General features: G+C 45.5%; 9 protein-coding genes across 13 annotated transcripts; 5 read left to right on the top strand and 4 right to left on the bottom strand.

Annotated features, from left to right (window-relative positions):
- Positions 1 to 11,811: 11,811 nt before the first annotated feature.
- Positions 11,812 to 23,331, bottom strand: LOC136748384 (retinoblastoma-like protein 1). Of its 2 annotated transcripts, none has more exons than XM_066702081.1 (22): positions 23,055 to 23,331; positions 21,586 to 21,719; positions 20,924 to 21,124; positions 20,731 to 20,795; positions 20,442 to 20,570; positions 19,973 to 20,133; positions 19,669 to 19,733; positions 18,993 to 19,179; positions 18,607 to 18,773; positions 18,085 to 18,197; positions 17,159 to 17,262; positions 16,898 to 17,035; positions 16,628 to 16,792; positions 16,249 to 16,384; positions 15,642 to 15,881; positions 15,244 to 15,431; positions 14,818 to 14,994; positions 14,556 to 14,627; positions 14,095 to 14,170; positions 13,836 to 13,978; positions 13,425 to 13,589; positions 11,812 to 13,331 (listed from the first exon to the last, which is right to left on the bottom strand). In XM_066702081.1, the coding sequence occupies exons 1-22, from the start codon at positions 23,223 to 23,225 to the stop codon at positions 13,161 to 13,163; spliced, it is 3,168 nt and encodes a 1,055-aa protein (XP_066558178.1). In that variant the 5' UTR covers positions 23,226 to 23,331; the 3' UTR covers positions 11,812 to 13,160. The 2 variants fall into 2 exon arrangements, with proteins under 2 accessions (XP_066558178.1, XP_066558179.1); XM_066702082.1 differs by having other exon boundaries at positions 15,642 to 15,878.
- A 519-nt stretch (positions 23,332 to 23,850) lies between these two features.
- LOC136748381 (chromodomain-helicase-DNA-binding protein 6-like) lies at positions 23,851 to 59,375 on the bottom strand. Of its 3 annotated transcripts, none has more exons than XM_066702075.1 (38): positions 59,297 to 59,375; positions 54,393 to 54,449; positions 47,901 to 48,421; positions 46,812 to 46,956; positions 46,415 to 46,564; positions 46,082 to 46,147; positions 45,789 to 45,847; positions 44,465 to 44,654; positions 44,179 to 44,265; positions 43,771 to 43,905; positions 43,213 to 43,334; positions 42,709 to 42,952; positions 41,997 to 42,173; positions 41,682 to 41,825; positions 41,176 to 41,431; positions 40,671 to 40,881; positions 40,269 to 40,464; positions 39,929 to 40,093; positions 39,607 to 39,786; positions 38,982 to 39,092; positions 38,357 to 38,559; positions 37,967 to 38,166; positions 37,649 to 37,808; positions 37,455 to 37,544; positions 37,148 to 37,251; positions 36,668 to 36,806; positions 36,469 to 36,556; positions 35,960 to 36,014; positions 35,429 to 35,651; positions 34,948 to 35,210; positions 33,128 to 34,666; positions 32,164 to 32,315; positions 31,789 to 32,004; positions 30,960 to 31,454; positions 30,219 to 30,401; positions 29,855 to 29,998; positions 29,546 to 29,650; positions 23,851 to 29,284 (listed from the first exon to the last, which is right to left on the bottom strand). In XM_066702075.1, the coding sequence occupies exons 2-38, from the start codon at positions 54,417 to 54,419 to the stop codon at positions 28,166 to 28,168; spliced, it is 8,664 nt and encodes a 2,887-aa protein (XP_066558172.1). In that variant the 5' UTR covers positions 54,420 to 54,449; positions 59,297 to 59,375; the 3' UTR covers positions 23,851 to 28,165. The 3 variants fall into 3 exon arrangements, with proteins under 3 accessions (XP_066558172.1, XP_066558173.1, XP_066558174.1); XM_066702076.1 differs by having other exon boundaries at positions 40,269 to 40,479; positions 44,537 to 44,654; XM_066702077.1 differs by having other exon boundaries at positions 44,537 to 44,654.
- A 6,223-nt stretch (positions 59,376 to 65,598) lies between these two features.
- ripor3 (RIPOR family member 3) lies at positions 65,599 to 101,299 on the top strand. Of its 2 annotated transcripts, none has more exons than XM_066702078.1 (22): positions 65,599 to 66,403; positions 83,442 to 83,552; positions 84,625 to 84,777; positions 85,754 to 85,832; positions 86,100 to 86,123; positions 86,808 to 86,861; positions 87,190 to 87,339; positions 87,868 to 87,931; positions 88,299 to 88,342; positions 88,653 to 88,778; positions 88,934 to 89,079; positions 90,081 to 90,213; positions 90,335 to 90,937; positions 91,333 to 91,469; positions 91,825 to 91,984; positions 92,441 to 92,573; positions 96,065 to 96,226; positions 96,485 to 96,643; positions 96,882 to 97,084; positions 99,305 to 99,388; positions 99,653 to 99,743; positions 100,414 to 101,299. In XM_066702078.1, exons 2-22 carry the CDS (start codon positions 83,452 to 83,454, stop codon positions 100,512 to 100,514), a joined length of 2,907 nt encoding a protein of 968 aa, XP_066558175.1. In that variant the 5' UTR covers positions 65,599 to 66,403; positions 83,442 to 83,451; the 3' UTR covers positions 100,515 to 101,299. The 2 variants fall into 2 exon arrangements, with proteins under 2 accessions (XP_066558175.1, XP_066558176.1); XM_066702079.1 differs by having other exon boundaries at positions 83,399 to 83,552.
- Positions 101,300 to 102,771: 1,472 nt separating this feature from the next.
- blcap (bladder cancer associated protein) lies at positions 102,772 to 107,033 on the bottom strand. The gene is made up of 2 exons (XM_066702080.1): positions 106,923 to 107,033; positions 102,772 to 106,350 (listed from the first exon to the last, which is right to left on the bottom strand). The coding sequence occupies exon 2, from the start codon at positions 106,226 to 106,228 to the stop codon at positions 105,965 to 105,967; it is 264 nt and encodes an 87-aa protein (XP_066558177.1). The 5' UTR covers positions 106,229 to 106,350; positions 106,923 to 107,033; the 3' UTR covers positions 102,772 to 105,964.
- Positions 107,034 to 110,084: 3,051 nt separating this feature from the next.
- On the top strand, positions 110,085 to 114,904 carry tmem74b (transmembrane protein 74B). Its single transcript, XM_066702073.1, has 2 exons — positions 110,085 to 111,424; positions 114,002 to 114,904. The coding sequence occupies exon 2, from the start codon at positions 114,071 to 114,073 to the stop codon at positions 114,818 to 114,820; it is 750 nt and encodes a 249-aa protein (XP_066558170.1). The 5' UTR covers positions 110,085 to 111,424; positions 114,002 to 114,070; the 3' UTR covers positions 114,821 to 114,904.
- Positions 114,905 to 121,389: 6,485 nt separating this feature from the next.
- psmf1 (proteasome inhibitor subunit 1) lies at positions 121,390 to 132,599 on the bottom strand. The gene is made up of 7 exons (XM_066702072.1): positions 132,356 to 132,599; positions 131,800 to 131,952; positions 130,972 to 131,054; positions 130,250 to 130,444; positions 125,896 to 125,949; positions 122,766 to 122,924; positions 121,390 to 122,404 (listed from the first exon to the last, which is right to left on the bottom strand). Exons 1-7 carry the CDS (start codon positions 132,482 to 132,484, stop codon positions 122,353 to 122,355), a joined length of 825 nt encoding a protein of 274 aa, XP_066558169.1. The 5' UTR covers positions 132,485 to 132,599; the 3' UTR covers positions 121,390 to 122,352.
- A 20,921-nt stretch (positions 132,600 to 153,520) lies between these two features.
- rspo4 (R-spondin 4) lies at positions 153,521 to 177,834 on the top strand. Its single transcript, XM_066702071.1, has 5 exons — positions 153,521 to 154,087; positions 164,119 to 164,307; positions 164,816 to 164,953; positions 166,598 to 166,783; positions 175,111 to 177,834. Exons 1-5 carry the CDS (start codon positions 154,009 to 154,011, stop codon positions 175,209 to 175,211), a joined length of 693 nt encoding a protein of 230 aa, XP_066558168.1. The 5' UTR covers positions 153,521 to 154,008; the 3' UTR covers positions 175,212 to 177,834.
- Positions 177,835 to 195,703: 17,869 nt separating this feature from the next.
- angpt4 (angiopoietin 4) lies at positions 195,704 to 229,734 on the top strand. The gene is made up of 9 exons (XM_066702070.1): positions 195,704 to 196,503; positions 217,795 to 217,950; positions 219,084 to 219,205; positions 220,528 to 220,760; positions 222,236 to 222,351; positions 222,575 to 222,676; positions 223,607 to 223,773; positions 225,874 to 226,004; positions 227,922 to 229,734. Exons 1-9 carry the CDS (start codon positions 196,159 to 196,161, stop codon positions 228,080 to 228,082), a joined length of 1,533 nt encoding a protein of 510 aa, XP_066558167.1. The 5' UTR covers positions 195,704 to 196,158; the 3' UTR covers positions 228,083 to 229,734.
- A 16,381-nt stretch (positions 229,735 to 246,115) lies between these two features.
- On the top strand, positions 246,116 to 248,063 carry abraa (actin binding Rho activating protein a). The gene is made up of 2 exons (XM_066702069.1): positions 246,116 to 246,839; positions 247,161 to 248,063. Exons 1-2 carry the CDS (start codon positions 246,207 to 246,209, stop codon positions 247,596 to 247,598), a joined length of 1,071 nt encoding a protein of 356 aa, XP_066558166.1. The 5' UTR covers positions 246,116 to 246,206; the 3' UTR covers positions 247,599 to 248,063.
- Positions 248,064 to 248,708: the final 645 nt, after the last annotated feature.

Genomic DNA, 248,708 nt, shown 5'->3' with positions numbered 1-248,708 from the left:
CTTCTGCAGCTACAGATTTCGAGTAGTTAATAGCGGGAAAGGGAGGGTGAGAGAGAGAAAAAAAAACACTTTAAAGATGTTTTATTTACGAGCGTTATAATAAATAAGCTTCTCAGTGATGCAGCTGTCAGTATTCCTGCAGGAGGGCAACGGAGACTAATCACCATGAGGATGAGCAGGACCTTGCCTTGTCATGCTGTTTGGTGGGGGGGGCTCTAGGCAGATTGAACGTGATTGATCAGGTGCTTCAGCTCATCGGAAAGACAAAATGAATGACTCTTCAGTGGCTCTGCAGTCTCAATCAGGCCGTCGGAGGGGCAACTGCCAGGACACTGGTCTGTGATTCCCAGGACAGCAGCCCGGCCTGCTGCTGGAGAGGCACAGTGATGTGTGGAGCCCCTAGTATAAAGTCCTCCAGAAACACTGCTCCTCAGTTCGGCTTGGTCAAACACACACAACCCCCTATTCACGCACAGTCTCATACATCCACACACACACACACACACACACACACACACACACACACACACAATCACACACTCGCACAGCTAAGGACAGCCCAGACAGGAGCAGTTCATTAGCAAGCCGAGAAAGATGAAATGGAAAACGGAGTGAAAAATGTGCCATGGGAATCCACTGCTCTCTGAAGAGTCTCAGATAAGACCTTGACTGGAAATGTTTAAAAGAGAACAACTGTGTGTGTGTGTGTGTGTGTGTGTGTGTGTCTGTAGATGGTTGTGTGTGTGGTGGTGGGCCATTGCTGTGTGTACAGCTAACGATGAAGCACAGACCTTCTAAAGCCATTTCTGGTCTCTGTTTCTAAGATTTGCAAAGGCTACTAGGGTTACAAATGGGATCTGAGGGGCTCTGAGGGAGATTCCTCGGCACACACCAGCATATTTACCAGAGCTGAAGTGTAATGTGCATGGTTTGGCGTTCAGCCCGCCAGGCAGGGTACAGATAGCTGCTTCGGCTGTTCTGTGTTCCAAGAAAAGGAAAAAGAAAAAAGGAGAGAGAGAGAGAGCGGAGCCGCTTCGAGTTTGGGAGAGAGAGTGTTTTTCCGTGCCAGTCATGTTACACCTGCTTGGAGACAAGAATCTGTTTGTTTGTTTGTTTGTTTGTTAATATTGGCCGAGATGCATGGATGTTGGTCCTGACAGCCACAGCAGCAACAGCGAAACCATTACCATTACCCAGCCCAGTCCCACAAACTCCCAGACAGAATCAAACAGCCGATCAATAGGATTCCTACTAGACAGGCCACAAGTACAGCAGGCAGCTTCCTGTCAGCCTGGGGGAGGACAGATTGCACAGCGCCCCTGTGTGCACAAGCTAGGTACTGCACCCCCCGCCCCACACCTGCCCCCTCAGATTTATTTCTCCGATATCTTCATCTGTGCTGACTCACATTCAAAACACTGCAGTCAGTACAATACAGTACACACATTACGTTAAAATTGCTGCATTTAACACTTTCATCAGTCAATAGTGAAGGCATTTTATGCAGCTGGACACCCGTGCTGCGCAATCCAGCAGGCCTGTGCTCCATGCTGCTTACACAGGTCAATGGCAGGGTGAGGCGAGGGCAAAGAGCAACACAGTAAAAACCCATTGGCAAACCCCTAAACCCACTTTCTGTTCCTCCATTGATCCACGCAGTGAAATTAAACAGAGCAGCACTTTGCCCCGGCTACGCATCCTGGAGAGGGTTAACCGGTCAGACGGGCCGCTCTGCAGCTCCGAGTGGAACAGGGGCAGCTGAAATGATTCGATGTTTCTTTGCCGTCTTGCAGATACTCCATAAGCCTGTGTTTTAATAACCACAAAACCCATCAATGTCAAAGTCTGTTTGATTATTGAGCTTGTAAGCCTGCAGCTACAGGCTGTACAACATGTTTCTGAAAACACTGCTTTTAGGTCAGCAAGCAAACATGCTTCCATTATTGGGCACAGAGAAGGCATGTAAACAGGCACATAGCCAACAATATAAAAAAAAAACAGCCAGAAAGACAGGAAAAAACAATAGTCTGACGGACAGAAACGCACACACACTCCATATAGTATAGATACACACACATATGCTTGAAGATAGCCTTCCAAGGTACAGGCATATAGGGCAGCCAAAACAGACAGGGGTCACGCACCTGAGAACGGCAGGCTGTCAGATAGAATCGTCCTCCTCCTCCTCACCTCTACCTGCAGATCACCAGATAATCACTGGACTCAGTATGAAGATACAAAATTGCGAGACAAATCGTCAATAAGTAATAATAAATAAATGAACAAACTGCAGAAATTGAAGGAGAAAGTTTGCCAAGGTAATGGTGTTTGTTGAGATTCCCAAAGCACAAGTCCTTGTAACAGCTCCTCAGGCTACACACCAGTTTTGAACATCATTCATTAATTTATAGACGGTGTGGGCTCCTTCGATCGATTGATACCATTCCTGTTCGGCTGTGTGGAGGGGCGGGGGGATACTTTGGTGGTTTATTTCTGCACAGGCAAACACTGAGCAAAAAAATATATGAATATGAATGAGGGTTGCTATTGGGTATCTAATGTGTATCTAGGTTCACTGCCCAGCTCGTCTGGACAGGTTTAATCTGGCCTCTGCTCACACTGTTCAGCCATCTGTGGCCTTGGTAAGGAACACAACAGTGAGGTGACCAGGCTCCCCTGTATTATCACAGCTAACAGACCACTACCAGGACGATGGTCTGAACACTGGGGTCTGAAGGTGATGCCCTGAGGCTTTAGGATGGTATGCAACTCAACAAGGGAACACTCAGTTGCTAACAGCATGAATATTTTCTTATTCTGCTGCTTTTTAAAATTATTTGTCCTTTACATTTGCAAACGCACCAAGAGGAAGCGAAGGAAACTTATTTCTGGAGCTGAGTGCACCTGTGAGACAGCCGCAGCCCGTGAACAGCTCTCTCTCTCTCCCTCACCCTGGTCCGCTCGCACCTCAGGGAGGTGCCAGGGAAAATAACCTTCATGTTTCACCACTGCAGCCAAAACTATGGGTGACCATTAAGTGTTGTCCTGAGATGCAAAGAGGAAGCGAACGAGCACCATAATGTGCGTGCGCGTGTGCGTGTGTGTGTGCCCATTCTGAGACAAAGACAAACTTCATTTCCATGAAGGTAAAAAAACAAACAAAAATACTTCTCTGGGAACATATTAAATAGTTTAAAAAAGAACACATTAAACCTAATTGAACTCCCATAATCATAATAATGAAAAGGAGGAAGATGAATTTGCCAAGCCTAATCTACACAGTAATATACATGTAATTTGCCCACTTAAGTAAAAATGGTGTACTTAGCCGAGTGAATGCTTTGACTAGATCTTTATTCTGGTCCTGATGTGAGGGGCTTTCATTGAAGGCACAAAATACAGAATACTAAAGTCTGCTGAGAAAGGTATGTGTGTGTGTGTGTGTGGGGGGGGGGTGGAATATTAAAACAGGTTTAAATGAACTTAATTTATATGCAAATTAATACAACTGTGAAAGTCTTATTAGCATTACTTGGCATTAGCGCAAAAGATTTTTTTAAGCCTTCTGGATTTCTTTTATTTTCTTCTTCTCCTCTCTCTCTCTCTCATTCCCCCTCCCTCTTTTCACATCTTTCTTCCCCCCCCCACCATCCTCCAAGCCAGACACCTATTTCTAAGGAAATTTGTTCTGGCGTCTATTCATAGGATAGTACAGCCACTTCGGCGCATACACGTTTTTCGTATTAGGAAACTTAAATTATCTGTCAGAAACACATTAACAAAAGCTACCTGGAGATTGTACCCAGAACTCTTAAAAAAACAACAACAACAAAAAATACAACAATAACAATGATGTAGGAAACACAGTACTGCAGGAGAGCGCGTGTCCAGATCGGCTTAAGACTTTCTCTGGGATGGAGTTTCATGAAAAGCTTAAACTAAACCCACAAAATGGAACTCTGATGCTTGACTTCATGGGGTTTTCAGCCAGAACTTCATTTCCCTGGCAAGACGTATTCATTTATTCCTTTATGTATTCGAAGTTCGGTCCCACAAAAACTAAGCTGAACTCAAAAGCTCTTCAACTCAGTCATTAAGCGGGCCTGACTGGCAGAGACTAGAAGCTGAACTGTACATCAATAACCACACTTATGCATTGACGTATCTTATCGAATGCACATCGGATGTGTTTGCCCAGCTCAGAGATGTTAGACCACCGCAAAGAACCTGCTGCCGGTACAGAGGTTCGACAGCCCTGCCGCTGAGCTGGTTCTGCGAAATCAGAAACACGCACACAGGAGAAAACAAAAAACAAACTCAGGATGAATCAAGCAATATCAGGTAGGAAAAAAACTAAACCAAAAGAGCAGGACACATTACAATGTTTGTCTTTATGTTCTTGTTGTTTGTGGGTATTTTTTCCTCTTGGCTCCTCCATCTCATGCACTGCATTGTAACTGACCTCCTTAATTACCTAAGGAATGGAACTCCAGGAGCAGGTCAGGCAAGCAATTAAAGTTCTGTTTGGATCGAAAGCCCTGGGAGCGCGTGCCCTGGAAGGTCCGAGGTAAACTCCCTCAGTCCCTCGCTGTTAAGATTCCCCTTCATCTTCCCTTTGTTTGCAGCAGCAACCGGCCCCGGTGACCCCCCTCAGAAGCCCCTGGGTGCTCCGAGCACAGAGTCACTCGTCAAAGACCCAGGCAATTAAACCGTCAGCACTGGCTATGAAGATATTACCCATTCCTACCTGGGAGTCAGGGGACGTTAACTTTACAGCACCGGAGGAAAAGGCCGCCGATTGCAAAAGCATCATTACGTCCCGCAATGAGAAAGTATAAAACGCCGCCCCGATGCCGGCATCGGTCCTGTCTGCTGCCTCCAGCTGCGACGACACACAACAGGGACTGTGGAATGGCTCGCCACATAATAGTGGGGTGGGAAAGGGGGCTGCAGAGCTGCAATAAGAGTCCTGCTGTGGCAAACAGGGTTCTCACTGGCACGCGGAGGCCACTGCAGCTCTGCATCTCTGTCAGGGAGATTCGGCAGACTCCAGTGCACCGGTCAGAGCAATGGCCCAGGGGGTGGTGGCGAGCTGAGTGAGAATTCCTCCCCGACCTGAGTGCCACACGAATTCCCAGTCAGTGTCTCAGTCAGACACAGCAGGGCACAGTCTGGGTTAGAACTAGTCTCTCAGCTACGGGCCTTAGTCTGAAGTCCTGCCTTCTTGATGAGACACCCATTTTCATCTCAGTCCACCTATTTGTATTAATTATTGATTTAATATTAGTACCATGCAAATAAGCCGTCTGCAGCACCTCACAGCAGGGGAAGGGCTAAAGTGAGTGGTACAGTCACAGCAGTGCAGCCGCTCACTGGTGAACCGAGGCAGAGGGATACAATCGGTACAGAACGCCACAGTGCAGTTTCAATATGGCAGCCCGGCCGTGCCCACACTGTGGAACAGCTTCTCTAATGCAGCTGGGTTCACTGCCAGCATCCAGGCAAAGTCCTTTCTAAATCCGTGCCCAGGAGCTCCACTGAGCTGCGAAACACACAGGTCACGCGCCGGACTTCATGTAAATGCAAAGGTCAGGGAACAGCAGCTTCCTTCTGAAAAGTTATCGACCTGGAACTTCAGGGAAGGTCTCGGAGTAAGTCAAGAGGAACACGCCTGAGAAGGCTGCGGCTTATTAATCCTCTTTGGAAAGAGAAAGAAAAGGAAAGAGAATGAAAAAGAGAAACAAAGAAAGAGGAACAAAGAAGACAATCATGGGAAAGTATGGGAACTGTAATCAATCAATCAATCAATCAGTCTGTGTTCAATGCAGTGCTGAGGCTTGTGGCAGAGCGGAGCGTCTCTGTCAAGGTGCCCCGGCGATGCGTTTTCCTCTTTATAATTTGAAAACATCCGCCTATAACCAAGCAACGGAGCTTCACATATAGATCTGTCTGTGCAGATGTCCCGGCACCCCCCTCTCATTCAGTGAGGAGTGGGGCTGTTATCCAGTGATGAATTGCTCTGTATCACTTTGGGCAGAGGAATTTCATCCCCCCCCCACCATTCTCTGGAGAGGTGGGTGTTTAGCTGAAGCTGGGCTGAAGCCCCCGCCGCCGAGTCAGAGAACATTCTGCCTTTTATGACACATTTCCCTGACAGATCTATCATGAAGAAAAATGAACATTACATATGAAAGGCCCGTCTCCTCCACAGTGGCTATCCAGGCAGAACCACAAGTCTTCTTCACCAGAGGAAATGGGAATAAGAAAGAAAGAAAAAGAAAAAAAGTTTTAAACAGCCCAAGCAGAGTAATTTAATGAAGCAGAATTACAATAAATGCTGGTTTATCTTCCGCTGTAAGTGACATTGTCATTTTACTAAACGGGTAATTGTTTAAATGGGAGAAACATTCAAGAGTTGTTTTTCTTGCCCCTCCAACCATTTTTCTTCCCTTTCCTGATGTACATGGATTTGATTCTTAGCATGGTGACAGAGCAGAATTAAATCACCCCGTTTTATTTTATTCTTCCGTTTTTGTTCCTTGCACTAAAAGGCGATGCAATGACAGGGACACAGTTACTCCGGAAAGCTGGACCTGATAAGGAGTCTGGATTTAATTTCATACTTATTAATTCACGTCTTCCCAAAGACAAAGACATGGCAAAGCGCGCAGCTCTGAGGGAAGAGAGAGGGGCACGGCTCACAAAATTCTCTACCACAAACACCTGAAAACAAACCGCAGGTATACATCCTACAAGCATGCATGGAAAGTTATTGAAAAGTTTAACCAACCCTGAACCGAGATTGTCAGGTGTTACAAACATACAAGACAGATCTTGACAAATAATCCCAGCACAGCAGCCATCTGGAACTGGCAGCCTGAACCTCCACGGACTGAAAAGTGGTTGCGTTTCTGAGCTCTCGAACGACGGTTCTCTACCCTGAATGCCCGCGAAACTAAAAGTAAATAGGCAGTGATAAAAAGGCTCATCTTCCTCTTTGACTGCTGCACAAGAGTATTTCTGCAGCCCAGGAAGATTAATCATATTATTAATAAGAATAATCTGATTTAATAGGGATGTTAAGCGCCCGCACCCCCAAAATCCTCCAAAGAACACAAACACAAACACAAGCACAGACAAGGCGAGATGCCAAACAGAACAGTCGAGCCATAAATTCCTGTAGGATTTTTTTTTTTTTTTTAGGCAAGTACCCTCAAGGCGAGAGATATTTTCCTAGAGAGATTCTGACAATTTTCTCTCCCCGTTAACTTTTATAGTCTTTGTTCTTCCGCAGTGAGGCCTGACAGAAAATGATAGTAGTCGAGTTTTAATCCTATAAAGCCCAAGAACCCAGCTCAGCTCCTGTGAAAAACTTCTTCAGATAAGCTCTGCTCGACAGAAGTCTCCTTATCTGCACCACCGAATTCCGTGGGCACAAAATTAAATATATAAACCGCACCAAAGACCCGACTGTACACAAGAAGAGAAAACATCTCTTCTAACCGGCTAAGTGCGAATCTATATTGTTCTGTTACGAATGTCCAACCTCCTTCCAACCAAGATATAGCTGTGAGTGATATTCATTTAAAAGGGCTTTGGCAGCATTAGTGAATTATCAATGAAGTGCCCCCCCCACACCCGCTGCAATGTGATATTTTTATTGCAGGTTTCCCTTTCTCTGAAGCTTGTGTACGGTAAAGATAACTACAGTTTTTAGGAAAGATTACAGGGGAGCTGGGGGGGTTTACAATCATATTTTTGAAGATAGATTTCACAAATTAACAAAATCCCCTGTAGCTGTTCAGCACTCTTGTTATGGTCATGTTACTATGCTTCCGTAACTATTGTTGGACCTTCTATTGTTTTACTGCGACTTCTCCTATGCCCCCCCCCCCCGTGCCCTTAGCATAGATCTTAATTATGTCTGCACTTGCTACCTCATTGAACTAGGATGTATGCTTGTTGTATTTTGTATTGATTATACTACTGCACACTTGTAATGCTTACATTGTGATTTGTATTGATTATTTAATGCACTATTGTAATGCTTATTGTGTAAACTGCAAGTCACCCTGGATGCTGGCACCTCCAAAAAAATACTTAAAATGAACAGGACAGTCATGTGGTTTCACACTCCGGCTCCAGTGTCGATTGGATATTAACTGCAAAGACAAAGCAGTGCGTGACAGGAGAGCGGAGCCGCCGACAGGTCAGTGAGAGCAGGAACTCCAAACCAAATACCGGCCTCCTGCGATCAGGCGGCACCAGGGGGCCCATGCTCTGGCCTTTCACAGGTTAAATAATCTCATCCTACTGCGACGGAGACGTCTTAATAAATGTCCCAATAAACATCCCCGAGTCTGGCTGCATTAACTCCTAAGAACTCCCCTGAGCCCCTTCTCAGTGATAGGCTGCCAAATTAAAGAAGGGAAAAAATTAAAACAGCAAGGGGGAGTGAAGCCCTTCATCTTCAGAGCAGGATACAGTGGCCCCCCTTCACCCCCCTTGGACTTTTCCACATTTTACTGTGTTACAACAAATCAGGATTTCATCAGGAGTTTTTGCCACTGATCAACTCAGAAAATGTCCCTAATGTCAAAGTGAAAAATATAATCTGCAAATTGTACAGAACAGAAAATACTTGAATGCATAAGTAATCACCCCCTTCAGGGACCTTTGGCAGCAATTACAGCCATGAGTCTATGTGGATTAGTCTCTACCAGCTTTGCACATCTGGACACAGCACTTGTTGCCCATTCTTCTTTGTACAATTGCTCAAGCTCAAGCTGCTGGATGGGGACCTTTGGTGAACAGCAATTTTCAACTCTTCTCACATATTCTCAATTGGATTGAGATCTGGGCTTTGACTGGGCCACTCAAGGACATTGACCTTTTGGTTTTTAAGATACTCGTGTGGCTTTGGCTATATGTTTGGGGTCATTGTCCTGCTGGAAGATTAATCTTCTCCCAAGTCCCAGGTCTCTTGCAGACTCCAGCAGGATTTCGCTTTACTTTGCTGCATCCATTTTGCCCTCTATCTTTACAAGGTTTCCAGGCCCTGACGCAGAAAAGCATCACTATAGCATGATGCTGCCACCACCATGCTTCATGGTAGGGATGGTGTTCTCAGGATGATGGGAGGCGTTAGGCTTGCGCCAAACGCAGCACTTAGCATTGAGGCCAAAACAGCTCTCTCTGGTCTGAGACCAAAATAATCTTCGGCCACTTGTTCTCAGAGCCTCCCACATGCCTTCTGGCAAACTCTAGCCCAGATTTGATGCGAGTTTTATTTCCCTCCCAAAAAGGCCACTCTTGTGAAGCACCCGGGCTATTGTTGCAGTCTGTATATTTTCTCCCAGCTCAGCAGTGGAAGACTGTAACTCCTTTAGAGTTGCTATAGGCCTCTTGGTCACCTCCCTGACTAGTGCCCTTCTCGCCAAGATACTCAGTTTTTGAGGACTGCCTGATCTAGGCAGATTCACAGTTGTGCCATATTCTATCCATTTCTTTATAATAGACTTTACTGTGCTCTGGGGGATATTCAGTGCCTTGGAAATGTTCTTATATCCTACCCCTGATTGGTGCTTTTGAAGAACCTTATTCCGGATTTGCATTTAATGGTCCTTCGTCTTCATTAGGAATTGTACTAACCATGTGACGCACCTTAATTGCACAGAGGTGGACTCCATTCAACTAACTGCGTGACTTCTAAAGACACTTGGTTTCACCACAGCTCAATCAGGTGTGTCATAGCAAAGTGGGTGATTACTTCATTGTGTGTTGATCAGCGACAAAACTCCTGATTAAATCCATTCTGATATCCTGAAATGTGGAAAAGTCCAAGGGGGATGAATACTTTTGAGAGCCACTGTAACTCATACCACCTACTGAACGCAGACACTCACCACCAGAGGCCCAAAGAAGTCAAATCACCTGTTTATTCCAGATCCTCATTAGTTGCTGAATGAAAGGTACCTAGAAATCCTGCAGGAGCCAGCCCTGCTCTGTAGTCTCCTCTAGCCACAGACCCCTACCCAGCCCGTAGCCCCGAGGTCTTCAGGAGCAGCAAATCTCTTCCCTCTGAAGATGCTACTTATTAATAATACTTCTGGGCCCCAGCGGCCCTCAGTCTCACACAGCTGCAGTTTGGTGTAGTTAGGAGGAGACAAAACGATGTCTTCCTGAAAATGTAAATAAGAGCTTCCCGAGATCACCAAGTATCCACCCTGAGGCTTCTCTGGCAGGATGCGGTCTGATCATTGTAAGCCACCGCAGTTCCAGGCAAGCTTTTCTTCAGAAGAGTAAAGAGAAAAAAAAAAAAAAGAAAAAAAAATTCCCTCACCACCAGTAGTGTAAAGTACTATATAGTGTTTATCAAGCCGGTAAAGGTAAAAAAATAAGACAACAATGGTGTATTACTGGCAGCCACGTGACACACGCCGAGCATCAACATCGCATCACTGCACGGGGCGGACACACAGCGGTCAGACATGTGACCTCTCTCGTAGTGGAGGTGCCAAGGGACCCAGGGACAGTCATGAGGGAGCAGGCCAACGGCTCACGTCCTCCATTAGACACACAAACGTAGGCCACACAAAACTGCCCACCCCAATGGGAACAGCTCCCCTTGACAAACCTCGTAATGAAAAAGGCTAAATAACTGGACTCCACCGGGCCACTGCAAGAGAGACGAAGGGCAGCGAATGATGGATGCCGGGTACCTGACACAGCGGCCTGCACATCCCGCATGCTGCTATGGGTCGCGAGGATTTCAGATGGTCTTTTAGGCCGGTTTCAGAGGGGTACTGAAAAAAGAAGTTCTAACCAGAGGCAGAAACGAGATTCAGTGCAGACGATCCTGGGAACACGGCAGGATGCTGTACTGCGTTCAGCTGCTGCCATCTAGTGGGAACATTAGGGGTTTTGGTCTCTTACTACACTAACAAGTCTGAGGAGTGCGGGGAGGCAGGTGAATGTGCTGGGAGTTTCTGCATCCTGAGTTTTTTTTTCCTGAATAACTTTTCTCTCAATTAAATTAATAACAAAAGCTAAGCAGCATGCACTTGCAGGCAGCAGAGACAAATCCACGTACATGTGAGAAGCAGTGAGTGAGACGGCACACGGCTCCACATCCCCCGTCAGCCGCCCAGTGAAAAGCATCACCATCACCATGATGATTGAGGGTCATTAACAAGGAGAAATTCTGAAGTGGATTGAGGAGAGACAACATACAAAGCAACAGAAGTGCTGGGTCGGTGGTGGGCAGCACTGAGGGAGAGAGAAACGGAGGGACAGAGTTAGAGGAGAATGAGTCGGAGGGACCTGAAGGGACTCCAAAGTAAAGTGCCTCTGATGACCCTATCCCTCCATCCATTCATCCATGTATAAGATTCAGAGAACAGCTGCTGTATAACTTGAAATGACATTCACTGCTTGCTTCCAGGTCAAACTGTTTCTACTGCCATTGAACAGACAGTCCCATTTAAAATAAAGTATTAAATAACCAACGGTTACCGATTCTCAAACTGCAGCACTAACTGTAACACTGACAGATCATTTCCACTGGGCAATTTTCTACCAGGAAGTAGCAGGTGGCTTTCTTTATGCTGGGAATGTTGCAGCAGACCACTAGAGGGAGTGATTGGGGGATATTTGAAGCGTCAGAATCGCAAGAACAGCACATTAGTCTTAATTAAGTAACACTTGTACAGACACAGCTTAAAGCAAAGAAGGAATTAAGATCAAGGATGATGTTGGTGAAAGAAACTCACAGCATGAGGTGAAGGATGAAACAGCAAGAAAACAAGACAATCATTTTAAAAAGCTTGCACTTTATTTTCATATGTACATGTCAAGCTACTGGTCTATATAAAGCGTTTACTCTTTTGGGGGGGGGATTTAAAGTTCTTATTACAAACTTCACCTTTTTAAAATACATACAAAAGGGGTTTTCACTGTACAGGTCTCAGTGGAAACAACCAAAAACAAATAAAAAAGGAGTAAGACAACCATAATTTATGTGCACTGGATTATGAAGCCACAGCGCCGAGGCCGGGCTTGGACGCAAGCTCGAGCTGCTTCAGTCCTTTCATTAGACCCACAGTCTGACAGGGAGCTGCAGATCCACAGCCGAGAAATTAAAGTGAAGCAATGCAAATTAAACCAACACTGGGCAGAATGAAACGCCACCGAGCCTAGAGACCTGCACTGGATCGCTGCTAACTGAAAGATGTCTGACACGACTGGGCAAGCAAAGGCACTGCAGTCAGAGCCGATCAGAAGAGTCTGTAAGGCCAGTCTGTGCAGCACTGTCGAGGGCAGCCCTTCACTTAACAGGGGAACTGGAAGCCTGATACCCAACAGTATCCAGCCCATTAAAGCTTCAGTAATATTCTACTGAATACAGTCAGGGTACATTCCACTCAAAGTAATATTACACTTCAAGAGTTCTCTACTGTCAATCAACTGCACAGGTCCATGCAAAAGAGAGTCCAAGGAGAGCAGAGGAAACAAGGCAACTCCAGACTCCGATAAGAACAAATTACTGTTAACGGTATAACATTGGAAGCATGACAAATGAAAATGGTAACGATGGTTAGAAGTGTCGATGCCACACATCGCACTATAGACCCATGACAAACCTTAAACACAAGAACAAATGCGATAGTTTGGCAACTATCTAATGTAGGAAACAGTAACTTGGTCTGCCTCTCATAGGTCCACGTTTGTAGCACATCTGCATCCCAGCAGAAACACCCAGTCCAGCGAGAGTCAGAAGTGATTAATGCTTGGGTTCTCTCTCTCTCCTCTGGTACACATGCCATACACAGAGGAAAAGGTAAACCATTACCTTTCAGTTTAGAACCAAGAACTCGGCAGACAGTGTAATTAAACACAAACAATATATGATTTTCATAGCTTACACTCCTGTGACATGGTGCTGATGAAGACACGTGCACAGCTCGAGTTACAGTCACATGCTGTAGGGGTCAAGAGGCCAGAACCATTGCTGCAGATTCCTAAGTGACAACTGGAGCCGAGACAGCAAAAGAAATAACACCCTTCCCATCGTTCTACGTGGAAGGTGGTGCTGTCCAAGTGTTGAGAGCAGCACTGCGTGGGCTGCGTGGCATCAGCGCTGACCCTGGATAAGCAGGGGGTCAGCGGTTGGCTCTCTCGCTCACCACGTCCTGCAGGCGTTTGAGCAGCACATCGTCGCTCTCGGAGCAGAGCCGCTTGGCCGGCGACTCGGAGTCGCTGTCCATGGTGAACGCCCGCTTCCAGCACGTCCGCTCGCCCTGCTTGATCATGCTGTTGATGTCTCTCAGGTTCTGCAGATTGGAGAGGAAGAGAGGAGGGGAGTGTGGAGCAGCGCCAGGGCTCTGGATAGATTGAATCGATCAAGGGGCGAGGAGGAGTCTTACCTTGGAAGGGCTCCCGTTAAACTTGTAGGTGATGGCAGAAGAGGAGGTTGGGCAGGAGCCATTCTTGTGCGGAGAGATGTACACCGAGTGTCTCTGGGAGACACGGCGTGGGGACAAGGGATGGGCTCTGATCGAGGGGTACGGAGACAAGGGGGGCGCCGCAAGCTGAAACAACAACAGGACTGACTCAGGAGCTGGACTACAGAGGGAAGAACAGCAAAAGAACACCACACTGTGCGACTGTAAAACCAGCCCTGAAACTACGACCTACAAGCGGTGTCTTAAAAATAATGCAGGCTGGAAATAAAATAGAAGCACTTGAGGTGCAAAATCAGCCCCTCATTCTGCTCCTTGAACACCTGCTCATCTCAACCCCCCACCCTCCGTGCAGGTGCACCCTGCTGTGCTTACCCCCGGCTCAGCACTCGCGCTGTTGTACTTGTGGGCGAACCCGGTCATCTTCAGCACGTAGACTTTGTTGTAGAACTGGATGAGGTCACCTCTCAACTCTCCGCCACACATGTCTGACCCTGAGCCCCTCTCATCCTCCTCGACTGTGGGGGGTGGGGGGAAGACAAGTCAGACAGGCCGGGTCTCGAACTACTGCCAACATCTGCTAAATTATATACAAATATATTTATTTTTCTTAAAACACAATTAATCTTCCCACCCTCGTCCATGTTGGGAATGTCTCCATTATTGGTGGACTGATCATCAGCCTTCTCCAGGAGGACACTTCTGTACACCTAGACAGAGGAGAGGAGGGAGCAGCCTTCATTAGTGAGCCAGTGAGCAGCAGGGAGCTCTAATGTCCAGCAGGGCAGGGCAGGGTTAAAGCCTTGGCACCGTGGAAGCTGACCCAGTCCTGGAGAGAGCTGCGAACCTTGCTGGCTTTATCCGTCTCTCTAAATCGTCCACTAATCAACACCCGATGCCGCTGTGACTTATTTAACACCTAAGGACACAACGTAAAATGGAAGAGACTCTCCAGGACTAGGACTGGGCCGGCTCTGCATGAGTGAACCACCCCCATAACAGTGCCTGCAACTCCCTACACAACAGCTTCCTCAACCGGTCCCACGCTTCAGAAACTGTCTCAGAGCTGGACCGCCGAGCCCTCTGGGTACTCACATGGCTGCTGGCCTGAGGCTGGCTGCGGTAGCACCCCATGATGTCTTGCAGAGTGCGTTCCTCCTTTGTCGCCTTCAAAATCACAAAGAGACAGAACTTGGTTAGTTTTTCGCACTGTGAGATGGATATATTGCGCATCTGCTGCATATTATTTGTTGTATACAGCTGTGCAATGTTTAAGTTACACACTGCCCAGGTTTCTATAGCCCCCCACAACAGAGGACATCTGATCACCGACAACCTGACACCGCCACAGCCTCACCTTGGACACGATGTACACCGCACACATGAGAAGCTGGTCCAGGTGCCGATCCTTCATGAGCTCTGGGTGGTTGACCACCGAGTACTCGAAGCAGGTCCAGATCTTCCGGCGCAGCTCCAGAGAGACATCCAGCTTCAGGCAGAGGTCTCGCAGCCGCACACTGGCCAAGTGGTACACCTGGAGAGCACAGGACATTAGAGCAACACACACCCAGAGGCAGAGAGAGACACACAGACACTTCATGGGTTAACTGAACTCGTTATTCATTTAACTGAACCTGCCCTGAATCTACAGAGAAAATAAAATGCAATGAAATAAGAATAATTATTGATCTTCTCCAGAAGTCTGACACTGAGGAAGCCGCCATCCATCACGCTCTTATTTGGGCCACCGCCGTGTCTTTGCTCCCAGGTTCGCCTCCCTCACCTTCCTGAAGAACAGCGCCAGAGAGCCCGTCTTCCGGGGTTTGTTGGCGCTGCTCGGGGGGTCCAGGGTGGGGGGCCCCAGCCCGGCCCGGCTGGGGGAGGCGGGGAGCAATGCCTGGGCAGTGAGAGGACTGCGCTCCCCGGACTGCAGCTGGAAGAAGGAAATTGCTCCCGTGTCGTTCGCCACACCTGCAGGAGAAAGGGGGCACAGAGTTCATGGATCTCCTCAGCACTGCCACAGCCTGACACAAGACTCCAGGTGCACTAGATGAACAAAAGGAAGCAGGAAAATAACCAGACAAAGAGCACAGAACACCGTTTTAAAAGTGGCAGCAGCTAGTTACAGGAAGCAGCCGCACCACACTCCACTGGGCAGCAGAGGGCAAGGCCAGCCCTCACCTTGCACAGGTATGGTGATGGTGGCAGTCGTCATGGTGAAGACGGGGCGGGCCGGGGACATGTGCGTGGCGTCGCAGGGCGAGGTGGGCACGATCTTCAAGCTCCCCCCCTGGGAGAAGGAGATCTTCTTGACCGGAGACGCAGAGGAGCCGTCGTCGCCGAAGAGCCGGCGCTTGGCGCTGCCCGCAGTGGGTGAGCTGTAGCGGTCATGCACGGAGATCGGGGAAGGAGGGATGTCTGCTGGGAGGAGAGAGTGGCCGTCAGAGTCAGAGTCAGAGAAACCCACAGGTTTGTTTATTTTGCTAAAATTAATACTCATCACACACACCACGTACTACAGCACAGACTGCAGACTGACTGAACATACTGCTGCTCTTCCTTTGAGAATCTCAGCAATGCTTTACTTAAAACTGGGAGAAACTGCGATTCATGATGCACATCTCCTCCCTCAAAGAGGATCCCCACAAATATCTGAGGAGTGAGGAACCAGGCGTAAATCACTGCCCTGCCTGGGCCTCATCAAAATCATGAACTACATTAGTACAACAGATACAGACACACAACAGGGCTGAGCGTGTCCCACAAACACACTCCTTCTCTCACTCACCCTTGTGGGCGCTGCCTCCCAGGCCGATCCTCACCTCCCTGAGCCGTGGGTGGATGATGGGCGACAGGGCGACCAGGGGCAGATGCGTGGGGCCACTGTGGCCGTTCCCCGTTTCAAAGTTACTGGGTAGTGTCACCTGGCAGGGACAGATGCAGGGAGAAAGGTGTGACTGCACTGCACTGAAAAACCAGAAGCCCTTCAATACATGCTATGCTTTGCTGGATCCTGCAGGTTCAGTTTAAACACACCGCCCGCTACGGACCCGGGGGTGGTGGGTGCCAGGAAGCACCAGTAAAGGAGCAGCCAACTAGGCTGTGATGTTGGGGCCGGTCTGAGTTATAGAGCTCTGGCTGTGTGCATCTCTTTCCACCCCTCTCACCTCCTCCACCGTGGGCACTTTGTCGTTTACCGCCTTCAGAGCCTCCCACAGTGCGGAGTTCGAGGACCAGGCCCGGCTCTCCAGAATTTGCTCCTCAATGCTGTTCAGGTGCTTCACCATGTCCCGGGAAAGCCCCTCCTCAGACCGGATAAACACCTCGATCACCTGCCAGAGAGAGAGAGGGGGAGAGAGGTGAGAGATGTCAAGAGGATTTGGCTATGAAAAGAGAACGTAAGATGGGAGTTAATTTGGAAAGGAGGAGCTGCGTACCTTGTAGAAGTAGAAAGGCGGCAGCTTGAATATGTTGATGATCCAGGGGAAAGTGCGCTGGGAGCTGTAAGCGAACAGCACCACCTCCAGGCAGCAGGCCATCAGAGAGCAGTGGAAGATGTCTTGCTCCAGCAGCACCTGGGAGATGGGGGGACACCGAGGGACACAGGACGTTGTTGAGGAGAATTGCACAACATTGCACACCAGAGCTTCAGGAAAAAAGTAACAATGACATAATGTTGTCAAAGCTGTTAGACTCACTGCCATGTCTTTGCCGTGCAGCCGGCGAGTTTCCTGGACCATGACATTCTCCAGGATCTTGAAGTACAGGATCTCTGCCAGTTTTAACCGGTTATCAGCAAAATCTAGGGGGGAAAAACAACAAAAAACAAATCACAAACTGCAGTATTGTACCAACTATAACCAAATATTGCATTTTTTCAAAGAGTTAAGAAAAACCACGGCAGCATTTCACCAGAGATCAAGACCAGACTTTTCCTCTTCGCAAGACTGTTTCCAAACAAGGATACATTCAACTTTTCATAGAGTTTGAAACTATGTTTAAAAGCACTTTCAACTCAATAATACATCAGCTTTCACTTTAAAGTCAAATTGCTAATAAAGTACAGTATTTACAGAAAGGCTTTAAGAGGTTTTTACAATGTCACATTATTATATTTCTTAGCAGTTACAATATATAACAGTTATTATACATGGGTAATTACATGCAGCTGGGTTTTTACTGAAGCAATCTGGGTACAGTATCTGCTCAAGGCCACAACAGCACTGCCCCCCACCTAGGACTGAACCCACGACCCTCCACTCCATACTGCTGCCCACAAACCGCTTTTGTCTTTTCCCAATCCCACTGTACTCAGATATTTTCCCTCTAGGGGGCGATGTGCCCTTTTGTATCCGTGAGCTACGTCCTTTTAATGCACCTGGTGTTGTATTCTTAAAGCAACAGGGCCTGTCAGTGGATTGTCACAATATAATATCATACTGAAAATATGCAGCACAAATTGATACTGAGTTTTCCCCCAAATACTTTTGTCTCCAGAAGAACATAAAGTGCAATGTAGTGTTTATTAATGGTCATGAAAGACCTTATTGAGCTGGCTGGATAGCTTGCCGACAAAACATGAACCCATCGTATAAATGTTGGCTCAGCTCGTCTCTTCGCTCACCCATGTGGGACCCCGGCTGCTCCTCGGTGTGCTTTGTGTAGTGCTGTCGGAAAGTCTCGCCCCAGCCCTTCACCCACTTCAAGATCGTCTCTGTAGGATCGCGGGAACATGACCTTCAAAGCCCAAAAACAAAACGGAAACAATAAAACGGCAGCTTATGACACCCTGGTGTGTTATTTTCTTATTAATATTTGTTTCTCTCAGGTGCATGCGATACTTTCGCCTGACAAGATCTGCACAGTTCTACCAATAAAATAATGTCACCATCTTCCCTCACCACCTGCATCAAAATAAATCATAATAAACCTTTTATGCATTTTAGATGTTGTCTTAGTATCTGAAAAATCTATAATTATCTTCATGATAAATGTGGAAGAGAAAATGTATAAATCTCTAAGCCTTCAGCTACTTGTCCAGTATACAATGGATAAATAAGCATATACACCCCGCACAGTAAATCTCCTCCCGTCTTCTCGACGCCGGCAGCCGTTTCACCCCCTGATCAGGGCCTGCGGTGCTCACCTGAAGACCTGCAGCAGCTGCTCGCTGGGGGAGTTGCGCAGCCCGGACACCATGCTCTGCAGCCGGCTGACACTCTGGGTGGCCGAGGACACAGGGGTCACCAGGGGATCCTTGTCCTTCAGGTACCTCTGTCCCGTCAGCGGAGTAGAGGGGGCGAAGGACCGCGTCTGGGGAGAGCATCACACAGTTACTATATTAAGGAGTTTTCTTTTGTCCGATTAGAAGATTAATGTATACCTACTCTCTCCAGGGTCAAGAAATAAGAGTTCTGAAGTGACTAGCTTTTTTCAAGAGCACAGTAAACATGGTGAACAGGGAAAATAATACATACATATAATACATACATAGGAAATGGCTGCTTCAGGAGAGGGAGAGAGAGCGCGTACCTTCTCAAAGTGCTGCTGCAGGTTGCACTCCACCTGCATGCGTGCGGAGAGCCGGCCCTCAGGGAGGTCCAGCGCAGCCTTGCGGGGCGTCCCAATCTCCTCCTCCGCGTCCGCTCCCAAGAACACCCGCTCATCGAAATCGCCCTCCGTCAGCACGTACTCCTCGTACTTTCTGTTCACCGCTTTGCTGGGGCGGGGAGGGATGTTATTTAAAGTAATTTAGCTCAATTCTGCATTCAAATGTATTACAATTTAGGGTCCCCAGAGTACAGAGGCTTTTGTTAACGTTGGGGTTGCTTTCCTACTGACTTAACTGAATCGGGTGTATGTAGCAGGTCAGACCTTTTGGCACTGAAACACAGTATTACGGTTCAGAAAATAGAATTCGGATTATGATTTAAGTGTTGAGTTTATTCGTTTTATTCTCTGCATTAAGTACATTTCTATGCATAACCTGTAGATGTTAAGTAGGTGTGCCTTGCTTTATTACATCTTTGAGGCACACCAACCATGGCTTAATTCCGCCAGGCATGGATAATTTAAATACCCCAGAGGTTTACTCTTCATTGTTCTTGTGTGACTTCTCAACAATCCCGTGGCACACCGCCCTAGCAACACTGCAGTGGGCACAGAACAATCCCTGACAGTGTATTACTCCATCAGTCGACGGTCTTACTTGTTGTCAATGAAGTTGGACACATCCAGCAGTCCAATCAGAGATTCCTCGCTCCCCTTCAGGATCTGAAAATGAGGACGAGACGATTTTGAAAATGCGTATTCAATTGTTTATCGAATTGCTCTGCGTCAGTGAGAAAAGCACAGCAACGAATTCAGAGTACACAGGAGGACAAAAACAACCAGCTGAAGTGACACTCTTATAGGCAGAGTGAGAGTCAGACAAACTGACAGGGACAGTTGGGGTTGGCAAGACTGTTGCTGGGTGACGACGGCGAGAGGCTCCCGTTGAACAAACACATTACCTGTCTCTCGAAGAGCTTTTTAATGTAGGGCTTGAAGTAATGCTCCTTAATTCCCTTGGCTTCTACTACCAGCCCGTCATGCAGCTGGCACAGCCGGTCGATGACACAGGGGGGCTCGGCGGACGGGCTGTAGTCTGGGCTGTGGTACTCCGCGGGCAACCCTGTAAACAGGCAGGGAGGGCAGCGGTCACACACGGGACGCAGACAGCAGCTTCTCCCACACAGGCAGAGACCGATTCAACCCCAAAATGTGCATGACCCTTGGGCAAGGGGGGGGAAGTGCTGGGGTTGACACTAGGGAAGAGGTTTTGCTGCAGGTTCAAGGAAGAGGAAAAGGAGTCTGCGAAACCCACAGCACTGGAAGTGAGGTGGGAAGTGCTTTAAAGGGAGGTTATGCACGATAAATACATCACACATTTACAGAGTCTGAAGATGGGAGGTTTATGCGATGTCTGGAAACTCCAATTACCTTTGAACTGAGTGTTGATGAGGTCCTTCCTGTTCGCACACAGTAGCACATTGCCGAAAACCAGGTCCAGGCAGCAGAGCAGGAGGTGGTAGGAATTCACCAAATCATCGCCGATCATTCGGAAGTTCCCTGCACACAGACCACACACTGCAAGTGAGCCATGGAAATCCACACAAAGCTAGCCAATACCTTACATACATTCCTTCATTACAGATTATCCCTACATATACTGGACATTGCGTTTCAAATCTGTATGGCAGACCATTGAGGTCCTGTAAAGAAAACCTACCTTTAGTGTACACAAAGAGGGTCCAGCAAAACTTAAACACATCACTGATGTGGCAGGGCAGGCGCCTAACAGGAGAGAGAGAGAAGGGTTAGCGGATTCTTAAGAGTAAAAAGGAGGCGCATGGCTCCACAGCCAGGCACCAAAACTGACGCCGGCCTGCCTGTGAGGCAGCAGTGCAGACGGAGGGGGCTACCTGTGCTTGCGGCTGCGCGGCTGTCTGGGCGGCTCCCCCCACGGGCTCTGGAACATGTCCAGGAAAATGGGCTTGAACTTCTTAAAGATCACCGTGGAGACCTCGAAATTCCTCTCCAGGCGCGCGATCCGGTCCCGGAATTCCGCAGACAGATTGGACATGTCTGCCCACTTCTTCATCTTGTTAAAGAACTGGATTAAACTGGATTGGAGGGCGGGAGGACAGCAGAAAGAAACTGGGAATTAGATCACAGCACATGAAGTATTAAACAAAAACAACACTAATAAACACATGCAGTATTAAGGTAACAAGTAAGGTGAACATAAAACAACACTCAGCGCTTTTGTGATGCGGTTAATACAGCTCTGAAAAAAAATTATGAGACCACTGCAAATGTTTCTTAAATCAGCATCTCTGCATGTACGGCAGCTGTTCCATTCCATTCATATTTTTATTTGGAATTTGGGAGTGGTCAGTTGCAGTGGTCTCAATTTTTTCCAGAGCTTGTATCTACCACCTTCCCTCATAACGAATATAATAATGATGTTTCTGAGCACACTACGAGTGGCCTTGGGAGCGTAGTGTGCGAGTCAGACTACAGATGCGGACAGCAAATCGTGCTGGCGAGAACCCGAACCCTGCACCTGCACAGCCCCTCTCACCTCAGCTTAGAGGAGCGCAGGATCCGGGTCAGAGACACACAGTTACCCTCCATCACTCCCTTGCCTACGGTGGGAGTGCGGCCCTTCCTGCAGGCAGCGTACAGGGCGCAGGCCAACCAGTGCACCACGTCTCCCTGCAGGAACGAAGGGGACAGATGCATCAACAAAAGCATATGCAAACATATACACAAGGTTTATTTTCAGTGATGTCAACCTGCCTGGACTTCTTGAATTTCACTCCATGGACAGGTCAGAATCAAAACATTGCTAGACTGTATGTCGCTGCTGTAACATGCAATGTGTGATTTGTAAAACTTGTATGCAAATCAAAGCACACACTGCCTATAGAAAGTCTTCATCCCTTCACAATTTCCACCTTCTGTTGCATTTTAGCCAGGAATTAAAACACAGTAAAATAAATGTAAATCGAAACAGTGAAAAAATGATACATTAAAAACACAAAACTGAAAGATCACGTGTATAAGTCTCCACCACTCTGAGTTAATACTTGGAAGCAACTTTGGCAGCACTTACAGCGGAGTCTGCTAGATCGGTCTTACCGACTTTGCACACTTACACTTGGAAATATGAATTGATGTAATGTGAATCGTATTGATTTTATTTTGAAAGGAACGATTGCACATTGACCGGTTCCTTGATAAGTCACCCTATCTACCATTTTGAGTCTTAGATAAACACAGTGCTATTACCACATCCCACAGTGACAAGGTCTCCGTGTTTTTCATTTCAAGGTGACAATATAGATAGCTGCATGCAATGGAGTTATGAGGTTATGCACAACAGTAAGCCGAGTTATTAAGTTATGCAGCGCAGATAGCAGGGTTATTAAATTGGGGTATGAAGTTATCCTGCAGTAAGATGGGGTTATTAAGTAGGTAATGACTGCAGTAAACAGTTAGGTTGGTGCTGTCTGACCTGCGCAGTGGCGGAGAGCTGACAAAGACAATCACGCCCATCTCGCTTCCCTTTAAATTTCCGACTCATAATAACACCAACATCACCATAAAGCATAAAACATTAAAAATCTCGTAAATCCTCAAGATGAGAAAAGATCTCTGTGCAACACTTTCTTACATCAAATCGACTCGGGTGAAGATTTCCTACGGGCGTTTAAAGTTATGGTCAGCGAACTGCACACCGGTCATACATAATGCGCAATGAAACGTATCTGAGTCGCAGTCCTGCGTGTGCGGGATGAGGACACGAATCCGTTCACTTCCACACACTTTCCGCGTCTCTGCGTGGCGACGGTGGACACGTCCGTTTACTAAAGTTAGCGGTTATGAATACGAGCTGCAGAAGTTTGCGACGCGGCTGTTAAAGCCCCGGATCTCAGTGCGAAGACGACAAATGTCCTCAATGTACGGACACTGGGCCGCCCTGTCCACTTATATCGGCTTTTCCGTTTGTCAACACCGTGCGAAGCAGCCGTGTCCCGGCAGGCTCACCTCCAGGGTGTAGGTCTCCCGGATGGCTGTAAAGCTCCGTAGCGCGTCCCTCCCGGTCTCCTCGTCCATGTTCAGCTCTCGGCACAGAGCTTCCAGGCTCCTCCGCACCGCAGGCTCGTCCGGCCTCCCGGACTCCGACCCAGACTCGGGGTCGCTTTGGTCTTCTCGCATTTCGCCCCGCAGCCCCGTCACTCAAGCGCACCGCTTTCTTCTGCGGGACGTTTCTCCTCACACACCTCCGGTCCTCCAAAACACTCGCCGCAATCCCACAATTCCCCGCAGCTCGATTGGCGGGAAAAAGCACGTTGGTGCGCCCGCATTATCACCCTCCAAACACGGACGTCCGGTCAGCCTCTCGGTGTACCCGTTTCAAATGCCTGATTTCAATGCATTTCTACACATTTAACGCGTTTCATTTTAAATCACACAACATTAATACAAATACGGGATTTAGCTATTCATAAAAAAAGCTATTATTTTCAAATCGGTTTAATCATGGTCAAGAAAGTAAACTTTTACATGGTTACTTACATTTATTGCTATGGTATTGTCGGATTCAAGAATTCACAATTCTTGTTTTTATTTTTGCAGCTTTACTGAAATTGGACACGATTTATATATTTGCATATTTTCTGTAAAAAACAAAAACAAAAAAACACAAGGATCTAATGACATCTAATGTGATTTTACAACTGCAATATGATCCTCTATTCAATCAAATATTAACAAGTTTAACCAAACTAAACTAACAATGGTAGTTTTGCTGATACACAAGCAGAAGCCACAGGAGATGTACTGAAAGTTGAAAGTCATCTTTTATTGCACAATAAAAGATCACACACCATGTTTGGAGTTATGTGATTGGTCCACATGGGAATACAGGAGCAAGTTCAACAAAAATAAAACTAACGCCGTGGAGACTGTAGAGGCGGATTTCAGACTTGACACAGAGGACACACTGTTTCGTAGCATACGATCCCAAATACCCTTGGTTCAAAGAAACTAATAACTTACATCCACTTGGCTAACACTGGCCTTTAAAATGCATGAGCTAGAGACTAGTCTTCTAGTGCAAGCTGCTGTAGTTCAGATAAACACTGACAACCCCCCCACATACACACACACTCATACCCCTCTGTCTGAGCATTGCACTGTCTGTTTGTGTAAGTGTTACGGGAGCAATTATTGAAATACATGAGACAATAGAGATTAGAGCTCACATTTAAAGGACTGAGCACAGAAAACAAACACTAATGGGAGGCTCGAGGAGGAATTGCACACCTTTCTCAGTAGGACAGCAATTACTTCAATACTAATTCTGAGGAAGCTGGTTCCCAGTAAGAGGCAGGTTCCAGACTGCCAGTGCTTGATTAGTTACACAGTTCGGTACACAATCCAGAACTGAACCACAAACAAAACAAACAAAAACAAAGAGAACTCAAAACATGTACAGTTGCTCCTAAAACCACCAATGAAGCCCTGCAGCTCCTTTTTTTCAAATCAGCCAACTTGATATTCACATTTATTCATGAATGGGTAAATGACCAGGAAGTGAGAGCGTTTTGATCGGGACCCAACGATACATAATCAAGACACAGATTTACAATGAATGACAGTTACAGACAGTGAGGTACTCAGACAGCACGGGTCCATTTGCTCAGTAATTCTGTTTTCAGTACATTAAAGTGTTTTATTTAGTTTATATCGGTTGAAATGAATTCCTGCTTCCACTGGAGGCAAAAATCTGAGAGAGAGGGAGGAAAAAAAAAAGCCTAAAAGGAAAACTAGCAGTACTGGTGTGGGAAAGTCTTTCAGAACCTGCAAGTTTTCCTTCTGAACCCTTATAAGTTAGAATACAGGTATAAAAATGATACTAGTAAGAAAAAAAAAAAGTGTATAATAAATACATCTGAAAACAAAGGACTCCAAAACAAATTTGACCTTTGGATAAATTACCAAAACTAACAGGAAAAAAAACAAAACCTAAAACAACAAATAAAAAAAAAAAATTGAAACAAATGACAAACATGTAAACTGAATAAATAGTAACACAGTTTCTCCGACCCCCAACTGGCCTTGATCTCTGCACCAGTGATTTGTTTCAAGTCTTTATTACAAGAGCTGGAGTCACACAAGCACTGAAAATGGGCCCCCGTGAGACTGACTTAACCAGGGAACAATTCTGTAGTTCTCCTTGCCTTTCAAACACCACCTGCCGGGCTTGTTTTGTGGTTCTAGAATAGTTTCCTTTAGTAAGCAAGAAGCCATTATTGTTTTCTTTTGGTCAAGACACGAAGTATCAAACAGGCAGAACAGTTTTAAATTAGGTTAACTTCTAAAATGAAATGCTTAAAACATAACGCCGTCCTCTTTAGTTGTACACATACACCGCACACGCTCGCTGGGGTCGCTTTGTCAGAGGTCTTCACAACAAATACTCAAAAGTGGAAACGTAACTGCTCAGGGAGTTTGTATTCGTAACACTCGAGGAAGTGAAGCTCAATAAGATTAAGTTTTGGTATGTATAAAAGTAAATGTTACAAAAAATGGATTGTCTAAATCACCTTTCACTGGTGGAATAACATTTATATACACTTGTGGAGATCAGTGCAAACTCTTCACCAGTCTATTTCAATTGATCACGGTTTGGTTATTTGGAACTGCTTGTGCTTAAAAAGATTCCTTAAAAAAATTATAATGAGGAAATGTATCTCCATTTCTTCTGCCACTGTTTTGTATTTATATTTTTTTAAGGAGTCTACCAGAAATAAGAGCTTTGTACTTGAACATCTGTCACACACTAGCTTCATTTTCGAGATCAAGGAGCAAAGGAGATATCAGGAATGCGAAGTATGCATACAACTAAAGGGAACTCTAGGCCAGGGAGGCTCTCCGATCAGTGTTCTACTTTTGATAAAATTCAAGCCCTAGACTAAGTACGTCTATATTTTCAACATGTGGAGATCCATGGAAGCTTCCATATACATAACACAAAATAAGGCATTTTGAAATTTGAATATAATAAAACAAAAAAGGTCTTGTTATATTTGGTAAAGTATGGCAAAGGAAAAAAAACAAAACAAATAAATATTAGTTGTTTTCAAGGCAACTACATGAATGTTAGTTCTGAAAGACTCTAGGGTAAGAGAGCGCACTATGGAGAGAACCGGGCAGACTCTTCCCACGTGGTGGGTTGTGTTTATGCAAACACACTCAAAACGCACGCACGCAGGCAAGCATACACGCACAGACACGGACAGACACACAGAGATGAAAACTGACAGGCTGTTAACACTATAGAGAGCTCTCGCCTACAGGCCTGCTGAATCTCGTCTTTTTTGTGCAAAAACATTTGTGTAATATTATGGAATATAAAGTGACTTGTCTAAGTGGTTCAGCTGCAAAAAAAGAAAAGAAATATAAATGATCTGTAAAATCTAAAGATGCCAAAACTAGGCTAATCACATCCTGATGTGACACAGGGAGACGTTTACAGGGATGACCCAGGAAACAGGACTATAAACATGAAGAGGGACTGGTGCGGATTCTGAATTTTCTGTTTTTGTAGGAAACACTACCATGATGGAGGCAACAACATTACAAGACATCTCTGTAAAAAGAAAAGTAATAACAATAATAATAATAATAATAATAATAATAATAATAATAATAATATATAGATAGATTTTAATCTTAAAATGTATAGATTGGTCTAATCTACAGTACAGGGAAATGATACAATTAACCCTTACAATAATTAGGCACTCTGCTGTGGCGATTTTTTCTTTTCTTTCTGAGCTAACCACAAAGTCGTTCATTACACTGGACAGACGGATGGGGATGAAATAAAAATATTAAAATAAAAAGAACAAACCTCCCCTGTTCTCTTATCCATTGTGATTCACTTAAAACACAGAAGCCCACCCTCTTTCCCTGGGTGTGGCCAAGGGTGTGAAGAGCCCAGTCAGTTCACTGTGGGCCTCAGGGTGGTGTGAAGAAAAGAGCCCCTTGTTTCATGGCACTAAAACAGCCCCTGTACTCAGACCCTGAACAATGGACGCGATCTGCAGGGCAAAGTAAGGGCAGGCGACCAATAGCAACACCGTAAGGCTGCAACGGAGGGGCAAAAGTGACGTTGCAAATGTTTTTTTATTAAAAATATTTTTTTTAAATGCGGCTTAAGCAATGAAAGGATTGTTCTTTGCCATTTGATTGAGCAAATCTCTTCAGCATACAAACATGTGCATTCGAAGAAATTAGATTATTCTATTTTAACTCTCCAATAAGTCATCTAAAGTAGCAGCAAAATGAATGAAAAAAAAAAATCGAACTCAACTTCAGATGAACAAAGCTGCCCGAAAAAGAGCTTTTTAGCAGCACTCGTGCTCGTCGTGTGTAATAATGGGATCGCCCGCTTATTATTTCCCCCTCTCTTTTCCTTTAAGCTTAAAATCAAGAGGCTTTAAAAACTGATATAAAACAAAAATAAAATCACATAGAAAATGTGACGAGGATAGAACAGGGGGGCTGGTTTCACAAGCTTCCTGTGGGGTTCTGGACAGAGAGAAGTGTGGGAGGAATGCTATAACCCTGTTATACACCAACAAATAAAACGTAAGAGACATTCTAGTATGGGTTACAGCTGAACAACCTGCGCTGAGACCTGAACGAGATGCTACGCTGCCACTGATCCCCAGAGGGACACAAGCTCAGGACATCCTGCAGGGGGCCTTGTTCTGCGACACCGGCAGCACCCCCTCCAACACACTTCCCACAATGCAACAGAGCCATGAGAAAACACGCTGCCACTCTGGAGCACCGACTGCCATGAGCACCCACGTGCATTAGTGTTTATCCTTTCGGTCTCTCTACTTTCTTTCTTTTCTTCCTTTAAATCCCTAGGGGAAGGGGGGGGGTGGTGGTGGTGGTGGTGGTTATGGGTGGGTGGGGGGTGGGGGTATGATGATAATCACAAGTTTGGTACTGTGCAGGAGACCTATAAACATTAATAAGTGGATAATAAAAGACTTTACATGAAAATCTCTGACCTACACACCACACACCGGTAACTTGGTAGCGCAGTACTAACAGGGAGGTTGACAGTGGGAGGTCTACTGTAAATCTCCCTCCTTCTCTACTGCCTGCTCCTCCTCCTCCTCCTCCTCCTGCTGCTGCTGCTGCTGCTGCTGCTGCTGCTCCTGCTGCTGCTCCTCCCCCTCATCCTCCTTTCCCTCCTCCTCTTCCCGGCCGTCCTCAGGAGCTGCCGAGGGAGATTCGGGGAGGGTCTGCTCTGTGGGGTCCCTGCTCAGGCTGGCCGGCTCTGGGGGGGCACAGTCAGTCTTTGTGCAGCTGTCACCCACAGAACCCACCACTCCCTCCTCCTCCCTCAGTTTCCTCTTCTTCCGTTTGGGGCTGCCGGTGCTGTCCGCGGGGCAGGCCTGCTGCATGCTGGGCAGGGCCATGCTGAGCCCGTGGGGGAGGAACATGTGCGGGTAGAGCAGTCCGTGGGACACGCCTGGGATCAGGAAAGGGTTGAACGCCAGGTGCCCACCACCACCACTACTGCTGCTGCTTGCAGTCGCTGTTGCCGTGGTGGGCGTGGTGCCAGCAGACTCTGCAGGGCTGCTCACAGGCTTGCCCTCTGACAGCAGCTTGTCCTCGTTCCTCGTCTCCGTGTCCCCAGCCTCAGAGACCGATGCAGGGCCTCCAGTACTGCCTGGGCTGCCTGGAGCGGCATTGGAGGCAACGGAGACAGGGGTGCCATTTCCAGATCCTGCGGTGCTCACCGTGGCGGTGGGGGGCGCCGATCCCACTGAGGAGGTGGTGGTGCAAGAGGGGGTGCTCGTGGTGGGTGGCTGGCTCAGGAGCCCGCTCACGCTGAACATGTGGGGCTGCACGGCCGCCATGCCGTGGAGCATCATGGGAAGCATGCTCAGCCCGTTCTTGGCGTCCTCGCTGGCTGACACCGCAGCGAACCCATGAGGGAAACCCATGAGCCCAGCCAGGGGGATGCCCTGCACACTGCGCAGGCTCTGCAGGCTCACCAGGTCCATGCTGCCGATCAGCCCGTTCATGAACAGCGGCCCCATAGCGGAGGAAGAGTCTGCCATCAGCACCCCCGCCGCCTTCGTCATCTCGCTGCGCGGACGCCGGCCTCTGCGTCGAGGGCCTGGGTCACGCGACACCGGCTCCGTCAGGATGCGGTTAAACTTGCCTTCAGGCAGAAACCCCTGCAAAACAGGAAAAACAGACAGGTGTGAGCCCAGAGTGGGGATATTACCTTCCCACACAGGACCTTCACACTAAAACTCTAAAGGGCGTCTTCCTTCACATTAACATTACATATTTGTTTTCCATTCTCCAGTTTATTTTTCAAATTTAAAGTAGACTTAAAAATGTAATAATAATAATACATTCATTTGATAGGGCACTACATTTATCTGTTGGTCAGTCATTCGGTCCAGGTGCAGCAGCTGTATCTGCTCACTCACAGAATGCTTGACGATGTCTGCCCAGTCGGGGGCCACTGCGTACTCTGAGTTGGCATCCAGCCACCGCGACAGCTCCTTGATGGCAGGAGCCATAGCACCCCCCAGCTGCAGAACAACATCACATCAAAATCAACATCATCATGAACAGCAGCAACACAGGGACTGATTGCACTCTGGTGCTGCACTGGGCTGGAGTGTCAGGAGACAAATGGGATGATTCAATATTTTGGGGTCAATCAATTGGGGCCAGGCCCTGCATGAGAGTGATAGCAGCTTCCAGAGAGCAGGGGGAGGTCAGGAGGTCATTACCCTGCGGCCAGTGCCCTTGTGCACCACTGGCACCCTCTCCTCGCCGGTCAGGGAGTTGACATCCAGCTTGCTGGGGTCCTTGCAGCGGTGCCTCCGCTGCTTGGGCCGTTCCACAAAACCATGCAGGATCCCCACGCTCTGTGACTGAGGGGGACAGAGGGACACTGTGAAAATCATAAACCAAAACAGGCACAAGGCTCACCCACTTAATTACATCAAAGAACTCGCAACATTTCTGCACATGCTTCCATTTCATCAAATGGACAAAGGAGCCCCGTGCCCCAGAGCTGAGATTAGACCACACAAACGGGTGCGCCTGCTGCTTGACTACATCACAGAAATGGGAGGTGGGGGGGTTGCTCACCGGGGTGAAAGGTGGCACCTCCATGCTGTAGTTGGGGTTCTGTCTCAGCCATTCTAGCAGACTCTTATTGGCAGCCTCCCGGTCCAAGACCAGGCTCTCAGGCTGTGGGGGCGCGGGGGAGGGCCGGTCGGGGGGCGGCACAGGGCTAGAGGCAGCTGGCTGCTTGCTGCACTCCTGGCTGGCCTGTGGACACGACAACAACCCAATGCAATGCAACTGTTTATTATTTACTAGTAAGTACGAATTCATCTATCCACTCTGAAAATCAATTGGCAGTCTCCCTTATTTTTTGTTCTGCCAATTTTATTTCATATTTTTGATTGTTTAAATAATTCTATTATAAAATTTTGCTTAAACAAAATCAAAACTATATTTGAAAATGTTGAAAGCAACATACTTGCTAGAAAATGTAGAATCCATGTAATTTCTATAAAAGCTGTACAGCTTTACAGTGCCAACAGCTACACAATTAGCTCTTGTCAAGCTGCAGTCTAAAACCTATTTTTATCACTTTTCCTTTCTTGTGTACTTGAACCTCTGAACAGCTTCCAGCTCCTAAACAAAGCAGTGGCCAGATAAGTTCAGTTTTGCCTGAAGCATTCCTTGAGTGTAAGGCTGTTATACAAAATATGTAATGCACTTTAATTAAGGGAACAACTTACAGTTGAAGGAATTCAGTACCCAGGGTGTTAAGGGCAACTGACCCCAGGTTTAAACCCAACACAGACGCACCCCCCTTACCAGCTCAGGGGTGGCCAGGGCCCGGTTCTTGGCGAACCTCATGTCGAGCCCTTCCACGTTCTTCCTGCGGCCCCGCCTCCTGCGCATCACGGCGTCATCGCGGCGCAGGTTGCCGTTGACGATCTGGCCAGTGACAGGGTGTATGAGGCCGGCCTGCAGGATTCCCGCCATATCCAGGCCCAGCGTGCCCTGCAAGCCGGCCAGGGAGGCCATCTTGGGGGGGGCGGTGGCGCTTAGCCCGGGGGGGCCCACGTGCACTGTGCCCGACGCACCACCGCTCACCACACCCAACTCCCCAGCCTTCGACAGGTCCATGGCTGCCTCCTGCCAGCCATTAAGGACCAGGCCTCCACCCCTGTGCGTCACCGCCACTGGGATCTTTTCCCCGCGGCCAGGCTTGGCCCCCACCCCACCCCCTGCTTCTCCAGCCTCAAACTCAAACCCTCCCCGGCTCCTTTTCATCTCAGGCAGGAAGTGTGACCCCTGCAGGCTCTCCTGCAAAGAAATGGAGAGGACAGCCATTACTCACAGAGAGGTAAGCGGGGAAAAGGGTTTAATGACAGAGCAGGTCCTGGTTTAGTCCCTCTCACTGTCACTGAGCCTTACTGAGTGCTGTCCTTCAGTTTAATATTATTACTTATTAATTTACCTTAATCCAAGGCAACATGTCCTACACCGTGCAATATAATAAGTGCACTGCACTCTATTTCTAGCATTACACAACTGTATTCACATGGACACAAGAGCAAAATTAAAAAGCTAGTATAACCCTAATGCACACTGTAACTAACGCTGCTCAGCGTGGCTGCAGGGAGGGCGGGGCTCTGACCTTGTGCAGGTGGGAGACAGGCGCCCCCATGGTGTAGTTCAGGCTCTGGGCCAAATGCACCCTGGCAGGGACGTAGCCTCCCCTCTGGGGGGTGCTGTTGATCATCGGGGGGGCGGACAGCGAACTGGGCGAGTCGAACTGCTGGCTGGAGGAGGGCCACTTCCCCTTGAGGATGGCATGACAGATGCTGTCGATGCGATTGATGATCACGCGGTCCTACGAGTTTGCAAAGAAACATTACATCACATCTGTACTGTTATCACCATTTTCATTTTGCAGTAGTTTATTTTGTTAGATTAAGGCAAGCAATCCAGAGTCCACAACAGGGACTGTCTCAGATACCGAGGAGGAGGAGGAGAAAGAGGAGAACCCTACCTTGGGCCACTCGGAGAAAGAATAGAGCGCCTTCTCTTGCAGCAGCTGTGCGATGGTGGGCTCTCGGACCTCATGTAGGCTCTCCGCCACTTCGCAGGCCGACAGGGGTGCCGGGTACCTTGGCTCTTCGGTGTAGCTTTCCACCAGCAGGGCTGAGAGGAGGAGCACAGGGAGTCAAGAGCAGCAATGACCTGAGCACACCTGGACCTGGACCTGCAACCACACCTGAGGTCTACTGGTTTTCATGCCAGCTCAATTACTCGATCAGACCACCAGCGTAGCCAAGTCTTCAATACAGGTTTTTCCAGGTCTCTGTACCTCGACCATTAAAAGCTCCCCTGTGAATCCCGCAGAGCTGTGGCCCAACTGCTGCTTCCATTACTTTAATCAGATAATTGAAGCTAGTGCTGAAGACCACTTAAAATTAAAATTAAAGAATATGTGGGTGGAAGAGGTTAGTATCTCCCCTTGTTTTAATCCCACTCTCAAACCAAGCCAAGACTGTGAGAAGACTCTAGAAAGGGGATCTGCAGTTATAAACAAGTCCTGTAAAAGTCAATCCAAGAGGGAAGCTCGAACACCACACACAATTACATGTACACATCTTCACCCCCTTTAAAAACCTTTTGTTGCCTTATTGCCTAGAATTCAAATCTACACATAGTACCCCACAACTTCCTAGTGCAAAAATTGTACAAGTGTAAAATATATATTATAACATACTACTGAAATATATATTTTTTCATACTAAAATATTTTCTCCCTCTTAACAGTGTGGTTATGTTGTGTAGAAAAGTAGAAAAACAATTTAAATGCATGAAACATGAAAATCTGAGGCACAGACGCAACAAAAAAAGTTCAAGGTGGTCTTTCTATAGGCATTGTATGTACATCCACACAGAGAAACACCCCAACACACACAGAAATACACCCACACGATGTGATGAATCAGGGGTGGCTGTACCTGTGGTCTGCGGCTTCTCCTCCTTCACCTCTGTCCCCAGAGCACCCAGCTGCTCCCCCTGAGGGCTCGGCAGGTGGGCAGGCTTTATCTCCGTGGGCAAGGGCTCAGTGGAGTACTCTTCCTTGAACTGCGAGACAGCCTCGGTGCCCGGTGAGGCAGGGGGGGGCTGTGGGAGGGGCAGCAAGGTGGTGTCCGGGGGGAGGTACGTGTGCCCGCTAAGCGTGGTCTCGTCCGTGGGCTCACAGGGCTGTACCGGGTCCGGCCCGGCCAGGCTGTGCCCGTCGTGTGAAAGCTCCTCCTTGTCGAACTCGAAGGTCACACTGTCAGCGCAATCGCCGGGGCTGGGCACGCTGTGGGTGACGTCCGAGTCACTCAGTTTCTCCTCGGGCTCCTCCTCACCTGCCGGGCAGTGGTGGTTGAGACCGAGGTCAGGCAGGCTGAGGGGTGGGGGGGCGTAATCAGCAGCACAGTGGGGCCCAGGGCTCCCCGACAGCTCGGCCTGCTCTGCAGGGGGATCCGGCACAGCAATGTCCTTGAACAGCAGGAAGCTGGAAGGCAGCGGCTCCACAGTGGTGCTCTGCGAGTCGGAGCTGGGCATACTCAGGCAGTCAGCCTGGGGCCCCTCGTGCGGCGCTGCCTCCAGGAACTCCGGCTCCAGCCCGGGAGGCCCCAAGATGGCGTCCGACTCATTGAAAATGTCAGCGGTGGCAGCGTGCTCAGCGCTATCCCAGGGCGTCTGCAGCTCGTCCAGCTCGGCGGAGGGGGTCATCAGCCCAGCCTCCTCGCAGGGGTACTGCTCCCCCACCAGCACGTCGCTGCGCAGCTTGTCCGCCATGTCCGCTGCTGGGCCGTTCAGCTCGCCCTGCACCCCGTAAGAGTTCAGCATGCTCTGCCCGCCCGACACCGAGTTGAAGGGGAAGCCATTGAAGGCCTCCTTGGCAGGCTTGCCATGCAGAGAGTCAGTGCCAAGGCTATCGTGCTGCAGGGAGCTCAGCTCCAGCGATTCATCCACTGAGGGGCAGTCCAGGAAGCCCCCACGTGCCCCTGGCACCACGCACAGCCCGCTGCCCACATCGGTCTCTGCCGTATCCGAGTGCGAGTGAGCGTGAGAGATGGGGTGTGTGGCAGCAGGAGGGGCAGGGCTGGTGTGGTACTCGGTAGGGGAGGGGCAGTGGCTGAGGCCGGCCTCATACAGGCAGCAGTGGTGAGGAGTCACCCCCCTGACCCCCCCACGGTTCTCCTTCTGCACGTAGTTCCGGTGCGCCTCCAGGAAGGACAGCTGGGGGTCGTTGAGGATGTAGTAGTCTGTGCGGCTCAGGCCGTGTCGCGCAGCACCAAGCAGTAGATCACGGTCGTGCTTGCCGCACTCCCACCACACTGGCAGGTACAGGCTGGGCCGGCATAGATGCAGCCTCTCGCCCAGCAGGGGGTGCCTCAGCACCTGCTCTCGCACCTTTCGCAGCAGCTCAATGCGGTACAGCGTGCGCGCCGCGCGCTCCTCTGTGATGGGCTCCATGAACAGGGACGGCTCCACTGGCCCTGGGGGTACACCGTAGATTCACTCACATGCACACAGACAGCCCTTAAATGCTCACTCACACTTATTACTGCAGTAGGAATTGACAAGAAAAACAAGAGGTCCTTCCCTGACATGAAAAACAAGCAAACGAAAGGGCAGTCAGTCAGAAGCCTGATCAATTCAATCACTTTAATCTGCTGTACAATCCTCTCATGGTAAGCAGCCTCTCGAAACACTGCGCTAGGCCTGGGACTTCCTGCCTGCCCTGAGTGTTCTTGCGAATGTGCCTGAATAGACTCACCAGTTGATCTATACATTGATGGGCCGGACTGCCAGTTCCAGCCGGGCTCTTTACCTTCATCCTTCCTGGGGGGCAGGCGGCAGGCGGTGCGGCACATGGCCACGAAGCTGCAGAAGTATCTCTCCAGACTCTCGTCCGTCTTCCTCTCCAGCCGTGCGAACGAACGGAACTGTGTCCAGTCGAAGCTCTTCTTCTCAGGGTCGAACACCACGCCAAACGACGACACCGTGCGGTAGAAATCGGCCTGCTCCCGCCTCGTCCACCTGCACCAGCACACGGGGAGAGAGGGAGAGAGTGTTTTAACTGTCCTCAAGTTACCTAATGTAACTGTAACTGCACCTTGATGCCCCTAGGGAGACAACTGACAGTACATTTCAAGGATATGTGTGTCAGTATCATTATCAGCATTGGTATCAGTATCAGTGTTTGGGGCTTCAGCTTTAGCTTCAGTTTCAGTTTCAGCGTCTGCATCTCTGCTCACCTTTTCTGCATCTCCAGGAAGAGGGGGTCCGGCTCAGCCGCCCGTCTCCGTAGCTCCTCGCCCAGCTGCCAGCTGCCCCCCATGGCATCAGGCAGCAGGAAGTCGGGCCGCAGCGGCTCGCGGCGTGTGAAGCGCTGGTACGCGGTGATGAGCCGCCGGAGACGCGCAGTCAGGGCAGAGCCTGCCGGCCACAACCCCCGGCCCATCTCCACACACTCCACCACTGTCAGCACAGGAGGAAGAGGAGATGAACAAGAGAATGAGGGAGAGGAAGGAGAGAGTGAGAGAGGAGGGGAAGAGGATGTAGGTTATCACAGCTGTTTTGCTCTTGAAGAACATCTTATCTAACCTAACTCTGCTCCCTGGCTCTACAGCGCAGCTAGTCAGAAATGAACCCAACACCCTTCCTGTCAAATCTCTGTCCAACTGGTCCCGTCCACCCTCGCTGTGCTCCAATTGCACAGGTAGATAAATGCACACACACTAGAGACCCAACACTACACAACACAACACAACACAACTGGAGCTCACCTGGAGCCGGGCATTCAGTTTTCTCTGTTGTTTCACTGCAGGCAATAATCTCTTCCTTTTGAGGAAAAAGAATTAAAAAGATTACAAATAATAACATCTATCCAAAACACTACATTATAATGATTTGTAAAAGTCAACCTAGAGGTCAATTTTTACAACGAGAGGCCAGTGCGATGTTCTCCCATCACAAAGGAAGCTCTGCCAGAGGGCCACTTTCTGTGCAAGGAACTGTGGTTAAGGTCAGGTAAAGAAAGCCAAACACACACAGGCCTCCTTCACATTCATTTTAACGCTAGTGTTGCCTTGGATAAAGGCATCTGCTACATTACTTAATTTTTAAAGAGCCAAGTCCACTTGTGGAAAGAAAAACTAAACATTAACTTAAAAATAAGGCCCGTGTAGGAGCAGTGAATCTGCCGACAGAATGAACAGTCTTGTCTGAATGGCCGTTGTGAGGTGCATGCAAACTGCCTCTCGGCACAACTCTCTGGCTGCCTCTCGCCACGCACCTCGCCCAGCTCCTTTTCACTCGCCACCTCAGGCTGGCTCTCTGGCTCAGGCTTGATGTGCAGCTCCTGCTCTTTAACCGCCTCGCTCCTGCAGCAACACAAACACACACAGGTCAAAATGGAGGTCTAAGGGACACCGGTGCCACATGAGGCTCTGTAAAATGTATTCCTTGATACAATTTCATTTCGGGCCCCTTGCCTGTCAGTGAGGTCAGCCACACACTCGCTGCCAACGCCACAGCCCTGCTCCGCTGTCAGGGCCGTCACGTCAGGCATCCCCACCCTCTCTAGAAAGCACAGCTCGGGGTCCGCCCGCATAGCGTTGTAGCGCTCGTACCCTGGGGAGAGGAACAGGAGAGGGGCAATACAGTCAGCTGAGCTCAGGATCACGGCACGGAGCACCTGGCCTGTAAACTGTGTATAACAATCCTTGTCTGGGATACTATTCTAATTGTATATTATTGTAAATTTTTTTATACTGACTGTGGATTTCATTGATATTCCACTGGCGAACCAAACCTTAAAATAAAACCATAGGAGTTTTCTGTACCAGCTGGTGGCCTGACACACGGTCTCAAACACCAGCCATGCATGAACAGTTTTGCTGATCCTAACCCTGCCTGCAGAACACAATTTGAGCATGTGAATGGCTCCCGAGAGCCCTGGCTCTGTCCCATACCGTGCTTATGGACCCCGATGAGAAGGGACTTGTCCGCCTCAGCATCCCACCAGTCCACTGGGATCTCCAGGTAGTCGATGTCGGGCAGCACGACCTCCAGCTTACTGTAGAGACAGGGCACAGCGTCACCCAGGGCTTGCCATCACACGGGCCACATGGACACTGCGCAGGCACACGGCACACGCAACTCTCAAAATCGTAAAGCGCAGACAACGCACAATCAATCTGTGCCAACACACAAGCCACGCGCAATCCCTCTGCGCAGAGACAGAATACGGACATATGTGCACGACCAGGTGATGGTTACCTGGCAGAAACGCCGTCCAGCGCCTGGTCTGCTGCTTCTCCCAGCACCTCCGCCTTCAGGTAATACAGCATCCGCACCCTCAGCAGCACCCTGAAGGAGACACTGTTGTTACTGGGGGGGCGGGGCACAGGCTGTTTCCAGCAGGAGCTCAGCCACTCAGCCCCACCCACCTCTCCATGGGCTGTGACACTCACTTGTTGCAATGCTGCTTCAGGTGTTTCTTGTAGCTGTCATCGTGCAGCACCACCTCGGGGTTGCAGTTCACCAGCCAGTCTGCGTTCTTCATCTCCGGCTGGCACAGCTGATTCTTCAACTTCTTGCCCTTCCTGCCCCGAGGGACGGGCGCTGACAGGCCTGGCGCACAGAGACACACGGCGGTCAGACACAGGGGTTGGGGGGGTGGAGAACATGCCAACACAGTTGTACGCTCATTGACAAATGTGTTAGTTTTGCCTGTTAATTTTTTCTTTTTAATCCCTCTATCAAGAACAGGGCTTCCCAACCAATTGTACCCGAGTGGTTCTGCAGTGCCTGGTTGTTCCCGTCCTTGGTGGGGGTGATGAGGTCCCAGATGAAGCTCCGGATCTTGTCATCACCCTTGTAGTGCCGGACGCAGTAGACCAGCAGCGCGCGGCACAGCAGCTCCATGTCCCTCTCCGACAGGTGCCACTTGAACCGGCCGTGCGTCAGGATGTCCTTCCAGCGGCCCCAGCTGCATGAGACAGACACCGTGTTGGACACGAGAGACAATATAGCAGACCGCAGAGTATAGAATTGTACACACAAGTGCACCGAATCAGACAGTATCACACAGACCCACAAAGAACACGTATGTGTCTATGAAAAAACACACACACAGACAAATGGAACAAACTGGCCCCGGGACACGGACACCAACCCACCCGAATATGAGCAGGTTCTTCTCCACACGGAAGCACTCTGCGCGCAAGTAGCGGCGGTTCCTCTCGCTCAGGCGGCGTGAGCGGCAGGGCCTCTCCTCCGAGTCGCTGTCCAGTTCCGAGAACTCCATCAACTCGTCGTCCTCGAAGGAGTTGTAGTGACGAGTCTGCTTACGCACCCTGGGCGTGTCGATCACCAGGCTCTCCTGCCCGGGGACACACGCGCACATAAACGGGCACAAGCACACACATTACATTTGGAGGGAGAGGTTGGAGTCCCTCTGTGTATAAAAGGGGACCAGTTGTTTTTATTGGGGGTTGACTGACTCATGATGGAACAGCTGAAACTTCATAAATAAATAACTAAAACCATTGTGCTTGAGGGACAGAATAGAATTAGAACACCTAAAAAACCAACAACAGTCCAGTTAATAAATCAAAGTTACTGCACAGCTGCAGTGCAGGTGCATCAGCAGCAGAAATGAACAAGTTGAATCTCCACGGACTTCAGAGTGGCTTCAATACAGAGGAGGCTTTCCACGCAGTAAAGGGATTGAAACAGAACAGCAAGAACAGCAAGCACCATGGAGACACAGCATACACAATGCCGCACACACACAGCACTCACCTTCTCCGCTTTAGAGTCAATCTCCAGCTCTGCAATCTTCGCCCACTTCTGCCAGAAGTTGGGGTCGTCCAGGGAAATGTCAGTTCGGTTTCCTGAGGACACAAAGCTGGCCTGCGGAATGAGACGGGTACCGCACACATAGCTGTCAGAGTAGCAGGTCAGCGCTGCCCGCACGTACGCCCTCTCCGACTTCAGAATGCATCCATTGAAATACTTTACTCTTTTTTTTTTTTTTTTTTTTTTAAAAGGTTGTAAACAGAAATTCGCTGCTATCACTGAAGCCCAAACTATGAAGTTTGCAGCATCAATAACCATTGGATATTCCCTATAGTTAGTATATAGTGCCTACACAGTCAGAAAAAAAGTCACGTACACACCAAAACATTAATTAAATTAATTAAGAATTTGTCCACGAGCCCTATGCCGCAGCTTGTTGCTCAGATGTGGACACAGCAATCACTCACAACTGAGCTACGTGATTTAGTGAGAAATTGAGTCGCTCTAGTGTGGACCCACATTAAAAGTGTGCAAGTGTGGATGTGTGGATTTGCTCTGAGCAGGCTGGTGGTATGAGTGGGACAATGGGTTGGCTGGGGTTCAGGGTTGGGTGGTGAAGCGGGGGTACCTTGGCGAAAGTGGACCCCTTGCCCTCAGACTGGATGGTGATGGTCTGGGTGCGGCGCTGCAGGATCTGGTCGATGTCCTCCTCGCAGAACTTGGAGCCCTCATCCTCCTCGTCCATCAGCGCGCCGTACGCCCCCTTCCTCAGCAGGTCCTCCACTTCCATTTTTGATAGCTGCTGCACCTGCCCAAATGCATGGGGAATTACACACAGGCACACACAACCTACCACACACACAGAGAGTTACACACCCACCCACAAACACAATATCAACAAGACGCACAGGGAGTTACACACACGGGCAGTGTGGCGAGGGAGCGCTCACCCCATTCAGGCTGCCCTTGCGGTTGATGTCCTGCAGCACGGCCTTGTCCAGCCCCAGCTTCAGGCTGGCCTTGTCGAACATTTCCCGCTCATACGAGTTCCTGGTGATCAGCCGGTACACCTTCACCGCCTTCGACTGGCCAATCCGGTGACAGCGTGCCTGGGCCTGCACACAGCACCACGACGATATCACCAAGCACACACGAACAAAAAAAGTCAGACAACGTCAGCATGACCCACTTATACTCAGTTCAGTCAGATGGAATATAGAGCACTACTGTAAAACCAATTGGATTATTTGCCAGACAGACAGACAGACAGACAAGTAGGCTCTGACTCACCTGCAGGTCGTTCTGGGGGTTCCAGTCTGAGTCGAAGATGATGCAGGTGTCAGCGGCCGTGAGGTTGATGCCCAGCCCCCCGGCCCGGGTGCACAGCAGAAACACAAAGCGGTCCGAGTCCACTTTGCAGAACCGGTCGATGGCGGCCTGGCGTAGGTTGCCCCGCACACGCCCATCAATGCGCTCATAGGTATACCTGGAGAGAGAGCGCCTGCCATGTGGTGAGAGGGGGAGTTTAATATCCCCCCACCACACCTGACATTCCTTTACTTTCAGAGGACTCTGAAAGGTCCCTTTTCAGAAGAATTAAAAGGCACAACTAGGTAAGCAGTGATTCTGTGCAGAGAGCAAGTGTGCAAAACTGACCCTGCACCCCTCCCTGGGCCACCGCACCCTGCTCACCGTCTCTGGATCAGATAGTCCTCCAGGATGTCCAGGCAGCGCACCATCTGGGAGAAGACTAGCACCTTGTGACCCCCAGCGATCAGCTTGGGCAGCAGCTTGTCGATGAGCACCAGCTTTCCCGCCGCCTGGATCATTGCCTGCAGCTGGAAGTCCCAGGCCTCAGGGCTGTAGGTCTTCCTGAAGCTCTCCAGGATTTTCTCCTCCGCCCCTGAGTAGGACAACAAGGCCACTCCATCAGAACACACAACATCCTGACCACCACATATTTGCAATGCACATAGAAAACATATCTGTCCTGTCTGACCACCCCTACTCCCACTGCAGGCACATACAGACAAAACTTTATACATACGAGAAGAGCATTCAAACAAACGCCTTTCTAAAACAATGTTTTTAGGCTTGATTTACAAGCCCTCGGCAGAAGCAGAATTTTCGATTCCTTTGGGAATGGAGTTCCTGAACAAACTGCTCCGTTAGGGTGCATGCAGTGTGTATGCTGTACCTGTGATGAGGTAGGGGTGGTTGCAGCACTTGCGCAGCTCCATCATGGTGTTGATGAGGTTGGGCATGTTGTGCTGGTTGGCCCCTTTGGCCAGGAAGGTAAAGTTCTTCTCCAGGATGGCCCTGTAGTACTTCTTCTGGATGTTGGTGAGCTCCACCTCGATGATAGTCTCCTCCTTGGGTGCCAGGTTCTTTTCCACATCATCCTTCAGCCTCCTCAGCATCATGGGCTTCAGGATGGCCTGCAGCTTCTTCACCTGACAGACAGACAGACAGCCGCAGCACACAGCAGAGTGAGAACTCACACCCCAGTCCATTTACAGTGTGGGAGACTAGGTTCTAAGCCTAAAAATGGTTTAAGCAAATCAACAGCACTTTTAGAAAATGCATTAAAAAGTTGTTCAGCCTGGGTGAAGGAGCTGAGGATCTAAGCCTGCAAATGCAGAAAAGAACATATGGTGCTAAATCCCCTACGGTGACCCCCTAGACATTATCAGTCTCCAGCACCTGTTCCTCAGTCTTCAGGTCCCCGAACTCCTCCAGGAAGCTGGTCTCCGAGGGGAACTGCTGGGGCTCCAGGAAGTTGAGCAGACTGAACAGCTCCTCCACGGAGTTCTGCAGCGGGGTACCAGTCAGCAGCACCTTGTGCTCCTGGAGAGAGAGGACCAGTAGCGTGTCAGGGAGGTCAGCACTGTGCAGGAAACGCACACGGAGCAGCATATGGCAAAGCACCACTGCATGGTGATTTCACACTGGCTGCTTGTTAATGTGCCGTTCTGTGCATGCAGTCGTATTAGCCCCACACACGCGCCAAAGTCTCACCAGGCTCATGAGCTTCAGGCCCTCCAGCAGTTTGCAGTTCCTATTCTTGAGGCGGTGCGCTTCGTCAATCACCACGCAGCGCCACTGGATCTTCTTCAGTTCGGGGCAGTCTGCCAGGATCATCTCAAAGGTGGTGATCACGCCCTGGAACTTGAACATCCCGCCAACAGGTGTGCCCTGGAAAACAAAGGGACACAGCCATCAGGACCACACTGCTCCTCACACGGCTGACCACTGCCCTCTCCCTCTTCTTGAGGCAAAGCTCTCCAAGGCCCTCTCTTCCAGCTGAGCCCAGTCCTGGTCCAGGACTGGCTGTAGTCCAGCATGTTCACAGCTCTCTTTAAAGGACTGACAATCTCTGACCTGTGGGGGCAAGTTACTGTGGTTCTGTTAAGCCAACAACGAACTAAATGAGGTTAGTTAAGAGCTCGGGGTGGAAGGGGAACCTGCGACGCCAGGCCCTCAACCACCAGCACTAGAGACCCTGCTCTAGTCTGATCAATTCCATTCCCCTACTAAGCCAGGTGTCCGTATTTTTCCACCCCAGCTTTTACCAGTCCCATCTCAACCCCATTAGTAGCTGAAACGGACCAACTCCCTGTAATTACATTAAAGAGCTGAAAATCCACAGAGACTGGAACAAACTGGGGGGGACCTGAAGTACTGTGTAAATGCACATCCATCCCCGGTCACCCCTCTGCCACCTGCCCACCTGCTCGTCCTTGTAGAACATCTCGTACTGCTGGATCATCTGACGGCTGATCTGGCTGCCGTGGTAGACAATGGCATTCATCTCGGTCCAGGTGCGGAACTCACGTTCCCAGTTGGTGATGGTGGAGAGCGGCGCGATGATGAGGAAAGGCCCACGGATGCCCATGAGGAAGATCTCATACAGGAAAGTGATGGACTGGATCGTCTTGCCCAGCCCCATCTCGTCAGCCAGGATGCAGTTCTTCCTGGGGGGAGGGGCGGAGGGAGAGAAGACATGTCAGAGACAGGGTGACAGGAACAGAGAGAAAGACAGACAGAGATGGACAGAGACGGAGACTGACAGAGACATACACCTCACGCATCAACCTGGTCCTGCTGCTACAGCACTATTATGCCTCATTTCAATCTATTCTTACAATTCAATTAATATCCTGTCCATGCAGATGCTTGACGTTCCCATCTCCCACTCCTTCTCCCAGTTCCTGAGCACTGGTCTTGGCCTTACCTGTTGTACCAGTTGAACAGGAGCCAGTTCATGCCCTCCAGCTGGTATTCCCGCAGCTCGTTCCCATTCCTGTAATCCCGGGAAATCTCTAGCTTCTTCCATTGGTCGGGAGGGGGGCGCTCCTGCACAGGAAGAAAAACAGAACACGCCAAACAGTCAGGCACCAACTGGAACCCTGTCTGGCTCCCCTACTCCTTCCATCTTGGCATTTGTGCGAACAGACGTCTTAACTGTTCTTATCACGGAAGCTTCTTGCGTCACGCTTAGCATACAGCCTTAAAATTAATCAACTTATTGATTTATTTTTATGGGAGGAATAAGCAATGACAAACTCCAGATGATACAGAGTCAAAGAGAATCAATCACACTGCTGACGGGGATACTACAAACCAGTCTCTTGAAACATTTATGTTACATTTTACAACTTCACCTTGTGATTTTGTCTTAATAGGAAGTACCCCAGTGATAAATGTTTTATGCCAATCGCCCATCATACAGAGATGCTGTAAAAATGCCTGCCTGCCAGCCCCTGCACAGGGGAGGACCCCCAGCTCTCACCGTGCATTTCACATCCGGGATTTTCTTAATCTCCTCAAACTCCCTGATCTTTCCGGGGTCCACGTCCTCCTGCAGCTCCCAGGTGCTCTCCTCGTAGGACAGGGAGCACCACTTCACCAGGTAGTGCGTGACTTCCTGCAAGAAATACAGAGCTCCGGTGAACACAGACACAAAGCAATGAGCTGCTACTGAGCACCAGTCCTGGGCTGGAGCAGAGGCTTGTGCTGTGGCTGCATGCTGGGCCACCCCCACTTTTAAAGATAGGGGGCTGATGATCTATCCTAGACTGCGGGCCACTCTCCAAAGTCAAATCAAAACATTTGTTTAACACTGGCACACACAGCCCTGCAGTGCTAATACAAGCAGAGCAGTGCTACTAGAGTCCCAGCGTGGGCAGGGCCAGCTCACCTCCCCGGTCTCCGTGTCCTTGGTGTGGGCGACCTCCAGCACACGGTCCACCTCAATGTAGTCGGGGTTGAAGAGATCCTCATCTGGCTACAACGGCAAGAACCCGCGTTACAACACAGCCTCCTGGCACGCAGCATTATCACACACACTGTGCACACACACGGCATTTAGAAACTTTCACCCCACGCCTGCCCCCCCCACACCAGATTACACACTTCCTGAGGGGGAGAAGACGACGGGATAACGATCCTCACATTTCTACAGATGACGGTACCATGGTACTCACACTACAGTCGTTCAGAAGCGGGACAGCCGTAAAGCTCAGCCCCTCTGCAGGGCAGCGAGCCGCCGCGCTCACCTCAGTGAAGATGTGCTTCATCTGGGCCTGCTTGGTCCTGAAGCGCTTGATCTTCTGGTGGATTCTGGGGTCCTTCTCAAGCTCCTGCAAAGTGGCCCACTTGCAGTGCAGGTAAGAGCTGCACAGAGGAGAAGCAGCGACTTAATGCACATTATCACAGTACCCTCTCCAGACTACAGAGCTGTGAAAACAGCTGTGTGCGTTTATCAAATTTATAAAACCCAAATTAGCAGTCGATTAACAGCGATCAATAATACAAAAGATAATGCAAGAAAATAGTCAAAAAAGTGGTCATGCATTTCACAGGCCCAGGATAGTGATAAGAACAAAGTTTACAAACGAGAGGCCATTCGACCCATTGTGCTCATTTAGTGTCCATTAATAACCGAGTGATCCAAGGATGCTATCCAGTCTATTTTTGAATGCTCCCACATTTTCAGCTTCAATAACTTCAACCACATCGCTGAGGAGTCCGTTCCAGATTGTGACAAGACTACAGCAATCTGTACAACAATGCAAAGATTAGACAAGAGACTCCTTGCAAACGTTACGTCAAGGTCGCAGTTCCCCACACCGCCTTCCTGGGTCACCGAATCAGGCGGCATGTTTTTCACCATTCCTCTATTCATCAGAACTTCTTCGCCCGAGCTTCCGCCTCCGCAAACCAATCACAATAATGACAGTGAAAGACTGTCAGTGAAAGGCTGCCAATGAATGACACGCTTTTATTGTCATTAAGATGCATTTTATTCTTTGCAGAATTAATCCTTGATCAGGTATTTATTGAAGACCTTGGGCAGCAAACACATCTGGGAAGGGAAGAATGGGAATTAAAGAGTAAATTGGACCAACCCCCCCTCAGTGAGCACCAGAGTGAAAACCGTTAGACTAGACTCAACAGAGAACTGCAGTTCCGGAGCCTCGAGGAGACAAAGGATTCCAGATGTTCAGATCCACCGAGAGGAATCTGTAACACTAGCGAACAGAGACACGGACAGCCCACGTCTACCTTTCACTGGAAGAGAAACGTGCTGCAGCAGGGCCGACAACACCACGGGCGAGAGGTGCGTACACAGAAACAACGGAGAGGATGGGAAAAAAAACTAATAAAACCCAAAAATAATTACAATGAAAAAGGCTCTGCTTACACAGCGGTTTCAAACCACGCACTACTGAGCGTACAGACCGGGAGAATATCACCACCACTAAAGGGTTGAACTACTTTAACCCCAGCCTTGATGAACATACTTACAAATTCCTGTACTTGACATAGAATTCCTCGGCCTCCTGTGGCAGCTCACCCAGGGAGGCCTGAAAGACGAGACGCACAGTGAGAGGAGGCAGAGAGAGACAGACAGACAGCGAGAGAGTGTGTCATGGGAGTCAGAGAGCACGAGAGTGGGAAGGCCAAGACTATGTGCTCGGACCCCTCTTTACAGGATACAGGTTATGAAGAAACTATAAAAGACATTTCCCCACATCTGGAGCACAGTAGAAAGTCTCAGCAAACAGGGGAGCGAAGGCCCCTGGGGAAGCTGCTGTTACCTCAGTCTTCACAGCACGGACAGCCAGGATCTTCTCGATGATGTTGGCTTCATCCTCTGGGGGCTCCTGAAACACAGTTAGTGCTTTATCTTGTAACGTCCCTCTGTTGTCGGACACCTCACAGCGTTGTGAGCATCTTAATGCACGATACAAATGTACAGTGTGTATATGCAGCGCCACCTACAGAACTGGCTGCAGCCGTGTATAAAAGAGAGAGCAAGAATGTGTCTGTGTCTGTGTGTGAGCGTGAGTATGTGCTTGTGCAAGTCTGTGAAATTGTGCGACTGCATGTGTGCGTGAGAGTGCTGAAGAGTGTGCATCTGGGAGCTCTACCTCAGCCTGCCAGGCCAGCGTGGAGGTACTGATCGCGGGGATGCGGCCGGTGCCCAGCACAGCGATCGTCTCGCCATCATCGTCCACCACCTTGAAGTCCAGATCCTCGTTGTACTTCCTGCGTTTCACCTGCCGCCCCGAGCGTCGCTTCTGCCAGACACAGGGAACACGTCCCGGTCAGCAAGCACACAGGCATACACACACGCTTGCACACACTTACACACGCCTTTAGAAATGTCACCATAAACATTCTGAATACACACAAAAACTCTTCATGAAAATCGCCTCAATACATGACTTTTTTTTTTTTTTGAGCACAGCCCTGAGTGGACAGACAGTATGCAAGTCCAAAGCTGGTTGTGCTCAGACACACACCAGAGCAGAGTGTCAGACTCACCGTGCCATCCAGAGAGTCACTGGTCTCCTCATTCCCAGGGGCTGACAGGGACACAGTCTCGTCACTCTCTAGCGCCTCCTGCAGTGCGTCGCTTTTCCTCTTCCCTTTCTTCTTCTTTTCCGGAGGGGGGGGACCCTGCTCTCTGCTGTAGGGTAATCACATTGGATTGTTATGCATTTTTCTACTTTAAATAATGTAACATTTCTTTATAACCATCTGTACTACTAGCAGTCTATGATGGTTTATTAAAACTGCTAATTCTGAGTGGATAGACCACTAAACTTAAATACATGCATTACTGACAGTATTTCACAGGGCCCTACAGGGGAGGTGGGCAAAGGATGACAGCACATTAATACAACCCTATAGAGGGAGCTACACCCTATCCCAATATAACTCCCACAAACCAGGAATGCTATAGCAGAGACTGTACACTTCCCAAATTTCAGCAGGAACACGGGCAAAATACACCCAAAAAACAAGAAAACTTTTTTTTTTTAGCACCTTTAAGACATCAATTCTGTTTGAATCTCCCTACTGCTCGTCTTTTCCAATAAACCTTTCAGATATCAATTCAGATGACGAACATACATTGATAAGGAGATGATTCATGTGTCACAAGGAGAACTAAAGTGCTCTCCTGCAGAGTGTGCGTGCGTGTGCATGTGTGCGTGTGTTGAGGGAGACGGGAGTAAGAAGAAAAATAAGCAAAGCAAAGAAAATCTAGAGTCACCTGACACATTCAGGGACCATGAAGAGAAACGTGCGTCAGGATAACTGAGCAACCCACAGGGAGCGCCAGCACTATGTTCAGCCGCTACAAACGATGGGAGTGGAGGGAGGCTTGTTGTGAGCCGGGAGCTCTACTCCAGCACCACCGGATAGCACAAAATCACATATCGCTTGCAAGAGACACTGACAAGCTTCACAGTGCATTTTACAATAAAAATGTAATAAAAACATGACACTTATTTTAGTAGAGTAGTAGTCAGCCAGGGACTCTCTCAGGTCACGTGCCCTTCTGCTCATCAGCATGGGCCCTGGTTGGTGGTTCGAGGAGCCGGGCAGTCTGGCAGACACAGAGCTTACCTGGCTTTGCGGCCGCGGTGTTTCTGTGGCGGGGGGGGGCTCTTCTTGTCGCGGGGTGTGGGCTTGGTGTCGCGGGGTTTGCGCGGTTTCTTCGGCTCCTTTGGCGGCTTCAGCTCCTTGGGCTTCTTGGGCTCCTTGGTGGTTTTGCTCTTCCGCGTATCCTTAACTTCCTTCGTCTCCTTCTTTTTCTTTGGTTTGGTTTCCTTCTCCACCTTCGGCCACACGCACACTTCTCGCTTCTCTTTTTTCTTGCGTTTCTTCTTCACCCGTGCGCCCCCTCCCCCGTCATCCTCCTCTCCGTTCAGTGGAGGCGTGGGGCCGGGGCCCAGGCCGCCCGAGCCCCCTCCCGGCTCGCGTAGGCTAGGCTGTTTGGTGTGGGCCATGCAGTGATTGGTCAGCCCTCCGGGGGCCCTGGGCTGGTCCTGCGAACCGTGCGGGCTGCTGGGAAACGTAGTTTGTGCGTTTTGGTCAGTGGCAGTTGAGGCTGCTGGAGTGTGCTTTAATACCTGGCCAGTGGACATCTGCAACAAAAACATTTTAAGTCAAAACACAGTATAAAAAAAGCAGGATTACAAGCAGGAGCCGGGCCAGCCCCTCTCACTCAGCTGGTTTCTAGTCACAAGTGATCGTACAGTTTAATTCAGAGGTTTCCTGAAAGAACCCAGAGAGTGAGATAGTGACACAAACCCAGAGCTGGGAGTCTGTGGGTCCTGACTGGAGAATAAGGTAACACATCAGGTTGTTGTTTACCAAACAGAGACCAAATTTCCAGATCTGTCTTGAGGAAACAGATTCACAAGGACCCTCCAAGACTGCATTGTTGAATTTGCCCACCTGTCAGCTGAACAAGTATTTACAGCATCCTGCTCGTTCTGGTTTGCTTATTTTTACAGACAAAGACTTGGGTGCTACAGAAAGGACTACTGTGCGGCATCGGCAACCAAAGGCTTAATTCCATAATTGAGTGGCGGCATTAAAGGATCATTTTCCCTAAATTGGGCTAATTTTCAGGGAGCACATGAGTCAGCGCCACACCGGGGGCTGGGGGTGGAGCCAGCACAGCACTCGGGTCTACTAAACTGTGGAGTCTGAACCGCCTGACCCACTTTTCTGATTCCAGCGTGTCACCGTCCTCTAATCCCCTCCCTCGCTCTGCTGCTGACACTCCGCCAGAAGCCCTCTCTCCCTCGCTCTCTCTCACACCCTCTCTCTCTGCCCTGTCTCCCTCTTTAACTGCCTAACAACAGGATTCATACAAGTCCCAGCCCCTCTTACAGGAGTCTACAGAGTTTAATACTGCACGGTCATTTTGCGGCTTATGCATACACTTGTGCCTCACGTGTCACTGCAGCTTGGTTCGTATTGCGTCTCCCATGAGTGTCAATCTTCGTGTTTTTGCTGCGTTTTAGTAAACCGCACTGTGCCGTGCATTCTGCAGGAATTAAAGGGGATGGAGACACTGCTCATATCACAACTGCAGCTGAAAATACCCCACTGAAGCCACTTCGGTCGCAGGTAATGGCCAAGTCAATACAGTGACCATGTTCATCACAGCACAGTCTCTCAGTCAGGAGTCTTTTCAAGGTATTAGGTGGCAGCAGCGCACAAAGTGGTGTCCAGTCACAGAGAGTCACTCAGCCTCTCTCAGGTGACGGGAGCAGACGAGGGCACCGCAGACCCCCAGCCAATCAGATCAGGGTCTCTCAGACACACAAGGACATGCACACACGCTCCCGTTTCTACCCATTTAATGCCATCATTAATTGTATAATATAATTTTGCTTTTGTAAGTGAGTGAGTGCAGGTACAAGTGCGAGAGAGATGGCGACCACGTGTGCGGGAGGCTGTTTTCCCCGCAGCACAGCAGCAGGTATGAGTATAATGTCAATGAATCAGACAGACTCCACAGTGGGCTGGAAACAGGGCCGTCGCCACGGAAACAGGCTCCATACCAAGCTGCAGGAAGCGGCAACGTAAACACGCAGCCTGGGAGAGTAACCCTTTCAGCGCTGGGCAAGAGCAGAGCTGCCATCTTCCACAGAGCAGAGCAGCCCTGGCGACACGGGGCAGGAGGAGCGGCTGTGTCGGACTGAAGATCCACCGGCGACAGGGTCTCTGCTCTTCACACAGCAGAGCCTGCGGACAGCTGGGAAAACGCGCAATCCACTCAGGCTAGCAGCCGTTTCTTCAGAAAACCACTACACCATCTTACTTTAAAAATGTCATCTTGCACAGAACCAGCGTTCCGGGAGGGAAATCCAACAGCTCCGCAATCACAAAACACACGGAGCAACGGGGGTAGTCTGGGGGCTAGTTTTTTCTGACCCATTAAGATTTCTGAGCTTCTGTGGACAGAACGCCAAACAGAGGAAAGCACTGTAGCGAGACACCGGGAGAAAGGGGGCAGAGTCAGCTCGGCAAAGGAGGCCATGATCACCACAGTACAGGTCACTATCAACAGAGACCACTGGAAGACCGCCGTCCCGAGTCCTTTCACTGGCTCTGAGGAGCAAAGGACCAGGACATTTTTATGCCCAGGACATACAAAAATAAAATAAAACTAAAAGATACAAGTAAAGCAAGCAGAAAGAAGTCACACAGACCAGTTTGTGTTGTCACTGTCAGGCTGAAGCAGCCCCAGTCAGGGGAGGAACAATAGAAGTGCCTTGAAAAGCAAAAGTCCTTCTAACAGATACAAACACAGGGGCACTGTGGATGAGGAGAATGAGGGACAGAGAAAGAGAGAGAGAGTGTGCATGCAAGCGGGTGGCCTGAGAAAAACTGCACTGGTGAGGATGCCCTGAATAGCAACACTGCGAGACTGCTCTCCAACGCACAGCCAGCTGGGAAACGAGGGGATGACAGAAGAGATGGGGAAAAAAAAAAAAAAAAAAATAGGCCCTCACCTGGCTCTCTACAGCCTTCTCCTCCTCCACCCTCTCTCACCATCCTCCGGGAACCACACTAGATTTCTGTGCCTTTAACGTAGCAGCGTGTCCGCAGCCCTCAGCCCTCAGCCGGGATCCTCTCTCCAGAGCCAGTCAGGCAGCTGCCGCCTCGTTGTGGGGGGGGGCTGCATGTTGCCTCCTCGCATGTAGGACTACATGACTGCACACAGACCTGCCGCCCGTGACGTACTGCAGCCTGCAGCCTGCCAGCTCCCGCGCACAGGCCCTGCAATCAATTCAGGAGCTCGTCTCCAATCAATAGGATCGGATTCAAAACAGCTGCAATCGAGTCAATGCAAATCCCACCTTCGTCCTGCTCATGTTTTTCTTTGTCAGTTCCCGTGGCAGCCAAAGTGACTCGTTTTGATTTGCTTTGCATGGTTTTTGCATGGTTTATAATTAAACCACCCCCGTTGACTGGAGATCTTGAGAATCAAACACCCTAACAACGGAGACTGTCCTTTGCCACGTCTTTTTGTGAAAGACTGCAATGAAAATAAAAATAAAGATAGGCTGGCAGAGCCTCTGAAATGCAGAGTGGGAGTCCCGTGTTGTTTCGCCTGGAGTGAACCGAGAGGAGCGGACTGCAGGACTCCTGGGGAGTGAGGCAGCAGGCTCAGACGGGCCCTCTCTCAGTCTCCAGCACTGCTCTGAACTGCAGTCTGCTCCACACTCCACAGCACACAGCTCTGCTCCCAGCCTGGCACAAACCGCATCTCTCACTACTGACTGTGTGTGTGCGCACGTGTTTTTTTTTTTTTTCTCCCTCTAATAGTTACATTCTATCCCCGAGTCGTTTTAACTCATAGCCCTCTGCAGCTCCCTTGGTTTGCAACCACTGCAGTTTCTCTAAGAACAACTGGCCATCGCCCACGCTGTGCTTACGTAGCTCACACAGCAGAATCAGCACATGGCTCCGGTCACCTGATGGCCTAACGACCACTAGCAAAGATGGCCATCAAGTAATTCAGTCAATATAGCACAACTCAACAATATGGGTCATCGCGTTCATCACCACCTGCCTACACTTAACGCAACCAAGAACCCTCAGGAGCAGACTGGGGGCATGATGACCAAGTCCAGGTCATAGTGGATAGAGCAACATCTGGCTGCAAGGTGGACCAGTTCAGCGTGACGAGGGCTCAGTCCACTAACCAAACCAAATGAGCAGCAGAAGAAATGCAATCAATGGAGGCTGGAAAAGTGAAACCCAATCGGGCATCTAGAAGGAAACAGAGACACTGGTGGACGGAGGCGGATTGAAGACTGCTGGCACGCAGCAAGAGGAGGAAGGATAAAGAGGAGGCCAACCTCCTCACAGGGGAAGACAGCCAGCTGGCCCGAGACTACACGCCGCACGCCTGCACCCCCAAGGATTCTCTTTCAAACGTAGAAGTAAAGCAGGCTGGGAAAAGAAGCAAAGGCTCGTATGCTTCTCAAACAACAGGCCACTGTAGAGGTATCGGCCAATCCCTCTGCTGAATTTGTGTCCTTTTGATATGGAACGAATGGCTGCAGCGGGGAGCGGGACACTGCCTCACTGAAGCTTGCTCCCACCTGCCTCCAGCTCAGAGCATGCGGCCAGCGCACAACAAAAGCCCTTATCAGCAGTGTCAACATTCAAGTCACTGCTCACACAGCAGAGGGCTGATAAAGGCTCGTGGGATGCAATACGCAGGCACGCGTAGAGGAGACATGAAGAGACCATGGGTGCTGCAGAATCCGGATGCTCGTTCTCAGCTATGGACACACATGAACAAACAGCGGGGCCTGGCCAGGCTGGGCTGGAAACACCCCAGCAGAGTGTGAACTGCTCAACTGGTATGTCACAGACTGATGGACTCACTCTGTACTCTGTACAGGACAACACAGAGACACTTTCTCAGCCAGCACAGCTGCTTCATTCACACACTATCCATCATCTCCTCAACATCAGAGTCAAACTGGTGCAAGCCAGCTCCAGCACAATTTTAACTAAGCGAGTCCTCCGCAAACTAACAAGTGTGTGATTACAGCAAGGATTAATGCTAAATTTGGAAATTACAAAAGAGCCTTTGACATCCACACTTGGACAGCAGGTGATGATGCTAAATTCAAGTTATTAATACGCTGCGAGGCATCATTTACCATGTAAGTTTTAAAGAAATCCTGGAGCACTCCTCCACAGTCACATGAAGTCAATTAAAAAAATTAATTTAGCTCAATTAAAACTGCAAAAACTGTACAAGTCTTTATTGTTAATTAATGGTCTGTTAATTTGACCCTGTTATAGGTGGCACACAGATAATAATTACATGTGTTCAAGCACACACCACAGCGTTGTCATTTTTCCATACAAATTCCCCCGGTTAATTGGCGACCCTGTTGGAGCAGCACTTTATCTGCTAATTAAACACAGTTATTAAACCCCTGATTATATCGTTATCCCAGTCACACTGATAAGGGCCGGGATTTAGCCTGTAACCAAAGATTAAATTAAAGAAAGCCTAACCACTGATTTAAAAAACTAAACTACCATTTCTTTCCATTTTAAATTTTTTAAGAGTGGATTTAATTACTCTCTCTGCTTCACGAAATCGATGCAGTGTTCATGCCATCAGTATCCTGCACCATACATGTCAGCTCACTGCACATGGAGCCCAGCACGGTCCAGGGCATGGAAGCAGATCCAGGGCTGAAGAAAATCAAGGCTAAGGAACCAGAGCTCCCTGCCACAGGACGTCTCATGGAGAGAGAGAGAGACCCCACTGCACAAGTGTACACCATTCAAAAACAAACAAATACATAAATAAGACTAGACTTTAGAAAACTGCAAAGGCCAGATGCAACTTAAGCAAACACAAAACAAGAACACAGGAGGCATATTGCGATTTATACCAGGATTTCTGTGCTTGCTCAGGTGCGATTTCAGGGCGGGGAGATAACCATCAAAGAAAGAGGCTGCGCTCTCGCAGGACTCAAGCCAGGACCTACATGCTATCTGATAGTGAGGCTACGAGGGAATCCCACAAGCTTTTACTGAAAAACAGAATGGAAATATTTATATACAGACAGATTTATGCATCAGCCTGAGCAGAACAGGACTGTACTTTACAGAAACCACAAAGCAGCTCAGAGGAGTCAGTCGGTATCTGTCAGGCAGTGTCAGTCAGTCTGTCTGTCTGTCGGTGAGCAGGAGTGCTGGCACAAGCACAAGCGCAGCGCTCCACACCGCACGCCTCTCCATCTGTTCACATCTGCTGCAGAGACACCTGCTGGTGCCTCTCAGACCACTAGCTCAGATCTCCCTCCCTTCTCCCTCTCCATGTCTCCTTTCCCGGGCAGCCTGCATCACCATCGCATGACGGTGCAGCCAAGGGGGGAAACGTAAAAGAACAACAACGATGGATGAACTAATGAAGACGCAAATAAACCAATCAGGATTCACTGTGTTAAACAAAAAGAAAAAGAATTGCAATATCACTGGCTTAAAAAATACAGTTCTTTCCCCACATTTAAAGCCCCAACGCATTTTTCTCATTGAAATAAATAACATTCCACCAACCTGTTTGTCTTTCTTTTGTATTTTCATGATTTCATAGTCCTTTTTTAATCTTCACATCTAGAAAAACAAAGAACAACCTATTTATTTTTCTGAAAATTAAAAAATAAAAATAAAAATAAATAGAAATAGCAAATTCCAAAATGACTGCTCCCAAAAACCTGCAACAAACACCTTAGGAGGCCAAGAGCGAACAGTGCCAAGCAGGGTCCTGGAATAAACCTTCTGCCTCTGGCATCATTATAGTTAATGACAGCGATGGGGTGCGACTCATGCATTTGTGTTAATGTGCTTTGTTACCAACTATAAAACCACTGCTGTATTAAGACATTAATGAAATAAACGACTGGAAGAAAACCACAACACACACAGGGAACTCTCAAGTATCCAGACCCTTCTTCTGAAACAATGCTACCAGAAAGTTCATTTCATAAATATTGTTCATCAAGCTAAACTTATTGATCGTCATATCATTTATCACGACACCTTTCCAGTGTGCATGGAAAAGGGCGATTCAGGGCACACTGTAAACACTGCCATCGACTGAACCGTGTGCAGAGAGAGGTGGGTAAACTGCCCATCGCCCCTCCAGAGACACAACTGCAGCTGTCCAAGGTCTGCACACCCGCCCTGTGTCGTAACGGTGGTCCGCTCCTGCATGCCTAGGGGGTGGGATTCAAGTGTGTAGTCACAGCACAGGGGGAGAGGAGTAATTCGTGCTGGAAGACTAAGAGACACAGCAGGCCTCACTACACAGTGACAGGGCCCTTTTGGATTTAATTTCTGATGCGATTTGATTTTTTTTGTCATGTTAATGTTATAAACAGACACAGAGAGGAGAGAGAGACAGACTATAAGAAGTTTGGGGAAAAGACGGCTATGGGGGCGCTGGCAGCAAAGAAACTTACAGCAATCAAAGGCAAGCATAAAACTGCATCCGAAAAGCCCTCCAAGCACAGAACCATTCTGACGTCTTTCAGCAAGAGAGTCGAGAGCAGAGCCCAGCACAGCTCACGCACTGCCGGCTTGACCATCCCCAGTGTGTCCCCAACACTCACAAAGGAGGTTGAAAGCAACGTGTATTTTTAAACAAGACCCTGACGTTTTTTGCCTCAAGGTTAATGCAGCTGTTGGGCCCAGCCTTTGCGTCTTTGACTCAGGATTCAGGAATGCGATTGAAAGCAGTGCCCTCCAGGGATCGGTTACCTGTTGAGAGAAAGACCCCGAGCACGCTGCCAAAGTTGAAAAGGTTCCCTGAACTAAATGCGTTTCGAACAATTACAGTCACAATAACTGTTTTACGTGTGTGATAGAACGATAATGGATCACATGCTCAGGGCTTGAGAAGAGACAACCAGGCCATGCCGCCCCGCTGCTGCACTAGAACACCGTGCAGACAGGCGATTGGTCATCAATGCATAAGAAATCGTAAGTCACCAACTGACACTGGCTGGCTGATGGATACACTGACTGACTGGCAGACAGACACACTGGCCCATATTCACAGCAGGCTGGTTTAGTAGAAGCTCACGCTGGCGGGAGGGGCCGAGATGCAGCATTTCAGCATCTGCCTGCAACCCTGCCCCGCTGAGGACATGTGGAACCATCTGTTGCCAGAGTTCCAGGGCTGAGCAACACGGAGCCAGAACACCATGCACCTCCACTATAACCCCAGCACAGAGGACTGAATATCTGCTATCTCATCGCACAGGGAGAAATGTATTCAGCAGGATCCATCAGAACAGATACAAAAAAAAAAAAAAATAGATACCAGAAAAAAAAAAAAAAAGGCAAAGGAACAAAACTGTTTATCTTTTGGAAGAAAAAAAGGAAAATATGGAACCCCACTTCAAAAGCTTTCTCCCAGCTGTAGCTAATTTAGTTCACATGTAAAGCAAAGTCTTCTGCTTCTTCCTCTCTCCTCCCCTTAAAGTACAACATATACTAAGATAAGGGGCCTGGCGTTCTCTAATGAAAATGCCTTCTGATCCGATCCTTTCAAACAATTAAAAACTCTGCTGCAGTAACGGCAGCTCGCTCGATCGATTAAACGAACGCCGGTCCTACTCCAGCAGTGTGCTGACATGGAACGGACCGGAGGAAAAGCCCAGGGGCCAGGACGGAAAGAGGCAGGCGAGGACTGACACGGCACGTGCAGAGAAAAAAAGAAAAAAAACATTTCACACATACTTCATCCCCATCTGGGCCCCTGGGAGGCAGCTCACTACAATGCTCCAGTCGGCGAGTGCTGCAGTGAAAGCAAGCATCCTCGAACCCTGTCCCCCACAGCCTCCCCCACTCCTCTCCTGCTGGTTTTACAGGTGTCCCGTCCTTAAAACTCCTGAAGATACAATTCTGGAGACAACAGGCCGAGTGAACATCACTGAAACGCAGAGCTGCTTCACAGAGGTCTAAAGGAATGCAAGTGGAATGAAAACCAGAAGCTCTTGTGGCAAATAGGACTGGGCATCAGCAGGGGTTGCCAGCCCTTTTCCTAGAGAGCTGCAGTACAGCACCGTAACACAGGGGCTGCCGTACTGCATTCCAGCCGCATTCCCGATAGCTTCCCTGGACCAGTTTCGGTCCTGATCCACGGCTGCATGTCCTCCTGTCCTGCAATGTCTACAGAGCTTCTATCCAACCAAGCTCTTGAACGACCAAATTCAAAGTGATCAATGCCTTAATTAGGACAATTAATCACATTTTCCCTGTTTGTCAAGTGCTTTTTTTTATGCGTTCTGAAACAAGACTTCTAGTAGCTGCCGGAGCAGGCCTGTGCTGCCCTTGCCTTCATCAATGCTAATCGGGAGCACGGCGGGGACGATAAGCAAACTTTGCCACCGTCTGACACCCACAGCTGCAACTCTCCCAGACTGTGCAGCGAGCTCTTCACAGAGACCGTGGTAACCCGAGACCCTCTCTCCCACAGCTCGCCACAGCCCACTGCCTACCCGGCCGCAGGCAGATCCACAGCTGGAGGAGCAGAAAACCCTGTCCGATTGGGAGCTTGGTTTTCTTGCTCGTTTTAGTTTAGTTTTTCTTTTGTCTAGATGCTGATCAAGCGATTCCAACAAAGGAGACAAAGGAGTGGGCCTCACCAAGACACCTGTAGCTGGCCAGTACAAAAAACATATGTAATTACAGGGGATTTCTCCTCCATTATAGCAGTTAATTAATAATTCTGCAAATACGACACAGAGGGAGTTGCTTCACTATGTAGATTCAAACAAGTGGAAAATTCCTGTCTGCAAGAGTCCCCAACACAGAGAAGCAGGGCAAGCAGGGATGAGACTCATGAAGAGAAAGGAGGGGGAGGAACTTAGGCTAGCGTTTTGGGTAATGGACTCAGGAAGTCAGGAAGACTTTCTTAATGGCTGTTAAAGACCTTGTTCTGAAGCAATATCAATTACAGAACCTCGGAAAAGAACTGAAAATCACCAACATACAGTGGAAAGGCAGTGGAAACAGTGGACACAGTGCATTCATGGTGGAAAAAAAAAACTAAAATGGGAAAAAAAAAAAATCCTAAATAAAATTTGTAAAACAACTATAATAATAAAAATATTAAATGTGCTGTATTTAAAAAAAAAAAAAAAAACTGGCGTAATTAAAACTTTTGGACTTATTATTATTGGATTACACTGCCGGATGCATCACTACTGCATCTGAAATGCACAGTACAATAAATGTATATATATATATATACATATATAGAGTAAGCGCATGTGGAATTAACCTGTCTATGACAAAGCATGGCAAAAACCCCCGTTGAGGGCGCACTAGTAAACCACGTGTAATTAACCGACTGCAGTGGCTTGTATTAATTGGACTAAATGAAAGAGCACTGCAGCTCTTGGGTGGGTCACTAATTTCTGACCCTTGCTTACAACTTGGGAGAAAAAAAATCTCCACTGAGTGACACTGAGCAGAAAAGTTAGACGGTGATCACTTTCAGAAAACTTTCCAGGTGAAGAAAGTGAGATGTGACAGGTGGATGCCAGCGTCGGACCCTGCGCACTGTACACAAACTGCACGCCTGCGCCGGGGGGGTGCCCACACAAACACAATCCCTCCCCAGTAAAGTGGCACAATAATGTGCGCATCGCCCATCCAGCATGGGTTAAACCCACAGGCAGGAACTGCTGTGCCTAGACAGCTGGGGGTGCAACCACAGGGCACCGCACCGGTGTGCTGCACAGACCCCTCGCCAGCCAGGTGAGGGGCAGGAGAGCGGAGCCTTTGTCTGTACGGCGCAGATCTTTGTGCACCACGGAGGGGGGGAAGGAGGGAATAAACGTTCACCTGGAGGGGCTTTTCCAAGGTTTTTATTTTTTAACCTCTTGCCTTGGAAAAAAGAAAAAACACTCCAGTCTAGATCGCATCTACCAGAGGTTTTAAAGAGAAAAACACATCTACCCCCCCACACACCCCTTCCAATCTCTTTCCAAGACCCTCCTCGTACCACACCGACGGCAGGATGCCCTATTTATACACCAGCCTGACACCGCAATGATGTTTCGTGTCCCCAGCCGTACACGTGTTAACACCCCCCTAAAACTCCTCGCCGGGGCACAGGCGCTCCCCCACATCACCTCCAGCACCCACAGCGCCCAGCGCACCCCGCCGCCGCCGCGTATTCCCAAGGACACCCAAAACACGCCATGACAGTGTCTAAGAAAAAAAATGCATTAAAATCATAGAGGGGGGGAGGTGGGGGAGAGGGAGAGAAAGAGAGAGAGGCAGGGAAAAAACTCCATGCAATTTTTTTAATCCTTGTAAAGGAGCAGATCCGCGGAGTTCATTCATGGGGATGCGCGGAGTTGGGCTGCGGGCCCTCTCGCCCCTCACACGCAAGACACATCAGTCTAACACCCCATAAAAAAATAAAAGTTAAAACAAGTACTTACCTAAAATGGCTACTGCAGCAGCCAAAATACAAACAGCTATTATTTGGTAAGTTTAGCACAGGCAGCCCGCAAACGCAGCCTAACCTTAATTGGGCCCGCACAGCTCGGGCTCCCATTGGCTCTGCTATAACGCAGCTGGGTGGCTGCGCCTTGCTATTGGTCGAGCCGCTGTCAATCAAGGAGTGCCGTCCCAGGTTTGTGTGAGAGCTAGTGATTGCAAGCACCATTGTGCACTTTTAGATATTTGCATTGATGTGAGCTATTTTGTGATTGGTTCTCCTTGACAACATGCAGACGGTAAAACTAGGAGAAATACCTTTTTCCGCGACGGTCGGACGGCGGGGTGCCGGGGCTGGGTGCGCCTGCCACCCCTCTCTCGTGTCGCGCTGAAGGATACCGCGCCGGGGCTGCCGTGGTTTTATATTTCTGCTTCTTTGCATCCACCAATCATGGTGTCTTTTACTTCATCATTACAGCGTTTAAGAAAAAAAAAAAAATCTAACGTTTGCATTCCACGTCTTTGCTCATGTTTCGTTTCCCGGATGTTAAATTTCCTGTATTAAACATCATGTCTGTGTGTTTGGAGTGGGACAGGGTTAGGGCTCCGCCGTGCAAAGAGATCAGGATCAGGTCTTGCAAAGTTTCCCCAGTATTTGCAATACCCGCGGTGCACAAAACATTAAATGCACGTTTGTCTATGTGGGCTGTGCAGGGAAGCGGCAAGTTTCTGTATTTTACGTGGATGCCTTTTATTGAAGACATTTGGCCGCATACTGACCATTGTCTTTATTCAGGTTTTCAGCTTGTTTGTTTTTTAAACTAATAGAGGTGGTCATTCTGATGTCCAATATAACTTTTACGTGTTAAAATAACTATAAAGCAACAAATAATTTGAGGAGTTTTCTCTTGTATTCCCACCACTGTGTTGATCGTGATCAAGTTGATATTATGTTGCTTTATCAAGCTCTGTCTGCTGGGGTTTCAGAAGGGATCTTCCTTGATCACAGAGGCTCTACACTTCAATCCTGTTGCGAATGAGACGACCGATAAGTTGAACTATACACTGGTTTAGTTTGTCCATTTGTTGCAAACCTTGGGTCTTTGGAGACATGCTATTGATTTGTTTCCCCAGTGTAAGGGCTTTCCAATGGAGAGGCAAACAGACACTCGTATATAGCACTTCTAAAGGAGCATGTTAGATATCATAAGTAAATCAAGCAAAATAGAGAAACTCCATTTCAGTGTGTCTGTTTGATAGATACCTGTTTGTGCCCATGTCCTTTTTGGGTTCGCTCGTTGTTTTTCTCTCATACTCTGTTGTGAAAGTCCTTGTGGTTTCTTCTGCCAAAGCAGTGCACGCTCCCCACCCCATGTGCCATAACTGGATGAGACAGAGCAATGCGTATAAAGTCAGCACAAGAAAATCACTACAAAAAATGTTGCAAGAAAAGAACCAATTAAAACAGACAAAACCAAAAAACTGCACTTCTGACTTTGTTACTACGATTCCAATTCCAAAGCATGACAGGTTTCTTCAGCTGCGTGGGACAGACTCCTGACATATCTCATCCTGTTACGCCTGACCCTACACTCGGCTCATCACGGACTAATCTTCAGGACAGATATAATAAAAACGCAGTGCAGTGGAGTGGAGTCCAGTGCAGGGTGCTGACCCCTGACTGGACTGATGTGGATTATTAGAAAAGTTAAGGAACAGAGGAACACTGCAAGAAATAATCATAATACAGGTTACACTGCTTCAACTGCAGAGAAAACACCACAGTGAAAGGTCCGCCTCTGCTAAATGAGTCACATTTATTGTGCAGCACCATTTGCTTTGGTAGGTGATGGTGGTGGAGGGGGAAGGCAAGACACTGTTCTAAAGAGGGTTGTGGGCATTCACAATCGACATGGCGGGAGCCTGAGGAATAAGTTTGGCATGGTTCAGCGTTCGCCAAGGCAGACAGCTCCAGAGACTGCTCTTTCTTTGTTTAGTTTAGCTCTGTGGTTTGAGAGTCTGTAAGCTCTGACTGCGGTGTGATAAGGATGATATTGCAGGTATTTCAGAGGACTCAGACCGCCGCTTCTCTTGCACAATGGCGCCGATTGTTTTGCTGCTTGATTTGTTAATTAGGGAACTTCATCAAGTTAAGCTGCATTGCCTGTGGTGGAGATGGGAGCTCTCGGCACACGAGCAAGCTTGCAAAAAGCAGCAGTAGTTGCCACCCTGTGTAACACTGGCAGAGCGCAGGGGATCTTTATCGACACGCTCAGCACATTTTAAATATCTTGATCTGTACAAGATATGAGATACTCTGAAACTTCCAGCACCTGGATTTGCTGAATGCACACAAGAGAAGGCTATACGTTGCACCAGCCTCCCTCCCTGCTTTGGCTCATTGCAGGTGCCGTCGTCTCGCAGTCAGTCTGCTGAATGTGTTGCCAAGTCTTTCTGAGTCCGATAACCTGCATGGCCTCCCTGACATGGACACACATCCAGGCGCTCTCCAGCATCCAGGTAGGGCATCCCACTGGAAGTTACCAGCTTGGCCTGGAGGTCTGCATGCCCTATCACCCTGTCTCACCGTACACACTGCTGCCTGATGAGTTCCAGCACAACTCCAGGGCGGGACCCTCCTGGAAAGAGCTGGAGTTTCCCCTGCCCTTTCACCAGGTTGCCCATCATGCCCTGAGCACCACAGAGGTTCACAACAGGCAGCTGTTCCATACACCTTTACAAACCCTCTACCCGCCTGCTCTCTCACTGATTCTCACTCTTTTCTCTCTCTCTCTCCCTCCTGATCCTCCCTCCATTCCTGGCCCTCAGCCCAGAGAATCTCTCATCGCAGCTGCCAGCAGGAGGCTTTTCTACTCTGCCAGGGAGCTCTCTCCTTCCCCCCTGCCTCACTCCCTCACTCCCTCACTCCCTCTGACTCCCAATCCCTTGAATTTCCCCTGCCTCTTGGAGCCATGTGTGCGGACACCATCTCCACACATGCCTGCAGCATGGCACAAGTCCACCTCTTGATTTTTATTTTTGTTGTTGTTGCTGTTTGTACCCAGAGAATGTATCCATTGTCCTCTGCTTAATACGATTTAAAAACATAAACATTATCATCATTATAAGGAGGGTTGGGGTTTCGAGAGGGGACGGGGGGAGTTGACAGGGCTTTTACGTAATGCGCGTACATGTTCTCTCCCTCTTTCTCCTTCCCCCTCTTTTTTGTTTTGTGACAGTTTGGAGAATCACAGCCATTTACACCCAGCAGACACTGCAATAGTTTGCACTGCAGCGAAGCCTGCCACGGATGCTCCTCCGAGTTTAATATGCAGAGTGTGCTTACTAATGCAGATATTAAATTCCTTATAGGCAACCCACCTACCCCCCACCCCCTCCACACACAAATATTCTACGGATGTGCATTCCGATTTGTTTGGAAAACAACGACATACGAATGCTGAGTTGTACCCTGTGTCTCTTGGACCGGTGTGTGTTTGCAGTGTTTGTGATTATTAAAAGGGAAGGCAGATTGATCTGCACACACGTCCGTGGCTGTGGCAGATTGCTCTTACTCGAGTGGAATACGAAATGAGCGTGTCAGCGTGTGTGCAGCACTGGCCTTGTGCGAGGTGCGAGTGTGGGGCTGAAGCATGCAGGCTGCCTGTACTTGGGGACTTTGTCAGTCAGACCTTGGTGGGGAGGATAATTTGCGAGGAACATCACTCTTGGATTGTCAGTGGCTGATGCCCCAAATGCAACGTGACTTACATCTCAACAGCACAACTGAATAATAAAGTTATGGGGAACTGTAAAAAATAAATAAAATAAATAAAATGTCACAGTGTAATAAGTTACACAGCATACACACACACACACACACAAACAAAACCCCAAACCAGAGTACAAGAAGCAGCCAAGTGCAGGGATACAATACAGAACTCCTGCAAGTGAATGACAGACCACAGATCTTCCACAGTGGACAGAGTTGACTCAATATTCTAGAGTCTAGATCTGAGTTTTTTGATGACATGTGCTGACAACAGTGAAAGTCATCTGTCCTGAGTGAAGCCCGGCCCGATACGGACAACACACACACACACACACACACACACAGAGGTTCCTCATGCCCAATAAGGACACACACTGGCCTCAGAAATCTGGCTTTCAGGTTTCTTCAGATTAAAATTATATTAATTCATTTTAACTCATCTACAAACCTCCCCAATAACCCCTCACCCCCTACCCCCCGCACCGTGAAATAATTGTAAATTTTTTAATTTGCCAATAAGGAGTATTGATCTCATCCTTGGTGAATGATGAATGCTGACTAAGCCTTCAACCACCCAATATATCGGGAATATCAGATCCCACCTGAGGAGGCTTGGAGAGAATTTGCCACCCAGGACCTGTAGCCACCAGCGACACCAGGGGTTGACACTGGGAGGACAGTGTCTGTAGGCTCTGGGAGAGTTGGGCTTCACGCCGCAGAACCTGAGGGAAATGTTTTGTAGTCAGCATTGTGTGGAGCATTGCTGTTATTCTTCCCTTGTTGGAGATCAGGGTCAGTTGATGGGTTGATGGGCCAGACACAAATCTCATTACAATTAATAGCTTGGCTCAATTACTGCCTTGTTTGTTTGCCTGTTTTGCTTAGTTATTTATTTATTGACTTACTTCTCAGTCTCTTAACTCTGGTTGTTTGTGATTGTTTATGGTTGTTTGTTTCTAGAGCATCTTAAAAGAAAAACATGTTTGATTTCGGTTTAATTTCATTGCAGTTGGTGATGTAGCATTACAAAAGTACAGTGGCTGAAAGGGACCAAAGAAAAAAAAGAAAGAGGAGGGGAAATTAATGTAGACATCCTCCGATACACAACAATGATATTGTAATACTGAGGGAACAGATAACATGTACTCAGACCTTACACAGCAGACACAGAGAGCAGTGTTGAACTGGTAACGCAGAAAGGGGGTTTCATCCCCCTACATACAATAAAACTGTAAATCTACACTCAGATTGTAACCTACATACACAACTTATATTACTACCACTACATCTGACATATGTGTACTTATACTGACTAACCTGCCTACTACCTACTGATTAGTAACCCACAAACTGTCATTGATACTAACCTGTATGCTACCCTAAAATTATTACATATTCAAATATAATGAGGAGCTTAAAACTCTGCTTGTGTTCTTATTAGTTGTTCTTAGTTGTTCCTGTTTTTCTTTCAAGTTTTGCTATAAGGTCACTTGTGTGTGTGTGAAATCGGTCTTCTCATTTGTTCCAGTAGGGGGCGGTGTTGTGACAGAGTTCTTCAGCCCCTTGGAGGAAAGTGGCCCTGATGGTTTAGGGAGTTACCTAGAGCACAGTGAAAGTCCCCTCCCTTGGCTGTCCTTTTTGGATGTTTGTTTAAAATGGAAATTAACAGACCAAGTTAAGTTTTAAGTTAAGTCAAAAAGAGAAAAACTCAGTTTCTTATGTTATTGAAGCTAGTTTCTGTACAGATTGCAGTTTTGTGTGTGAGGTTTCCATTTGGCACAGTGACCCTCCTAATTAAATGAATAATTAGTCATTTACTCGACACCTTTACAAGAGAGCCCTGTACATAGACGGGGGTGTGAGCTGATGGCATCAACACCAGCTGCCACTGTGTCACTCACCATCAGCTCTTCACTCTTACACCCCAACCGAAGGCTGAGGCGGTGAGAGGCTCAACTGGGAGCCGCCAGCTATAAAGGACTCTTCTCTTGGGTCCCTGGCACACCTATAAGGGCTTGGTCCCAGAGAGGAGGACTGAGGCACAGCAGGGGCAGGAGGCCACAGGAGACGCAGGTGAGATCTGAGCCCTGGCACAGGGAGGAAAGAGGCGACGCTGACTCACTGGTGAGCCTCCTATCGCTGGGAGCTGCACGGGCAGGTGCTGGGGAAAGACAATGGAGATGGTGAAATGTGTTGGATCTCCCTGCCTCCCTCTCTGTAAAGCAGCAGGGCAGGGCGGCTAGTCTCTGGGAAGGTGCTTCCCTTTGCTTTGGCAACACAAAGACCTGTGCTCTTCTGCTGCTTGGGAAAAGGTAAGGAGAAGCAGGGAAAAGTGAAGTAAGTGTGTCAGAACAGTGCAGAACAGAACACACACACACACACAAACCACTTACACTCTCACACACACGCCCATATGCACTCATATACACTCACACATGCACACACACACAACACCCTCCAAAAAAATGACTGTCGTTGTTCTCCTCCCTGCTTCTGTTGTGCAAGAACCTGTTTGTGATTTCTCCCGCAGTCATCCCTGCTCAGCCTGGCCAGGACTGCACCAGTCAGCGTGGCCTGGGCGCTGTCAGGTCACCAGTGAGGGAGCTGCACACGGATCACTGTTCAGCAGTCCTTCTCTGTGTGTCTTTTCTTTTTTTTTTTAAGTAACGCACCACAGCCCGGCCCCAGAGCTGAGGACACTTCCTTAGGAACCCGGACAAGTACAAGGGTAGGGAAAGAAAAGAGGAGAGAAGAAAAATACTTTTTTGAGAGAGAGAGGGGACGAAAAGTGTGAGTGGTGGGGGGAGATAAAGAGAGACAAGGGAAAGGGAAAGGGAAATAAATCTAGAGGAGTATAAAGGAGGTGGGGAGAGAGGGAGTAGAAGGGAGAGTGACAGGGAGAGTGTAGAGAGGGGAGTGACAGAGAGAGAGAGGGACAGAGAAAATTGACAGTAAGATAAAGATAAAGAGCAGAAGTGAGTGAGTTAGAGAGAGAGAGTAGAAGTGAGTGAGTTAGAGAGAGACAGGGAAAGAGAGAGGGAGAGAGGGAGAGAGAGGGGGTAGAGAGAGAGAGAGTACTTTCCCAGCTGTTCTGCGAGGGAGCAGCAGTGTGTGCAGTGAGCTGATGTGTGCTCCTCTGGGCTGTTTCTTGGAATCAAGTGTCACTTCTCCCTCCCGGAGCCTCTCGGCTGAGCCTGTGTGCTATCAGTGGGGCGCACACGGCCGCCCTGCCTGCCTGCCTGGCTGTCACTAGCCTACCCTGGAGATGAGCAGCGGGCAGCGACCTCCAGCCAGAGCCAGAGCCAGAGAGACCCAGAGATAGACGCCTCTCAGCCAGGTAAGCACTTGCAAAGCCTGTCTGCACTGTGTTGCTCTGTCCTGTGTTGAGACTCCCTTGGGCTTTGTCTCGCTCACTTCTTCCAGCTCTCCGCGGCCGCTTTTGAATCTCTCTCGGCGTGACGCACTCTGCGTGGGGCTCCTCTTATCTCTGGGGATGTTACATTGAGGAACGTTGAACTTTTGCAATGAGTTGGTATATGTTTAGTTTCACATTTTGCTGCACTGTGTTTTTCAATAGGTCTTTGAAAGAATAATAATAATAATAATAATTTGGGGTTGTGTTGTTTGACTAACCTGTCAGACTGTACTACTGGCCCTTAGCAGTAATCTGAATGACTGGTTTTACTGTTTTGTTGTGGGTCGATTTCTCCCACTACACCTTTATCTGAGGTCCTTCTGCTACTTGACAGTTTCTTGTATTTCGTGTTGCTCAAATTATTTGACTTGTGGAATACTGTCCCGTGTGCGGGGAACCTGACATCCCTGTGTGAAGGAGTCCCACCATCAGAGGATTACCAGCCTGTCAGGTCCTCTCTGAGTTGCAGTCTGGTCCTCAGGGAGGGGAGGGGAGAGAGGAAGGAGGAGATGATGGGGGGGGGGTCTCTGCCAAACTCATTCTCAAATTCCCCCGGGATTTACTGGGTTAATTCTGTAGAAATGCATTTAATTTGTTTGCAAATGTTTCTGACACCCGTGGGAAATCAATTGACTCCGGAAATCAAACGCTCCTCTACGCGCTGGAATATTTGCTGGTGAAGTCAGTCGTCCTCCAGCGCGCTCCTCTCCGCTCGGAAACATGTGCCAGAACCCCAGCACTTTCTGTGGGACGCCTTCCTCACTCCTACCCCCTACATCGTGACTTTCCACCACTGCAGAACTGTATTCATTTTATATTCTTCCCCCCCCACTGCTCCCTCAATGCCTATATTGGAATTTCTAAACCAAATTCCAGATGAACTGCTTTCTTGGAGAAATCTGAAACTGTAAAAGTGGTCAAATAAAAAAATAAAAAACTCAAGGGAGGGCACCAGTGTGTGAGAGTGAGGGTGTGAGAACGTTCCACAGGGGCGAAAAGAATTAGTTTGACATTCCTGAGGGATTTCACGCAGATCACCAAAAATGCTTTGTGATGTTGTATTATTTCCTGAGCTGAAAGAGTTCCCCATCGCACAGGCCTGTTGCCCTAGCAGGTGTGGGTGTGATCTGGCACCAATCAAACAGGTGTGTGCAAAAGCACTGATCCTGCAGGTGCTGATTTTGAAGGCCAGATCCCTGGTCTGTCAGGCACTACTCAGAAGCACTGTGCACCTCAGTATGCAACAGGAGACAGTGCGGTGCTCCGTAACCTGCCTGGAAGAAACAGTACAGTACGATATGTCCAGATTATAAGATTTATAAGACCTGGCATTTACATAAAGGTGCTACTGTACTGCACACACTGCAGGAACCAGCAGTTCTCTGGAGATGTACTTTCTTTCATTCTTTTTCTTCAAAATTTATATAAAATTACATAAGGTCTGTCAAATAAATGTACTGTAGGAACCTTTGAAAAGGAGGAAGGTTAAAGGCGCAGTGGTTTAGACAGTCCGATCTGTCCATTGCACTGCAGTGAAAGAAAGCATTTATAATTCAACTTCCTGAATGCCAGGCTCATCTGACTGTACCCTCCTTGTGTGTTTATCTGGTGTGAGTTCATCCACAGTCCTGTATTTCTCACATTTCCTCAGCTAATCACCTTAAATGCAGTCTTACTTGAGCGGCAGACAGCTACCGTCACAAGGCATACTAATGAGTGAGTCTCTTTCAGATCGGATCAATATTAATTTGCTCAGCTGGGATTCGTGCTGGTGCTGTTGCCCAATTGGCTGAACAGTTCTCCAATTCTGTTAGGAGTTAACCCGGCCTTAAACACAGCATTTTCATTTTATTTTAATATAATTTTTTTGGGTGGTGGGACATTGCAGAACAATTTAAAAGCATTTCTGAAATGCCCCTTTAACTAAGTGAGTAATCACTTACAGCTCAGAAGGCTTGAGCTGAGGAGTGCGTTTCTAAAAGAAATAAACACATACACATACACACAAACATGCGCACACAGTCGCACACACAGGCAGAATATCGATGTCATGGCGAGTGGGAGAGAGACCAGAGCACACTGCTGGGAGAGGGGCAGAGGCACACACACATCTGCTAATGTTATGTTGGACACATAAGGGATCTGCTCAACTGGGAGATCAGGTTCCCCCAGAGAGGCATTTCAAGGAAAACTAAATAAGGCAGTCAGGATGGTGCAGTTGGAGACCGAGCTCCCAGACTGAGAGCAGCGCAGGGCACAATGCGTTCATTACAGATTCAATGTCAGGCCAAGGAGGATGAGGTGGGCACAGTTTATCAAAGAGCCTTCATCGCTGAATGTCTTGTAAGAGTTTTATCACCGGGACAGATGACTCTGGTAACTCAAGAACAGAAAACATGTGGACAGCTCCCCTGTATAGACTAGCTGTTTGGTATTCAGGGCCTAACTGAAATAAAGATTTCTGACAGTGGGGAAAGAGATGAAGCTTTTTCCTACAGTATAAAAAACAAAACTTCAGTCTAATAAATCCCTGAATGGTGAGGGCTGCAAGTAAACAAAATTCCAAACAAAGCAGCAGTTTGTTTTTTTGATTAATACATTTGCTCTCTGTTCGGGCCCTTTTCACATGTCAGATCACCCACATTCTGTGAAGTTGGTGTGGCCTGGGTGTGTGTCCTGGGCATGTGACAAGAGCGCTGGATTGTTGCCCTTCTGCCCACAGGATTCAAATTTAGAACAGCAGTAAGGAGCAAGGCAACTGAAAATGTCACCAGCGCTGTGACAGAACGCTTCAGCCTCCTGTGACACTGATCTGCAAGGATCTGTGGGATTGGTAGCAGTTAACTGACACGTGAGAGACGGAGACAGAACCTGCCCAGCAGCCCCAGGCGGAGTGCAGGGGACCCCACACACCACGATTACAAAATATTTTATGGCAAGGCCTCACGTATTACGTATTGGCCCTATCTCACCCTCGCACCCGCGCCCGTGTCGGGGCGATACAGGAACGCCTCTGGCCTCGCTGAGATAATACCAGGGTGCTGGGGGGGCACTTGGGAAGGCGTTTACCAGTGAATCTAAACGCACATAATCTTTTAAACAACAAAAACACACAAGAATTGAAAGGAAACTGAATCAGCACAGGAACCACTCAATTTCTTCTCTTGCTATTCCCCTATAAATCCATTTCTAGTCATGAAAGATGAAATATGAATACATACATTACTAAACAAACAATCAAACAGATTCAAAGCTGTGGAGGTTTGAGTGGCACTGTTCAGTAGTAGTAGTCTGAAGAGTATTTTAAAAGCAGGATAAGCAGATGGGATTGATTGATTGAATTTATGAAATTATAATGTTTCTGGGAGATTCATAAACACAGGGCACAATCTCAATCTGTAATTCTTTAAAACGCAGCCAACAGAACAAATCAGTGGGGATCGTAAGCTGTGTGTTACTCTGTGAAATAATGATCCCTCTCATTAGAAATTAATGTTTCACGCTGTGTGCAGCACCGGCTTCGCTTTATTCGAAGACAACGATTTGGTGATTTCACATAAGTATTTTTATGTATTATGTCATGATAATCAAGGGGGAAAAATACCCAACAATTATAATACAAAGCAAGAGGAAATTACTGAGGAGTCCAATGCCTGTTTCTCTTCAGCTGGGTTTTGCAGAAGACGTTGAGATGAAAAGAAAGTGTGTCCCTTATTGAGGCACTAATTACACTGTTTTGTTTATTGTTTTATTGTTTGTTTTAGTTTTTTTCATGCATTTAGGCTGATTTTCTGTACTTTTCAGTTTTATTGCCTGAATACGCAGCGCTCCTGCAACTGTGCAACAATGACTGCATGGACTGGAGTTAGGGTCAGGGTTGGTGTGCAGAGAGATGTGGCTATTCTAGATAGCAGGACAGCGCAGGGCCTGGCAGTCAGTTACACCCCCGCTCACTGCTGAAGTGATAGCGGCTCCTGTGTGATAAACCCAGGACAGCCCAGATTCCAACCTATAACCATCAGGCTGTAGAACCTGCTGTCTGGACCATCAGCGGCAGATCCATAGGGGTCCCAGGTTTCGGATTTTCTGGTTTTGCTAATTTAACCTGGTTCTGAACCCCAAATTATATTCTTAAAAGCAGAGACCCAAAGCTTTCAATTTCAATTAGAAACCACCCGCACCCAAGTAGTGCTGCCCACACCCCTAAGGGTTTCATACTTTGCTCTCCTGTGTCAGCTGACTGGCAGGACACAAGAGGGTTTGAGGATCATGGCCTCTCCAGCCTCCTGGAATTTCTCTTGGTTTTCTTTGAAGCCGCCGATGTCTGATGTGTAAATGCAGCGTGCTTTAGGAGAAGCTTTTTTTTGTGAAAGACTTATGTTTCAACCCCCCTCCCCTCACACACACAAAAGAATCAAGTGGGAATTGCACGTTTACATATCGGAATATCGGATATGCAGGACATTTTCCGAACGACTCCACATTCTTGCAGCTGCTGTGTGGAAGAGGTCCCTGGAGCGGCTTCACTTTCTGACCCCAAGGTCCTCGTCGGAACTGACGGCACTGCAGCCCATGGAGATAAGACTCATGCAATATTCATGCCCAGGCCCTGTACTGTACGGTAAACAATAGAATTACAGTAGAGCTGCCAATGCCCGTGCATGTACACTCCGAGCGCAGGGGAAAGGGTATACGAACAATGAGCTCCTGAACTGAACTTGAACTTAAACTATTGAGGACAGCAAAGCAAAAACAAACAAAACAAAAGTCTGGTCTGGGCCTGATCGACATGAAATAACGGGGATGTTAGAGCAGCATTTTTCAACCACTTTCCCAGTCATAGCACATTGGTGTGCCATCAGGCAAGAACTGGTGTGCCAAGCAATGTTAGGAAAAAAATCACACAAGAAAAACGAAATAACACTGAAATAAACATTTCTCAGTTATTATAATTAAACAAGTTCCCGCCAGAATATCACATGGGTCTGACAAGCTCAGGTTCTGACTGAAAGTGAATTTTCTCATTTATAAAGGGGGGGTGCAGGCAGGGGGGGGCAGGTGCCAGTTTGTTCTGTGAGTTCAGACACAGGTGGTCTTCCCTGAGGGTTTTAAAAGGTCTGAGTCTGGAATACATTAAAATAGCTGGTCCAGTTACAGCCTTGTTAAAGACCTCAGACACCTGCTTTATTTATGTTTCATTTTGTGGGTTGTTGCCACTTGAAAGTAAAGTTCTGAAGTGGATTTCACTGTAAAAAATGTATTGCAAACACAACACACACGTCATAAAGTGTTTGTGATTGGACCCCAATGTGTCACACCGGGTGCTTATCAGTGCCATTTGTTTTGCTGCGCGGCACGATCTGTTGAATTCTCAGTTCTGCTACATGCTCAATGTTCAGCTGTATTGCACTGTACGTCTTCACCATTGGTCGCTGTGCAGTATGGTGTGTCTATTGCGTAATGTGGTTGTCTAAGAGGTTGAAATACTCCACAGTAAGAAACATTTTCACATTCTCCTATACAACGATAATAGTTGGGGTAAAACATCAGCCAAATACATTCTACTAGTACTACTACTATTAATAATGTATCTATTATTATTTACTCTTAAGTAGGCCGCTTCCTTACAGGCCCTGTCCTTGCTGCTATGGCTGCCTGACACACACATGTTTCGTGTTTGTGATGCTGTGTCTGATGCCTCTAGGAGTGAAGCCCTTCCCCCTTTTCCACCGTGGCGTGTCTGGGTCCAAGCTGTCAGAGCAGGGCCTCCAAAGTCACCACAGCACCCTCCCCAGCCCCAGCCCCAGCTCAGACCCCATCTGGCCTGTTGCACAGAGTAAGGGAGCCCGGCGGCGCTGGGATTCATTTGCAACAACAAAACTTAGTCGGGCCGTCCCCTGTCTGTGCTGTCCAGCCCGAATGCTTTCATGTAGCCCTCTCTACCATCGCTGCCATTCAGATGTTGTGTTACGGTGTCTCGCGCCACGAGAAATAAATGTGCATAAATTACAGAGCAATGAAACGCAGAGCCCTGGGGCTGGCTGCGCTGGTGCCTCTACAAGTCGCTTTGCAGAGTAAGTCTCTGTAAAGTCTGTCATCGCCTTTCGAAACCCTGCTGCCACTTCACAGCAATTATTTTGTTTGTTTGTTTGTTTCTTTTGTGCAGTCAGCTGTTTAAGCCACACAGATAGTGTTCAGCAGGGCACAGCCGTTAGAAGCGCAGGTTGTACAAAGGACAGCCATGTGCCGTGCGTCTCAGGGTTGCTAGTCTGTAACTAAGGCTGGGATTAAATTAAAACTCTGACCTACATAGATGACAAAAGTGTACCCGCTCATGCCATATTTTATAAATCGTATAAAGAGGCTTCTGACAATAAATGTAAACACAATAGGATACAGGTTTGTACTTTGCGATTCACGGCTAGGTCACAGTTTTGGTTTGGGCTGCCCCTAAGTGTGTCAGAAGCTTTTGGAAAACATCACCAAGTGTGGTAAATTATGGTCTGATTCCCATGACAGACAAAAGGCTATTTATATTACAAAATAATATCACTGCATCATAATGAAAAGCCTCTCTCCACCAGTCTGTCGTCTAGAGACCCTGGGCTCTCCTGAGTCTTTTGGCATGTGCCGTGTTTGGCGGAAGGACACAGAGCGCATCAGCAGCAGTGTCTCTCAGAGTCTACTCCAATGGGATGACAGAGAGCACAGGTGGGGCCTTGTGCAGCTGCAGCGTCAGAGTTCAGAGGTCACATGGTCACGGTCAAAACAGCCCTGGTCGCTTTAAGAAGAAATAAAAAGGAACAAAAGTAGAAACACACATTGTTCCTAAGCTGTGACCATAAAAGGCTGCATCTGGTGGGGGGTGTCAGGGTTTGGCAATGCCTGCACCCCTGGAGGAGCTCTCAGGAACAACTCTTTGCTGTGGGGACTGCAGGCAAGCAGGGAACTCTCTGATAGCCTGAGCTGCTCCATGGGGAGGGGGGCTCACTTTACACACTGCATCGGCGAGGTGAGGAACGCACCTATTTATAAACCACAGAGAGGATACCGCTGTTGTTAAGACAAAGCACACATGCAAACTAAAAAGGCAGTGGGTTCCTGAGGGCCGGAGAGTCAGACAAACACAAACAGCATTACTGAGATCAGGGCTATCCTTTAGACAGGTGCGCACACAGAGCTATACTACACACAGCTATACTACACACTCTTGCACACACACCCTTACTACACACACACAAAACTCACAGAACGCCACCCCCAGGCAACACACAGGGCCATGCAGGGGTGGACTGTGAATATATTCATTGCGTTTTCGCATTTGGTTTTTGGGGAACATTCTGCTGGACAGGAGGAGAGGAGTGGTTCCAGTTTTCTCCAACACTGTCTAAAATCTCACGCCTTTCAGGCAACGATTCACGAGAGATTTAGAGACTACTAGGCGCCATGTCATTTTTCTGTACACCTACTATAATGTATAAATATATCTCCACATCGTACAGGCCCAGAGATTAAATATTCATTGTATTTACCTTTTCCTGCACCAGGATGGCTGCTCCCCTGAGAGCTGTTCATCACCTGGGGCTGAGAGACTGTGCTGGTGTCGGGGTCTCTGTCGGTGTGTGTGGGGGGGTGGGCGAGTGGAAGGAGGTGCAGGTTCTCCAGGGCTGTCTCCTACGTGGGGCGTGGGGGGTGCCACAGCAGTGCCCTTTGACCTTCCCCTGATTTACACTCCCTCCAGAGAGTCTTTGCACAAGTCTGGATGGGCGGTCGGTCACTGTGGAGGAGCTCTGAATGACTGTACATCAGACACTGGTGATGAACCCATCTCCCCCGCATTCTCTCTCCTCGCTGCCACGAACCGTGCAAACATGAGGAATTGATTTGGTACAAGAAGAGATTCCTGCTCTGCAGCCTGAATTGTCTCTGCAGGATTTTACCACTAAACCCTCCCTCCCAGTCCATCGTTGCACAGCTCTCCAGTCTCCCTGCACACACCTGCGCTAAACCATAATTAAATATCATGCAACACATCCCGACCTGATCCAGATCCTGCAGGTTTAATAGGTCTCTGTAATCCTCCTACTCCAGAAGACCAGAGAGATGGCGTCTGTGACCAGATGAGTGAATAATTAGCAGAGTTAATTGGGAAACAACTCCAGTTGGTACAGAAGCCAGTGGCACTGCACCCCCCGAGGAGCTCTTCATCATTGTGGCAATCTGTAATGTAGGATTAAGAATCGGTTTACACGTTAACTGCCTGATTTTCAAGAGTGGGGCAAAATAAGATTGATAATACCTCCATCGTTTCATTTAAAAAACCTCCTTCCAAAGGGTTTATAGACAATGAGACATGCATCCAGTCTGTGGCGTGCTGCACCTTTAAAATAAATAAATAAATAAATAAATAAATAATAATAATAATAAAAAAAAATATATATATATATATATATATATATGGCCTGATTCTGATATGTCTGTCTTGCCACCTTCTGGAAAATGGTTCTGTAAATGCCACTGGCTGACTGTGGAAAACGACATCTTTGCAAATTTGACAACACAAAACTCAACTAAACAAAACACAAGAGACAGGGAGGGAGAGAAAGCCTTCTGCTGCAGGGATGCGGCTTGCTGTTGGAATTCCTCTTTCCCCAGAGCAGCTCCCACCCTGCCCCCCTCCCCATCTGCTGAAGAGCTCTCCCGTGTCAGAGAGGCATGCTTCTGTCATCTCGCATGTCTGTCCATTGGCATGTAAACACAGAATGTGTGCTTTACATCGCAAGATTAATGCTTTCTTTCTTTCTCTCTCTCTCTCGCTCTCTCTCTCTCTCTCTCTCTCTCTAAGCAAAGCTAATCTCTTTTAAAGACCGAAAAGCAGAAACAGCACTGGAACACATGAACTTGGTTTCTTACATTAACTGGTTTGAAGTCCTGGCTGAGGACTCTGAAACAACACGTGTGGCACAGCCTGTCTCAGGGAGGCACCATAGCGTTCACCAGTATTTTAAAGTGAAGCGAGATCTGGAGCAGAGAAGTGGTTTGCAGCAGCTTGGCTCCTAGTTTAAATGTTATTTTTTCCCTTTCTTGCTCTTCGCAATGCTACAACCGTCCTGAGGGCTTGCTGCATCGTCGCTGGCAAAAAAGAGCGGGTCATAACTTTTGTGGTCCGTCATCCATGGCTCAGGTCCAGCGGCCCGCAGTGGTCCTCCAGCATCCAGAACGCTGGTGTGAAAGTTCAGACATGACTAACCCTCCCCAGAGACACTGATTTCACTGAAAACCAATACCGTTTACCACAAGATACTGCAGAAGTAGAAAGTGAATGAAAATAAACCCCCCAAAATGATATATTTACATTTGAATTTAAATGTTAATTAGTCCTTGTGTCTGGAGTGAAGAAATAAGGGCCTTTATTTAACACATGGAGAAAACAGGTCTTGTTTGGTGCAGCACAGCTCTGTGCATTAATGCCAAATGCTGCCGTTTAGTCACTATCGCACAGTGGGCACACATTCGCTAGCAATCTGCCTGTGGAGTTCCCAATTCAAACAAGGAGACAGCACATCTACAGAGCAAAATTGATAAACAAATCAATACATTGACAATATATATATATATTTTATTTAGGTAATTACCATTTGGAAAAGTTACACAATTAAAGCTTGCACAAGAACACTGCAAGGCATTATCTGACACACTGTGACAATGGTCATCTGAAAAATCTGTCTTTGAGGCCCAGAGGTGAGCAAAAATAAGCGCATCTGCATTTCAATTCATACTTATTATGGCCACATTCCTAGCAATAAGATCCACTCAGGCAAGGGGTATCATATTTTAGTAAACCTTGTGACTGGACTCATTAGGCTGATGTACACAAGAGCTGTGCTGCCAGTTGGCGCTGTGCTCTGCAGTGTTGTGGCAGTGCTTTGTCAGGACAGGCAAACGAGCACAGGAACCAGGGGAGATTGTGCCGCAGTTTCTTGTCCTCTTTATTCCAGCAACACTTGTTCCGGCAAATGAAAAATAATATTGAGACCATTATGCAAACTAAGAAACATGGAGCAAAAAAAAAGGCTGTGTGTGTTGTGTGGAGTACACAGAGCATAAAAATAATGTCTTCCCAGTGCCATGGTCATTCCTGCTGTGTGAGAGGCCTGGGACGCGAGGAGCGGTGCGCTGGCAGGGGTCTGTTGGGACTGGAGGTCATTGACACACGCAAAGCACTCCCAGATACTCTGACAAACACAAACACAGATCCTCACACCCGTACACGCGTGCTCTCATCTCTGGCCAGAGTGCATTCCTCAGTGTCTCTGCGAAGGGTCTGTCCTGGAGCTGCACTGTGGGAGAGCCTCCCCCCACCACCCCACCCAGCCGCCGGCCCCACTCAGTGCCTGCTCTGACTCTCTGGGAATTGCCGTGTCATACGCGCACTGTGGGGTAGCCTTATCATGCCTCGGCCCCTGTGGGACATGTCTAATGCTTCCTGCATGACAAGGAAAAAATGTCAGCTATTTTGAGAATCTGTTCCAAATTAAAACGTGTGGCGCAATTGTTCAAAGGGATGAAGGGAGGAACTGAGCAATGCAGACACACACACACACACACACACACAGATAGATCTGGATCAGCAGATACACACACACACACACACACACATACACAGATAGATCTGGAGCAGCAGAAACAGAGAGAGAGAGAGAGAGCGCACTCTGGAGCAGCATGCCCCAGGTCTGCTGTGTGTGATTAAACTAGTCAGTCCTCCGCAACCGCTCCTGTTGTGATCCAATCACTGGTGTCACTGCGAAGCCTGGATGGGTCACAGACCAGTGGCTGAGTTCTCCCCTGCAGACCCCTGTCATTTTGACCTTGAGCTCCCCAAATGCCCCACAGTAGATGTCCACTTTGTCTCTTCCCCTCTGTGTAAGAGCAGCCCTGTTGTGATCACCCTCCTCCTCTGTGCAGGCCTAGCGAGACACACAAGGCGCAGAGCTACCAAATACCACCCTGTTCATATGCCGTCACCGTCTGTCATTGTGGTTGTTTATGTGGGGATGCTTTTCGTTTTTCCTTGGTGTTGTCTTCCACACCACACAGAGTGCTGTATTATCTCCATGTCAAGCCTGCTCACTTTAATATGGCTGGACTCTGCATCTGTACACCCAGCTGTGTCTGAGTGTCACATCTGTGAGACAGTGAGCGTGTGAGGCACGGCTCCCACTGCAGCCAGCTGCCCACCATTCTCTCGATGAGGCGCGGTCAGGAGCCAGTGGTCTGAATTATTTTAGACGGGCGGGAAAACTATAACTTATTTTGGCTTCTGAGGAACTGTGATGGCTTTTGCTGCCTATTAGGAGCTACGCTTATCCGAATTAAGAGGAAATCAGGATAAGAATGATTTTCTGTTGCCAAACTGGGAACCCTCTCGAATTGTTTCCGATTTCTATTCCTCTCTTTCCCTCTCTCTCTCTATCCTCTTGCTTCTTTTCTCAGAGCCAAACTCAATTGTCTGTAAGCAGTTTTACTAAAGGAACACAGTCCCCAAGCTAATATTTGTGTTGGCAGTGGTGTTCGTGATTGTGCAGTCAAAACGAGACTCGGCAGTCCCACCAGTCATTGGGCTCCGTAAGAAGACAGATCTAACAGAGTGCAGAATTAGGAGCTGCAAAGTAATCATATGTACTGTTATTAGTGCTGCCTCACTCATCGTGTACATAAATGTACTCTGTGCATGTATGGTATCTCACTAAAAATGCATACATCGGGTTCAAAGGTTGTGAGCGATACATTCTCAGTACAGAACACCCTGTTTATTAAAACAATGCGCACTGTTCACAGGCACCGGCCTGCAATGCAAAACATGTGGATTTGTTCCCTTTGTCATCTTATTCCAATTAAAATCAAGTTTGTTTATTTGCTCAGTGTAGGGGAGGATTTCTCTGCAACTGTTGTTTACAGATTTCAGCTGATGTGCTTTCCAGTTTAAACAATCTGTGTGTTTCCCCCCCAACCCCGTCCACCATATCTGCATCTCATTAGCTCCGCACACTCACTGAAACAATCGCTTACACCATTTTACTGTATCTTTAATAAACTATTAAGTCTGGGGGGAAAAAAAAGCAAGGGACAAGTTCCATGGTAGAGAAAAGAAAGCAAGAGGAAGAAAGACAGAAAAAGGGAGAGGGAGAGAGAGAGAGAGAGAGAGAGAGAGAGAGAGAGAGAGAGAGAGAGAGCGAGAGAGAGAAAAGGTTAACAAAACCAAGACCTTCCTATGATTATGACAAATTGGCCCTGCAACATCATAAACGCTGTTTTTGCCAGAGGAATCTCAGCCATGCGACTGTGAAAAACCAACTGCGCTACATTAGAGGCTGGCCGGGCCAGGGCCCCCTGCAGTGGAGCGCGATTCCTTGTATGTTGTTTAATGTTGTGAGTGAATTGTGAAGGAATGACAACCCATAAGGTCTGAAGGCCTCTGGTAATGCTTTTCCTTGCCTGAGGTTGTTAAGTTGTGCAAGTAAATACTTACAGCGCTCACTCTTTCTGGACACCATGGCAAGCTTATGCCAGCCTCTCACCCATGGCCCTCTGGTGACATATTCCACTCCCTGGGCCCTGGGGACAGGAAGCACTAAATCTATTAGCATAGGCCGTAGTAATAATTTTGTTTAGTGGGGCAAAAAGTACATAAATACATAAATAAATAAGCACAATACATTATTTACATACACCGATCAGCCATAACATTATGACCACTGACAGGTGAAGTGAATAACACTGATAATCTTGTTATCATGGCACCTGTCAGTGGGTGGGATATATTAGGCAGCAAGTGAACATTTTGTCCTCAAAGTTGATGTGTTAGAAGCAGGAAAAATGGGCAGCGTAAGGATCTGAGTGACTTTGACAAGGGCCAAATTGTGAGGGCTAGACGACTGGGTCAGAGCATCTCCAAAACTGCAGCTCTTGTGGGGTGTTCTCGGTCTGCAGTGGTCAGTGCCTATCAAAAGTGGTCCAAGGAAGGAAAAGCGGTGAACCGGCGACAGGGTCATGGGCGGCCAAGGCTCATTGATGCACGTGGGGAGCGAAGGCTGGCCCGTGTGGTCCGATCCAACAGACGAGCTACTGTAGCTCAAATAGCTGAAAACGTGAATGCTGTTCTGATAGAAAGGTGTCGGAACACACAGTGCATCGCAGTTTGTTGCGTATGGGGCTGCGTAGCCGCAGACCAGTCAGGGTGCCCATGCTGACCCCTGTCCACTGCCGAAAGCACCTACAATGGGCACGTGAGCATCAGAACTGGACCACGGAGCAATGGAAGAAGGTGGCCTGGTCTAATGAATCACGAGTTCAAGGTGTTGACTTGGCCTCCAAATTCCCCAGATCTCAATCCAATCGAGCATCTGTGGGATGTGCTGGACAAACAAGTCCGATCCATGGAGGCCCCACCTCGCAACTTACAGGACTAAAAGGATCAGCTGCTAACGTCTTGGTGCCAGATACCACAGCACACCTTCAGAGGTCTAGTGGAGTCCATGCCTCGACAGGTCAGGGCTGTTTTGGTGGCAAAAGGGGGACGTACATAATATTAGGCAGGTGGTCATAATGTTATGGCTGATCGGTGTATATATGTATATACTGTATATGTGTGTGAGTGTCTGTGTCACACAAAACTCTAACAATGCTAAGCTAGAACCAACTTAAAGCTGTGATAATCATGACAAAACAGAGGGTGTAAATGTCTCCTAAACAGTGGCACAATGCACACGGTGATTGGAATTTTGTAAGGTTGGTAAAGTGTGACATCATCAGCCTCTCTATTTAGTTTACAAGCGTGTGAGTGTGCATGTGCCAGGGTTCAGAGACGCCAACAGCTCTGAGCTGGGACTACTGTGTCTCAGGAACAGACGATAAAATAAAAGACATTAATAATAATGAAAAACAAACAAACTAAAAAAACATGCAGCAAAGACTCTGTGAAATGTTTGTAGGAGAAAATGACCCACTTTCCTGCACCTACCACTAAAAACAGCATTCAACTCAGAGAACAGCAGGCCCTCACGAGGCAGAGCAGATCATGTTTTCTAATTACCTCTCATCACCGGGATGCGTATACTGGCCGTGTGCTCCACCAGGCCCTCCTCCACAGGGGCCTCTGACATGAGTTACAGCCCAGCTAGAGCAGCTGCTTCTGGGATCCTCATCAGATATCTCCCCTGGCTGGCTGGACAGGCTCCTCACACACCAGCTCCTCATCCTGAGAGAGGGGGGGCAGGAGAGTCTCTGAGAAGAAAGAAGCAAAGGGATACATTGAGGGACAGAGTGGGAGATAGAAAGTGAGGTAGAGGTGAGGGAGGAGAGAGTGAGGACAGAAAGAGAGAGACTCAGACTCCTTGGGGTTGTTCCACAGTTGCGTATGAAATATACAATTCTGAAGGAGAAAATCTATTTAAAAAACAGAACTGCATATCTGTCATTTTAATGACCCGGGTTGCTGATGTACATAACATATACACAGCACAGCGTGGGGTCAGCTATAAACACACTTTAGGCTGTTGTGTTGTTGGATGTGTCCTTGAGCATCATGCTGAGGTCCTCTCGCCTGCCTGTGAATCAGCAGGCTCCTCTAGGGCTGGGTGGTCCAGGATCAGCTCTAAACTCTGCAAAACCATTTGTCCTGCAGATCCAGCAACGTAGGGTCTAAAGCAGCGATTCCCAAACTTTTACATTTGGGTCACAGCTTGCGTCTCACACGTTCATATTTATAATACTATTTATATTTCTGAAAGCCCTAATGCTGAACGATGATGAATACATTTCACTGTACACTTTTATTTGGCCATTAACAGTGTTAATACCACAATATCTCTGTGCATAAACCTATTCTTAATCCATCTACGAACTCGAATTAATGAGCCTGATGCTGGAACAAAGCAATTGTATTCTGGGCTTTATGCTTGAGACCAGAGGTGTAGTTGAAAAAATGTACTGCAGCAGTCCTAATGAGATCAATCACCGTAGTTAAAGAAGATACAGTACAGCGCTCTTTCCATTTCATACGATTGTATCAGGTATTTAAAAAAAACATAAATATACAGAACGAGAGACTTTCTGACGTCAGCCAGCGTCGTCGTCTCTCCGCTGACGTCGAACTACGGAAGCGCTCGATTTTAATGTGTGTTTTTGTTGTTGTTTTTGACGCCATTATCGAAATATTGCAGCAGACATTCCTGGAGAGACAATCTACTTATTCTGGTTCCGAATAACCCAGGAACCGAGAACCCATTTCCGCTCTAGTAAGTCGTGAGTGTGGAGATCAGAAGTGTTTAACTCTTAAACAGGTATTTCTAGAGATCACAAGCTGACAAAGGTTTTTTAAGGTAACTGCGGATGTTATGAGCTGTGGTTCGCCGGTTCGGTCCCGGCTCAGGTAATATGCGCCGCCCGGGCCCGTCCCTAGCGGGCATCCGCTGCCGGACACCTCGGCGCCCGCAGTTGCGCCTCTCTCTCCTCCGCAGGCCTCTGGTGCGGGACGCGCCGTCATGCATTAGCCCAGCGATGAAAACTTAAGGGAGTAAATGGTGATGCACATCTATAAAACACAATTAAAATGCCCGCCATGGTGAAGTCGTGCGAGGCACACAGGCTGTTTCTCGGTTGGTAGCGGTATCTGGGGAAAGTGCATCAGCTCCCGCACACGCTTCGTATCCACGTCGGTGGTGTTTGACCTTTTCTTACCAGCTTTTCTGTTTCTTTTACTGACACCCATGCTGGTCTTAAACTGGTTGATAGAATATGTTACATTTTCTAAATACTGTCAGGTTTTTCTTTTTTAAACTAAGGTTAAAATATATTTATTTGTGCGTATTAATGACCTGTATAATACAATTGTGAAAGTATTACATTTTATGTATTTAATTGTAGCTCTATAACTGGATTTTGTTTCAGTTATAAGTCCAAATGATAAAACTATAATATTTTAATAATAAGTCATTTGAAATACTTTTATATTAGGTTTTTTCTGAACAACATAATTTGTGTATTTGTTTTATTTTTATTTTTTTTGTAATGATTGCATTACCAAATAAATAATTATACACACTATATTATGTACATGCAGTTAATTATTATAGTTTTTATTTTTTTATTACATTTCAGGCTGGTTACAAGCTATCCCAGGAGAGCCATTCCAGGCATTTTGTAAGGTTTGCAAAGTTTAAAAAATACCTACTTGACCATGAAATGATTAAAAAGCATCCGTCACCACTGACGACTCATCAGAAAAGTCTTATGAGAGATTCTCACATTCATGACTAAGTTTTAGTTTTTTTCCTAATTAATGTTTTTATGTATTTGCCAAACTGTGTATACAACAAGAGTAAGAGCTGTTTTCAGTTTGAAACCCCTTCTTATGGACATTTAAAACATTTCATATTTACTTTACACATTGCTTGTGTTTTTAGAGCCAAGCACAGTATTCTGCTCGTTTGCATATTATTGCATATGAATGCTCATCACCAGTAATTTCCCATAATTTCATGTCAATATTGTAAAAATAGAAAGCTGCAGGGTTTAGGGCCAAATCTAGAGGTTTTTCCTAATGTCTACTGCTGTTTTTTGTTTTTAAGGATCTGGCAACACTGGTCATGACCATACTGTGTTTTTAATATATGTAAGTGTGGAAAAAGTAGTTTCACAGAGATGGGTCGATGCAAAGGCAATCAGTTTATCCAATGTGATTTCAGCGGAGCGGCAATGAACGGTTGTCGTATTCCCTCATGGATTTTGTGTGTCTCATCTTGACTTTTTCCCCCTAACCACAGGTCTAAAGGTTATTTTTCTCCTGCTGCTGTCCTGCCCACTCTGGTACCTACCCTCGCTGCCTGCTCCCCCCTGACCTCTTGGCATTTCCCACAGGGCCTGGCCACTGCTCTGATCGTCGTTGTCATTGTTGTTCCAGCGTTGGCGTGATGTCGGTGAAGCTACGCTTTGAATGCCCAGCAGAGGGTGGCACGGTCACACGGAGTCGCTCTTTTGCGGGGTTCTCCGTCCCTCAGAGCCGTCGGGCACGGTAAGGATACATCCCCAACACCAGCTCCTGCCCTGGAACCCTGTCCCACTAGTCATTCACACACATACACACACAAACAACAGCAGCCGGGAGAGGCAAGGTCAAGTCACAGGGAGGGAATGAGCCAGTGAGAAACCCCCCCACACTGCAGCAAAGTCTCTGCTCCAGCCTAAGAATAGATGGGCCCTGAATAAACAGTCCTGTGCCTTTGATCTCTGAAGATGGTCAGCAGACAATAGTGATCTATAACCCAGTAATCACCCCCTGCTGCCCCAGCATGCATTATGGGTCGTGGAGAGGAACAGGTTGATGCTGGAGCCGGCGCTCTTCGTCCTCTGTCCTCACACAGTGGTGAGCTCGCACTTTCCGACTTCCACCTTAAACGCTAAGGAGGACAGACTTAATTATAGTCCGTCGGGCCGGACCCTGGCAGTCGGGCTCCGGAGACGACTAAAGCCCACAAACAGAGCAGAAGTCCAGATGACAGGCTGTAATGCTTACACAGAGGCAGAGTGGATGCAGTCTGCCATCATCAGCCGTCTAACGGGTTATTAATGGCAAGAGAAGCTCTACAGCGCAGCCATTGTGGAGAGTATTTAAGGCAACACTAAGATCATTTCATTTAGATTATAGGCCTGGCGAGGGCTGAATCATATCGGCTACAAACAAGATAATCATGTGGTGTCTGTGCCTACGCGGTGACACTCAGGAACTGCTAAGTCTGAAATGGCGATGGGGGGAGGGGGGGGGTGATCTAGAGACTAAAGTGCTGCCCAGGCTGTGTGACGTGGAGCTGCCCTGTGGAAATCACTGCTCTCTGAATCCCTGGTCCCTGATGGGGCAGTAGCTCAGCATGGAGGGAACGCACCCCGAACTGCAGAAAAACACCTTAACGTCTCTCGGGTGCTACTGCTTATGTGTGTGTGTGTGTGTGGGTGTGTGTGGGTGTGTGTGGGTGTGCCTCTCAGGTGTTTGTGTGTTTTTGAGTCTTCTGTCTGGCTCTGACTCTCTTTCTCACTCTCACACAGTTATGAATCTCTCTCTCTCTCTCTCTCGCTCTCTCTTTGTGCAGGATCTCCTCTGTTCGCAGCTCGATGAGGTCCAGAGGCTCACCTGGGAAATCCCCCAGAATACAGTCCTCTTCCAGCCGGGGGGCGCTGAACTTGGAGGGGGCTCAGCCGGAGCAGGTGGAGCAGGTGTTCCAGGTGCTGAGGAGGGGGCTGACGTGAGTCTTCAGCCATCTCACTCTCACAGAGCCTTGTTACTGCTGCCGCACCGCACAACACACAACACGCAACATGCAACACATAACATGCTACACTCAGCCTGCAACTCACACCACACACAGATGACCTCCGCAATCCGCAAGAGAGAGGCCTCCATCCTGGGCTTGTTTTTGTTCTACGGTGTCAGCATCCTGTCATCAGCTGACCCGCGGGAAAGTTATTATTTTGGGGAATCTGAGACGGCTGTGACGAGCCAGGCGCAGACCTGTGTGTTTAAACAGATATCAAAGCCTGTTTAACAGTTTGTACACGCACCGCACCACGCTGACCCTCCCGTCGTTGCGATAACACGACACCAAAGTCTCACATGAAAGGGCTCCCAGGGAGTTCTTTGTGTTGTAAGCTAACACGGCTGTATAAATTCAAGCAGCTATGCAAATATACAGTAAAATTCTCATCCAGAGCAACAGATGAGAAGAGATTGTACACAAAGGCAGACTCGGGGTTCTGTAATTCACATGACACAATTCCAAACATGTAGAAGTGCTCTGTGTATTTACCTATTGGTCTAAAAGCTGCAGGACTTTTACTGCCTACTGGAGAAACATGAAGCAATATCCTTGAAGGAGTACCCTAAGAATTTGGCCATTTTTAAAAAACATTTAATCTTTTCCTCAAGTAATTCCCTAGATTCATGTAACTTTTTTTTTTTTTTGGTACAATTCTATGATGAATCTGGAAGTCATAGAAGACAAAAAAAAAAATTGAACCAACTCCCCCATCGGAGCTTTGTATTCACATCGTATAACTGCCTCCCACCCCCCGCAGCTCCATCATTTGTTTGTGTGTGTGCCTGTTGTATTCCTCTGCTTGTAAGGACATTTTGACAGACTACACACCTGGTGAAATCTGCCCCTCCATCTCTCTTTGTATGATTGGTGTCTGTGTGTCTAACACACCACTGTGTTACTGCAGGGAGTATCTGCTCGGACACCAGGCAGAGATGGACTTCTTGACGGCACAGCAGAAGGACAGCAAGAGGAACTCCAGACTGGTAACTCCAACACAACAGCCCTGTAACACAGGGGGGAGCCCATACACTCACACTCGCACCCTCTCACATTCACACACTCATCCTCTCACATTCACACATACTACACAACATCCCATGCACTGACCTGCAGAAATGAAAGCCTTGTGGATATAAGGGGGCAGAACGCGCCCCACGGTCAGCCGCAGATTAGAGTGACAGTGTGTTCCTTGGTTGCTTTGACTGATGTGTTTGTTTTCCTATGTCTAATTGCTATTTCTCTGATTGCAGGCCTTCCACTATGACCTAGAAAAGGTATGATTCTGATGCCTTGTCATTCGTTGGTTTGCTATTTGGTTTGTTTATCATGCCTTCTTTCTTGGAAAAGTATGAGGGATAGAGTTCTGCTTGTTCCAGCATTGTTCTCCTTAGAGGTTAAGCACACATTCCTGTGCAATGCACAATACAGCAAAATACACAATATAGTGCACCAGTGATGCTGGATTTATGAAATAATTATTGTTATACATATATATGCGCCAGTTCAGTTAGATCAAGTTAAATACTATTTCAATACGGTAATTCAATTTATTCCATAATAATGCTAACTGTCATCATCTTTAACAGTGCTGCAGTAATCTGATATTTATGGCCAAAATCTCTCCTGATTCATTGAGAGATGGGAATCCAACCATGAAGAGTCCTTAATTAAAAGTAAATGAGTACCTGTTCTCCATGGGATGACATTAACATAACATTCTGATAGATAGATAGATAAATGAATGCTTTGCTGCTGTCTTTGGTGCTCAGCTTCTGGGAAAGACCTGTCTCCCGTCACACTCACTGAGGCAACAGGGAGCATGGATCTTTCTCCCACTTCCTTCTAGTTGAGTTACAATCCTGTAGCAAGTCCCTGACACTGAAGGTTATGCTCCTCTGTTGTTGTGAGGCGTTGTTCTGGCCGAGTATGTAAGACACACTTGTGCTTGTTGACCACAGGAGATCCGCGCCCTGGAGAGGTACCTCCGGAGACTTGAGTTCCACATCAGTAAGGTACCTGTCAAGAGTGTTTCTCCTGATGCTTTACATGTCACTACTTCACTGAGGCAGTAGTCTGCTGGCCAGGGCTGAGTCACATGTGCAAACACTGCTGTGGGTTTTAAACACTGGTGAGAAAACTAAGCCTCTTCACTAAGTGTCCAACTGTACTTAGACACTGACCAGCCTGCAGCAGATTGCCCAGAGGCTCCTGCACTCTGTGAAACATCTGCTGCGTTTGAGGGTCCAGGTGAGGGTCCTGGGTACAGGAGGCATTGGAGTCATATTTAGGATTAGGGCTACAGTTTGCCTGCTGATGGATCAAAGGTCCTGTGTGTTGCAGGTAGAGGAGCTGTGCGAGGCGTACTGCATCCAGTGGCGGCTGTGGACGGGTGCTGGCAACATGAAGAGAGCCTTTGCCCTGTCGCCCAACTCCAGGGCTGCCCGGGAGAGCCTGCAGCAACTGAGCCGCTGCCAGCGCCAGAGTGTGGAGGTACGGCTGCTCGCCTCTGCAGGCCCAGCCCCCGGCCGGCTATATCATGGCAGCTGAAGTATTGAATACTTTCAGTATCACCTACGTTCAGCAGGGTTTCTCCTGTATTAGTGAGTTATTCTGTGTTGTGTGTAATTGACTTCAACGTGTTGAAGTTTTTGTGCTCAACAACCTTAAACTCAAAGAATGCCTAAGAGGAAAAAAGAGAGGCAACCGAGGCTAAAACTCCAGGGAACTGGTCCTGCAGGGCTACCATACTTCAGGTATTTTAGGCTTCTGGAAGGTCAGTGGTTTCCTGTCTGGGTCCGACTAGGATTTTCAGGATTTTGGGCATTCTCACTAATTCAGCAAATAAGAGTCAATAAGAGAGGCTGGATCTGGGCTGCAGACCCCCCAGGGTGGAAGTCAGCTGGGGCAAATGGACGCCCCTCCCTGGGCAGGCTGGCAGCAACCTTCACAGATCCAGATGCAGGTGACGTCCATGAGTTTTCTTTAATGCCTATTCTCTGAATGATCTGTTTCTCCCAGGACATGTGTCTGATGGAAGGGGAGCTGGAGACTCTCCTTGGGGAGCTGCACATCCGGATGAAAGGTACAGCTGACCAACCAGAGCACCAACGCCGCTGCCACGCATTGCAGCGTGCGGCTTATTAGATGGATTCTAGACAGAGATGCAGCTCTGACACTGTTGGTCGGGGCTCCACATCTCTCCGGGGGACACAGTTATAGAAGATGACAGAAGCTGCTCGCGTTCAAAGTCTCGATCTATCATTTTCAAAACGTTATGAATGAAAAGCCAGTTTTCCTTCTTCCGGCTATCTTAATGGAACATAATTTAATGTAATGCGTTTTAACTTAATCAAATTGCATTTTATTTAACTTAACTGAATCGTTAATTTCTGGAGTGGAGACAACCTCCCACATCATCCCTCTCTCTCTCTCCCTCTGTCTGTTCACAGGGCTCATTGGTTTCGCTCGCCTCTGTCCAGGGGACCAGTATGAGGTGGGTGGACGTTCCTTTCTCACCAGTTAATGTGCTGATTAATGTCTCCTATCCCTGCCTGTCTGAGCCCTGTCCCACAAAGAGCAGCTGTACATTAGGCGGAGGCAGGGGTCACAGTCCTCCCTGGGGCCAAATGTTCCTGGGGATACTGAGGTCCACTTCCATGTGCATCAGAGCCATGGTAGATCCTATTCCTCACAGTCCAACACTGTGCATGTTGAATTCCCAGTGTGCAGTACTCCGCTTGGTTTGACGTCAAGTGTCGCTGGGGTAGAGGTGACGGGAGGAGTCTCTGTCTTCTGCCCCCCAGGTGCAGATCAGGCTGGGCAGGCAGAGGTGGAAGATAAAAGGGAAGATTCAGTCGGACGACCAGCAGTCCTGGGATGAAGAAGAGATGGTGTTCCTGCCTCAAATACAGGAGAACTTTGAGATTAAGGTGGGTGAGTGAGTGAGTGCCTGAGTGAGTGAGGGGGTGGATGAGTGAGTGAGCAAGCGAGAGTGTGCTGTGCACAAGCATAGCTGTCAACTCTCCTATATGTCTCTTCACTGTGCCCACCAAGCCAACTGACCTGTGACTCCTGTGTGTCCCAGGTAATGGAGGTGCGGGGGCTGAGCTCGGTGCTGGTGGGCGTCGTGACCTGTGAGAGTGCGGACTTCTTCCAGGCCAGGCCACAGACCATGGTTGTGGACATTACCGAGCTGGGCACCATCAAGCTGCAGCTGGAGCTCCTGTGGGAGTGAGTGTGATGCCCATTCACTGCCTCCACACCCTGCAGCCCACAGCTGATTCCACTGCCTGCACACACCACAGCTTAAAACAAGTTTGCAAAGCAGTGATCGCAGGACATATCATATAAATTATAAAGATTAAGGCATAAAGGTTAAAAGCATTAAGGACTTACTGTGTCACCCCTTAATAGAGTGTACTTTAAAACAACTAAAACAATAACAGTAAGTTTAGAAACAAAATATATATTTAATTAAAACGAGAAAACAGAGAAAATAAAGCAGTAAGCATTTATTTTTGTAAGTTCAGTGTAAAGTTTGACTGACCTATATATTTGTTGGAGGCGGCGTCTCTGCATGTGTTCCTCTCTGGGGTTCAGTATCGCGGCTCACAGCCCAGCCAGGGACTCTCTCTCCCTGAGACTGCTTTCCACACAGCTGACCCACCCACATGCAGTCTCACACTTTCACACACAGATGCACTTGCTCACGTGTGCACACAGGCATTCACATACAAATTACACACCAGCACTTACAAACATAGACATTTATGTTTTCATTATTGCCCTTTAACTGCACATCTGTCTTTTAGATAAAAATACATCTAAAATACTGTTTTTAATGGAGAAGTATTTTACATTACAAGGATAAAAACATACAAAATTGTAATACTTGTGATTAAATATTTTAAAATCAATTCTAAAAACACTTAAAACTTTTAAAAATCTTAAGTGAAACCCCAAACCAAAAAACAGTGTTTTAAACAATATACTTTAAACATTCAAATCAATTGTGTTAAAAGGGCAAACTGCCAAATAAAAGAAAATTCAAAAAAATTCAAAATTCAAAATAGTCAAATGCATTAAATTAACAGTACATCTAAAAGGATGTAAGTGTGCGCCTGGGATTGACTGTTTGCACAGGAGCCTGCGGCCCGTAGACCCTGCAGCAGCTCAGACTGTCACTCCCTGTCAGTGCAGCACCTCTGACCCCTTCTCTGCTCCCTTCACAGCCCATTCGACAATGGGGGGGAGATGAGGCCGGTGACAGGCTCTGTCAGCAAGTTGTCCGCCCCGAGCCGGAAGGGGTCCCTGTACAACTGGACCCCACCCAGCACCCCCAGCTTCACGGAGAAGTACTTCATGGTGAGTGGCCCCGCCCCGTCTGCAGCCTATATGTAGATCATGGATGAAGGCATTATTTAAATTACTTAGTTGTAGTAGTGATGATGATGGAGTGACATCCCTGATGTGTTTCTCTGTGCAGCCGGTGGTCCAGCGCTTCCACCCCCCGGAGCACTCTCTCCACCTGGCCTCTCGGGAGTCCAGAGAGGTGTCTCTGCTCAGCTACCTGACGGACACCTCGCACAGCTCCCTGTCCCCGCCGTTCCGGGAGGACGAGACGCCCAGCGCCAAGGACAGAGCGGGGAGCTGGCCTGCAGGCCCGGGGGAGCAGGAGGGGGACGCGTGTCTCCCTGAGGACGGGACCAGCAGGGCTGCAGGCTGGACCCCAGGGCAGGAGGCCAAGGAGGGTAGCAGCGCTGCAAGCTCCCCTCTGCCAGTGCAACGCTACAGCACCCCCGACATCCTGAAGCAGAATGGGGGCACGCCACCAGCACCCAGGGACACCGACGGGGAGGGCCCGGACGCAGACGCCAGCGACAGGCTCTCGTTCACAGGGCGCCCGGACCGCCCCGAGCAGACGGCGGCCCCCAGCGCAGGCGCGGACAGGAGGCAGCAGAGAAACATGGCACTGCGGATCGGGCAGCTGCTGGGAGAGCTGGGCACCTGCGTGCACAGCCAGGCCCGTGGAGAGAAGGAGCTGAGGAGGCTGGAGACACAGATCCTGAACTTCAGAGACATCTTGAAGGTGAGGGCATTGTGGTTTTTCGTGTTCTTGGTTACGTCTTATACAGCATCTCTGGGACAAACTGATTCTCACTATTGTCTGTCTGTTGCTGGTTAAACACAGCCTCTCTTTTTCCCCCGGTGAGAGCACAAACAAATAACTAAATAAACACAGTCCAATCCAATTCTGAGTCATTAGGAAGGCAGCATCTGTATTGCAGGCGTGTCAGCATGTAATCTGCATTCAGAACGGATTCTCACACGGACTCAGTTCGATGTCTGGGGACGCGTCTGGGGGACCCTGCCACAATAGGAGCGGATAATAACCAATGCACCCCCCCACCCCGAGGTCTCAGCTCCCAGTTAGCGACCAGTAAGTAGGTCTCATCCATCACTGTGTGTCCTTTCCCATCCCAGAATGACCTCTACCTACACAAGACCTGCTCCACCGAGACCCTGGCTGTGGAGGAAGTGCTGGGCAGCTTCGACTTCCTGTCCACGGACTTCAGCGCCGATGAGCTGTCGTGTCTAGGCAGCATGAGGAGGGACATGGGGTACGAACACGGGCTGCAGGCATGCTGGCCGCACAGGCGGACCTCGTCCACTGGGAGGGGAACTGTGTCAGGATGTGGAGAAGCAGCTGGGGTCATAGACGACACTAGTGCCAAACAGGCATCTCACGATCTTTAGGACAGTCCAGCTTGGAACATTTTCGGTCATTTAGACTATGAAATCAAATTAATTTATAATAAAAGTGTTGATAATGATAAAAAATAGGATACATAAAGCAGACTGGACCATCAGAGTTCAAGGGTTTGAGGAAGGGTGGGGGGTGCTCGGTGGGGTCCAGGGCAGCAGTGCAGTGTTGGGTTCATGCCGACACCCTGACCGGCCTCTCCTTCCTCTCAGGATCAGCTCCTTCGGCGAGAGCACCCTGAGGAGACTGGGGCTGCTGCCTGCACATGGAGAGGCCCCCCCAGGGGTGGAGAGCCTCCCGCTGACCACCGGCTCCCACGGCCTGGACTGCTGCCTGGAGATACACCTGCTCCTCTGCGGCACCATCCTGCAGGTACACGCTGTGCGCCCTTCACATTACACAGCTCCTCTGATATTAGCAGCAGCAGCAGTATCAGAAGTTTTAATAGTAGCAGTTATGCTCCTGCACTTTCCTTTATAGAGTGTTTTCACCTGCTGAACTGTGTAATCAGTGCACTCCTGGGGTTCTGCAGTGCTGCCGTTGCACTATTTATGATGCATCGTGTTTTCTCACTGTAACCCTTGTAAATTAACATAGAAAAACAAGCAATCAAGGAACAATAAGTCAACATGGCTGGGAGTTTGAGGCAGCCTCCTGTTATGGTACTCTTGGGGAAACAGTGGCCTCTGCTGGATATTAAACATCTTAAGAAAAAGTGTGTGGTTTCAAACTCGTCGTGCTAATGTGAACTCCGGCATCATGATCCACCCCTGTGTGCTGGCGCTTGTGCGATGGAATTAATTAACTGTCCCTTTTCATTCATTTCAGCAAATTAAAAACTCCAATTCCCCCCTGGTCCAGTGTGATCTCTTGGAAGAACTTTCTTTGCAAGTTGATGTTCTGGACAAAATCGGCAAGCTATCCCTGGAGAAGAACGTGGAATCATATTCGGCCAAAGACCGTAAGTACTGCAGCATTTAAACTGCCTGGAAGGAGGCAACATCGATAGCCATCACGAGGAAACCCAGAGGTGCTCACGCTGAAGAGAAGATCGGATCGCATAAGACAGCTTGTATTGCAACCCACAGCTGTGAAGTGATTCTCTGGTTTATAAATCCACAAGAGTCTGTTCTGAGAGATCTCCAGCTCTCCTTTGTGTTGTGCGTGGGGGACCACAGGTGTATCCAATGAAGTCACAGTAGTAACTAGGACAGGTGGCGCCCTCTGGTGCCTGAGAACAGCGATGCAGCCGCCTGTTCTCAAGACTCACATCACAGAACAGCCCGCTCCTCAGGGGTGCGAGCAGGTCCTGAAACGCATAGTGCTTTAAGACAATCATCTTTGAAATGCATGTTCATCACAAACCAAACTATAACAAGCAGTAACATTGTTTAATTAAATAAATAAAAACATTATATATATTAGGCTATACTTATTATAATAATTATTAATATTAAGCAAATAAACGTGTTAATGCATTTAAACTTCTTCCTATTTACAGTTAGGTTAATCTATTCGGTTTTCTACAGTACCATCATTAAACAAGACAATGAATAAGTAATTGTTGCGCAATGTGTTCTCTTAGGATAGACAATAACTTCAAAAAAGACAAAACCAGTAGTTCAACGTAGGAACTTAAAATACATTTTCTAGTATAGATAAACTATAGTCTACTTTCCATACAAAATGCAATAGAAAGGTGTGCTGTTTCTTGTTGTGCCGTTTCTGTTTAAAATAAACTTTCCAATACAAACCCCAGCTTCACGACCGATGGTAAAAAGCTACTTAATACATAAAAAAATACAATTTGTCCAATACAATAATTAAAATATTTAACAATTCATTAATAATATTGAATCAGATCATTCAAGGAACTTAAGTTACTGTCAAACTAATTCCAAAACAATTCATTTTCTCACATTAAAATCACGACACCTTTTCATACCTCTAATAATTATAATACATAATATAAATACATGTCCACCCTGAAAAACTCCATGTCTCCCTGACAGTATCCACTTATTTTTTTCCACCTTTTTTATTAATATTTTCTTGTGGCGAAGCAGGCAGTCACATGACTTCTCACATTCAATTGGTTAATTACCGTATATGATGTACATTTGCTTTTACAGAATCAAAACACATTTGATAATATTGCAACAAAGGTGCTTGATGAAGTAGAATCAACATCTTTTCTATAACAAAGAAAATGCACTTTCTACATTTTTCTAGAATGTAGAATGGTGTCCCCTCAGCTTAATGCAGTACTATTGTGCTACACAATACTCACACTAAACTGCTACAAGACTACTGCAGAACACACTGAATTGTCTGATGTTGTTAGCGCTTCGGCTGCCCTGACTTTGCTTGTGCTCGACTCACAATCGTCGTCGGCTCTGCTGTCGTGGTCTCCTTCTTCTGCTCCTCTAGTTTAAACCAGGGCCGGGGCTGTGGCTGAGGCATCATCCTCGGCATGGACTACTTATGCGCGTTGTTGGCATTGGCACTAAAGCAGCACTACTACCAAATACGTCGGTTATCTTCCTACATTTGGCTGCATCTGATTCAAGGGACTTTATTTTTTTCTCCCTTAGAAATTCATCCCCACTTTTGTGTTTTATGCTGTTGCTTTTCCATGATAAGGCGTGGGTTTATAAAAGAGGTTTAATTCTTATAGTCATACTACACCACTGAAGACACCACCTTCAGATTAGGTTCCTTTTTTGACACTGGGAGAGTACAAGGGAGCAATTAGCAATAGCAGTGAAATAGAACACAATGGGAGACTTTCTTAGACTCGTAGAGGCCCTGAAGCACCCTGTAATAGGGCTGGCAGCTTGAAGAGTTGCATAACCTCCACCCAAACCCACGTAACCTTGTTTTACAGGCTTGAGCTGCACAATGCTGGTAGCCTATAGAGCCCTTCCAATCGTATAACCAATTCTGCAGATGTTGGTGTGCAGAGTAGTACCCCCACTACAGGCAGGCAACATTATAGACCTTACAATTAAACTGCAAAGGCTAAAATACAACCTATAGAAGTTAAACCAATAACAGTAGTTTAAATAAAAAATACAGAATAAAATATTAAAATAAATAAAAGGCTGCCATCTACGGGCTTTGGGTTCCAGCTTACCTGTCCAAAAGTAATGTCAAGCTAACAAATCAAATACAGACTTCCCTTGATAGCTATTCCATCAATGTCCCATGGCTACATCACTGTCAGTGTGTGTGAGGGAAGGGGCGGAGCTTAGGGCTGCAGCCGCTGCACAGACCAGTGGGCCGGCCCGCAGCGCTCAACTTTTGTATTGTTTTATTGGGCCAGCCCAGTCGAACGGCTGGTGGCGGAGCCGGGAGATAATATTTATATTTATATATACACACAGGTGACAAATTAAAGGAAAAACCAACATAAAGTATCTGAATAAGGTGTCAGGCACCACAAGCTGCCAGAACAGCTTCAATGCTCTTGGCACAGATTCTACGAGTCTCTGGACTCTACTGGAGGGATGAACACCGTTCTTCCAAAAGATATTCCCTCATTTGGGGTTTTGATGATGGTGGTGGAGAGCGCTGTCTAACACGTCGGTCCAAAATGTCCCTTAGATGTTCAATTGGGTTGAGATCTGAGATCTGAGATATGGACTGCAACGGCCATAGCATATGATTCACATCATTTTCATACTCATCAAACCATTCAGTGACCCCTCATGCCCTGTGGAGGAGGCGTTGTCATCCTGGAAGAAACCACTCCCATCAGGATAGAAATGTGTCACCATAGGATAAAGGCGATCACTCAGAATAACTTTGTAATGATTTGCAGTGGCCCTTCCCCCTTAGGGAAGTGGACCCAAACCATGCCAGGAAAATGCCCCCCACAGAATAACAGAGCCTCCGGACCCCCTCACTGTAGGGGTCAAACAGTCACGCCTGTACTGTTCTCTTGGTGTCGCCACACATGCAGAAGTCGCACACGTCGCCCACTTGTCCAGAACACGAGCCAGTTGAGCTTCTTTGTGACTGAAGCGCCTGCTGTTCGTGCCCCAATAATGACCCCTCTGTCAGAGTCACTTAGATCCTTTCCTCTTGCCATCTTGATCCAAAATCGAGGTCAACTGGGCCTGCACAGCATTTGTATACATGCCACAGAGCAGGATAGGATGTTAATTGCTTAATTGTGTCATGCAGTACACCTGTTTGGAGGCATCTGCATTTATTCAGGTTCTTCCTTTAATTTGTCACCCATCTGTATATATATTTTGTAATTATTATATTTTGTATCGTGCCGGTGGGCCTGCAGATAGCTAGTCCGCTACTGGTTTCAGAGCTCTTACAGTCACAGGCCAATACACTGAAATGCTGTCCATCAGGAGGAGTGAAATGCATTTGATACACCCCTGTTCAGCCTTGATCATGGCTCTCTTTCTCTCTCTGACTCTGTCTTTCTCTCAGTTGTACCCAAGTCACAGAGACTAAAGGGCCTCCTGTCCTTCTGGAATGAGTGCACAGACTGCTGCTCGGTCTACTGCTGCCCTGTGGAGACTTTCCTGAAGACGCTACGGAAACGATTCATCCACAGAGTCAAGGCCAAGCAGCCGGGGCAGGTGGACGCAGGTCAGTGTCAGTCAACACTGAGCAATTTTTTAAATTATAAATAGCACCTATGCAATTTGTAAGAGCACACTATTTGTGGACTTGAGTTCTTTGCTAAGTAATGTTATGAGGAAATGTCTTTCGAATACCAATTCCTTCCACTGCATTGAGCTTAAAGAGATCCTTAAAAAACACCAAGAGATTATAAATGTCATGTGGCGCCTCGTGTGGTTTAACAACTCAGCAGCGTGTAAGAGCAGTGTGTTGTCCTGCCTGCAGTGTTTGCGCAGATGCTGCAGCAGATCGTGCACAGCTGCCGGGGGATGCCCGTGCCGCAGTGCTGCAGAGACCAGGTGACCGTGTTCCAGTTCTTCAACTACCTGAGCCGGTGCGGCCTGACAGACTTCGGGGAGCACCTCTCCCACCTCGCCAAAGAAGGTACAGCAGGCAGGGGGGGCAGCCATTGCACAGCCTCACAGCAGACCCCCTCATGTATGAGATCCTAGACTGCATTCTCTCATCATACCAGTGGGCCAATGAAGGTCACTGCAGTCTGGAGAGAACAAATACAGACAGACAAACAGACAGACAGATATACAGTCAGTCAGACAGATGTACAGATGTAGATAGACAGTCAGTCAGACAGACACCCCCCTGACTCTGCCCTGTGTTGCAGTGCGCCTGATCGGGGCCCTACAGAGCCCCAAGAGGAGGAGGGCCTTGGAGAGGCTGAGAGGGAGCCGGCTGTCGGAGCTGCAGCCCCTGGCCCCCACCCTGCAGCTCCTGGCCAGCCTGCAGATAGACACCAACACCAAAGTGTCCAGAGCCGCTGCCACCTGCCTCTCCCGCACCACAGCCATGAAGACCTTCAGAGCCAAGGTACCAGCGCCGGGGGCCGCTCCTCGGTTCAGCCCAGTCAGTATCACTCCCATAGGAACTGGTGCAACGAGCTCCAGTGACCCCCATAGTGGGATTGACCTCAACCCTATGACACCTCCACCAGAGATGTGGGTTTTGGCATTGGCGACAATCCCCACCCCCCAAGCTAGCTACATAAGCACAGACCCCCCCCAGACCAGACTTTATTGGGACCCAGACTTCACCAGCCGGTGCCCCCCTGGGTAAAAGTCCAGGGCTGTTTTTTGGTCCCAGTACGCCCCTGCCGGTCTGGCTCAGAAAGAATCAGTTCTAAAACATGCTTGTGTGTTTGGTCTGTTCTGTTTGTAATGGCTATGAAGAAAAAAAAAATACATATACCGTAAAACTTCAATTAAAACCCCCCGGCATTTATTCTAAATAACTGCAAGATGCCCGGGTGTCAATTGGAGACCGGCGATTGTAGGAGACCAGCGTTTGTATTAAACGTTCATAAATAAAAAGACATCACGGACTCATGCAGGGTAAGAAGAGCCTGAAACATGGCATCATTGTAGAAGTAGGCAAATAGGCCAGGATATATATACATTATACTTCATTAATGCATTGTTTATGTCACAATACAACAGCAATACAAATATAAAGCAATATATGAGAAATAAATTAATAAAAACACGTTTTTTTTTTATTAATATACAGTATATACACTCACCTAAAGGATTATTAGGAACACCTGTTCAATTTCTCATTCATGCAATTATCTAACCAACCAATCACATGGCAGTTGCTTCAATGCATTTAGGGGTGTGGTCCTGGTCAAGACAATCTCCTGAACTCCAAACTGAATGTCTGAATGGGAAAGAAAGGTGATTTAAGCAATTTTGAGCGTGGCATGGTTGTTGGTGCCAGACGGGCCGGTCTGAGTATTTCACAGTCTGCTCAGTTACTGGGATTTTCACGCACAACCATTTCTAGGGTTTACAAAGAATGGTGTGAAAAGGGAAAAACATCCAGTATGCGGCAGTCCTGTGGGCGAAAATGCCTTGTTGATGCTAGAGGTCAGAGGAGAATGGGCCGACTGATTCAAGCTGATAGAAGAGCAACTTTGACTGAAATAACCACTCGTTACAACCGAGGTATACAGCAAAGCATTTGTGAAGCCACAACACGTACAACCTTGAGGCGGATGGGCTACAACAGCAGAAGACCCCACCGGGTACCACTCATCTCCACTACAAATAGGAAAAAGAGGCTACAATTTGCACAAGCTCACCAAAATTGGACAGTTGAAGACTGGAAAAATGTTGCCTGGTCTGATGAGTCTCGATTTCTGTTGAGACATTCAGATGGTAGAGTCAGAATTTGGCGTAAACAGAATGAGAACATGGATCCATCATGCCTTGTTACCACTGTGCAGGCTGGTGGTGGTGGTGTAATGGTGTGGGGGATGTTTTCTCGGCACACTTTAGGCCCCTTAGTGCCAATTGGGCATCGTTTAAATGCCACGGCCTACCTGAGCATTGTTTCTGACCATGTCCATCCCTTTATGACCACCATGTACCCATCCTCTGATGGCTACTTCCAGCAGGATAATGCACCATGTCACAAAGGTCGAATCATTTCAAATTGGTTTCTTGAACATGACAATGAGTTCACTGTACTAAACTGGCCCCCACAGTCACCAGATCTCAACCCAATAGAGCATCTTTAGGATGTGGTGGAACGGGAGCTTCGTGCCCTGGATGTGCATCCCACAAATCTCCATCAACTGCAAGATGCTATCCTATCAATATGGGCCAACATTTCTAAAGAATGCTTTCAGCACCTTGTTGAATCAATGCCACGTAGAATTAAGGCAGTTCTGAAGGCGAAAGGGGGTCAAACACAGTATTAGTATGGTGTTCCTAATAATCCTTTAGGTGAGTGTATATTCACTGAAAAAAAGACATGCAAAAACTAAAAATAAAAGTTTATGTAAATATGTTGTGGAAGGTTCTTTCAAATGTGTTAATGCATCTTTAGAAACTATCGATTTCCTTTATTTATCAAACATTGTCCAGTCTGTTTTGTAACAGCAGTAAAGCACGAGAGGTCAACCCGGCGTTTATTAGAGACTGGCTGCTATTTGAGACCTGGCGAGTGGACGTTTTACGGTATATATAATAATTAGGATTTACCACCAGGGAGGTGCCTGTGCTGACCCTTGTGCTCTCCATGTTTCAGGCTGTGCTATACTACACGGAGCGCCTGAGAGACGACAGTGCGCAGGTCCAGCAGGCCGCCTGTCTCGCACTGAAGTGCCTCAAGGTAAGGGCTACATGCATCGCCTCTCTGTTGCGCAGTGTGGCACACGGGGCCCGGCCTGCCTTTACAGCTCACATGCCACAGAGTCGGACGCGCATTAAGGAGAAACAGGGCTTTGTAAAGAACTTGGTCAGCTGCAGCTGTTCACCTCAGACTGAAACACCTCTGGGCATGGCTGTGCCTTCACTAGTTTTGTTCTCATTATTTCATGCTGGTTCCAGTGAGGACGCGTCTGTGTGCGGTGATTAACGTGTTGCTGTCCCACAGGCGTCGGAGAGCGTGGAGCAGATCGCAGACCTGTGGCGCAGTGAAGACGAGGATGTGCGCAACGCAGCCAGGGAGGCCGTGCTCTCCTTCGGTACAGACTGACCAGCTGTTGCCCTGCTTCCTCACACACACACACACACTATCTCTCTCTCACACACACACACACTAACTCACTCTCTCTCACACACACACACTAACTCACTCTCTCTCACACACACACACACACACACACACACACACACACACACTATCTCTCTCTCTCACACACACACACACACTAACTCATTCCAGACTGATTGGCCCCTGCCTGCTTTCTCTCTCACTCACACACACACACTAACTCACTCTCTCTCTCACACACACACACACACACACACTATCTCTCTCTCTCACACACACACACACACTAACTCACTCTCTCTCACACACACACACTAACTCACTCTCTCACACACACACACACACACACACACACACTATCTCTCTCTCTCACACACACACACACTAACTCATTCTCTCTGTAACTCATTACAGACCGATTGGCCCCTGCCTGCTTTCTCTCTCACTCACACACGTTCACTCACTCCCTCCAGAGAGGTCAAACTCCCATTCTGTACAGACTGACACGGGGGAGTGTGATTGGTGGGCCTTGTGAGAGAGCAATCATGTTCAACACCTCCTCTCTCTCACAAGGCAGATATTCATTGCCTGCATCCTATTGGTATCTGCCCTACCTGTCTGAATACCTGTCTTTGTTTCAGGTAAAAAGGGGCACCTTGCATTTCAGAGGATGGACCGGATCTGCCAAGAGCTGCAGGAGGAGGCCTTGCAGAACTCAGACACGGAGATCACCATCTTGTGAGGAGACAGCAGGCTGGGCAGGAGGAGAGTGAGGGGACGGGGGGCCCTACTCGGTGCCACACAGCTCTGTCAAGGCATGCACACCCACTCTCAGTGTCACTGGGCTGGGCTCTGGGTCTGGAGGTCCCCCAGGCCTCAAGTGCAGAAGACAAAGGAGACAAGGGAGGGACGAACTGAGACGTACCAAAGAAATAAAAGGGAGCTGCAGCTTCCTGAGCAGGGAAAAGTTAAAAAACGTTTTTGTAATATGCATATACATGCAATCAATCAATCCTCTAAATATGAACACCTTAAAAATAAGGACTGTTTACTGCCTTGTACAATAATGTAATATGTCCCAGAATATATTTTATAAATGTTTATTTTCTAAGTGATGGATATATGTACAAACCTTTTTCCAGAAGAAGAAAGCTTTACATTTGAAGAAGGACTAAATGCAAGGACAGGGGGCAGAGGCCCAGGATAGCACACCCCCTTAGCTGTGCCCTGCATGTCTTAAAGCACACTCAGCATCCCTGGAGAGAGAGAGAGAGAGAGAGAGAGAGAGAGAATGAGAGGGAGGGAGAAAAAGTAAAGTCTCTGAATGGACATACAACAGGCCAGCGTAATGTCACGTAAGCAGGAGCTCACTTGAAAGTTCCTTCAGTACTTTAGGATCTCAGGGATCTTGTTTTGTTCTCCATGTTTATGTTTATGTACAGTCGGTAAAAGGCACTGCTCTTCCCAGTAACAGACTGGCGGTGACCTGAGAATGACTGCGTTAAGAAAAATAAACTTTAAAACATTTTGGCGTCCTACTGCAGGTGGAATACAGGGAGGGAGGGAGAACACGGCGTGCACTGAGGGGAATCTGATGATAAGTGATTGCAGAAGAAAAGAAAAAAAACAGTTGAAGTGAAATGGCCAGTTACCTTGATTGTGCCACAAACACCCCCCCTCTCCCTCATCTTTCACAAACACCTCAGAGGGCTGACACTGGAGTCTCTGCAGGATGGAAACATACCCCTCCAGGGCAATTAAGGAGCCTCTCCCAGCTGAGCACAGTAGCGCTGTGCTCTGTCCTGAGGGGCTGGTTTTAACTCCCCAACTGCAAAATTCTCGCTGTGCCAGAGGACTCGTAATACGGCCCATTAGCACCACTGACTGTGCACAAACTGGAGCGAAAACGCTGCGTCTGAAAACCTGATTACTGGCAGCCAACGTGCATTACGAAATTAAAGCAATGAGGAGAGACGCACTCCTTGACATCCAATCAATCTCGTATCCTCCATCACCAGAAAAACAAAGTGCACAGTACACATTTACCCTGAATAGGCTATATGAAGACTAACGAAAAGCGATGTCTGAGACAGAGAGCTGGACCTGCGGCGAAGGCACGGGAGGCAGATTGCAGCGCTTTAATTCTCTCCAGCTCACTTATAAACTCCCGCTGTCGGGATCTGTGGCACAATGACTGACACTGTGTCACAGTTGTGGTAATGCTTCCAAGACTGCCTGCTAAAAGCTTTTGCGATTGGCCATATTTCACTCTAGCTGAAACTGATCTACAGTAAATTGAAAATCCAGAGAGTGTCATCAATCAAGTGCCCACTATTTATTTTAAATATATGTAGCATTTACAGCAGTGTATATTTTATCAGTATAGGTTTGTATATCAATACTTCGTGCTGCCAGTACATAGAGAAGTGTCTGTCTGGGCTGTGTGTGTGAAGTGTGAACTGATGATTTGACTCCTCCGGATAAACAAAGCGCTGTTCTGAAACTCGGCCCACACAGCCCAAATGCTGCATAGTTGATGCACGGACCCAGAAGAGCTCAAATCCTATCTAACCGCTCTATTCTGTGGAGGGAAGGGGTTCTCACTTGCATGTTACACTTCTAGCCCTTTTTAAGCAACATTTCAGCTGTCCACCACGGCCACCTCAAGGCAGGTGCAGTGACCTCCAGTGCACCCATCCGAGGGACTGTACAAGGACATTCTTCAGATGTTGACAGAGGACAAAAGTGGAATGCAGCTACCAAGGTCTCTGGGGTGAAAAACCTCTCGGGCAAAAGTTCAGTGGACAGAAAACTGAACTTAACATTGCAGAGTTCATAGACATAGGGCAAGTGGCCCACGCGCTGCCTTTCCGTTTTATTTTCTATTAGTGCTGTTATTCATTCTTCAGATTTCAAATCCTTTAAAAAACCTCAACACAAACAAGCAAACTGTTTCACATACACACACACACACAAAGACAAGAACAGAACCCAGAACATGTTGTAAACCCATTTATTTTATCAGCTTATTTTTAAAAACATTTGGTGGCGAGGAGTAGACTGTACCATGCAACAGGCTCGTACATCACAAAAGGTGCAAATGGGAAATGCAGACACGGACTCTCGGCGGCCACAGACACAGACAGGACCACTGCCCGGCAGTGAGGAGGAAGCAAAACCAGACCCAGACAGAATGAAAATACACACATCAGCATTGTAAACCCTAGCAGTTGTTTTCATTCTATATATAGAGAGAAAGATATATATATATATCCCTCTGTCTTTCTCCAGCCATTGAAAGATAATCCACACATAGTAAAACAAAGCAGTAGTTTTACCATCTTTCTGCTTAAAGTATCTAAAGCAGCAACAAAGTGAGGGGGGGGTGGAAGCAAATAAAGTTCAACATTGTCAAAACTGCTAAGCTGGCATTGTCTGATATGTGCCTAGTATTAAAACTGCAATAGTATTCTATAAAGTGACTATTAAATAGTTTAACTATAATGCTAACGCACATTGTCCCCTAAAGCAACACTGTACCCAACCCCCCCCACCCTGTCAGGTGTACACGACCACAATGGAAGAGAGGAGCCACATTGTTGGGCGTCTCAGTCAAGTGAAACGCCACAGAATTCCCCAAAGTCTTACATCCAATGTGGATAATAAGTAGCAGAAATTATAGGCTCGTCTAGTGTATATCAACAACAACAAAAACAATTATTTACAAGTAACTAAAACCATTTAAACGTATTATGCATGACAGGAATTGTGCAAATCTTGCAGTTTTTTGTTTGTTTTTAGATCTGAAATTAAACAGATATGACAGATTTATTCACCCACTAAGCAACTACAAGTGAAAGACACCAGCAGGCTACTGCAACACTGCCCAACAGCCCAGCAGTACAGCTCCCAGCACTCCCACACAGCCAGGTCCAGCAGATGCCTGTAGCAGAGGTTGCTAATTTTACGGCTGCAAGAATTCCTTCCACGATCTAGCAGGAGCTCCAGTTACTCTTTAACACCTCCGACAGAGTGAAAATAGCAGGATCTAGGTCATACGATCTAGGGATGCAGCTTGCACTGAAGCAAACAGACAATTTCACCAGTTATTGATGGAGCACCATCCCGACCGCCTGTCATGAACCCACAATGCATCAGAGATGAGGAATGCAAGCCCTGAAGAACTGCAAATACCAAAGGGACTGGCAACAGCATACAAAAAGGCAATGATCTAATTTTCTTTTCTGAATGCCTAAAAATAGAAACCCAACCGAGCATTGAGTTAAACATGGCATGAGGTTTCACATTCATATTATACATAATGTGCACCTACTTCACTTTATTTTTTCAAGCCACTCGTCATCACTGCCTTGCGAATCACAGCAACGTGGGCCTTGTAAACAACCCAGCTGTACCACTCAGACTGACAAAAACTGCATTCTTTACAAATACTGCAAATGTTTGCAAAATCTACTGAATTTCTATACTGCAAGAAAGATTTACAGACCCAGTAAATGCTGTCACATGTGAATTAAAATCCAACAAAACCAAAACAAACAAACAGAACAAGGAAGTCAGACGACACAAGACAGAACTGTCAAATACAAAAACATGGGTTTCCTAGAATATCACACCAAGACGAATACTTGTATGTTTTAATGGCAAACAGCTCTTCAGCTATTGCAACAATTTAAGAAAATACAAACACGCTTTACATCAGTTATTTTGTTTCTTTATCCACCCTACCCTCCCCCCCAAAAAACTCATCAAATTAAAAGTGACATTACTCTGCGGAGATGTCTGGATGCAGTGCAATCACAACTCAGTGGACAGTCTGTGACAAAAACAGGGACTTTTGTTCATCTATGATCTCCTTCCACATCTTTGCCGTCTGCTTTGGTGGCCTCACGCTGCACTTCTGAGAGAAGCCCAGTCTTATAAACCTGCTGTGTGAGCAACTTCGCCACCACGCCTCATGAGTCACTTTTGGAAAACTGGTGCGATCCATGCCAGAGGAATCCTTCCCCCTGGCGCAATACACTTAATTACATGTATAGTTTAGCCACCATATTCATGACATTAACAAAAAAAGTTACTCTAATATACTTGAATGACAAAAGACTATAGGCATTTTAATACCATCCCCACAGTCTTAATCCCGGTCAGACAGCACAACGGCTCTCTTTTAAAGCACTCGTGCACTTCACCTCAATCATCACGGCCCAGACCTGCTCTTCTGCTTCTAGTTAATTCAAGTACAGCTGCAGTCACCCTTCACCGGCTCCTATCCCACCCGACCAGGTTAATAAATCCATCTGTCATTTACACGGCAGCTTGTGGCAATCAGGGAAAGGACAGAAACTAACTGCGCCCGCCATTTCAGGTTTTACTTGGAAGATAATTCCTTTCATTTATTATTATTTTTTTAAATAAACTTTATTAAATGTAACCACACACACAATGAATGGGATTTACACTTTTCCATGATATACGAGATCACACCGACTCCACAGAGAATTATGCCGTCCCCCCAACCCCAAACTTTGCCAACTCATGATTGTAAGCAAGATCAACTTCTTGGTGATCAATATCCACAGAAGCCCACGCCGACACGTCCAGTCATGAGGGAAAACTCAAGCGTTTCTCTGCAGCACATTGTCCTCATTGCGCTGATTTTTCTTTTGCTTTTTAACAGAAACACACAGGCTTTGCACTTTCCCCTCCTACAAATCTGGGAGGACAAAACAAACAAAACCAAAAAAATAACCGGTAATGATTTCTCTAATGTAAATCAAACAAAATGCATAAACAGCCACTGACGATGAAGAAATAGCTGGGCAAACAGTCCATGCAAAATGGAGAGACAGATCCTGGGAGACCAACAAAGAAAATAAAAAAACCTGGCACAAGGAAGAGAATGAGAGGAGAGTAAGACTAGACAAAACAAAGCCAGCCCAAGTGCCTTCCGCCCTGCAGGTGAGAATTAGTCCTCAACAAAGAGTTTACAGCAAGAAAATCATAAAATAAAAAATAAACAGATTCTATATTCACAGCATGAGTGACAGATACAGATTGTCCAGTTTCCAAGGATTTAGAAATAACTTGGGTCCTCAGGGGTGGTGGCGGAGGCAGAGGATGGGGGGGAAGGGGGCACGTTGTCCACAGTCCACCGACCCATGCAGACCAGCCCGCCTAGGAGGCCACGATGCTGGGGTCATGGGCCGACTCGGGCAGGGGGGAGTCGCCGCAGTGGTACAAGAAGCAGTTGCCCCAGCAGCTGTAGCAGATGAGAAACAGCGCTGCCAGGAAGACCAAGGCACAGATGGTACAGGGCTTCCTTTCCAGAAGAAAGCTGAGCAGGTAGAAGCCCATGAACATGGAGTGGTTGAACCACAGGGCCGGGTTCAGGGGCTTGGGGATGAGGAGCACTGGCAGCAGCCACTGTAGGCAGTACATCGTGGCGGATGTTTGCAAGTCTCTGTCCGTCTCACACACACACCCAGAAGGGAGATCCGCGCAGCCGCCGCGGCGCCGGACTGGGATGGCAGTGCTTTGGCTTCGCTCGCATCAAGTCAGTCCTGAGAGAGAGAGAGAGAGAGAGAGACGAGTGTTACACACAGGACAATCCGTCTCAGCTGTCGGTGTTTGTGCCCCCCTCCCCCCCGGAGGCGGATGTTGCCTTTGCCCGAGTTTCAATGGGTAACACACCCTGCCCGGATCGTGCCCATCGCCGCCGCACAGCCTGCCGAGCCGGGGGCAACCAGCGCAGGACGCGCGTCCTCACAGCGGCGAGAGCAGCGAAAATGAGCGCACAAGGGCGGCCGGCGCGTTTCCACTGCAGGCTCAAGGCACGGACTGAAAACAGGCTCTTCATTGGAACAAATGAGAAGCATTTACACATCTAGAGCGCAAATCCGCCATTTCTCGGCAGCGTTCGCACCGTATTGTAGCTAATAATCAGAATAACAACCCGCGAAACAAACCGGCTTCCCTATTCTTCCGCTTTCCGGGAGAACCGAGAGGTGGCTCGGGGGTCAATGTGCGGCGCTACAGCCCCTTGAGAGCGGAGGCCAGGCGGTACAGCTGCGGTCTAGCTGTGGTTCACCAGCCGGGCCGCACTGCGTGTCGGCGGCCATCAGAGCAGACCTACCGGCCCTGGATCACTCCTCTCCGCGCAGCGCGTCCGCCTCCATCGCCGCCACTCTCCTGCGTAGCTGCTTCTCTCGCAGGACCCCGGCAGATAGGGGTGGGGGGGAGGAGGGAGCTGTCTATCTCACGTCCTGTTTCTTCACCTGCTGTGGTCTGGGCATGGTAGGACCCACATGAATGACTCAGTTTCCTCTGATATGCATTTTTTGTATGGAAATATATGAATACAGACACATATAGCATTGAAATGCGTCACTAAGAATAAAAAGCCCTATACTGTCCGTTTGTTTCTTCAGGCATTGCTTGGGCAGCAACGTATTGTAAGCCCCCTAATATGGACATAACAGAGACACGACGCTGTGTGAGAGTACGAGCAGCGCCAGAGATTCGCCTACATGTATTGTTGTTGTCACTTTACATACAGTAGTTTAATTATAATATCACGTTATATCACAGTATAATTCAGAATTGTGTATTACAGCACAATGCATCACATTGCAGTAGGTAGTGCGAAATCGATAGGCTTCTCCAGTCCAAAAATGCTGATATGTGCAAATAAAAATGATGCATTTCAGCTACATTTGCAACAACTATGCAATAATATGAATGGATTTTGGATTTCTCCTACAACACGTTTTTTGTTCCTATGCGAGACTGCTCGCTTGTGACATTGTGGTCCTGTGTGTCACATTTCGCACACTTGCATGCAGGGACCACTTTTGTGTTGTTCCTGAAACAAGAGCAACACATCAAGATTAGGTTGTGCTGAGACACTTCAGTGCATCAGTTCCTCCTGAATTACACGTTTTGACACTTCTTGACTTTTCTGTAACACCCTTTGTTTTTATTTTCCTTATTGGGCTTGTATTGGCATAATAATATTTCCAATAACATATCATGCAAAGTGTACCGTCACATGCAGATCAAGTATCTTCAGACACTTCAAATTCAGATTTTCTTCATTTATTTAATGTTTTCCATCTCAAAACACGTTTTAAACACTAGATATAGCACTATTTGGTTTGTTAGAGCTTTGAAAGGCTGAATGTCTGAATGTTTTATTTAAAGCAAAAATGAAAGTAGAATTATGACGCTCTGGTATCCGCAGTGTGACGCTGTTGTCGCTTCTGCCATCAAGAGAGAGAGAGAGAGAGAGAGAGAGAGAGAGAGAGAGAGAGAGAGAGTCAGTGTCCTGGAGAGGGTGCCTGTAATTCAATAGATGATAGATGCCCAGTTAACATGGTAACAGCACATTACATGTCCCTGGGTGATGATGTGCCCACAGGGGGGACCTGATTACCCCTTGCTCCCTTCGTGCCATTGAGATGCCTCATATGACATTGCTTGAGCTTACGTACCTTAAATCATCAAATACGAATGTGTGTGTGACTGCTTTCATACTGAGACACATCTGCCCCATGGGCCCTGACTCAGTGCAGTCTGTGTCAGAGTGGCATGGCACAAAGAGTGGGGGGGGTATACGTACACCTCATAAGTGACGTACTAGAATGATCGTGTCTTTCATATGTTGATGCCTGTGATGAGTAAGGGGCACACATTGACGCTCTACCAATATGCCCCCTAAACCTACGCCTATGCATCCAATATATTCACTGACAGACGTTTCCAGGTAAACAATTAACGCTTCAAGTGTGATTCCTAGTTGAATAATTATATCTGTAATTAAAGTTAATCCCCATCTCGGTGCTCGTATTGTTTCAACTTGACTGGATGTGTGTGTGTGTGAGAGAGAGAGAGAGAGAGAGTGTTCTTCAGCATCTGCACACTATTGTCATGCCTGTTAAACGACTGTGTCAGAACTAATAAAGCACATATCACTGAAAAAAGTGATAGCTCTGAAGTAGGATTTACAAAGGTACATTTTCCCATTTGGCAGGGTAAAATAAAGCATAGATCATCATCACCATCATCATCATCATAATAATAATAATAATAATAATAATAATATCCAAGGCAAATGAATGATTAACTCCATCCAATGCTTGTCCGGCACTTCTCCTTGGCCCATTGAACACCTATAGGCTCATATACATATATAAAGCCTGCAGTTCATGTAGCTGTTGAGCTGCAGACTGCATTGCTGGTCCCCGGGGCTGTCACCATTTCTCCGGCTGGCGAGGGTGTGAGTTTGTGGGGAGGTTGCGTGTTATTTCTGAGTGGAGGATCCAAAACGGCTCTCTTGTCAACTGCTACCTCACTGTATGGCACCGCCTGGCTGTGGTTCATAAGAGAAAAGCTGATTATGAGTCTTTGAACAGAGCGTTTCCAGTGGCTGTGATTTGGATAAAATGTGTCTGTTTCTTTGTTGCAATGCAGTGACATTCGTCTTAATCTTATGGCAGTGTCATGAGTGACCTGACGCAGGGAATCCTATAGCTTCCCCCCAGAGGAGGCCAGGCAGAGACTGGCTGAGTTGAGCCCTGCTGCCCTGTGATGATGAGCCCAGAGGCAGATGCTGATCAGTGACGGAATAGCAGCAGGATGGACAGACACTCCTAAACCATACACATTGCAGCCCTGCCAAAAAATCAGCTTACACTTAAGAGGTAAAATAACAGTTATTATATGTTATAATATGTTAGAGTATTCAATGGAAATATAATAAAACTGGCAGATGAATAGGGTATATACAGTAGGCTAATTCAAGAAGATCCACCCATAACGCGTCTTGTTGGTCAGAACATTGCGCCAGGTTTGAGAGGACAGTGTGGAAGACATGAATACCAGGGCCAGGTATGACCCATCCACCCTGCCTGAGTGCACACAGTACCCGCTCTGGTACCAAAGGGTTTAATTTGAGCTGTGGGCATAAAGAGAGCTGCCCGCCACTGGCCAATCACAGCGCTCCACACCCTGTCCGTGTCCCATCTGTGCCATTATCCTCTTTCTTTGCACGATGCACAAATATTTATAATTTCAATGGGAAAGGGAAGCACTGGGGCCACTGTGAGTACTCTACAACCAATGCATTCTTATCACAATGTCCCATCAAGCACATCATTTGAATAGAGCAGTGCTTGCAGCTTCCATTGAAACACATCCCCTGCCCATAAAACAGTAACCACAGTATTTTATGTATTGTGTTGTTATTATTATTATTATTATTATTATTATTATTAAACGCAGCCTCTGTGTCGCCAGATGCCCAGCATCATAGGTCCCAGTGTGCCCCCACTAGGCTTACATCTGTTGATGTGCACGACAACAACAGAGCAAGAATGTAAAGCGAAAATGTTCTGTTGCGGGTTTTATAATCGGCGTGATGGCGGCAATGTGCTTCAAATCAGGGTTTCATGGTTCTTTTGTCGAAGGGCAGTAGCCTTGGGATCACTGAGTGGAGGGAGGCCTGAGAAATATTGACACAGAGAGAGAGAGAGAGAGCGAGAGAGAGAGAGAGAGAGAGAGAGAGAGAGAGAGAGATACATAAAGAGGCCACTACTGCTAATACCATTAATACTACTACTACCACTACTACTACTACTACTACTACTACTAATAATAATAATAATAATAATAATAATAGAAATGCACTTGATCCTCCACCAGGCATTTGAAACGGTGATGCAATAATTTTAAATTATTTCAACGCATCATCGCTATTATGTCAGGCCTCCGCAGGAGTTTGGTCTTTGAACAAGCCAATGTACATATATGCAGCTCTGTGAAAAACAATAGAGCACTGCAAAATGATCAGTTTCTCTGGTTTTACTCTCCGCGGCCGCCGCCTGATGTTCGCCCGTCTACACAGAATACGCCACCGATTATAAAAATAGACGTGACACATCCTGCTCCATCTGCAGGGGCTGCAGTCGGCCCGGCGGCTGCGACTCGGTGGTCCCACCGGGAAGGGCCAGAGCATCAGGTTAAGCAGTTGTAGCGCGCCTTCATGCCTGCAGGGGGCGGCGTTTGCAGACCTGCTCCCAGTTACACAGGCAATCCACAGAAATCAAACACAATAATAGACAAATACGCTTATTAACCGACACACAGCAATGAAACGCCGCTAGGGATAAATCAACCCGGAGACGATATTACACAACGCCAGTTATTCGGATACAGCGACTGTTTATAGGTCGCCGCTGTTTGCTGCAACCCCTGCAAAGAGCGCTACAGACAGACAGACGGACAGACAGACAGGTGGCACATGAACGGTTTGCACAGCACCTCCTCTCTCGCTGACGAGGGAAGCCCGGCCGGTCTGTGGTCGCTGCTCTGCTACTGAAACCAACCACGAACAAAGTAAAAGACCTCGAGCACAGGCTGAATAGACTGGACACGTACACAAAGAAAACGCCCACAACAACAACAACACAACAGTAATAATAGTAGTTATAACAATAAAGCGCGCCGCTGTGCAGTGCAGGCTCTGCCTCCTCGTCCCTGTGCGGGTCTGCGCATGGCTGCTCCCTCTGCAGACTCGCCCTGCTCAGCATCCTGCATCCTGGAGCAGCAGCGCCTGGCCAGCGGAGCATCCTCCTGCAGGTACGTGCGCCACTTCTGTTTGTGTGTTACATGCATGCATACACTTGTTTTTGTGGATTCTTATCATATTTGTTTTGTTATCATGTTTTCTCTTGAGCTCGCTTTTCGTCAACATTTAAAGGCGCACATTCCTTTGTAGTTCAGAACCGAATCCATCGTGTGGACTGGAGCTGGGGGTTGATAACAAGGTCATCCCGCTGAATGTAGTGGTGGCTCTCAGATAAATGAAGCTCAGCGGTCCAACTCCACAAACAGCCGTGCAATCGAGAGACTGCCTTTCATAAATCATGCAGCGACAAATATGGCAAATAAATAGATAGATAAGGAAATTGCCCGGTTTAAAAATCACAGTAGGGGAGATTGTTTGAGTCACACAGTCAATGGAAATAAAAATCCTGCCATTATTCTCGACTGCTCCTGCCCCAAAGGTCGAGTTAAAATAAATAAAATGCCGGCTGCATTGTGCATACAGTGTGTGTGCAACACAAAACCATTGTGTTTTAAAGGTTAAAACAAAAATGCACTCAATTTCTGTGCGCTAAATGATCAAGCTACAACATCGTAATTATTCAATACAACACTGGTTTGCTAATGACACGATTTTATGTTTTTATTTTGCCACAAGATGGTGTTCACGTCTGAACACACCTTGTATTGTTTTTCACACTGGCTTTGTATACTGTATGTATTATTAGTAATAGTACTACCAGTAGTATTTTTACGAGTTTAGTGATGAAAGTGGCAGTCTTGATTCCCGATCACCGGTCAACCCCTCCAACCGCCACCCCAACACACACACACACACACACACACACACTGACACACACACACACTGACACACACACTCACACACACACACACACACACACTGACACATACACTGACACACACACTCACACACACACACACACACTGACACATACACTGACACACACACACACACACACTCACACACACACTGACACATACACTGACACACTCACACACACACACACACACACACACACACACACACACTGACACACACACACACTGACACACACACTCACACACACACACACACACACACTGACACATACACTGACACACACACTCACACACACACACACACACTGACACATACACTGACACACACACACACACACACTCACACACACACTGACACATACACTGACACACTCACACACACACACACACACACACACACTGACACATACACTGACACACACACACTGACACATACACTGACACACACACTCACACACACACACACACACTGACACATACACTGACACACACACACACACACACTCACACACACACTGACACATACACTGACACACTCACACACACACACACACACACACACACTGACACATACACTGACACACACACACACACTGACACATACACTCACACACACACACACACACTGACACATACACTGACACACACACTCACACACACATACACTGACACACACACTCACACACACACACACACTCACACTCACACACACACACACACACACACACTGACACATACACTGACACACACACACACACTCACACTCACACACACACACACACACACACACCTGTCACCATAGACCTGTCAGACCTACTGATCCTACAACCGAATACCAAAACATCGCTGTGCAACACTATTTATCGATCTATTTATTTATTTATTCAAAGATTCCGACACATGCAGTCTGACATTTAATCATAGATTTGTGGCTTGCAATAAAAAATACACTAACCCGTTTCAACCGTGCTTTCTGTATAAATATTTCATCGGTATGGATGTAACGGAGGAGAGAATAGAACTGTGGGTTCGAGTCTGTGATTGCCTCACGCGAGTCTTGTGGAAAGCCGTTCTATTCTAGCAAGGCTACCGAGACTGAGGCATGAGACAACCAACCAGCCTAGTACATACAGTCAGACAGACATGTCCCATTTAGGAGTTATGTGTCACAGCACTCTGCCAAATATGCCCACAGTGGATATATTAAGTATTCATTTCTAATTCGGAATGCCCATGGTTAGTTAGCTTGCAGTGTTTGGATTCTGTTAAGTGTAGGCTTAGCCTAAGATTGCGCAGTCCATCTCTCAATAGGTTTCTGTAACCAGGAACATGAAGAATCCTGTGGCATAGCAAGCCCGTCCAGCTCATCTCAGCCCTATATGCAGCAAGGTCTGATACAGATCACACTGACGAAGCAGCTAACTGTCAGCAGGGCTATGTTCTTGTGGTCCAGTCTACTGCATATGTGCCAGTACTGGTGCCAGTCCTTCTGTGAACTTTCGTACAAGCCTGCAGCTCGTGGCTCCTGGACAGGCTGACAGTGCTCTGCAGTGTGGGGGTGTTAGACATGCCCAGCGTGGCCTCTGCCCCTGTACTGCTGTTGTGGGGATGCCAGGTACACAAGCCTTGTTGGGAAATTCATAATAATAACAATTATAATTATAATAATATGCATTTGTCAGACCGCTACAGTCATGGTTGATGAGAGTACAGTGCAATGCATCCATTGCTTGGTGTGCACAGTGACACTGACTGGCACTCTCTCTACAGGTGTGGCTCGGTGGGACGATGGGAGGTGGCAGTTGCTTCTCCCAGGATGAGTAGGTCAGCAGCCTTCCAATGGAGTCTGTGAATGCTGTGGAGCTGAGGGAGATCAGGGGTGGGAAGAGATGTGGCGCCACTGGGCTGCAGGGCTCGAACCTGCCATCCTCCTCTGCCCGTCCAAGCCCTGGGGGGGCGGGGGTGAGTGCGGGCATCGAGAACGCCTCCTTTCAGGACGAGGAGCAGGAGACAGCCTTCGCGGGTGGGTCTACGGGCGCTGAGAGCGATCTGGGGCACTGTGGGGCCTCGTCTGCCGAGAGAGGCCTCTCCTCCCAGCCACAGCCTGGCCACAGGGACGAGCTGTCTCCACGCTCTGAGGATGGGCCAGAGGCAGAGGCTGCTGGTCACTCTGTGGACTACGGCTTCATCCTGGCACTGGTGTTCCTGGTGAGTGGCATTGTGCTGGTGGTCATTGCCTACACCATCCCCCGTGAGGCCCGGGTCAACCCCGACCTGGTCACAGCCCGGCAGATGGAGAGGCTGGAGATGTACTACGCTCGCCTGGGCTCGCACCTGGACAAGTGCATCATCGCGGGGCTGGGGCTGCTCACCCTGGGTGGCATGCTGCTGTCCATGCTGCTCATGGTGTCCATATGCAAGGGCGAGCTCTACCGCCGCAGGACCTTTGCCATGTCACGAAGGCCCCGCAAGACCTACGGCTCTATAAACCTGAGGATGAGGCAGCTGGAGGGTGAGGGCAGGGAGGCCCTGGTGGAGGCGGAGCCTGTGCCAGCCACTGCAGCGTCCAGCACCGAGGGAGCCGGCTAAACATCAGCCAGCGTCCACCACTTCCTGCAGGGCACACCAGCTGGCAGAGCTGCGCCAGACACGGAACACGCTGGCGGGACCCTCCCTTAGGGTTCTGGCCTGTCGGGGTTCTATCCACAGCACTCTCACTCTGGAGGCCACAGACCCGTCTGGGGAGACCGGGAGTTCGGTTTTGTTTTTTGTTTTGTTTTGGCTAAAACATAAAGAGAAAACGAACACACTCTCTTTGGACACCACAAAGACCTGAGATCAAGTTGCCTTTCTTAAAGGACTCATTTTAGCACATATTGACCAGTCTGCAATATAATTGTAATTATTCATTTATATATGTTTTTAAAGTTAAATAATCTATTTGCTCTTAAATGTGAATCTTTTAGGTCATATCAGACATAGGGACTTTTTTAATAAAGCACAACAGGCACCCTAACAATCAGTCTTAGTGTATCTGCTCGTGCTGCAGGCACACTGCTCTGCGTTGCTTTACAAGACGTAATAGGTATGGTGTTTGAGTATATTACTAGATCCATTTAGTGGGATTATAAATATATTTAAAATAAATGTTTTATAACTTAATGAAGATACTTATATGCCTTAAGATGACACACATAGGCACTGCATACAAATTTATCACAAACTGAAGATTTTGAACGATAAAATCTAATCGCTGCTGAGTTTAGCCAGTGAGCCGAGGGAAACCCGGAGCAGCATTGCTCTGGACATGCTGGAATCTCTGGATCGTTAATATTAAAAGTCTGTAAGGTAGTATGCATGTCAAGACAGACATTCAAATCTTTGAGCTAGGAAAACGTTTGGGCACAAAGTTTGTGACCTTCAGAAAGAATTTTCACGAATCTCTTCAACAACAAGAAGAAAGAAATGTTTTCATGCTAGTACTTTGCATATTAAATGATACGTCACACAAAAAACACATTCTGCAAGAGATAGACAACTACCATTGCTTGTCCAGGAAATGTAAGACACTGACTGTTTTCACTAGGCCAAAGAGAAAACCCCATCATATCCTAATGTAGAGTAGAGTAGTATAGGTTTCATTAAAAGTGATTTCCTTAGAGTCTGCCGAGTGGCCTTGACCCTGTTCACACCTCCAACACAAGTGAAGTGTCTTGTATCAGAGAAACACAATGATTGTCTGTGCAAAGTGACAAGGCTGACTTTTAGCACAATATTGTATATATATCTTGAGGTTCTTGAATGTATAGTAAATAATAATAGTAATTATAAAAAAAAAAAAAGAAAAGGCACCACCAAAAAAGGCACCACCAGCTCACCATATTCAGTTCAAACCTGCACACACATACAGAACACCTGGGACAAGAAGATTAAATATAGCAAAACCGTGTAGACGATCATTTGAGCAAGAAGTACAGAGGTGAAGGACAGAGACCGAGGACAGAGATGTGCCAGAGGAATGCAATGCAGGCAGCAGTGCAGGAGAATAAGTGGGCAAGCCAGCAGGCGAGTGACCAATTGTTTGTTTCATCAATCTGATCACAGATGCTGGTTTAGGGAAGTTGGACCTCAGCCCCTGAGGCATGTACAACTTGAAGTGTACAGATACCCTGAGGAGGTTTATAAAGAGCTGAGATACACACTCCTTTCACAGCCTCAGGATGCCTTAAAACCATAACCCTGACGATCTACCCTGACAAACGAAAAGCAAAGGAATGGGTTCAGAGTTTGAATGCAAGTCTTCTTGATTTTCCTTCATTTCTCTTGTTTCAGTTCCACAAAGAAGCATCCACGAACCATGCAGCTTCACCTGAAGCAACCAGCAGTTTCATATGATAATCCGGCTCCAACACATTAATAAAGTGCTGTTCTAAATCTCAGCTGTGAAAGATTAATCCTGACATTTCAAACTGGCAGAATGTTTTGTCCGTCTGATGCCATGCAGTCTGTCGACTGGACAAATGGGATGTAATGAAGGGAGACCTTGCAAATGACTTCAGAGTCAATACAGTATATATGGTAGGACTGATTTTTAAATTTACATTTACAGAAACACAGATAAAGGAGTCTATAACAAGGCTTCCATGAGACCTGGACTTAAATTCCTGTCTCGATGTCTTGGAGGGAGAAGGATCTGTTAAAGTAATGTTCTAGCAGTGTGTACAAAGGTATATTCAAAACTAGTGGAGTAATGAATGATATGTACAGAAAAAAAGCCTTTTACAAAACTTGTTTACAAAAAAAAAACATATATATATATATATACATACATACACAGTAGTACAACTATATCGGATTGTTAAAATGTAAATGATAATTATGAACCAATCACTGAAAGAATAAAGGATTATATTCCAGATGTTAAAAAAAAGGCTCCAAGAAGACTTGAAGAGGCTTAAGTCCTAATCTGCTCATATTATCATTATTATCAATAATATTATTCTGTATTTGTATTATCTTGCGTTGAAGTGGTTTGCTTGTGAATGGCGCTGGAGACGGTTAATGATCAAGGTGTGTTCCAGCATCCTGCCGGCGACGCCCTTGTGAAATAACTGGTCACTGTGAAAGCGGCCCACCCTTATGATGACTCAGCCGACGAAGCCCAGAGCTCACAGTGCGGATGGACAGAGCACCACACAGCAAGAGCTTCTAAACAGACACCAAAAAAAGAAATGGTAACAAAACAATCACGATAATAATAAACTACAGAATGATGCCGAATGTCATGCTCTTAAAAAGGCTCTAAGTGGGTTCTTCTTTCCCTTGTCTTTATTTCCCTCCTAGAGACTCTGAACCAGGTTCTCTTTTGAACTTCCACCCAGCTCCTCTGCATGGTGCGTGTGTGTGTATCTGTGCGCAATCAAAACCAGTCTGAGAATCCCACAGACAGAAATGTGTCGATTAGGAAGGGCCTGATATTGTCACCAGCTGTAACACAAGGAAGGTTTTCCAGCACCTGCAGCAGGGGCACAGATCGGCGACGCAGTGGATCGGCACAGTTTACATCCATTTTGAATGGCGAACGAACGAGTGAAAATACACAAGACACCATTCAAGAGGTTTTCCTGCTCCCTCGTTGGACTAGGTTAGCAGTTCTGAGTTGGGAGTTGGATCTTGTCTTCTGCGGCCGGGAACTCGGCCTGTTTTCAGCAGGAGGATTCATAGGATGTGGTGTGATCCGAGTTCGGGCATACAGCATTGGCACACACAGCGGGGGACGCCCTGCAGCTGGTGGTAGCCAGCATCGGCGCAGGACATTACATCAAAAACATGCAAGACATTGCAACAGTATTCCTCCACTCATTTATTTAATTGTTAACCAATCAATTCAACTACAATGCAACCTCCAAGTTCATGCAATGATCCTGAAAGAGAAGTTGTTTCAGTGCAATGCCAGCAGCCTCTGAGAAAATGCAAGCTTTGTGAACACAGCTCACCACACCACCACTTGTTAAAGGCTTTCTGACATCCATGAGCATTTGTACGGCACTCTCTGAACAGCACAGCCACCTACTGCAGAGCCTCTATTGCCACCCTTGTCCGTTAGAGACCTGTAGCCTTGTCTGGAGCAGTAGCACAGTCAGCAGTTATTTCTATGGGGTCCCGAAATGATGAGAAACAAAATAAAATTTGTGGAAAAGACAATAATGATAATTAAAAAAAATACATTGATGCATGTGAATTTCTGTAATATGTTGTGATCTTGTCCAGTCTGGAGTCTAGCCGTGATATGATACATGCTGCTTTGTACACATACAGTACTTTGAAAGACTTTTTGATTATTTCAATGTGACCAAATAAAGTATCTTCCTTTCTTTTTTTGGTATTGAATGTGACTGTCTCTTCTCTGAAGCCCTGCCGTCACCCGTTGGGAGTCCACTGGAGTGTAATGGCCAAAGAGGAATTAACAACAGCGTCTGCAGCCAAGGCTGACGAGAGCACGATATCAAGCCCCGCACCGTTACCGTCCGACACTGTCAGCAAAAATAGAGGCCATGTAATCGCAAGGACAGACAGCCCAGACACTTAATTACTGGGCCTCAGCTCTGGTCCTGTTGAAGATCGCATTGTTCTCGGCTAATTAAGACAATAACTGGTTCAAACACAATAGAGACAGGAGGCTCAGAGGTCTCCCCAGGACCAGCAGACTTCTGCTACAACTTCCACCTAATAACTAACTTTCCCTTTATTGCCTCCAAAGCACACCGATCGGGCAGATAATCCGCAGAAAGAGGCAGCGACAGGCATCATTTCTGACCAGGCTGATCGACCTGCTGTGTCTCAGTGCTTCCATTGCAGAAATAGTGCCATATTCCTCACAGTTGCTGATTCCCAAGTCTTTTACAGAGCTCCTGTGCTGTGTAGACATTACTATACAAACACAATACAAAAACAGGGTATTAAACATATCCCATTAACTACATTCATTAGCAGAGAGCATTTCCTAAATGAATATATATAAATATATAGTATAAATAGATTAGTAGTGTAGTAGAATATTATAATAATTATATGAATTAGACATCTCACAAACTCAATGCTGCTTGTCACAGGACGGCTGTCAGCTGCGCAGGAGCTTTTGAAACTGTTTGAGAGCGCACTGCAGAGACTGGGACCAATACCAGGTGGAAAGCACGGAACAGTGCCATGAATCCAGAGGCGTTAAAGGCAGCGAGAAACCGCAGCCGCTGTACTGTGCCAAAAGGAAAGTGTGCAGCAAAATCCCGGGGCCTAATAAGGCTAGAGACCCTGGCTTTCACATGTATGACAAGTTAAACTAAGTGATCCTATTATGGCACACTCTGGAGCCGTGGATAATGGAGCATTATCTGAGCAGCGTGACGAGTTGAATGTAAAGCTGGCACTGTTATTAAGTTAATGCCAGGGTCCTAATAGGCACAGAATAAATACCCCCTGCCACCCCATCTAATCCCCTTCCTAATTCCACCTTTCTCTGTGCCTCTCAGGCTGTGACGCACCTGCTGCTCAACCCAAGGGATTTGCTAACTAAGCGTACCTGCTCTTATCAAGACGGGTTGCTGGGGCTCTGCTTGTTCTCTCTGTGGGCGCCGCCGATGCCACTAAACACTTCTCTCAGCACGCATCTGTTCTCCCATCAGATTACAAGGGAAAACACATCTTCTCAAAGCCGATGCCAGCTCAGCTATTCTTCCAATCGTTGCTGTACGGCTGATACAGCTCTGTGGATGGTGTCAGATAATCGCCGGCTCGCACCACTCCTGAAACTGTTAGTGAGTTAAAAGGAAGATTGTATAGTTGCAGTATAAAAAACAACACCAAAAAGATTCATGTTTTTAGGGGGGGAGTGCTTGATTAAAGAACAGATTTAGTTGTACGTGTTAAATTACTATTTCCTGGATACTGAAACATTGGGATGTCTCAAAGGGAAGCTCCATGCCTCTTGGTCTCTTATGGGATGAACTGGAGTCCCAAAGGCAAAAGAAACTTGAGCAAACCCTGCCCATCTGCCTCACATACGGCTGTGTTACAGCAGGAGAAACATGGGGAGGAGTCCCTGTGCTTATACTGTTAGTTTGAAACAAGAAATGTAAATGTATAGTTCAGTTGGGGAGCGAGCACAGAGCTGGCAGCAGGCTTGATGCTTTAGGGCACCTGGAAATCAGGGTGGGCATCTTCTGCTCACAGACAATCTGCCGGCACCTGCCCGTAGGCGTGGCAGATTACCTCCTGGAAAACACTCACACATGGTCACACAAAGAGATTCTGCCCCAACAATTAAAGAGCCTCAATCCAATAACGCAGAATGAGTGAGGGAGGGAGCACTCCAGTGAAGTAGCCACCCTTCTCTGATGACAGCTGTCGACAGCACACACTGATCATTAGCTGAGCCCCCCTTCCGACCCTCTCTCCCTCCTCCTTCGTCTGTGTTGTGAAAATCTCTGTGACGTGTGATTATTTCCCTGCTGCAGGCTGGTGTGAGGAGAGCCTCATCCAGCCTGAACACCACACAGGGCTGTTCTGTGGCACACATGCATGTCGGTGGCACGCTCTGCATTTGAACGAGAATACAGCTCCTCGGGAAAGGGAGAATAATGTGTTCCCAATGCAGAGGGACACCCAGGCACTGTGCAGAGGTTTCACTCTCCAATCCTCCTACAGCAACGGAAGGAAATTTCATAAGGAGCTAAAGTTTGATTGTCTAGTCACGCACGTAATTAATATTTCCACAGAAAACTATGGATCTTGCAAACTAAGCCTGAGAATTAAAAGGCATTAAGAAAAAAAAAGTCCACTGCATGCTGAATGTGTTTTCCCAATTACAATTAATTAACGATTAAGGATCGTTGCTCTCTCCTAATGGTATTCTTCTAGACTTATTTACATAATTAAAAACGCTTGGTCTTAATTCGAAACAGATATTATTACGCAGCTCTGGGCCACTTCTCTGGTTATATTGTTGTTGTGAATCTCACTCCAGCGCTGCCAAGGAAGCAGGCTGCAGTGAGGCCGGGGGAGGCCGAGCCAGAAATCTGTCTTCAATTTCACCTCCAGCTCCATTTCCAGGGAGTTCATGTCATGCTGGATTTAGAGTTAAAAAAAAAACCAAACACTTACAGTTCTAATCAATTTATATTTATTAAAGCATTTCAAGGAAATAATAAAACTACAAAGCTTCAAAATCAAAACAACACCGAAACTCACGCTCTTGCAGAACACCCTTTTGGGCAGCAGTTGAAACACTGCAGCTGGAGTTACCGTGAGGAACTCCTTCTTCACAAACAACAACACAAAGTCATCACCAGATTTTAAACTGGCCCCTTCCATTGTGGTGAAAAATACAACTAACAATTGCACTTAACAATCCTGTTTTTTGATTGGCATTTCCATAAATTAATACCAGCCTTTCTAATGTTTTTCTTCAACCCTAAGATGATCCGGTTACATAAACATTTCATTGCAAAGTATTCCTAAATGAGGAAAAAAAATCCTGTTTTTAGTTTATTTAAGTGCATTTTAGTGCCTCACGCGGGTGGTGAGATAAGACTGGCGCTTTGGCTGAAAGACTCACAGGGTTTAACAAAAAAACAGCAGCTGACAATACGGGCGTGAGCAGCAGCCACCCCGACGCGGTGAACAACACAGAAGCGTCAGAAGTAGAGCGGCGCTGTTCAGCCCTGTCCGGATCGTTTGATCACGCTACACCACCGCAGAGCTTCACAAAGTGCTTCCACGAAGACAGCCCGACAGAGCCGGGCTCCACTGCACGGGCTGGAGAGAGAGAGAACGCACAACTCTGTGTAGCAAGACACCTCCCGTTACACAAGAAAACTCCACTGCCTTTGCCAGTTCGGTACAGCTTCAAAAAATAAACCCTACAAAAACCACTGTTTTCTTAGTTAGTTAGATTATGTTTATACAGCCTTTGTAGCATGGATATAGATGGTTTATTACACAGCAGGGGCAGAACCTTCAGGGGAAGCCCGGGCTCCGACTCCAAACCACTGCAGATCCAAGACCGTAGGCATGGGAGTGGGGGTGGGGGTGTGGGGGGTGTGTCGGGGGGTTAGAGCCAACCAGGGTTACATGAACATGTCATCGTAGCTAGGAGGGGGCAGGTGGTCAGGATCCGGCCTAGCAAAGTGAGGAACAAGAGTAAAGAGATGAAAATCGAATCAATAAAAGAACAGCTATAAAGTAGAAGTACCTGGTCTAGCAGTCAAACTTTTCTACTCCTCACGCATCTACACAGCTTCCTGTCGGTCACACACCCTTGGCCCACAGAAATGGGATGAGTGGTGGATCGGGGGGTGGCATGAAATCATGGTGTGCATTCAGGCTGCCAGTATAGCTCTCAGACCTCACTATACAAGCCCCTAACCAATACATAGCCTCAGGGTCTAACCCAGTTCTAATGTAAAATGTGTCTATTAGGATAGGTAAACCTGACCCCCTGCCTTAAGCTAGACCAGTGACAGCGTGGTTCTGTACTCACCCTGGCCGGTTCCTGCCCACTGGTCCGAACGGGTCGAAACGGGCTCCAGGCGGGACGGCCCCTGGAGGGAGGCGGCCTGGAATGCCAGCGGAAGGGTCGAACCCGGACCTCGGAAACCCGGAGCGCAGCGGGTCGACGATCATGCCACCAGGACGGCCGCTGCAGCAATGACGGAGGGAGAGAGAGAGAGAGAGACAGTGATCACACCACCTCCCACCCAGCTCTGGTCCAAAACTGAATACATCCCGTTTCATCAGGCAGACAAGAGACGATGACAAAGATGGAAGATCCTGCTAACCCTGTCCCAGACCAAACTCTTCATCAAATATCATGTGTGATTTCAACAGGCACAATGAGACGATTGTATCAAATTTTTTCCACTCACTGGTTTTTCATGGAGCCCCAGAAAAAAACAAAAAACATTCTGGATCTCTCCTCTGTGGAACAGGAAGGCATTTAATGGGTAAATGCATTTAAAACCAGGTCAAACAGTCTTCAAAATCTGTTTTTCCAATCGTTTAATATTTGATGTGAAGAACTTTATGGATATAATAAACATCTTTTTTTTATACAATATTGGAATCCAGAAAGAACTTGTTTGGTGTGTGGATCAATACAGGCAGCTGCTCTGCTGCCCAGTCTCAATGCTGTGAGTACGGTGTAGCAGCAGACCTTACACGCAGTGACTGTCAGCAGGGCCGTGCCTGCGCTACATTTTAAGGTCTAATTTTACATCCGCAATATGTCTCTGAGAACATGCAATGCAATCGTTGCAAAGCGCACGCATCCGAGGGGGTGGGGGGGAACTTGTGGGAAGTGGGAGTGGGAAGTTATAATGATGTCTGCAACTCTTCTCCACTGACACCAGCATGTCGCAGGAGCGATGCGGAGCCCAACTCAGCAACTCCAGCCTGCTGAAGTACCGGAGGCAGCAGCACAGAAAGCAACAATACGGGCAGGATGCGCCGGGCTGGATCTCAACTAGAGGAGGCCTGTGTGTCATCGGGGAGGGTTGCTAGGTAACTGACAGACAGTTGTGTTTGCTGTGCTGGGTAATTAGAGTGGGTCCCGCTGATTAACCTACTGTAACACATCTGCAGCCACGTGGCCCAACGCAGTGAGAGTCTGCCTGGCAGCACAAACAAAGCCAACCTTCCTGCCTTAATTGCACTGCAACGCAAGATTCTCTCTGCAAAGGGGGGGACAACAGGCAACCGATTTGAAACTGGAATTCAACGAACATCCTTGCGCTCATTATAATTATAACAGCCGGAGCTCGGGCTGCCGGGCAGAGGAGTTCATTAGGGCTTCGATGACCCCTGACCCTGCTGCCCAGCGGGAGGAAGAGGGAGAGGGAGGGCTGTGCACAGCAGCTCCCACTCCGCTTGGTGTTTCGATTGATCTAACTAATGTCAACATATCATTACTAAGTCCATCTCCACTTTCGTGGTTTATTTTAAGGGATATTTTTGATCAAAATGGGTAAAACAACCACAAACACTTACTGGAGATTTTATACTTGACGGTATCTTCTAAATATCTGCCGAGCGCTTGGCTGTGCATGTGCAGTGCACAAGCTCTCCATTCTGCTTTGTGCACACAAGCCCTTTCGCAGAGCGCTCCTCTCTCCATTATTATAACCCTCTCCCCAGCGACTGTACAGTCTTCAGCACCCCTCCCCCTCTATAACTGAATGCTTCAGGGAATGAAAACCAATGCCAGGCAATCAAATCCTCAGACTGCTGATGGTTCACACACTGCGGCTTCTCTGAATTCACAGACTCTTAAGAGCTGTGGTTAAGGTAACCCATTTCAAAACATCCCGATACCCCCCTCCTCCCCAACATGCATCTTTTCTATAAATATTTAATGCTTCAAGATTCCACTTTAATAATGCAGAGCTGCATGTGTGTGGGTCCTGTCAGAAAGAAACAAGCGGCAGTGCCTCCAGGCCAGGTCTTAGATTACACTGCTGCGCTGCCGAGACACGAGGCTTATAATGGGGAATACATTCACAGCTCTGCAGGATGAGCTGAAATCATCTCCTGATTACCCAAGTGCACCGGGAACAAGGGAACGGTGTATGTAAAAGAGCACAAATGATAAAATGGCTGATAGTCATTCCCACGACAGCTTCAGTAATATGAGATGAGCACCTGCACTTCACAGAGGATTGTGAAGGAATTACAAAGTGTACTGTATCACTGCAGATTAACGGGATTTAAAGGTCAATGAGTTAGTGGCAAACATTGGGTAATGCATTTCTGGTTTTGGCGATTATCAGACAATCTGAGCGGCAATCAGAGCCAGCTCCAACTTTCATCTTTTAATGGACATTGGCATGGGGTGTCTCGGGGGGGTCATAATCCACATCGGTTTCAGTGAGAAATCCACCGGAGATTCTGCCAGCGGAGGGGCGGTTTACAAAAAGGGCCAGGACGTTAAAACAAACAACATTGCAAAACCCCTCTGAGGACAAACAAAGGCTTAAAAAAAAAAAAAAAGATTTCTGCCAAGAATCACTGCCAGCACCAGCATGGCTCTGCTGCAGGGCGTGCCTGTGTTGGTGTAAGGAAAGGTAAGGTGACACCACAGACTACGCAGCTCAGAAGGAAACCACTTCAAATGGCAAACGAGTCTCACCCTGACTAACTGAGCACAAACACCCACATCACTCCCCCCCAAACCCGAGGGACAGGCCTGCTGCACCCGCCTCCCTCCAACTGGCATAACCAATGACATCCACTTCCTGTCGCACAGCAGCCCAGAGAAATTGGGCTCCTGCACACTCTGTAAACACACTCCCACCTCGCACAGCACAACCACCTCCGCTTACATTTTCTTTCTTTTTTTTTCATTTCCCCTGTGCAGATGGGTGAATAGTTCTGCAGCAGCGATTAGGCGCACTGACTCACAGAGTCCCAGTATTGTGTGCTCTCTCTCCTCCTGATAATATGGACCACTAGACCCGTTCCTCGGTGCTTAAAAAATGACAAATCGGTCACTCTGAGCCCCGAGACAATGTAATGTAGTTCGGAACTTCTGGAATTGTGGGGATTCAAAACACAAGTCCCTCCATCCATCCCTCTCCCCTCTCTCTCTCTCAGGCAGGGCAGTGCAGAGTACTCACCCAAAGGGATCCAAGTCTGCACCTCCAGCTGCAAAGGGAGCCATGGGGTCTGGCCTGGTAGGAGACAGAGAGAGGCAGGGTTGCGTCAGAGCAGCAGCTCAAAGATGCTGCGCAACTGCAGTAACACACAGGTACACAAGACTTCCCCCATTTCCTTTTTAAGAAACAGCTTACAAAGCCACATTTGTTTTTTCTTTTTTCTTTATATATTTATTCTAACATGCTGCGGCACTGGAGTTTTTTTTTTTTTTTTTCCAGGACAGTTGTTTTTGTCGCCGATGCCAGGCTGACTGTGAATTGTTACTTCCAGTGACGAGTTCACTAAAGGGATTCCACAGCGGAGCGCCTCAGACAGATTCACACCAATTATAACCTCACAACTCGGCACTGTTCCACTGGGAGGGGGGGGATTTCTTTGCAAAAACCAAACCTGCATCTCTTGCCTTTCATCGCACTGTAACACACTTTCGTTTTTTTAGCGCTTTCTGCAAGCCGGTGTTACAGACCTCCGATGGGAAATGAAGAGGCTGACGTTCCCAGGTCCTGCCGAAATGTATGTAGTGGTTTGCCAAAGTGTCAGATTTCAAATTGAAGTGTACGTATCTTATATGAATATTTCAGAGTACCTTTAAGCATCCAGGCAGGACACTAACAAACCCAGCGAGAGACCCAACCTAACAGAGCTATAGCTCTGAGCAGTGCCCGTGCACTGTGCTTACAGAGAATCACACAGATCGTAACAGCACAAAGGCAGGTACAGGCTCGGAGGGCACGAGGGGCATTCAGCTCTCCCATCTGTACTGCCAAGCAGGGAATCAACCCCAGAACTGCACTTTACTGCCATGGAAATGGTGAGCTGCCATCATAGCCTGGATCGCTGTTCCCTGCAAACTCTGCTGTGCCGTCCTTGACACACTTCCAGCAAGGGGAACAAGACAGGAAAACACAAACAGCACCTCAGAGCAGCTTCAGTCGGATGAATTAGTGAATGGCTCCCGAGCACAGACAGCTCAGGCTTGCTGCTCCTCTTGACCGGGACTCCTCTCCACTGCAGCTCTTGACAGTGCATCAACGTTTTAGATCAGTGGACTGGATTACCAGGAGGCTCAAGGGGCACATGCCCAAAAACCCTTCATGTGCGTGCAAGAAGGACAGGGGTCTGTGTGTTGACAGAAATCTGTATGGAAGCTCTTCCCTTCTGCATTACCGTTCAGAGTAATTTAGCCAAAATGTTGTAGCTGGTGTCGTGTGATCTTATGCATCATGTAAAATAATCTGTCTTTAAATCCCACATAAGCATTCACTTTTAGGTGCATGTCTGGACTGTGCAGAATTAGAAGATAACCTTCAGGCTTCGCTCCAGACTCTGTTCTCTTCAGCCCAGAACTGATTATCTGAGGTTATGAATGAGACGCTGTTCAAGACTGAATGAATGAACCGCAAGAGCACAATCAGCAGAGAGTAAGGAGAACGGATTAACTACAAGGGCACAATTAATAAAATGTCATCTCTCTCAAATCAAGTATGCACAGCAGAGTGGGAGGATTATATTGTTATTATCATTAAGAAACCCCTGAAACTCACTCACAGCTTTATAATGAATTATTTTAATTTTTTTCCTCTCCTTCTCTCACCAAAGTGCTTCTCACAGGTAATTAACACGGCAATCTCCTTAAAGTGAAGCAATTAGTAGATGCTCATTGATCAGGCTCTAGCCCAGGGATGGCGAACCTTTTATGGCTGGAGTGCCCAATGTCTGGTCTGTATACTTTGCTAAGTGCCAAAGGTTGCCATTGATAAATTAGGGATATAAAAGTTTATACAGGGGCTAAACTGCATTTTTTTTAACCAATATTTATATTTCTTCTTTTATTGTAATTAAGTTAATTAAGTTGCTTACAAAACAAACTGCAATACAGAACATTTTAAAAACTATAGACAGATGGAACCATCCCACCAACCCTCTTGCCACCTACATCCAACCCCACCCTCTTACCCCTCTGTAGTCTGGAGAGCAATTGCAGCTCCAGTCTGCTAATGGGGCTTCTGCTACAGAAGATGAAGCGAGGCACATATTCTTCCCAAAAAAAGATTATAAATATGCAGTAAAATGCATGAATCACATTCCAAACGCATTACGTTTGAGGATTTTAATGCTTAAGCACATTTAAAAACCCCATTAAAACACAATCTACCCCCCAAAACAAAGCCCCGCAGATTTTCCCATTGCCCTGCCGTTACATACATGAAGTAGTTTGTTCATTATTGTTTTGTTTGCACTTGCACTCAATCATTACCAATGCACCTTCATTTTCTTCAGCGTATATTTACTTAATGTCTAATAACAAACTGGTAGATTAATATACATTGTGTGGCACTTATGTTTTAAGAAAAAAATTATGCAGTGGTATCAATGTACCGTGAATATGAGTTTGCACAAATGTACTCTATAATCAAAGGCATCATTTATTTATTTTTGAGAATTTACAGCTTTCTTTTGCAAACTTTATTATGTTTTTAAATTGTCAAAGCGTTAAATACGAATGATTGTGGCCATTTATCCATTTGATACAGGAGATAACGGTAAACAAAATGCTTTCCGCCCACGTTCCACAAACCCATCCTACAAGAACCTGACCTAAAACATGAATATTCTGAAAATAACGTGAGCGCTGCTCAATTACTTGGGGGCGGTGCCGTCACTGCCAAATATACTGACTGGTATTCTAAAGTGCCAGTCAGTTTAGACAATTGAAAAAAATAATACAAAAAAATGCAGATAGTCGCTCACTTGGTATGCCAACCTATATGGCTCTGCGTGCCACAGGTTCGCCATCCCTGCTCTAGCCCGTGCATTATAGATGCTGCTGCTTCCAATCCAAGGCTCTTCAATTAATTTGCCGTCAGCACGGGGCCAGACTCCCTAACCGCTAACGCAGTCCTGAGAACAGGACGTTCTCAGGACGAGCACATCAGTAAATGCATGCTCAGCCCTTCTTCAGGTACTGACCCTGCGATGCACAACCCAGTCAGACAGGAGCTAAATAAATTAAGGCATGAGACGGCAGCCTTGCTCTTTAAAATACAATAATGGGCACTTTCACACACACACACACACACACACAAGCACACATGGAAGGAATCAAGAATATTTCAACTGTGCAATTATATATTTTTTCTTCATGTTCATTCTGCGAAAATAGATCAGTGCACACCTGACACAAATAAATGAATATATAATTAAAAAAATACATAAATAAATCTTTAGTGGCCTGACTTGGCCCTGGTGTCTTTGGTGGAACTGCAGCGAGAAAAACTGGGAATCCTTCAGACTGCAGCCAAGCAGAGGAGCTTAAGAAATTAGTTCCTGTGCATCAGGGTGATTTCCTATCCGATTACAACACACAGATAAGTAAATACATAAAAAATCATCTCAGCTTTATTTTTTTTACATTCTGTGAAGGCGGTGAGGGAGTTAGCTATATGGGCTGAGAGACTGGCAGAGGAGGGGAGAAGCACAGCGAGTTATTTTACAGCACGGCTGTGTTTTTTTTATTTGTCATAAAATAATAAAGAATACTTCAAAATGTTTAATATGCTACTGGAATATATCATAAAATAGACACACTGAAGCTAACAGCGATAGAAAAGAGAATTCTGAACCTCAGTGATCAGTGTACCCAGTCCCACAACAATTCTTTAGCACGAGATATCCTGACAACATGACTCTCCCTTCCTGCCAAAGACATCACCTCAAGAAGCCTGACTACGTAAGCCTCCAGAGATGCGGTGCTTATTTGTGGAAAGAGAGGATAGAAAGGGCTCTCGGCGCAGAGCAGCAGGACCCGGTCGGGTTCCCTGCCGGCTCAGCACAACAGAGATGCCACAAAGGCACATTCATCACTTCTATGTCCACAGTGTCAGAGCAGAAGCCATTTCATCACCTGTGAGCTGCTGGTGACGAGCTGTGAGACGCTCATGTCCCGCACCTTGGTTATCATAACTAAACTGGATTGCACTGCTCTCTCACACTCCATCACACAGCGCAGCTTTGGCCCACAAAGACAGATACAGATACACGACACACTGGCAACTGTCGACTAACAACTCAAGCCTTTCTGACACACTGCACACACAACCCTTTTTAACAGAACATCACAGTGGTGTGCTGGTATCTGAACTAAATGCGACAGTTCAATATTCTGCGACAGGAGTCACAGACCCAGGTTAGTGCTTGCCTTGGCTATAATAGGCTTATTACTTAGGTCATCTAAGACCAGTGTTGATCAGTGTGTGTAAAACTGGCCATGGCAGGAGAGAGCTTTGTGTTTGGGGGGGTGTTTGCATGACCTACCAGCCGGGCTGCCGGGGGGGGTTGCGGGACCACGGAGGGATCCTGAGGGGGTCTCTGCTGGGGCGTGAGTCTGGAGAGGTCTCCCTCAGGCTCTTCTTCTCCGCCTTCTCGCCGGGCCTCCTCTTCTGCGAGGGGACTGGCGGGAGCAGCCCCGACTTCACCTTGGACCTCAGCTCCTCCGAGTTCTTAAACGCACTGCCAGGACAGACAGCCGCAGTCATGCACAGGAAGAGGGACGAGGCCAGAGTGCCCAACAACAAACAGTTTTTTTCTTTTTTTTTTTTCTTGCCACTTTCACGACAGAGATCTAAAGTATGAGGCAAATGCTAAATGCCATCAGAGTCATAGCACCGCTCCCGGCTCCATCAGGACAGCCTGTGCCAGTCTCTTAATGTGATAAAGACACGATTTAGAGACTATGTTTACATAACATCTCTCTTGCTGATGTCAGCCGTCCTAAGAAAACAATATCCTCTAGATATCAAACTGATATCCTCGCTACTTTAGGTATGACTTGAAAAAACACAAACAAAATGACTTCAGAATAAGTAACAGACATATTTACAAAGTGACTTTTTGTTAGACATTACATTGTCCACTACAATATTTAGGTGTAGGTGTGAAATATCACTAAAAGACATTTAAAATTCCTAATAAACACCCTGATGAACACATGACAGCGGCCCTTCAATACTGTAGCTTGAAGAAGAAAAGCTACCAACCTGTCGAAGGCCTGCAGACCATCTGCATTCACATAGTCACTGAAACTCACGGTCAGATCATAAACTTGTTCTGAGGCCGAGTCCTGAAACATCAAAGGAAAAACAAAACGGAAATGGTAGATCAAAATACTGCGCAGAGTTTGGAATTTCACTTTCCCAAAGCCTCCTTCACAGCACGTCCTCAGACACACACAGTCTCCCTCTACGGTTGAGGACTGATCTGTTATCTCAGCAAAATATGCACGACTCTCGATTCTTATGGTTTATTGGGACTGTTCGGTGGCTTTTAAAAGTCACATTGTGGTCGGCTTGTGTGTCTATCTGCAGCTTAATTGCAGATGAATGTGACAGACACTTATAAAACGGCACAGGCGCAACAATCCCATTCATGTTTTTATTGATTCGAGCTTGGCATTCAGGAGAAGAGGCTTTTCGGATAAGGTAAGAGCCTCTCTAAGGTAGCAACACATTGCTGATCCTGGCAGACTGCAGAGTCTCATCTCTGATACTTACTGAGACACCCTGACTTTAATAACAAGAGAACTGCTTTGCCATGCAATCCTGAGATGTACGTGCACTCACACAGGACAGACAGAGACACACACACACACCATTTTAAATACTTGGTGAGAAAAATACAGCATGTTTGCGCAGATGTATAGAATTATACACACACTCCTCTAACATATTCGAATTACGCAATAAAGAACAGATCAAATGGGTGCCGAACGATCAGGTGAGTTTCATACAATGGGTCATCGATAATAAAAGCTTTTAAACAGACAGTGCGTGTAATCCAGCGGTCTGAGCCCCGACCCGCTGCCGCACCATGACGTTGAAGATGAGCGTCGTATCCACCGTGACGGCTTTGAGCAGCAGGCCGGTCGCGTCGCCGGCGGCCCGGTACCGCAGCGTGTACAGCTCGCTGCTCCCGTTCCACCCCGCCGGCAGCAGCTCCGACTGTTTGTCGCTGCTCTGGGCCTAGTAAACAAAACAACAAAGCTAGACAACAGAAGAATAAACAACACGGTTCTTTATTAAAATGCATTATTGTCCGATGTGGAGCAGTGGAGTACAGCAGTTGGTTCTTGTTGCGTCTCGCAGGGGTCATTGGATGTCAATACTGCTGGGTTCAAATATGTAAATAAAACGTCACACTTGTACGCACTAGTTACATGGCAAACTATGAACTTACAACACCTACTACCACCACCACCACCACCACCACTAATACTAAGGACAGACTGTCAATGTAAGAGGGGCTGCAAACGAATTAAAAAAGACATTATAAAACAGCATCGCCCGTGAGAGGCGTCCCGGTGGGAACACACGGGTCCAGTCCCCCGGGGGAGAGGCGAGCTGAGGGGCGGCGGACCACACACACCTGGTCTCCGGTGCCGAGGCACTTGTACCCGTTCCTCACGACCTCCCAGTGCACGAAGCACAGCAGCGCGTCCTGCGGACAGGCTATGTCTCTGGCCACAGACGTGTAGAGCAGCTCCAGCCCTGCCATCTTCAAATGAGTCGACACAACACTGAACCGAAAGCAAAACCCCAGCCCCGCAGACGCTTGTTTGGCTGTCCATCACGCCGAGCCGCAGCGTCACCGCGCCGGAGGAAACTGGCTGCTGTGCGCTTTAGTTCCGGGCCCGGCGCTGCGGCGTGAAGGCACTGCACACACGATTGGCCGGGATAGTGTGTACAATGTGTTGTTTTGAAGGTTATAAGTACTGGGAAATGAATGTCCTCCCCAAATTACCAGATTTCAAATGAGCTTTATTGGCAAGAGCAGGGTGCTTTCAAAACGAATTACATTACAGGAACAATACAATGCAATAAAGAGTGATACAATAAAATCATAATAATATATACACAAGGATGTGAAAATACAAACACACACAGAATTGAACAATAAAACATCCACTCCTTTATCACTGCCCCTCAGGTTGTGGCAGCCCACACATTTTTGGCTGCTAGAGGCGCAGTCCACTCTTCCTCTCCCAGTACGATGGATAATTTCATGTGATCTGGGAGGAGTTTCAATTCTAGGATTTCAATTGTATTGATGTATTTGCCCCGTATTTCTGTGTATTTTGAGCAGGATAAGAGCTGCATCTCTGTTTCGACCTCTTAGTGGCAGCATTGCTGGTCTTCTCTGGTGAGCCAGGATTTTTTATGTTGGCCCTTTTCAATGTCCAGGCCGTGGTCACTGTATTTTGTTAAAATGTGTCTTTCTTTTGAATTTCAATGAGACCAACATAGTCATGGATTTAGATTTTTTCTGAAAACCACCCAGGTCAATGTTTCTCTGTTGTTTTGTTCTGCACATTGTTTCCTGCTCTGCCAGGTAACCTCACAAATTGTAAATTTGAAAAGACAACATGCCCTGGATGATATATTTATTGCAAACCGATTTGTGCAGCTCCAGTGAGGACTCACTGTCATGTGCTTTTATTTTTAGGTATTCTGCTAATTTGATGTTTCTGTTTAGGGCCTGATGTACACTGTTGTATGTAGAGAATGTATGTAGTGTACAGTCACTGGCATAGGCAGAATTTTAAGGCACTGGGATAAAGCAACGTTGTGGACGAAGGTGTTTGCCTCTGTGTATTAGCATCCATATATATTGTGCATATATATGTGTGTCTTGAAACAAGTAAAACAACATGTAACTGAAACCATAGATGTACAGCTAAACAAGTGATTGCTGAGGATGCATATTTTGTGTTGTGGTCTTTGGTTGATTCTCAATTTAAATATTAGGGGAAAAGAGACACACATAAATTCGGGGTTCAGTGTAGCTCCAGTGTGCAGATGTCTGTGTTCGCTCTCCGCAGTGCCAAACTTTTCACAGCTGCATTTGCACTATAGATGCAATGAGGAATCCGTAACACTGAATGGAAACTGGAGGGTTTGGTGGTTACTGCCCTCGCTTTCCTTATTGCTCGTATTGCCCTGCCACAACCAGCCTCCGATAATCTCTTCATCAATTCATCACATCTCCAGCTCAGGAGCAGCTCAGGAGCAGCTCTACTCGCATCTGTAGCCTTGGCAACTGCACCACGCCAGCAGTAACCAGGCATCCAGAGCGCTGTCTTGGTGTGTCCATGTCTGCAGTGCTGTTGTTCCACCTGCCCGAACAGTGCAGCAGTGTTATCAGCCTGATAACATACATCTGCATGTGACATCATCTTTGTCTACTTAATTTCTAATGAGCTATGAACCGGCAACTTGCTATCAGTTATAATAATAATAATAATAATAATAATAATAATAATAATAATAATAATAATAATAATCACATATGCATACTAACTTGGATACTACTATTATGAAAATGACCATACCTGCTTGGAATGTTTTGAAATACATTCTGGGTAACATACTACTCCTGATGGATACTACTCCTAAATTTAAATTCTACTACTACTAATTCGATTACAAACTATCAGTAATATTAACCTGCATATTACAATAATACAAAAATCCAAATTTAATAATATATCAAGCAAGAAGTACTGTCACATGCAGACATAATATCTGTCAGTATATGTCAGGAGTTCACCGAGGGCTGCTTGCAGACACACACATATATATATTATACTCATCTACCTATATATTACTCCACGTTGCTGCTCATATGCTATTTTGACCAACACATTTTAAACAAGTAGTAAAAGTCATTTCTGTTGTTCTGCTAGTGACACTAACATCCGATCCTATGACTGTGTTCCTGTAGTACCACACAGCAGCCTGCAAGGGGCGGGTTTGGTTCAGGCAGCACTGACACCGCGGTAAACGGAGCTGAACTGCTGCAGTTCACACGGGACCACACATGCTGCATTTGATCAACTTTATATATTATTTACTTACTTACCTACTAATTTAATTCAATTCTCATTTAATTACATGATTAAGGCAACACATTTCCCTAAAATCGCTTTACATGTAAAATTATTAATGTAATAATGAATTACATTATTACTATTTTTGTAAAGCTAAGACTTAACAATCATTAGGTATGCTTTTGTCACACATCCCCAGTTCCCCAGTAGACGTTGCCATCACCCTTCCTTATCAGTCACTTCTCCCAGCTCCTTTCATCCTATCATTCAATTAACATTCCTGAAATCTTGTGCACTTGTTCAATCACCCTCTGCTCCCATTCGCCCTGCACCTCCCAACTTGGTTTTCTGTTCCACATATAAACCCCCCACTAAACCCTGTTTCCTTGCAAAGTTTTGTCAGTTTTACCACTCCATCACTGACTGTTACTCCCTGTGTCTTGGTGCCGCCACTGCCGCTGCCGCTGCCGCCGCGTTCCCTGGATTCCTTGCCTGACCTCCCAAATACGACTTTGGACTTTCCTCATTACTCTGTTTGCCTGATCGCCTGACCCTTGCTCGTGACCACGACCATGTCTTTGTCTTGCCTTGATTGCCCTGTTCTGCCGGTACCCGACCCACGCCTGTCTGACCATCCCACTCAGCACTGCAGCTGGGTTCCCCTGTTCCTGTGCCCCACAGTGCGTGACCAAAAACTTCGCCGCTAAATGTACCCAGCGGTACAGACCACCCTTGCCATCCAGAGGGCCACGCTCTGGGAGCATGAGCAGACGCTCTGGCAGATTGAGACTGCTCTGGACCAGCTTCTCGAGCACTTACCCGAACTTCGGCTCCTGCTGTCACCTCTGCAGCTCCTGTCCAGCCGGTCCGGCTTGCTGTCCCGAGGAAATATGACGGCTCCCCTGACTACTGCAAGGGCTTTGTACTACAGTGCATCTGCCCACGTCCTTCCCCACCATGGAGGCTCAGATTGCCTTCATCGTCTCCCTCCTGACCGGGAAAGCGCTCTGATGGGCTTCCGCTGTCTGGGAGCAACAGGGCATAGGTGGACTGGCCATCAGGCAATTCTGACAAATGCCAGAAGGGCCGGTCCATTATTTTAGTTTGGTGGGCCGGTCACCCCGTGTAGAGTAGCGGACCGCACATCACCATCCCCCCTCCCCTGGATTGCACATCGTCATCAACCTGAACCACACATCGCCAGCATACACCCACCCCCCGCCACAATTAATCCGTAACCAGAACCGCACATCGCCAGCTGGCGGTCTGGCTGGACAATCTGATAAAGATGAGAGGAACCCAGTCCACTTCTCCTGTGCCTCGTTCGCCTGCCAGGGAATATACTGCGGGGAATCCCACACCACATCCCTCTCTCACAGTGTGTTCCTCCTCTCCACATCTGGGCTGTCAACAACCAGCCCATTGGTTCTGGTCCGGTGTCCCAAAAGACAAGTCCCATCACCATATCCATCGGTCTGCTTCATTCAGAAAAACTGCCTTTTCTCGTCATTGACTCGCCTGGAGCGCACATCATCCTCGGTCTGCTGTGGCTCGCTCACCACAATCCGTTCATCTCCTGGACTGATGGGGACATCATTTCCTGGGGGCAGAGCTGTTTCTCCCTGTGTCTGTCTTACCCCTGCTGGGCGACACACACCCATCTCTCTGCTCCGACACAGACCCCCCCCTCCCTGAATACACAGACCTGGTGATGGTGTTCAGCAAAACCCAGGCTTCCTATTTGCCACTGCACCAACGCGGGGACTGTGCCATAGACCTCCTCTCAGGCACCTCTCCTCCCAGGCGCATTTACCCTCTCTCTCTTCCGGAGTACATCAGGGAGGCTCTGGACCTGGGAACCATCCATCCATCCGCATCACCTGCTGCCGCCAGCTTTCTTTGGCCCTGCATTGACTACAGGGGGTTCAATGCAGTGACGGTGAAGTACCGGTACCCACTGCCCTTAGTGCCCACCGCCCTGGAGCAACTGAGAGGAGCCCGCTACTAACCAAGCTGGACCTGCGCAGCGCCTACAAACTCATCCGGATTCGAGAGGGGGATGAATGGAAGACGGTGTTCATTACACACACCAGCCATTATGAGTATCTGGTCATGCCGTCTGGTCTCGCCAATGCCCTCTCTGTCTTCCAGGCATTCGTCAATGTGGCTCTGAGATCATTCCACCATCGCTTGGTCATCGTCTACATTGATGACCTCCTGATTTACTCCTCCTCCCTCTCTGAGCACGTCTCTCAGGTGCACCAGATGCTCCAGTGTCTCATGCGCAATGGACTATATGTAAAGGCGGAGAAGTGCGAGTTTCACCGCCACCGCGTGGGCTTCCTGGGCTATTTCATTGATGCCAGCAGCGTGCACATGGACATAGAGAAGGTGTGCACTGTCACGGACTGGCCTCTCCCCTAACCTCTCTGTTGAAGGGATCCACCCGGACATTCACCCTGGACTGACGCTGCCACTGCCGCATCCAGTCAGCAAAGTGCCTCAACACCTTCCAGGTGCGCTGGTCGCTCTTCTTCACCTGGTTCCACCTACCGCCCGGGATCTAAGAACACCAAGGCAGACTCCCTCTCTCGCCAGTTCAACTCCTCTCCTGCCCCTCAGTCCGCGGAATCTATCCTGTCTCCCTCCTGCATTCTGGCTCCCATTCAGTGGAGCATTTGGGACCAGATCCAACGCAGACTTGCCCCTGACCCGGCTTCTTCTGCCTGTCCAGTGCGTACACTTGGTTACCAGCCTGCCCTGTTCCCATGGGATGAGGAATCCACGGATGTCCCAGCGCTGGATGACTGGTTTCACAACAGTGCAGCAGACTGGCAAGCGGCGCACACCCGGCTGCAACACGTGATCTGTCGCCAGAAGACTGCAGCAGACTGTCATCGCCGTCCAACGCCTCAATATCTACTGGGACAAGAGGTTTGGCTGTCCACCCAGAACATAAGGATGAAGCTCCCTTCCAAAAAACTCAGCCCCTGGTACATAGGCCCCTTCCGGATTTTGCGCCAGGTCAATCTGGTTGACTACCGCCTGCAGTTGCCCCCACACTACCGGATTGCCCCCACTTTGCACGTCTCCCTCTTAAAACCTGTGGTGTCGGATCCCTCGCCTTCTCCTGCTCCTCGTCACTGCTCCTTCTCCTCCTCTCCTGGATCGGGATGACGATCCTGCTTATGTGGTGCGCTGCCTGCTCTGCTCCCGTCGCATCCGGGGGTGACTGGGGTACCTGGTGGACTGGGAGGGATTCGGTCCGGAGGAGCAATCCTGGGTTCCAGCCTCCGATGTGCTTCATCCATCTCTCATCACAGACTTTCACCTTGCCCATCCTTCTTCACCTGCTCCTCGACCCTGTGGCCGTCCCCATCGTGTCCAGTCTGGTTGGACTGCGGCTGATTGTGGAGGGGGGGTACGACTTTGGACTTTCCTCATTACTCTGTCTGATCACCTGACCCTTGCTTGTGACCACGACCACATCCTTGCCTTGCCTTGATTGCCCAGTCCTGCCAGTACCCGACCCACGCCTGTCTGACCATCCCACTCAGCACTACAACTGCATTCCCGTTCCTGCTTAGGGATACAAAACTTATACCCATTTTGTTTAAAACAATTAACCCTCACAGCATATCTATTCCAATAATAAAATCATAATACATGGGTTAATATTAAACTGAAAATGAGTGGCCGGGGCTCCCTCTAGTGGATAATACTGTCCTTGTTTGAAGGGGTAGAGACAATTTATTGTGAGTAAAACCACACCACACGTCTGTTTCATCTCTGGGCGGTTGATACAGGGATTCACAGATGAGAGTTGAAATGGGAGGAAATCCGATTAACTAATATGAATATTTCTCTCATTGGAGTTGCCCCCACCCACCCCCGAATCTTAAACAATTCACTACATATTTCAGTTTCTACTTTCATCGCAGCCTCAGCGACCATTCTGAACTCCAGAGGAATGATAACAGAAACATCTGTTCTCCTTTCTTGGATTATCTAAAACACATTTCACAGAAGTTCATTTATAATATATACATTCCATCAAGTTTGTCCTTTTCTGTTTGCACCCTTAATTAAGAATGTGTACTTTTTACAAGCTCCGCTCTGTGGTTGTGCCAGCTCATGAATGGTCTTGCACCCAGTAGCTGCTTCCCGACTAAAGATATTAACGAGGTGCTGAAAGAAAAACATTGAGGAGAGAGGGGATGAGAAGGGGAAGCAAGCTGCACAGATCCCCCACAGACGTTTTATTTGTAATCTCAATTACACTCCGGCACAGCCTCATTGGGGAATGGATGAGAACTGATGATTAAGCTGTCAGATCTCCTCAGCTCTTCAGACGTGTTGGGTGTAAAGTGCGTCTCTCGGCCTCTCTGTGGCTCAGCTGATGAAATCTGACTGGGGTTTGAGTCTTTTCCTCATGGAGAAATCATAAAAAGTGTGTCCAGATCAGATGCAGTTAATGTACAAAATTATACTGCTGTAAAGCCACCTGACAGTCGAGGAAGAAGAAAAAACAAGAGACTACAGCTCTGGAAAAAATTAAGAGACCACTGCACATTATTCTTAAATCTGCATCTCTACATGTGTGGCAGCCATTCCATTCCATTCATATTTTTATTTGGAATTTGGGAGAAATATTGTCAGTAGTTTATAGAATAAAACAAAAATGTTAATTTTACCCAAACACATACCTATAAATAGTAAAACCAGAGAAACTGATAATTTTGCAGTGGTCTATTAATTTTTTCCAGAGCTGTATAAAGTTACCCTGTCATCATGCACAGAGCTGACAGCAGAGTGAGATTGAGTTAAAGCTCTGTCACAGACCTACACACGCACACACACACGCATGCACGCACACACACACACACACACACACACACACACACACACACACACACACACACACACACACACACACACTTCCTCTCAGAGTGCTGTGGCTTCTCCAGCACTGGTTTGCTTTGCACACAGTGACACACACAGCCTGTGACCCTCCCAGCACTGCAGACACGGGTCTCCAGCACTGCTCGACCGATACAAGGGCATCCGCTAGCTGCAAATCAACAGGTTGGTCTTTTGCACACGTGTAGAAGTTGGAGTCAAGCACTGACATCTTCCTTAGCATTTGTTTGTGCTGTAAAATCTGGTCAGAAGCAAACGCAGGCAGGCTGCCACTCCAGCCAAGCAGTTCTCATTCCCCTGAGAAACTGGGAAGATAGGAGCACAAAGATTATGGTTTTCATCAGCTCTTGTGCACACTATCAGGGTGCAAGAAAGACCAAACATGTGTGAACAGTTAGGGGTTTAGAATGGCGCACGTGATATGTCAATAAAGTAATACAATATTTGGGATTTTGTTTTCTGTGCGTTTTATTGATGTGAATCCAGCGGCTATCTGGTGCATCAATAACAAACACTGCGTAGGATCTTGAAACTATTTGTTTTTGTAAACAGTACGGTAGCGCTAATCTTCCCAAGGCCCTCTTCGCAGGGAATCGAAAGCACTGTGTACAAAGCAGCTGATGCCCTGCCTGCTCTGGGCCATACTGAGATCATTAGACTGGGCTCTGTGCTCGTGGGTTCGGGGGGTCGGTGCCAGACATCTTGTTCAGATGGGCTCACCTCTCCGTCATGGATTTAGATTCTTTCTGAAAACGACCCAGGCCAGTGTTTTTCTGTTGCTTTCTTCTGTACAGTTTCCTGCTCTGCCCATTAAGCTCACAGATTGTAAATTTGAAAAGACAACATGCCCTGGATGATTAGAGTAGACTTACTGCAAACTCACCCGGCGTCCCCCTGTGCAGCTCCAGTGAGGACCCACTCTCGTGTGCTTCAGCCACAGAGCCACCGCAGTGGCGAAGCAGGTCCTTGTCGTGTTTTTGTTTTTCTTCTCCCCGCAAGGATTTATGGTTCCAAGGAATTTCCTTCAGCTGTTTCAGTGTAACCTTTAAACCTTCATCATCATGCAGCTTCAACAGGGATCCCTCTAATGGGGTCTCTCTCTTTCTCAATTTCTATTTTTTTCAATTCAAGGTGCTTTATTGACATGACAAACAAATTTGTATTGTCAAAGCAATTGGGCATACATACATATATGGAAAATAAATAATATAATTATAAATCACATTAAGATGTATTAAAGTACAGAAAAAACTAAATTAAATTAAATATAAATTATATTTTATACACAGAAAAAAATTGATTTACTATTTACAGATTACTTTTGATTTGGTTTCAAACATACAAATACAGGGACATATATTACAAACGAGTATTTACATTTTATCTACAGCTGGTGCTCGTATGTCACTGTACCCCTCAGGCTGTGGCAGACGGCAACATTTTGGGCAGGGGGTTGTGTGTCCCTCCCCCAGGAGGACTGACAGTTTTCCATTTATATCAATGTTTTCAAAGATTGGGTGGGCATTTATTATTTTCTTAAAGAATGTGTCCCTTATTTGGACATATTTACTGCAGTGGAGGAGGAAGTGCATCTCTGTGTCCACCTCTCCTGTCTCGCAGTGACCTCAGCGCTGCTCCTCTCAGGATCTGTCTCTGCTTCGTATCTCTGGCAGTGAAGAGATACTCTGCCAGCGTGAATTCTCTGTTTAGGGCCCGATAGCAATCCAGTTCACTTTGGGATTTGGTTTCATTGTCCCAATGATCCACATAGGAGGTTTTGGTTTGTTCTATAATTTGCTTGGCTCTGATTGGCTGTTGTTCAGCAGTGCTGGTCTGAATGTTAGTGCTCTGGGGGGTCAGTGCTGTGAGCTTCAGGGACAGCTGATGGAGGGGATTCTTCTCTGGGTTCAACTCTTGGGTTTTTAGGGCTTTATATTGTAGTGAGTCTCGTGGGCTGATTTTGAGGTGATTTAGAAATTTGAGTGCTCTTTTTTGAATATTAATGAGCAATGGATATCTGCCTAATTCTGCCCTGCATGTGTTGTTGGGGGTGTTTCTCTGTACTTGTAATATGCTTTTACAGAACTCAGTCTGCAGTGTTTCTACTGGGTGTTTTTCCAATTTGGTGTAGTGTTGCTGACTGAGTGGACCCCACACTTCACTCCCATATAGTGCAATGGGCTGGATCACACTATCGAACACTTTACACCAGATTCTAATGGGCATATTTATTTTGTACAATTTCCGTCTGATGGCATAGGAAGCTCTTCTGGCTTTTTCTTTGAGTTCATTCACTGCCAGGCTGAAGCTCCCTGACGCACTGGTTTTCAGGCCTAGGTATGTGTACTGAGTGGTGTGTTCTAGGGTGGTGTTGCCTAGGGTGAAACGATATCTGCTTTCCTGACATCTGGCCTTTTGTTGGAAGATCATGAACTTTGTTTTATTCATGTTTACTGCCAGGGCCCAGGTCTCTCTCCCTTTCTCACTCTCTCTCCTTGGACTTAAATATGTCTTCAATTTAACACCTGCAGAGAATGACAGTAAACAAGCTATAAATTGCGTTCACAATCAGTACAAGCCTAAATTAGCTGCAGACTCAGACGTTTTAACAACAGCCCGTTCCTGACCGTTTTGTTGCATGCAGTCGCCTATTTGCTTTCCCCTTCTTTCTCTCTTTGGCAAATTACCTGTGTCAGGACTAGAGTTCACAAAGCATCGTATCTGATTTCACCGGGGCCCAGGGACGGTGCAATGGACTTGTTTACTGATACCCAGGCTCTTTCTGGAGTTTGTCTTTCCCTCTGAGCCGCAGCTGTGCCCTGGTGGTTATGCTTCATAATTTATTTGGGACCTCGGGTTAGTTAGCATTTATAAGTGAACTTTATGTTTTAATATCTGAAGGAAGCTTGTAAACCTTTACGAAAACCGCCTGGGGGTGAGGAGCAAGGTTTATAGTAGAAAGGCACTGCAGTTAATCCTTCTCATACATGCAAAAGGGAAAAGCAGTAATTATATAGATACAGAGAGAGAGAGAGAAGAGGAGCCCGACAACAAATTCCCGGGCTGAAACGCACTGAAAGAACGCGTGCCTTTGCCCCGTTTCTGCCTGCCTCCCCAGACGTAGCCCTGCACACACACACATGCGCCTGGAGCTGCTTGTCACAATGTCTCCCTCCCTCGGTGAGCGCGTGCGATACTGTGCTCCACAGCGCTCGCCCCCTTCACTTACTGCAGTCTGCAGGGGCTGACGCTGCATGAGACAGAGCCGCAGACAGGCCAAACTCAACAGGCAGCCCTGTGGAAATTCCTGATGCTACCCTCCTATCTCAAAGATGGCACACTAACCCACTATCAGTACCGGGGAAGTGTGATGGAGGGCCCCTGGCTGCAGTTCAGAAAATGGCTACGGAGAGTGACCCACGACCCCACGACCAACTATTCAGACTAGGGGCTGAGGGGGACAGAGGGGGACAGGACACTGAGAGCTCTCCAGTGGGAGGGAACAGTGGCGGAGCCGCAGTGGGTTTACACAGAGAGGTTTCTGTGGGCGTTGGGGCAGCACAAACCCTGCAGATTGCCAGGAACCCAAACTCACGGCAGTGTTCTGTCTGGAATTGATTCCCACATTTACTGTAACAATAATATGAATAAAAAAAAGTCACAAACCAGCGGGGGGCATTATGTCTATCCCGCTGGTTTGATTTTAGATAGAGAGATACATATAGACATACATGGTGAGATGTAATAGTTTCCATGAATGACAAAGTGGAAATACTCCCCTGGAATGTAGAGGAAGGAATTAGCGGGGATGTTTCTTGTTTTAGTTTTTTTAATTGTATAACAATGATATTTTATGTACTCTCTGTCTGATGGTTGATCAGAAGCCCCACAGTCAACCACATTACAAAAGCAAAGTTATTTTTATTCCACCACCACATCTGTCAGCCCCGGCTTAATCACTGACATTTCTGAGATGTTCCCCATGTAGGGTCAGCCAGCCGGTGTTTCCTGCTCCAATCAGGCCACCTCCTTGTGTGACCAAACCTTCGCTTTGGTATGACTGCACGGCAATCATGACCACGCATGCGACAGAGCTCCTGGCTGAAGTGAAAGTCTTTTCCGAAAGTCACCAGTGAGTCAGCGCTGAATTTTGTAGACAATAGGCAGGAGCCCTCAGGAAAAAGTGAGAGCATTTAATGAGCCTTAAGCCAACGTTGTCCCACTGCCACACGGAGGCCCTGGGGAATCTCCCCTTTCCCGAACGACGGCTGCAGACACGTCACGGCCCTCCAATCGCGTCAAAAGTGTACTTCACTTTCCAACCCAAAATAACAACAACAATCAAATAGGATTAGCATTCCTGGTTTCACCATTTTGTGTTTTGAAATCCAGATGTTTGTGTGGTTTGTGCAGCGAACTGTGAGGTGTGATTTGGAAAATAAAATAAAATGTAATTAGAGCTTCAAGGTTTACTGGCAACTTGATTTAGTTTAATTCAGTAATGGAGTTTTCCCAAAAGCACCTACTCTGGGGCGTATGTAACTACAATATCCATGTGTCACCGGATAATCATAAAAATCTCATCACTGCAATTTTCTTGTGCAACTGTAGAATCATCAGTAGCGGTTTTCATGTAAAACATATTTCCCCCTTATTATAATACTATAACATATGATATAACTATAAATGGTGTGAAACTATTCTATTTCATATCTGTTCATCTGTCCATCGGCTTGTCTGTCCTCATTTGTCACTGGGAATATTATTATATAATTATATTATTTATGTTATGATGATTATTGTAGTTTAAGAAAATCCCCTGAGCCTACACAGAAAGAAATGCAACCAGTATCAAAATTCAGCCTCAGCTTCTGGTCCCCAAATATCAGGGCGACTGAGCTCCTTATTAATGCTTGGTGTTTGTTCTGCACTGCTGGTGCAGGTGTGGCTGTGGCTGTGTGTGGGAGTGCAGTGCTGTGTGGTTAAGGGGAGCTGAGCTCTGCACCCTGGCTGTGCACTGTGATGGATGGCCCGGCAAGGGTGCGAGGCTGCGCAGCACATGCTCCATAGAAGCGCAGGGCCAGGTGGAGCATGTGTTCCTGATTGGCAGCGGTGTGAGAGGTGTAAATCTCCCTGTCTCCCGTAGCTGGAGAGCCTCTCCTGTTTTCCCATCGTTTTTAACCTTTCTTTCTTTGTTTTGTTTTAAGAATTGCTTCATTTTTTCCTTTGGCTTTTTTGTGTGTCTGGGAGCTGAGGAACAAGTTGGGCTATGGGAGCCATGCCCAGTAGAGGCCGGTCCCACAGGGTCCCCCAGTTGCTGCGGTCCGAGGTGTTGAATACATGGATCTTAATTACCCTGGCAGCTGTGACACCTGCGCTGCACTGTCCTGTACTGATTTGCCCATCTAGTACTGTGCATTACTCACACACACACATATCACAGCTATGAGAGGAAGGAGAAGAGGCAGTCACCAGTCTCAGACTGAGGGAGAGGAAGCAGTCACCTTGATCTCAGACTGAGAGAGAGGAGGCAGTCACCTTTATCACAGACCGAGGGAGAGGAAGCAATCAATCAATTTGTATTTAGTATAGCGCCCTTTGCTGGGTAGCTACAGAGTGCTTTACGGTCCGCCTCATTTGCATGTTGGGTCACTGGAGCGCTGCCTGGAGGAGGGCCTGCGTGCGCGCTTCATACTCCATGAAACCTGCTGTGTGAATAATGACTAAAGCACAGCAGACTTCACTGTCACTTCAGCGGCACCGAGGCCCGCCCCGCTGGGCCCATGTCGACGTGAGCAATCAGTCCTCTGTCACGAATCTGACTCTGTGGCAACTTCTGAGACATTTCCAAGCTGTCCGTGTCTCGTTTGCATGTAACAGCCCTGTTTGGTGTGGTGAGGCTGCATTCTCAAATACACATATAATTGCACACTGTGGTGCTAATTACTGCTCGCAGCATCTGCACAGGGATTTTATTTATTAGGATAATAAACATCTTGCATGGCGGTTTCTCCAAAGACAGAAGGTTACAGAGGGATCGTCTTCCTGTCTTCCCTCCGCGGTGGGGTTGAGGGAAGAACACTGCGCAGCTTTTTAAATTGGAAGCACTTTTCGCTGGAACTACGCTGTCTGTTGGAATCACTCTTCCAACAGACAGCGCTGTTTCTTTCTTTTTGCATTGTGGGAGAAAGAGGTTTAAATTCCTTTGGAAAGGACCATTTTCCCAGAGTGGAAAATAACAACCACTATCTTCTTGTTTTCCACTGGTCAGATCAAATATTGCTAAAACTAACCACACACACACACACACAAATATATATAGCATCACCATCACGATGTTCCCATATCAATCTAGTTGCTTCCACTTGCTTTGATCTACAGCTTCTCTTTTCCAGGTCATACCTGCAAAGTTTAGGATTTCATTTTACCATCTTATATGTGGTCATCTGCTAGGTCTTTTTTCATATATACAGTACATCAAGATTCCCATATAATCGTGATTGCTTATTGGGAATGCGAAACAGCACTGTGTGAGGCCTGCACTCCCTGCACTGGGTGATTATGGACACACTGCTGACACATACAGCCTGCCATGGGAAAATTAGCAGCCCTGACTGTGGAATACTGCAGCAACAACAACAGTGTGAAATGAGGCGGTCACACAAACACGTTTCTGACTGGAGCTGGGCTGAGTGCGTTCTTGTGCAGGGCTTGAGGCACACGATCACACAGAAGGTAGATAACATCTCAGAAATTTCAGAAACAGCCTGTTTTAACTCTATGACTATTTGACTTACTTCACACCAGGACTCAGGAATATTTACATTTGTCACATAAAGCAATTAGGCAGGACTGTAGTGAGGTGATAACAGACTACAAAAAAACCTTTATAAAGACTTGGTCTTTGCATGCACTACAAATCAACTCGTCATGGTCTGCACTGTAACCGATCAGTTGCGAGTAGCACACCTCTCTAAATTACAAATCTCATGTGTCAAATTGCACCTGCATCATTCTTCACACTGGCATAGCAGGGGGGATATGAGGATGAAAGAGATCGAGAAGGAAAGAATGGAAGAAAAAAAATGAATACAATGCAATGTCTTTTAAGTAGCTGATGAATGAGCAGAATGGGGTAATTAGGACCTCATGTCTGATAGCTAAGGGGGTGAAGCCCATCAGAAATACCTTTTACATCTCTGTTAGAGAAACTGAATCACTTGAAGGGCAGACGACTGGCTGAAATCATCACCGTCCACAGCTCTGTGGTTTCGGTGAATCAGCCACACTCAGCCGATTAATGATTTCCCAATATAGTTTCCCAGAGGACTGACCTTTCGGCAGCTGCTGGAATTCACCGGCGGATTTCATTTTCTTTCAGAAAACACTTCTTCGTAGTGAGGGGATATCAGTGACTCAGCGACTTCTTTTTTTTAACCTATTCATTTATGTATTTTAAAGCTTTTCCTTCTACTCACCCTTTTTTACCTTATTTATTTTGTTAGAAACATACAAATTAAGAATAGTATAAACAAACAAACCAGGAAAAAAAAAAAAAAAAAAAGTTACATCTTGTATGGCCTTCATCTAAACCGGATTTATCACGATGCCTCCAAAGGCCTACGATTTACAAAAATAAAAGTAAAACAATACTCGTACACACACATATATATATATATATATATATATATATATATATATATATATATATATATATATATATATATATATATATATACGGCACATGCATGCTTCTTCTAAGACTCGGATCAATTCCTTCAGAAGTTTCATTGCAACCCATTTAGGTTAGAAATGGCACAGCAGTCCACAGAGAAGGCCCGGGATCTCCGTGTAAAAAGCACGGCACACGCAGCTTCAGCTGCCTCACACAACCATTCTACTTCTCAGAAACCAAGCCCATCAAGCTCAGCTCGGAGGGGAGCCATAATAAGAACCACCTGCAAACGGTACCTCTCCATGGCAGCGAGGAAACCCCCGCACAGCCACCCGGCAGCCACAGTCTGTCAGCCCGCAGTGGCAAAGGGAGCAGGCAGCTGCAATCTCTGCAGGGCATAGGACTACAAGCACATGAAACACTGCTCCAGATCAAAAGCAGGCTGCAGATGTGAAAGATATGGAAAATAATCCATATGGGGGCAGGGCGGGGGTTGGGTGCATGTGCAATAGGTAGTGATTGATTGATTGATTGATTGATTGATTGATTGATTGGCTCAATGGCAAATATCCAACCCACTAGTCACACAATCACAGCCACTGACTTCAATTACCAGTTTAAGTAGCTCTCATCTCATCCTTATATGGATGGAGGTAGCTGCCTCAGGATCTGATTGGCTGATCAGCTGAGCAATGGGAACAAGGAATTGCTCTGCATTCCGGTGCTGGTCAGTCAGTCACTCTAACAGCGGCAGGGAGACAGATCTACAGCCCAGCCGCTAATTAAGAGCAGGGGCAGCACGCAATACTGAAAACACAACACATTAATTTCCACTGTCATTATCTAGATGCTACTCATTTCATACACATTTATTACATTATTTGTGTCGTTCCCTCCTGTAGATTTATAGCAACGATAATGGGAACCAGGATAGTGCCACTTAAAAAAAAGCAGACCATCGTTAAAAAAAACCTCATTACTTAAATGAGATACTGTAGATATATCTATAAATCCAGTACTTCTGACAACATGAAATCATTCTTGTATCTTTTGCCTGTGTTTTAAAACATGACGTAGATGACAAATGGCTTAAGAGCAGGTGCACTGGTACTAAAACCAGCACTGGAAAAACTTTTGGAACAGTGGATAATCCGGACCAGCGGAGCAGAGAGTACCAGCAGGGAAATACTCCGACCGTAAATCCAAGAGATATTACAAGGCCTTTCACTACTTTATATGTCAATAAGTGGACTGTAAAGTTAATGAGAAGAGAAACCTGGAAGCAGGGTGCATATTTCCCAAGCGGGGGGAGGTGCTCCCTGGCATGAGTCCCACTCACCTGACTCAGGGTATTATGGGATGGCCGCTCAGGATGGGGAAAACATCCACGTCTCCTGTTAACACAGGCCAGACCATCACACCCTGGTGGTAGCTGGGGCTGGAGGGTAACAATGGTTAAAGTCTTATCTAACCCTCTTGGGAAAAAGCAGAAAAAATATAAATGAAAGTAAATGAAAACAGGTTTCTTTGCAGCAGATCCAGAGCCCTTGAATTAGGACAGGTCACACAGTTCGAGCGCCTACCAGGGCACAGTGAGGGAGCAGCTGCAGGGCTTGGCCTGAAGTGTCCAGCGAACACTAAGCAGATACCTGAGAGATGGCGTGCAAAGAGCGAGCATATAATTCACATTGCAGAGCTGGGGGTTGCATCTGTTGCAAATTTAACGTGATGCCTGTGTGCACACATGGAGCTGGCTCCTCGGTCCAGTCTCCCTCACCGTGCAGACGCAGACCTGGCAACTTTCACAACTGCGTCAGAAATTGAGTGTTTTGAGTCTTAAGGATAAGTGTTTTTAAAAGTCTCAGTTCCAGATATGCTGTGTCATGATTTTGTCCCGGCCGCTGAGGGCGAGACTAATGCTTCCGGGCTTTGGACACTGTGAAGACGTTCCCTGCTGTCTTCTGGTCAAGTGGACAGAGTCATAGGGACTCTCTGTGTCCGGAGAACACAACAGCAGACAGAAGCAGTTAGAACCTGGGTTACAAACCACGTTTCTGAGGCCAGGAACAACCCACCCACCTTCCAATTGCAAATGCAACCACAGTCTGGCAAACCTGTGTGTGATGTTTCTACCCAGACCTATGATTTAAAGTACAATTTTGTCTGTTGAATGCATCTTGTCTTGGATGAAGGCTTCAGACAAATAAACTTGATGGAGGGTTTTTACTTGGTGCAGGCTGTCAAAACAAACTAATAAAGTCACAAACAAACATAACAAACAAAAGACACCCATCAAGTGTTGTAATTGTAGTTTGCAAAAGGCAGGTTGGAATGGGTCACAGTTTAGAGGCAAAAATCAATGAAAAAGCTTTGCGCCATCTGTAAGGCTCTGCGACCAATTGCCTGCCTAGAGAAGATCAGACCTCTAACTATCATTGTACAACCGTGGTAATCTCATGGTAGTTTTTTTGTAAGGGTAGTGACCTTTAAAAAGTAGAAACAATGTGCAAGGTGCAGCAGAAGCATTGGTTTTCTGACAAACTCAGAAGTGAACATCACTAGTGTTTGGGAGCCTGTCCTGAAGGCAGTTGGGCTAAGCTGCAGAGCTTTGTCATCATATGAACACTGTAGATGGTGCACAGGTCCTGCATCACATTGACAGACAAAACACAACAAACTTAAGAAGAGACAGGAGAGTGTTTCTGCCACTTTCCTATTTTGAAAAATAATTAATAATTTAGAATTAATTCAAAATACACATCACATTAAAATCTGTGCAATTTAGAAAAACAAAATCCCAAAATGTAGATACCTGCCCAAAGCCATTTTCTCACACACAATGAAAATAAAAACAAGTCCAACTGGGTGTGAAAACCCCCATATGCCAACCCTGTGTGTGAAGTGTCTCCCTGACCTACAGTTTCTTGTGTCTGTTGAATGCATCTTGGCCTGGAATAAGGCTTCAGCCAAATAAACAAGCTGTTATTAACAATGGAATAAGTGTGTGTGCTAGAGATGTATAGATGTATAGCTCATTTAGAACAGTGCATGTTTTTGTAATGCAGAATATTCATATATGTAAAGTAAAGATGGATAAAAGCATGTCTCAAAACGCATGTGAAAAGCCTGAAGCCAAAGGCAGTTTACTGGGAATGTTCTTCCATTGAAGTGCACGGCTAATTGGATACTAGATGTGTGAAGCAATGCAGAGTACAGAGTGTGCAGAGGAGGTCTGGCAGTGCTCTTGTAAATAACCCTCTTAATTGATTTCTGGAGATTGGTTGAAACCTTGTTATTACAATCACACACTCAAACTGGTTTTGAAGAGCTTGTTTATTTGGGTTCTTAAGTGTTTCCTTTTTTAGGCTTCAGTCACTGTATAAAACATGTGTTTTTTGCCATAATCAGATTTACATTTGTTATCTATCATTAAAAACAAACAACCGAAAGAGAAGGAGAGAAGCAGGACCAGGAAGCCACCAAACGTACTTTAATGCACATTCCCCGTCGTGGTGTGTTTCTCATTGCCCGAGAGATAAACCCCTTCTTTCAGTAAAGAAAACAACCCTGACCTCAATGGGGAGACGGCACGGTTCTCGGATCAGATTCACACACAAGTCTGATGCCATCACAGGATGTCCCTTTCTGCCCAATGTTGTGATGCCCCAGTGCTCTGACACTGTGCAGGGCGAGACAGTGGCTGACCAACCGTCTCAGCACTGCACCCACGCAATATGATGAACAAATCATATTGCTAAAATGAAGATAGTATTCAAATATTGAAGCACTCAGATCCTTAGAGATTGTTGTTAACATGTAATACTCTGGGGCAGTGGTTTTCAAATGGGACCTGAAGTACCCCCTGCCCTGCTGTTTTATTTCCAACCCAGGTCTTAATTGAATCCTTGATTAAACTAACAAAGCAATACACCGTTAAAATAAGTTATTAAGACATTGATTAGAACAAAAACCAGCGGGGCAGGGGATATTCCAAGACCAGTTTGAAAACCACTGCTCTGGGCAAAAGTACACATTTAACTTCAAACTACTACTACTACTACTACTACTACTACTACTACTACTACCACCACAATAGTGCTGTACACTAATACATTAAAATAAATTAAGGATGAGGACGATTTTCACACCATCAAACAACAAAGAAAAACACGTTTAGAACTAGAAATGAACAATGCAATGTGGTTTTCAAATACGGGATTTGAAACGGTGTTTTGTTTGTTTTGTTTTTCAAAATATTACGTTTTTTGATCTTTGTGGGTCAGTTGCAACAAACAAAAGAATTCGACCAGCAGCGGGTGATCTCATAGTTAGTCCTCTGGGTGTAGACTAAGCTAGTGCGCGAATAAGTCCCAACTGCAACGAATCTCATCTCTCAAAATAGTCTCCAGTAGTTGACTAAAAAGTTACCCATTGCTACGAACTGCAAATGCTCACAGCTGCCCCCTAGATGTTCCTGAGATAGCGGACTGCATTAAACCTTCTAAAGAGCAGGTCTAAACCCTGAGACTTTTCACACTAACTACAGTGACGTCGTAAAAGCATGAATGCAGTACTGTTCTACAACGTCTTATTAGTCACTTTTATTGAATGTGGATGATGTACCAGTGGGTGTTGTACCACTTCAACCATTACACAACATTACATTTGTAAAAATGTAAAGCCATTAAATCATAAGTTTATGCTTTCAATTACTAAACGTTAAATTAATAAACAGTGCACGTTGCGTAATGTTTGCAATGGCAAGTATGGATCATTATGGGCCTGTTGACGCATGAGAAAGTGCATCCCCATGTGATATTATTATTATTATTATTATTATTATTATTATTGTTGTTGTTGTTGTTGGTGTTGTTGTTGATAATATGAGTTCTCAGATCAGGCAGTGTCAAAATCAATAGTCGTTTCACAACATATTTCGTTTTCTGCGGATTATAATTCCCCCGTCTAGTAAAAACTCACTAAATAGGCTATATAATTAATAAGTAAGTAAATAAGTAAATAATGTGTAATCAGTTTCCGCTCCAGTCCAGTGTGGACTGTGAAACTGGAACTGGAATAAATTGTGTCATAGACATAACCAGTAATAACACATTATTCTCAAAAGTATACTGTATGTTTGTATGTGTGTATGTATGTATAGTCCATATCTTCGTATTTAATTTGAATTAAAAAACGCTGTCACTCAGAATTACTCTGCACCTGAAACATCAGATGTACAGCAAATAAAGTAAAAACAATACAACTTTTCGTTTATATATCATCAATTATTTTAAATATTTTGTATTTCGTTGGAGTTAATTAAGGAAAACAACAAATAACAACAACAACAACAAAACAAACAAATGTGTTCCAGGTTAAATCGATTAATGTTGTAATTTATTTTCATGTGATGTCAAATAAAATAAAGTAACTTTTCTGTATTAATCGGCTGTTGGAACTGCGCTTAATTTAGAACTTAAATGCGCAAAACTGTGCGGGCTCGAAGCTGAGTGTCTGTAATTGTTTAATTGACCAAAGGACTGGATTCCCGCGCCACTTCGGCGAAAGATGCTGCACACCGCATAAAATGAGCTTTTTCTCTCATTACACTATTCAAAAAGTAAAATATGTGTTTCATAGGTTCGTTGCAGAGACGGAAAAAACGGAACTCATTTCATTGAGACGGTATTCTGCGTATCGTCGTGTATCGACTAACTACCCAGTTTTATGTGTTTGTTTGCCTTTTGATTTTCTAGGATCTACAACTTCTGCAGACGTGTAAAACTGGGAAAATGTCCAATTCGTCAATTTAAACAAACAAACAAGAAAACAACTGTGCGTGTGTGTGTGAAACAGAGACAGTATGCAAGCCTTCAGCTCAACGTTGAAGTAATGTTTTAAATCAGTCGGATGCATAAAATATTTTATGGAGAGAGTGTTTCTCCTCTATATTCCTTTGTATATGTTCCACGCATACACGTGTTATTAATCTGAATCCCAGAGAGCCGGGACGGAGGGAGAGAGAAATCTAATAAAAACGGGAAACACCATCGCATGCACAAAACACAGCAGCCTTTACCTTTATAGGGCTCTGGCATGCAATGGAAAAACTCTCCGTGTGACATCTCCGTGTAGTGGAGTGCGGGGTACGGGCCTTTCTCTCTAACGTGTATATATACGTATGGATATGCGTGTACACAGACACGGGCCTTTCTCTCTAACGTGTATATATACGTATGGATATGCGTGTACACAGACACGGGCCTGAACGCGAATGGAACGACGCTATCAATGCTCCGAATCCGAGAGACACCGGCGGTGCGCAGAACGAGTGGGAACGCAATTCATCTAATTCAGCGATCTAGTGTCCCTTCACCGACCTGTGTCGCGAAATGAGCTGAAAGCACAAGCGATTAAAGCGCGGTCGGGGGCAGGCGGCGGGGTGTGGACGGTGAGCAGCTCGGCGCCCCCTCCCTCCGCGCGTCAGCTCACGCACCCTGCCCACCGGAGCCGAGCCGACGCTGCGGACGGGGGGCTGAGCGGGTCCTGTCCGGCGAGTGGCCGTTGCTGTCGCTGTTGTTGTCGCTGGCAGCCCAGATGCATTGGAGAGTTTTCGCACTTTTCTCTCTGATCAACAATGCAGTGATGTTGAGCCAGACTTCACGAAAGCTAAGTGGTAAGGACAAATATATAAAACATGCTATACATACAGACATGCATACATTACTTCGTTATTTAATCAAATACAGTAAACTTACAATATGTGTTATCGTCGACAATGAATACATATTATGAATTGGATATTTTTTTTTCCAACAAAACACGTCTGTGTGGCTGAATTATTATTATTATTATTATTATTATTGTGTGTGCATAGGCTACATACAGATAAGATAAGGTAGATCTGCCTGTCAGCAGAAGCTGAAGCATGTGAACAGGCCGCTGGTGTGCGCGCACAGGGCTGTCATTGTTCGGTCACTGTCTCGCAGTGGTCCCAGTCGCGCGCTCCACAGGTGCGTCTGTGTCGCGCTCCTCGCGCCGCACTCTTGGGTTCTAGAACCCCGCCGGGCGGGTTCTGGACTCGGCTGACCTGCACACGGACCATCTCTCCATCTCTTCTGTCTTTACAGGACTCAATTTCATTTCAACAAACCAGATACACCACCTATTGCTCTATTTATTGTCGCCTTTAATTTTAATAATAATAATAATAATAATAATAATAATAATAAAAAGTAATACAACATTGTATGTCGCACCCATATAAGCAGCTCAAAGCGCTGCGCAAGAAAATAATAATAGAAAATTACAAATAATACTTATTAGTACTAATCATTACTATTATTCTTATTACAAAAAGTCAGTAAAAAATCTTACTATGTACAATTACACATTAATGTTGTATTTGTACATTGCTTCTGTTTCAGAATGACATCTATAGCTATAATTTCCTTCTGTTAAGACTTTGTAAGTCATTACCCTGTATAACAGCACTGCGCAATTCCAGTCCTGGCAGCCGCGGGTTTCAGTTCGACCTCAGGACTTAATTATAGAATTGAAGTCATTATTGGGATAATAAGGTAAATCACCTGTTTATTCCAGGTCTTAATTAGTTTCTGATTGAAAAGTACCTAGTAAACCTGCAAGAAACCAGACCATGAACCCTGGTGTTGCCCAGCCCTGCTGTAAACAGTAGTCTGGAATTAAAGGTGTGTTATTATAATCTTAAAGAGTAAAGGATCAAATTAAAAAATAAAAAGGCAATTACAAGAATCTAAGGTGTTTTTAAGAAATTCTCGTTTACCCCATATATTTATTATTGAATAATTTACATTATTAGATGTGTTTTTATTAGACAGAAAGATAGATGGATAAATAGATGAATAGGTAGGTAGGTAGATAGATAGATAGAGTGCATCCTTTTTCTGCTGCATGGGATTATTGTTTATGCAATATTTGTAATTGTACTGTGAATAATTACAATCAGAAAACAACTAAAATATGTAAACATGTCTATCTCAAAAATATGGGCTGCAATTATATTATATTTTGGTTTAGCTTCACACAGTTAATGTAGAGCTGTTAATGTTATACAACTATTCTGCTATACAGTAATAAAAACGATCAGTGTGGATTATGAATAAGTCTTCCAAAGAGTAAAACATATAAAACAGCAAAGCCAAAGCTATATATTTTACGATTCAGGGTGAAACTCTTGTAAAAAATAATCTTAATTTTATGACTGTTGTAATTATTGATAGTTACATTTTATTGAGTGCATTTCCCATCCTGCATGCGTTGCATACCACCTTAATAGAAATTAAATAAAATAAAAACGTTGAATTTTTTAGATTTAAGTTAGAAACAGCAGCTATTGATTTTGCCATCTGTCAACACAATTTGACTGCCTGTAACCCAGCTTTACACAGAGTTTTATGAGACAGGCTGGCATTTCCCACATAGAGAACAAGCACAGCCCTTGTTAATTTACCTGTCTTCTCTACACCAGGTATTTTGGTCTTGTTGTTATGCTTTTGCTTTTTTTAACAAATTAAATCAAAAACCTCAAACAGCAGAGCATGATTGTGGAAGAGTTATTACTCTGTGGATGGAGCAGATACACACCCGGGTGAGGGAAAGTCAGGTTATCGAAAAGGCAAAAGGCCAGTGAGGGGCAGGCTGTGCTGGGTGAGGAGGAAAGAATGCACTTTATGAACAAGCTGATGAGATACTTGGTACTAAGGGAGTGCAGGACAGATGATTTATAAAAGGAGCTGAATACCAGAGAGAGAGAGTCAGAGCTCTGTATTTATTGGGAAAAAAGCATGAGTAAAATAAGCACATAAATATGACATTGGAATATGAGCAAAACAGCTCAAATGTGTATGTTTGCAACAGATCATTAACATTGAACACACTGAACCTTTACCGAGCTGCATACTGGATTTGCTGGTTCAGAACCCCCACATTGACAGTGTACTCTGATATTAAGCAATCCCCGGATAGCCTAAGTGTTGTGCTGAGTGACGGTAATGGCGGCGATCTCCTACTCCCAACCCTAGCGAAATCATGTGACTGAAGCACAGTAACAAGGGCTGTGGCGCAGTCTCCTCTCCCGTTCAGGGATTTTTTTAAATGTGCAAACCTGTAACTATTTTGCACCGTAAAAAATACTGTCTTGTTTGGATGATCCCTGTGCAAGAGAAGAAATTAAGTGAATATTTGTCAGCTGTTGAAGGCGAAAATACTGTCGAGTAGCGTGTGGAAGCGCTGCAGAAATCCCTTGTTTTCCTAGCATGTGGGCTGGGAGCGCCACACTTTCCTTGTTGTGAAAAGTGTCTAGCCAGACAGCGACCTGCTGGCTGATTTTGTCAGGGCAGAATGTATTTCACATGTATTTCATCCTCAGAAGTGCATTCGTTTCAGGACATCTCACTCAGCTCTCCCTTAGAGACGCAATGAAAGATGTAGTTAAATGCCCCTGTTCATGTTTATAATGTGATATTCAGGTTCCTGGAATGAAAAGTGCTCTGGAGTCTGCTTATGAAGGACAAATCTGTTTGTTTCACGCTTAACAACTAGATGCTCCTCACTGGCCTATAAGATTTCACGGAGTGGTAAAACACAACTATGTTTACTCAACAAACAGAACCACCGAGGCACAAACACTGTGCACAGATCTGTTTATATCTTTCCCGACAGGGCATCTGAATTATGATTGCATCGAGGTTTGCGATCACTAGAAAAACAGTTAGCACATTCGCACCGACAGTGCAGTTGTGCGTGGTGTGCTTTTGCAGAGATTGCAGTACGATTGCATCAAAAATGCGTCCTGGGCATTGTCCATCCACAGCTCTGAGAGAGCTCCACTTGTTGCAGGGCTGTAAGACCAACTGTCAGACCCTGTTTCTTTGCATATATATATACGATTTTTATGATCACCTGGGCCTCAGTCTGGAGCGTTTGTAGGAGCCCACTTTCATGTCTATGGAGGTATGTGCGGAAGCTGTGTTTTATGGCCTGCGTGGTTGGTAGCAGGATAAAGATAAGGATACAGACAATCAATGGCCTGTGCGGTCAGTACAGCCTGAGAACAGAGACCCTGGGCAGCGAGAGGTGAGTCCCCCGGGTTAAGCCTGTAGTTCCCATTTGGAGGGTCTGGCAGTGGGCTAACTGGATGCGGAGGCCCCATCGTTATGATAGAGCTTAAATATGGCATCGTAAACAGCAGGAACTCTGCACTTTTACACGGAAGACACTGTGCTTTACTGTGAAAACACCCGAGTCATTCCACAGTCCTATTTAAATGAAACATAACTCAAATTGTCATGGGTTCTGTTATTTTCAGATAATAGCAGGTCAAGTTCACAGCACAGTCAAATTCCTGTTTGCCTGAAAAATGTTGGTATTTAATTTTTCTTTACCAAATTTAAAACTATTGCCAACCGCTCTGCAGAGGTCTGGAAACTATTACTCTGCAAGAAGAGGCTGAAACTCTAATTGGCATTGATAAGTATCAATGTACATGTTGTACCGAGTATATTGGTTGCAGTCAAACATATTCCAGAGGCCAAAACAGAAAAGAAAGTTGAAAAAAATCACATTATTTATTTCATGACGTTTGATTTTGAAAGTACGGTGAATGTGTACATTGTTCAGATTTGTTATGAGCAAAATGATTCAATTATATTTAACACAAATGCAAAATTCATTTAAAAGTAAGCACACTCACACATATATACATAAATATATACATATCTGTGTGTGTGTGTGTGTGTGTGTGTGTTTAAGATATATTAGGGCTATATTTAGGTCCCCCTTCCAACAAAAAACAGGCAATTGCAGAAGTGGGAGATTGTGGCAGAATACATTGATATGTTGTTGATCTGCTATTACTGAGGGGCGACTAGACTGCTATGTTTCCCCAGCTTGAATCTCTGACTGGCACTTAGGTGTAATTAAGGCCAGCTGATCCTGCCCACAGCGTGTGACCCTTCAGCCCCCGACTGTCCTCAGTCTCCCCTCTACCTGGATATTTTCTATGACATTTTAAATAAACACAGACAACAGAAACAAATGACACATATAATGATGGTCAGCTGACTACAATACCAGAATGATTGTGTTTAAGACGTTGAGCAAGAACCATGGGACGTCATGTGCAGTTTGAAACATTTTCGACAGTTACATTTTACAAGGGGTACAATTTCAGATTATTTTACATTATTATTATTATTATTATTATTATTATTATTATTATTATTATTATTAATAATAATAATAATAGTTATAATAATAATAATAATAATAATAATAATAATAATTTTAAATAAAGCACATATTTGGGTGGGGAATTATAACAATATAAGAAAAAATAATACAAGTAGCTCCATCAGGATGAAATGATTATTATTTACTAAACTATACAATAACAATGTGCAATAACTATTGTCATGTTTCGAGATAACTGGTCTATTTAACCTATTTAAAATACAATATAAATGTATATATAGAATGAGATAATTTCCCATTGTCCTAAAATTTGCTGTACATAAAAGTTAATGAGAGAAATGTTAGGTACAGACTATACTGGCATCAGAAGGAATACAACTGAGGTTTAGCATTTCCAAGCTGTCGCTGAGATCTAGAATTCTGAAGTCTGCCAATGGAGGTTTAAAAAGTCAAGTTACTTTAATATTCATGTGATATAAGGTGAAAATATATTTTCCAATTGTCACCCTGCAAATGTATTTTAAGGACAGAATTATTATCGAGTTATATTAAATAAACACAACTAAACACATGAAAGTGAAAATAAAAAATGCTGCCATAAAAATTTATCTGTTCTCCAAATGTTTTTTCAATTATTTGGCCATATAATTATGTTCGGTTTTAGGCAACTTTTGGACAAGTAACAATTGAGTAGTTAGAGCAGGACACAGAATAATTTGGGACAGATGCTACAATTGACAAAATTAGGTTACTCCAAATACTTGGCAATTTTTAGGATTATAAATAATTCAGGATTAATTAATTAGAGTTCAGTGAAATGAACTCCTTAACCCAGGATGGACGGGGAACACATTAACAGCGGGAACACTAAGGCTGACACCCGTTCTGCTGCTGCTTGTAAAGACTCATCTGTAGCAAAGTAAATAGATGCAAATATGTATTTTGACAAACACGAAAATCTAGCACAGGATTTTTAAGGTTCTAGAGCTGCCGTCTCCCAGCTGCCGTAAAGTGACTCAGTCTACGTATGCCGAAAAATGTATATATATATATATATATATATATATATATATATATATATATTTAAGCATGGTTTAAAAGCAAATCTCTCATTATGATTTTTAGAAGTTCAATATCTCTGTGGTGCCCCAGCAGATTCTTTGCCGCAGAGTCTTAGCTGTAGCTGCAGGGCCTTTGTTGTTACGATGACTTTTGAGACATTTGTAATGTTATTATACATATGCAGTGTAAGCTCTATCTCAAATTAAGGGATTTCTCCAGTGCTTCAAACAGGCAGAACATGTTGATTTTCCTGAGGGCAGCGCACAGTCCCCTCCTATTAAACAGATGAGATAAAGACAGTGTGGGGCTGTCCGGATTGCAAAATCGAACTGCAGGAGACCGAGAGCTTGTGGTAACTTAGTGTAGTGTTGCTGTATACATGACAGGTAATTTGGGGTCAGCAGAAGAAAACAAACAAACAGACAGACAGAGAAATCAAAGAGATAGACTGACTGACAGACAGGCAGCCAGCAGATTCGCCAGCTTTATAGTTTGATCAGAACATACCTATAGTGGTGGTGTAGTTGTTACCTTGTGTGTCAATTACAGTAAAAACTAAACCATGGACTGAGTCAGCAGGACTTTGGATCCCCTTGCCTCAACAGGGGACCGCCCCCCCCCTCCTCCCCGACAAAGGCTGGGGGGTCCTGATGAGAAACATGTGGGCCCTGGACCCTGGGACCCCCCTGGCCACTCTCCGAGGCAGATTACAAAAAAATATAAATATATAAGAAAAAATAAATCCCACGCACGTCTCCATTTTCATCCCAAATCAAGCAGGCATGAATTCACTTCATTAGTAACACATTGTGCAGAGAGTGAGAAGAGATTTCCCCTCTGCTCAAGAGGAGAAGATTAGCAGCACGAAGGGGAACGGCGTATCTGCAGAGCCCCAGCCAAGACGGCATCATGAGCGAATGTCACGAAGGAGGCTAAAGAGCAGGGCATGCGGACTGCCAGGAACACAGAAGAGCCCCAGAAGGACACTATTACTGGTGCGCATTACAGATGTCCGTGGCTGGCTGGCTGTCTGGCAACTGAAGAGGGTTATGGTTAAGCTATATTTCCTATGTTTAATTTGGGTTCAATTACTAGATGCTTCATTTTCAGAGCTTACTATTATCATTTGAATTATATATTATATATTTTAAATAATAATAGTAAGTAAGAACCATGTTTTTCCGGTACTAACTGATCCAATTTTAATCAGGATAGGACACTTTGCAACATATATTTATGTTCCCCTCATTGATATTCTTAAATGCAAGCTAATGTTCCAAAATCCATTTAACTCTCACATGAAAGAAGCAGCAAGCTAGTGTTAAATATACATAATAGTATAAAAATACAATATATCATCTGTATTTTAAAAGTCAGAAGCAGACCACTTATATTTAATGTGGACAAACTAAGACAGTTTAACATCTTGAGAAATCGTAAGCCAATGTTTGGAAACCCTGTGTCACTGAATGTTAAAAGTCACAAAGGGAGGGAGCTGTGACAGGTACTTTGACTACCCTCTCATACTGCTTGTTTACTCACTTCCTAAGTGAACCACACTGACCTGGGCCTGCTGAAGTTGCTCTCTGTGAGGAAATGGAAATGTTAAATTGTATCATAAACATTACAGTGAACAGTGTTGGTGGATCCCCGGTGCCAAATTTAAGGGCAACTCTTACCAGAAACTATGAGTAATGTTTCCTTCCTAAATTACACAGCAGTTGCAGGATGGTATGCTGTACTTATCAAATTTGGCAAAGGCATAAATACAATAAAATTTGCTAAATTATTTAAACTTTCTCTTTTCCCTGATCTGATCAGTGTGTCAGGCCCCAGAAATATACAGCAGGGGAATTAAAAGAGGAGCAGAATACTGTAAGAGTCATCTGCAATGAGAAGCAATACTGAAATTCAAAGAATTGCCTTTTAAATTATACAATAAAACAGCAATAAACAAAAACAAAACAAAATCCATTGCAAGTTCCAGTAATATTCTGTTTAGTTCAACAAATAAATTAAAGCACATTATAATCTTGTAATGTGAATGTTGGCCTGTTCTATCAGTAGAAGCATGAAGAATACTGAATAAGTTCATCTTGACTTCCTTACAGCTCTCAAAGGCTGATTTCCTGGAGCACACATGTCAATGTTCAGTAGGCATTCGATAGGCTTAATTTCTTTAACCACAATAGTAGAGTGATACAATGCAATCGGTCTGGTTTCAATACTCTTCGGTAGTCCATATCCTTCAAATACTATTTCATAGATCTGGAATAGTGAGGAGTTCTCATTTCAGTTATAGCCTAGGTTGTTGATTTTTGCATCAATTAAAACTCTTGCCAAACCCCAATTTATGACACGCAGGTCCAAGCTAAAGCAAACTTTGACCAATGGCAGCAAAGCACAAATCCCATAACCTCGTGCACAATCGTGCTGCAATCTCGTGGACAAAATGGTCTGACATTATGTCAGTGTAGTGGGTGCCGCAGGGACTCACAGGCTTAGAGCCCGCCAGGACAGTAGGTCAATATGAAGCACACTGCTTGGACACTCATGTCTTCTTTAGTTTACAATCATTGTGTAATGTCATGGAGTAATTAAAGGTTGGGGCTACAAAAAAATTAAAACAATATATAAACATCTAGATTGATATTCCTGTTCCATGTACAGATTAATATTCCTGTTGGATGTATAGATTAATATTCCCATTCAGTGCCTGTATCCAGTCGTAAATTGCCTTTCCTTTGTAATCGCCATGTTTGTGTGCGAAAGAAGTGCACATGCGACTGTCAGCCTGCAGACAGCTTGGCAGCCCATGTCCCGTGTCCCAGATCCAACCGGGCTACGTCACCAGCTCGGCATTACATTCAGCACTGGCCTGTTTGAGGCTCCTTAGATCAAAGATTCGCCAAATGATATATGTATATTTTTGAGTTATTGTAGCGGAGAGAACAAAAGAGCTTGCTGCGGCCCTGTTAGCTTAATGTTGGATGAAATCTTTGCGCGTATTCCGGTTGGGTGTAGATGATCTTAAATAACAGTGAAATTCCCAATGGAAGAAATCGCCATGTGGAATTGATTTTGCCTAGGAATTACGTACTGAATAGCGACCTCCCTTTGGAAAATTTTCTCTTGAACCTGAGAATGACTCAACGCTTCTGAGTTTTCTAAGGTAATGAACTAGAGGAGCCAGAATTTATTAATGTAATTCTCAATGTTTATTCACCGTAAATACGTATGCATGGCTGTAGCATTAGCTTCCTGGAGAGAATGATTACCCAATAGCTGCAAATAGCTGGAGATAATAGATACATACTGGCAACCCACACGAATCTGCAGTTTAGGGATAATTTTTGAATAGGGGATAAAATACCCAGTAGGCTACCAGCAATAAATAAAGCACTACATCAGTAGAAATGTAATTACAATCAATTATATGATCTTCGATAGTGGGTCTGGTGATGCAAAGTCTGAGCCAAAACAATATATTAAAAAATGAGAGAATCCAATACATAGTTCAGTCTGTGTTTTGTCTGAGTAACTGGTACAGGACTGCTACCCCTAATCCCCTCCACCCTTGCCTGTCATTCCTGAGCAGCGCACAGCAGTCAGTTAATTCCCAGATAAACCCAGGCGTGCACTCTGCTGCAGTGAGGGGAAGCAGGAATCCTGTTGTGGTGTAACTAGAAATGAAGTCCAGTTTCGTTTCTTGGCTGTGATAACGGGCAGTTGAGCCCTCCTGCTTTCAAACCCTGGCTAACCTGGCTTTCGTTACCGCAGGGGCTCCGCTGCCAGTCTGGTTTGGTTTTGAAGGAGCTCCGCTCCGAGCACAGCTTTCATCTTCCTCTCTTTCAGATTAAGCATGAAAAATCTGAAGAAGTCGTAAACCTGGCCTGTAAAATCTGACAACACATGTCTGTGGCGGCCGGAAATGGCCCGCACCTGGGCTGCACCGGCCTCAGAGACGCTGAAGGGAACAAGGCTCCCTGCGTGCGGGAACTCATCCCAGCCTTTTGGAATTATGTTGGGTTCCGATTAGTACAGATACAGATCCACATCAGGACTTAAGCTCCTAAATCTCTAAATTGTAGCACCACCCAGCAGTGCGGTCTATCTGCCAATGGTATGCTGTGCCGACTGCTATTAAACAGAAGAGTGGTGTACCAGCTTTCCCCACCTCCTGAAGACACCTGTGTTTAGATCTTCCCCTGCACCTTAATTCCACTCACTGTAAGTTGTAGATTGTTAATAGGCTGTCGTTACCCTTATGAATATGTACAAGGTATCTGCCTAATAACTAGCATAGGGTCTGCAATCCCCAGAATGCATGAAAACAGAATTGGTAGGGTCCCAGGAACCTGTAATCAAGAGTACATGAGTACGTGAGTCTGATGATGTGCCGATGCGTTTCAGCCAGCAGGGATCTGTCTGAGGTCTGTAAGGGCTGTCTGGAGTGCTCTGGAGACAATGGGTGCCTGAAGTGTCCGGAGAAGCTGTTCCTATTCATCCACAGGGAGGGGATGCGGCACCACGGCTCCTGTCTGCATGCCTGTCCGGCTGGCTACTACGGCGTGCGCGGCCAGGACATTAACCGCTGCATTAGTGAGTACACCTTTCATCAGCTCCTTTTCCCCTACTATAAGTGTCACTGTGTTATTTTTCACAACAATGAAAACTGAACAGAAAACAACAAGAGCTTCGATCTGGAGTTTCAGAGACTGAAACAAACGTATTAAATAGTATTATATGCTTAAATGCCAGTGCTTTCTGTTATTACATTGTTATAAATGGGCTAATCTGCTGTAATGCCGTGGACTGTGGTATGGACACCTACTCTTGTTCCCTGAGACCTGGCTCAGGTTTCTACATGCTAGAGCTAGAGAACAGTTCTACAACACCATAATAATACTCAGCAAAACATGCATAAGGACTGGATTTGAATTCATAATCAACTACACTGCAGGAATGCTCCATCTACATGTTAAGTTTATATTCAGAGTACGCATAAGGTTTCCATTCTCTGAATGTGCTGTTTGCACATTTTGTTTGCACCATTCTGCACGTGGACAACGCTGAAGGCTTATTTACATATTTCTATTGTGTGTTTTAGAATGCAAGACCCCAGACTGTGAGAGGTGCTTCAGCAAAGATTTCTGTATGAAATGCAAAGAAGGATTCCAGCTGTTCAAGGGAAAATGCCTGACCAGCTGCCCAGAAGGCACAATTCCCCACCTAATGGACTGCATTGGTAAGTGCTCCACTGCTTCATCTTTCATATTGTGATAGCTGATGTTTTATATTATCTGCTTTGTGGATTGGTACGGTACTGTTGAACCCCCAGAAATGTCAAGCCAATGTTCACGTTCAGTATGTTAGCAGCCAGTCAGATCACAGCTGAGTTTTTATTACAGTCAAATGTCTTGCCAGTCAAAGGACTATAATGCAAGTTTATCCAGCAGGACACAGTGAATTATACAAGTGAGCACCCATGTGTGTGTGTGTCCCCTTAGGGGCAGCAGTGCAGTAGTAATTATAGGTCTCTGTAAATCATCTCCTGGTTCAGACCTGGGAAGAACTGGTTCAAGTTAAGCAAATGATCAGTTCAGTTAGCAATGAAAACCAGAAGGCCCTTGAGGACGGGAGCAGAGGTGCTCTGTCTACTTTATGAGGTAGTTTACTGCCGTTTCCACTGACCCCAACATCAGGTCATATTTGCATGGGTTAGTGTTGCTGCTCGAGTATATTCCTGGTCTCGTGTGCTGGAATTTGCAGTTGTACTGCACTAGTCTGTGCTGTATTATTGATTATTGCATTAGGTAATGTTGCATTGCATTTGTTATTGTCATTATTATTTATTTATTTGCAGATGGCCTTATCCACGGCGACTTACAGTTTAAACAATAACCATTAAATTGCAGTAATACAGTCAATACAAAATGCAATGTAAGCATTACAAAAGTGCAGTTGTACAATCAATACAAAATACAATAAGCACACATCCTAGTACAACGAGGTGCAGCCATAATACAGTTAAGTCCTAGGTATGTACTAAAGGGAGGAGGGGTATAAGAGAAGTCGCAGTAAAATAACAGACAATCCAACAATACTTAAGAAAGCAGGAGCATAAGGAAGCATAGTTAAATAAAGTGCATAATAGCAATAGTGCTGAACAGCTACAAATGATTATTCTGTTGTATAAGAGGTACAGTCTGAACAGATGTATCTTGAATGATCACTGGAAGGTGGTCAGGGACTGTGTGGACCTGACCTCAGTGGGATGGTCATTCCACCACTTAGGGATGAGGGTTTAAAAGGAGTGGCTCTGGAGGAAGGAGAGTGGAAAGCGGCACAGCTAGTCTTCTGGTGGATGGGGTGTAAGGAGAGATGAGGGTCTGAAGGTAACTGGGTGCAGTCTGGTCGAGACAATGGTAGGTAAGAGTCAAAGTCTCTGGATTTGTGCTGAGAACTGGAGCCAGTGAAGGGAGCGGAGCAGTGGAGTAGCTTGTGCAAATCAAGGCAGAAAGGACACCAGACGAGCAGACGAGTTCTGGATGAGCTGGAGCAGGCAGGTAGAAGTGGCAGGCAGGCCGGCCAGGAGGGAGTTGCAGTGTCCAGGCAGCAGAGAACCAAGATGCGGATAAGTAGCTAAGTTGAGTAGTTGGTGAGGAAGGAGTGGGTACTGCTTTGTTGCTTAGGAAGAATCGGCAGGTGCGTGTCAGAGTTGAGGTCATTGAGGTAGGAAGAGAGTCAAGCCAGTCAGTGACAGCTAGGAACATGCACATTTTACACCATTATTTTTTACATTTTCTTCTTGAGTGTTAGTCACCTTGGACAGATAAATCAATGATTTTAGTAATATTAATAACACTATCTGTGTGCTGTGCTGTGACAGAGGGCTGTGTACTGAGCGAGTGGAGTGAGTGGAGCTCTTGCAGTCACAATGGGCTGAGCTGTGGTCATCGCTGGGGGGTCCAGACCAGGAGCAGGGAGCTGTCCAGGACCGGCCCCGAGGAGCCCAGTGTCTGCCCGGCACTCAGTGAGACGCAGAACTGCCGGTTGAGAAAGAGGTGTCCCGGAGGTAAGAGGAACTAGAACACAGAGCACAGAACACAGAGCACAGAACACAGAACACAGAACACAAGAGCACAGACCACCAGAACATACGAGACCTTCCTGAATCTCTGAAAACCGCAGAGGAAACAGGCAGGCTGCCACAGTTCTGTCAGGTGGTGAAGTGCTCTTTCTTGTGTGCTCTCCTCCAGAGGCCAGCTGGCTTCTTCTTGAAAAACCAGGGAAAGCCAGACCCAAGCCCTCTCTCCAAGGTGTTCCCACCAGCAAGTCCTTATCACGACAGCCTCTGCATTTCAGATAGCTGAAGCTTCGACTCACATGGTCCATATCAAATCACCAAGTGTAAGCTCTGGATCCCTTTCGTCTCTCTGTGATTTTACAGGACTATTGCACCGTGCAGTTACTATTATCTTATATATACCATATGTACATGGCTTCACAGCCTACAGACCCTGCAGAAAACAAAGAAACAATACCCCCCCAAAACAAACTTTCGGAAACTAAGTCCGTGTGAGCGAGGAGAATTATTCTCACATACTTCTAAGGGCAACAGCAAACAAGCCAAGTTTCTGGATGTCCCGTACAATATGTTTTTTAAAAACAGAAAACCATTCTTCCCATATTTATTAAAATTTAAAAAAAAAAATGTTTTGGGTAAGGCATGCTTGAATAATGTGGCAGCTTCTTCCTACTGAGGTTTCAGTTCCAACCTAACAAATCAGGTTGATTTGAACCTAACACCTACTGTACAGCTCTACATTGCCTTACTTAATTTGCATTTTTGAATACACTTTCCATGTCAAGTCATTCTAATTTGACATTCCAATTACGGCGATCAATTTCTGGGAGGAGCTCCATCTCAACACCAGATGGTGGAGCACTGATGGTGTGGGCCTGGCCTGCGTGGAAGGGCTCTGATACAAAGAAGTGTCAGTGTGTGTGTGAGTGTGGGAAAGGAGGGGTGTGCAGTGATTTATACAGCATGAAGTGGCTACACTGTATGCAGGCCATTTCTCCAGGGCTCACGGGATGTTGTTTAGTGCATGTCGTGAATTTCCCAGGCATTTCTCCAACAGTAACACCAGTTCACAAAAGATGGAAAAAAACACCGTAATTATGCACATCTGCATCGCAGCAAAGTGAACCTGCTCCATGTGAAGGTCTTCTGAATCTGATTGGTCATTTTGCTGCAGTGAAAAATAAAACCATTCAAAGTAAAGGACATTTAAGTGACTTTTTTTATTTGAGGGTCGCTAAAGCCCTGTAGGATCAATTATCCGATGGTAGCTCTGGGAAAACTGTTACAATAGCCAGTCTTGTTCCACCTTTGCAGCTGCTGTGACTTCATTTGTTTAATCTCTGTGCTTCAAACACTCTGTCCCAGAGACTGAGGAGCACCAATAGACTTTTTGTCTCCCAGCCAAGGTTTCAACATGTGCCGTGCTCAGGAGAGTGTATATATAAATATCAGTCGTACATATATAAAAATACAAGCCACATTACATCGCACGCTTCCATCAGGAATGCTGCTCTATCTTTGCAGATCACTGAGTATTTTTCTGTGCCGACTCTACGCTGGAAAACATTTGTTCTCTGCAATTATCATTATCAATGGCAGATCAGATGTCCAATGGCATTAAGAAAAAAGTGAAATACAATCTAAGTTACTTCCATTTGGAGCTGTGATCACGAGGGCTTAATAACACACATGTGTGATGAAAAGACACTAAGGCATTTTGTGAAATTCCTATTCTTGGACTAAAGATTAGTTTTTGTTGCTATTGATATTGTTTTCAGATGATCCTCCACTCCTCCCTCTCTTCATTTCACATTTGTTATTAATAGCAGACTTTTGTAATAGGGGAAGTGAGGGGAACCCCTTTAGTTTTGGGTTGTGTGTCCAACTTCCATCTGTACAGAACTTCTCTTCACAGCTTAGTGACACACACATATATATATATAAAAAAAAATAAAAAAAAATAAATATATATATATATATATAAATATGTCAATATGATAATATTTATTTTGTTAAATATTTCCACAATAGCTGCCTTGGTAAGGCAGTCTGTTCAATGTTACAGAAGGCTAATTACTGTTGCTCAATGATTTAACGACTGCTATATTTTGGCAAATGGGATCTGATCGTGCTTAGAGAATCCAATGCACAAGCCAATATTTATTCACCTTGTGCTAATTATTGGAAAACACTTAAATGCTTTTCCCCAAACATAAACATTTGGGTAAGGTTTTCAACTCATAGCCATTGAACAGTCTGAGTGAAAATCAGCATATAGGGTAACAGGGCTCACATATAGGCATTACTGGAGTTTGTCATCTGCTGAGGAGAGAATCAGAGCTGGCATTTATGCTTCTGCACAATACATTGGGTGATTATATACGGTCACCATCTGGGGCTGGCACAGGCACTCCAGTCGAAGCCAAGGCATGGGAGGACTGCTGGGGAGTGGAGGACATGGCGAGGACATCTCGTGTGTCATGCCCAGGATCCTCCAGACGTGTTTACACCAGGAGGTCGAGGCTCAAGACGCTGATCAGTGATGCAGCAGCAGGATGGAAAGCCACAAAGCCCAGAGAGCCGTATTGAGTCGCAATGGGTGGAGGGGAATTGTTTTCTTGTTCTCTTCCAAACTCTGTGCACTTGGTGCACAGACATTACAACCAGGAATTAGAAACTTGATGTTCAGCTGATTCTATGAAGCTGTATTCATAGCCAGCCTTTGTAGTTGGATTCTGGAGAAACACAGATCTCCTCATCCTCACTTTTCCTCCTTGGCTCTAAACACAGCTTAGCAGCCACACTAAGAGAAGAACCACCACCCATCCCACCCCGCCAAACACAGAGACGAACCACAGCTGACAAAATATCACCAGGGTCACGACCAAACCCTTTAAAATGGTCTATTCCATAATTATTTTTTGTTTTTGTTTTCTCCTGAATCCTCTGTGTTGGTATAGTGGTTTATGGTGCAGATTGGGCCATTGTGTGTCAAAGCTTAATTGTCTCATCCATCAGCTGTGCTTTGAGAGCCTCAGCTCTTGTGGGAGGAGAGCTCACACTGAAGAGCGTGGTCACCGGGCCGGCTGCTTCTGCAACCATTTAAAGATGCGCTTTTGATCACGATGGGAATGTCACGGGGCACAAAGCTCCGGCTTCATCTTAAGCGGGGTGATTTTAGCAAATATAAATGATCCCCTTGTACTTCATAACTGCCATTTTTGGTGTAATTCCGATGTAAATCTTCAGAATCCCTTGAGAGAGAGAGAGAGAGAGCAAGAGGAAGAGAGAGAGAACAAGAGAGAAAGAGACAGAGAGGAGGGGGAATTTTTTTTAAGTAGTTGCAGAATGCCGCTCGGCCACACTTGTGTAAACGATACCTGGAATGCATCTTAGGCCATGTGTGTGATGGGTTCATTCGATCAGAAACAGACTGCAAGAGAGAGAGAGAGAGACAGAGAGAGAGAGAGAGAGAGAGAGAGAGAGAGAGAGAGAGAGAGAGAGAGAGAGAGACAGAGAGAGGGAGAGAGAGAGAGAGAGAGAGAGAGAGATCGCCACACATGTGGGGAACTGGATGAGGGAACATCTTTTGATTGATTTATTCTGCATTTGATTCTGCGCTTGTAATGCTTTGAAGGTAACAGGAAATCTATGCGGTTTGAATGGAAACCTCTCTGCTTTGGATAACCCCATCCCCTTCACACACACAATACAAAGCACACATAATACACACACTCACAACCAGTCAGTTCATTTGTGCCCCGTTACACTTCACCAGACAGAGCAGAGATTGCCCTGTGAATTTATTTACTTAATAACACAGAATAATCGAACAATCCATGAACAAGCTTTTATATATTGTAATTATAATTATTTGTATAAAATGCATTGAGACTATATTTAAATATTGTTCTGAATTGTACATCTTTAGGATGGTGATGTTGTTGTCATTTCTGTTTTGGCGAGGTGAACGAGATTGTCTCTAAGGTCGCCACCTAAGTTGTTAATTTTCCTGATGGTTTTAATGATCTTAATTGTATGAAGTAATGTGCATGTAATATATATATATATATATGTATATATATATATATATATATATGTATATATATATATATATATATATATATGTATATGTATATATATATATATATATATATATATATATATATATATATATATATGTATATGTATAAAAAGGTGAAATACCCTTTGGTTGACTCCACATCTGTGATCAGTACAGAATAATCTACTTAAGTGGAGTCCAATAGTGGTCTCAAACCATATTTTCCTAATAACAACATTAAAACACTGATCTTAAACAAGCAAATCAGTTACAGTAACCAAAACATTTCATTTTAATGAAAGCCACGTGGATCGACCTTTTTCGTCTGTTTCAAAGATGTTGACAACCTAACAGCATGACCTCGATCTGAAATGACACACATATGCTACCTCACCCTCTGTATGGGGCAGTGACCTTTTAAGCAGGTTGTGTGTCACAAATCTCACTAATCGCTTGTAACAGAAGCAGGTTTATGGTATGCTGCTGAAATGTTAATTCGCTTCCTTCTACAGCAAAGTCAGTCGGATCAGGCATCAGAAGCGAAGTGAAAATCTCTAGACTTACGCACTTCTTTGAAAGAATACAAAAACATGTCAATCAAAAACAGAAAGAAAAACAAAGCAGTTTAAAACAAAATGAAACAGTCCGATTTCATGGCAGGACTTAGTAACTTCCTATGAGTTGGCACACATGTGTTCTGAGTCTCGGTTTCAGCGTGGGGATGTTGAGAGAGGTGAGGTTGCACGGTGTTCATGAGAAGTGACTGCTCGGCTTTGTACTGACTGCTGCTTGTTAGTACGTACCACGCACTCCCCACGTGTAGCTGTATGGCTGGGCTGGAGTCAGGCTGTTTGGAGGAAGCAGTGTGTCTTCGGTGCTGTAACTCTCAGAAAGAGCTGTGTGTCAGCGCCTGCCGCGTGGACAGGAATTGGACCCAGTTCATACATGCAGCTTGGTCAGTGCAGACAGTTGACTTGGTGAACAGAGAGTGCCTGTCCCCGTTGTTAACACTGCGTGCGGCGACGCAGACTCACTGTGCTGTCTCTGGCACGGCCAGTCTGCATGCCATAACCACCCCTCCCAGCTGCAGTTCCGTTGTGGCCGGAATCAGCGGTCAGAAGTGTGGGCTGCGGCTGCATCTGTGCTTCTAACTGGGCAATTTGTAGAGAGAGACAGAGGGTGTGTACCCTTTGTTTCATGTCATTAGGGTTTGGGAGAAACTTGTGCTTATCCGTACCTTGCTGTGAAGAAGAGGATGCTTAGCTTCCCGAGAGTGGTAGCTCTTACTGGCACCATACGACAAGGGAAGGTGGGGGTCCTGCACTATCTTCAAAGTGTGCCCTCCCCGCCCCCTCTCGCAGCCATGTCATCCAGCACTCTCAGAGATATTAGTTTACACCCTCCTGCCAACCACTAACTCCCCACCCTCAGCACAGTGGGGCACTTCAGGACAGCAGGGTCCCAGCTAGACCCAATTACTTCGCAATCATCTGCAAACTGCCTGCAATCAGACTGAACTCTGTACATCACAATGCCAAATCATGTTTAATACGGGCCAGATGAAAAGTCCAGCCTTTCTGCTTCAAACCAGCGCATAGGAGTGATTCCACTGGGAGGTTAAATCTGGGAGAAACTTATACCATGACATAATAATAATAATAATAATAATAATAATAATAATAGTTTTACTTCATCTCGCATGTGCATGACCTCATATTCAGTCATTTTGATTCTTCTCATGCTTTCAAGTTCCCTCTCTGTCAGGTAGAAAAGCGGCCCTTTTTTTTTGTGGGAGTCGTGCATATTCCTGGCCTGCATTGCCAAACTGTGCCAGTGCTGACCAGAATTAGCCAGTAGAGACAGCTGTGCTCAGGCTGGGCTGGGTTTTCAGACAAAGCACCCCAGCAATCACTCCTTACAACAGAGAAGGAGATTCCCAAGAAAAACTCTGCTGATTCATTCAGGATGGTTTATTTATATTTTATTTTAGTGAAATAAAGCATCATTAGTGTGAGCCTAACATGTTTTTTTTACATTTCATTTTAGTCTTCATCTTTTGCCAACAACTCTCTCCTTTTAAAACTGCCTTTGAAAAGCTGGGTAAATTGTGCAGACTTTCAGACAAAAGCTACAGACCAAGAGAGCCCACACAGCAGCCCATAAAGTAAACACACTCTCGAAATATCATGCGAAGTACAACAGAGAGTCCCATAACAGCGCCTCTCTAGCTGTGATTGGCCTGAGCCTCGATACTCGAGGACCCTGAGGTCGTTAATAACGAGTGCAGCAAGTAGGTATTACACACACATGCAGGGACTGTGGGCAGACAGATGGGCTGCAGTCATGATTGATGTGTTCTGTCTTTGATGAAAATCATTTGTTGTTAGTTAGTGCAGAGAACAAGACTGTGCACACCCATTGCGATCCCTGATTTCTGGCATTCGTGTGGAAATTGTTTTCTGTATTCGTTCACATTGCCTGCCAGTTGTCACTTCTGACCTTCCTGCCTTCATTCCCAGTGCAATTGGCTCTGCAATTCTGTGAGACCGCAGCCTCGGCTGGGCCGTCTGCCGGCCGTGCCCACGAACCCAGCCATCAGGAAAAATTAAAAGATAAAAGAATGAAAGTTACACAAGAACACGGCTCAGTCTTGACTTCCTTATGGTCTTGATTATTTGTCTCCTCTGGATCCACCTGAGAAGACCATCTTTTTTATACCTTTCACATTGAATTCATTTCTATTCCTCCTTGCCAAAAATGCTTTTGCCTTCTAGACCTGCTATTGCCTGTGGAGCAGTATTGTTTGATGTGCTGCCTGTTCTTCCTACACTCCGTGAGAACGTGCCAAGAGATGGGCCGCAGTGAGCACTGAGGAGCGGTCCTAGCTTCATATGGCTGTCCTAGCTAGTCCTTAAAAGGCACATTGCAGGTGAACCCTTCTAGAGCAGCCAATACAACCAAGCAGGTTTTTGATACAACCTCGCGACCTGGACCTCAGATTGCCCCCGTTTGAAACTCGAGCTGTCTGTATCCAATGAAATATGGCACCGGGTTCTGTGCTCTGGCAGATATCCAGAGAGATGCGGATGTGAAATTCCATGCACACAGAGGGAGCTGATTTTGTTTTTATGGCGGAGGAATTCGAACTCGTCTTCTTGCCCGACTGATCTCTGGCCCCTGTCACTGAGATTCCTGAGCTCCTTTGTTGTCTTTGGAAAGCCACATGTCTCCTCTATGTGGGATAACTGTCACCTCATGGTCTTTCCTGTCTTCACTTGGCAGAAAGAGACAGAGGGAGCTGCCTGGTTTCCTGGGCCTGTTGGGACATAGCTAACCTGCATGACCCCTCCAAACCCTGATTGCTTTTGTGTGGCGCACAATGTGGAAAGTCTTCATCTGTCCTGTGGTTAACATGGAAAGAGCAATAGGCAGAGCATCATGACAACAAATCGTAATTAACTATGATTTAGGGTCCTGAGGATGCTCTCCATGGGACACACGGAGAACTATTTCTTCCTCTCCTGAGAAGACAGCATCACTGCACATGGAAATCGCATGACAGACCTGTGGCCAACTGCTCAACAAACGGCAGCCATGTTCCCTTCCCAAAACCGCAGCGCCTTCATGGGACACTAATGAGTGCTTATTTTATTTTTATGATAACCTCATTAAGGATTCTCAAAAAATGTATTTTGTTCCTATTTTTCCACTAATCTGTCCTGGGGACGTTGGGGCAGGGTGGAAGCCACGCTTTCCCTTTTGATTGACCACATTTAATATCTCGAGGAAACTCTTCATAATTCAGATTTGTTCCGAACCCATAAATCCCTACAGACTACTGTCTGTCAGCTGACCACAGAGACTGGGAACTGGGGTTTGTTTTTGAGTTGAAATCGGACAGGGGCAGCTCTCTATTAGTATTTACAGCCGCTGTGTCGCCACTGAAAGCATCTTCACAGAGCTGCTGAAGTCTGGCTGACTGTGTGACCTTCAGAGCTGTACCTTTCTGTGAGGCTCAGTGTAAATCTCACACCACAAAGGGAAGGTTAGGAAATCCAAATCGAGTAGGTTCGTTCTTAAAGCCTGAAAAACAAACAAACAAACAGACAGACAAACAAAATAAATCCCGCAGTTACGTATCTGTTCCTTCAGTGTCTGGGTGTTGACACATCCCTACACTGAACACAGTGGCTGTCAGCACCAGGGTTGCTGTGGTTTGTGTTGTTGTTGTTATTGTTTTTGTTTCCCACAGAGAAAAGAAAGAACGAGAGGAAGAATGGGAAAAAGAAAGGGAAAAGACAGCGGACGCTCCAGAGCAACTCCACGGTAACAGAACCTCCCTGGGGGACCTAAAGTGGACGGATCGGTGGGAGCCTGAAGCCAGGGGCCCGTGCAAGAGCTGGTTACTTGAATAGTGCTGGTGTACGACTTTTACAGGACGGTAACAAGGATAGACAAATCGGAAGGCATTGCTCTCTTTCATACAGACAAGGACACGGACTGTATTCCCCTGGATTTTGCAATTCATTGTTCATTGTTCTTTACTCCCCCTCCCCAAAACAGCAAAATAAATGCTCAATGATTCAGAAGCATGTTTAAAAAGCCCAATTAAAATCTCAACAACAGAATAAGACACACTAGGGCCAAGGAGTTCGTTGCTTTGTCTCCGTCCTGTATTTTTTTCTACTCTTTCTTATTCAGTTTTTATTAACTATTTATTTATTTTATTTTTATACTTTGCAGACAGAATTTTAGGTGTTGCATCCTCCAGTACATCAGTCATCCTAGTTTAAAAGGTGCAGTTAGATTAATAGTTCCCTAAATTCATCACTATCTGCACAATGCCCGTTCTGACTACAAAGGCAGATCTTTTTTTTTATTTAAAAGAATAGGAAATACATAAATAAACTCTCCCTACAGTTTTGACAGCATCTTAATACTTCAGTCTCACTTCAGCATCTTGACTCCAAAATGCCAGGGACAGACTGACATAGAAATTATTTTGGACACCCTTGTCATTTCTTTCATTTGACTTTCAGTTCTGTGACTGAGAACACTGGCATTTTTACTATGATCTGAAGCATGAAAACCTGCAGTATTATAATATATATTCTCTATATAAACATGGACACATCTATATCTATATCTACATATACTGTATACAATTCCTTAATATTTTTATATATAATAAAAAAAAATAAACAGACATATAAAACTTATTTTATTTTCTTTGCTTCCAGATAAAGTATTGAGTTTAGGGTTGAAAGCTGGGCAGCAGGAGGATTTAGTGAATTACAGTGAAAGTCAGAAAGTCAGGAATCATGACTGAGGAGCTGCTTCTTCTGCTCCTGTTTGTTCAGGACTGAAAATATTCATCATTAATTGCTTTCCCGTTTAATGTGGCAAATTTAATTTGTGGCTCTGCAGTCCGGGAAGGATAGCAAGAAAACAGGCCTTCTTTTCTGTGCACAATAATTACACCGACATTACACTTCAGGATGTAGAGAGGACGCGACGTGATGATGTTTTCTTAATGTATGGAACTGAGTTGGAATTACAGCACATGTACCTGCAGTATGTATATTGTTTTATCTATTCCCACTGTAAAGGGACCGCTTTGGCGTGTCATCCCACCGCTTCAACCACAGCAGGAGAGCAGGGCTGGGCTTTGATCGGTGTCTGACCACACCCACAACCACAAGAATCTCAAAGACTCAAGGGCCAAGTCGGTACAATGTGGTACAGTCTAGTATGGTGTGGTAAAGTGTGTTATTTGGTGTGGTGTGGTACAGTGTGGCACAGTGTATCTGAAACTGCCCTATTGGACGTATATGGATTTTTTTATAGAAAATAGAAAATGTTATCCGGAAAAGGGTAATTAACAAACTTAAACTGAATAGAAAATGTAAAAATAAAATAAAATTTGAAAAATACAAAACAGTATAAATTATTTATATTTTTAAAATATGCAATCCAGATAGATGTATTTTGATATTTTTAATAGTAATTTTTTATCACCCTTTTTTAAGGTTTAAGGTTTTAAAGATGGAAACCAGATGTGGTATATTTGTGACTTTTTATTGTGATGATGTAGATTAAAGGAATACATTATTTTATGGAGTTTTTTTGGCATTGTTTTTTAGGGTAATGTTTCACTTGTTGACATAACACACAGGAATGCATCTGTTGATTGAGATTCCTGATAAGATGATTGCTTACTTATCACAAAGCTTATCACAGTAACAACAATTAAAAAATGTACCACAACAAATCTGTGAAAAAGTGGCTAGAATGTTTTCTTTAAATAACGTAAAAGAAATTGGGTGTGTCAAAATCCTTCCCGAGGTTCAGAGATCATTTACAAATTCAATATCAATAAAGTCAGATGTGTTTAAATATTGCGTAAATTATTCTGATATTTTATTGTGTTTTTATTGTTTGTTTGTTTGTTTGTTTGTTTTAAGCATAAACATTGTTTGGCATGTAACATGTACCGTTGTTCTTATGTTTTTGCACATATACAGGGCTGCTAAATGAAAAATAACTAAATACCAGTGAAATTCCCTCCAGGATGATAATTTGAAAAGGTTCAGGTCAATACAGACAATGTTGTGTAGTGAGAAGACTTAGGCCATTTCACTCAGGACTGCAGAGTGGAACCAGAGCTGCAAAACTCATTATGCACACAGGAACAACACTGTTGATTGTCTACTGTGACTCCAGAAACATTTAGTTATTTCTTCTAAGTAGTGTTGCATATTCAGTGTATTGTATTTAAAGCCTTTAATATATAGTATATGGATATTTTTAATATTGATTTTGGATCAATTATTATTATGAATACTTTGTTTACAGCAGATCTATTTTAAAACAAATGTTACATGGTACATCATGATTGCATAATATCTGCCACGTTTGTGGTTTAAACCATACAAACCATTTATTTAACGGCAATAAACTAATTTAAGAAAAGTCACTGCAGACTGGTGCTTAATTTTTCTTCACTTCATGCCTATTTGAGTAGAATTGTGTTCTCCAGTATTTCATTGAGTTCAGATGGTCAATGCCAGTGGATTACACATTCACAGAATTAAAATTGGATGTGACAGCAGCAGCAACAGAACAAGTGGTGCTTTTCTGAAGACAGAAGTCAAGCAAAGAGCAGCAATAGCAAAAGAGTGAATGACATCATGGCTACAGACTGGAGCGCATACCTAGCAGGAGAAACAGGATGTGAAGTGCCAGACTTGAAAGGGAAATTAAGTAGCATGCTCTCGATGCCAACACAGTCAGACTATCTTACTTAATTAGCAACTGGGCTTATAGACTTATAATTGGAAGGCATACTGATTTAAATAGCAGGGCTGCAGCACTGCCCTCTAGCAAATAATCAGAGGGCACCATGGGGTTATAACAAGCCCAGTCTATGTACACCATTAGTCAAAATTATACTGTAATAGCACTAAGCTAATGCCAAGCCACTGCGCTTAAACCAATTTCTCATAAAATGCTCCCTGCGGAGTCTGCTTAACAACATGTTCCTAATGAATAAAAACATTAAGGAGACACACGAGCATGTAAATAAATACTAGGATATATGTAACTAAAGTAAATCAGTCCTGTTTGAGAGTCAGGCAGGGTGTCATTTTCTTTTAGAACTTTTCCTCGTTTTCCTTTGTTTGAATTATCGGGTTTGATTGCTAGGATTTTGGGTGATTGAAATCTACATGCTTTAATTAAACTGCAGTGCACTCCTGCAGAGTTCTGTACCTACAGCTGGGTAGTTGCCCCTTGTCACAGATGCAGACATAATATATAGATGGCTCTCCAGCTCACCTTCTGTGTTTTATACCCACTTCACTCCATAGCACTCCCCTGCACTGCTGAAAAGGGCCACGGGGTAACATTCTTCTGTCATAGCAGGCCAGTGGAAAGTTGGGAAACAATCTGAACTTGGGAGAATGAAAAGGAACACTCTGTTCCTGACCACTGGAGTAGTGGCCATTGATGGAAGACGCTTGATTTGAGAATGCACCAACTTTGGTCCTTTGTGGGATTAACGAGTGACTATAGCACCCCTTTGTGGCCATTCACTGTACTCTGATTATTCAAGACATCTCCTCCGAATAAACTCTTGTAAGCGTGGAGTGGACAATAAAAGGTATCCCATGTGATTCCTTATGAACCTGAAGACATGGTAGTGCTATTATTTAATATAGACAACAAGACAAATGTGACCAGTCAATCAAAGGTTTATCTAGTAATTATCTGCACTGTGTATACAATGGTACTGTGGCTCTGACAGAAAGGACTCATCCAAGTCCAAATTTGCATTTTGCAAATTATTTCCCAGATGCTGATGTGGCCTCCAATCAGAATAGACAAACTATCTCCCAGTTCTGTAGGCAGTGATGAATCTGAAGATTTCTGCCTTTAAAACCTGCAGGACCAGGGCCAGCCAGTGCTGTTACGCATTAACCACACACACTCGCACTCTCACACTGGAACAGAAAGGCATATTCATTCGCACTCCTCTAGGGGGCACCCCAGTGCAGAATGAGCACCCTTGTGTCCCAGTATCAGAAGGCCCTGCTCAGAAGAGATCCTCCCATCTACAGGCAATACTGTTAAGCACCACTAGATGGCAGCCTCAGCCCATATTACCACCTCTGCAGCAGCTGTCAGGAAAGCCTTCTACCCAGCAGACTGTGCTTTGTGAGGAGGTGTCTGGTGCCTCTGGTTGCAGTGCTCCACCCTGGCCTCTGACTGGCTTTCATAGAGGTGCCCACTCAGGATTGTTGTGAGTGAAAAAGGAAAATGCCTTTAGGTTCTGAAACACAGAGGCATCCAGGTAAATGTACCACAGAGGCCGGGGGAGCTGGCTGTGAGAACCAGCCCTCACCCTCCTGACCGCAATGAAAAGCACTTCCAGGACCACTGTGAAACTGGTCCACCTGTGGGATTGAGCCCCAGTCCAGGGACTTTGACAAACTGGAAATTAAAAGTACCTGGAGAAACTCTGTCTGCATGTAGCAGCAAATGTATATGGATATATTATAGGATATTATTTGTATGGTAGTATGCAGCTTATTATAAGTGATATAGTAGCAGTAGTACTAGTAGTAGAAGGTAATGTAATGTTACGAACCCGATTCCCTGACACAGCTGTAACCCCAGACCTCACCCTGGCCTCTCCGGATCTTCTCAACCCATTCGGCCACTCTGGAGGTTTTTCACTGTGGAATTTCTCCCAGACCCGAGCAGATAGCAGCACTGATGGGACAAGGTCAATATTTACCCAGACCAGATTAAAGGGTTCTGCGTTGGGTGCGCACCGTGGTGCTGGATAAACAGTGCTCTTTTACAGGTCCCCCTGGAGCCTTTTCAGATCCCCTCTCGCTGTTTTTCAATCAGTGTCCAAATATGAGAACAAAACAACATTCAGATGCCTTCTAATTCAGTTTAGTTTTAAAACAAACCGTGTTCTATTTTTTCTTATTTTTCTCTGTAAAACAAACAACCAAGTTCACCCCGTCAGGCGCGCAGGGGCCCAATAAGAGTCCTCCCGCAGGAAAACGCACAGCAGTGGCATATTACCATAATAGACCATCAAACTGCACTCTGCAGTGCCCTGGGATAACGTTGTGGGATGTGTTTCCTTACGTCATCACAATTTACAGTAATTATCCAGCTTTTTAGCTGCTGCTGCAGAGTCACTGACTACTAGATCTCAGGTTTATGTTTCCAAGGGCCGTATCTGTAAAGGTTTAACCTCAGGTTAAGTCTCCCATCCCCAGGAAAAACAAACATCCAGAGGTAGAAAATAACAAATTATTTAAGTATTTAGTTTGCTTCTGTTTACTTCAATGAACATTGTGTGTTACGCTATAACAGGAACAAGAAGGTAGAAGTTTTATGAACATGCCGCAGTGCAATATTCAGTGAACTCTGCTGCAGTCTCTAGCAAAGCCATTATTTGTTACTACTGTTCTAATCCCCAGTATATATATATATATATATATATATATATCGGTTAGTTATAATCATCTTAATTAAATATCAGTAAATTCTAATAATCTTAATTAGAAAACAAACTGGTCAACCGCAAACAGGGGCGTCATGCAGCTAAATGTTTTGGGGGGCCCAGACGGAAAACAAATTACGATTGTTACAAATGTTGGTATTTAATGCTTTGTACCCAAAGTTATTTTAAATGTAAGTGTACTTTAATGTCCTGCTCTACAGACATATTCAATAGTATTGCTCTAGTGTTTGTGTTGTATTCTAGCCACTGGTGTTTCTGATACGTTACTGTGAACAAAGTGTAAGGGAAGGCATCTAAAACGGGTTGAGTGGGACCCTCTCATATATTTCTCACTTGCTCTTTTGGCACGATTAAACTTGTCTGTTTCTGATGGGGAAAAAAGCACTGTATTGTACAAACTATAAGAACAATCAGGTAAATAAATATTCTCACAGCTGAGCTTGTTAGTCCTACTTGAAAGTATCAGTAAAGCATTTAGGCAATTTGGTCTTGTACTATTTCTGTTCTTTTCTGTGTCACCCTTATTAAACACCCTAAACAATAATCACCATCTCCTACCTTTCTTAACCTCACTGGTACTTCTGATCCTACAACTTCAGTCACAGGGGCTGTTTTTAAAACCTTGAATATTCTGCTCTGCATCCTTGCTCAACATATCTTAGTTTTGAAAGAGAAAGGGTCTAAAACAAACAACAATAATAATAATAAAGTTTAGTCACATCTACATGTATTTCTGCATCTCCACAGTTGCATATCACTGTTCTAATTGTAAATGTACAGTCCCCTCCATATTTCTATTGTATCCGGTTCAATGTAACAAAAAGTTGGTTTCAGCAACAAAGTGTACAGTGGGTTTCGATTTTGTGGATAAAACATAAAACACAGGGTATGAATAATTTTTAACCTAGTTTTTGAACAAATATGCAAATATGTTAGACAAATATATTTTTGCCAAGTCCAATACTGAATTTCAGAAAATAGTACGGCAACAAATACTGAATGCACACTTGCATATACGTCTCTAAAACCCACTAGTCTGGAAGCAACTGTACATGTAGTTGGCAGTATTCAAATATCTAACTTTTCAGGAATTGAAAACTGAACTGAAATAATAATAAAGCACCAAAAGTGAAATTAATTACAGGAATTTATGCTGTACGCCCCAATTGCACAAAAACAATTAACAGCTTTACTATTTTTTAAAGTAATAATTTTGCATTTTTGTAAAAACACGTTTATAGACACTAGTATGACAGCTAAAACAACGCCGCCTATATTTTTTTATTTTCTTAAATATTGTTGAGACGATTGCATACTGATTAAAAACGGAAAATTACCATAAATATGTCGGGTTCAATTAAAAACTCCAAGATATGAAGTAAAATGACTAAAAAAGTGATTTTTGAACCCGTTATAAAGCGCTGTCGATGACGCGCATGCGCTGATTAAGGGGCTGTCGCTAAATTGAATACTGTAGCTGCAGTGGCGAGGGATCATCTAAGAAAAATCATATTTACTGAAATGTTTCTACACAGGTTTGACATAAAAAAATATGCAGTTGAAATAATTTGGCCGGGTGACACCACTGACCACTAACACTACTATTAGTACTAATAATGTGCGTGTCAGGTCTTCTCTGAGTCCAGCTGAGACACTGAGATGCTGAAAGAAAGAGATAATAGGTTGCTCGTTAAAGAGGGGTATGCACGCTTCTCTCCCGGCCTCCCCATGCCTGCACACTCCGGTCTGGACACCCAGAGAGGCCGGAGTGGGCAACAGAAGCCCCGGGGTCGCCTCCGCCACACCTGGTTTACATTGACTCTGTCCGAGGCACCGCAGGGCTCAGGGCCTGCGCTCTTTCAAACGGCCCGTAATGTATCTTTCCTGGGGGTTGTGTTTATATGGTCAATCTCTGCTCCTAATAAAGCTCACAACCGTGCCCAAAATAACTTGATTCAAAAATAAATAACTACTGGCATAAAAAAACGAAATCACCAGGAATGGTTATATCATTTCCATTATTAGTCCAGACACTTTGAATACCAGGTCTATCTCTTCTCTCATTAGCAGTCACAGTACATTTGTTTCATCGCTCACACACAGATGGATAAACAAACCTGAGCAGAGACAGGGGGAGAGCGGCAGAGAATCCAGTAGGCCTGGGCTGTATTAACAAGTCCCTGTTGCAAATTAAAAAGGAAAATACTGTAGCTCAGTGTGGAGAGTTTATACAGGTGTCTGCCAAGACTTTAATTCAATTATTTTTACCCTCCCATGGTGAAGAGAAGAGAAATAGAGGAGGAAAGGGGACAAAAATACACATTCTAGTGAAATATCATCATTTTAATTAAAAAAAAACACTGTGAACTGTGTGAGTGTGTTTTCTGAATGGAGGAAGCTTATTCCCAGTTGAAAAATTATACTTCTCAATTTCCAGAACTAACGGTAACGCTTTACAGCAACGGACACAGAGTCTTACTGAATTAATGAATGAATCGCACAGGAATAATAGCAATACTTCCTGCGCTTCCACTGAGGTCTGCTGTTAATCACATGTATAAGCCCTAACCCCCAAACTTGTCTGTAACCCTGTCTGTAACTCTGACCCTAACCGTGTTGTACATGAGATTAACAGCAGGACTCTGCCAAGGAGCATGTATCCATGTGTTTATTCCTGTGGTATTCATACATCAGTTCAATATGTGTTGGTGCCCATTATTGTAAAGTGTAACAGACCTAACTATGGCTAGTGTGAAGGTGTGTAGTGTGATTTAAATCTCTGTTTAACATGAAGCGAAGTGAAAATGTGAAGAGTTACAGTGGAAGAACACTGTCAATCACAGCCAGTGTAAAAGTCGTGCATTTTATGACACAGTGATTTTTGTGTGATGTTTCTTTACTCCTTCATGCATGTGAACCTCTCAAAATAATCCACGTCTTTTTAAAGAAACAAGCAATTCAATTCAATTCAATATGATTCTGCCTCCACATACAGACAGCAGATGGATTGAACAAAATGGATGTATGGTTTATTAGGATGATATTTAACATCATTACAGTGTTCAGAGTTTACCCTGAAAAAAACCCTTACTGTATTTTTACAGTTTAATGATGATTAACGATCAAACTCAAACAGATGTTTTTACATTTCGGAGAAAGCTGCCAAACCAAGAATATGCTGTTGTGGCAAAGGGCAGTGCTTGAAGTCAAAATGGTTAGTGATTTTCCCATTGGGTAAAACTGCTCGGCCAACTGTTCTCTGACATTTTCACCTTTTCTGTTTCATCCTTTGAGGAATTTGATCTTATTGTGTAATCACAGATACAGCAACAGCCCCCCTCCCAAAAACAATCCCCTGGAATCGAAAGCACAGAAAGCAATAAGAAGAATGTGGAGCCCATAATACAGATAATGGGAGGATCAATATTTTAACAATTGTTTAATTACTGAAAGTGCAGACATGCATTACATCAGCAGAGCCACTCTGTAATGTCTTCTTCAACCCTGGAATATAAAGCCAGAGAGGAATGTTGAAACTAAAATAATCTCCAGTTTCCAGAATGTTCAACTCTCCTTGTTTCAACACTTGTTTAATTGTTTATATTATATATATGGATGTGTGTAGTTTGAAACTGGGGGGTTCTCAGGCAGAGACCTGGCCTTCATTCAAAAAGTCTTATGTAGCTCTTACAATAACTATTGGCTGTGTTCTGAGATGCAGTCTGAGGGGAAAGTCACCTTCTGATAAAGCCAGGCTGGGACAAACAAAGGTCAGCACAGAAGGGAAGTGGGAACACAGGACAACAACACAGACCCCCAACTATTTACAGACAGACACTCCCCTCCTCATTGTCCACCAGTCTAGCATTAGTCCAAAAGGAAGGACCCAGCATGCATCAGTCCCCATCATGGTAACACTGGCAATAGCACCCTGGTTCAGCACTGTTTGACAATATATAATCAATCATAATCTAATAATTTAATTAGCTATCTTTAAAATAAATGTGTTGCTTGAGCTTAATGAGATCAAACCTCAGTTACACATATCCTAGTCTGAAGTAGTTTAGCTCAACTGATACCATTTCTTTGCTGTTTCTGGGTGACCCTTTCCTGACCTGTGACATTAACATGATGGGTGACTATAACATTTCAGAATTTCAGCTGAAGGAGTTTAGACCAGCAGGAAAATCTTTCTACACATTGACATTATTAAAAGAGAGAGACAGACAGAGACTGGCATAAGTATTGAACACATGTCTCAAATGACTTTGTTTCCCCTTGCCAAGAATGAGGTCAGAGGTCTTCTGTTACCTATAATAAATATCAAATGCTGTGAAAATAGAACAGACACATCAATTCAAGGGGAAGACAACAAACAATACTACAACCTTCTCACCTTCACAGCCCAAATCTCAGATCAAACACACATTTCTCACACTTTCTTTTTCCCTAATCCCTAAACTCTCACACACTTGCCTATACACACACAGACACACTGAATATTCAGAACCCATGTTCACATTCTTGTTTTATTTGCGTTTCCATTTTCCCCTTCTCTGTTTTGCAATTGCTCGTAAGAGGAGGCTGACAATGAATTCGACAGTCCTACATCTGCCCCAGTACATACGATCTGGATGCCTGCCACCGCCACCTGCCCAGTTCTGAGTAAATGAGCTGTGGCAGGTTCCTAAAAATGCAAGAGAAAAAGTTATGAAAATTGATGCAATTCTCATTTTTCAAATGCACTCTCCTGTCTTGACTCATTCCAAACAGGACAGGCCTGGTGCATGAAGACCTGCTGACGGACTGGGAGGCAGGAGTGGCAGTAATTCCGCAGGTGGGTGAGCCAGAAGGTAGGAGTTTGGGAGGCTCTCCTTCTGCAAGGGGATGGTGACTACATTAGCAGGGGACAGCTGGGAGCCTGGGAACAAACAAATAAAATAAATTAAATCAAATTATAATAAAAATACAGTTGACAGGACAAAATTAATTTTCAGCCACCGTTCGTGTTGTTTAATGCATTGCTCGACTGCCAGTTTTAAAACTTTACAGTTGCTTTCGAAAAATTTACTTTGATCACGGAGGAAAAACCTTTGAGGGACATCAACTCACGCCTTCAGTGTAAAAGAAAACCTGCATGTGTCAGCAGTGCTCAGGTGTGTTCAGCAGCACAAAGGCGAGAAAATATCCACCGAGTCCTTTTCTGTGTACCTGAATATACACTGTATATTATATATAGTGTTTATGGAGCAGCACAGTGGTGTGGTGGCGCGGTGGTTAGCGCTGCTTCCCTCACAGCTCCAGTGGTCCTGGGTTTGAGTCTCAGCTTAGGGTGTCTGTCTATGTGAAGTTTGCATGTTCTCCCCGTGTCCGTGTGGGTTTCCTCTGGGTACTCCAAATTCCTCCCACCATCCAAAGACATGCTGGTTAGGTTAATTGGCCACTAAAATTGTCGTGTGTGTGCCCAGCGATGGACTGGCGTCCCATCCTTGGTGTATTCCTGCCTAGTGCCCTATGCTTGCTGGGATCAGCTCTGGCATCCCCTGTGACCCACATGGATAAGCAGTTTCAAAAATGGATGGATATATATATATATATACTGTTTACTGTGTGCAACTATAAACTATAAAAAGAAAGAGAGGCCTGCTGGCATTTCACAGTCACATCTCCCAGACCAATGTAAAACCCCCCTGCTGCATGAAGAAGTCCACACCCTCTCCATATGGACGTGAGTATGTGAATTGCTGCCCAGTCCGTCGGCCGACACATTCAGTCTCCTGTTTTAAGAGATGCGCTGGGGTCTCCCGGGACTTGGGTAACGAGGCTGTGGGCAAGAGGAATGTCACTCCAGAGTGTCTTTCCTCAACGAGACACATTGGAGGAGATGCAATTCATGCCCCAATTACACAATGAGCCATAAATTAGGCTCCCTGGGGACGCGCTTTGTTAGCAGCAGGAAGCACACTACATTTAGGAGGATTAATGGGTCCTTGTATTTAACTCTGCACAGGCCGCAGTTTATAAATGCGGGCCCTCTTGAAGTTCCCTTTGCAGCACACCTCCCCCTCTCCCCCCACCTGCAGGGCAGGCAAAGGGAAAAATACCCTGACTGAGAAAGGCATCGCCCTGTCCGTGTACCTGCAGGACATACACCAGGTTTGGGAGGTTTGGGAAGTGAAAACCTTTTGGCTGAGGTTTATTGATTCCTATTTTTCTTGTTATTCCCTTCCAAATAAAATAAGCAGTAATAATAATAATAATAATAATAATAATAATAATAATAATAATAATAATAATAATAATCTAAGCCTATTCTGATGATTAAAATTGGAGTTTGCTCTTATTCCTGGTTTGCGTACGGCTGTGTGTGTAGTCTGTGCTCGGTGCTGACCTGGGCAACCTGAAGACCTTCCCCTGCAGAGTCTCTGGTCTTGTCAGGGCCCCCTGCTGGCAGAGGGAACACCACGTCTGGGCTGGCAGAGCGGGGGCACTGCAGAGAGTCAGCCCGGGACACAGTGCTACACCTTTTAATTGAGGGCTCCTCCGCTGCTCTCACTGGAAGCCGGCAGTGAAGCAGTAGGCCATTTCCCAGGGCCCTGCGGGACGTGCTCGGCTCTCTCTCTGCTTCCCATAAGACCAGTATCAAGTGCTTGACAACTTCCTGTCCACAGCCGGATCCTGATGACCTTTGAACCCCACCCCCACCCCCTCCCCAGTGGAGGTCTGTGGTGCAGTTGTTCACACGCTTACAGGGCTGCTCCCCTCCCACCCCCCCAACCCTCCGCTGCCTCGCTGCCTCTGAGAGGGGGGCCTCTGCTTTAATTAGCCTCGGCTGTGTGGCTGCACTGCTGTGCGCTGAATAAACTCTGACTGGGAGAAAAATCCGAGCTGCTTTTCATTACGATGAGAAAATATTTTACAAGCCCGCTTAGCTCTATAGGAAGAAATGAGGGGAAATCTGTGCAAATCACGGCTTCTGTGCACTATTAACACCCACACATATACAGTACATACAGTATTTTGCATCATAAATACCACCAAGAATGCATTTTTTCTTCTTCTTATCTTGTTTGTTTGTAAGAAGTGGGGAATTCGCAGGCTGAGGAGCCCAGCAGCATGGGGGCAGTCCTGCTGTCCAGCTAGTGCAGTGAATGCATGGTCTTCATGGGGATGGGAACTCCTCACGACCTGGTTACCCTGAGCAGCTCCCAGTCTTGTCCGTATCACACACAGGCCAGTGCTGTGCTGTCAGAGAAGCGTCTGAAACCGTGGATGAGTTTCGGGACTGGCGGTGTGCACAAACCTGCTGGAAAAGGCTCTTGTGCCTCATACATGCAGGTCAGCTCCCAGAGCAGCAGTGGATGGGCTGAGGTGAGACAGTTTTATAGCTTGCGGCTGGAGGAAGCGGCTGCTGCTGCTCTCCCACCTTCCCTCAGCACAGGGAGGTGCATTAAATTGGATTAAAATGCCAATCTCCCCCTGATGAGGATCTACGATGTGTTTGATTCCTTAAACCTTCGCTGTATAAGCACTCCTCCCCTGCATAACACTGTCCATGGTACAGCTAGACACTCTTTTGGAGGATATGCAATTCATTCATTTATTTATCTAGTTATTTAGGAGGACTATTGTATTTATTTTTCCTTCTTTCTCAGCTCTGGCTCTTTAGCAAAACACAAGACCCAGACCAAAACAAACCCAACCTGTTCAGTTCTAGCGCTGACTCCTGAGAGAGTCCAAACGTCCACCTCCTCCAGCAGACAGAGCTCGCTGGCTGGGGTTGTAGTCTTTCGCTGTGCAAAGTGCTCCAAGTGAAACAAGACAAGGGGTAAATCTGCTTACAAGTGAAAGCTGATAGTGCAGAAATGGGCTCCAATCTGGTAAGAAAACACAGATAAGATAAGGTTTGTGCTGAGCTGGAAACTGCAGCCAGACCAGCATATGGCAGCATTCCTGAATTATTTTAACAATCCTTAATTTGCTGTTAGAGGTGCCTGGAGTCCTTGTAAAAACACTTGGATCAGTGCTGGTGAGACATTAGCTGTGATTTGCAATCAAGTACCTGCTTGTCGATGAAAAAAAACGAACAAAAACAATAACAGAAAAATGAAATAAATAATTAAACACTGAGAGATGCAGTGTGATGGATGGAGTCATGCTGTTTGCTTGTTCTGGATCCCAGAGCTGTCAGGTACTGCCAGGCCTGGGGCGGGGGGGGGTTGACCTCCTGATCCCTTGCAGTCACCTCCTGATGAAATGTCATACATGACCCTCCAGCTCCCGATTACACTTATTCTGACTCACCGGTGACTTGTCCTGTGTGGTGGCTATGTGTCATTTCCACTCCTGACAACCTCAGTGGGTTGTTGAGCGCAAGGAGACAAATGACACGGTCCCACCACGGCCTGCCCCCCCACCCCCCCACCCCCTCATCCCTGGAACCCAGCAGGTATGAGGAGATTTATAATGTTTATGCAGCCATAATAATGACATCACAGGCACCCCTGTAACGGCTCCCACAGGAGATGGAGCAGGCATAACTGGCGCACATGTCACAGGCAGCCCTGCGCTCCTTCACTGCGCTGTTTATCTGCACTACGGGTCACTGCTTTCATCGCTCTCTTGTGCCATGGACCCCTCTATTTATTTATTTATTTTACATTTTATTTTTCTTGTCTGTCTTGAAAGATTCCTCTGAATTCCTCCAGCTGTACTGACGGACAAATCCCTCAATCTTGAAATCCATTTAATAAAATAAAATAAAAAATTATAATCTCTGCAACAGGTTTATTTCTCAGAGTGAAATGTCATTCAAAGGCACACAGAGCTCAGGCTCTCTCTGAACTACTTCTCCGTGGCAAAAAACGGGGAACCTCTGTATATCTCCTTGCCCCCCGTGACTGGCTTTAACAATAACAATGATAACAATAACGCAACTTTTACACAGCAACACACAGAGCCTGTGAAGTCCTTGGCAACTGGACTGGACCTCCATTTTATGTCTCCTCTGAAGGATGGAGCGCAGAATTCTGCTCAGAGGGACGAGCTGGGTCTTCTCTGCGGGCCAGTGTGGGACGCAGTGTGCTAGCTGCAGGGTGTCGCTGTGACTTCCATTTGTTTTTAGAGAGCTGCACAGGCTCCTTGACAGGATGTTGCATTGCTGGTATCAGTGCTCATCTCTGTGGGGAAAGCAGCGGGGAGAGGGGGCTCGTCCTGCAGGTTGTTCAACTCCAGCGCTGGGGTGGGGGAGTATTGCATGGAGCAGATCTGTCATGTGTTACTTATTCCTGTACTAATCCAGTAAAAGCATTCCTGTCAGCAAGCTATGTTTTCAATTTTTTCTGTTTCTGGAACGTACTCTGGGGGGGCTCAGAGGTTGGTATCCGAGGAATCCCTGCTCGGTGGTCTGATCCAGGACAAGAAGGAAGACCTTGCAGAAGAGGTTCATGGGACTAGTTGTGAGGCTGGGCTTGGGGGTGGTCGGCAGGGGGGATTATTCTTGTCTAGAACATGATGAAAATTGCAGGTTTTAATGCCCAAGGCCCATCAGATAGCTGCAGCCCGGCCTGGAGCAGGGGAGACTGATTAAGACGCTCTTCACACAGCTGTGCTCCTGATGGATTTGGCGCCAGTGATTTCACTCTATTTTCCAAGTTTTCCCAAATTTATTTTGTATCTAAAAGCATTTTAGTTACTGAAAAGTCTCATTAAATCATACATGACATATTGCCTAATCCATTGGGTACACAAGCCAAGCCCTAGTTGAAAATCCTTGTTGAGGATAAAGATTGTTATCAAGTTACTATAGGACAAACCTGCCCTCCATTTCCTGCACTAGTATAGTGGGTTAATCAGGTAAAAATCTACTGGGTCTGAACAGCTCCCTGCGCCGTGTACTTAAATCAGCGTTCTTTTTTGTTTTAGCTAAGAAAAAAAAAATTATCGACAATTTGAGTTTTTTCGGATTCTGCTTCTCCTCACTTTCAACAAGTGAACGTATTCCCCTACAGTGGTGCCCTCCCTCCCTACAAGTCCATCCTGAAGTGATGGTTTGTGCCTGGCTACCCTCCTCTCTCCCTGACCTGTGAACCAGCCACGATACTCTCCACCCAGGCCATGGACGATACTCGAGACCCTGGTCTCACACTCTGTCCATTCACTCTTCCCAGTGGGACAGAGGAGATGCAGTGGGAGAAGATGCTGTGTTGTATTTGTGTGTTGGCTGGTGTTTCTGCACTTGTCCTTCTATGGGGCATCAGGCAGCACGAGGGGCTTTTCCACACCTATCTGGGCATGCTATAATGGAGAAGAATCTTCTTGGGACACAGGCCGGCCACGGATTTCTCTGAAGGGTTCTTGCAAAGCAGTCAGAGAGGAAGAAACTGTCAGGACGTGTCATTGTGTCAGGTTTACAAGTCTACACAACAACACCATAGGTAATACAGGCTGCCCCAGTAAACTGAATCTAGTATTATTATCACTGTCATCATTATTATTGTTATTAGGTTTAATAGTGTAATTGGATTTTTGGAAGTAGCTTGCACAGGTGTGCAGTGTGGAAGCAAGGCAACAGGTGCACTCTTCACCTGAACTCTGGGGGTTTCCAACCTCGACTCATCCCTCTCCGAGACCAGCTGCAGGAACAAGCACTAGGAATGTGTTGCTGTGATAAATCTCCTGGAAAAACATTATCGTAACCTAAATCAAACATTTGCTGGAGTGATATTACATTCTTCCTTCAAGGAGCTAAAACTATTTTAATCCAAGCAGGAGTGCAGGGAGACATCTGAGATAGAGGGGAGTGGGATGCTGGGCCGGCTGGCGAGCTGTGTTTTCGCAGGTGTACCGGCTTATTCGGCATAATCGCGCTGATTCCACCAAGCCCATGGAGTGTCTGTTGTTCCTGACCAGGCTGCTTATGTGTGTGTGTGTGGGGATTGAGGGAGGGAGCTTGTGGCTGCCTGTGAGATCTGCTACCGGGTTCTGCTTCTCCACATCCAAATTCTGCTCTGGCTGGTCAGCTCTGAGGGCTGTGCCATATTTAGACTTCCAGAACCTCATGAATCTGGAAAGCTACTACTGCTGCTGTACCTCTGAATTGCAAAGGCAAGAGATATGTGCGTTTGGCATTACCAAGGAAGACAGGCATAGGTGTGAAATGTGTCTAATAAATATTCACTTTTTAGGTCTCTGTGTGGGGGTATGAACACATTCACTGCATTTCAATGGGACAATCAAAGACCAAAGAGTCAGAAAAGGTCAAGGGGAGCACACAGATTAAGATGGATTGTTATACAGAGCACTAATAATAATTAAATAAACGTCAGGTCAGACTGGCTTTCATCAGCTACGTATTTTGCGGGTCATTAATATCCTCCCTCTCTGAGTAAGAGCCTGTGGGCTGACCTGTGCCGACCGGGCCTGGGACATCCTTCTTCATAATGGCCTGAAATTCTCTTCACATCTGCACTCAGTTTACAGAGCATGTTGCTGGGAGTCTGTAAAGAAAGCAGCCATCCTGAGATTTATTTGCTCGAACAAATAATAAAAAAAGAACAGAAAAGAAAACGACTTGTATATTTCACCCTCACAGTAACTTTTGCTCACTAATGCTAGTTCTCCTAATGCCATCAACACATACAGTTAGGTCCATAAATATTTGGATAGTGACACAATTGTCATCATTTTGGCTCTGTATGCCACCACAATGGATTTGAAAGGAAACAATCAAGATGTTCTTTAAGTGTAGACTTTCATCTTTAATTTGAGGGTAGATACATACAAATTGGGTGAACAGTGTAGGAATTATACCCATTTTTATATGTGGTCCCCCCAGTTTTAGGGCCTCAAAATTAAGTGGAGAAACTAACATAATCATGAATTAAATTGTGAGTTTCAATACTTGGTTGCAAATCCTTTGCAGTCAATGACTGCCTGAAGTCTGGAACCCATAGACATCAGCAGATGCTGGGTTTGTTCCCTGGTGATGCTCTGCCAGGCCTGCACTGCAGCTGTCTTTAGATCCTGCTTGTTCTTGGAGAGATTTGCCTTCAGTTTTGCATTATATATCAATACAAACCAATCAGAGAGATAGCAAAAACATGAGGTGTGGTCAAATCAACTATTGGTACATTCTTAAAAAGAAAGAACACACTGGTATGCTCAGGAACACCAAAAGGCCCAGAAGACCACGGAAAACAACTGTGGTGGATGACAAGAATTCTTTCCCTGGTGAAGAAAAACCCCTTCCAGGAGGGAGGCGTATCTGTGTCAAAGTCAACAATCAAGAGAAGACTTCACCAGAGTAAATACAGAGGGTTTACCACAAGATGTAAACAGGAAACAGGAAGACCAGATTAGAGTTTGCCAAAAAACATCTAAAGAACCCTGTACAGTTCTGGAACAGCATCCTATGGACAGATGAGACAAAGATCCACCAGAATGATGGGAAGAGAAGAGAAAGGAGAAGGGAAGGAACTGCTCATGATCCGAAGCATACCACCTCATCTGTGAAGCATGTTATGGCATGGGCATGTATGGCTGCCAAGGGAACTGGTTCCCTTGTATTTATTGATGATGTGACTGCTGACAAAAGCAGCAGGATGAATTCTGACGTGTCTAGGGCTATATTATCTGCTCAGATTCAGCCAAATGCTTTAAAACCCATTGGACGGCGCTTCACAGTGCAGATGGACAATGACCCGAAGCATACTGCGAAAGCAACCCAAGACTTTTTAAGGTGAAGAAGTGGAATGTTCTGCAATGGTCAATATCACCTGACCTGAATCCAATTGAGCAGCATTTCACTTGCTGATGGCAAAACTGAAGGCAAAACGCACCAAGAACAAGCAGGATCTAAAGACAGCTGCAGTGCAGGCCTGGCACAGCATCACCAGGGAACAAACCCAGCATCTGCTGATGTCTATGGGTTCCAGGCTTCAGGCAGTCATTGACTGCAAAGGATTTGCAACCAAGTATTGAAACTCACAATTTAATTAATGATTTTGTTAGTTTGTCCAAATACTTTTTAGCCCCTAAAATTGAGGGGACCATATATAAAAATGGGTGTAACTCCTCCACTGTTCACCCAATTTGGATGTAACTTCCCTCAAAGATGAAAGTCTGCACTTACAGGACATCTTGATTGTTTCCTATCAAATCCATTGTGGTGGCATACAGAGCCAAAATTATGACAATTATGTCACTGTCCAAATATTTATGGACCTAACTGTATTTCCTTGGAAAGCCTCCCTCCAGTAATGTAAGGTTGAAATTAACTGATAGCAGAGATGTTGTACCTGGGGGCTCGGAGGGCCCTTGTAGGAGCAGTTTGCTGATTTATAAAAACTGTCCAGAGGCGCAGTGCGGTTTGGAGATTAAGGCTGAAAACAATTCAACAACAACAAACAACAGAAAATGTGTTTTTCACTTTCATGCAGCACAGTGATAGAGACTCCGGCCCGCTGACCACGACATGGTCAGGTTTATCTCTAGTACTAACACGCCAAGACTTCATGATTAGTTAAGGCCAGTGGGTGTCCTTCCTTTGGCACGAGTGATGCCCCCTCACTGCGCGGAGGAATGTGGTGCCGTTCCAGCGTCCCCGGCCTCTGCAGTGTGGTGTGGCTCGCCAACGTGTCCCGTTGCTTTCAAACAATTCTTGGAGGAAAAGCCTGAGTGTCAGTGTAGAACTTACCCTCTCATGCACCCCCACTTGCCCCTCCCATCCCTACCCCACACACACACCTCCTGTGCTGGACGCAGCCTCCAATATGTCAAGGCTTGATTGGTCTCTTTCGAGAGTAATCCCAATTAATTTATCATTAAAGCCTTAACCACAAAGCCTTAGTAATTGGAAGCAGGACTGAATGCTACAGTGATCATCTGGATTTCAGCAGTACAGTCTAAGATGGCCTTTGTGTTTCTCCTGCAGTTATTTTTCAGTTTCTTCTATTTCTGTGTTATTTCTCTTTTCCCTGCTTTCCCGCATGAGTGTCTACCAGTTCTGCACATTGCTGTCTCACTTACGTCTGACTGCTTAAATACAAAACTCAACCAGGATTAGAAATATCTGTAAAATCAACCCCAAGGTTATCCACTGGTGCGTGTTTTATATGCATTGTTCTGTTAACCGTTGTTTAACGGCCGTCTGAAAGAACCCACAGAAATCAGTCTCATTCATCATGTTGATCATGTGTTCGGGCGTGATCATGCTTTCATGTAATTTTATATTGTGGGATTGAAAAATCAGAGCAAACCTGGAAACAAACAAACAGTCAAAATAAACAGCATTTCAACACGTCTAAACAATTTGGAGTGAAACTGCAGCTTTAATGGCATTTAAAGTGTTGGAACAAAAATCGAATGCATTGCAGAAAAAAAAACTAACAAAAGCCTTGCTGGCTCTGAAACAAATCCTTGGTTTATTTTGCGTAAGCGCTAGCATTTAGGAAAGCAATTAATTGTGTTTTAAGCATCATTTTATTCTCTGCATCTGTGCTGCATCTGTGCTGGCATTTGTTTTATTTGTGTAAAAAACATACAAACATAAATAAATCAATCATATGGTGAAGGATGACAATAGGTGTGCATTCACTGTTAGCAGAAGAGGACCAGCTACAGACGCAGAGAGGCAGATAGAGGAAGCCGGGCTCTCCCCTCCAGTGGCTGATAAGGGGGCAGTGCTTTTTCACGCTGGTCATTTCTGAAACTCGACACACTGCAGTGGGATAGGAGGGAAATGTTTTTTTTTGTTTTTTTTTAATGAAGACAGAGGGACTCACTGAAAAAATTCAGCTCCCACTCCATGGGTCACCGTAGACGGTCTAGCTCTCTCTCTCTTTCTCTCTCTCTCTCTCTCTCTCTCTCTCTCTCTCTCTCTCGCTCTCTCACACATATAAAGTATACAGACTTCAGTCCAGGGACACAGCTGACACAGCAGCCATAGCAGCAGCAGGAGAGTGCATGGGAAAGAAGCATTAGGGTTAAATTATTTTTTAATTTTTAATTTTATGCATCTTTTATTTTTTTCAAAACGAACTACAAAGTTAGGAGAGAGAAAAGGGAATCAAGAACGAAACAAGAAAAGTTCTGAAGTTCTGAACTCTGAAGCAGAAAGACAATAATCTGAGTACCTGGAGAGCTTTGAAGGCCGGCCATGCAGAAACCTGCATTCCAGAGTCTATACAGATGAGGCAGAGACCGGGCCGTTAGACATCAGCGCCAGTGAACTACCTGTGCAGAGGAGGACGCAACATGAGGCTGGGCGTGTGGAGCCTCGGCGCGCTGCTGGTGGCATGCGTGGCCGGGGGCGTGGCGATGGTGGCGGCTGCAGGGGGTGGTGGTGGTGGTGGTGGTGGCGAACGCAGTCAGCGGCGAGGGGGTGGCGATGGCCGGAGGAGGCTGCACAGAGTCCAGCACGGCCACTGCAGCTACACCTTCGTCTTGCCTGAGGTGGACAGCTGCCGTGGGGCTCCGGACACATACAGCAGCGCCAACGTGGTGCAGAGGGACGCCCCCTCGGCGGAGAACGAGTGGTCGACGCAGAAGTTGCAGCACCTGGAGCACGCCATGGAGAACAACACACAGTGGCTGCAGAAGGTAAGAGCCACTCTGCCCTTTACTCCTGCCCTTGTGCCCCAATGGAGGACCTGTGAAGGTGCCATGAGGGTAGAGTAGGATTTCTGTATTATTATTATTATTTATTTATTTATTTATTGGAGTGCTTTGCATGCAGAAGTCTACCTGTCCTATCAGTGGGAGAAATTAACAGTATGTTCCCAGAGCTGTTGTTGCTTGGGTGTTCGTGAAGGGTGTCGAGGGCTGGGGGAGCTTAACAATCCGGGAACAACTGGTGTGCATCTTTGCCTTTGCATGAGGATTGTCCCAATGAGATGTACTACATGAATAAGAGCTGTGTGTCCATGCAGCAGTGGGCTCTCTTGTCTTCAAATGCACCTCCCAAGAAGAGTATCCTGCACCTCCCCAGGCCTGCTGCGTTTTAAGGGCAGAGCTCACAGCCACACATGGAAGAATGTCACACTTTAGCAGAGCCCCTGGCCGGAGCAGGCCAGAGGTCAGGCTGGGATATGCTTTGGCTGCACAGGGCTGCCTGTCTGCATGAGGGCAGCGCGCACAGACACCAGCATGTCTGTAATTCCGTCCATCAGCTCGTCTGTCCGTCAGGGCACACGCTCACACAGCACAGAGGGGAAGCGGTCAAAGAATGATTAAGGCTTACTCATATCCTCTATTTGGTTTCAGGTTTCCTTAGTGGCATAACTTTTGTTTCAGAAGTGGGGGGGGCATTCATTGTGAGTCCGACGGTGGGGGTAGGATTGCTGCCAAGTTGTAGGGCATGGGGGAGGACGATTTCACCTGTACACCTTAAATAATGTCTATGAATGATGGTGTCTTTCATAAAGTGGGGGGATGCTGATGTTCTTTCAATATTGGGGGGACCATTCTCCACCCTCAAAACCTGCACCTATGGGTTTCCTCTTGTTATTCCTTGAAATGCTTATACAAAGCCAGCCCTGTTTATCTACAAAGTTTCAGTGTCATGAATCACTTCATAGAGAAATCATATTGACGTTGTATACACATTTTTTATTTTTAAGATATGTATTTAGTGGACTTTAGTCAAGCATTACCTCGTCTTACTTTGCCAATATTGTTTTAAACTTGCAAGTGTTTTCTGTGTGTATACATATATATACATATACATATATACTTTTATATATATATATATACACCCTGCAAGTTATGCTTATACCGCAAGCAAAAGTTATGCTTTTATTGCATTGACTTGTTTAGTGTGCGGCTGAGGTTAAACGCAGCCCTCATTCACAAGCGGGAGCAGTGCTGGTCTTTCTCTGATGTGGGAGAGCGCCCTTAACCTGGCATTGTCTGCAACATAAAACTCATATGTGTTCTCCTCATTCCTTTAAACAAGTAGCGAGAGAGTGAAGAAGGGAAGGTTTGAGAGAATGTATAAGACACAGGAAACGATGTGAAACTTTTTCCTTTTTTTTGTAGCTTTGTATTTCTTTTTTTTGCAATGGCAGCAGACCAGCAGAACTCTCTGGAAAAGTGCTCTTCCACACTGCCACCCCGCACTATCAAAGAAGGGAGTGTGTGTGATCGCACAATCCATTAGCAACAGCCATGGTAGGACTCTTAACAACAGGCTCACTCTAACACTAGCCGTGCTGCTGTTTGCCAATGGGAGATTTACATTCAAAGAAATTATAAATTAATTAATTAAGTAATTCATTAATATATTATATATAATATATCACAGGCTAGTCAGTTTTTCAAACATATTTATATATATGTAGTTGATTGGAATTATTCATTACCCTGAAGTATTATGATGATGATATGGAAATAGGAAACGGGATGTGTTTTGTGACCTTTCAGGCACTGATTTCTGTTCTGATCTTGGGAAAAGCCTCTGAGCCTCTCTTCCTGTTAGAAGGTCTTATACACAGAGTTTCTGTTTGATGGCCTGCTCTCCCGTCTGGCATGGTCGTGCTGACTCCACGGTCCCAGGCAGAGGACAGCGAATGTGGACGGCCACTGTCAGTCCCTGAGATTCTTCCCCTCTCGCCTGTGCGACCAACGCGTCATTTTCAAAAGTCGTACTTTCATAGCATCTGTGTTCCATTAGGCAGTGGCCTTCGTGGCCAGTCGTTCACAGTGCAGCAGAATACGTGTGCTTGAGCTGAGCCTCGCTGCTGAACTGCAACAGGCTTCCAAGCATATGATTGCCATTACTCAGCCCTGTCAGATGCATATCAATTACCACACTTTTATCTGGTTATATTCTGAGCTCCATGAATAAAGATTATACGTACCATACATCTTCTGGAGAAGAAGTCAGTTCTGTTCTGCTGTCAGTGACCTGTGTGAAGTAACCAATCACCTCTGTAACAATGCCATTACTGATGCTGTGGCACTGTGATCTACAATAGGATGGAGATTCAAAAGGGCAACAGATATTATACAGCTAACATGGAGTAAAGAAATGATACATGTGCCTCAGAGTGAGAATATTAGTCAAGATCATTTTTTTTGTTAAATGTCACACCGGCCTGCTAAATGCCACGTATGCATTCACTTGTGAATATTTACAACCCTAACACCTCCCTTCACGTTAACATCTGACAACCCAGTCGAAGAGTTTGGTGTTTTTTCTCACTCTTGATTGTTTGAACAAAGGGAGAGATGCCAGAATGTTTTGGCCATAATTGTGCCAGACAATTAAATAGTGCTTTAAGGGCTATGATGGATGATGACGTGCATTCAATTGCTGTGATTGAGGAGGAGGGTCAAGCTGTGTTGCTCAGAATTCCCCCAAAGTGTCATTTATTTTTCGTTGCCTGTCAGTGTATAGAGAGGATTATGTTTTAGGATACCGGAGCGGAGAGGCTGAAGGGCGTGTGTGAGGAACTCTCTGCTTGTGTTGTATTATAGAGTTAATTTTATTTAATGGGAGAAGCAATTGTCTTTCATTATGACATTTTTTTTCTGTTTTTCTTAACTGGGAATTGATTTTTAGTTTTTTTATGTGCCTGAGGTTTAGAAGTATTACAAAAGCATTGTACAATTCTGTGGAAATTCCCTGCGCAAGATTCTGAGAATTTAATACATGGTGTTTCTGAATATTCCAGTACAAAGGAGAAGTCTTCGGCCTATGTTTTGGGAGTCTGTACGTAGTTTTTTTTATTTTTTCTCAGTTTCTTTCGGGATTTCAGGAAATTCTGCAGCAGTGGGAATAATCTCAGAGCAGAAACAGACAGAAACCAGAGAAGTGCCTGGGAAATCAGTTGGTCTTCCACTTCCTACAAGTGACTTGTGGTGTCATTGCTTAAATGGTTAAATTATGACAAACAGTCAAGAGCAAGCCATGCCGTTCAGAAAAAACAAATTCAATGTTTTTTATAAAGATTTTGTTTCCTTTTTCAGTTTGAGTGTATTGTAGGCATGCTTTCTGTGTGACACCAACCCCCCCCAACCCACACACAGACACAGCCACAGACACACTCACACACAGATTCACAGGCACACACACACACAGACTCACACAATGAGAGGCGCAGGGTGAGGGTGGTCTAGGAGCTCCCTGCTCTCCTATCACAGTAACACAGCAGCCACAGATCCCCCATTCATGGGGAACAGACCAAAAACAAACACTGCTCTGAGATAAGAGCTGAACTCTCCTGTCAGGTCCTGCTCAAGATCCAGATGTTACACACTTTCCCCATGATGAACTCAGATGCTTAATCAGACAACAGCAACAGCCCCTGTGCTTGTCTCCCCCATGCCCACTGACCCAGGCCCTCTGAAGTGGTTAGATACAAAAAGGAGATAGTTTCAAATAGAAAGTTTGGGATTCCTTTGAAACAGATCGATGTCAAGATAAACTAATAGTGCTCCAACAAAAGTAAGATCAGTACACTTAACTTCTGACCTGGCAGATTAAAAAGTAATATCTCACACGAATGTATCTTTAATCAACAAACTGTATGTGCCCTGGGCTACTCCTTGCTTTCAGCTTGTCTTGAAAAGTGCTGAGAGAGAGAGACAGAGAGAGAGAGCTCCAATCAGAGGATTAGATGTACAGTGGAGCTCGTTTGAAGTCCTCTGGATGTTATATAACCGCCACGAAGAGAAAGAGCAACGTGAGCAACCAACAATAGAAATAATGTAAATATCTTTGTTAAATTCCTGGGATCACACCAGGTCCTGTAAACATGTGAACATCTGAAAAACATCTAAAACACAAAACAAATGCTCAGGCTTCTCCCTACAGATCGTTCTGGTGTAGGGAAGTGGACAAATTACATCCTCACTTGAAACAAAAATAATTCCTCTGGTCTGCGGAGTGCTTGCCTGTCAGATAGGTGTGATGATAAACTGTTCACTGTGTACGCAAGATCGATTCAGAGGTATTATGAATTAATCCTGATTTTAACAGACTGAACTGACAGGAAAAATCCAAGGAGCCACTCTCTGCTGGTCAAAAGTGAGGGATCTGCGTGCAGACAGTTGGGGTCTCTGGGTTGTGGCTGCAGCCCCTGCGAGCTACATACACAATTCACTAGGTGTTGATCAAACTCTAAGTGTTTCTGAAACCCTAGAGGCTGACTGATATGTAAGCAGTATGAGAGTTTTAGGTCACCTCACCAATAATTATCATTGTAGCGAAAAACACACATTTCCCCTATTTCCCCCTGAGAAGGGTTTATTTAAACTGCGCAGCTGTTGCTGTCTCTGCAGACCTGCAGAACAGACTGCCTGGATCAATTGAAGAACTGAACCACGTGTTATGTTCCCCACAGCACAGAGATGCATAAACAAAGTTTTGTGTTACATTAATTACTCAGGAGTCATGCCAAGATTTACATCCTAAAAAATATATATATATATATATTTTTTTTTTATTAAAAATTTGTGGCACGTCTACCCGCCCATCCCAATATAATATTTAAGACAGAAATTACATTCAGGGAGAAACCCCAAGGTGTCCTTATGTACAGAGTTGTGTAATTCCACCAGGAGTGTCTATTCTCATGTTCTGTGGCACCCCCAAAATTAGAAAACTTGAAAAAAATGGTACATTTAAGTTAGCAGCATGTGATTTACTGTTTGATAAAATACTGTAAAATGTAAGGTCTCCACTTTTGAAAGTGCAAAGGCATATCACAGTTCAGAATATAGATTCTGAGTGTGATTTAAGTGTGAGGCTAATTAACTGCCATATCTGTATTAATTGAAGGCTGTTTAAGAAAAATGTCACATACAAAAAAACCTGATGAAGTTAGGAATGGTACAACTGTTAATTCAGGTTAAGAGAGCATTGTATTGAGTGATTTAGCTACATTATGCATTTAAATTAAGTTAAATGTTAAATGTAGGGTTGCATTTTGGTTGGGGCAAGGGTTCGGGTAAGAGTACACAGTAAACTTAGACTTTTGTTATGGTTACGGTTGTTTTTCTACTGACTTAATCAAATAAGTTGTAGACTTGTTTGGGCCTAGCTTGAAATTCTCATGTTGGCTAGAGTTGGGGTTCAGGGATTATTGTGAAAAGCCCCTCCTCTCTCTGCTGTCATGCAGGATCATAGCTCAGAATAAAGATCCAGAATGTAATTGAGGTCATACATAATTAAAAAAATAGAATTTTGAATTTTGGTTAATAGTTAGTTAGTTAGTTAGTTAATAGTTTCTGACAGAGATGAAGGTCCAAACAGTCTGAGGTTTACATTTAGGTCTTGCTTTTGCTCTGGTAACACTGAACTACAGAGTCTGCAGATTCCAGAGTGCAATCGACACACCGATGTTAAAATCTGACAAGACCACAGACTAAGATGCTATACTCCAAACATTCCTTTATTTTCTTTCTCGTCAAATGTTTTCTGAAATCGTGTTTACATGTCACCGGATAGCAGGTGTTCTTTTTCAGGCGGCGCACTTTTTCCGTCACACTGCTGGCCAGACCTTGTTAGGAGCTGTGGGAAGGATAACAGTGGATCTGCGCAGCTACAGAGCATTTTTGTGTTGTTTGTTTACCGTAAATAAATACACTGGGAATGAAAAAGGCTGATGTTTCAAAGTTTAATTCTACATCAACACAGAGAAGACACAAATCAGTTGTAGCAACGGAGGTTTAGTATCCCAAGTAAACACAGTAAACCTGAGAGGCTCTGTCATCAGGCACCTCTGACAAGAATGCACTGTTTTAATCTCCATGTTTCTGTTGTTCTACCCAATAATAATAAATTGAAACTTTACCGAAACAATAATTTTTCTCTTGTCTTGTAGGTTTGGCTCAATCTACTAATGAATACAATTCCATTTGATTACAGTCGTTGTTGATATCTTATGGACTGTTTCTGATAGCAGACGTGCAATACAATCGCTTAATTTCTGCAGGATAGCATTGGTGGCAGTCTCCCTCGATATCTGCAGTGTATGCAATGAAGGTGCCCTCTCAGGGGCAGGAGGACGGTGTTGGCATGGGCTGTGGGCAGCAATCAAACTCAGATGATTCTTCACCGATGTGCGTCTGACCGCAGAGCGTTCTAAAAGGCAGGAACGGGATGGCACGGAAACTGAGGAAGTGGTTTTGGAGATGTTGGCACTCAGACCACGTTTGTTCCCATTCACGTGTCTTCGTACAGTACGGCACATGACCCCAGTCAGGCTTGTGCAGTTTCTTTGAGGTTTAGCATAGGTTCTCCCGAGTACATCAGATACACGATAAAGTAGGTAGAAATGGTACTTAAAAAAACAAAATATTTCATTAATCTTCTTGCAAACTAGAAAATTAATTTTACGCCTGCACTGGAAAGATAAATTAATAATTTTCAATGAATGGATGTTCCTCCTCACTCTGGATGGGTGGCTCATCTCTGGCACAGACAAGGTTATTTGGGAGAAAGATAGTCTGGGTTGCGTAAGTTATTCTCAGTGCAGGGATGTTCCCCTACACTGATTAGTGTGTTGGCCGCTCACACTGGCTACAACAAAGTTTCTGAAACCAGATCTGATCAAAATTAGATAACCACTTTAATGTTTAAGTAATCTGGAAAATCTCAGTACAATACCTGCAGTTCCAATAACAATAATGCTAAATGGGCCAAATAACAGTGATGAAGTGTGCTTTTATATTTGCAGCAAACTACAGCGAGCTGTTTCATATAAAAGCATTTTCTAGTTAACGCTGATGAATGGAGCTCACGTTTTGATTCATGTGTAAAATTTGCACATGACTCAGCTGCGTTCTGCAGGAAGCTGTTTAAAACTCCAAGCAAGATTATAAATGAGAGAACCCATCACTCTCTGTCTGTGAAATTATAAATCACGGATGCTGGAAACTGGAAGAAAAAAATGCACTGCCCCGTTGTCAGCTCACACATTGCTCTGTGCAATACAGAATTAAAACACTGCATGAGGCTCAAGGCATGGTGCTGCAGCCAGCAAACACAGTCCCCGTCCCTCTTTCGGCTCGTTAAAAGAATGTAGTTCATTTTCTATTCATCTGATCCACTGCCTCCCATGACTGGAAGTCCAAAAGAAACAGATGGCTAGAGCACATGTCTACTTCTTCGAAAGTAACAACCACAGCTGATACCACAGATTTTTCACATACCTTCCCGTGTCTTATTTTATTGTCGGCTTATTTTGTGATGTGGGTCACTGGCAAAGCAATTAACTCCAGTCTCCCCATGCTTTGAAATACTGTAATTATTCCTAGAAGAAAGTTAACCCGATCTGGTGTTTAAAATGCCTGTATGACCTACAGTTTCTGATCCTCGCTGACTGACGTACAGAACCCAGTTTGTAGTGGTGGAATCTTGCTCCTGGTTTAAATTAGGCTGTGTTTGTTTGATAGCCATTTTATTTATCTCCACATACAACAGAGCAGGTACCTGTGTAAAGCTGTGAGCTCATAGATTATAAGAAAAACTGTACCAAGCTCTGAATGTTGTCTTACCCTCCCGTTCTCTTGATACAGGCCAAGCCCTTCCAGTAGAAATCAGCTATCGCTAGAGGACAGGCAGATATAGAAAATGCATTTGTCTGTTACCATTCTGTTAATTTTGTTTGTCACCTCAGTTCAATAGCATACCAGCAACCTTCTGTGGTTTCCTTTACCCATCTTAAAACTTTGTATTTCATCAACCAAAATATAAAGAGCTTTCACTTCTGCCTGTGCTGTGTGACTTTATCTTGTAAAGATTATTATTATTTTTTTCCATTGAGGCCTACAGAGATGTCTGGCTGTCTGTGTACTGCGGTTAGTGTAACAGAAAGCTCTGCTCCCCTGTGTACCGACTCCGCTGCTCTGCTTGGGGTCTTCTGCTCCACTCCGCGCCCCAATGGCTTCCTCCTTCATTGACCATTTCCACGGAGGATCCTGTCTGGCTACATCCTCAAGGCACAGCCTGCTTGTTTGTTTTGGCACTCAATGAGAATCTCTTCTCCCACTCCTTAAATAGAGCCGTGCTTCCGCCCCGGGGTTAGTGAGATCCCAGAGGTTCATTGCATCCATTTGAACATAAAAATAGCCGGACTCCAGCTGAACCGAAACTCGGACGCTGGTGACCAAAGTTGCCATTCTAGCTGAATAAGACATTGACTGAGCCCGAGACTCGTGGCAGGTGTCTGTGACCCAGTGCAACTGAATTGTATTATTATTTGTTTGAAGAAGAAAAACAAACATATGTACCAACCTCAAACCATTTAAAAAATATTCATAAAATGAGTTTTTTCTGTATGTGTTATGATTGCCATTTTTCACTGAAGTAATACTTGATGGTCAAACAATGTATTTTTTCATATAAACGCTGTGTGCCGTCACCACTTTTTCTTGATCGATTGCCCTTGCTTTTCGAGCCCTCTCTGTCCCACCAGTCTGTCACCGATTCCCTCCATCATCAGTAATAATTACAACAGCATGTGCTGTGCTGTTCTCCCGTTGTGAAAGCACAGCTATCAGACTGGAATCTCTTTCCATTTGTTCGCGGACTTTCGCTATCAGTTCTTCAGAGTTTGTCTTTGTTCTTCCTTCAAAGATATAATTATAATGAAGCAGGAAGTTGTGTTAAATAATTAATTTATTAAATCGCTTCATATGTTATCTGGCTATGTGTCACACAGCTCCTTGTTGAAAGAAGAACCCACTGGTAGTTATGCTTGAGTCCACTTGTGTATAATTTCCAAACACACATTAGTGTGGTCAGGGTGCCTGTGAATCCCAAGGCTTTCTCAATCACTTTGATAAATCCAAATATCTTGGTCACTTCACAGTCCTTGATAAAAACAAAATCAATCAACCAATTAGCACACAGATAAAAAACGTGTAGCCTCACCTGATGACCTCCTTAAATAAAACTCAGAATGGGCTGTATTTCTATAAAACAGAGTGTGTGGCTTTCAGACCATTGATTTCTGGTGTTTATTATTTCATGTTTCTTGGCCAGCTCATTCCCACTAATATTTTTTGGTGCTGTTTCATATTCAATTCAGCTTGCTCCTGCTGCTTTACTTTTTGATCGGTCGGCATATCAGACTGTCAGTTCAAACCCCACTCGAAGTCCCGCTGGGGTATGGGAGAGCTGTCTGTCTGTTTGTCAAGTGAGGTCTGTGAATTTCCTGTGAAGGTAATATTGACTATGATGGTGGCGATTAACAAGATTTGGGGTCTGCTGTTCAATTTACTCCATTCCCTTCTGTAAAAAACATTTAAACTATGCTGATGCGAAGACAGGCATTACAAACCATGGTAGGCCAAAGTCAACACCTCAGAACAAATACACTTAAACTTTTGTAAGGACTTCCAACAGGCGTGTTGGGCGGCAGAATCAGCTTTGGATTATTTTTCAGTCATTAGTACAGAGGAGTTAAATATGATTCATTTGTGAACCTGTTCCCTGGACCCAATACCTACACGAGTCTTGAAGGCTGTGATTATCAACTTGTCCAGTGATATTCTTACTATAATCAATAGTTCTCTGTCTACAGCTGCCTTTAAGATAGGCCTGGTGAAGCCTTTACTTGAGTCACATTTGTACCCAATGGCTTTCTTAAACTGACTGTTTTAAACACTGATATAGTTTTTATTGTTCTCTGTATTTTATTCTTTGTATGTGTTTTATTCTCTATCTTAATTGTATTTTAAATATTCCATTAATTTTATTTTCCTATACAGCACCTTGAGTTAGTATGAAAGGTGTGGCTCTATTTCAAGTTATTATTATTAATATCATTAAGGGTTCACACTCATAAAAATTTGTTATATCATCAAGAAACTGCTTCTTGAAATATTAGTTTTTTGTAAACCTATTTTAACAGTCTGTTCCTTTTACAAAGTTGAAACACAAAGTTGACTCAAAATCATTTTATGAAAAACAACATATCTCTGAATCTTGGCAGCCTATCAGATTTCTGTTCTGTCCAATGCATAAAAATAAAGGAGAGAGGAAGAAGACTGTTGTCACAGAATCCTTTTTTTAACTGGGAAAAGTGGGAGACCCCTGTGTAAATGGCTTTCTGCGGGCTGGAGAGCCTCCAGCTGGACCCCCTGGGACCCGCTCTGCAGCGATCGCATTCTCTGCCGGCACGCTGCCAGTTTACCAGCCTCCTGGGACTCTGTGTTCCCCTTTTATTGCCCAATTCCAGATCTTTTTCGCCACGCAGAAGCCAAGAGCTTTTAGGAGAATCGCAGGTAGAGTTGGCAAGACTACTGCTGTTAACATTAATCATGAGCTCAGTATCCCTCGGAAGCTGCAGCTGATAATGGGGATGTGATGCTTAGTAGCACTAATGAAAACATTTGACTTCGTTATATCCCTCACTAGATTATCAGTCGTTAATAAGTACTAATCACTAGTACGCTTATTCATACATGTGAGCAACAAGCAGAGCCTTCAGAACATATCATTGCCGTCAAATTGTAATCAGGTGTAACAACCTTCTTACTTACCAGTCATTTGAACCCCCTAAATTCAAGCATTTTAAAACCTGTTTCTCTCAAAATAACCCAAATCAGAATTCATATAGACTGAGTTACAGATATAAAGCTCAAAAACAGAGATGTTGCAGATTTAATGGCATTCCAATGCAAGTTACTCAGTGAGCCTGTTTGGCTGCCAAGCTGTTAGTTTTCGTACTTCTCTACACACACACAACCACAAACATATACACACACAAAAATTATTTCCTTAAATGGATTAGATGTAACATTTCAACAAACACGAACATGACAGAGATTGTTATCAGCTTTTACAGCACAATGGACTCCAAACCACAGACCCAAGTAAGCAGGGCCCTGGCCTCTCTGAAACACACTGGGCTATGTGAGTATTCAAAGCTTATTTATTTGTGAGTGGTTTGCTGAGCGCACTTAAAAGCTCTTTTCAGCACCCTGTAGTCTCTCCTGGACTCAGTGCCCTAGGGCAGCCATATCAGCTGATCCAATCAAGAATCTCATTTAACTATTCAGATGTACCCAATATATATATTTCCCCTAAGCAGCCAGAAAAGCATTTTGTTGAGTGAGAATATTTATATCTCAACAAATCTGCTGTGTTCCCGACATGACAGTGTGTGTTCAGTTTTCAGTATTTACAGATTGTTAGCCTACTAGATCAAGGGTAATGAATGAAAAGTCCTACTGTTTTTTTGTTTTTTCTGCAATGTGTAAAATCAACAATCGTTTCTGCGCTGAGCGGGACTCGGAGCAGATGTGCTGCTGATGTTTGCCAATGTCCTTCCTCACAGTACAAGAGGAATGCTGGGGCACGTCAGTTTGTTTTGACAGTGGCTTAAATGATGGCTGTCTTGGTATCTGGGTTTTACTTTTTCTTTTTTTCTGGTGGGGGGGTGCAGCTTGGGATTACTGAGCATTTGTAGTTTTAATCGTCTTGACCCTTCTGGGGCATTTAGGATGAGAAATGAAGTATATTTAGTTGAATAAAAACTGCAAACCATTACAAAGCAGGTTAGAGGCATGTCTACACTACTGTAAACAGAAGTTGGCTTGTTAGTTTTGGTTTGACAAATACACCACCATTTGTTCCATTGTTCTGCATCCATTAAACATGACTATATCTTAAGTGGCATCTCTGCCCAGTTAAGGGAACTGCTACTCCCCACTTCAGGCTTTGATAGACCATGCAAAGCAATTGTGTGGGGGGTAATTTCTTTTATTAAGAATGTGTTTGACGTAACAGTTTCTGTATATGTATATATATATATATATATATATATATATATATATATATATATATATATATATTCCCCAGTGTGAGTAATGATTCCAGGGCTGAGGAAGAGCCGAGGACTCTGGGTGAAAATGAAACGAAATGCTGGCGTACTAGTTCAGTGGGATATAAGAATACTGCAAAGTGAGAGAGGAATGGAGCCCCATTGTGTGTCACAACATTCACTGCACAGAAACACGTCCGAGGCTTGTGGGGCGAACTCTGCCGTGGCACAGAAGGTCAGATTCTCTGTAGATCATAAAGGGCTGTGTGTGACCCGGGGATAGCCCAGTGTGTAAGGACTGAAATACTACATGTTTGTCAGATGCAGAGAGGTGGAGGCAGGTGGGTGGGGGGTGGGGGGTGGTATAGGGTGATGGACAAATAAATATTCCACCCCCCCCCACCCTGAGAAACATAAGCAGAGGTTTCATCTCATCCCCTGTCCCCAATATGGACTGCATCCATCTGGTCCTGATTTGGAGCTGGAGCGGTGAGAGGCTGGGGCAGGGTGAATGTGGGGGCGGCACCACCCCGCTGCCCAGTTAAAGACTGTAGGAAAACAATACCACAAAAGGGGAGAACCACCCCCCCGATCACTCTCACTTATCAGCAACAGTGGCTGAAAAATGCAATCACGACAGAGGGGCAGCCTGGGCTGTTGTTGGGACTGGTGTCGTTAAATTTGACAGGAAGATGGAGTACAATAAAACTCAAATGCAGCTTATCCATCGTTAACCAACACAACATTGTGCTTTTTCTTCTGAAATCAGATATTCTTGAGAGTTTTACTGCAGAAAGTGGTTCTGCACAAACACAGAAAGGTTTAATGTCTCATACTAATGAAGGTCATGTTACATGACAAGTTTTGAGCGGTTCACAAGTAATGCAGCTCTCAGAAAATAGCAGATTACTGCCGATCACCAGTAAATACCATCACTTTCTTTCTATAAAATTACTTTAACAAGCCCAGGCCGCTGAATAAAATAAGCTATAAACAAGTTCAGAAGAAGCACTGTTTTCTCTTGATTTGGTTGGTTATGCCATGAGTTTTAAAATGAGAACATTAAAACAATTTATTCTGCGCCAAGCCCCAGAAACAGAAGAGCTAAATCCAGTTAAATGCCCTACATATTTCTCACACCTACGGCTTTTAAAAATTACACACGTCTTACTGAGCTCAGGAAAACAGACAGGCACTCACACTTTGATCTTGTAAGTGCATCTCCCAACTTAAAATGAGTCAAAACCTGAGTTTCTCCTAGGAATCCAGTCTTCCTTTTATAGCTGCATATCTCCATTTACATTTGGTGAAGTGCAAGATTAAGGATAAAAACAAAAGTAGCTCTAATTTTAAATAAGGTAGAGATAAGATAACAGTCCTCCAGTGCAAAAGACTGCACTGAGATTGTTTTCAGACAGAAATGCGTTTGGCTTCATACACTCAGAACCAGAAAACTTCCAAGTATCTAGGTCTTGGACTGAGTTCAGATCCTGTTGTTAGGAGATAATTTGGGTTTGGTTTTCAGTTTAAATAAGATCCCTCCTCACTCATCACAGACAAACAGTACTGAGACCTGACAGAGAGCTGTTACACAGCTACACAGAACACAGTGTTTCTGATTAGGATATGGTCGTGTTACAGCTGGTTAATCATCAACTGGGCTGCTCTTCCCCCTGTGTCTTAATGCATTTTACTTCAGGATCGAGTCAGGAACTAGTTTGCTGTAATTGCTGTATTGTATTGTAACTAATTGCATTGAACTGTTTTTTCATCCTTATATTAAATCACTCGACAGCATGTTCCTTGTCTGCTATCTAGTTTTCTAACAGCCCTTGCTTTTATATATGTTGTAATGCAATCATTCAGCTTAGCTTGTGTCATTTAAGATAAAAAGTCATAAACCAGAAACAAACTAAAACAGAAAACAAACAAATTCTTATATAATAGCTTAGGTCAGGTGCTGTAGTCTGCAGTGATTTTTTAAGCCTGTACTTGCAGGTGTGTGCTGCTGACTGCTCCGGGCACACACAGCTGTGGATGTCCTTGCTGGAACCTGACTGATCAAATCAGTCCTTAAATCCTCAGTGAACCCGGGGCTTTGACTTTTAATTTTATTCTATTTATTTAGTAAAATCCTAAAATCAGGAAATTGTTTTGAAAGGAGGTCCAGTGTTTCCAGCAATTTTTTCTGAGGCTCGGGGCTCTTTTGTTCCCAAGCGTGGCCCAGGCGGCGGGCGGTTATTATTGTTTGACATATTTTCACTCCAGCACCTGCTTCGGCTCAGCCTCGGCACGGTGACGCGGCCATGCCCCGGCGCCCTGCGATTGATTAAGGCGGAGAGTTGCGTCGCCCGCGGACTGAGCCCTGCGTCTCCCCGGCGGTCGCTTTAGAGGATTTAAAACAAAAGGAAATATCCCCTCAGCTCCCCAGGCCCCCACCAGAAGAAGCATTATCTCCATTATGGGTCATTTGTGCTGCCAGTGCTAATTTGACATGATTGCAGAAAAATAAAGGTCTGAAACTGAAACCTGGGTCCGCGCAGCACTCTGGCCAGGTGGCCTGTAAGAGCAGCTGACTCTTTCCCTTCCTCTGTCTCCGCAGGACAGGGCCACAACTCGCAGTGCTGCTACTCCTAACAATCATTAGTATAATTTTCTCCAGTGAAAGAAGGAACTTTAAAAAATAATTAAACATAAACAAATAGCAAGACAGATCCGTGAAAGAACAAATTTGAGATTTCATGTTTTAAAGGCAGTTATGTACATTTGTCAACTCCAACTTGAGTTATAATGAGATAGACACAAGCTCCGTAACTTCGTAAGTCTCGTTCGGGAGTCCACTCTTCTGTGGAAAATCCCAGCAGCAGAGCAGAGTGGGAGCTTCCAGCGTGGGACCTCCTGGTTACAGAAAGGCTTAATTAAAAAATGTTTAAAAAGAGTGAGTCCAATGAGGGTAAAAACAAGTCATTGCTCAGGGAATGGGTAAGGCAGCTCTGCACCTGTATTAGAGCCCCAGCCCAGACACACCCATGACAGGCTGAGATGATGTAACACATTCCGGGAGAGCTTCGTAGGTGGCCGCCGGAGTTAACGTAGCTAAACCTCGAGATCTGTTCTATCTGGAGACCTGAAAAACTTGAGTTCTGGCTCAAGTCTCTTGTGCCATGAGTTGGGTGGTCTGCGCACAGACCTCTCTCTGCAATTAAAGTCAAATATAAAAAGTTAAAACAGGGTTTTGAGCCATTGGCAGCATAGAATTTCTTGTCCAAGTTGGATAAGGAAGCTGTCATTCACTGTTCCTGCACAGCTCGGCCTCGTGGTAGAAGACCACTGTGACTGCTGTGGTTGTGGCCAAGCATTTCACTGACGGAGGCGGAGGGGGGGTGTGCAGGGCTGTTTAGACATCAGGGCACAGCCCGTGTCACGCGGCTTTGATCACAGTGTCAACACATCAGGAGAATTTAATACCAGACGCCAGATAGCCAAGAAACCCGATGAAAAGCGCAAACCACTTCCTGCACTTTCCCCAAACAGACAAGTTAAGCTCTTCCAGGCCTTCCCTTGGACATGCAGATTCTTTCAATAACTTCCTAACGCCACGAAATTGAGATATCATAATAAAATCTGAAGAAGTAGAAAACTACAGTAATCAAATCTGGAAGCAATTAGACAGCCTCTGTTAGTGTCACCCTAGTTAATAAATCATCAATCATTTGAGGGGGAGGACAAGTAAAGCACACTGGGCAACTTAGAACAAACAAACACATAAAACAAAATCATTCCTTATTGTTTTAATTACATTACAATCTACAATTACAAAAGCAATTTCCATTAAATGTTGTGAAGGCGAACAGAGTTACCCCAATATTTTTGTCATTTTGTTCTGTGTAACTGTTAATATCACATTGATTGGGAAAAAGCCAGAGAAGCATTGTTTCCTTACAGCTGAATTTACCATTGTCTCTGTATAATCTCTAAACCATGGCAGCACCCATCAGAAAGCATAAGGGAACATTTTATGGATCACTAGCAGCGTTTCATTCTTAATACGATCTGAAGACACCAACAGAAGGACAATTCTCCCTGGGTTTCAGAAGAGGTGTTCAGAGGCACTTGCACACAGATGGCAATATTATGATCACTGATGCAAGATGGCACATCCCAGGTACACAACGCCAAGACAAATATGGGGCACACAGAGCGCGGCCCCTGGGGGTCCTTCCCACATTAGCGACTGCTGACAAGGAGTTTGCCGGCATGGTGTTCAGCATATACAAACACAACTCGACTTAACCCTGTACAAAACACCCGCAACACAACAGATCTGCTTTCTGATGCCACTGATGAATACCAGGCCGGAGACAGTGGAGAGCACAGTGGAGGGCCAGAAGAGGGTTTTCTGTGGCTGAGGATATGGCTGTAACTGCAATCCATCAAAATTGGTACATACATATAAATAAATTTGTGTCTTTTTAAAAGTGTGGGAGGATTGCTTAGCTTCTTAGTACCAGGTAGATACTTAATAATACATAAACTAATTTAATTTTTTGCATGGATGCGCAAAGTAAAGACCCTCAATCACTCAGTGAGCTCTTATCCTCCCCCTGACCTCCTTGTGTTGCCACATCACATTCTAATCCCACCTCCCCCACCCCTACCCCATTATCAGGGATTACAGATATTGAAAAGTTGGCAAAGAACAAGAAATTGTCAGCCAGGGCTCAATGTCTCTTGATAATGTCAAATGCCAGATATCGTGCCTGAAGCAACGGACAGAAAACAAAGACAGGGTTCTGGAGTGGAAGGAGGTATCAGGGTTACAATATTTACATTCTGTGAAATAGCTGTAGCAGCAGCGAGGAGTCATGACTCGAAAATGCGATTCAGATGTGAATGCGTCCAGGAAGCAGACGATCAGAACAATACCTCGTGCTTGACTGGAAAGATAAATAAAGAAAAATGATTATGGAATTGTATGATATTAATATTCTCCAAAATCTGTATTTAAAACAATTATTTTCAAGTATTCATCAGATTATTTTACGTTGTGGGTTTGGACCCTGACTGTACAGTAATGTTCTGCTAAAAAGCTCAGACAAACAAAAATGGAATAGGACTTTTGGTGGTTGAATGTTGTCACTCCAGTTAAGCAAAAGCAGAGCAGAGTGTATATTGTATCCATCTCCCCAAACCTGTTGCTAGAAAAAAGTATTTCTTAATAAATTATGTGCAAATCCAAAATATTCTAAGTAGATATTTTACACTGGCTCCAGTCTAATCCCTGAGAGATGCTACTGAATGACAGGGAGACGGTAGACTGACAAATACCTCTGCAAGTCCTTTTATCTTAAGAGCTGGATACATGTCTTTATTAATAATAGGAAATTATCTATTCTAATCTGATTCACTGTCTAACTTTATCGGATTAGAAAAAGGAAGCCCAGCTCAGCCCTGGCAAAAACGAACAACAAGACCCCCGGGCGACTGCAAGCACATTTCTGTAAATTTCATTTCAAGCGGCGGAGGAGAGGGGATTAAGATTGTTTAGCTGCTGAGGTTCTGTTGGAGAAGAGTCAAAAGAAGAGAGAACAGGAAGTTTGTGTTTCTGTCAGTGGAAACTGGATGTGCAGCGCAAGACACTGCATCGTGTTTCTGCTGCATCTGATAAACACTCATCGTTGTGTCTTCCTTTGTTTGTTTGTAGTTTTGTGTGTGTGTTGGTTTGGTCAGAATGACAATGGCTTGTTGAACAGGAACCAGATATGCTACCCAGCTTCAGTCTAATGGCATAGACATGCAAGACACATGCGAGGAAGCGGGTCTGGTGGCTATTTGTCTCTCTTTCTAGGATGGAGACATTTGGCAGGATCTGTGGGAGCTTGTGGTTGACATTGTCCAAGAAACTTGAAATTGCTGGAAAACCATTTAGGCTGGAACATTCCTCTGGGTAACTCAGGGGTTTCGGGGGTTGACAGCAACATATGTAAATATTAGATACGTTGAAATCCAGTGACAATGTTTATACAGTATTAATGGTCACCAAAAGGAGTACTTGTTGAGATAAGTAAACATGCTCAGAGTTAATGGTTATGTTTATACCAACAGTCACGTGATGTGCCCATTAACAAATACTGGACAAGAAGCAGCTGAGTACTTGGAGCAATTCAAGGCTGATCGATATAGTTTTTAAATGAAAGTGACTTCATAATCTTATCCTCTCCAAAACCATAATAGACCTCGATGAGTTTTGCCAGGGTCAGGCCTTGAGGGAAATGTTGACGAGATATGTAGAGCCGTTCTGCTGTGAGACTGTAGAGCACATGGCCCTGACCTTGTCACTGTGCTGATCATCTTAAGCTGTGCAGCAAATGGGAACTGCTGGGCTTCAGCGATTGATATGGTTTAATATCGGTTCATTAGCCCTTCAACTGTGCCCAAAAGAAGCAGACACTAAAGACACCAAACAATGTACAGACTTCAGTGTACAGAACGTGCCAAAATAACAATTTCTGTAAGGTCTCTCTCACAATAATGAGAGCAGCCGGACTGATACCATAGATAAGGGTTGAGAAAATTGCACATCATGTTAACCGATTGCATCTCAATATGCCTTTCATTGGGGCTGAGCCCCTGCGGCGTACACAAGGTGTACTTGTTACCTCTTCATTGTCGCAGTCTTAGTGTAATTTGGGCCCATCCCACCCCCCCCCACTCCACTCTCCATCTGAGATACCAGGATCAGAGAGAGCAAGGCATCTGGTTTAAGTTAACAGCAACGAAACAGACCTTTGAAAATTATATCTCTGTTCCCAAGCTTGTAATATGGGCATGTCCCGTGTAATTTTAATCCAAAGGCAGGAAGCAAGGGTCAATTAAATGGTCAAAGCACACAATGTCTTCAGGGAATTAACTTTTAAAAAAAGGGTTGTTCTTTCAGTTTCTTACTTCTTTTACTTATTTATTATTCCCCTTTCTGCTTTGCACTCCACATTTTCCTTTCCAGCCAGTTTTAAGTACAGTCCTTAAGTAAAATAAATTAAAAATTAAACAATGTATTTATTTATTCAATTTACATCAAACATTTTGTGCCACAGTTGTTTGATCAGATAGCTTTGTAAAGCAGTCAGGAAAGCTGTATCAGATTGGAGGAGGTCCTAGAGGTTCTTATCCAGTAAACAAATCAAGGTTGAGTTTTCCCTTTTTAGTGTAACACTACTAACAGCAGTTTACCTTTAGGTACAGGATTTATTCCCCCTCTACAGCTGTTTTACACTGTTACTTTCTCTCAACTCTGTTATCTGTTCACCCGTCTAATGCAGAACATTATTAAATATTTGTGTACAATAGCGTTACACTTTACAGACATCTCCATGCATGTAAGAGGCTCCAAGACTTAGGGGTTGGGGATGCTGTTAACACAAACATTACAAAAGCGCAGTTATACAAATCAAAACAAAATTAAATGCTAAAATGTATTTGTATTACTGCACTTTTGGAACTCTTGTGTTAACTCTAAGTCGCCCTGGATAAGAGCGTCTTGCCAAGAAATAAACAATAAGAATAATAATAATAATAATAATAATAATAATAATAATAATAATAATAATAATAATAATAATAATAGTAAATAGGGTGTGTACTTTAGAGGTCTGAACTTTGGCCTTCATGGTGAGTAATTCTTTTGCTGTTCGTTCTCCATCAGTAAGTGAATCTGCAGCAGAAGACATCAGGTTGCGTTCGAGTAGCACAGATCCGCAGTGCAGAAACCCACGATCCCATTGGTGGAGCAGCACAGAACTGTGGACATCTGCTCTATATGAACCTGCCCTCAATGCCATCATTATGCTGCTCAGTAAGGCATGTGGGGACAAGTGTCTTCCAAATGATGGCTAACTATTAAACTCAAACTTAGGTGTCAAACGACTTGGTGCATCACGCATAGACTCAACATTGCTGCAGCCCAAAACTCAAGGGCAGCTGTGCCGTAAATAATCATGAACTTCTGTTCTTAAGGAAGGTCAAAAGGATTATGGATTGAATTTGTATATTTGAACTGCTGAGTGCCTTTAAACTGTGTTTAATAGGGTGCACAACAGGAAATGGTAACAGAGCAAAAATAAAAGCAACACGAAAAGGGAAAGATCTTAGATCCGGAAGCAATCGTGGTAAAAAAAAATGTAAACAGAATAACAAATTAACTGAGCCACTTACCAGATTCCACATGCATTGGGGTTTCAGGGGGCAATTACAAAAATGTGTTAAAAAAAATACATATAAACCATAAATCCTAAAATCTGGTTCGTTCATTTTTTTTTTTTAAAGCTCTCTACTGAGTGCCTGGGAAGACTTTCTTGGGGCAGTGTTTTCTTATTTATATCTGCAGTAATAGATTTAGCTTCTCCTGTCTCTCTCCCTCTGTGTTTCTGAGCTGCTATCCTGGGATGAAGTGTTTGTTTTTCGGGGATTAGTGCAGTCAAAACTCAAGGGGTCACCCCTGCTCCAAATCACTCTGTCTCATTTTCCAAAGGCAAACAAATCGAAAGAGGCTCAGGAGTAGGACGCTTAGAATTGTTGACCCCTAATATTTTAATTGTCAGCAGGAGTCCAAATAACCGACGTCCTTTGGCGGGGCCTGAGATTTGCAGAGACGAGAGTTCAGCCACGCCCAACACACAGCAAGCAAACTCTTTGAGATACAGTCCTACAGGGCATCATGAACTCATACACGTCATAGCAAAAATGGTTTATTATCATATGAGTATGTGCCCCAGGATACATTCCTCCATAACTGTTGAGCTAATCCAGTAAATGTGATATGCTTTGTATTATTTTAAGAGAAATAATGTGTTTTCATAGTAATAATAATTACTCAACACAAGAATAAAGCAAGTGCAGACGGTTAGCAAGCGAGTTCCAGGATTAAGCAAGTAAAAAACGAGGGCAAGGAATGACACAGGAGGTGTTTGTGGGGCATACTGTTGTTCACAGTGGTACAGTATGGAGTAAAGTAAGTTTCGATTTCTGTCCACACGCCCACGTACACATGCACGTGAAACATCATGAAGAGTTAGCTCAACAGCTGGTAAACTCGGGCTTGTCTGCTCTGTCGACACAGCTGGAGAACTACATCCAGGGCAACATCAGGACGGAGATGGTCCAAATCCAGGCCAATGCTGTCCAGAACCAGACCGCCACCATGTTGGAGATTGGCACCAACCTGCTGACCCAGACCGCAGAGCAGACCCGCAAGCTCAACGTGGTGGAGGCCCAGGTAAAACCTCGCAGGGAAGGGGTTCCAGCACAAAACACAAGAAGATAAAGTCATCCCACAAATGTTGCATGGGCATCAATGTGTTGTTCACAAACAGCTGGACTAATTTCAATATAAGGCCCAACACCATTGTTAGGGTCAAATGAGGAGCTTCAGACACCAGGCTGTTTTGTATGATCCTCCCCTGACATTTCAACCCCCTGTACTGTGAGGGTAATGTCAATCAATGAGGAAAATATGATAAAATGGCAAAACTACTTGACACATTTATGAGAGTATCTATAGGTGCAGCCGGACTGCTCTGCCCCAGTGCACAGCCAGAGACCCAGAGTCAGTGCCCCTGCTGATGGGGCAAACTCAGGGACAGAGCCATCATCCTCACACCCACAGTAATGAGAAACTGCCCGCTGAATACATGACTGGATTGACAAATAATTACAGTCCAGAGACTCAAAAGAGTGGAGCGCCGGACACAGTAACTCTCCGTAAACCATCTTGCTGGGATCATCGCTCCCTTTTTCATATCTAGCATGAAGAAATGCTCACATGCATCACATACACTCCCAGAAGAAAGGTCAAATATATACACAATCACTCCATGTCTTAAGAGTCTATCAAGACCCTTTAGCACCCAATAAACTCTGCTGCCCACAGTCATTTCACTGCAGCGGAGCCAAGCGCAGTTATAAAACAGCTAGAATTCTGCAATACTTACAATGGCTAATTGCCCATGAATTCTTTTTTTTTTTTTTTTACTTCCTCAAAACATTTTTACTGGCTCCCCCTCAGTGTGATTTTGCCAGAAATCTGCTGGATTTTGTCTAATCAGTTTATATCTGGCTGTGCAATGAAATAATAATAAACCTTCAAGTATGTAAAAGACCAGGTTACAACATTTGTGTTCAGAACCATCAACAAGGTGTCCTGAAGGAGCCCAGTGTGATCTGATCATTTGACAGCTTATGATTTGCAAACTCTGTTATATATCTTTTTACAATTATTATCATCATCATCATTATTATTACATAAACAGTTTGTCATGATGCAGGAAATTACCTGGCTGGAGTCCCCTCTCTGAATGAACTCTGACTGGCAGGGAGTGGGCTGAGATGTGGGTCTGTGCTTTCCTTTAGGTGATGAACCAAACCTCCCGCATCGAAATCCAGCTCCTGGAGAACTCTTTGTCTACGAACAAACTGGAGAAACAGCTTTTGGTGCAGGTCACTGAGATCTCCAAACTTCAGGACAAAAACAGGTAAATTAGTGCAGGCAGACAATGCTATTTTCTGGGCTTTCCTAACTGAGTGAGTGTAAAGTCCCTGCTTTCTGTTACACATCGGTTACAAAATAAAATGCAATTAGACAGATATTTTTTCAAACCTTTGTTTTGTGCAGTCAGACCCGCAGAGGTCTTCAACTCCACCATTTCTCAGGGTTAGACTGAATGCTGATTTCTAGAAAAGGAAGCATAGCTACATGTCACCATAATGAGAAAAGCAATTAGCACTTCATAGCACTGAGTCAGTGAGCCAAGGACATCGGGCTGAATTTCTCACCATTCTCTTGGCAGGAAAGATGGAACCAATTTCTTTTAAATCAATCCCTGAAAGAACAGACAATTTTATCACCCACTGACGGCCGACTGATATGCTGTTAAACTAACTGATTGAGCAGCGCCGTTGGGCTTATACTTTATTTAAAAAATAATATATCTGTTCTTGTGCAGGATTTATCTTTGTTGTGGTTTCCCCTTAAAAACACAAAATGTCTATATTAACAAGACTATCAAATTCTATCTGTGCAACGTATTACACATAAAACCACAGTCCCCCCCTGCTCACATGTATGTTTAAAACATTGAGAACCCATTAGGCAGCGTGATATGAATGTCATCTGAAAGAGAGATATGCTCTGTTCTATAAAGTAGGGGCTTTATTAGTTGAAGCCTTGGAAGAGAGAGAGAAAGCTTGCCAAATTTCAAGGATGGACATCTGCAATACTTCAAGTGCATATTGTGTTTCGCTTCAATCTCTTAATGCACAGTGGAGTGCTACTGAATTCTATATGCGTAGTGCATCTATTTTCATTTCTGTGCTCTTTGCAGTGTTGGACAGAGAAAAAAAAATATATATAAATATCATTGTGGTCTCACTTGAAAAATGAAATTAAGTTTAAAAATGTGCATAACGAGGCATAATCATGTAGTTAAGGGAATATTTATAATGCTGGCTTGCCAAGTATATCACAGAAGTACAAACCATAACACAGCAGAAGACCCTGGGTATTTCACATTTGCAATGAAAGAAAATTATAAAAATTAAAATGAAATAAAATCTAAAATCTTCTGGCAGAAATTCAGAAGCCCAGTTCACCTCCGAATCAAGTCTTGCTCTGTGTCTGTGTTTTACAGCCGAAGCCCCGGCCGTGACAGCATGCACCTTTAACCCCAGTTAGGGCTAATAACAATATCAATTTTATGGAAACGCACAAATGTGGGTGGGTAACCTTCCTGTCCCCTGTGTCTCGATCACCATGTGTATCCAGGGCCCGCCTCACATTTGCCTTTGTGCCCCCCAGCCTGTTGGAGAACAAGGTGCTGGACATGGAGTGGAAGCACCGCTCTGAGCTGGACGACATGCGGGCGGAGAAGGAGAAGCTCCAGCAGCTGGTGGTTCGGCAGACCAACGCCATCGAGGGCCTGGAGAGACAGCTGCGCTCTGCCAGCTCTAACAGCACCCTCCTGCAGAGGCAGCAGCAGCAGCTTATGGAGTCTGTGCACAGTCTCATCAGCCTGGTGTCTCTGGGTGCAGGTAACCCCATACCCCGCTGCAGTCACTGTCCCTCCGGACTCCACACCTGGTCCTCCTCACCTGCTGCTCCGAGCTTCCCATTGTCAGTTCTGTAGCGCCCTGGGATAAGCTGCGAGTCGAGCTCATGTACTGCTGTGGGCATCCGACCACAGACACCTCAGCAACTTAGATAAGATTCTAACTCACTTGCAGAACATAGCAAGCTTAAATGTGAAAGCTTAAAAGCTGAGTGCATATCATTTAACTGGTCTGGTACCGGAGGCTGAGATTTCTACTCTGAAGAAGATTAATGTACCGGAGACTATTAGTCAGACTTATATTGTTTTAACGGAATGATGTCAACAGGGATCTAGGCTCTCTGCTTGGCATAGGGGAAAGAGTGGCAGTATCAGCAGGGGCTATGCTGGCTGGCACCTCTGTCTGAATAGAAGAACAAAGCGGTCTCAAAAAAGATTTGGCACCAATATCCCTGACTTGGCGCCCCAATACAGGGCAAGACTGGCCACTTTAACACTTGAAAACTTGATTTAATCTTGTTCACAACTTGGTTTTGCAAAGGTTTTCCAGTGGCAAAGGTTGTGCCTGTCACAGCCCTGTGGTCTCCCTGACAATTACAGAGTTATGGAGTGTTTGCTCTTCCCAAGGATTTCTTGAGCTGATTGAAAAGAGTTGGATTGACTTCAACATCTGGGAGTTTTAGATAGCCCCCTTCTGATCCCCAAATCAAACCCCTTGACGCCAAGCTTTCTTTATTCAGAATGTGTGTCATGGCCTGTTTACAGACTCATTCTCCACATACAAATACAACTGCTTTCAATTAGGACTTGACGAATGGTTATTTTAGATTTGGAAACAAGCTATGACTGTGCAGAACAGCTTAAAAATCCAGCCGAGCTTCTGTCAGCAGGACCTGAAAGCGAGTGATACACAAAAGTGAATGCTCTTAGAAGTTCAGAAACAGATCCCTACTTGCACTTCAATCTCTGATTTACATTAAAATAATGCCTACAGCTGAGCCCAAATGGGGTCAGATTATATCGGCCATTTGAAATGTTTTAAACATTCCAAGCTGTTTGGGAAAATGCTAAGTAAGGCACTGATGATCAAGGAGAAGAATCTTCTGTGGTCCCAGCTCTGATGAAACACAGAGCCCAATGGCAGCATCCCCAGTTTCACACTGACATTCTGTCATTGACTAGAAGAGATGCAGAAATTCCTAAAAATCTGCCCCCCCCCCAAATAAACAACAAAAAAACAAATCTTATCACCAGTTCATCTTTTGTTGACTCAGAAGGGATATTTTATGTGGAATGCACATTTGTGTTTAAGGGGATTTTTTTGCTGAGTCAAATTAAAATGTCTTTAATGATCAAAACCCCTCTATTCCCTCTGGAGGCATTCAGTGCTGTTCTGCAGCCGTGCTGTGCAGAGAGTGGTTGTACTGTTGGTAACGTGGTGTGCTCTATTGTGAACAGTGACCCTGAAGCAGGACGACAGGACGTTCAGAGACTGTGCGGAGGCCTACAGTGCTGGGCACAATGTCAGTGGAGTCTACACCATCCACATTGCCAACATGACAGAACCCACCAAGGTAAGATCAACTAGTGGGGCATTTACACTGGGAAGAAGTCAACAATAACTAGAATAAACCTGAGATGTGTTTTAGTTACCAGAAGAAATCATATACATACACACACAACAGTTACACTCCACTCTGTGAGTCGACTGATTGCTAAACCCATTCTGTTGAAGAGGTTCCTGGCAGTATGGGCATTGCAGGTTTGGGTTGGTCCATTCAGGTGTGTGTTGTGCAGGTATTCTGTGACATGGAGACCGGCGGAGGTGGATGGACGGTGTTTCAGCGCAGAGTCAATGGCAGCGTGGACTTCCAGAGGACGTGGAGAGAGTACAAAATGGTAAATACCCACCAGTCATGACTCACACACTTTGTCCAAATGATTCACTGGAAGTATATGGTAATATGCAAACACACACTCGCTGTTTCTGCCAGGTATGGGTAGAGGGGTATGTACATATCCTGCCAGGGAGATAAAATGTCCACTTGAGTCTTAAAGATCTGAAAACAAGAGAAGACAGTCTTTGGTTTTTTTTCCCAGTTATCATCACCAGTTGGCACCAGCCCACGAATATCACACAGCCTACATCACTGCTGCAACATTGTTCATTGGGTGTCACAACAGGATATGAGATTCAAACCATTCTAGTGTTGTCTGTTCCCTGCTTTTCCCACACTTCATATACACAAACTTGACAGATAGGTGCCACAAAGTACAGTCAATTTAAAAATATTCTGATTCTGTTAATTCTTTGCCTAATATACGCTGGGGGGAAAATAGGGGGAGGGGGGCTTCAAAATATATTTTATCTTGAATCTCTTGGGAAGAGAAACTTGATCAATCTGGTTAATTTAACAACAGCTGCTGTGAGTGACGGAGATGCTGTGCAAACATCTGCAGCCAAAAATATGTCAATACCATATCTCTCGCCTGTCCCCCTTCCTCCCCCGTGTCTGCGGTGGAACAGGGAGATATGTCACACCAACACATCTGTCACAACATGAGGGGTCACGGCAAGCACACGAGAGAAGGGATGGGAGAGGGTGAAAAATGATAACAGTAGTCTTTTTTTTTCCAATGGGTCAAAAAGACATTAATTTACAGAACTGTATGATCAATCAGGGATGATAAATGTCACATAGGCCAAATACACACAACTTATTTCTCAATTTTACTGTCTTTTACTTTACAAGTCCACATCTCAGTCAAATACTACTGTTCCCAGCCTCCTCCTTCACCTTCTTCTGCTCCATGTGTCTTTGCTGGCAGGGTTTCGGCAGCCCCTCTGGGGAGCACTGGTTGGGAAACGAGGCGTTGTACTTCCTCACAAGCCAGGGCTCTTACTCGCTGCGGGTCGAGCTGACGGACTGGGAGGGCAACGTGCCGTACTCGCAGTATGAGAGGTTCCAGCTGGGCAGTGAGAAGCAGCACTACAGGTACCACGAAACAACACGCTCTCTGCACCAGAGTTGGGAAAAAAAACATTGCACACTCCTTTCAGTCCTTTGCCTAATCTGGTTAAATATGAATGAGAAAGTACTTGTTCGCTTAGAGAAATGTAGCCCTCACTTTTACATCTCTGAAATAAGTTAGTAAATAAATGAACAAATTAATGAATTACAAAGGGATTTCTGTCACTTGCGTCAGTGTGTGTTTGTCATCGAGCTCCGGGGCAACACAGAGTTAAGACTGATTGTCTGAGGAAGGGAGAAGAAGGAAAACAAAAATGCTACAATTACAAGTGAATGGAAATAATGGAGGAAATCTGACCTGTTTATTTGGATTGATTTTTACATCTGCTTGTGGGGGCCATGGAACAGAGCAGGCAGAGCACAAATACGTGCATCATGTGCTGCTGACACACCTTGGAATAGGATGTAGGATGTAGGCTTGTGGTTTCTTTCCAGTTTATAATCTATGTTTTTGGCAGTCCAGCATTCCCAGCCATCCCCTCTGTTAGTCACTGGTACATACAAAACAGCCAAACACAGTCACCAGAGTCACCATTCTAAGCTGAAACACACTTTGGGTGGCATCATTTTAAACTTCATTCTTGATTTTCTTAAATGAAAATAATAGAAAACCCTGGACAACATGCAGACTGTCATACCTTTGGCAGTTGTATGTAACTCAGTCTGCCTCACAGGGGATACAGATACGATCTGCGTTATAATACTTTTAGGATTACAGTCGTCAAGGTTTTAACTTTTAATGGAAACTGGGATGGTCACTGTGTTTATTGTGCATTTAAACAAACTAACAAAACCACAAATGCACATAATTAGAAATATCAGATTTAAAGTCTTTGCTTTTTGTTGTTATTGAAAAAATCAAATCCTATCCTTTGGGTATGATTGTATAATAATATTCTGATTGCGTGTAATTAGAGATGCATTTCTACAGTAAGTGAATTTACAGTACTGATAGGAAGACAGTGGGTAAATGTTTTTACTGAGCTAAGACCACAATCGAGAGAGGACATGTTTTCAGCAGGGTCCCCATTACCTGATACAGCACACGTATTCCTAGAATTATCCTTCTGGCTGTTTGGTTCCTTTCAAAGTATTTGTTTAGAGCATCTGCTTTTCAAATCACAGAAATATGTTGCACATTGAGGTGAAAGTATTTGTAAGGCTGACGGGAGCCTTTCACGGGTTCTGCTATATAAACCCGCATATTTTGAAGGTTATAATACAGTACAGTAGGCAAACATCAGAAATGATCACTTTGTTTGGAAGTAGAATGTGAAACTTCATTTTTCTTTTGGGGAGGTTATGTAAAGAAGGGCACACACTCGAACTGTGCAGATTTTCCGAAGCGGTTTTAACTCATTTATACAACCTGTCTGCATGTCTTTGAAATTAAGTGGATGCAGGCAGCAGCTTCTAAATACATCTCCTTCTCTGAGCTACTCGATCAGATAACAGCATAAAAACTCCCCTGGAAGCCGCCTGTGATTGCACTCCCTCAGTGCTGCACTTTCCCTTTCAAAACGCAGCGCACAGCCCACACAGGCCTCGCAGTGCAAGACTCGGAGGAACCTCATGCACAGACTTTTGTGTGTGTGTCGGTTGCATTCAGAATTAAATTAAGATCCATCCACAAGTGAAGGTGGGTCCGACTTCAATCAGATCCAGACTGGGTTACTCACATGCTCTGATTCTAAAAATGAAACTGCCTGATAAGGGGAACACTTTATTGTGAGCATGTTGTAGACATTTTATAAAATGATGTGGCATTTATTAAATATATCTTATCTCGGTCATATTTTTCTGACGCACTAAACAGGGTTTGAATAGCATTCATACATTCAATACAGATACATTAACAGCGTCATAGCTTATATATATATTATTATGTAGCTATTTATATATGGTAAATAATATATAGATGTATGGGTAACATGGGTAAAATAAAATTCTATTTTAAAAATCCCCCGGGATTCCTGCAGATATCTTGTAATATATCTTTGACAATCTCACCGGGCGGATGCACATGCCATTCCCATCCCAGTGTGTGCTCTCTCTGTTTCCCAGGCTGTTCCTGAAGGGCCACAGCGGCACAGCGGGGCAGCAGAGCAGCCTGGTGGCCCACGGCGCAAGCTTCAGCACCCGGGACTCTGACAATGACAACTGCCTGTGCAAGTGTGCGCTCATGCTGACCGGAGGTGAGAGTCCCGTCCCTCACTGTGCTGTGGCCCGGTCCATGTTTGATATATATTGCACTTTTGCGACACATTTTAGAGAGAGGGAAGGGGGAGCCACAAGACAGTCATGACCACAGAGAAAAACTGTAGGGCAGAGAGCACATATACATTATTGGTAAAACTGAAGTTCAGGGTACGGAAACAGCAATTTGTAATGGCATAATAACCAAACTTTTAACCCTGATTTTTTGTTAATAACAAGCAATTAATGATCAGATCAACACTGCACTGACAAGTACTTCATGAATTCCAGGGTGTAAAGTATCTATAAATGCAATATGTGTACTACAGGCCACAGTGTTACTATTATAAAATAGCAGCCTAAATAAACATTACAAAATCACATGGATTGGCATGAGACTCTCATAATATTCATATATAAATATATATTATTTAAAACAAAAAAAGACTATTGTTTGAAAAATGATAACTAAAGAAAAAAGTAGACGAGAAAATTCTCAGAAAATGAGGTGTTTGAGTTCTGACGCCTTTAGGGGCAGCATAATGTGGTTAAGCGTTTAGTTTCAGCTGATTGTCTGTGCTGTTTCACTGCACCTCTGACCTCAGCTGTCTGCCTGCCAGCACTCAGAGCATGTCCAGGAGACCAATAATAAAAGTTCACAGCGAGACCTTAATAACTTGAGCCCTGGAATTCTGTTCTAATCGTGAATGAATGATCGTTCCGCCTGTCCTGTGGTTAGAATCGCCTCTCAATACTGGTCCCAGTGCAGTGCTGGGAAGTCAGAGTCAGTCCCTTCACAGCTGAACTATGCTATTGATACTAACGTTGGGAGGACAATATAAATATTTTAAGAATATTAAGTTGCAGGTCAAAAACCCTATACAATAATACAAAATTGCAAGGAGGAATTCTAATAATTGCTTCACCTCTAGTAATCCAGTGGATCTGTTTAAAGAAGGGGTCCATCACTTTACATGGCATTGTCATGAAGGATTTGTCCGATCTCTAATCTGCTCTCTGGGAATTATGTAAAATACATCAGGGATCAAACTTTTTAATTACTCATAGCTTTTCAAAGGGATCAATAATCAAGAATATTTACTCTTCAACAGAAGAAGTAATAGGACTGACCTCATGTCAACCCGGGAAGAAATAGATTTTTAATATGGCAATTTCTGACTGCTTTCGAACGTTACTGTAACTAATTGCTCCGGCACAGCTGGAGGCCTTTGAAGGATTTGCGCTGTTTGCATAGTAATTCATAATCTAACCACTTAGAATGGGAAAAAAAAGAGGGGGAAAATGAATAACATTCAACACGTCTCATCCAAGCTAAACAGCAATTCAGTAAAAGGGTATTAAATTAATCAGAGATGAATTATAGTATCTCTCTTTGGGGAAAAATGGATTCCTGCAGTACGATTATAGTGCGCTTTGAAAATAAATAAGCTCAGCACTTCACCTACTGCTCCTGCCATTGATACAGAGGCTCTGAGGTGAATTCGAAGAGAGATATGTCCGCACCAGCACCTCTCTCATGTACCGCACTGCCAGCGTTTAGTGTGAGGAACGGCTCTGCACTGAAGGTGTCAAAGGCTGTTTAATGGACTTTAATCAATGCGGGCTTGACTTTGGGGATGGAAAGTCCGCAGCTCTGACCGGCCCTGTGAGTGAAAGACAGACAATACCCATCTGGCAGGAAGGAGACTAGCAGGACACTGTGAAATATATACAGTCTCTGTGGGACACACAGGGGCCGCTGTATCCAGTGGACACTATCATAAAGCAGTGCTTGTAGCTGAGAGATACTACATCCGGATAGACGATTACATTATCACCAGTAAATAGGCGAAGCAGTCCACTCACAGGGTTTTTACTCAGGTAGTTTGTGCTGACTCTCTGACTTTGTGTTGCAGGGTGGTGGTTTGACGCCTGCGGTCTCTCCAATCTCAACGGCATGTACTACCCGGCCGGGCACAACATCCGGAAGCTGAACGGCATCAAGTGGCATCACTTCCGAGGGCCCAGTTACTCCCTGCGGGCCACCGCCATGATGGTCCGGCCCTCGGAGTTCTGAACAGAGGGATTGGGGGTGCCCGGCTGCAATAGCACAAGGCAACCGGCACACTGAATCAAACTAAAAAATATGAACCAGTCAGACTCACTCACTCATTCACTCACTCTCTCACTCCGCCCTCTGTCTGGCTGCACTACCGATGGGTGCTGAAGTGAAACCAGCGACGGCAGAGCCAGCGAGAGCCTGGGGGAAGACAGGGTGATCCCACACCAACATGGCTCATCCCTAATCCCGCACCTGTGTCACTCACCACGGCTCGGAACGCACAACAGCGTCAGAACTCATTGGCTCAGCGCTGACGTTGGCTGTGCAAGTCTGCATGTACACAGGAGCATTGATGGGATGTGTGTTGCAGTAGTACAGAATTGAGCTGCAGAGCACACTGACCCGGCAGCACTGTCAAAATGACTCCCCCCTCCACTAGGAATAAAGTGGGGGAATGCTGGGTACCTGCAGTCCGCCAGGAGCCCGGGGCAACGACCTCAGCGTGACTGTTGTGAATAGACTCCCTTATCTTGTGGTATCGGCAGGACAGACCTCCTGTGACACTCATAGGCAAGCAGTTTTATGTTGTAGAGGATCCTTCCGTCCTCTGTCGTCACAGTCATGTGGTTGTTAGACACATTTACTTTCCTTTAAAAATAATAAAAGTGTGATTGTTATATTAATTATTTTATCAGCTTTCTTTTTGTATTCTTGTAGATTGTGTGGTTACCAGGAGGCAATGTATAGTCTAATAATCTCAGTAGCCTGATAACAACATACTACTTTCTTTGTCTTTAAATGCTTTGCCTGCTTTTGGTTGTTATAATTGGCACTGCTATGTAAGTGCGGAGATCACTATATTTTATTATCTACACACATTCCCTCTGTTACTGGGAGGATGTGGATAGCTTCTTCCTCATCTGCTTTTTCTATTATCTTCAGTTCCCATGTCTTTTATAAGAGAGGTCTTTGGCCAGACCTAGCAGCTCGTGAATCGATGTACAGCACAGACAGGCTGGACAGAAGCACGATGGATGGTATTCATTTCATATAACGAAAAATAATTAATCACGATGGAATGCTGTGTTTGTTTTCTTGTTTCACTTTTAATCAGCACCGATTCAGGCTTAATTGATTTAGCATGAAGATTAACAGCAAGGAATAGCTTAAAATGGATGAATATTGTGTACAAATTACTCTGATTTTGCTAATATTTTTACATATGTATTATTGTGTCAACTGTATTAAGAAGCTCTTTGCCTCTTAAATGCATCATGTATTGTTTTGTATCCCATTTATCCAATTCAAATGTTGTAATAACTGGACTTTTTTCATATTTAAAAGAGAAAGGATGATTGTTAAAATGCTTTTAAAACATAGTGTTTGTCTGCCAGTTGTTTTCCTTCTTTCTAATGGCATGTGGTTGATTTACAAGCTTATGTCGAAAGTGTAATAGTTTGCAGTTATGTGAATCTTTATATTTACATTATATGTTTGAGCAGTCGTGAGTTTAAAGAGCAGATGTTTATTTGTTGCTTTATATTCTGAAGTTGCACTTTATGACTTATTAAGACATACAAAACAGAAGAGAAAGACTGATTTCTGGTGTACAGCCAACAGAGACAGCTTTTATAAAGTACAGAAGCAATAAAGACATTTTGGTTTTATTTTTTTGTATTACATTAATCTCTTTTTTTATTACTTTTTTGAAAAATAAAATGTTTGATGAAGAAGTAGCACATGCGGTCTTCATTAAAACAAGCATTATTACGGTCATGTCCAAAAAAGAAAATTGAGAATGTCCATTTGTATATTTATATGCAGTGTGTGTGTGTACATGCGTGTGTGTGTGTGTGTGTATGTGTGTGTGTGTGTGTGTGTGGAAAGGCAGGTTTCATCTGTATTTGTAAATGTAGTCATTGTTCTGGGGAAAACAAACCACACCGTTATTTAGACATTAACAAAATAGACCCAACTTGGGCACTTGTTGAACAAAGAAAATCAAGAACCAAAGTTACAAATTAAAGAAAGAAAGGAAGGGAAAAGGAACAGGGAGCACTTGTGTCGCAGGCTATCGTATGGCGCTGTGTGGCTCAGGGAACAGCGCTGAGAACACAGAGTCCCGGGTTCCTGCCTCTGAACAGCAGCCAGCACATTCTGGAAATAAATCAAAATAAACGAAAAGGCAAGTCTTGCCCGTTATTATGAGATATGCTGAGTTCGCAGAGAAACTTTCCTTCAAAGAGGCAAAGTAAGTGTAGATCATTTTCTTATGTAGAAACATACATCTTCCTTGTGGATGCAGCCGTGTGCAAGTCGAACTTATAGGGGCTGGCATCCATTACTAACATGTAGAACAGCAGACCTGCTAACTGCGCATGAAGGCTCAGAATAAACAAGGACCATGTTCAAAATAATTCATCATGACCACTTTGAACATTCAAGTATATCATTATAACTCTGTACATTTATGCTTATTAATTGCAATTTGTGAGCACTAGAAATAGTAAGTAATACTTGCAAGAAAATATGAACCAAATCTAATAAAAAAAAAAAAAACACATCAGAAACCATTTTTAAAAGGTCAAACTGAATTCTTTAACACCAGCCAACATAAATACAGGCACCAGAAATATGCTGTTGTAAAAAAATGTCTTTATTTTTCCTGTAAATATGTTGGTGAAATGTGTCCCAATTCTGGCACAATCAACTGGCTGATATTCTCACAAGTGAGTAGAGCAACTCAGTGAGTGTCCAAGGAGAGCATTGCAGAGGCAACCTGCTTAGGTTCGGAAAGGTTTTCTCAGTGTCCGTTGACTGAGAGCGATATTACATCTGTTGACACATCTCTCTTAGCAATGCATGTTCGTCTTACATCACTATTGTTTGCATGCTAATATAGTGCCAGTGTATGTACTGTCTGTATTGTTATGTTAGTACACCACTGCCTTCATCTGCATCTACAAATCTCACAGGCACTGATAAGCCTTAAAATAATTACAGAAATACGGAAATGCATGTGAACGATTTTACTCTTCCGGGTCGCACAAACATGCAGTTCCCTTTCAAATCGAAAGACAGCCATAACCAAATGGGAAGAGCCTTCTGACTTGCCAATCATTGAAAGCATGTACCAAAGCTGCCCAATAGGGGCCCTGCTGGCGGCAGGAAGACCCGCCCCTGGCGTCTGTGAAAAGTATCCTCCTGACTGCAGCTCCCTGACATTTCTTTTTTTACATGCCTGTGATTGTGCTTGATTGCATTTTCGCTTGCCATCACCTTTAAAGCTTGAGAAGTGTACTCTTCGGAGTTCGGTTTAATATTTGCTATCCTCTATTATTTCCAATTTTTTGCCTCTTCGAAGGTCTTTTATTCTTAATTGCATCTCTTCGGAGGTAAGTGTGCGGTGGGAGTTTCGCTCGGATGCGGCCTCGGTCCCTCCACTGAGATCCGTTGTACGATTTACCTCCTGTACCATTCATTCTTCTTTAACAGATTCAAGTGGCGTAAGGAGAGGAAAAAGGAAGGAGACTACTCCGCTGGAGCAGCCTCCCTGCGGCTGGTCGACAGACCATACTGCTCTAATCCTCCGGATTGTCTCGACCTCTGTCGGCGGACTTTAAACCGCTTGACATGTCGAGAACGGCGCTCAACACACCAACTCTAAGTCGACCTCGACCAACATCAACATCAACCAACCTCGTTGATCACTCTTCTGTCCATATCAACCAACTCTATTGATTCCTCAACCTCTCTGTCACATCAATAATGGAATTCCACCCCCCGTCCATCCCTTATCTACCTCGACCAACCTTGGAAACGGCGCGAACCCCTTGTGAGTCTCTCTCTGCAAAGACAGAACAGGTGGCGCTCATCTTCTCCACAAGCTTCACCAGCAAAGGTGCAGTCTATCTCCCTCTCTCCCAAAAGGAGAGCGCGCTCCCCCAGACAAAGGTCCCCGAGAGCGAGACACTCCCACTCCAGGTCATCCAGACTCTCCATTCCGCGGACTCCTCCACGCCGCAGGAGACAGGAAGTGGAAGGGTGCAACAGTGCTTAAGCAGTTCAGGGAGACGAGACACAGGCTGGACTCCCAGCAGCAGATACTAAACACTGTGGTGGTGTGACTTCCACTGGAAGAGGATGCTCACCACCTCCCACTGCTGCCACCACCACTACCACTGCCACCGTAAGAAGCGTTGTCCTATGTGGCATCGCGCTCGGACATATCGGATCCTCCATCTTTCACAGAGGAGACTGAGGTGGTAAGTTCGTTATCAGAGCACTTTCAGGGGCCGAGCATGGAATTTAAGCCCTGATGAGACGTGTGGCTATGGCAGCGGATGTTCCGTGGTGCCCCCAGGAAGAGGTTCCGAAAAATCGTCTCTTGAGGGAGAAGACCACTAAACCTGCGGAGACCCTTCCCCTCCTTGACAATAACCTGGACATTGTGCAATCCACGTGCAAGGGACTGGGATCTTTCCCACTGATAGGGGTGTCCAGGCTGGTGCAGGTGAATGGAATATTAGGCAAAGATCCACTTTGCCATAATTAACAATGCAGAACCAACGACACTATGCTGAAGAAAGCTTATCCTGCGGAGACTTCAGCGGTCCGTGCCAATAACGCACAGGCCATCCTGAATCTGTACATGGGTCACCTGATGGGACACCTGAGGGAGCTTCAGTCTATGGCAGATGTGGAGGAAATGGAGCTGGTCAATGCTGACATGACTGACTTGCTATGAGGTGAAGGAGACAGTGTCCAAATATGCTGATCTCCAACAGGCTAGATGGCAGCCACAGCAGCGCCTATGGGACTCCGAACAATCCAACAGTCCTTGGCCGAAGCAGGGGAGGCCTCAACCCAGGCCACAACAGTCCAGTGGCTCGCAGCCTGAGCAGCGCCAAAGAAGCCAGCCGCAGGTGAGAGGGAAGAATATGCTCTCCGGCAGGAAGCCTAAGGGCAAGGCAGACACCCCTGAAGGGACTCGGCCACCATCGCCAACCACACCCCACCCCACCCAGAGACCGACCGGACTCGACCAATGGCAAGCCTGCATCCAGGACTCCTCGGTGCAAATGACGATGACCCACGGATTAGCCCTCCAATTCCACTCTGGCCACCCCTCTTCAGTAGCTGACCACTACTGTCAGATGTGCCGAAGGGCTCATGCTCTCTCCCAGGAGATTGCTGTGATGCGAGAGAAACGAGTGATAAGACGAGTTGCCGACGAAGAATCTCGAGCAGGCTTCTACTTCCTGGTGCAGAAGAAGGACAGAGGCTTCAGGCCCATTCACGATCTGAGGGGCCTCAACATGTTTCTGAAGAAAAGACCCTTCTGCATGTTGACTGTGCAGCGTATCCTTCAGTCCATCCGGCTGGGCGACTGGTTCACGTCAACAGACCTCGGGGACACTTCCACGTCCCCATCCTCCCAGCACACAGGAAATACCTGCGCTTCGCCTTTCAGGACCATGAGTTCAACGTGCTGCCATTCCGCCTTTCATTGGCTCCCCGAACATTCTTGAAGTGCATGGACGCGTCCTTGGCCCCCCTCAGGACAAAGGGGATAAGGATCCTGAACTACCTGGACGACTGGCTGGTGTGCACAGACTCCAGGCTTCAGGCGGAGGAACATACAGCAGAGGTCATACGTCATGAGACTGCACTGGGTCTCGCAGTTCACACAGAGAAAAGCCCCCTCGATCTCACACAGACGGTGGACTTCTTGGGAATGAAGCTGGACTCTCAAAAAATGCTTGCCTACCTGTCCAGAGACAGGATCGAGTCGTTGGAGAAATGCCTGGCATCATTCAGAAGGGCATCGATTCTCCAGCTGGTCAATTTTCAAAAACTGTTGAGGCTGATGGCAGCCGCCTCGAATAGCCATTGCAAAGCTGGGTAAACACCCACAAGCTACACCCAGCGAGACATAAACACCCACTGACAGTGACCTCAACGTGCTGGCAGGCATTGTCCTGGTGGAGAAATCGGAAAAATCTGCGCCTCGCCCCCCCCCTTGGATGCCCACACAGATGGGAAGTCATCACCACAGACGTCTCCAGAACAGGCTGTGGTGCTGTCTGGAATGGGATGGGAGACCAAGGAGTGTGGAGTGGCCTCTGGTCAGCCGTGCACAGGAGCAGCAAGCAGTGCGACTGGCACTGCACCACTTTCACCATGGTCTGGCAGGCAAACACGTGCTGGTTCAGACGGACAACACGTCAGTGGTGGCCTACATCAATGTGAAGACTTCTTCTGTGGGCGCAAGACAATCTCTGCTCCATATGGTTAATACACCTGCTGTGCGTGTCCAATACAGCGGCGGACATTCTCTCCCGGGGAGGTCTGGACAGCTCAGAGTGGAGACTGAATCCTCAGGTGGTGGAGCAGATCTGGAAGAGGCTAGGACGAGCTCTGGTCGACCTCTTCGATACACAGGCAATGACCCACATCCTCTGTGGTTCTCCCTGCAGACGGGAGGCAGCCACCTGGGTGTGGACACCTTTGCCTTCCCCCCACTGCCACTTTTTCCACTGACACTGGAGAGTATTCACCAGGAAGGAGCTCAAGTTCTCCTGATCAGCTCCCAGTGGCCGAGACAATTATGGTTCGCGATGCTGGCACAGATGATCCATGGCAGCTTCCGCTTCGACGGGACTTGCTGAGCTAAGCAGAGGGATTGCTGTGGCACCCCAACCCAGTGCAGCGGCAGTTGTGGGTTTGGCCTCTGAAAGGCACCGCCTGATGTCTCCAGGGGCTTCCTGTTAATGTCATGGAAATGCTGCGGTTGGCCAGGGCCCCCTCCACCAGGGCCCAATATACTTACAAGTGGTCATATCACCCCATATCGACAATCCTGTGCTTCCTGCAGCAGATGCTTGAAGATGGGAAATCTGCATCTATGCTGAAAGTTCATCTGACTGCCATCTCAGCATGCCACGATAACATTGACAATGTCTTACCAGGAGCCCATTTCCTGGTGATCCAGTTTCTGAAGGGTGCGAGATGCTTCAGACCACCGATAAGGGACACAATTCCAGCCTGGGACTTGGAATTAGTGCTGAAAGGACTGAGCAGTGCTCCCTTTGAGACCATCTCCACAATGGAGCTCCACTTCCTCTCGCTCAAGGTGGCCTTCTTTGTAGCGGTAACGTCGGCAAGGAGAATAAGTGAAATTCACGCCTTGTCTGTGGATAAAGCCTGTCTGATCTTCTCGGGAAGCAACGACAGAGTCACTCTCAGGATGAACCTACCCAAGGTAGGTATCCACATACATCGGATAAGGACCGCAGACTACACACACTTTGCCCTGTCCAGGCAATATGCTATATGCGGTGGACTGCGCAGAGCCGCAAATCCGAACAGCTGTTTGTCTGCTATGGTTCCACCACCAGAGGGAGGGCGGTTTCAACACAGCAACTGGCGCACTGGGTGGCAGACACGATCCGGCTCACCTACGAGACTGCTAATGTTCCGATGCCTAAACACATCTCAGCGCACTCAACGAAGGGACAAGCCACGTTGTGGGCTCTTTTTCCCAGTGCCACACTTGAAGATCTGTGCAATGCTGCGACCTGGTCCGGTCAACAGACCTTCACAAGGTTCTAAAGCATCAACATGGCTAACTGGCTGCGCCCCAGCTTGGGTTCCCAGGTACTTCAAACTGCTAGCCCTCAGGCACCGTGAGGCTCTGTTATCCTTGTCATTGTGGGTTTAGGCTTAGTCAGGTGTTAGGACTCGCGACAGCTCTGGTATAGTCTTCCCATTGGGTAATGGCTGTCTTTCGATTTCAAAGGGAACGATTATCATAACCCCGGTTCCCAGAAAAAATAAAGACAGCCATTATTCTTCAGGGGTTGCTCGACCAGACGACCTTATTAATGAAGAAATGGCAGGGAGCTGCAGTCAGGAGGAGACTTTGCACAGACACTGGGGGCGGGTCTTCCTCCTGCAAGCAGGGCCCCTATTGGGCAGCTTCAGTACATGTTTTCAAAGATTGGCAGATCAGAAGGCTCTCCAAATAGGTAATGGCTGTCTTTCTTTTTCAGGGACCGGGGTTATGATAATAACCTATCATTTGAGGTCATAAGCAACCAACTCTTTTTTTCAAGTTTTAAGTATGCTGCTTCAGTATTATCAGCTGTGGTAATGTGTTTTGGCTCCAGAGAGGTTCGGTGTCGGGATGTCGTCATTGACCAAGCAAAACTTGGATCGGGTCTCAGCTTTGCATTATGGATCAAGTGCTGTGATTTTAGGGATAACCTACTGATGGAAGTACTTACATTGATTGCATCTATCCAAAACTGTTATTGACCCGATTATGTGTATCCCCTGTTAGATAATGTAACAAAAGGAGTATTGACAAAAATGTGTAATTTTATTACAGTCAGATCCATGACCGAATGGCAGCAGTCATGAGCACTTTCACTAAGAAAGTACTTTTTCACTCATGCCTTGTTATCAAAACATGGCAAGCTCTAATTAATGGATAACATCATGTTTTCCAAGCAGAAGGAAAATTAAATTCAAAAGCATGAAGATTGAAATCTCTCTCTCTTGCTCTCCTCTCATTTTTTCTTTGCAATCTGGCCAAACGTGAAAAGACACAAAATCAGATTTTTGATCGGAACACTGTAAGCTACAGAGTAAGGTCAATTTTACTTTAGTAAATAATTAGTCAGGTCTTGAAAAGCACCTAATGGATTTCTTTCCCTTTTGGAACGAGAGCGATAGTCTTGGTTCATTTGATCTCAATGTCTTGTGCTCTGATTGTGGCACTGAGGTAACCTGGTTGACATCGTCTGGGGGTGGGAGGTGATTGATGTGGTGGAGCAATGGCTTCCTCCTGTACCTCTGGAATCAGGCCAGTGAGCTGTAACCACACACTGCATGTTGTAAATTAGGTTCAAGAGCAGGGCCAACACCTGCTCCTTCATTACCCAGCCTGTCCAGCTGACCCAGCATCAGGCAAAGACGTCCTGTGACACACCTCCTCGTCAGCCCCTGTCCCTCACACTCCTCAACCATTTTAGTTCACAGGCTTCAGCCAACTTCTTCCTTTGTCTTCCAAACACTTGGTTCAGGTGGGGACTGGGAGAAGGTCCCTACCTCTTGCCAGGCTGCCAGTGTGTGGTTCTGAGCTACAAAGCGGGCCTGTCCTCATGTCCTCATGTCCTGTTCTCTTGAATCGCAGGTTTGCATCAACTTGCTTCTGGAAACTCATTGTAGGCCTGTGGATAAAACACGGAAGAGCTCCAGCACTCAGACCAGGCACAGTGCTGATGAGACCCTACAGTCCACAGACACAGGGCATTCCTTCTTAAAAGTTCAGTAAATCTCTCCAGTAATAGGGTGGATTCACCCAGGTTTTTCCCACCCGTGGCCTTTGTGTTGCTGTGGTTTTCCATGACTTGAGTCAGGGTGTGCTGTACCCGTACCTCTCTGTGATTTTACTTCACTTTCTGACACCCTGCTGCGACTCTCCCAAGGTGAAAAGTGCCCTCGGACTACTCCCTCACTGTGCCGATGCACGCTGCGCTGGCTTTGACCTCTCTTTCAAGGACAGACCCCCCCCACTCCACCAACTCCCACAAGTCATCGCCAATCGGCAGGCGAAATCTACACCAGGATTAATTGCAAAACCTCCAGTTATCTGAGCCCTTATCTACAACACAGCAGCGGGCAGGACGTTGTTTATAGTAAGCTGAGCAGGGCTTGATGGGTGACGTGGAGCTGTTACTACAAAATATTCTGACTGTGAGAACTGCTCTGTCCTGGAGTGCTGACTGGGATTTAATGGTTGTTTACATCTAGTTATAATAATAATAATTATTATTATTATTATTATTATTATTATTATTATTATTAGTAGTAGTAGTAGTAGTAGTAGTAGTAGTAGTAGTAGTAGTAGAGGTATTAATAGTATTTTTTCCAGGTTTAGGGGTTAAATATGAAATGCATCATAAAACCATAAAAATGCGCGTGAGAAAATATATTTAATTTAATATTTAATTTAATATAATATATAGCCTGATAGTAATTTATTATTATTATTATTATTATTATTATTATTATTATTATTATTATTATTATTATTATTATTATGTATCAAGGTTGCTCTTTGCTGGGTTTTCTACAATAAATAGACTGCACAGACTGCACACACTGCAGACCAGCGCTAGAACCAGACACATGTGAACTGTGAATCTTTTGTCAGAAGTTGCCCTCTTGTGGCAGACTGCAATAAGTATTCAGCTCAGCTCTGCTCTCCTGTCAAACATTCTGGCTGCCATGCAAAGATCAGAGCCTTCCTGGTGTGGCGTCTGCTGTCGTCAGTGCGGCACCATGTGTCCAGCCGGGCCGCACCTCCTAGAACCCGCACATTGCATCACGATTTCAACCCTCTGACTCTGACAGAGGATCAATGCACCGAGATTGATCTTACTGGGAATGATTTCACAAAGCCCCCATATAAAATTGGTTATTATTATTATTATTATTATTATTATTATTATTATTATTATTGTTGTTGTTGTTGTTGTTGATGTTTATTTATTTTTTTCCATCGATATAATTTATTTAAATGTTTTAAAATATATATTTTTCCTATACAGGGTGTGTGTCTGCTTCCTCTCCCCTGGGCTAGAGTACAACATCTCTCTTTCCTTCTCTCTCACGGTTGTGTCCCTGGCCATCCCCTGCGCCTCAGTGGCACTGCAGTATGTGGGTAGTTAAGAAAATGTATGCAGGCTCATTGAGAAACGCTTCAGAAGAAAAAAGCATCTTAAAAATTAAACAGCATCTGTCTCATTGCTTTTCGCAATCCATCCCTGACCTCATTTTTCTTTTCTCTTTTTTTTCCACTGGTAATTTCTCCTTCCTCTGGAGGCTCCCGAACAAAATCTAGGTTGCCATTTCTCTCTTTTCCTTTTTTCCTAATTAATCTGCAACCGTTGTTGCACGCCCTCACTCCCACCCCCACCCACAGACACCTTCCCTCGGCAGTACAGCCCCCTGACCAGGTCCTGAGTGGAATTGTACGTGAGTGGAAACATCCGGAGCATGGTCACATCCCCTGCCCACCCGGAGAGGAGCAGGGAGATGGCAGGCACGGACCAGACTCACTGCTCAGAGAGGGGGAGGGGCAGTTAAGTAGGGCAGAAGGTTCTAAACACAGCCATGCTGAATTAATTTAAACCCATAAATAAGTCCATCTCTGCAATTCCAAATATGAGCAAAGCACCTGTAAGAAGACATAATCCTGCCCACATGCCCAAAGCCTCGCCAGAGATATATGGCGAATGGGAAATGTGCACTGGACTTCTGTCTTCTTTCTGTCTGTCTTTCTTTCTTTTCTTCTCTCATTCTCCCCAGCCTATGCATTTCCCGCTGTAGAGAGATGTAGAGATTGGAAACAGCTCCTCTCTCTCTGGCAGGAATTGTTCCTTTGGCAGCCAGGGTGTGACAACCAGCCCATATGAAGTGTGTGTGTGTGTGTGTGCAAAATCACACTAGCAACCAACCACTCCGATATCTTCCTGCAAGACAACCAATCTGTCTCTTAAAATCTGCAAAATTTGCAAAACATGTCTACATGCTCTGAGCAGCAATCACAGAGACCTCTCTCCCTTCCCTACACTCCCCTAGTGTAGGGGGTTCAGAGTGAAAATTCAGCAAGGATCGGTCCGTCCTCCCATTGGCCACGGTGTGGAGGTGCAGATCCCCGCGGAGATCCTGCTCACACCTGCCATGTGCTGTGAGTTTGAGGCGAAGGGGAAATCGCCACACCGGGAGCTTGCTATTTGCAGCACCGTGGAATATAATGATCTATTAATATATCCCTTCTGCCTCACCTCATTAAACAAAAAGTCATGCTTCACTTTAAAAATAGACACGTCTGTGCAGAGCTCTAATAAGAGCTGTCAGTCAGGCAGTCTCCCAATTTCGTCTCACATTTCAAACACTTTTTTATTTTTATTTCAATAAATGACACACACACAGATGGACAACAGTCTAAGGTACAGAGAAGAGCCCATGTTTCAGCCCCTGTAGCCTCTGTTGTGCACATGGCAGTTGCAGAAGTGTGCTGCAAAAACAAAAAAGTGATTATTCATTATAATTTATTTATCCTGTTTTACAGAGGAAATTATGTGCCTACAAAACATGTTCTTAATATAGTTTACTCCCATATATGCATATATGACACATATAACACGTCAGTCTCCTGTGTTCACATAACCTGAACACACGTCCTGCTCGTCCCGGGAGGCGAAGTTGGGCGGATGAGTCCGGGGCAGTGATGTACGGAGTCTGAGGAATGGTGCTGTCAGAGATTCCCCTCCTGCTGCTTCACATGGCAAAATGAGAGCACTGGGCCCACGCACTCCTGCCAGGGGGCGCTGAATGACACAGATCAATTCTAAACAGAGTTAAGCCATCCTGGGCCTTTTTTCCAAAACATAATAAGGGGATATGTATCTCGTGGCAGCTGTCCTGGAGCCATCAACCTCGCGGCATTGGTGAGCTCAGGGTCAGCGCCGTGCCTTGTGGGTCTGGCATGCCTACCTTGTCAACACTGAGCTGTCTTCCTGTCCTACTCCTCCTCTTGCCGATGGCACTGGAGCTGGCAGAGGCATTACGCAACACTCCCACCATGCTGCTCGTTAACTCCCCCCCCCAGGACCCCATATCTCAACTCAGACACACAGCACGGCATCCTCATTGCCATCCTCACTGCATGGCATGCTCTTTATGTCAGGACCGTTGGGCAGGTGGTAAGCCATCATTCTTGCTGTTGCATCACTAAGGAGTCAATTTGCAGGCGGAGCTGACAGCTTATTGGTTGGTTGGTAATTTAATGTGTTTTTGCTAGGATGACCAGTCAGAAGAGCACTGGGATTGACTGCTCTCATCGACCAGCACACAGGCTGCTTCACATCGTTTGCAGCTGAGTTATGTGACCTCTGGGGTGACGAAGGTGGAAAAAGTTATTTTCAGATCCTCTGAGACAAACCTTCAGAATGAACCGATATCGACCAAAGTTCTGTTACCCTTCAATAGGTGGGGAAAAAACAACCAAGGTAAACGCAGTCAACCAAGGCTACAAAAAATGTAGTTATTCAGTATATAATAGCAAATTAATCAGCATATTGTTGTGAGAGCAACTCAATCATTTGTTAGTTATTCATTAATTATTCATGAGAGTCACATTTTTAAACTCTAATTAGTAATTAATTCAAGCTTGATTTTCCAGTACAGATCTTGAATGTTTCAGTGTAGGGGTGTGTGTCGGCCTCTCGTGAGCGTTAACTGCAGCACAAAGGAGCTGGTCCTTGTGTATGCAGGGATGTACAACACCAAAAGGTCAATAAGAGCTGACGGGGAAGGAAAGCAAAGAGAAATGGCTGATCAGGTCACTCCTCCCTCGTTGGCCTGGTGAATCCAGCGCAGGTTTGTAATTGCAGTATTTTTAAAATCTGATTCATATGCCTGACCTGATGGAGACATGCAACAATCAGACCTCCTATCTCCTTGAATTTGCTGCTAATTAAACTTCCCAGATACCATGACAGACCAATTCATTTTGACTTAATAATGAATGAACCAGAATTCCAAACCCATCTAATTTCGGTAGAAAGAAATTGATTGATTCTTCCTTTTCTCCACAGTGAAAAATGTCCGGGCACTTTTTTTTATTCCTGCGAATTGCCTGTAGAAGCAGATTTCTCCTCGTTAGCTCCTGCTGCAATAATGATATCTATATATTGACATTTGAAACAGCAGTACCTTCCAAAGGTCTTCTAAAAATAATTCCGCACTGATATAATTATTCTGTGCATACAGACTTTGTATGTCATAAATTCAATACAACACGATTCCAGGAGGAAATGAAAATTGTTTATAATTCATAAGCCATTGTGAACGGAGTGCCTCAATCCACACAATGTTGTTTAATAAGCTGAACCTTAATTAACCAAATTGGATTTTTCAAATTAAATATTTCCATTATATATTTTTCTTCTTTTTGCAATACTTATTCTAAATAATAATAACTTTTTGCAGCTATTACAGTACAACATGCGTACATGGCAACTTTATTTATCTATGGATCTATCTACCTATATGTATCTCTCTTTCTGTGGTAGCTGATGACGCTGGTGAATCCATCTGCAGCAGCCAGGTCAGCACCCTGCATTTAAATATAGACCACATTCTCCTTAGTTTTCATTTAATGTTTCCAAGCTGCTGTCCAAGGGTAATAAAGTTAATAATTTATATGAGGAGCCGTCATCAGGCGGACAGCCACATAAATCTACAGCTGGAGGAGAGAGATGGGCCTCCCTTCCAGACAGACCCGGTGTGGGGGCCAGATCCTTCTCAGCTGCTCCCGAGGAGACCGACACTTTTGAGCAGCACCAAGGGCAGGGGACTGGGAGAGACAGCGACTGAGCGCTGGCCTGGCACCCTGCTGGATCCATACACAAGGGGGCGAGGGAGGAGACTGGGCTGCCTGCCGCATCACAATGAGCAGACATACCAGTGTGCAGCGCCAGAGCCCTAGGGGACAGATTTAAGGGCTGCAGTGCCAGGAAGGTCCAGCCAGGGCAAGAAAGAATACCACCTACCTGCATCACTGGTGCTCAGAGTTTGAGGCTCTGCTGCCCCCTTCCACTGGTGTTACTATAGTTATGTAACACAACACAAAGCACAAAATAGAGCAGAAACAAACATGGTTGTGCCTGATGGCTTGACCCGTGGTTCTAACTGTGGCTCAGCTCTGCAGACATGAGAGGCGTCCAGTCTGACATGTACTTGGCTGTTTCCATGGGTCATTAATGAACGGCGAGACTGAACTTTCTCCTGGAATAGTTTGTGAAGTTCTCAGTCGGATGTTCTAATAATATCAGCCTGCCATCCTGGAGACATGCCTTGAACTCCACAGGCCTACCTCTCCTTACCTGAAACAGCAGCATTGTGTTTTAATGAAATAAATCCACATTCCTCACCACTGTGCTTGTGGCTCCCTGCATAGCAACACCCAGCCACTGTGTCTAACCTATTTTTAAACCTGTCTCAGGCACTCATATGTCTTTAACAGGTGTATTCTGCCTGTGCTGTGAAGTGATTCAGTGATGTTACAAGGAATCATTAACTGAGTCATTGTGAGAATGAGTCACAGCGCAGACTGGGATATTTCTAACGCCGAGAGTTACAGATCTCTGAGCTCAGGGGGACAGGCATCAGATGCAAGCTAACTGTCTGATTAGGGCTGTGCAAGGAACAGCACCCTGACAAACCTTAACAAGCAGCCCTCATACGGGCAGCGTCTTCCCGACCTCTCCATACAGCCAGACTGTCACAGCCTAGGGAGACAAGCTGTCAAATTATTCAGCATCCTCTGGACCTAAATTTGTATTTGGCATTGATATATATTTGTCTTCATACGTCCATCCAAATTTACTATTTGCCTTTGTTTGTTATTTATTATTATGTGCTATTTTCTATGTGTTTTTCATAGTCCAAATTAGTGTCATTTTGCAGGTATGTTGGAGCCCCCCAACCTTTAGCACGAGCTCATCGGTATGATGGAGGAGAGTCAAGGCAATAACTACATGTTTGGGTAGAATTAAAGCCCTGGACAAATGTACGCTTATTGTGTTAGATCGATGTAATTGCTTTGCACTGATACAGTTAATGCATGGCCCATAAAAAGACATGGGGACGAGCTCTGTGTCAGGCCAGGGCAGCATACCCCATGTACCCAGTAGGCTTAATAAGTTATTTAGTCGTCCGACAACTTAAGCAAGAATCTGAGGGCTAAGCAACTGGCAATGCTGCCTGTAATGGTGGCAGGACTAGGAAAATTATCACATCCTAAAAAGGTATGAAGGCATTTCATGAGGTTTAGGAGGATTGCTAGTGAGAAAGACCAGAGGCACACTGTGACAGAAAAACTCGGGTGACCCTGGTGTAAGAAACACGTGAAGAGAAGCCTGTTCGAGGGTCTTCTCTGAGATGTCAGCTTGTTTTGCAGTGACGTTATTGTTATGTTGAGAGAAAATGCTTTTTTTCCCCTGAAAGCTGAATAGCTCTTTCTGTGTGCACCTTAGGCCTCAAGTACTCAGAACTGACATTACCTGACACAGGAATCAATGACATGGAAATGCAGTGAACGGGCACCAAGGGAAGGTATTTCAATGTGCAACGAGCACCTATAAATAAGTGCAGCTTAAAGATAATACTGACAGCACAATAGTAGTCATATGGTAGTATTAGTTGGGTTTAAATTCAGTACAGCAAATACATGAGATCATCTGGAAAGGTCTATAAATACTGATCAATAGCCCTGGTGAGTGCATTAGAAAAGCCCAGGGGCCAGAGCTGCTCCTGTAACCCAGCTCTCAGCCACAGTCCCCAGACACTCCCCACATTAGGTCACAGCTAAGTGTTATTGTCCTTCCTGTTCCTCTGCACTGCTGCTGGTCTGTACAGAGATACCAACATGCTGACGAGAGAGTGCATTTAATACTGCACAATGATGTACCAAACTGTATCTATCTATAGAATCCCCTCATGAATTTTATCAGTGTAAAAATATATTTAATTTCGGTTATATTAACAAATTCAGTAATGAAATTCCTTATTTACATTCATATGTCATTAATAAATGATTGGTAAATAGTCTGTAAAACAGTTAGTAACCATTACTAATTCCATTTATAAATGATCAATAAACCTTTATAAGATGATTGATAATGTATCAACATTTATTATAAATGAAAAATCATATCTTATGAAGATGTATTGATCATTTATAAACTGAATTATTAACGGTTCCTAACTATTTTATAAACTATTGTAGCATGCCAGAGGGTAGTGTAGCGATCTCAAGCCTGGGCCTCTTAGTGCTGTGGTACGATCGCTGCATTGTGGCACAGAAGAATGGGGTTTGAGTCCCAAGTCGTGGCTGCTAACCCTGTAAGGTTACATTATTTACCAATCATTTATTAATGTCACTGTCATATAAAATGTTACCAAAAATTATTTATTTATTTATATGAAGAACAAAAAACAACACTAAGCTCTTCTGAATTGATACCAATGGATTACCAATGGATCTGGCATTTTGTCTTTGTTCCGTTACTTTCAGACCAAATGCGCTCTCTAAAAAGTGAGTTGAAAAGATGACACCACGAGCCAAGGTACCTTAAAACAACAGCCAGACGAAAAAACAATATGGCCATGAGCAAGAGACATCTTAAAATCCCTTTCTGAGCACTCTGGCAGAGTGTGGACAGGGCAGTGGGGAGTGAGCCGTGTGTGGAGACAGGTATGGGGGGAGGGGGCAGTGAGGCACGTGGTTAATTTTAGGGTCTTCCCCCCAACAATCCTCTGGAAATAGCTCAGCTCCTGTTCAAAGGACAGGCTTGTTTATCAATCAGCATCGCAGCTGCACCCAGCGTCCTACACCCAAAATAGAGCAGCTCTGTCACTGAGCACCGAGGAGCACATAGCTCAGACAAGAGGACACGCACACCAATAAAATCACTATATTTAAACATATCTGATTTTTTGACACACTACTCAAGTCTGTGGATCTCAGTTTTCAAATATTTTGATCTTCAAAAGGAAACCTTTGCTTTATGATAAAAAGAAATACATTTAAAAAATGATGATATTGAGTTGCAGGTTAAATCACACTATATCCTGACCAGTGATGTCATTTTCATTCCTTTTCCCTGACTGTCTATTGTATAAACAGAGCCGTGATGGTCCTGACTGATATCAGAATCGAATTTCCAGAATTCTTTTGTGTTGTGGGCAGCAGGCGAGAGTGGATGTGGGATCATGTGCCAGGAATAAAGCATAAAACTTAATCTTCACAGTGTCACCTCTCACCGACATGGCCACCTGCTCCCAAGAGGTCCATAGGAAAATTCCATGTGTGCTTTGGGGTCACAGTGGAAGAGCAAGTGCCGCAGGAATGCAGGGTGACCTCACTTCCTATGCTCTCCTCTATTTAAAGCCGCTGTCCTGCCTTGGGAATCCGAAAACTTTTTCATTTGGAGTAAGCCAGAGACCCAGCCAGTTCTCCAGTATCTCTCTTTCTCTCACCACAAACACAAGGCCAGTCATGACCACAGCTGTGCAGGATAGCAGGCCGCTGCACCGGGCCGTGAGGAAGATCAAGTGTGCCTCCATGGTGAACAGCCTGGCCAGGAGCTGGCAGACCTGGGCTAGCGAACACTCAGGGAAACAGGAGTCCATCCCCAAGGGCTGGATTCCCAGCTCTCTGGATGACGAGGATGACCAGAGGAGTAAGAAAACAGAGAGAAAGAACATGCCCCCCTCTGTGACTCCCAGGACGCTGGCAGAGAACGGGCCGGTCGAAAACTCCAAAATCAAATCGGTCAGCGTGACCAAGAGCATCGCCCCAAAGAAGAGCGACTGTGGCAACGACCTGGTGAGCTTCATCACCGAGAAGATTAAGACCAAGAAAATAGGTGCCGGGGACAGGAAACCCTTCCTGGGCAACGAGTCGCCCACGCGCAGACGCCACTGTGGCAACAAGGGTGGTGCAGGGGTGAAGGCCTGGGTCCAGCAGGGAAAGGAGGAGGGCTGGCTGGGGTCACGGAGCAGCAGCCTGGACACTGAGGACAGCGGCCTGGGGGAGGAGGCGGGACTCAGCGACACTGACAGCAGCTCTGAAGACAAGCACAAAGACAGCCAACAAGCCAGAGAGAAGAGACTCAAGGACCGGCCAAAGGTAACCTCACTCATCTGTGTGGGAATTTTACTTAAAAGGGAATTCTTCAAGCCTCCTATCTTAATGTTATTTGTTTCCCTCCAGTCATATTCCTTTGTCATTAAAAAAGCTAGAGGATATCCACTTTATTTTTTTAGATCTCCATATTTCCAGTGTTTATTTTTTCCTTTTATATATGAACTTGCCAAAATATTGGAGGTGAACAACCCTGTGTGTCCAATGAATACATTCTGAAAAAGTTCCCCCTAAAGAAACAGAATTACATTTTCTCTTCCGTGGTGCACAGCCTCACTCAGCCCTATATCCCTTTCTCTTTCTCAGATCAAGGTGGTGACTCTGAGTGACCTGAGGAGCACCTGGCAGAAGTGGTCTGAGCAGCACTTGGAGGAGCAGAAACTGAACCCATTCAGCGAGGAGTTTGACTATGAGCACGCCATGGCCACGCGGCTGCTCAGAGGGGATGCAGGCTATGGCCGGCCCAAGGAGGGCTCGAAGACGGAAGAGCGGGCAAGGAGGGCCCAGCAGCACATCCGCCGGGAGATGGATGAGATGTGCTTCATAATCCGGGACATGGGCATGTGCGGGCAGGACGGCCAGATCCGCATGACGTTCGGAAGGCTGTTTGACCGCTACGTGAAGATCTCTGACAAGGTGGTGGGCATCCTGCTGCGCTGCCGGAAGCATGGCATGGTGGCCTTCGAGGGGGAGATGCTGTGGAAGGGCCAGGACGATGATGTCATCATCACGCTGCTGGTGTAAGCTCATGGGTCACTGGGACTCCCGGTTTGGGCCGTTCAGCTTTGCCACAGCGTGATCACGTTGCGCGTGTACTTTACGGACAGATAAACCAAGCATGCAGGGCCAGATGCTGGGAATATACATATGAATCAAATCAAATGCACAGATATGCTGTGGAATGTCATCAGCGTTGTGTATGAATGCCTGCATAACATTTTGTATTCCCAGAGCTAGGTTGTTCCTTTAGAAGATGTACTGTAATATTTATTTAAGGTCTTGTAGACATGCAGTTTGTCGTCTCTCTGTTGTGCTCTGTACTAGTTCACTGCTTGATGTGTCAATTTCTTTCAAAGTGAAAGCACATTAGCCTTCTTAAAGAAGGAAGACTGGTAATTTGTAAAACAGTTTGAACTGAAATGTTTTATTTGTTCTGCGTTACTTTTGAAAATTTCCAAGGTGATTTTCTAAAGAATCTTTAAAACTAAACTGTCTTAGTTTTTTGCTCCTCGTCTGTATTTATTTATTTATTTATTTATTTATTTATTTATTTATGTTTAAAACTTGAAACAGGATCATTGGTATGCCTGATACATATTGCTGTACACACACACATATATATATAAAAGAGTAATAAATCATTTTTTTTCCATCACAATGAGTCTTAGAGTTTCATTGTTTCCAAGAGAGGTTTTCGGGTTTTTACCTGGTGATTCCATACATCCACAACCCCCCTCCGCCACTTGTGTTTTTCGGAGTTGGCCAGAATTTAGTAATGTTTTATTAAATTCTTTCTGTCCCATGATGACCTTTCTGGACGTAAATATATCACTCCCTATAGTTGTCAGCCAGGACCCTGCAGCTGTGTGCAACCTGGTGCTGACCTCTGTGCAGCTGGACCAGATCCTGTGAGCCTACCCATTTACCCATCCCTGGGCTGCACAACTCAGGCAGCTGTTGGATGGTTGCCCTCCAGAGCGGAGGGCTTCTGCAGAGATGTCACTCAGGAGCTAGAGGATACTGAGCTGAAGGGCCTGCATCCTAACCCACAGCTCTCCCTCTCTCACAACCCTTTGCATTCATATTCACGAACAACACCGTCCGAAAACACACAGCACAATCTGGACAGGTCCC

This window comes from Amia ocellicauda, chromosome 4, assembly GCF_036373705.1.
Source record: "Amia ocellicauda isolate fAmiCal2 chromosome 4, fAmiCal2.hap1, whole genome shotgun sequence".
NCBI lineage: Eukaryota > Metazoa > Chordata > Actinopteri > Amiiformes > Amiidae > Amia > Amia ocellicauda.
Note: the sequence above shows the minus strand (reverse complement) of the source record. Positions and strands in the feature narration are given on the sequence as shown.

Coding starts and splice junctions, on each gene's coding strand:
- LOC136748384 (XM_066702081.1), bottom strand. CDS start 23,225: ATGCGAGAAGACCAAAGCGACCCCGAGTCTGGGTCGGAGTCCGGGAGG. Junction 20,134..20,441: donor CATCAACACTCAGTTCAAAG/GTAATTGGAGTT, acceptor GCCTGTTTACAG/GGTTGCCCGCGGAGTACCAC. Junction 16,385..16,627: donor AAGTGCCCACGGTGGAGGAG/GTGAGAGGGGTG, acceptor TGTCCCTGCCAG/GTGACACTACCCAGTAACTT.
- LOC136748381 (XM_066702075.1), bottom strand. CDS start 54,419: ATGAAAATACAAAAGAAAGACAAACAG. Junction 37,809..37,966: donor GGCACTGCAGAACCACTCGG/GTACAATTGGTT, acceptor TCTGTGCGCCAG/GCCTGTCAGCGCCCGTCCCT. Junction 30,402..30,959: donor CCCTGGCCACCCCTGAGCTG/GTAAGGGGGGTG, acceptor TCGTGTCCACAG/GCCAGCCAGGAGTGCAGCAA.
- ripor3 (XM_066702078.1), top strand. CDS start 83,452: ATGTCGGTGAAGCTACGCTTTGAATGCCCAGCAGAGGGTGGCACGGTC. Junction 83,553..84,624: donor CCTCAGAGCCGTCGGGCACG/GTAAGGATACAT, acceptor CTCTTTGTGCAG/GATCTCCTCTGTTCGCAGCT. Junction 99,744..100,413: donor GGAGGCCGTGCTCTCCTTCG/GTACAGACTGAC, acceptor TCTTTGTTTCAG/GTAAAAAGGGGCACCTTGCA.
- blcap (XM_066702080.1), bottom strand. CDS start 106,228: ATGTACTGCCTACAGTGGCTGCTGCCAGTGCTCCTCATCCCCAAGCCC.
- tmem74b (XM_066702073.1), top strand. CDS start 114,071: ATGGAGTCTGTGAATGCTGTGGAGCTGAGGGAGATCAGGGGTGGGAAG.
- psmf1 (XM_066702072.1), bottom strand. CDS start 132,484: ATGGCAGGGCTGGAGCTGCTCTACACGTCTGTGGCCAGAGACATAGCC. Junction 131,953..132,355: donor GCCTCGGCACCGGAGACCAG/GTGTGTGTGGTC, acceptor TTTGTTTACTAG/GCCCAGAGCAGCGACAAACA. Junction 122,405..122,765: donor GTGGGCAGGAACCGGCCAGG/GTGAGTACAGAA, acceptor TCACTTTGCTAG/GCCGGATCCTGACCACCTGC.
- rspo4 (XM_066702071.1), top strand. CDS start 154,009: ATGCATTGGAGAGTTTTCGCACTTTTCTCTCTGATCAACAATGCAGTG. Junction 154,088..164,118: donor GACTTCACGAAAGCTAAGTG/GTAAGGACAAAT, acceptor GATGCGTTTCAG/CCAGCAGGGATCTGTCTGAG. Junction 164,308..164,815: donor GGACATTAACCGCTGCATTA/GTGAGTACACCT, acceptor TGTGTGTTTTAG/AATGCAAGACCCCAGACTGT.
- angpt4 (XM_066702070.1), top strand. CDS start 196,159: ATGAGGCTGGGCGTGTGGAGCCTCGGCGCGCTGCTGGTGGCATGCGTG. Junction 217,951..219,083: donor TCAACGTGGTGGAGGCCCAG/GTAAAACCTCGC, acceptor GCTTTCCTTTAG/GTGATGAACCAAACCTCCCG. Junction 223,774..225,873: donor AGTGAGAAGCAGCACTACAG/GTACCACGAAAC, acceptor TCTGTTTCCCAG/GCTGTTCCTGAAGGGCCACA.
- abraa (XM_066702069.1), top strand. CDS start 246,207: ATGACCACAGCTGTGCAGGATAGCAGGCCGCTGCACCGGGCCGTGAGG. Junction 246,840..247,160: donor GACTCAAGGACCGGCCAAAG/GTAACCTCACTC, acceptor TCTCTTTCTCAG/ATCAAGGTGGTGACTCTGAG.